This window comes from Lampetra planeri, chromosome 27 (genome assembly GCF_965212315.1).
Source record: "Lampetra planeri chromosome 27, kcLamPlan1.2.h2, whole genome shotgun sequence".
In the NCBI taxonomy this organism is placed as follows: domain Eukaryota; kingdom Metazoa; phylum Chordata; class Hyperoartia; order Petromyzontiformes; family Petromyzontidae; genus Lampetra; species Lampetra planeri.
The window spans coordinates 2,484,964-2,702,623 of NC_136133.1; the positions used below are offsets into that span (position 1 = coordinate 2,484,964).

Consider the following 217,660-nt stretch of genomic DNA (forward strand, 5'->3'; position numbering starts at 1 on the left):
CCTTACGGGTAAAGGACGGAAGTTTGTTTGGGGACAGCCGGAGGAGGCGGCCTTTCGGAGTCTGCGTGATCTATTGGCCACGGCCCCAACATTGGATTATCCCGATTTCGATCACCCATTCATTCTTGATACGGACGCGAGTGACACAGGTATTGGGGCGGTGTTATCACAGTCTAAAGGGGGTGTAGAGCGTGTCGTGGCGTATGGTAGCCGAGTCTTGTCTCCTGCGGAGACCCGCTACTGTGTCACTCGCAGAGAACTATTGGCGGTTGTTTTTTTCCTACGGCAATTTCGACCATACCTCTACGGTCGTTCTTTTATTGTGCGTACGGATCATGCGGCCTTGCAATATGCCCTTAAAATTGACCAGCCATCCGGACAGTTGGCACGTTGGTTGGACACGCTACAGGAATTTTCCTTCCAAATTCAACATCGGAAGGGAGTGCGCCATGCGAACGCTGACGCACTTTCCAGATTACCGCGGCGCGCCCCTTGTAAATGTGAGTCGGGGACGCATAGGTGTTCGCCGATTCCAAACCCCCCTCAGCCGCTTACGTTGGCCGTCGAGAAGTCGGACACTCCGATGGAACCGGGACCGGCTGACGGGGTTTTGAATCTGCCGCGGTCTGTCTGGATCCGGGAACAGATGATGGATGAGTCATTGGTGTCCTTGCGGAAGCGGTCTGCTAAGGACAATGGGAGTCCGAGTACGGCTGTGGGGCCGCAAACCGCTCTCCGAGATGGTCTGCTTATGTGGCGGGAGGGGTTCCAGGAACGTTGGCGCCTGGTGGTACCAACGTCCTTGCGATTCGAGTTGATTAGAACCCTCCATTGTGACACTCTCTTACATTTAGGGGTGCAGAAGACCTTGTTGACGTTACAACGTCATTATTTTTGGCACGGCATGGCGACAGATGTCGTAGGGCACGTGCGCGCGTGCCCTGAATGCGCCCGGCGTAAGCCGCCTAAACATCCTTATGTGCCGCCTCTCCAGTCGATTCAGGTGTCTCGAGTCAATGAATTGGTGGCACTGGACATATTGGGACCCTTCCCACCATCGGCGAGGGGAAATAAATATTTGCTGGTAGGGGTTGAGTATCTCTCCCGTTGGCCGATGGCCTGGCCGTTGCCCGATCAGTCGGCCGCGGCCATCACCGATGCCTTTTTGTTTGGGTACATTATGGATAAGGGGGCGCCGGAGAGACTCCTCACGGACCAGGGCCGAAATTTCTCTTCTAAATTATTGGCTGAAGTGTGCGCAGGCCTTGGGACTAAGAAGATACGGACATCTCCATACCATCCGCAGACGGATGGTATGGTTGAGCGGCTGAACAGGACATTGTCTGCCATGCTTTGCCATACCGTGAGTGAACAGCAATCGGATTGGGATCTGCACATCCCCGGAGTGCTTTCGGCGTACAGGATGACGCCCCATGCGGCTACAGGGTATTCGCCGTTTTACCTTATGTATGGTCGGGAAAACGTGCCTCCGGTGGATGTGCAATTGGGTACTGGGGTGAAGGGACCTCGTAAACCACTCCCTGAATACATTCAGGACACGGTTCGCCGGGTTACGGAGGCGCGGGAAAACGCCCGCGTGGCTACGGCCAAAGCCCAGGCCCGGAACGAGCGGTATGCTCGGCGGTCTGAGGGGGAGTGCCCCTGGAAGGTGGGAGACCTGGCCTGGCTCCATTGCCCGCAGGTGCGGCCGGGGACCTCTCCTAAATTGCACAAACCTTGGCATGGTCCTGTGCGCCTCATTGAGGTTCCCAATCCACAGTCGGCGCGCGTTCTGTTTGGTTCTCGCCGTTGGTTTGTTCATACGTCGCGGTTGAAACCATATGTTGCTCCCCTACGTGATGCGTCATCTCCCAATGTTGCCTTGCCGGGGTCTGTTGCTGCTGACTCTGACTCTTCCCCGCCTGCGTCCATTGATCTTGCTGGAGCGCCTGTCGTACCTGTTCCGGACAGGCCGACCGTGACACCGCGGGGGAGGAGTGGGCCTGTTCGGAGGGCGCCTGCCAAGGCTGCGGGACCTTCTAGCCCGGCGACCCTTCCGACCCCGCTGCAGGCGCATTCGCGGAATATGACCAAGACTGATTCGTCAGGGACACGAGATGTCGGTGGACTTCCAATCGCAGCAGGGGAATTACCCCCTGTCAATTCTCGTGTTCCATCGCGTCCCCGTTCTACAAGCGGGCCGCCGACCGTCCGGGACGGGCCGGCGACCCGCACTCGTTCCAAATCGCTTACGTTTCGTTGATTGTATGTTGTTATTGTTCTTGTTCTTGCCGTCGTATTTATCGCATGCTTCCGTACGTTCGTCGATGTTACTTGTGTGTTGTTCTTGTTGTTATATTGCATGCTTAGTGTCCTTTAAGGGGGAAGGTCGGTTCACCGCATTACGCTTTGGTGTTGTTCAGCCGAGGTCGGCTGGGTTTTTTCTATGGGGGAGGGTGGTGTAATGCGGGCGAAAGCGACCTTCCGGATGTGACGTCACGAGGAGGCGGAGCCAGGTGACGTGGGTGAAAGGTAGGGGGTCCTTAAGCGCGTAAACCGGAAGGAGAAGTCAGTCGGGGTGTGAGCGGAAAAGAGTGAGGCCACGTGGGCGAGTGTGGAGAGGGGGGGCGCCGACGGCCATCGGGAGCCAACCCCGAAGATAAGAGGAAGCTGCGGAGTGGTGTGCAGCTGAGAGGAGACAGCCAGAAGGGCTGCGTGTTAGAGGCAGCGGTGTGGCTGCCAGGAGGAGCTGCGGAGAGAGAGAGAGAGAGAGGGCTGCATGTTAGAGGCAGCGGTGTGGCTGCCAGGAGGAGCTGCGGAGAGAGAGAGAGACAGCACGAGGCTGCCAGGAGGTGGAGAGAGAGGAGTTGCAGCGAGTACAGCCAAGGGGGGCTGTGTGAGAGAAACAGCAGCGGGGCTGCTGTTGTGGATCGGGCCGACATTGGAGTCAGCACCGTGGAGAAGCTACAGAGTAAAGACAGCCGTGTGGGTGTACAGCACGAACCGAATAAAGGACACTGAGCCAGACATCGTGGTCCAGTCGTTTATTACACTTTCATGACTGCAAGGATTCGTACTCTTAGGTTTTTTTCGGTAAAGTTACGTAGGTAAAAAAAATACTAAAAGTAATAATAGAAATAAAATTATAAATCACGACGTTTCGGAGGCAACACAAGTCTCCGTCATCAGGTGCGACCGTCACAGCTAAAATTACTGCATCAAGTGAGGCAAAATTTCAAGAGACCAGCCCTTAAATACAAGTTAAGGGGGGAGGGGCTTAAATGAATGTGGTAACCAGGGAATGGAATTTGCTTCAGTAACCTTATCTGCACATAAGGGTGAATTAAGACTTTTGTCTTACGGTAGATAACCCGTTTCGTAATTTTTGCACATCACAGGGTGTCCAGTAACCTGCACAATTTCATTAAAAAAGTTTCCCTAGTTCGCCTTACAAAATTTTCCCGTGGTTCCAGTTTTGTTGATCAAATATTTGAATGTACAGCACATATACTTGGTTCTTTAGGTAAAGTCACGTAGATAGGTTAAAAAATACGTTTCATTCGAAGTTGTTTGTAAAAAAAAATGTTGAACCTATCCACGTTACTTTACCGATGACCCAAGAAAATGAATGTCTGCAGTTACGAAAGCTTTAAGTCAAAATGTACAGTACAGTTACATTATTTGATTAACATGGCTCAGTATTGTTCTCAGAATCTTTATTTATCCTGGAGAAATCAGATGAGCCATGAAGCTCTTTTTCACAAATGTTATGTCTAGTAGGGGCGGTTCATGACGTTTTTGCAACAGAAAACGATAAAAACCGACAGAGTGCAAAGTATAGGATAGCCAAGCAAATCACAGAAAATAAATAAAGTACGTTAGTTCAAATTGTAATTACATCAAGTCTCAAGCTTGGCCAAGGGCAGAAAAATAACAGAAAAGTCCCAGACCACATCAAGACAAGACGCAGTCCGTCAATAAACTTGCACATTAAAAAAAAATTGACTATCGATACCCGAATAATGATCAAAGTTGTTGATAATTTATCTTGAGAACTATTTTTCAACCATTACGTTTTCCTTTAGTTCATTTCTATTGAATAGTACGACTATACCATCAGTGAATAGATATCATCTCGATTTATATTCACGTCTATCTTTCATAAAGCCTCAATGTGGTCGATGCGTTGTCTTCGAAACTGAATGGCCCACAGCAGAGACAGACTTCAGGCATATATGATCAGAGAATGTATCTGTTTGCATGTTCACCACAAGTTCGTGTGGTTGATGCAGACATGATTCCTTGCAAAAGGTTTCTATTTGGAGTTTGAACATCTTCACACGTGTTTTATTTTTGTTCCAAAGTTGATATTGGCAAAATAATGTCCCATGTGAATTCTAGATTTGAAGCTTTCGTGACTGCAAGGATTCATACTCTTAGGTTTTTTCGGTAAAGTCACGTAGGAAAAAATAAATAATAAATATAATTGATAGAAACAAAATAATAAATAACTCATTGTGATAATAAAAAGTGATGTATTATTTTGTTTCTATTATTTATTTTTACCTACGTGACTTTACCGAAAAAACCTACGAGTTTGAATCCCATGTTAATGTTCAGATTGTTAGTTTTTTTTTATATTACAGGAGTGGGATATTTTATATAATCCATGATGTTAAACCCCAGAAAACCGACTGTCGTTGAGGCGACGGGAAAACATCCACCAGAGAGAGAGATATCCTCCCCATTGCTCGATCGATAACCCTTAGCGCTGAAAAGGAGAAATCGAGAGCTGAGATGGCACCTGCACGATACTTTAGGGTATAAACTGGCACACACCTCCAAGAAAAACCAGATCCTTTTATAAACGCGAGACCCACAACGCTTCTGTCATTTAATGCAGATAGATCCCCGCCAAACGCAACGGCTTGGTGAGAACCCGACAAAAATTTTTAATTAGTCGAGAATAACTAACGGAATGGCAAGATCTCACAGCCCGGGCTGCAGCATTAATAGTCGCGGTAGTTACCTTTACACCGTGGGCCCCACATTTTTATTTGATTAAAATTTCATGCTACTTTTGCAAGCTAGCATTACAGACCCTTTAAACAATATATTAATCTACCTTTTAAAAAATTAAATAAATAGGTTTTAACGAGCAATAACAGCGTACTTTCCAAACAAAATCTTGTCGGTTTTATTTAGTTTGTTCAATAAAAACGTATTCGCACGGCGGAAGTGTTTGTGCCTTCTGTGACGTCACTTCCTGCGGTCGGTGCCTCCTTGGCACGTTGGGGAATAAATCAGCGCGCGGCTCCAGGGCCCACAGGGCGGCGTGGGGTCATCAACATCACCGAGAGGAAATAATAAAATAATAAAAATAAAACATAATAAAATAATTCTCACGACGTTTCGGCTACAACGCAAGCAGCCGTCCTATTCACCTGAGGACGGCTGCTTGCGTTGTAGCCGAAACGTCGTGAGAATTATTTTATTATGTTTTATTTTTATTATTTTATTATTTCCCTTCTACGTGACTTTACCGAAAGAGCCAAGAAGATGAATCCCTGCAGTCACGAAAGCTTTAAATCGAAAAATCACCGAGAGGGTTGTGTGGGTTGGTCGTGTCGGTGAAATCACCATTCACGTTCCTTCCGTGGATGTCCTCTCACCCTTCTTCTTTAAGCGGCGTGTTTTGATTTAGTGTGCTGATCTTAAAGGTGCATTGAACAATTATAATACTCCGATTGATGCTCCTGCTGTTGTGGAGTGACTCATGCAGCCAGCTATTGCTGCAGAGTTTGTCGTTTATTGTGAAAATTCCGTCACAGTTCCTATGATCACTGTTTCATTGCTTTATTTTGGTGATTTCGAAAAGTTTACTGGTTTGGCCATGATTGTTTGTTGTAGTACGGAGTAAGACTGATGGCCTTCATCTAAGTTGTCTTGTGGTTGTTGTTGTTTTGACTTGCATCCCACAGGGATTTTTGCACACAGCGTTGGTGTACGGTGTTTTTTTTGCAATATTTTGCTGTCTTTTCTTGGATTTTCGGTTTGCACTTAGTCACATATTCACTTTAAGATGTTTTCTTGTTCATGTTTTAGTTTTTTGTTTGTTGCGGTTGCACCCGATTCAAGAGCCGAATGGCTCACAGGGCTATACCTAATAAATGAACTTGAACTTGTGTCCTGCACAAGTCCCACTCGCTTCTCCTATCTTTGAATGATGTCAATTCCATCTTGCCTGTTGTGATCTCCAAATCCGTGGGTTTTGTTATTTTCTACCTCTGGGTTGCAATATGATGCGTGCATCTGCTCAAACATCTTGTAATTATTTATTATACATTTATTGGGGCACCACGGTGGCTAGGAGATGTTAACTCCCTCGCCTGGTGTGCAGGAGGTCGCGGGTTTGATTCCGACCCTGACGCCTGCTGCTGTATATTTGGAATTTGCGTGTCTCATGATCACGGTGGCTATGAGATGTTACCTACCTCGCCTGGTGTGTAGGAGGTCGTGGGTTTGATCCCGTCCCTGACGCCTGCTGCTGCTGTATATTTGGAGTTTGCGTGTCTCCCTCTCCCCATGGTCGCGTGGATTTTCCTCCGGGCCCTCCGGTTTTTTCCTTTAACATTTAGAATCAACATCACGCGTTGAGAGTATTTGGCTGCTATACATTTCCACATCATGATAAGCCGCTTCGTTGAGCTATTATCATTATGTGGCCAGGTCTCTTCTGAAAAAATTGGTAATAGAGCTCAGTCGACCTTACCTGGTAAAATAAAAACAAGTTTATTGAATGGCCATGTTTCTGCATTCTATTATGGAGTTAAGCACTGACTTAAAACGCTGCATATGTGCGGTTTTTTCCTGCCTGTTATTACATTGGAATAACCTAGACAACTTGTATGAATGTACTTGTTCGTATGCTAAGCCGATTACATCAGTCTTGTTGGAACCCACGTGTACGAGTTTAAACTGTACTCGCAGTGTTACTACTCGGATTGACTTGCGGTAGTTTGCAGTACTCTACCGCCACCTGCAGGCCTGATGAGGAATTGCATTTTAAAACGTATTTTTATGACCAGTTTGTAAATTGGCCTACGAATGGTTACATATAAGTAGCTATTGAGTAACAGACAAGCTAATTTATATTAAGATAAATGTTGCTCGCACATTTGTGCCTGTGAGCACAAGGTACAATGATCCATCAGAGTGCAGGGAAAACCCCAAAATACCCACACCAGGGGATAATTAATCTGCTTTTGAAACTGCCCTGATTGTGTTCGGAGCAACTTCTGTAACACCCCCGGCTTTCCACTTTTGATCGTCATTAATAGTTCGGAGTACACACCACCGTGTTATCACACTCAATGGGATTGACCCCATTGATTCGATAATACATTTCTGTTCTCCATCTCGCACCCCAAGCCGACATCACCAAGGTTCACTTGGCTTTGAATTTGGGCCATGGATCACACGAGGAGTGATTGCAGCATTCTCATATATTTAAAAACAAAAGCAGACAGAGAAACTCATGGAGAGATCGATTCTTCTTCGGTTCCCGTCTAAGCAGCAGCTGCAGATCCAGGCGATCTCTGCAGGTAGGGTACAGGGGGGCACTGCTTGTCTGCTGTGTTGTGACTAACAAAACTGAAGTTGATTGTAATCTGGTATAACCTGTACTGTATCTCGAATCCACGTTTCCTCTATCTTAATGTAAAGTACGCATCTCTCCATGCTTATTTTGTGCACTCTTCAGCTTTTGTTCCGAATAGGAGGTAGTGTGCAAATGATACGCTAATATAACTTCCATTGCCATATAATTTGTATTATTGGCATAACATTAAAAACAGCAGCTATAAACATGAATTGATGAGTTGAACTCCACCCCCTTACAGCTGTACCCCCACGTAAACCTCGTGCGATACGGCCAGCATAGTTTTGGGGTCTCCGGCCCAAAGACCTAAGTAAGACACACTACTAGCTCATGTTCGGGATCCATCCCTGAGTCTGAGCTAGTTCTGCAACAAACTCAAAACAGTGTTTTTTTTCAGAGAGCCTACTTCAATGTGTGTTCAATGCGCACTCGTGGTGGACTGAACTCATCACAGTGCACAATAACAAATGTTATTCTGACTGGTGGTTGTGTTTGGCCATTGTAGGCTCGAATGAGATATTTGGGGTATATATATATACAATACTGTTATACTCTCTGCACTAGGGATGAGTTGTGGTTTATAAAAATGGAATTTCAGATTTTCAATCTTTGAATATTGTTACATTTTCTAAATTAATGTTCTACTGTATACTAAACTAAATACCTTCGGCAGGCCCCACATGAACACACTTTAGCATTGTCCAATAATAACATTTATAATGTGCACATCAATCAAAATAGCGCATAGAACTTTGGAGTGACATGAGTGAGTTAAAAGTAAAAAGTGTTATCAGAGTGAGAATATTCCACCCGATTAATGAAGCCAAGGTGCATGCAACGATGGATGTCATTTGTGGGTCGTTTCAAAGTTTTATGCCTCAATTTGCCGCAGGTGTATGAACTGAAGTCACGGCCCGTATTTTGACCGCGAGCCGGAGATCCTTCCAAGTAATATTATATCAAACATCCTCATTTGAAAAACGATTCACAATGAGACATAAGACAGCAAATAAAATAAGTAATCTGAAACAACAAAAATCATGCCGAATTAAAGTACAGTATGCCCTTAAAATGAAATGGCCAATTAATAGAACGTGCAGAATTCTGTAAATCCATTAGAAAAGATACATACAGACGGAAAACATGATTTGAGATAGGAGCAGGATCTTCCTGTCTCCTCTCTTTGAGCAATACCCAGACCGGTTTGAATATTCATGACCCATGTGCATTCATGACCCATGAAACTCACGAAACCTCACCTGCCCCGGACACAGGACAGACCTTGTGAGCAACATGGTGGGTTTCAGGAAATTGTATTTATTAATGTAATAATCCTTTGTTATTTTTAACACTATGACAAAATGGTGAATATTAATTCACCATTGTGTACCAATTCTCACAGGCTTATTGCAGGTTCTATGGTGTGTGGTAAATGTCTTTTACATAGACAGCATGTAACAACTCGACACATAACATATAGATATTCACACAATCCATGGAGTGATATTTCAGTAAATGGTAATGTTTTATTTTGGTACCCACGTTTATACTGCAGAAAGAATACTGGATTAATGAATTATACATAATAAACATAAAACCACCACAATGAAGTGTGTTTTGTGGTTGCTTTATGTTTAGTTTGTTGTCCCTCCTCCGCATCTCAGAAGTCCAACAGGTACAAAGACAAAAACTATACCAGCATTAAATTTCCTTTTGCTAAGCACTGTCAATTTCTAGTGTATTAAGTGTTGGCATTTAGAGACATCTCACCACTTGCAACAGTAAATTTAAATTGGTTAAAATGTATGAATACCATTTTTTACTATGTTTCATCCCTTGTAACCTTAGAAAAAGCCCACAAATGGTAAAAACGAAGGTGAGCAAAACTGATAAAAACGTAAGATAAATTTTGGTGAAGGAATCCTGACACACCTGAAACTAAGCACATCGCATTTTAATGTTCGGATGGAAATTCCCACGCTGGATGTAAAGGCTCTTTAGTGCTCTCAATCTATCATTCCTCCAGGGACGAGTACCACTTTGTTGATAATCACTTGGATTTCCTATTGCACATTTCTAGCAGTGGAGGCATCAGAATGTTTTCACAAAAAAATGCACATAAAGGGATGTTGACCAACACAAGAATTGAGCCCTTTAACTTCTGAGTGCTCTTAATGGCAAGAATTCCCACGAATAAATGAAGAAATCAGCTGCTTATTTTACCATCCTATAAAAAAAAGTAAATGCAACGGCACCACCCATGAAACCACTACTTCGATAAGTAAAATGTGCAATATGATGCGAGTAACATTATTTTTCTTGGCAAGAATTTGAGCTCCATTATTTGAATGAAAAATATTGATTAAAATGTAAATCTCACAGGAGTTTGTTCAAAGGTACACCTTAAAAAAGCCCATGATCTAGGAATGGTCTTAAAATCCAAGTGCTAATAGAGCAAATTCGACTTGCTGCAAAATCAGAATTGTTAAACATGGGGCATCTGGATTATATGCGGCCCCACCCACCACCATCCTTCAGCCGCCCTCTTCTCCTCCTACAGCTTGCGGAGGTCATCCTCCACCTTGGTGAAGAGGCCACGCATCTGCACAGAAGACACGAGACACAGGGCGCACACGCTCACTCACAGCGACACTCGGCACAGCCGTGCAGGGGTGAAACATCGCAAGGTGGACACCATCACGCGGTGGATGCCACCATGACGTGGACTGTCACGAAGTGGATGTCATCACGAGGAAGAGCGTGTGCTGTGCACCAGGGCTGTGCGCAGAGGCCTGCGGACTTCAAGGTTCATTCCATCATCCGTCAGCCCATGTCAATGTAGATCTCATTCCAGGCTCAGATGATTAATTCCATGGCACAGGTTGAAGGCTGCCCTTTTGGTGAACCCAGCGCTGGACTGAGACCCAAATCAACCCAGTTGGCTAGAGCAGCCGATGAGCAGTGTTGGAAAGTAGATTTTGGCAATGATTTTTAAACTAACTTAGAATACCTTGAAATGCATGTGCATCATATACACAATAGCAATATGTGACAATGTCCCTTGATATATTAAACAACTGCCGTTTTAAATTATATTACTAATTTCTGATTAGTTTTGTTTAAATGAAAGCAATCAGCTCAAATAAGCAAAGTAGCCCTAATCTAATTACACTCTAAAAACAGAGTAACAATAAAGTCATCAACCAGCCTGGGGTAGCCTGATCACATGACTGCCTGTGGCCCAGTGCAGGCTGGAGAAGAGTGTGGATTAGGCCCACAGGGGTGCGTGGGTCATCCCTACGACACACAGCCGGGTGGCGGACGCCCCCGGTGCTAACGAGAGACGCCCTGAGCCGGGAGTCGCACCTCCTGGTCGACATTCAGCAGCTGCAGCAGCCGCTTCCCGTCGAAGTTGGCGAACTTCTCGCCAAACTCCTCCAGGCCGTTCACCTTCAGCCAGAGCTGCACGTCGGCCCTGCTCCAGCCTAGGGGATGGGGGCAGCCATAGAAAGATTATCCCAACCATCGAACAAGACGGTCGCTGCATCGCGCGCTTTCAAATGCACTTCTGTGGCTACTCGTGCTATGAACTTTTAAATCTAGATTGAAAACTAATTTCTTTAGAAATGCCTTTTGTGTTTAGTTATTCCACCTCCGATTAGCATGATTGGCTATGTACACAGTGTGAAAGAAGTTCAACGCACATAGATGCATCCTGTATCACCACTTGTTTTGTAAATATTGTGAAGATTTTGTATGCAACTGTAACCAAGTAGACCCTTTCTGAAAGGCTGTGGGGGCGTTATGGGGAGCCGAGGGGGGGTGCAGAAAAATCCTCTGGTGTATTGTACTTCTAGGCTCCCACATCCATGCTCCACACCTACACCAATCCGCACTGACCAGTGTGGTGAAGTATGGTCAAACAACCACCATGGCCTGTGTGGCATGGCAAGGCCCTCATCCAGCAGTGCACTGACAAAGGGCTTTACATGTACAAAGTTGTTTGGTATCCATTTAATCCCCTAAAACAACGAGCAGCTCATAATGAACACAACCAAGAGTTTATTTGTTAAAACTCCCACACTTTTCACAATTTTATTCTGTTAAGTGCAGTTTTTATGAATAATTGTCAGTTGAAAAATTGATCAAATGGATAATAAAATACATCCTTCTATAAATTCCTATTATACAGTACTAACAAACATAGCAAAAATTATACTTCATATTATCTATATGGCGGTACCCTGGGGTACCAAATAATACAAAATGGCCAAGGCAATTAAATATTTTATTACTGGGACACTATTTTTTCAAGGGGTGTACTTAACTCCGCGACTGGGGTACTAATCAATCCGAAATCAGTGCTACTCCGCGATATTGAAATGCCAAACAGCATAAAAAATCTGTTATCAAAAAATTCAACTTTGAATAGTGCATCGTGTACAGCTCGTTGAGATGAGTCGATTGCCGCATAGCCGACCATCAACAGACTAAAAATGACTGCATCATGGATATTATGCGAGGTTCATATTCTCTTAGAAGATTGCATTTTAGACTTAGAAAGTTTAAGGTAAAAAACAAATGAAAGTTATAATCACGAGGCTCCAGTAAAATCAATGAATAATTCACAATGCACAGTGGCAGTAATTGCATAATATATTTTTCGTAAAAAACAAAGTTATTCAACATGTACGTACACATTACGATGCCAATACTTGAGTTATTGTCTAACTGGAAGTTATTTTGATCTTAGAGATGTATTGCAACCCAAAGACGCCTTGTAGAGAGGTACCTCGGCTGCATGCTCTGGGCATGTTCCTTGCTTTGGCTTTCACCCTTTAGTCCATCTCGACCACCAGCCGTCATCCCTTATAATAAATAATGGCATGCCCTGCCCTATACCACTTAATTTTGAAACTTGTGTATGCTCGCTAATCCATGCGTTCCTCTTTTTGTGTCGGTGTTATCAGCGTCATTCTTCGCACGCAATTTAGCTGTTCCATTTTTTTTAATCAATGTCCATATTTACAAGAGGTACCCAAAAATTTATATGAGACGGAGAGTCAGACAAGGAGACACGCTTTTCTAAAAGCTGATACACGTACTTCTTGGAAAAAAAAATTAAGCGTTGTTTTGGCACACTGCAGTAAGGTGTTAAAATGTAAGATCGAGAATGAGCAAGTGACATCACTACAGTACATCTAACTGTAACTTAAAATTATGTTTTACTCACACATGAAATGTATAACCTCTGCTTAGACAGACTGGGACAGCATCGGTACATATCTATCAAGCGATAAGTCCATTTGTGTTTTGACTTGTGTCTTTTAACAGGGCTATTAACTAACAACGCTGTGTAATTCACACTTTTACCCAGCTAAGCTTTGCTCAATATTTGGCAGAAGGCAATAATTACCATTTCCAAGCTTGAGGAGTTGTCTTTTCCCATCTGTTATTTCAAGAAAGTAAACACGTATTAATCTTCAGTTATTTCAAATGGCAATTAAAATACAATTTTTAAAACATAAAAATCAATCAAGTTACACTCAATGATTAATCCAGCTCAATACTGTAATTACCAAAGCAGAATAACTCGAGAAACTTAAAAAAACATTTGAATATATTTTTCTGAATTTTTTTTACCTGGAGACAACTTTAGATTCTTGTTGGCAAGATGCTTGAGTTCATTTTTCTCAGCATCTCCTTTGAGGCACTGCAGTGAAACATCAATCAGCTCATTTAGACTTCATCGCTGGCAACAAAGTTGTCTGCATAATCGACTGTGATCTGGTGCCTACTCAATGTGGTTCTTGGCCTTGTGGCGTGTACTTGGCCTCGTCTGTTTTGGAAAGTAATGGTCACACCTCAGGATAGGACTCGGTTTCTCTTACTCGGCAACACAGTGCTGAGCTTCTGCACCATCCTAGGTGTTGCTTTTACTGCCCTCACCTGGCCCATGATGTCGTGAGAATTGAGAGCTCTACTTTAACTCCCCATACCTAGCTCATAATGTCCTGAGAATCCACAGTGCTGTTTTACGCTCTCTCACCTGGCCTGCACTTTGCACCATCGACACGACCGCTCTCTTGAACCTCACGAGCGGCCTGGGCTTCGGGTCATCCTCTCCTGCGGGACATCACACGCACGGACAAGGAGACACCACACGGACGCCATAACAAACATCAATGAGGGGAGGGAAAGACGCCAAGTGACTTGTACTCATTGTAGAACCAAATGTAAATGGACGTACAACTCATGGCTCACTCTCATACATACAAATGGACTGAGTCAGCACGCGGCATTAGGAAATCTCACCACTCGCACCACCTCACACCTTACTAACGGAGCCAGAGTGAGAATGAAACAGGCTTATCCGGGTTTTGACAGCTTGTAAATATAACACGGGATTGTGACCAAGAGTGGCGATGCTGGTCTCAGTCACTGGGGTTAACAGGGGCTGAATCACACAGCATGATGATGCTTGTGGCAAATAGAGAAACAGAAGGCAACTCAAGATGCGGATGACAAGCACAAGAGAAGATGCAAGCAGTGACTCAGATAAAACTGTGGAGCTGACGATAACGAAGGAGCTGGACACGATGATTTTAAACCTGGCCCAACGTGAACGCCGCTCGCGGAGGATGTGCGTGAGTGCGGTGAATCGTGGCCGCGTCTGCTGACCTCCTCGGATGATCTTGAGGATCTCGCCGTCCTGGGCCACGTGCTGCAGGATCCGCGTCGCGTGGATCTCGGCCGCCGCGTCCTCGCATTTCCGAGCGACTTTGCTCACAACGGGGACGGCACCCGCCTCGTAGGTCTACATGGGGAGAGGCGCGACAGTCTTCTCTGCACTCGACACACGGCCCTACGCTGCGCCCTCAAAATACTGGGCTAACTCTCAGGGATTGGGTGCCCTGTGCTATCTGTTTTCTTACCATAACCCTGTTACATCTATTTATAGCTTGTAATTATCTGTGAGCTCAACAATGTATATTAATAATACGCTTGGTTGTGTTTGTCTGTAACGCACTGGATGACATCACGCGAGATTGGGGTGAGGTGGAGGAGAGGGATTCATGACGTCAGATACACTGGGGTGTTCAGAAGAGGAAAGGGATGAGATTAGCATGATGTGAGAAGGGCTTGAGACGTCACGAGATGTAGACGTTGAAAAGCAGGGAGGGGTGTTGGCGTCACACGACACTGGTGAGTTGGAGAGGGGTGATGACGCCATGCTAAATTGGGGTGAGGTGGAAGAGTGATTACATAACGCAGGATTGGGGTGATGTGGAGAAGAGGGGTTGATGACTTCAAGAGACGCTGCGGAGGTGACGAGAGAAGTAATGCTGCCACGCGAGATTGGGGGGACGCTGTGATAGGGGGTGATAACGTCATGAGAAACGGAGGGAGCAAATGGGGGTGATGTCACAAGACCAACTTCATTCCCCGAGGATTTCTTTAACCGAGGTATGACTTTCACGGTAAGATTTATAATACCGCCGTGATTGACTCTGCTTGTCGAGAGCAGTGTAAACGGATGCTGATCGTTCACTTGCCTTCAAGCGGATGCCAGGGATGGTGCTCAGGACGGCCAGGGTTTGGTAGAGGCCACTGGTTATGTAGCTGGCATCCTCTATTGGAGTCCACATCTTGTACGTTGGTTTATTCACTGCGTCGATCAACCCACTCACTGCATCTGTGATGGTACACGTGTAATATTACACGACTATACATGCACACACCATGTTTACATTGTTACCTGTGTAGGGGTGTTACGGGAGGGGAAATGGACAAACACACAGGGGTGTCTACATCCACGTCCGCAACGGTTGACTCTGGGGGGCTGTGGGTAGACGCTGGGATCCCCCACAGCCCCACCCCTCGGTGGCAAATTGGTATAAAAGGCGGGGAGGGAGAGGGCTCGTGGTTCGGTGTTGGAAGCTTAACCAGGGAAGACCGACAGATAGGCCCTAGAACTCCCCTGATTCACCGTCCTTCTCAGGACCGAGCAGGGCAAGCCAGTGGCGTGGCCCTAGAGCCTCAGAGCCGATGCTCTTCTAAGAGTCGGGTCTGTTGGCTGGGTGCCGTGATCCGTGCTTAACCAGGGCCGGATCAAATAGCCTCCCCTAGCACCCTTAACGGAGGACCTGGGAGTAGACTAGTTGGAAATAGTGCTAGGGGTGTATCCCAGCTCAGTATGGGTGAAGGGGCCGTTACCCGTTCAACTGTTGTCTTTATTGCCCTGTGTTGGGAGCAAGTTGAAAGAAACAGTGTGCCTCGACTACGCCGTCTCTGTCGCGTGTGAACCCACTACAACTGTATTGCTGATATAATCTTGCGAGTTCATTTAGTTCAAAAGCTGTGAACTGTAAAATCACTTAGCAGCTCATGTAACCATAAAAGGTTTCTCAGATATTAACACAATAAGATATTAGATACAGTACTAGAGTAAAACACTCAGGAAAAGGAAGAAATACAAACGATAGCGTCATATTTTATATTAGAAATGCACTAAATAACTTTATTTCCATTTGATATATGGAAAAAAATATTTTAAAGATCGTGACTGAAAAACCACTAGAGGCATCAACAAAGTTCAACAAGATTGTTTTAATTTCCAAGTGACAGCTGAGCAATGCGAGATAAAAAAAACTTCCACCTCCACTTCCAGCAAACATCTCAGTTTAGCTTCCCCTGCTGAGGAATCCTCGTGGCCTGCAGAGCAGTGGCACTGAAGAGACAGTGGAGACAACATGTGTCCTCATCCACACGGGTACCTGCGTTGCTGTTCAGCAGGTCCGTGTCCTCCTCGCTGATGATGTGAGCGAGCGTCCCGATGCAGCAAATTCTGCTCGTCGTGATGGGGGCTTTAGCCACAGACACCAGCATGGCCGAGGCCTGCTCCTGTCTGAAGCACGACTTGAGGTCTGGATGTATACTTAGGTTGCTCAGAACACCGACTGCATGTGGGATAATGCTCCGTCTTTCCTAAAACAATTACATGCAGAATTATTGTTTTTTATAGCTTCAAACAAGTGTCTACAACAGTAAACATTTACATGTAGATATTTTATAGCCTGGCTAAGAGGACGTTTTCTTGTCTGTGATGGGGGTCCCCCCACTTCATACAGGAAACGAGGAGTCTCACTCAATAAGTCTCTTCATCTGGCAGCGGAACACATGTGTAGACTATTTCCTAATTCGGCACCTGACTAACTTGTGTAGTCAAAGATGATCGTACTCAGGATGTTATTTTAACAATAAAGCTCTTTAATAATGAACAACAGCTACAAAGCACGGCTCACTCTGACTCGCACCAAAGCTCCACCTCACTGTCCAACAATGGCTGGAAGAAAACGGCTCCGCCGCTTTTAACATGACGACAAATGTAAGTTGTCTACACGTCTTACATGGGCAAAGGGGCTCACATATGTATTACAGTGTGATCATGTGATTGTTCAATTCAACATTTTTGGCGCGATTTTTTTTGCGTGTGTGTGAGCCAACACGTGCGTATGTGTATTTGTCTGTGTATCTGTGTGCATGTGCATTATGTTTAAATGTATTGTTCTGTGTACAGTAGTGTGTGGTAGAGCCTGGTGTAGCTTACTGTATCGTGTTCGGTAGCGTGGTGTACTGTAGCGTGTGGTGTACTGTGACTTGTAAAGCTTCCGTGTGCGGTGTACTGCAGTGTGTGCGTGTGGTGCAGGCGGTGTGCGTCTTCTACAAGCTGTGTGTGTATGGTACAGGTCGTGCTGGAGGCCTCATCCAACGAGCGTTTCAGAATCAGGATATTTACATTGGAGGAATCCGATGAGCTATGAAGCTATTTTGACAGATGACCAGTCGAGGCGGATAAGAACATTACAACAAACACTACAAAAACACGATAGGAGTGCAAAGTACAAGAAAGGTAAACAAATCACCCAACCACAAACAAACACTAAACTAAACCATCCCCATCCTACCAGACAAAACCCACCGAGGTATTAACTCATTTTTCAAAATCGACCTGGCCACAAATGATAGCTCAACAAAATGGCTTATCATTTGGACATTTATAGCAGCAAAATCATCTAAATAGTCTAAACGCACGTTTCAAAATATTAAGGGAAAAACCAGAGGACCCGGAGAAAAAAATCCACCCGACCATGGGGAGAACACGCAAACTCCAAATATACAGCAGGCGTCAGGGTCAGGATCGAAATCCCAACCTCCTGCATACCAGGCGAGGAAGATTACATCTTACCACCATGAATAAATAAAGTATATACAGTGAGGGAAAAAAGTATTTGATCCCCTGCTGATTTTGTACGTTTGCCCACTGACAAAGAAATGATCAGTCTATAATTTTAATGGTAGGTTTATTTGAACAGTGAGAGAATAACAACAAAAAAATCCAGAAAAACGCATGTCAAAAATGTTGTAAATTGATTAAAATGCAAGTCAGAGCCATTCCCTCTACACCTTGGGGTGCGACAGGGATGTCCTCTGCCTCCGACATTCTTTGACATATATTTGGACCACAGATCGTTAAGCCTTCAATGCCTCTACCGGAAGAATTCACATCTGGTACAGATACAATGGGAGGCTGATCGATGCCCGGGTGCGGTCAAGGGATGGCTCCCTATTGGTCAACCACGTTATGTATGCCGATGATCTGGTAATTAATGCTCACTCAGAAGAGGAGTTGGACCCGCTGCTGCTCAACCTGGAGCTTGCCACTAAGTGGTGGGGCCTTACCATCAGCCCCACCAAAAATAAGCACCTGCCTGGATATTTTGTACCATCGGACAATCCACCCCCACAACTCACAATTGGTGATGGGTCAGTTGTGGAGAGAGTGCAGAGTTTCCCATACCTTCCCAGTGTGCTCATGACCAGCTCCGGTTTAACACCAGAGGTCTCACTCCAAATCAGTCGAGCGGCATTATCTTTTCATCGGCTGCGTAACACTGTGTGGAAGCTACCTGGTCTCTCGCTCCGCACTAAGCTCCACGTCTTCTCACCCACGGTCATTCCCTCCCTTCTCTACACTTGCAAAACTTGGACCCCCCGAATGCAACATCTTCGCCGGTTACAAACATTTAGGGTGACCTGCCTACGATCCATCCTGGGTTTAACCAGGCTGGATTGTGTGAGCTCACAAATCCTTTAAAGATCTGGACAAAGTCCCATTGGCGACCTCCTACGCCAGGCAAGGCTGCGTTGGCTGGGCCATGTAGCTCGCATGCCCAGCCACCGCATGCCTAAACACCTTTTGTTCCGCCGGATCAAGGGGGCTTAACGGGCGAGGCACGGGCTAGAGAAGAGATGGAGTGATGTGGTACAGGAGGATGTTGAGCTGAGTGGACTTGTCGATGAATGGTACCAGCGGTGTCAAGATCAGCCTCTGTGGAGGAGCCTCGTGAAGGACGCTACTGGCCAGTTGGAAGCAGTCGCCCTCCAACAACAACAGAGGGCGGAGGAGCGACGCTCAGAACGAGCGGAGCGCCGGGTGGCTAAATCACAGCAAGTTAGCACGGTAGAGGGCACAGGTGGTGCATCAGCCAGTCATCTCAGTCGATCCGTGGCACCTGGGTCTGCCCCGTGACTTGCCAGCGGGCGTTCGACACTTCACGTGGCCTCAAGGTGCACATAGCCTGCCACAAGCATCGTGGGGACGTCAACGCCACTCAGTGGCGAATGGCGGTTGTTGTTGTTGAGTCTATGTGTGTGTGTGAGTCGATTTGTGTGTAACTACATGTGTGTCTCTAAAGTCGATGTCTGTGTGTGTGAGTCCATATGTGTTTGTGCGCGTGTAAGTCGATGGGTTTCTATGTGTGGGTCCATGTCTGTGTGTAAGTCCATGTGTGTGTCTGCCTTTTTCACCCGGGCAACGCCAGGTACTAACCACTTGTATATATATAAAGGGAAATTTGTGAATGTGTCTGTTCAAAATGTTTAGCGTACTTCCCGACATGTAACAAACTTTAAATTTGCCATGTGGGTACTTTCCAGACTGTACACCATGCAAACATTTAAAAAATAGACTTTTGTATATATTTTGGGGGGGGGGGGGGTGCAATAATGCATATATTTTGCACGGCAAGTGAGCTGTGACGTCACATCTCTGTCATGTCACCCACGTATACAGAAGCGTAACGCAGTGTACCTGCTGATGTCACGCATCCCCCCCAACCCTCCGCGAGTAAAGTGCCATACACATGTGTTGCAGGTCTAATAGGCCGTAAGGTGAAGACGTTTTACGTTTAATCCCGTTCCCATATATGGGGCACTAAATTCTTTTCATTCTAATAAAAATATCTATTGCTTTTGGCCGTGAAAATAAAAGTTCTCCATGTCTAATCCTGCAGTTTATTTTGTATTACTGTTTAAAGTCGGCAATATTTCTTTCCTCGCGTAATCATATTTTGATCGTCAGTGATGAGGCTTTGCGTCACGTGCTTCCCGCTAGACCAATAAGGTGGCCGCTTTTTTGTGACGAGAGGTAAACATTAGTCCAAGATGTCTGCGCCCTTGTTGTCAATATCGAGTAGTGAAGAGGAGAAAATTACGGCCAGACCTCCTTCAAAAGTCTGTAAAAAGTATTTTAAACAATGCTACATACATCTCACGTCCATAAAGAAAGAAGAAACAAAGGATTTTACACGTACACGGTGGGATACATTCAGAAACTGCGTCAAACGGTGGCTTTTTTTGCAAGGTGAGAATCGGAGAATAGCAGAAACATACAAACATTGTCTAGAAATCGAGTTTGACAATGTTCCCGACGACGCTGGGTTTCACTCCACTTGCTACAGGCGTTTCATTGACAAAAAGCGATTGGATGCGGCCAAGAAACGGGCCACAGCGTCTTGAAGCTCGAGATCAAGGCCAGTCTGTACCATCGGGTAATAACGTTAGTATCGCTGCAGTTGATTGTCCCGCAAAAAAACTTAGGTCCAGGACCGGCCTGCCAGTAGCTTGTGCTGGTACTGTGCATTCTGCCTTGTGCATAATTTGTAAGAAAACTGACAAGTACATTACTGTGGGAGGCAAACGCCAGAAGGACCATCTTTCACAGGCAGAAACGTCAGCACGTAGATAAAAACAAAACACACAAACACACGTTTGAACTTTTATTCCCTTATGCTGGGTACCATGGCTAACTTTCAATTACAATTACATAATTTATGTAATGTTTATTTTACAGTCAGAGACAGATTTGCATTGTTTTGCATACAGCTACAGCCAGAACACTCAATATTGTTCAACTCTTAACACAGTTTTTTATTAGTTTAATTAGTATTTATTTATTTACAGGCAATTTGCTGAAAGCTGCTGAGATGAAGGAAGACACTAGCATTCTTGTGCATATTCGAGACAAAGACTGTGTGTCTCTGGAGGTGCCTGTTATAGACAGTACACCAGGTTCTTGACAAAGTCTAGTGCATCAGTTACTGTGACCTCAGAAGAACAGTGAGTTAGCAATATTTTATATTAATAAATATTAATTAATAATTCCCTCACATTTCAAAAGTAGGAGGTTGGCCCGTGATTTCCCCCAGCTGGTGTTTCACTACCCCAAGAAGCGCAACATAAGTGAGATGGTTTTCGTTGAGACATTGTCTGCAGATAAGCTGATAGACAGGCTACCTCATCCATCAGGTACAGAAACAACAGTCAACTGAGGTAACTAGCGAAAGTGACTGTGAAAACAGGGCTAGTGCAAAAGCTGGTCCACAAAGACCAAGTTCAATGGCCTCCAACAATACTGCAGAGGACACGAGGACACTTTACAGTGCGGCATTAATATTAAAGATGCTTCTGCGTGACTCTCCCGGTATGAAATGCCCGTGGCCACCCACATCAGATGATCTAAATGTGAGCGAGGCAAAATCTGTCGTTCCAATTGAACTGTACAATCTGATTTCCTGGATTATTGGTGCAACTGAGGAACCAACACTGGCCCATTATGTTGATAATCCAGATGATTTGAACCTAAAAGTGATATGTATCTGTCAAGACATTGTGTATCTTGCATCTAAGGGTTGGTGGCAGACCCCTAAATCATTGTGTCTTGGTCTAACGGTTCGCCATTTAACAGGTTCATCACAAATTGTGTCACTTCTAAATAGACTAGGACATTGTGCAGCATGGGACACAGTTGTCAGTCTAGACACTAGCCTTGCCCAACTTCAACTAGTAGAGGGCAGAGACAAAATACCAAAGGGATTCTCAAAGAAGGTTCCTACAGTACTTGTGTGGGACAATATTGACTTTGGGGAGGAGACACTGTCAGGTCGTAGAACTACCCACCACACAAATGGGATTATGCTGCAAAGTTCTGTAGTTGAACCTGTGTCAACAACAAACAGACAACCACTACAGAAGGGAAAAACCTCATTGAAAGTACCCCCTAGCATCCCTGTCGAACAGTACCATCAGTCTAATAGACAAGGACCACATAACTTGTTTCATCAGGAAAGTGTTCCATTACAGGCGGACACATACAAATTGAACATGGTGTCTGCTGTACAAACTGAACTGGCATATGTTTTTGTAAAGTCCATAGATGCTGAAAGATGCACAATACCAAGCTGGACAGGTTTACATACATTACTTCAAGGTGATGGCACTCTGCAAAAGTCAGCACTGTATTATCTTCCAGTCATTGAGGCTTCACCGACAGAGATGTCAACAGTAAACACAATTCTGAAGCGAAGTGTCCAAATTCATAATCAGCTAGAACTGGACCATATAGTGTTAGTTTTTGACAAAGATATATATGCCAAAGCTCAGCAAATCTGCTGGAAAGATGATGACTTTACTCAGCGTAAAGTGATTAGACTAGGTGAATTTCACACATGCATGTCCTACCTGAGCATTCTAGGAAAAGGTTTGGAGATGCAGGACTGCAAGACATACTCATTGAGTCCAAAGTTGTTGCCCCAGGATCCATCAATGGAGTGATCAGTGGAGCTATTTTCTTTGATGGCATGGCAGTCATTCAAGCCATTCGGTCAATACCAAGTACCTTTGGAGAGCTTGCAGAGACCATACTGCAGTACATAGTCAAACTTTCTCTGAAACAAACTGTACACGGATAGACTTTGTGATTGACCAGTATCCAAAAATGAGTATTAAAAACCTAGAACGGTCACGTAGAGCTGGTGGTGGTACACAACTGGTGAAAATTTATGGACGGGATCATAAGACATCAACACAATGGAAAAAGTTTATATCAGATGTAACAAACAAAGAAGCACTGGCAGAATTCCTCTATGTTGTGTGGCGAGAGGCTGATCTTACCACTGTGGGAAAGGACTTAAGCTTGTACATAGCACATGGAGACCTGTGTCACTGCGTGACTGTAATGGAGGATTTACATACTCTCAGTGCTGTTGAAGATCTGACATGTGATCATGAGGAATGTGTCACCAGGGTGTTTTTACATGCACAACATGCTGCACAGGAACATCAAACTGTAGTCATCAAGAGCCCTGATACTGATGTGGCAGTGATTGCTTTAAGCCTGCAGCCAGATTTACCATGTAGGTTGTATTTTTTCACGGGGGTTGGCAACAAAACAAGGCTCATTGACTTAGCTAAGGTGTCGTCAGCTCTTGGCACAAGTGTCTGTTTGGCACTTATTGGGATCGATACCTTCTCAGGTTGTGACTCTACAAGTGCCTTTTATGGCAAAGGCAAAAGAAAGGCATTTTCTGTTGCTTGTGAGAAAGAGGAATATCTGACTGCTTTTACAAATCTGGGTAGCAGTTTTAACCTAGACCAGTCTACCTTTGAGCTACTTTGCACATATGTGTGCCACCTGTATGGCCAGTCATCTGCCGAAAATGTGAACGATGCAAGATACAAAGCATTCTGTATGGCATCGTCAGCTTTTCCAGAACTATCCATGCCCCTTACAAGTGACGCCCTGTACCAACACTGCAAAAGGGCAAACTACCAAGCAGCCATAATGAGACATTCTCTGAAAGGTATAATGTGTGCCCCTTCACCCGTCGGCAATGGATGGCACCTCGAGGATGGTGAGTTAACAGTGACCTGCATGACTAGAAATCCTGCCCCTGAAAGTGTGTTGCAGGCAGTCCACTGCAGTTGTAAGCATAGCAAATGTGAGACTGGAAGATGTTCCTGTATTATTATTTGGTTCTTTCGGTTAAGTCACGTCTAAAGATAAAATAATACATTAAATTAAATAATTGTATTCTATTATTTAATTTAATTTATTATTTTATCTTTAGACGTGACTTAACCGAAAGAACCAAATAATAATTCCTGCAGTCACGAAAGTTCTAAAATTAAGAATGTTCCTGTATGTCTGCAAGACTGTATTGTACTGATTTATGTCGGTGCCAAAATTGTGTAAATGTTTCACAGGAAACAGAAGACCTACATGGGATGATGGCTCTGATAGTGATAGGGATGATACCGATGAGTAAATATGCGCTGTGTTATAATTTAAGGTGATTTTGAGCTGTAAAGAATCTGTGGTAGAATTGTAATTTTTTTTGGCAGCATTCCAAAACAAGGGGACAGTGTAGCATTTCGAGTCATTTCAGCCAACTTGGGCCAAAGTGTGCTTATATTTGTATCTTTCTGTGATTACACAGTACCTACTGAAAATGTTGATGTACAAAACATCACAGTTTTGCTAAATTTAAAATGTTTATGTTTAATTTTGCTTAGTGCCAATCCGTGAAGTTGAAGCATATTTTCTACAAATTTGCCATATTTCATGGTCTACATTCACACTTGAGTATATAATGCACCAAAACCTGTCTCAAGTGTTTAGGTACATGTATAAGTGTCAGTTTGAGAGATATTTGGTGTTGCTAAAATGTATATAAATAAAGTTACAAACAAAACCAGCAGCATAAGATTTTCGTTTTTTCCAATTCACAATTATATACATTTATGGATTTTGAAAAAAAACTGCAGGGTATTTTGTGGAGAACTTTTAACATAAAGTCTAAAATGGTTTTGTCTATGAAAAAATTCATTTAAAAAGTAGTTCCCAGGTGTGGGAACGAAAATCATTTTCTAGCCACTTTTTCCTTGTTCACCTTACGGCCTATAAGGCGTTCTTCGCGCGGCATTGCTTTATTATTTTAGTCGTTTACTGCCGTACGCACCCTCAAAGTTGTGTCTGCAACAAGCGCGTGTATGTGTACCTATAGACGCGCGCGTGTGAGGGGAGGGGTAGTGTATTGGTTAGCGCGCTGCGCTACGAACCCGGCGACCCGAGTTTGATTCCCGCTCACGGCCACCACCGGTGACAATTATTTCAACCGGTCCTGGGCCTCCTCTAGGTCAACCCAGCCTCAAACGAGTAACTGGTGTGGTGTGTGAACATCGCCACTGGGGGGACAAGGCGGCCGGGCGTGGTGCTGGCCACCCACCCCCTCGTGTGCCGTGCCGTGCCGGCCTTCATAGGTGCTCGCTAACAGCACTTGCGCCCTACAGTCTCACAGGCTACCCGGGGGATCTTTGTCTTTATCCTGTGTGTGTGGGGGGGGGGCAGCGACTGCGTAGCGATTCGCGCGCTGCTCTATAAACCCAGCGACCAGAGTTCGATTCCCGCTCACGGCAACCACCGGTGACAATTATTTGAACCGGTACTGGGCCTCCTCTAGGTCGACTCAGCCTCAAACGAGTAACTGGTGTGGTGTGTGAACATCGCCACTAGGGAAACAAAGGCGGCCGGGCGTGGTGAATCCAAGTCCCGGGCGAAGCCGGGTAGTAAAGCTAGTATAATATATAAATATATATTTCAATTGTCATTTATCCAGAACCAAATGTGAGGTATGTATTCGAAGGTACAGACAAGAACCCACAAACGCCACTCACACTGTGGCGAGTGACGTTAGCAAACACCTATGAAGGCCAATGCAGCACACATGAAGGTAGATGATCAGAGCCACACCCAATCGTCTTTGTTTCCCCAGTGGCGATCTTTACATGTCGCACCTGGTACTCATTTTGAGGCCGAGTTGACCGCGAGGGTGAGGGGGGGAAAGCCAGGACCAGTTCAGATAACCAAACCTGTGTAATAAAAGACTCCGTCTCCCGCTTGTCTTTTATTCAGGTTCTTCGCACCCCACTGGTCTCCTCCACGGACCAGCGTCGTCTCGCGCGCGCCCCGCGCACGCTCCTCCGTTAGCTCCTCTACTCCCGCACTCCGCTGGCCGGCGGCGTGCTGAGATCCTTCGGCCACGTGGCCGATGGCGCGGATCTCTCTCTCACCACCCAACGTGGCTCAGACTCTTAACTTCCCCGACTGCCCCGATCTCTTCCGGGCTCCCACTTATATCCATTCCCCCCACGTGACCCTGAATTCCCCCCTTCCGGATAGTCAGATCCGGCCTTCCCATACTACCCCGCTGGCTCCGCCCCCATTCACCTCGCCTCCCATTGGAGCCGAAGTGAACGGTGGCCCCTCCCACACGCCCCGCAGACCAGGCTCCGCCCCCCAATACCCCGGGCCGTGTGATTGGACCAGAGCCCAGCAACAACCCCATTTACGCTCGCATTACACCTGTATTGGTCATGAGTAGGAATCAAATTCAAGCCGTCAGGGTCAAAAAGACACATGGTGACGCCTGCTTCAGCAGTTTCCCTGCTGTGATTGTCTCACCTGATGACGATTACTTGTGTTGCGATCGAAACGTCGTGATCTATTATTTTCTACCTTCGTGACTTTACCAAAAGAACCAAAGCGTATGCAATCAGATTGTGTCGGAGCAAACAATTAACTGAAACACTCGGCGATAGTGGAATTCAATCGAGTGCAAAGGGACTGCAGATCATGGTAATGGGGCTGCAAGTCAGAAAAACGAGAAGCATATACACAGACAAGCAAATGTGTGCACACAAAGTCAAAGATCCCCCATATAGCTTCTGACAAACTGTTGCGGCAAGTGCTGTTTGCAGGCACCTATGAAGGCCAGCACAGCACATGATTAGCATGGTTGGCTACGTATGGTGCAAAAGAAGTTCAACAACATACATATGTATTGTAAATGTTGTGGCTTGGCTCTCCAACATACCGGTGTGCTGTACTAGTGACGAATTGGCATGTTCTGTTTACGTGACAACCCTTACTAGTTGGCTGTGTTGGGTGGTGGTGGGTTTTAACGACACATTTATATATTTACGCAATCTAACCCAAGAAACCTCTATTATGGATACATATGTAGTGACAGTATGCCATCTGGTGGCCATGGGGGTTAACTACGGCTATGGGTGCGGTATAGAATGACACATGATGCAAGCGGCCACGAGGGGGGCATAACTGGGCCAGGGGTCAAAGAGGGAATTGAACTGGAAGCTCCTGGAACCCACGAGAGAGTTTCAGAAGAGCGGCGTGGCCAAGGGCGGGGCTTGACCGCGCTGGGTGAATGAGGGAGAGGCTGTCGTCGCTGTCATCGTTGCCATCTCTTCGTCATCGTCGCTGCATAGCCAGCCAACTATACAGTCTCCATCGCCGTCGTCACTATATAGTCAGCCAGCTCTATAGTTGTACGTCGCCGATGTCACTGTATGGGTGGCTAAAAGCTATAAGTCAGTGAGCGCTTATGTTACTCCGTGACCCTGTCGTTAAAGTATTAAGATATAAATAAGAAACCCTCTACAAGCCGTTTCTTGGAAGTCGTGTCATTACACATACATGAGGATGGGGCGGCCTGTAACACGGATGGCAACCTTTGTTTCCCTAATGCTGAGACCTACACATTGCACCAGGTACTCATTTAAATCTGAGTCAAGCTCGGGGAGGCCCAAGATTAGTTCAGATCTAACTCACCACTGACGTTAGCCGTGGCCATGCTCACTGTCCAGTGCGCTAACCACTACGCCACTGTGTGTTACTCTGAAACACAAACACACAAATCTATACACACACATCCACCAGGTAACAAAATACAATATGCACACATGCACACATGCACACATGCACAAACATTGACACATGTACTCTCTTACACATGGACACACACCTGGCGTACACACAAATATGCACACGTTTAAAAAAAAAAATCCCCAATATAGCCTTTAAAGACTGTTGGAGCAAGTGCCGTTAGCGAGCACCTATGAAGGTCGGCATGGCACACGAGGGGGTGGGTGGCCAGCACCACGCGCAGCCGCCTTTGTTTCCCTCGTGGCAATGTTTACACACCACATCAGGTACTCATTTGAGGCCGAGTTGACCTAGGGGAGGCCCAGGATCAGTTCAGATAATCGTCACTAGTGTTGGCCATGATCGGGATACAAACCCAGGTCACTAGGTCCGTAGCGCAGCACGCTAACTGCTAAACTACTACACATACACACCCAAACACACTCAATAAAACAAATACAGTGAGGGAAAAAAGTATTTGATCCCCTGCTGATTTTGTACGTTTGCCCACTAACAAAGAAATGATCAGTCTATAATTTTAATGGTAGGTTTATTTGAACAGTGAGAGACAGAATAACAACAAAATCCAGAAAAACGCATGTCAAAAATGTTATAAATTGATTTGCATTTTAAAGAGGGAAATAAGTATTTGACCCCTCTGCAAAACATTACTTAGTACTTGGTGGCAAAACCCTTGTTGGCAATCACAGAGGTCAGACGTTTCTTGTAGTTGGCCACCAGGTTTGCACACATCTCAGGAGGGATTTAGTCCCACTCCTCTTTGCAGATCTTCTCCAAGTCATTAAGGTTTCGAGGCTGACGTTTGGCAACTCGAACCTTCAGCTCCCTCCACAGATTTTCTATGGGATTAAGGTCTGGAGACTGGCTAGGCCACTCCTGGGCCTTAATGTGCTTCTTCTGGAGCCACTCCTTTGTTGCCTTGGCCGTATGTTTTGGGTCATTGTTATACTGGAATACCCATCCACGACCCATTTTCAATGCCCTGGCTGAGGGAAGGAGGTTCTCACCCAAGATTTGACGGTACATGGCCCCGTCCATCGTCCCTTTGATGCGGTGAAGTTGTCCTGTCCCCTTAGCAGAAAAACACCCCCAAAGCATAATGTTTCCACCTCCATGTTTGACGGTGGGGGTGGTGTTCTTGGGGTCATAGGCAGCATTCCTCCTCCTCCAAACACGGCGAGTTGAGTTGATGCCAAAGAGCTCCATTTTGGTCTCATCTGACCACAACACTTTCACCCAGTTGTCCTCTGAATCATTCAGATGTTCATTGGCAAACTTCAGACGGGCATGTATATGTGCTTTCTTGAGCAGGGGGACCTTGCCGGCGCTGCAGGATTTCAGTCCTTCACGGCGTAGTGTGTTACCAACTGTTTTCTTGGTGACTATGGTCCCAGCTGCCTTGAGATCATTGACAAGATCCTCCCGTGTAGTTCTGGGCTGATTCCTCACCGTTCTCATGATCATTGCAACTCCACGAGGTGAGATCTTGCCTGGAGCCCCAGGCCGAGGGAGATTGACAGTTCTTTTGTGTTTCTTCTATTTGCGAATAATCGCACCAACTGTTGTCACCTTCTCACCAAGCTGCTTGGCGATGGTCTTGTAGCCCATTCGAGCGTTGTGTAGGCCTACAATCTTGTCCCTGACATCCTTGGAGAGCTCTGTGGTCTTGGCCATGGTGGAGAGTTTGGAATCTGATTGATTGATTGCTTCTGTGAACAGGTGTCTTTTATACAGGTAACAAGCTGAGATTAGGAGCACTCCCTTTAAGAGTGTGCTCCTAATCTCAGCTCGTTACCTGATTGAGAGGGGGTCAAATACTTATTTCCCTCATTAAAATGCAAATCAATTTATAACATTTTTGACATGCGTTTTTCTGCATTTTTTGCTGTTATTCTGTGTCTCACTGTTCAAATAAACCTACCATTAAAATTATAGACTGATCATTTCTTTGTCAGTGGGCAAACGTACAAAATCAGCAGGGGATCAAATACTTTTTTCCCTCACTGTATATGCACAGTCTGTAGTCACTAACGCACTCACTCATTGGTTGACCATTGGATTGCAATCATGCCAAATGAAACACTTATAGCCCAGCTAATGTGTGAAAACGCAGCATGATCTATGGCATAGTGCACACATTTGTTGACAGCAATGCAATTAACTGCCCGTGATAGAATCGCATCTACCGAATTCACTGGAAAGGCATAGAGTGTGTCTAGGCCTTAGATCAGGGATAAGGGAACCTACGGTCGCTGACTTTGCATCGTAGTGCCCACGGCCATATGAGGCCAGGCACTTGAAACGGCCTGGAAATAATATTTTCCATTGCTGAAAGTATCTTAGTCTCAATTATTGGGTACAAGAGAGGAATATTTCCATCCTGGAAACAGTGTGTTTATATTTGTGTGCTCAGTCACTCCTGTCATTGCTAGGGCTGCTTGCAATAACAGAAGTGTTCATGTGTGGTGTGTCAAAGGTATTTAAAGTTATATTCCTCCTAGGAAGGAAAGTTCTCCACCCATGGCTTAAATAATAATTACCAAATTTTAATCTACATAATTGAAAGCAAGTATCATATTATCAAGTAACGGTCAATAATCCAACATTAAGCTATAGTTACAGCTATATGTTAAATGTAACATTACCATTCTATCCTATTCTTGGGTATGGAAAAATGTTCAGAAGCTAAATGCCAATGTCGAGGTCTGCTGGCAACAAGCGGGCTTCAGATTAATGTTAACTCAATGCATTCCTGCATTCAGTATTTGCATTCAAATGTTCAAAGTTTTCTCTGCATTACTAACAAGTTGATCTGGTTAAGCCAGCTTCTCTGTGGCCATGTGGTGCTACCCCTCCACGTGCAGGAAGTGTCCATCTCACCATCAGCTGATTCTTCTCCACAAGGGATCTCAGCAGATTCACCATGAACTTAATGGCTCCGAGTTCTGACAGCTTGTGATCTGAGAGGGAGTATGGGTTAGAGAATCTCTACTCCATCCAACTCAGCATTTAGTGACTGACAGACAAACGAATGTGATTTATAACCAAAACCAGTTGTAAGGAATTACTACCAAAATTTTTTGTCAAAGGTTATTTAAATTGGTTGCATTTGTGGTTTATACATTGCTATTTTATATTGCAGAGTTATGCATTACATTAATGAGAAAAGTGTATCTTAGTTAGAACAGTTCAGAGCTCATGTAATTATGTTTGCAGATCACAGGGAACACTTTTTTGTGATACAATTTCATCTGTCTTGGCAAGTTCACCAAGTTTTCAATATCTGTGTTAGCTCAGCACCTAGATTATTAAAATGCAGTTGAAAAATATATAATCTCATAATTGTTTGATGATGAACAAGTTTTTCTCTTGATAGGCCTCACGTGAGTGACTTACCTAGATCAGGGACAAATCCTGTGTAATTCGACAGAACTTTCATGCTGAACTCCACCACGCGGGCGTTGTCGTCTCGGATCTCAGATCCGCCTGAGCACACGGACTCCAGGATCTTCATGAGCAGCTCTGGGGAAAACGACATAGCGGTGCCTCCTCGTTACACACACACTCACTGCCTTGTCTCAGACTGAACACCTTACAAATCATAAATCAAATGTACAGACAATATTAAAATCGAAAAACAGTCTATTAGCCTTACTGCATTCCACAATGCAGCCTTCTGCACCAATGTTTTACAGCAGCATTTGTTTAACCAGGTAAACGCTAAACAGGTGGCAGATCTCATTGTTTTGTACATACAAGTCATCACGCAATCCCTCCATGATTTGTGCTTCTTTGTGCACTTGTCAGCTTTATTTCCATTCTATTTATTCTTTCATTTTATTATTCAATGTTATACTCATAATCCATGTCATAGAATGCAATATGCAGACTAAAAACTTTCTTTAAATACACTGCTCTGTTGCTTTTCATTATGAAGTGCAGCTTTCCAAAATCAATCCAACCCACAGTTGTCCCTGCAACAGCCTAATTCAGTTGTCTAGCAAACTTATTGTATGTGACTTTAGTTTGGCTCGTATCTTTAGCCCGACACTGCATCCTTCTTTATTAGTTTCTAACATGTCCTGTAGGTCATTCCCATTGGATGATACAATGCAACAGAAAATCTGAGATGATTAATGTTGTTTCCATTTATATTTACGCCTTTGTTGCTCTAATATAATTTCCAGAATACATCACCCAATGTCGCAGGAAATAATGTTGGTTTAAGCGTGTCCTCTTTCCTCTTATGAGCGGCAATGTGGGGGATCAATATCGCAGATCCTCTTATCCACAAGGTTATTTGTGTTTGTACTATTATCCACAGTTAAAGAGGATATATTTGCCAGGCGACTCCTCGTATCTGCAAAGTCACAGATAATAGGAGTGACGATGCGCAGTGGATGACGGGAAAGGGGTCAGGAAATATTCACGGATATTACTAATTTAGCTTGTGACTCCGCATTTCCACAAATACTACCCCGTCCCCACTTATTTACAATAATTTATGGATAACTGGGGCAGAGGTAGTATTTGAAGTGCAGTGGGTAATGGCGAACACCAGTTTCGCTTCAAACACGCGACTTCTCGGGAGCGATGGCGCAGTGGTTAGCGCACTACGCTATGATTATCCCGGTGAACAGAATTAGATTCTTGTTCACAGCAAACATTGGTGACGAATATCTGAAACCGGCCCTCAATTCCCCCGTGTCAACTCAGCATTAAATGAGTATGTGGTGTGTACACATCGGGGAGACAAAGGCGGCCGGGCGTGGTGCTGTCCAACCACCCCGTCGTTTGCCGTGCCGACCTTCATGGGTGTTCGCTCACAGCACTTGCCACTTTAGTCTGTGAAAGGCTATCTGGGGGATCGTTACCTTTGTATCTGTGTGCACGTCTCGGTAACTTCGCCACCGCGTGCTAAGAGAGCAGCTGGGTAAATGTTACGTTGGGAAAACAGGACGAATGATCAGTACGAGACTAAAAGAACATCAGAGAAATATTTAATTATCCCAAATGCAACTGTCAGCAGTAGCAGAACACGCGTGGCAACAAGGACACTCAATAGATTTTGATAATGTTGAAGTTTTGTGCAAAACTAGCTACTACTGGCCAAGACTAATTAGATAAACTATCGAAATTGAAAGAAATAAAAATAACTTAACTGTTCGAATAGCTACCGTGCGTGGAAGCGAATCATCAAATAATACATTATTTAAATGCATGCCTACAAAGGGGAGCGTACTTCAATAGGGATTACCGTTGGTAGGGCTATTTTAATTAACACAATAGACAGGAAGGACAAGTTCAAAGGGCTCGCATAATGCACATGCAAAATGTACGTTGCCTCAGTAATCCCCCCCCAATATTGTGCAAGAGCACAGAAGGGTGGTCAACACATCTACGCCTCTATATAAAGAACGAAACAGTAAGACTTCTCCACAAATCTGGCTGCCGCCTGATGAAACTAGTTGTAATTACTGGCAAAACGTCGTACTCAGATTGTAAATGTTGTGGCTTGGCTCTCCAACACACAGGTATGCTGTACTAGTGTAGTAAGCTTCAAAGAGACTTGGAGGTCGGAGTTGGAGGCACACTTATTTATTAGTACCAAGTGCAGAACAGACCGGGATGTACAACACTGGAAGGGGTGTCGGCCCCTTCACCCGTCTAACTGGGAGATCAACTCTATAGGTCACAGCTAGCCTAGGTCCTCCACTACCGAGCTAGGGGAGGCTAGCTAACCCAGCCCTGGTAAAGCTGGGGTTACGGCACCCTGAGTCCCCAGACCGGCTCTGACAAGAGCATCGGTTCTGGGCTCTCGGGGCCACGCCACTGGCTCGCCTGGTCGGCCCTGAGAAGAACAGCGATCCAGGGGAGTCCCAGGGCCTATCTAGCAGATCTTCTTTCTTCACTGGTTAAAGCCGAACACACACTGCCCCGAGCCCTCCGGCTCACCGCCTTATATGCCAACTCCCCCACTGAGGGGTGGGGCCGCGGGGGATCCCAGCTCCGTGTCAGCCCCCCAGGCTGAACGGTGCGGACGTCGCTGTAAGCACCTCCTCGCGTACAGACATAGCCACGCCCAGTGTGTTTGTTTCCCATCCGACACAACTCTATAACACCCCCTCCGTAACACCTCTACATCACCCCCCCCTGTACAGCCCGCAGCCGTCCCGGCTGCAATAAAATCACAATAAAGATGCATCCCCCCCCAAATCCGCGTGTGCCTCGCGTAATTTTAACGAGAACAACAAGAATGAACAATAACAAGAGAAAAATAACCCGACGCACCCCCCCCCCGAATAAATACCGAACCCTGTAAAAACGCAACATATATCCAATTCCCAGGACCCCCCCCACCGCAAGGGCTGCACAAGCAGCCGACCTCACAAAAGTCTGCGCGTTTTGGCACGCGTTCTTGCAGCGGGCCTGTCACACTGGGCAACCCCGGTTGGCCCAGTGGTGGGTGTCAACAGTCCGGGTGCGAGAGAGGCTTCGCTGCTGAGTGACCCCCGACCCCCCCGGGAGGGGTTGGCGGTCGTGAGCACGTCAATCCCGGTTCACCTGGAGGTGGAACAGTTGGTGGCAAGTTAGGTGAAAGCAGCGAAGTCGGACTCTGGGGGTCGGTGGACCCCTCACATGTTTGGCCACGCGTGTGTGTGGTAGGGACATGGGGCGCAACGGTTTCAACCTGGAGGGGTGCACGAACCACCGACGCTTCCCCCACTGGATACTCACACATTGTGGCCGCAAGACCTGCACCACTTCCACGGGCCCCCGCCACGGTCGCACCAGCTTAGACGAGGTCGCCAGTGGTGTTTGGGGACAGTGCAACCACGCTTTGTCACCCGGTTTCCACCGGAGCACATGTGCCCGACCCAGCCTGAGCCTCTCATTCGCCTTTTGGCGAAGTTCTGAATTCTGGATGGCCGCCTCCCGCGCCTCTGTCAATTTGGCGATGTTGAATTTGACATGGTCGGTCAATTTAGATTTAGCATGCGGCGCGGAGATTTGCAGCTGGGTCGCGACAGGCGGGTTAGCCTCGCGGCCATACATTAGGAAAAAGGGCGAAAATCCGGTCGCCGCATGCGGAGCCATTCTGTATGCCACCAAAACCCCCGGAATATGAAGGTTTCAATCGGTCTGTGAGTCAGAGACCTGTTGGGACAGCATGGACGTGATAGTCCGATGCAGACGCTCAGTTTGTGGATGATATGGGGAGGTACGAATCTTTTTCGTTCCCAGGAGCTCGCAGACTTCGTGGAGAAGTTTACCCAAAATTTTTTTACCCTGGTCGGTCAGCAACCGCTCCGGAGCACCTTTGTCGAGGACGTAGCCCTGGACAAAGGTCTCCGCGATGGCTGCTGCCGACTGGTTGGCGAGGGGCCAGGCCATAGGCCAGCGCGTAAAATATTCTACCCCGGTCAATAGGTATCTATTTCCCCTGGGTGTAGCGGGGAATGGGCCCAGAATATCAAGCGCAACGAGCTCGTTAACCCTGGAAACTTTGATAGACTGCAATGGTGGGTTGGACCCCCGCGCTGGTGGTTTCCGTTGCGCGCACTGAGTACACGACCCTAAAAGATCCTCGACGTCCCTTGCCATGCCCGGCCAAGAAAAATCCAGCTGAAGCATGGCAAGGGTTTTGTGAGTCCCCAGGTGAAGGAGTCGCTCGTGCGCAGCCCACACCACTCTACCCCTCAAAGCGGAAGGCACCACCAGCCGGTGGCGGCGGGATCTCCCGTCCCAATGCATCAAAAGACCTTGAACCAACCCCCACGAGTCGACATTTTCCTCCCCCCGACCAGCTCCCCCGATGCGACGGCGCAAAGCGAGGAGGGAGGTGTCCTCCATTTGGAGGCGCCCCCATTCCGCAACAGACAACCCCAGCAAGGAATCCCTCCCTTGTTGCTCAATAGGACCCGCAATCGAAGGCGCGTCAGCGGCGGCCGCAAGGACCGGATCAGATATCCCATTCGGAGGCCTGCAACGCCCTGAACCCAGGAGGCATGCGCACTCGGAGGTGGTTGGTAACCGTGACAGAGCGTCTGCATTCGTGTGGCGAACGCCCTTACGATACGTAGTGTCAAAATCGAAATCCTGGAGAATCTCCAACCATCGAGACAATTGTCCCGATGGCTGTTGAACTCGCAAGGCGTACTGCAGTGCCGCATGATCTGTGCGGACGGTGAAATGACGACCGTACAGATATGGGCGATACTGTTGAATGAAGTTAACGATTGCCAATAGTTCCCGACGGGTAACACAGTATCTTTGTTCCGCCGGAGACAACACCCGACTGCCGTACGCTACCACACGTTCCACGCCGTCAACAACCTGCGAAAGCACGCCCCCAATGCCCGCCCGTGTTGCTTGCGTCCGTATCGAGCAAAAAGGGTTTTGTGAAGTCAGGATAAATCAATGGCAGAGCCCCCACTAGAGCGTCTCGGAGGGAGCGAAAAGCAGCCTCCTCCTCCTGTCCCCAGTGAAACCTGACCCCCTTCGATGTTAAGGCATGTAAGGGCTTTGCAATTGTCGCGAAATCAGCGACAAAGCGTCGGTAGTATGACGCGAATCCAACGAAACTCCTGACCTCCCCCACGGAGGTGGGAGTCGGCCAGGAGCTGACACATTGCATTTTGGCGGGATCAGTAGCAATACCTGAGCGTCCGACAATGTGGCCCAAATACCGCACTGATTCGCGTAGCAAATGACATTTCTGGGGTTTGAATTTCAAATTGGCAGCCCGCATTTTGAGGAAAACCGCACGGAACCTCTGGAGGTGTTCATCGAATGTTTTACTGAAGACGATGACATCGTCTAAATAAATCAAACATGAATCCCATTGCAACCCAGCCAAGACCAATTCCCAGAGGCGTAGCTAGGATATTTTGCGCCCGGGGACGAGCTATAAAATTGGCGCCCCCCCCCCCCCCCATTTAATCACATTTTCCTATTACATCGAATAAGGAATAACAATTTAAAATTGAATGAAACATTGTATTTAAAGAAGCAAATTTATAGAAATTATATTACATGGCTCACTCAGTCACTGTCGTAGACTGGTTGACAGTCTACAAAAGATTATTTTTTCTTGATTTCACTGTCGCAAACTGGTCAATCAGGTAATCAAAATCTGTTTTTTACAATGTTTCTCTTTCAACGCTAAGAAGAGCAAGATTGCTGAGACGATCTTGTCCTATTGAAGCACGCAAATACGACAAAATAAGTTGCAATTTGCTGAACGACTGCTCACAGCTTGCAATTGAAACTGCTATTGTTAATAAAATTTGCAGTGAAATTCGCAAATTCGGAAATATGTCGTCTCCATGAAGCACAATAAAACCAAGAAGATCCAAAGGAGCTTCTGGTAGAACTTCATTCCGGTTACTGAGCAGCATTTTGCAATCTCCAATTTCTGTGAAAAGTTCGTGGCCATTGATGTCGGTGTCATAGAAATTTCCAAAATCTGTGCAATTTCGACAAATTGCATCGACATCTGATGATTTGTGTCAGAGAAGAGTTTTGACGTCCAGCAGAAATCCAAATTTTGTGTTCAGGTCTTTTAGTCGTAAAAACCGTGTTGACATCTCCTGTTGAAGTCGATAAAATACGCTCTTCATAACGCGCAATTTCTTCTTCTGCTGAAAGTCCTGCATCTCTTGCCAGTTCTCCTGGCATCTTCCGACGTCGCCTAATTGTTCTGTCCACATCGGTCCCCCAGGCTGTGCATCTTGTTTTGGCGTTTTCTACAGCAACTTGGCTCAAATCATCACGAAGCTTGACAAATTCATGCTCCAAAGATTCAAGATCAGTTGCTGCTTCCTTGAAATTCATAGTAGGATCCTGTAAGCGCTTCTGAACACGATAAATTTTTCCAAGAATGACATTTCAGAAATGTAATAAAACTATACGCGTGCCTGTAACTGTTCTGCATCACTTCTGGTTTCAGGCGTCATAGTTACGTCCTCCGATAATTTGTCTAGCAGCCTTACTAGTTCATCCAGTCCTTCATAGATAGCTTTAACAGCTTCTGATCGTGCACTCCAGCGTGTTTCAGACTCCCGCTTTACTGTGATTGGCACAGCTTTTTTAACTCTTCCCTACGAATTGTTGAACGAGAGAAAAACAAATATATACTTTCAACTGTTCCAAAAAATGTGGCGACAAGTGGATCCTGTTTAGCTGAGTGTATTCCTGCTAAGTTTAAGCTGTGGTTGTCACAGTTGACAAACAACGCTCTGTGATTTTTGTCACATGTTCGTTGTTGAAGGCCGGATATATGCCCAGTCATCACAGCAGCATTGTCATAACATTGTGCCCGACAGTCGGCTAGAGGTATGTTTGTCAGATTTCAGTCTCTCGACGATGACTCTTTCTAGGCTTGCTGCATCTTTTGCATGTATTTCGATATAACCTAAAAATGATTCTTTGATAGTTACTTTTTTAGTTTGAAAATCCATATCCACAAATCTTATGACCTGAGAAAGCTGTTCCCGATGTCCTAGATCAGGAGTTGAGTCAAGTAAGATACCGTAGTACTTGTTTTTCCTGATATCACTCAACAATTGGTTCTTTACAGTCGACACAGTATGTGGATAAATTCATTCTGGATTTCCGGTGACAAATAACAAACTGATCCCGGATTTTCTCCTGCGTGCTGTACATGTTTTGCTAACAATGGGTCATACTGAGCAACGAGTTTGATTAGCGCGAGAAAGTTTCCAACATTTTTATCCTCATCCGCATTCAAATTTTCCTCATGGCCACGTAGTGCCAAATTTTGTGAAACCGGAAACTTAATACAGGTGAGTATTCTTTGTAATATATCTCGCCAACGTTGTTTTTCCAAATGAATCTGAGCTTGAACCACTGCGTCAATTCCAGTACCATCAATTATCCTTCGTTCGGCTTCCTTCCATGTGTAATAAAGGACTCTTTAGGCGATGTAGGTCTCCGTTTGTCCTTTATTGGGTTCTTGTCTCGCACCCCGCGATGTCCGCTTCTGTCGTGTGCCCCGCGCACCCGTCGTGTGCTCCGCACACCCCGCAGCCACACTGCTGCCCCGTGTGCCCCGCACACTCTTCTATCTCCTCACACCCCGCTAGCTCCTCACACTCCGCTAGCTACTGCTACCCCACGTACACCGCTGGCCGACGGTGCCGTGACTCCGACCACGTGGCAAATGGCGCCACTCTTCCGCCACCACACAGCATGGCTCTCCACTATTCCCACTCTCTCCCGACTCCCAGATCTCTTCCGGCTCTCACCCTATATCCTCCTTCTCACGTGACCCTGACTCCTCCTTCCCGCACTGCCCCTGTCTCCGCCCCCACTCACCCCAACTCCCATTGGAGCCGAGGTGAGCAGTGGCTCCTCCCACACGCCCCATCGACCAGGCTCCGCCTCCCCAATACTCCGGCTCGTGTGAGTGGTGCGGAGGCAGCGCCCACCCTGTCCTTGCTCGCATTACACATCTAGTAAAAGCTGTGCGGTGACTAAGATTCTTTTCATGAGAATTTAGTTTTTTTGGCTTTCTCCACTTGTTGAAACCGTTTGTTAACTCAAACGAAGCTCGTGAGTTTGAACTCGATTATGTAAATAATAGACAACAGAAACAGTAAGCAGCTTTATTGATTGGTGAATATAATAGCCACGAACGATTCACTTCCTCTCCGTTCGCTAGTCGGCGTTTAAACCATGCTGATGTAATTGAACGTCCTCTGGATACTGATGATAGATTGTCTCTGTGCTGAAAAGGCAAGGATCCGAGAGTAATCATTTCATTGCGAAGAGGCTGTGATATTTTCGATAGCTTTGTCGTTTTATCAAATTCTAAGTAGCCAACATCGTGAAACCTTAGTACAGCAGGAACAGCATCATAATGAGTATTTTCAGCTTCTCTATCAGAAGATTCTTGTATCTCATCTTCCCCGTTACTGTCAACAAGTTCATCATCATGTTGAACCTGTTCAACGACGACGCCCTAGTCTTCAGTGTTTTCGGAGTCTTCCTCAGCATAGACAGTAACATCTGTCTGAACCATGTTTTTCTCCGAGTCCTCAATGTCTTCAACCTTCTCGTTTACCTGCTCTGAAATAGGTGGTTGATAGCCGCCATCTTCTAATTCTGAAGAGTTGGAGTTTGCAGCTTTAGCTTCTTTCTTCTTGGCTTTCTTTAAAAAGCTAGCCAGTAATGAACTGACTTTTTTGATGCCATTTCAGCTTCTTTTTTTCTTTTACGACATTGAGCTCCACTTCATTTTCTTCCTGACATGGCTGACAACAATTATAAATATATTATTATAACACTGAGTACACTGAAGTGAAAAAAAACATGTTTAGGCCTAGACAATAACATAGTGGCACTGGCATAGCGCTACTACAATAAATAGGCTATACATGCAGATTAAAAGTACATAATTTATACGCTTAAAGGCAGATTATGCTGCAGATATAAAAACATATCGATATAATAAATTGTATTCTATATTTAACCCAAAATATTAATTTATTTATCAAAAAATATCATAAAACATACCTCTTGTTGTTCAAGTAACCAAAATAGGTCGCCGCTTTGGACGCCACCGCCTATAAGCTTATACTGTCGGTCGTACGCGGCCATGTAACGGCATAGACTTACCCGTCGAGGTTGACGCTCGTCCGGTGGCTTGTAGTCGTGGCACGGTGGTCTAGCTAACACAGTAACACTCTCACTTAGTGTCCGCCAGCGAGCATGGCTCGGCTCTTAGGTCAGTTCAAATATAAGGTACGAGCGACGTACATGTATAAGTGAGCCTTGTAGTAAATGCTGCTAATTGAAGGCCACGCTATGTTGATGTGCGTGGGCTGCTCCAGCTGCTGCAGCCGCCTGGAGCGTGGTGTCACTAATAAGAACTAAAAATAGGCCGTCGTAGTTTCCGCCACCAAAAAACAGGCCAGTGACTAAGGCTGAAAGACTGCGCCTGTCTGTTGTTTGGGACGTTCTTCCATGTGTAGTAGAGTTACCCACTCGATATTCACAAACTCGGAGAGCAAATCGTTAACAAGGTTTTCCCGCTCAAACTAACGGTCAGGGTCTCACAAGCTGTGAGAGCTGACCGTAAACAAGGTTTTCCCGCGCGACCAAACGGTCAGGGTCAGATAGGGTGAATTGGGATCGAAAAGCATATTGGGAACGACCAATCACAGGGTTCCACAAGGTGGCCGGGGATTGGACAACCCGGCCACGAGCAAGTATAAAGCCAGAGCGCTCAGAGCTCTCGGGGAGTTGAACCACACGAAGACCCAAGACAGCGGAAGAAGCTTAGGACCCTGGACCAAGCCCTCCAGCCCTTATCAGGGCTAGGGTTCAGTGTAACCAGTGGTCGGGAGACATCTCCCTAGGTCCAGTCAGAGGACACTGAAAGAGCGGGATATTGAGTAGCCTGTAGGGTACGGGGGCTTGTACGTTCTGAGTGTAACGGGTGAGGGGACCGTATATCCCTCAGTGCATAGGGACCGTGTTAATAAAAGTGTGTGCTACAAAAGACGTTGAAGAGTCCGTCTGTACAACACTACACATGTAAGTTCTTAATAGGCGCGCGTACCAAAATGTAATTACATGACATGTAGGCTGTGTGTGGCGGGATATATAAACTTTTAGGTTGAGGTGTAGATTTGTGCAGTCGTTTCAGGCTGCCGCGCCCGCCGCAATAAGTTATAATGTAACGTTGTAACCCTCATTTTGGCGCCCCTTTACCTTGGCGCCCGGAGACATATGTACCCCCCTGCCCCCCCCTAGCTACGCCTCTGCCAATTCCATTAATCGCTGAAAAGTTGCTGGCGCTGAGTGGAGCCCCATCGGCAAGCGGTTAAATTGGAAAAGGCCATGCGGCGTACGGAAAGCAGTTTTAGGTTTAGATTCGTCATCCAGAGGGAGCTGCCAGAATCCTGAGTGTAACGGGTGAGGGGACCGTATATCCCTCAGTGCATAGGGACCGTGTTAATAAAAGTGTGTGCTACAAAAGACGTTGAAGAGTCCGTCTGTACAACACTACATTGGCGTCAGAAGATGGAAACAAGACGAACGAACCGCACGCGAAGTCCCGATGATGCAAGCTCCGACTCACCTGTGGGTGCCGCGGGCGGCGCTGAAGATGTTGGCGTGTTGCCAGCCGCCCCACCACCAGCTGTGCAGCCGATCGCCGCGAGCGACGGCACCCAGGCTGCTCACGCCCGCCTCGCCCAGCTGCTGCATCCTGCAGCAGCCATCCTGGAGCAACTTACCCTGGGGGCTGCGGGCGGGGAGGAGCGGCCGACGGCGGGTGTCCCCGCCATCGAAAACCCGGAAGAGAATGTCCTTCCCGCCGACGGGTCACGTGGGGGCGGAAGCCAAGCTCATGCTGGGACCTCCGGGGGCCAATCACAACACACCGCGTCATCGCTGAGTGACGCTGCCTCTGCAGGACCCTCCAGCAACACCGCGTCATCACGGCCGCGACGCCGTACAGTACATGTTGTTGACCAAGCCATCGCTGCGTTCGGGACCGAGTCCGAGTTTGACGAAGACGATGACACAGCTGCTCTACAGCAGCGACTGCCTGTCTTTCGCGAATTCTCGTCCACAGGGGGCGACTGGGCGGCATTTCAACGTCGCTTCCTCAGCCATCAGGAGATGGTGGGCTGGTCGGATGCACAAGCACTTCGTGCACTGCCAGCCACCTTGGACGATGACTCTCTCGCTGCACTCATCTCCATTCCCAAGCGACAAAGGGCGACACTACAAGCAGCACTTCAGCGGCTGTCTGATGTCTACGGACCTCCTTCCGCCACACGCCACCAGTTCTACGAGAGACGGTGCAAGCCAAGGGAGTCGCCATTGGCGTTCCGCACCGCGCTACTCGCCATGGCAAGAGCGGCTTACCCCCGCATGGACGATGAGGCTATCGACGCACTCGTCCTTCAGAAGCTGCTGGAGATGGCGAGGGGGCTGCGCCTTGTCATCCAGGCCGTGGATGACGAGGACATGTGCTCACTGCGAGCTGCCCGGAGCATTCATGCTCACTTAATGCTGGACCAGGACGAGACCATCACCGCATCGGCTACGACATCGGTGCCTGCCAGCAGGGACAACGCTCGCTCTCCTGATCGAGTCTTCTCGACGTTCAGCGCGACGCCCCAGCGATCACCGGATCGCACCAGTTGCCGCAACGACTGGGAGCGGGGACGGCCCTTCCCCCGCGGTGACGCGACGTGTTTCAACTGTGGCCGCCGAGGCCACTTTTCTTCCGACTGCCGTGCACCTCGCCGCCGCTCCGCCGGATCCCGAGACCGGGACTACAGAGCTTCCAGAGCAGCGCAGCATAACCAGGCAAGTCGCGGCACCCCACACGCTCGGCCCTCATACACACCACAACACACAATTGACTCCGCTCGGAACACGGCGTATGACACGCGGCATTTGGCCGACTCTTCGCGACCACTGCGACCCGGGCAGTGGTCAGAGCTGGCCCATAGAGTGGTTGCAGCAACGGCGGGTTCCTCGGTGGTTGTTGGTTCGATCGAGGGGGTGGAAGTGCGCGTGCTTGTCGATACTGGTGCATCGGCCACTATCATCTCCGAGTTAATTTACAACATACTGCCCGGCCGATGTCGTTCATTGGAAAAGGTTTCCATTCCGTTTTTCACCGCTAATGGAAGTTCCCTAGGGATTCTCGGGCAAATTCGGGCTCAAATTGCCATTGGCGATATTAAATTGGCCGGACCTGTTTTTGTGTCTTCTTCCCTTGCGGTGCCGTGCCTTCTGGGAACTGATTTTCTTGCCAAAATGCCCATTAAAATCCTTATCGATCAGGGATGTATTGAACTTCCCTCGGGCCGCCGGATGGCATTTTTACCCGCGGCCACGCATTCACGGACGGAAAATGCTTCCGTACAGGCTTTTGCGGCTTGCGCTGTACGCATTCCGCCAGGGGCACAAATGCTCGTACCCTTACGGTTAAAGAAACCGCTCGCTCCCACCGCCTCGCTAAATGGCATTTTATTGGGACCCTCCAACACAGCAGTTAACAGCCTTTCGTTGGTGGCCGCACAGACTCTTGTAGCGGGCGACAGGGAGCCATTTATACAAGTTTTGAATGTCGGTCTGTCAGACACCGTCATTCCACAGGGGACAGTGCTCGCTCATGCGACAGTGGCGCCCCTGGGGACCGGGGTTGTCGGACACGTAGCGAACAGTCAGCAGCCTCTCCCTCATAACGTTGACGAGGGATGGATTGACGCTCTCTGCGCGGATGCCGGCGATTTATCCGGGTCACAGCAGAGTAAATTGCGGGCTCTTTTGCGGGAATTTTCGGATGTGTTCAGCAAATCACAATTTTATATTGGCTGCACCAAGCTGCTGCGTCACCACATTGACACTGGTGACGCTGCCCCTATCCGCCAAAACCCGTTTCGGCTCAGCCCTGCGGAGAAACAGCATGTTAAATGGGCAGTTGACGACATGCTGGCGGCTGATATCATTTCTCCTTCCAACAGCCCCTGGAGTGCCCCGATAGTGCTGGTCAAAAAGCACAATGGCAGTCTTCGATTCTGTGTAGATTTTCGGCGCCTAAATAAAATTTCTGTGGCTGACGCATATCCTCTTCCACGTATGGATGAGTCATTGGATGCTCTGGCAGGGGCGCGTTATTTTTCCACTTTGGACCTTCTGTCAGGGTTTTGGCAACTCCCCCTCGACGAAGCATCAAAGCCAAAGACTGCTTTTCGGACACCACAGGGCCTTTTCGAGTTTAATAGATTGCCCATGGGGCTCCACTCGGCTCCAGCGACGTTTCAGAGGCTCATGGAGCTGGTCCTCGCTGGGCTCCAGTGGGACTCATGCCTTATCTATCTTGATGACGTTATCGTCTTTGGCCGCACGTTCAACGAACACATTGAACGGTTGCGCGCTGTTTTCGAAAAGATGCGAGCTGCGGACCTTAAATTCAAACCGCAGAAGTGCCACCTTCTGCGTGAGTCTGTGCGCTATCTAGGCCACATAGTCAGCCGCTCGGGTATTTCCACAGACCCTGAAAAGACTAAATGTGTCAGCCAATGGCTTACCCCCACCTCTGCTGGGGATGTTCGCAGTTTTATCGGGTTCGCGTCGTACTACCGACGTTTTGTGGCTGGTTTCGCTACAATCGCCAAGCCACTACACGCTCTTACAGCGAAAGGGCTGAAATTTCATTGGGGAGACGCGGAACAGGCCGCATTTGACTCCTTACGGAATGCTCTTGTAGCAGCACCACCCCTGGCTTACCCCGATTTCGCAAAGCCATTTATTCTGGACACCGATGCCAGTAACACCGGGATCGGCGGGGTGCTGTCCCAAATCGTTGATGGCGTTGAGAGGGTGGTTGCCTATGGAAGCAGGGTTTTGTCCCCTGCAGAGCAACGTTATTGCGTAACCCGACGCGAGCTGCTGGCCATTGTTTACTTTATACAACAATACAGGCCATACCTGTACGGTCAACGGTTTACCGTGCGCTCCGATCACTCTGCGTTACAATACGCTTTGCGCATTGACGAACCGTCTGGCCAGCTCTCCCGATGGCTTGAAGTCCTCCAGGACTACAATTTTATGGTGATTTACCGTAAGGGTACACAGCACAGTAATGCGGACGCGCTATCTCGCCTCCCGTCAGAACAATGCGCCTGTTTCACGGGTTCTGGCCGGTGCAAACCGCAAATAGTACGCCCGGTTGCACCTCCTGAAACGGTTTCTGCTGCCCTTCCTTCCGATCCTGCGCCGGGTGTGGACCACCAAAATCCGCCAGCAAGTGACGACTTGCTGGGGATAACGTTGGATGAATGGGGTCGGCACCAAATGAACGACGCGTCATTGTTGCCTTTGCGTCGTCGCGCATGTGATTCGTCCTCACATTCAAGTAAATCGAACTCTTTTGCCATGCGCCGCGGTCTGCTCATGCACTGGGATGCTGATTCTTGCCAGTACAAAATTGTAGTGCCATCGGCTTTGCGGTGTTCGGCTGTGTGCGCAGCACACGAGCGATTGTCGCACCTGGGTGTGCACAAAACCATTGGCTTGCTAAAACTACAATTTTACTGGCCGGGCATGCTCCGCGACGTAACTGATATTTTAACGGGCTGCACCCAATGTGCGCAACGTAAACCTCCAGCGAAGCCGGCATGCCCACCGCTGCAGCCCATCACGGTATCCCGTGTGAACGAGCTGGTTGCTCTCGACATTTTGGGGCCTTTCCCTACGACGCCTCGTGGTAACAAGTACCTTCTGGTTGGGGTGGAGTATTTTACACGGTGGCCTATGGCCTGGGCCCTCCCCAACCAGTCGGCAGCAGCCGTGGTGGACGCCTTTGTTCAAGGCTATGTGCTGGACAAGGGCGCTCCAGAACGGTTGCTGACCGACCAGGGAAGAAATTTTTCAAGTACCCTGCTGAGTGAGGTATGCCGCCTGTTGGGCACTAAGAAGGTGCGCACTTCGCCCTATCACCCCCAAACAGATGGCATGGTGGAGCGGTTGCATAGAACCCTCACCTCTATGCTATGCCATCAGGTTGACGAATCCCACGTAGATTGGGACCTGCAGATCCCAGGGGTCCTCGCTGCTTACCGCATGGCGCCACATGCAGCGACAGGGTTCTCCCCATTTTTCCTAATGTATGGCAGGGAGGCCATTCCCCCCGCTGATGTGCGGCTTGGGATAGAGCAGCTCCCACAGTCATCGAAGCTCACTGACCATTTGCGGTTCAACCTGCAAAAGCTGTCTGAGGCTCGTGATGCGGCGATTGAAAATTCTGCTTCCCGCCAGCGGGCAAATTCGAGGTTGCAGGCCCCTCGCACGTCCGTGCATCAGTGGGCTCCAGGTGATATGGCGTGGCTTCATTGCCCACAGGTGCCGGTGTCCACATCGGCTAAACTCCTAAAACCATGGCGAGGTCCGGTTGAGGTGGTCCAGGTAATGCGCCCACAGTGTGTTAAGATACGTTGGGGACGACGGCGCTGGTTCGTGCACCCCTCTCGTCTGAAGCCATTTGTTACGCCGCGCGGCTCTGCGTCACACTCAAAACACGAGGGCCGAGCGTGTGATATGCCCGACGAGCTGGATGTCGCCCCGTTGGTACCTAATCCACAGCGCAGACGTCTCATTCCTCCCGCAGATGATGCGGGACTGAGGGAGCCGTGCGAGCCACGAGTCTCTGCACGAAGGCCCCGTGAGCCGCCCAACATGTTTGCCAGGATGCCTGACCCGTCTACAACAAGAGTCTCTGCAAAGAGACCTTCTGACCCACCCAACATGTTTACCAGGATGCCTGACCCGCCCAACATGTTTGCCAGGCTGCCCGACCCGTCTGCTCCAAGGGTCCACGCAGAGAGGCCTCCTGCCCCTGCTGACATTTTTGCCAGGATGCCTGGTCAGCCTGCAGCCCGGAAAGGGGCACCCATCCCCTACGACGGGCCCGCGAAATACACACGGGCTAGATCGCGTCGCTTTTCTTGATTGCCCATCGTTTTTTTTGCGGCAGCTGAATGCTGCATGCGTTGTGCGTCGCGAATGTCGTTATTTGTGATTGGTTCTGACCATGTACATATGTTGCGTTGTTGATGGGGGGGGGGGTATTTATAGTGGGTGTTCCTGTTCTTGTTGGATGTTCCTGTTCTTGTTGGTTGTGGCACACACACACTTTGATTCATTGGTGGGGATTTTCTGCTTGTAACAGCCGGGACGGCTGAGGCTTCCGAAGGGGAGGGTGATGTAGTAGAGTTACCCACTCGATATTCACAAACTCGGAGAGCAAATCGTTAACAAGGTTTTCCCGCTCAAACTAACGGTCAGGGTCTCACAAGCTGTGAGAGCTGACCGTAAACAAGGTTTTCCCGCGCGACCAAACGGTCAGGGTCAGATAGGGTGAATTGGGATCGAAAAGCATATTGGGAACGACCAATCACAGGGTTCCACAAGGTGGCCGGGGATTGGACAACCCGGCCATGAGCAAGTATAAAGCCAGAGCGCTCAGAGCTCTCGGGGAGTTGAACCACACGAAGACCCAAGACAGCGGAAGAAGCTTAGGACCCTGGACCAAGCCCTCCAGCCCTTATCAGGGCTAGGGTTCAGTGTAACCAGTGGTCGGGAGACATCTCCCTAGGTCCAGTCAGAGGACACTGAAAGAGCGGGATATTGAGTAGCCTGTAGGGTACGGGGCCTTGTACGTTCTGAGTGTAACGGGTGAGGGGACCGTATATCCCTCAGTGCATAGGGACCGTGTTAATAAAAGTGTGTGCTACAAAAGACGTTGAAGAGTCCGTCTGTACAACACTACACATGTAAGTTCTTAATAGGCGCGCGTACCAAAATGTAATTACATGACATGTAGGCTGTGTGTGGCGGGATATATAAACTTTTAGGTTGAGGTGTAGATTTGTGCAGTCGTTTCAGGCTGCCGCGCCCGCCGCAATAAGTTATAATGTAACGTTGTAACCCTCATTTTGGCGCCCCTTTACCTTGGCGCCCGGAGACATATGTACCCCCCTGCCCCCCCCTAGCTACGCCTCTGCCAATTCCATTAATCGCTGAAAAGTTGCTGGCGCTGAGTGGAGCCCCATCGGCAAGCGGTTAAATTGGAAAAGGCCATGCGGCGTACGGAAAGCAGTTTTAGGTTTAGATTCGTCATCCAGAGGGAGCTGCCAGAATCCTGAAAGCAAATCCAATTTGGAGAAGAATCGCGCCCCTGCCAAGGCATCAAGCGATTCATCCATCCGAGGAAGCGGGTATGCATCGGCTACAGAAATCTTGTTCAGCCGACGAAAATCGACACAAAAGCGCAACGAGCCGTCATGTTTTTTAACTAAGACAATCTGCGCACCCCAAGGGCTGGTAGAAGGAGATATGATATCGGCGGCTAACATGTCATCAACGGCCGATTTGACATGACCCGTGTCAATATGGTGTCACAGCAGTTTAGTACAACCCAGATCATATTTGTGTTGACTAAAAACGTCGGAAAACTCGCGCAGGAGGATTCGAAGTCTCTCACGCTGTGAGTCGGACAGGTCTGATGATCCCGCACAAAGCGCATCGAGCCACCCTTCATCACGGTCCGCATGTGGTTGCGATGGAAGAGCAGTGCTCACGTGACTAATGACGGGTTCCTCACAGGGCACCGGCGTCGCGTGCGCAAGCACGGTCCCTTGAGGAACCACAGCCGTACGCGACCCCACATTGAGGACCGCGATGAAAGGGTCCTTGTCCCCTTTTACAATGGTCTGGGCCGATATTAAGTCAGGTCCGTTAACCCCGGCTCTAGATGGTCCCAACAGAACCCCCTGGTCCCCAATCCCCTTAGCAAATGGTCGACGCAGCCTAAGAGGCACGAGCATCTGAGCTCCCGGCGGTACGCGTACCGTTCTCGCAACCAGCGCCGGTACCGTCGCAAATGCCGTCCGACCCGTAGAGGGGGAGGGCAGGAACGTAACACGTCGGCCCGACGGGAGTTCAATGCAACCCTGGTCGACTAGGATACGAATCGGCATTTTGGCCAATAAATCCGTCCCCAACAGGCACGGAAACGCCAGCGAGGAGGAGACCAATATCGGGCCAGAAAATTTGATGTCCCCAATACAAATTTGCGCGCGGATCTGTCCAATAATGCCCAGTGAGCCCCCGTTAGCAGCGTAGCATGGTACATCAACGGGAAGCAAGGGACGGCTTTGAACGGGGAGAATGTTATAAATCAATTCGGAAACAATAGTTGCCGATGCTCCCGTATCAACCAGGATCCGCACCTCAACCCCGTCAATATGCCCCACAACGACCGACGACCCCGACGACGTGGCAACAACGTGATGGGCCAACTCGGACCACTAGCCCGGTTGGAATGCACTCCCCACAGTGGCACGTTTCGGCGCGACGACAGGCAATTTACGACCCCCGTCCGTTGCGGTGCGTAAGTGTGTGACAGGTGTGTGCGTAGGCCGGAGTTTGCTGGTGAAGCTTGGGTAGAGGCGCGACGTCCTGCCGAGACGTCGCCCCGCGCTGTCGAGGAGCCCGGCATCCTGAAGCCACATGGCCCCGGAGGCCACAATTGTAGCAGTGCGTGAGTGCTCCAGATGACTTGGGCTGATCCTGGCGGCTCGGTCCGTCCCGAGCTGGTCGTACTCCGGATCTCCACTCCGTCGGGCGATCGACGGCACAAATTTCTTCCGATGGGAGGGTGGTTGCAGCCACGGTATGGCTGGCCGCCGCCTTGCTGGCCTTGCGACGCTGGGACAGCAAGTTTGCGTGGATGTGTCGCGCGGCCCGCAGGGAACACATCTCCGTGTCGTCTTGCGCCAAGACGACAATGTCCAACTCGTCCGCCAACAGCAGGATTTTCTCCGTCACCATGGCGTCCACCCCTTCCTCATCCATCCGCGGGAAAGCCGTTTTCGCCAGGGCCAGGAGAGCTGTACGGTACGCCAGGGGCGACTCCTTGGCGCCCCGCTGGCGATCGTAGAACAGCTGCCTGCAGTCCGAAGGTGGTCCATAGACTGCAGCCAGGAGTTGAAGCGCCATCTGCAGCGTGGCGCGCTTCGCTCTCGGCGCTGAGGTGAGGGTAGCGAGGGCATCCCTGTCGAGCATCGCCGGCAGCGCGCAGAGTGCTTCGCCATCCGTCCATTGTGCCATCTCTTGGTGAGCGAGAAAACGTCTTTGGAAGCCACCCCAGTCACCGTCTTCGCCCACGAACTCCTTGAGAGGTGGTAAGCGCTGGTGTAGCGCGGCGTCCGCAGTCGAGGATCGCTCTCCGTCGCTCCCGTCACTCCGCACGGTTTTGGCGGGAAGGGCGTGTGGCATCGGCGGTCGCTCTGTTGGTGACGCGCTGGCAGCTCCTGATGACGTGGCGGCTTCTGTTTGCCGAACGTCGGTTACGTGACTTAGCCCGGCCCCGCCCTCAGCACTCACTGTAGCCATGGCGGAAAATTCGAAATCGGGCCCCGTGGAAATGGCGGGAACCGGCGCTGCATGTCGGCTGTCATCGCTCCGTGCAGCTCCTCCAGCCCCCAGTCGAGTAATTTCTTCCAATGTGGCGGCTGCTGCGTAAAGTAGTTCAGCCAGTCGTGAATGAGCCTGCCGCAGTCCGTCAGCCGACGGCCCCCATCCGTCCTGACGTTGCGGTGTGTGTGGAGTTAGCCCTGGCTGCTCGGTGTCGCCTTCAGCCATCTCGGGCTCAAAGTCGGCCGTGGTTTCCTCCGCCCCTGGTTCCCTGGTACAAGCCGTTCGTCTCGTGTCCATCTTCTTAGAAGACCACTTCTGACGCCAGATGTAGTAAGCTTCAAAGAGACTTGGAGGTCGGAGTTCGAGGCACACTTATTGATTAGTACCAAGTGCAGAACAGACCGGGATGTACAACACTGGAAGGGGTGTCGGCCCCTTCACCCGTCTAACTGGGAGATCAACTCTATAGGTCACAGCTAGCCTAGGTCCTCCACTACCGAGCTAGGGGAGGCTAGCTAACCCAGCCCTGGTAAAGCTGGGGTTACGGCACCCTGAGTCCCCAGACCGGCTCTGACAAGAGCATCGGTTCTGGGCTCTCGGGGCCACGCCACTGGCTCGCCTGGTCGGCCCTGAGAAGAACAGCGATCCAGGGGAGTCCCAGGGCCTATCTAGCAGATCTTCTTTCTTCACTGGTTAAAGCCGAACACACACTGCCCCGAGCCCTCCGGCTCACCGCCTTATATGCCAACTCCCCCACTGAGGGGTGGGGCCGCGGGGGATCCCAGCTCCGTGTCAGCCCCCCAGGCTGAACGGTGCGGACGTCGCTGTAAGCACCTCCTCGCGTACAGACATAGCCACGCCCAGTGTGTTTGTTTCCCATCCGACACAACTCTATAACACCCCCTCCGTAACACCTCTACACTAGTAACGAATTCTGTTCTGTTTATGTGAAAAACCTTACTAATAGGCTGTCGGGTGGTGGCGGGTTTTGACGACACGTATATTTATGCGATCTAACCCAAAAACCTCTATTATGGATATTGGTCGCGAAAGCCTGCGACGTGTGAAGCTGGGTTCCTGTGCACCCTGGCGCCCCCTGTGGCGATGGTTACATCTGCAGCAGCCGAGCTGCGCCATTAACACGCAAAGAAAAGCTTATAGAACGCAAAGATGCGTAGATCCCTTGTATTGGCTTTAATGTACTGTTTAAATAAGTGCTGTTAACGAGCACCTATTAAGGTTGGCACGGCCCACGAGGGCGTGGGTGGCCAGTACTACGCCCGACAGCCTTCCTCTCCCCAGTGCTGATGTTAACAGGTACTCATTTGAGGCCGAGTAGACCCAGGGGAGGTCCTGAACCCGTTAAGATAGTCGTCACCAATGTTGGCTGTGAGCGAGAATTAAACTCGTGTGACCAGGTTTGTAGTGCAGTGCGATAACCATGATCTGTTTGTCTCTTTTTCTGTGTCTGTGTAAAAATGTGGTTGACCCACAGATATTAGTGTATTTGTAACGCAACGATAATCTGTGAAAATGTCACAACTAGAATGCTGCTTCGCAAAGATTGAAGGGAAAGTTTGCAGTTAATAGGTAGGATTGGATTGCAGATAACAGGCGTTTTTTCATGGATCCTGTAGCTGCCGCAGATAAGTGACGCTTGTCGGAGGAATTGTCTTGCATAAACAGTATTTTAGCATATTCTTAGGTTTTTTCGGTAAAGTCACGAGGGAGGGGTTAGAGAAATTAGCATGTCCATGAGTGTAAACGGTGAGTGGCAAGGTGTACATGCTAATTTCTCTAACCCCTCCCTCTCTCCCTGCCCCCGCCCCCCCTTTCTCTATTTAAGGCCTCGACACAGAGGCATAGTTTCTCTTTGTGCCTATGTTGGCTCTCTCTATGTATCTCTGTGATATCTGTCTGCTTATATGTCTGTCTATGTTTCTGGTTCTGTGTTTAATCTCTCTCTAAAATTTAGCATTCTCAGGAAGAACGTAATCAACCAGATAGGGTGTTGACTGTTATGTTATCCGACTCTCTGTTGTATTACATTACATTTCTAAGTATACTAGATTTGTGTTTCTATTTAATTTATACCTGATGATGATTGCTTGTGTTGCAATCGAAACGTCGTATGCTAGTATTTAATTTATTATTTTATCTTTATACGTGACTTTACCGAAAGAACCAAAGAATAATTCCTGCAGTCATGAAAGCTCCAAATTAAGTTTGAACCACTTCTACGGGGAAGTTTTAAGTTAGTTTTTTCTCTCTCTCTCTGGGTTTTTTCGTTTTCTCTCTCTGCTTGTGTATCGGTCTTCGTGTCTGTGTTTTTTCAGATTTCACACTTAACTTCTAATTTAGCAATCTTTGGAAGAACGTAATCAACCAGGCTATGCGTTAATTGTGTGTTGACCGACCCTCTGTGTTGCATTGCATTACATTTCGAAATTTTTGCTAGGTTAGTTAATTTAGTGTGTCTCTCTCCCTGCCTCCTAATTTTTTCAAGCTTTCGTACCGTACCACTCATCGTGCTACTCATTGACATGCTAATTTCTCTAACCCCTCTCTCTCCGCCCCTTCCCCCCTCTCTCAAGCTTTTTACACCTTGCCACTCACCGTTTCCACTCATGGACATGCTAATTTCTCTAACCCCTCCCTCTCTCCCCGCCCCCGCCCCCCCCCTTTCTCTATTTAAGGCCTCGACACAGAGGCATAGTTTCTCTTTGTGCCTATGTTGGCTCTCTCTATGTATCTCTGTGATATCTGTCTGCTTATATGTCTGTCTATGTTTCTGGTTCTGTGTTTAATCTCTCTCTGAAATTTAGCATTCTCAGGAAGAACGTAATCAACCAGATAAGGTGTTGACTGTTATGTTATCCGACTCTCTGTTGTATTACATTACATTTCTAAGTATACTAGATTTGTGTTTCTATTTAATTTATACCTGATGATGATTGCTTGTGTTGCAATCGAAACGTCGTATGCTAGTATTTAATTTCATGTATTGATTGCCTTAAGGTAAAACCTCTCCAAGCTTTCAACAGCCTTCCGACTCAGCGGGAAGGCTATTGGAAAATACATAAGTAGATGTGAATACTGTACAGTACTGTACAGTACTCACGTCAGAACTCTGTTCCCACGTTTATTAAACTGCTTGTGGAAGGAGACGGGATGCTTTTGTGCACTAGCAATTCTGAATGTATTGAATGGTACTTATCTGTTGTATGGAATCAGAAAATGCTCTCTTGGATGACACGCTCTTTTAGTGATCTGTCTCTCCCTCATTTGTTCCTCTAAGATTTTTTATTTATTTAACAAATACATAAAATTCATGCTTCCAGCCCATCAGATAACTCTTCATTCTTTCAACACAGGGGAAGCACAGCCTCCCACCTCTGTTTCATGGAAATCGTAAACTGTTCTTCAGTGTAAAATTATATTTTAAGTGGTAAATGACAATATATCTAAATGTACAGTAATTAAACTGTACAAATGTGAAAACTCTTAACCAATTGTTTCAGGCCTCTTCACACCATGTTCGTCAATGTTTTCTCGTCCATACTTCAATACCCTGGTCACTGCAGGTTGGTGAAGAGAGGCAGTGGAGGACCGGTTCTGATATCACTCACCACCGATGTTAACCGTGTCGCTGGGTTTATAGCACAACGCCCTAACCACTGTACCACCGCCGGTATGAATGTAGTTCAATGTGAGAGAAATTCCTCCTCGGAGTATTTATCCACGTGTATTCAATCCTTTTAATTGTTTTCAGTATGCTTAACATCCCACAAAACCAGAAAGGCTTTCTCCACAATAGTCTGGCTTTGAGAGTTTTTATTGCAGCTGCTTCTAAAGATCACTTTTGAGGTCGGTATCACGCCCACATTTTTTTAAACACCGTTGCAGTCTCGTTTTAAGTGAAATACTGGTATTATAAAACTAATGGGACAGTATGATTGCTGTTGCTGTCCCACACTCAGGCACCCACCTGCGCCGCCCTCCTCATAAAAAACCTGAGAAAGCTCAATGCGCTCTTCATTGGTCAAATTCATGTTTCCAGAGAGATTCACGAGACGAGACAGGAGGGGAACCACGGTGTTGTCATATCTGCAGGACACACATGTACACACATGCGCACACATATTTATACCCCAAACAAGACAATTTTCCCATACACACCTACTCATTTGTTTCATTACTTAACAATAATCCTATACATAAGATCAAACAGTGCCTGTTGTGATCTTCATTCACGGTTCATGAGACATTGGCGATGCTCGTACACGTTTGTGATTGTGCAAATTGTGATACTGTGCATATTCCACAAAAGCATGACCTACAATTATGGAATAACCTAACAACATGTGTAAGGACCATGTAAGGACACGTTGGGATGGTGTAATGGTCATCTACGCACACTAAACGTAAATTATTAATGAATTGAGCCTGGGATATAGCCGGGCAGGAGAAAGCAAGAAATAGGTTGAGGACTGGGGGAGAGAGATTTGGCAGGAAAGAGAAAGGAAAGGGTTGGTGGAAAGGAGGGAGAAGATTTGAGGAACCTGCTGGAAAGTTCCAGAAAGATCGGGGAGAGGGGATATAAAGGGGGTGTGTCGTGTGCTCGGAGATTTAGGAAAACAGCTTCCTTTGAGTGTGAGGGATTTTCAACAAAGCCCTTACCCGAAGATTGCCTTGTGTGGACTCTATTTCACATGTATGGCCCATTGCAATGAATAGCAATATGTACACAATGGAATACACAGCAATGTACAGACCTTTGACCATACTTCTCCACGCTGGTCAGTGGTGTGAGGAAGCCCCACGACTCGTTTGGATATCATCTGCCACTGATGTTAGCCGTGGCTGGGTCGCAGGGTTCATAGCGCAGTGCGCTCACCACTGCACCACCGTTCCACCTCTCCATCCCTTTGTAATGTACTGCCTAATATACACAAGAGCTAGGCCTTGCCTATAGCAAGGGTTGCCAGCCGTTACAAGGCTTATGCCTCTTCTGAAAATCTGTGAGCAGCTATCACTGTAAACAGTGCTGTCTGGTCATCAGTGTGTAAGCGACACAGCGCACTGAGCAATATCGTGCAAAAGAAGCAATGCCAATGAGTCATGAATCCAAGGTCACCACGCAAGGGAATACACTGCTGTGGCTGTTACAATCGAGTATTTTATTGTTGCTGGAGAACTCCTCTTAGTGCACTCCAAGTATCTGCAGCCCAAATCAGAGACAATTCCTATTATGTGGGGGGAGTTCCTCCGATTATGAGTGTGTATCTGTGTTAAAGAGGCGTTACCTGGTACTGGTTTCAGATGTTAGCAGCTGAGCGTTAAATTGTTCTATTTATCGGTTGTAAAGAGCATAGGCAGAAGTAGTCGAAGGAGACTACCAATCTAGATTGTTTAGTTTAATAATGGATTGATGATGATATGCCAGTAGCCCTCCCCATGATATCACTGTAGATAAGGAGTTGAATTTTATGGGATCATGATATCCGGTGGTGTTTTACCAATTCGGATATTGTTGGGAACAGATACGATAGCTGCAATTACCAGAGGTGGGACAAAGTCATTGTTATGCAAGTCCAAGTCGAGTCGCAAGTCATCAAATTCATGACTCGAGTCTGACTCGAGTCCAAGTCACATGACTCGAGTCCACATCTCATAGGTGGGACAAAGTCATTGTTATGCAAGTCCAAGTCGAGTCGCAAGTCATCAAATTCATGACTCGAGTCTGACTCGAGTCCAAGTCACATGACTCGAGTCCACACCTCTGGCAATTACCATCCAGCTCTCATTGCAGCCCCAGTGAGGGCACACCTTGGCCCTGTGCATGCAGCTAACAGCGATTAAAACACATAGCTGAATTATTTATGTTAGATCTCTCTATTCTTTCATGTCTTAGTCTTAAACTTTACCATAGCTGACGTAAATTAAGCGAGGCGTTTGCCCGATGGTGCCATGCGTACATGGCGCTTACAGCACAGGGAAATCTACAAAAAATGTACACAAAGGTCTTGTTATAACAGTTCATGAGACATTTATTTGGGTGATAAAACACAGATGACAGCAGCAAAGCTCATATCTCACCTGGGTAACTTCTTCAGTCTGGCCAGTGAATCCCTGACGCCAGCTTTCTTTCCCTCCATGGCTCAGATCTGAACAGAGCAAAAACATAATTCCATTACTTCATGCATTCATTTCATGGGTCAGCATTGGAGACATTTAATCTGCTCATTTAAACTCAAGAGGCTGCGCTGTAGCCAACTGTTGCTTTAAACTTGGTTATCCCAACATGCCACACCATGATAGAATGACCAAATACAGTGCATCCAGCAAGATTATCATTATTATTCAGAGAACAGGAGGTAAATTATATATTTGCATTGCAAGTTTAAACCCAGCATATGTTTTTGTCTTATACAGCGTCCTGTAAAATGCTGTCTCAATTTTTACCAATCATCTGTGTTCAAAAGTATATTCAGTGGTTGCACACAGCACACATCTGATGATTGGTATAAACATAAACGTATATTGTCGGGATGTGCGAGGATCAGAGGTTGAGAAACACTGGTGAGTGGTTAAAAACTTGGTGAGTCTAATACGTATTGAGATTACTGTATATAAAAAAAAGATGGGGTGGACATGAACTTGAATGTAGACCTAACGTTTACATGAAATCCCCAATGATGCTTCAAAAAGTGAACATTTCAAACTTCATCGGTAGCCCTGATGCTTGAATCCTAAGAGATGTTTATTTTGAGCTTGATCATAATTTCCTGACAAAGTCAATGTTCATATGGGCTTTGTTCCTGCATGTGCTTGGACAGGTGAAAACCCATGCATAACAGGTGTTGTAAGATCCACAGCAAAATGGTGGGCAGCGCAATACAGAAAAATGCATTGTTGTCCTGTTCTTCTATACTACCACATCCAATCATAACAGGACCCTGCGGGGTGGGCTGGTAGGAACGAATAACCAAAGAATATAAACATAATGTATTATTACACTTGTTTAGCCAGGAAAGCCCCACTGAGTCTAAAGGTTTTTGTAGGGTCCTGCCAAGTGTTTGCAGTAGGGGGCGATGTTGCTACACCTAATCGGACGATACGAAGGGAGAATTTGAGGCCTAGTTCTAGGCTTTAGGCCTAGCTGTAGGCTTTAGGCCGCTGTGAGTTAATTTTTAATTTAAAGGTTTTAATTATTTATGTAAAAGCTTTAAATGTAAATGTTTCTATTTAAAAAAAACATCAGGGAATGTAACATTGTTAAACATTTACTCCCTTTCACACACGCGGGGGTACGATACGAAGGGAGAGTTTGAGGCCTAGTTCTAGGCTTTAGGCTTAGCTGTAGGCTTTAGGCCGCTGTGAGTTAATTTTTAATTAGAATGTTTTAATTATTAATGTAAAAGCTTTAAATGTAAATGTTTTTATGAAAAAAAAACATCAAGGAATGTAACATTGTTAAACATTAACTCCCTTTCACACACACGGGGGTACGATACGAAGGGAGAGTTTGAGGCCTAGTTCTAGGCTTTAGGCCTAGCTGTAGGCTTTAGGCCGCTGTGAGTTAATTTTTTAATGTAAATGTTTTAATTAAAAGCTATCTCAGGGAATTATAAGGGAATATTACACTTGTTTAGCCAGGAAAGCGTCACTGAGTCTAAAGGTTTTTGTAGGGTCCTGCCAAGTGTTTGCAGTAGGGGGCGATGTTGCTACACGGACGGACGGACGGACGGACGATATAATCTATTGTAGGCTGGTTCACTTCGTTCCTACCAGTATAATGCAATTTATAAAGCACACAATATTTCACGGACACAAATGACCTTCACTCTGAGGCATGGAGCCAAGTTCAGTGTCGCTCGCTGGAAGGCCAGGCCTTCACCATCCCACACTGACCAGCAGAATGGAGAAGAATGGAGAAGTAACCCCCATGACCCACAAAGCATGGGCAGCCCTTTTTTCAGCTGTGGCCTGACAAAGGACTGTAAATTATATAAATGATGTATCGAAGCGGCCTTCATTCCCCAATCCATGCATTCCTCTTGCTGTATCTCTGTGGAAGCACCTCCCCATGTATATGTGCGCACTTATACGATTTTTTTCGTGAATGTCCATGCTTCGGATCCACGTCATACCAGGTAGCACTCATTTATATATTTAGCTATCGTACTGTTCGTTAACGATGACAAGAAACCCCCATAACAGAAACTCATGGCGACCTAACACAAGAGGACCACAATGCACTTCTGCAGGAAATGCTGATTGTTATTGCAGAATGTACAAAAGCGGAGTAATTTTTGTGTTGTTTGAAATGTATTTTAGAGTTGGGTACTTCTTCAAACGCAGTGCCACCTCTACGGCGTGAGCACCATTACCTCTTGACAAATCTCACTTATGTTGCCCAAACCACAGGAGCAGAGTGAGGCAGTAGTGTGCAGGAACGGAGAGGGCACAGTGCGATCGGGTCGCATGACAAAAAAGTGGTTTACATTCTTCATCACCACAAACAACTTCAACCTCTGCTTTTGGACATTCCCTAAAGGAGGTGGGTGGGCAGTTTGCCCCACGCCTCAGAGGGGGGTTCAGATCATGGTTCAAATATAACTCGCCACTGATGTTAGCCGTGACTATGAATCGTACTCGGGTTGCCATATTCATGGCCAAGTAAGTGAACCACTGCACTACTCCACCCTCCACTACAACAATTAAAACAAGTTACAAATTAAACACTCTGCCCCAGTGATCTTGACACATTTTCAGAGGGGGGCCACTTTCACCGATAAGACATCAGTGTGAGGGCCGCCACTCATTTAAAACTATTGGGGGTTTGACAGCATGATGGGGTGTTTTCACATTTGTGTATTGTCGGCACCTGCACGTCAGGGGCCGCAATCAAGGCCACTCGGGGCCGCCAGTGGCCCGCGGTCCTTGCAATGAAGAATGCTACCCTAAACATGTATAACATGTACAAACACGTCTCGGTTGAACTAAAATCCCTTAATAACATTGGCAGTAACAGACAAAAGTGATCTTTTTTGTTCAAAAACATTTTCTTAGAGGGGAAAATCCCTGTCTGGGAGGTGGACCTTATACCTGAAACAGGCCAGGTGCCCCCTTCGCTTACAAACAATGTTTTTGTTTACAGAGAACTCGTGCCCCCTAACATAATAAGAGTAATTCTATCACGTGCAGCACGTTGTTAATGACCAAACGGTGGAGCCATGTCGTCTTCACCACGACACCAGCATGTAGACCAAGAGGCATCACAGTCTATTGCACGATACACTTCCCACTGAAGCAGCGTGGTCAAGTATGGTCAAAACACCCACTGCATGGGGAGCCCTTCATCCAGCAGTGTATTAACAAAGAACATCATTTACTACTATTGTGATAGAATATAACCTTGCCTCATTATTGTGCTCACTTGTTCGCAACGACTCACACGAACTCAGCCGCAGCCGACACAGCGCCGTCTCCTTCCGAGGTCTCTCCGTGGTTTGCCGAGTTCGGAAATGCCCTGAACTCAGTCTTCAACAGCAGCGATACCCACTGGGCGAGACTCGCTACTGCACTCGCCACCACAGCACTACACCTCTCAGATTTATATCAGAATATTTAGAATCAAAATATTTTTTTGCACTGCAGGAATCCGATGAACTATAAAGCTGCTTTTCACAGATGTCCAGTAGGGGCGGTTAAGAACGTTACAACAAACAGTACAAAAACATGATAGTGGTGAAAAGTATAATAAAGGTAATCAAATCACCCAAACGCATACAAAAAAAACTAAACCATCCCCATCCAACCAGGCAAAGCCCATTGAGATATTAACTTATTTGTTAGAAGCGACCTGTCCACAAATGATAACTCAACAAAGTGGCCCACCATTTGGATATTTATAGCATATTTATAGCATCTGATCCATAGCTTTTGGTTCAGAGAAAATTAGAATTCACTCGCCATCAATGTCCACGTTTGTGTCTCTCTGTGTAAAACTAAGCCAGTGCTTACCCCAAGCGTCTAACTGCACTTTTCAAGTTGTATTACATTTCCTTATTCAGGGTTTTGTGTCGGAAGGGGTGCAGGTTCCGTGTCTCAGATTAGAGGGGACCTCACAAATGGCTGAGGGGACCCGTGGCTGCGATGGAGGGAGCCTCATCTGCCATTTACCCCGGGCTTCTAAAAACCTATTGATGGCTCTGCTCCGAAGCTATAATTTCTTAATTTTACCCAAAATTACAGCATATTGCGGCTCGATGGTCCATGGAGGAAGTGCAGAACGTTGTTGGATATGTTTAACAAGTAGGCTTTCACGACCAATATCATCCATAATACAGGTTTTTTGGGTTATATCACATAAATATATAAATGTGTTAAACCCGCCACCACCCGACAAAGCCAATTAGTAAGGCTTTTCACGTAAACAGAACATGCTAATTCGTTACTAGTACAGCACACGGTGTGTTGGAGAGCCAAGCCAAAACATTTACATATTGACAAACCTTACGAATTGGCTGTGTCGGGTGGTGGTGGATTTAATGACACATTTATATATGTACGCGATCTAACCCAAAAAAAACCTGCGTTATGGATTGTTGGATCTTTGCACTGCCCTCTGCTGCTCGCAACGCTGACTATACCTGCTGTTATGCCAGGGGGTGATCACCCACCCCAAGCACTCACTATCCAGGCTCAAGCCTACTCAGTGTATGTGATGTCACGAGATCGGGCTCATCTCGAGTGCCTCATATCACATTGAAAATCTTGTTTTTACATAAATGTGTTTGTGGACTGGTTGCTCTCGCGCTAAGGAAGAAGGGGGCAGCACAATGGCCGCATCGGCGCCATAACGCGCGGCGATATAAACGCTCCGTTCATTGGTCATAAGCTGGCCAGCAACAGCCGCTGTGATTGGACCATGTGTTTGCCGTCGTAGGGTGGGCGTGATCATTCGTGATTTAAAAAAAGGAGGGTGGAAGGGTGGTGGAATGTACGATTATGAATTAGTAAAATGTTATCTTGATTTGAAGCTTTCGTGACTGCAGAAATCCATACTCTTTGGTTCTTTTGGTAAAGTCACGTAGGTAGAAATAAAATAAAACAAATCATGACGTTTCGATCGCAACACAAGCAATCTTCATCAGATGAGACAACCCCTACCTCAGCAATTTTCTTGCTGTGGTTGTCTCGCCTGACGAAGATGGCTTGTGTTGCAATCGAAACGTCGTGATTTGTTTTATTTTGTTTTAACCACGTGACTTTACCGGAAGAACCAAAGAGTATAGTAAAACTTAGTTAAAAAACACGAATAGGGCCACGATGGGTGGGAACTAGACCGTTTTTTTAAAGTTTAATTTTGAAAAGTCACGCGAGTAGGCGAGTCTGTGTAGAAGTTTTAAGCTCGTTAGGCTTCATAGACCAGAAGATATTAAGCGTCAAAGATTCCAAAGAATATAAACAGACAACACGGCAAGTTCAATAAGTGTGGAGTAAACGATAGAACGTTACCTGTAATCGTTTCTGAAAATTCAACTTCCTCCGTGAGGTGGATTTCTATTTAAAACGTTATGGAGTTAAAACGTGTCAAGTTGTTTTACATGACGTGAAAACTTTATTTTCTCTCATTAAAGGGCTGTTGATCCATGTTAAAACCGATGCATTTTATATGTGTACATGCATATATAAGCTGTCAATCTACTTCTAAATGGCCATACTTCACCACACTAAAGCATTAGCGTCGTTGTGGAGACTATACGTAACAAAAATAAATAAGACTATCCTACATCAATAGCTGTCCCTCAAGATCAGGGGTCGACAAACTGCGGCTCTTTTAGGACTGCTTCGTGACGTTATTAAGGACCTCCGTCTCGTATCCACCACATGCATTGAGGCTCTTGAAATATTGAGTTTCTTAGCGAATTTGAAAAATGTCTCCTGTTATTTTGGTTGCCCCAACCCTGCTCTAGATTTAACATAAAAGCATCCTTCACATTCCCTGTCAACCACAAGGCCTCCTGGCAATGCGTAATCCCAGCAGCACTGGTTCAATACATTTATACTCTGGACTTGTTTGATCCGTGCAGGTTAAACTAAACTATTAACTAGTGAAGAGGGGAGGCCCAGGACGAGTTAAGATAACACTCGCCACTGATCTTAGAAGTCTGAGTTTTTGTTGTTTGTCTCTTAACTCTGATTTCTAAAAAAAACATTAGTTTAAATGTTAGATTAGTAACACTCTCGCAGTAGTCTGGGTAAAAAGTGGGTTATGTTTTGCGCAATTTTGGCCAGTTGCCTCAAACACTCAATAAATAAAATGGTGGCTGGGAATGAAACTCAGATGCCCGGGTTCAGAGTGTAGCAAATTAACCACTGTACTACCACTCCACCCCAAAAAGTTAATGTAATATAACAGCCCTTAATCTATCCACTGCTGGCTACTGTTTAATATTTTCAAGTAAAAACTAAGTTAATCAACTCCGGATCTATTTCCCTATTACGTGATTTAATTCTGCCACAATTTGTATCCATTTCCTTCATCTTATTTCTATCATCTACTGTACTTCTCCCTCTCTGAAGACTGTACTACATTGTTTTCCTAGATCTCAGCTTCGGATGGCTACGATTATGTGCGTATGTGTTGGTCAGAGGATGTTGTATGCCTATTTTGATCGATTCTGTAGTGTTGACATTTTTTTTTCACCTGGTGACGACCGCTTGTGTTGCGATCGAAACGTCGTATTTTTTTCACTTTATTTATATATATTTTTTCTATCTACGTGGCTTTACCGAAAGAACCAAAGAATATGTTAATTTTTTAAAAAGTAAAACGCTAAATATGGGATTGGGTTAGTCTTATTTAAATTACAGTGCCGAGTCATTTGCAGTATAAGGGCAGTATTGCCACTTTTGACACGAATCTTTGTGTGAAACACGTCTCGTGTGCGTGGATGTTTGATGATGAACCCACTTTGGAGCAGGCTTCAGAGCCGGCGCGTGGCGGCAGTGCCCAGGTAGCCACTGCGCACTTCCTTAATGCTCTTTATGCAAAGCCACCCAATTTATTGAGCACATCAAATGTGATTAATTCTGGGGTGAAAATAATATATTTTATACTCTTGAGTGCAAATAAAAGTGTGTGCATTATAAAAGCTTGTTTTTTTTAGTTTTTTCCGTGTTAAATCAACCACGGCCCTCCCACCCGTGCCACCACCACCATCATCACCGCGTCACGCGATGCTGTCACGTGCTGCTGCTACTGTCACGTGATGCTGTCACGTGCTGCTGCTACCTGCACGCTCTCGGACGCTCGGAAATCCCCTTCGCTGGGTCGGGGATTTTGTAATTCCCCTCCCCCTCGTGAGACCACACTTCATGGTCTATTGATTTGTTTTGTAAAGTACAGTATTTGGGGGGTTTTGTTGCCATTGGTAAAAATTTTTTATGCAAAAGATGATTTTCAACCGATAAAAGCACTGTATTACCGAAGATACATTGATTGTTTTGAAGCTTTCGTGACTGCAAGGATTCATATTCTTAGGTTTTTTTCGGTAAAGTCACATAGGTAAAAATTTAAAATTAATGAAAGTAAAATAAAAAAAATCACGACGTTTCGGAGGCAACACAAGCTTCCGTCTTCAGGTGGAACCGTCACAGCACGATAGCTGTATCACTTGATACGTCGTGATTTTTTATTTTACATCATTAATTTTTTACCTACGTGACTTTACCGAAAAAACCTAAGAATATTGTTCATGTCGACTATTTAAACGGCTTGAAACGTCAGACCCCTTCGGTCATCTTCCCGAGCATCACAACTCCGTGCAGGGCAACAGAGCTACGCTACAGTTCCTCCACCCACCAGCTTTACACACTCAATCTCACCCTAACACGCACAGCCCTATTGATCTACAACCCCCATCAAGGACACGGCGTGAGGCGGCCCTCATCCAGCAGTGGATTCACATAGTGCTGGTACAACATCGCTACAACACAGCAGACAGCACTGTGTTCCCAGACATCCACACCAAGAGGGAGGGGGGGGGGTCTCAGCCGCTCACCTGGGTCTGCTCCTGAGTTGAGTCTCCTCCTGGCCCCCCAAGTCTCTCTCTCTCTCTGAGGTTTGTGAAGTGAGCAAGCTACTGCTGCTACCTGGACACTGACGTCACGCCCCCGCTCTGATGCCCCGCCCCCAAGGGCATTGCCACCACGCCCCCGCTCTGATACCCCGCCCCTAAGAGGCATTGCCGCCACGCCCCGGCTCTGATGCCCTGCCCCCAAGGGGCTCTACCGACACGCCCTGGCTATGATGCCCCGCCCCCAAGGGCCATTGCCGTCACGCCCCCGGCTCTGATGCCCCGCCCCCAAGGGGCATTGTCGCCATGCCCTGGCTATGATGACCCGCCCCCAAGGGCCATTGCCGCCACGCCCTGGCTCTGATGCCCCCCCCCCCCAAGGGGATTCATCGTCAAACAGCAACGCACACGAGTCGTGTTTAACACAAAAATCCCTGTAAAAAATGGCAATACCGCCCCTATGGCTGGACATGATTACGCACTGTAATCTAAATAAGACGACCACAATCGCATCTGTAGCATTTTATTTGTGTAATAACCCCAAGGCAATGTGCAGCCTCACGGCTATTCTAAAATAAAATCATGAGGCCTCCTTTGCCAGTAGCAAAATATAAAAATAGTTTTTTACCCTTTTTCTGTCAACAAAACTGAAGGGTAAAAAACCTATTATATTCTAAAATAAACCAACGTCTCCGATTGAAGGAAAGAGGCCTCTCCACAGGGATTGGTCTCGAGGCGGGGCTGTTGAGGTGATTGGCGGGAAAGTTTTGAGGGAGAAAAAGGCGGGAAAACCAAGGGCGGCGGTGGAACCCAGAGGCGACGGTTTGGATCCGTTAGAGGGAAAGGACGGGGATTGGCTGAGGGGAATGGAGTGACGGGGGAACATTCCAGAGAGGGGGGGGGGGCTGAGAGGTATATAAGGGGAGAGCACGAGGAGTGGGGACGTTCGGAGGAAGATTTGAGCTGGAAGACAGTCAAGAAGCCTAGGGTCCCTTATTGGCGAAGTCTGTAGTGGGGTTCCCTACGGTGTAAACTAAATAAAAGTGGCTCTTATGATACTGCCAAAAAAAAGTCCCATTTCGTTACTGTATTAACGAAAGCAACCACAAAACACAGCCTTCTCTTGCAGCCAGCACCACGGCGAGGTCGATCCTCTTGCAAAGCGCGGGGAACGCAACTCTCATCGCCTGGGAAAGTCACGCTCAGTGTCAAGTTTTCTAGGGGCCGTCCATAAATGACGTCACGTGATTTTTGACCCCCCCCCCCCCCCATCGTGCACACTTTATAATCTCACTCCATCAATATCAAGATAATTTCCTCTTAGACACCTTCGTTTATCTGGCTGTCACTCCATTATTCTTCTTTACCAGCCGTCCGTCATTCCCTTCCTGTGCCAACTTACTATTCATACGATTTGGATTAACATTAACATGCGTATGTTCTATAATCTGTGCTCTTTCAATCTAAATATAATTCGAAGCATGCATCTCTCCATGCTTCGCACATTTTCAGTTTTATCTATAGAACATTGGACATTAATCCCCTTGTTTCTGAACCATTTCATTGCAGGTAGGATGCAATTTTGATGTTACTTTTGAATATGAAGTTCAGTTTTCTCTCATCCACCTGTTCATTTAAATTGAATCCGGTCCGCCATCAATAACTACCTTAGGAACACACTCTTCTGGCTTTTCAGATGTGTCCCTTTAACAGATATCTCCAAATGTTTCGGAAAAGTATTGTCAATGACCTTAGTTTCGCTCAGGGGGTTGCCATTAAAAATTATAAATTTTTATGTTTATCTATGTGGGTGTTCCTGTCTGTCTTTAGTGTTTGTATATAGCCTGGGTGTTTGTTTCTGTGTAGCCTGTGTATTAATACGTATATTTTGTGTACAATTGTAAATGTTCCTTTTATCGTCTGTGAGTCTGGTTGCACGTGTTATGAATATAAACGAGGCTCCTAAGGCTAGAATGCACATCTCTAAATTCATTATAAAAATGAGCAACTAGAGAATGCAAGACAAAAATGATCGAGATGGGAGCAGGGTCTTCCTCCGTATTTCTGGGAGGGAGGAATTGTGGATGCGCGGGCACCGGTGATGTGAACATTCATGATCCATGTGGATTCATGACCCGCCGAGCTTGCAGAACCTCGCCTCCAATAGGCATGGGACAAACCTTGTGAGCAACATACTGGGTTTGGTTGTGTAAAGTAAACAATCGTTCAACAGTCTTATTCAGTGACTAAGTACGATTTCCCCAAATGTTCTAAAGCATGTGATACATATTTTCAACACAGCCAATGTATAACAACTCAACACACAACACAGCTATTCACACAAATCCTGGAGTGTTATTTCAGTACATGTAATGTTTTATTTTGATACCCACGTTTTCACAGTATAAGGCATATTCATTATTTATGCATGTGTAATGACACCAACACACGCAGTACTCAGAGCCCTTCATGTGACACAGCACCAACTCTAGGCCCGTCTTCTTGCTTGTTCGTTGAAGCTCGTACCCTCTCCCAAACGTCACCTCCCCTTGTGCTATCCCCTTTTATCCCTCTTGAGCCGCTCCTCTCGAAACTTCTCCCACTGTCTCTCTCCCATCCAATTTCCGTCCTTTTCTCTTAACGGTCTCAACCGTCGCCTCAACAACCTCCGCTTCCCGCCTTTTTCAGTTCGAACCTCTCCTCCAATCCCTTCAAGCCGTGCCTCCCGACCAATCATCATGGAGGCCTCTCTATGCCAATAGGAGGACTTGGCCTACTTCTTGTTACAGCAGCCCTTTTGCCCACTTCAGCAATTGTTTCTTGCTGTGGTTGTCGCACCTGATGACGGACGCTTGTGTTGCGCCTGAAACGTCGTGATTTAATTTATTTTATACCTACGTGACTTTACAGAAAGAACCAAAGAGTATGGATCCCTGCAGTCACGAAAACTTCAAATCTAGATTCCTTGAAGTCTGTTTGGCTGCACATTTGCTTGGGGTGAGTGCTTCCTAATTTCGGTTAATATCACATGCTTAAAATAAAGCCACCAATAATGAAGACCAATGACAAACATGCTGGCGCTGAGTATCCTTCTGCCAAGGAGTATGTTTTAACTGTTTAAGAAAAGCAGTAGCATTTAGTGACAACCCACGATTTGCAAGAGTAAATAAAAATGGGTTAAACATTGAAAGTGCATATGTAAAGTTAGAAATACATTTTTTGTAATTTCTCATCCCTTGTAACATTAGAAAAATAATATTTTTAAAAACGTTTTTAAAAACACGCTTTAATGAAATGTACCGTACGAGTAATGGCAGAACTCCACAACTCCAGGAAGTGGCCCTGAAGCTTGCCATAACGTAAGGGACCGTGGTGAATTACAGCCAACATTAGTTGAGCGTGGACAATTAGACCCAAGCCGAAACATAACATATAAAAAAGATTGTTTAAAAATATATATTTTAATGATAGAATACGGTTTTGTCATCAATATGGCATACGTATACCAAGTTTGCAGTCGATACGACATTGGGAAGTGGGTTAAAATTGAGTTACAAGATTTGAGGATACAACAGACAGAGTGAGTTAATAAAAAGCGTGTAAAATAATGTTTTAAGATTTTTTTTTAATGATAGAATATAGTATTGTCATCGGTATGACATAAGTATACCAAGTTTGCAGTCGATACCACATTGGGAAGTGGGTAAAAATGAGTTACAAGATTTGAGAATACGACAACAACAGTGAGTTAAATAAAAGCGTGTAATAAAAAAGCCCACAACTAGTAAAAAAGAAATGTCAACTTAACCTGTAACAACGCAATGGATAGGTTGTTAATGTAATCCTGTCACACCTGAAACTAAGCACATTACCTTACCACTTGTGCTGTATTTGTAACTTTAGGCTAGAAATACCCTTGCTGGCTGTAAAGGCCCATAGTGCTTTAAATCTACGATTCTTCCAATGGATTCCCTATTTCAGGGGAAAGGAAATTTCATTATTAAGAGCCTATAATTTTTTTGTGGGTCGCACATTAACAGACTTCAGTAAACTGAAAGAGGCCATAGAGTCGTCACCTCTATGAGATGGAGATTGGCCCCCACCATGGTAATGTGGAATTTATTACATGGTCTCAAGGAGATCCTCAGAGCCACCCTGTTGCTCGCTTGAGCAGGGAGCCACTTTGTATGATATTCACACGATTGAGCCCACTAACCTCTGAGTACTCTTAATGGCAACAATTTCCACTAATAAATGAAGCATAACAGCTTCTTATTTTACTATCCCATAAAAAAAACTCAATGTAACGACACCTCCCATTATAATACTTCAATTAGGAAAAATGTGCAATATGATGCAAGTAACATTATTTTGTTGCAAGAATATGAGCTCCATTGTTCCAATGAAAAATAACAGTATTGATTAAAGTGTAGATGAAGGTCACTGGAGGTCCATAAACCATGAAAAAAGCCCATGATATAGGAATGGTCTTCAAATCCAAGTATAAATAGAGCAATTTTAACTTGCTGCAAAATCAGAATTGTTAAACATGGGGCATCTGGATTATATGCGGCCCCACCCACCACCATGCTTCAGCCGCCCTCTTCTCCTCCTACATCTTGCCGAGGTCGTCCTCCACCTTGGTGAAGAGGCCACGCATCTGCACAGGAGACATGAGACACAGGGCGCACATGCTCACATGCTCAATCACAGCGACACTCAGCGCATGAGGTGGACATCACCACGAGGTAGACCGCCAGGAAGTGGACGCCATCACGAGGTAGAGCGTGCACTGCGCGCCAGGGCTGAGCGTGGGAGACCAGTGGACTTCAAGCTTAAGTCCCTTATCCGTCAGCCCAAGGCTCAAGAAGATTAATTCCATGGCCAAGCTTGAGGGCAGCCCCATGGGTGAGCCCAGGTCTAGACTGAGACCCAAAATCAACCCAGTCTGCTAGAGCAGCATATGAACAGTGTTGGGAAGATTATTTTGGCAAGCTGTCTGATTAATGATTACTTTAAAGTATTCGAAGTGATGCAAAGTACAGGAATACCATACTTGGTATTACAATAGCAATGCTTTTTAAACTACTATTCAAATGCATGTATATTATGTACATAATACCAATATATGACAAATGTTCCGTGATATATTAAATGGCTGCCGTTTTCAATTCAATTACTCATTTCTGATTAGTTTTGTTTAAGTGAAAGTAATCAGTTCATATAAGCAAAGTAGCCCTAATCTAATTATACTCTGAAACCAAAGTAACAATAGTCATCAACCAGCCTTGTGTAGTCTGATTACATGACTGCCTGTGGCCCAGTGCAGGCTGGAGAAGAGTGTGGATTAGACCCACAGGGGTGCGTGGGTCATCCCTACAACACACAGCCGCGTGGCGGACGCCCCCGACGCGAACGAGAGACGCCCCGAGCCGGGAGTCGCACCTCCTGGTCGACGTTCAGCAGCTGTAGCAGCCGCTTCCCGTCGAACTTGGCGAACTTCTCGCCAAACTCCTCCAGGCCGTTCACTTTCAGCCAGAGCTGCACGTCGGGCCTGCTCCAACCTACGGGATGGGGGCAGCTATATAAAGATTATCCTAACCATCGAACAAGACGGTCACTGCATCGTGCGCTTTCAAATGCGCTTCTGTGGCCACTGGTGCTATGCACTTTTAAATCTAGATTGAAAACTAATTTCTCTCTAGAACTGCTTTTGTGTTTAGTTCTTCCACCTCCGATTAGCATGATTGGCTATGTACAGTGTGAAAGAAGTTCAACGCACATACATGCATCCTGTATCACCACTTGTTTTGTAAATATTGTGACGATTTTGTATGCAACTGTAACCAAGTAGACCATTTCTGAAATGCTGTGGGGGCGTTATGGGGAGCCAAGGGCGGTGCAGAAAAATCCACTGGTGTATTGTACTTTTAGGCTCCCACATCCATGCTCCACACGGACACTAATTCACTGACCAGTGTGGTGAAGTATGGTCAAACAACCACCATGGCCTGTGTGGCATGGCAAGGCCCTCATCTAGCAGTGCACTGACAAAGGGCTTTACATGTACAAAATTGTTTGGTATCCATTTAATCCCCTAAAACAACGAGCAGCTCATAATGAACACAACCAAGAGTTTTATTTGTTAAAACTCCCACACTTTTAACAATTTTATTCTGTTAAATAGAGTTTTTATAAATAATTGTCAGTTGGAAATTAACAAAATGGATCATAAAATACATCCTTCTATAAATGCCTATTATTATACAGTAATAACAAACATGTCAAAAATTATACTTTATATGATCCTTATGGCGGTACCCCGGGCGGGGTATCAAATAATACAATATGGCCGAGGCAATTAAATATTGTATTTCCAGGGGTGTACTTAACTCCGCGACTGGGGTACCAATCAATCCGAAATCAGTGCTACTCTGCTATGTTGAAACGCCAAATAGAATAAAAAATCTGTTATTGAAAAATTCAACTTTGTACATCGTGTATAGCTCGTCGAGATGAGGCAATTTTAGCATTGCCTACCATCAACAGACCAAAAATTACTGCATTACGGACATTATGCAAGAGCCGGGGCACTATGGTACCCCGGGGTTCTGCCATAAGGTTTATATTCTCTAAGAAGATTGCATTTTAGACTTGGAAAGTTTAAGGTAAAACAAATGAAAGTTATAATCACCAGGCTCCAGTAAAATCGATGGATAATTCACAGTGCAGTGGCAGTAATTGCGTAATATCTTTTTTTATAAAAAATCAAGTTACTCAACATGATCTTAGAGATGTATTGCAACCCAAAGACGCCTTGTAGAGAGGTACCTCGGCTACATGCTCTGGGCATGTTTCCAGCTTTGGCTTTCACCCTTTAGTTCATCTCGACCACCAGCCATCATCCCTTATAATAAATAATGGCATGCCCTGCTCTAGACCACTTAATTCTTAAACTTGTGTATGTTCTCTAATCCATCTGTTCCTCTTTTTGTTTCAGTGTTATCAGTGTCATTCTTCGCACACAATTTAGCTGTTCCATTTGTTTTAATCAATGTCCATATTTTACAAGACATACCCCAAAATCTACATGAGACGGAGAGTCAGACAAGGAGATGCGCTTTTGGAAAAGCTGATACGCGTACTTCATGGAGAAGAATCCCTTTTAAGTGTCGTTTTGGCACACTGCAGTAAGGTGATACAATGTAAGATCGAGATTGAGCAGTGACATCACTACAGCACGTCTAACTGTAACTTAAAATTATGTTTTACTCACTCATGAAATGTATAACCTCTGCTTAGACAGACTGGGACACAGCATCGGTACCTATCTATCAAGTGAAAAGTCCGTTTGTGTTTTGACTTGTCTTTTAACGGGGCTATTAACTAACAACGCTGTGTAATTCACACTTTTACCAAGCTAAGCTTTGCTCAATATTTGGCAGAAGGCAATTATTACCATTTCCAAGCTTGAGGAGTTATCTCTTCCCATCTGTTATTTCAAGAAAATAAACACGTATTAAACTTCAGTTATTTCTTAGGGCAATTAAAATACAATTTAAAACATAAAAATCAAACAAGTTCCACTCAATGATTAACCCAGCTCAATACTGCAATTACCATAACATCGCTTTAAAGTATATTACTAAAGCAGAATAACTCGGGAAACTTAAAAAGCATTTTAATATATTTTTGTGTCTAGTTTTACCTGGAGACAACTTTAGATTCTTGTTGGCAAGAAGCTTGAGTTCATTTTTCTCAGCGTCTCCTTTGAGGCACTGCAGTGAAACATCAATCAGCTCATTTAGACTACATCACTGGCAAAAAGTTGTCTGCATAAGCGACTGTGATCTGGCGCCTACTCAATGTGATTGTTGGCCTTGTGGTGTGTACTTGGCCTTGTCTGTGTTGGAAAGTAATGGTCACACCTCAGGATTGGATTCGGTTTCTCTTACTTGGCAACACAGTGCTCAGCTACTTCACCATCCTAGGTGTTGCTTTTACTGCCCTCACCTGGCCCATGATGTCGTGAGAATTGAGAGCTCTACTTTAACTCCCCATATCTAGCTCATGATGTCTTGAGAATCCACAGTGCTGTTTTACGCTCCCTCACCTGGCCTGCACTTTGCACCATCGACACGGCCGCTCTCTTGAGCCTCGTGAGCGGCCTGGGCTTCGGGTCATCCTCTCCTGCGGGACATCACATGCACGGACATGGAGACACCACACGGACGCCATAACAAACATCAATGAGGGGAGGGAAACACGGCAAGTGACTTGTACTCATTGTAAAACCAAATGTAAATGGACGTACCACTCATGGCTCACTCTCATCCATACAAATGGGCTGAGTTAACACACAGCATTAGGAAATATCACCACTCGGACCACCTCACACCTTACTGATGGAGCCAGAGTGAGAATCCTGGTTTTGACAGCTTTTAAATATAACACAGTTTCAGTGACTGGGATTAAGAGAGGCTGAATCACACAGCATGATGATTGTGGCAAATAGAGAAAAAACTGTGGAGCTGACAATAACGAAGGAGCCTGATACGATGATTTTAAACCTGGCCCAACGTGAACGCTGCTCGCGGAGGATGTGCGCGAGTGCGGTGAATCGTGGCCGCATCTGCTGACCTCCTCGGATGATCTTGAGGATCTCGCCGTCCTGGGCCACGTGCTGCAGGATCCGTGTCGCGTGGCTCTCGGCCGCCGCGTCCTCGCATTTCCGAGCGACGCGGCTCACAACGGGGACGGCGCCCGCCTCGTAGGTCTACATGGGGAGATTCGCGAGTTTTCTCTGCACTCGACACACGGCCCTACGCTGCGTCCTCAAAATCCTGGGCTAACTCTCAGGGATTGGGTGCCCTGTGCTATCTGTTTCCTTACCATAACCCTGTTACATCCATTTATAGGTTGTAATTTCCTGTGAGCTTAAAGTATATTAATAATACGCTTGTTTGTGTGTTTCTGTCTGTAACGCACCGGATGACATCACGAGAGATTGGGGTGAGGTGGAGGAGAGGGAGTGACGTCACGAGACACCGGAGTGGTGAGGAGAGAGGGCGGGTTATGACGTCACGCGACAGTGCGGTCTTTCATGACATCATGAAACACGAGAGTAGTAAGGACAATATGGGGGAGAGGGTGATGACGTCACACTTCATTGGTGAGTTCGAGAGCGGTGATGACGCCATGCTAAATTGGGGTCATGTGAAGGAGAGGAGTGATTACATAACGCAGGATTGGGGTGATGTGGAGAAGAGGGGTTGATGACTTTAAGAGACGCTACGGAGGTGACGACAGAAGTAATGACGTTACACGAGTTTGGGGGGACGTTGTGAGAGGGGGTGATAACATCACGAGACACGGAGGGAGCAAATGGGGGTGATGATGTCACAAGACCTAGGGTGGTGAGATAAAGAGGGGTGATGACATCACGCGGCACTGAGCTGGGGGAGAGGTGTTATGACATCAAGAGACGCTGGGAAGGTGAGGACAAGGGTGATGACGTCCTGTTCTTTCTGAGAAAAATCACTTGTGTGTTGGCCGTGGGACCACTGCATAAAACCAAAAATAAACAAGTTTTAACACGTCTGGTCCTGTTCGTTCTGACAAACAGAAAGGCCGTGCGTCCATTCAGTTCAATTGCAGTCGCAGTGGGTAGAGCGTACAGCCTCAGTGTGTTTCTTAACGTTGTGTTGCATCCTACTCGAAGATTCTTGTTCGTGTCTGTTTGCCTAGTGCTCTTTTTTTAGTATTTACTGCACACAATTGGATGTTTTGTTTTGATCTTGTTTACATTTTTAGCAATACCATGTATTTTAATTTAGATACAATATTGCATAAATGTAATTTATTTTCACCATATATACATATGAAAAGTCAATATTCGAGTTTATTAACTCATAAATCTTTACATATTCGCCATTCCTTTTTCAACGGACGTTCCGTGGGTTCTTGCTAGTTCAGTATGTAATTAGCAGGAACCCATGGGACTTCCACTGTAAAAGAATGGGGAATGTAGACCGATGATTACCAGATAATTTGATATGGAAATATTTTTCGTAAAAATGAGCCGAAAATTAATTATAATTATTCACCCCCTCGCCCCGCCTCACCCAAATCCTGCATGACGTCATCAACCCCTTGTGCTCACCACTCCCGCATCTCTCTCGTGCCATCACTCCCTCTGCTCCACCTCACCCGTGTCGCGTGACGCCATTAACCACTCTCACCACCCCCGCGTCTCGTGACGTCACCCCCTCTCCTCACCAACTCACCCAGAGCTCGTGTAACTAACGTGTCTGTACAGCTGTAGTATATTTTATGAAGACGGAGGCGTTAAAGTAGAGGCAACACGGTATGTTTATTTTTGGCTATAATAACTCTCTTACACCCCCTAACTAGGGAGGTACGGCCTCCGGGCAATTGTGACCTAAACACTGCCCCCTGCTGGCTCCCAGCCGTCCGGCTATCCATGTCCTAGGGGAGGCTATCCTGACCCGACCCAGCCAAAGTGCGAGTCCCGATCCTGGTCCAGCTCGGCCCGGCCCTTAGAAGGACGTCAGGCTCGAGGTCCCAGGATCCTAGTCTAGCTGGTCTTCAGTCTTCGGTCTTCAGTCCTCGAAACTCTGCCTCAACCTGTGTTGAGATGCTCCTTTTATACACCTCCCCGGTGTGTCAATCTCTGGCCACGCCCCCTTGAGTTCCAGGAGGGTGGGGGCTGCGTGGGATCCCAGGACACCCCGCAGCCCCCTTCCTCCGGGCTGGGAATCGCAACGGGTTTTCCCGCCGGCTCGCGGTACCGCCCCTGATGGGCACTGTCGGCCATTGCAGATAATTTGAGCCCATCTACGGCGCTACAAACTTCTTCATACGCGATCCGACGCTACACAGCCACCAACTGGGACTGCATGCCGTGTGATGTTTCTACAGAGAGTGGAGATGCTGCGAGTGGCATGTGAGCACCTCTGCACGTTGTTCATGTTTAAGCTTTGGCCGCGCAATTTCCACGTGTTTCCAAATTTATTATTTCCCAATTTTAGGGTCCCCCCAAAAAGCCCGGTTAAAGTTAATGGGGGACTTGGTATACCCACTCACGTTATTTCGCGGGGAAACTTTGTAACGACAGACATCCAATAATGTTTTTTGTCATTTACAATAAACTCACTTTGTTAGAGTGGAGGTTGTGTATTTTGGCCTTTCTCTAATTTATGAAATGTTTAATGAGCTGCCTTGATGGATTGTGCCAAAAAAATATTGCAAGGTTCTGTTTTACTACCAAAATAATCATATATAAAACATTTAGGTTGTAAATTGACATGATGAACCCATTTCTGTTCCAGCGAAATTGGTTTAAACCACAAACACTGTTCTACGTGTGAATGAGTGATAGTCAGTCGAGGCTTTTAATTCAACATTGAACAATTTCTAAAGAGTAAGCAATTAAAGTTATAATACCACATTAGGGTTGTAAATGTGTGGCACATTCAAAGGTCAATTGATGGCAATGCACATTCTGCAGTTATACTTCGGGTAACGAAGTAGATGAGTTCCATGCTGTCACTTTTTTATTAGAGGTAAATATAACATGGGAGGCATAGCAATGCGCTCCATGACTTCAGAGAAGGGGGATAACAATAGGAAAACATTGCTGCACAGCAGCCTTCACTTTGTCTGCTTGGTTTAAAGTGGTCTTTAAGGTGGACTGCGCTAACCCTGACGGACGCACACCTCACTCATCTCTTCCGCCTCTACCCCTCCTTAACTGCATTTTCGTTTACAAAGACACGGATTTACGCTGCACTTCTTCCCCAGTAAGGCCACTATCACTGGATGGTCGGTTGGCTGACATAACGGGGGTAGTAAAATCACTTGATCACTGCAAAAAACACGATAACATTTTACCAACACGAGGAGCTCGAGCAATGGCAGGCGAGAAAGTGAGACCTGTGAAGCTGCTGATAATGTATAGTAAACAAACCCCATTCGTGCAGCGTTTACAACTTTTATCTTTAAAATCGATTTGCATCATTCCTGAATTTTTTTTTTATTTTTTCCAAAACAGGGGAGCAAAGGGGCCCTCCATGGCCAACTTCGTTCCCAGAGGATTTTGTGAACCGAGGTATGACTATTTCACGGTAATATTTCTCATACCGACGTGATTGACTAGTAGAGAAAAGTGTAAACTGATGCTGATCGTTCACTTGCCTTCAAGCGGATGCCAGGGATGGTGCTCAGGACGGCCAGGGTTTGGTAGAGGGTACTTGTTATGTAGATGGCATCCTCTATTGGAGTCCACATCTTGTACGTGGATTTATTCACTGCGTCAATCAACCCGCTCACTGCATCTGTAATGGTACACGTGTAATGCGGGCGTAAGCGACCTTCCGGATGTGACGTCACGGGGGGTGGAGCCATGTGACGGGGGGTGGAGCCATGTGACGTGGGGGGAAGGTTCGGGTCCTTAAGCGGGTAAACCGGAAGGGGAAGTCAGTCGGGGTGTGAGCGGAAAAGAGTGAGGCCACGCGGGCGAGTGAGAAGAGGGGGGGGCACCGACGGCCATCGGGAGCCAACCCCGAAGACAGGAGGAAGCTACGGAGTGGTGTGCAGCTGCGGAGAAGACAGCCAGAAGGGCTGCGTGTTAGAGGCAGCGGTGTGGCTGCCAGGTGTGGCGGGAGAGAAGAGGGAGAGACAGCACGAGGCTGTCAGAGCTGCAGAGAGGACGAAGGAGAGAGGAGTTGCAGCGAGTACAGCCAAGGGGGGCTGTGTGAGAGTAACAGCAGCGGGGCTGCTGTTGTGGACCGGGCCGACATCGGAGTCAGCACCGTGGAGAAGCTACAGAGTAGAGACAGCCGTGTGGGAATACAGTACGAACCGAATAAAGGACACTGAGCCAGACATCGTGGTCCAGTCGTTTATTACACACGTGTAATATTACACGACTATACATGCACACACCATGTTTACATTGTTACCTGTATTGCTGATATAATCGTGCGAGTGCATTTAGTTCAAAAGTCGTGAACTGTAAAATGAATAAGCAGCTCATGTAACTGTAAAAGGTTACTCAGATATGAACACAAAAATATATTAGTGTTCGCTACAGTAAAACACTCAGGAACAGGAAGAAATACACACGATAGTATCACATTTTATTATATTAGAAAGGCATTATGTACCTTTATTTACATTTATTGATATATGGAAAGAAATATTTTCAAGTTCGGGACTGAAAACAACACTAGAGGCATCAACAAAGTTCAACAAGATTGTTTAAGTTCAAAGTGACAGCTGAGCACTGCGAGGTAAAAACATCCACCTCCACTTACAGCAAACATCTCAGTTTAGCTTCCCCTGCTGAGGAATTATCTTGGTCTGCAGAGCAGTGGCACTGAAGAGACAGTGGAGACAACATGTCCTCATCCACATGGGTACCTGCGTTGCTGTTCAGCAGGTCTGTGTCCTCCTCGCTGACGATGCGAGCGAGCATCTCGATGCAGAATATTCTGCTTGTCGTGATGGGGGCTTTAGCCACAGACACCAGCACCGCCGTAGCCTGCTCCTGTCTGAAGCACGACTTGAGGTCTGGACGTCCACTTATGTTGAGCAGAACAGAGACTGCCACAGGGACAATGCTCCGTCTTTCCTAAAACAATTACATGCAGATTTTTTTTTTAATATAGTTTCAAACAAGTGTCTACAGCAGTAAACATTTACATGTAGATATTTTATAGCCTGACCTGAATATTTAAGATCAAGAGGCCATCGCATTATTGTGGACAAGTCATGGCTAAGAGGACATTTTCTTGTATCTGATGGGGGTCCCCCCACTTCAGAGGAAACGAGGAGTGTCGCTGTGTCAATAATAGTCTCTTCACATCTGGAAGCGGAACACATGTGTAGTCTATTTCCTAATCCGGCACCTGACTAACTTGTGTAGTCAAAGATGATCATACTCAGGATGTTATTTTAACAATAAAGCTCTTTAATAATAATTCATCCAAGACAAGAATCCAAGTCTCGGGTGAAGCCGGGTACTAAAGCTAGTCAACAATAAATAGAAATAAATATAGGACTGATGATATTTAAGACCTAGATACACGATGCAATGGAATCACATTTTAATTTGAAGCTTTCGTGACTGCAGGAATCCATACTCTTTGGTTATTTTGGTAAAGTCACGTAGGTAGAAAATAATAGATCACGACGTTTCGATCGCAACACAAGTGACCGTCAACATGTGAGACAATCACAGCAGGGAAACTGCTGAAGCAGGCGGGAGAGCTGCCGTGACAAGAGGCTATATAGGTAGGGTACGTGGGCGGGGCGAGAGATGGGAGAGAGAGGGGGGCGGGGCAGCAAGATCGGTGGCTGCCGGAGAGCTCGCCAGGGGGGAGAGAGAGGGGGTTGGGGGTGGTGCAGAGCAAGTCTGGCGGCGGAGGGAGAGCTCGCCAGGGGGCCTTGCTCTACCCCACCCCCAACCCCCCACTCTCTCTCCCTCCTGGCGAGCACTCCCGTCCGCTGCCGATCTTGCTGCCCCGCCCCCCTCTCTCGCCCCGCCCACGTACCCTACCTATATAACCTCTTGTCACGGCAGCTCTCTCGCCTGCTTCAGCAGTTTCCCTGCTGTGATTGTCTCACCTGATGACGGTCGCTTGTGTTGCGATGGAAACGTCGTGATCTATTATTTTTTACCTACATGACTTTACCAAAAGATCCAAAGAGTATGCAATCAGATTGTGTCGGAGCAAACAATTAACTGAAACACTCAGCGACAGTGGAATTCAATCGAGTGCAAAGGGACAGCAGATCATGGTAATGGGGCTGCAAGTCGGAAAAACGAGAAGCATATACACACAGACACGAATCTGTGCACACAAAGTCAAAGATCCCCCATATAGCTTCCGACAAACTGTTGCGGCAAGTGCTGTTTGCAGGCAACTATGAAGGCCAGCACAGCATATGATTAGCATGGTTGGCTATGTATGGTGCAAAATAAGTTCAACAACATACATATGTATTGTAAATGTTGTGGCTTGGCTCTCCAACACACCGGTGTGCTGTACTAGTGACGAATTGGCATGTTCTGTTTACGTGACAACCCTTACTAGTTGGCTGTCGGGTGGTGGCGGGTTTTAACGACACATTTATATATTTACGCAATCTAACCCAAGAAACCTCTATTATGGATACATATGTAGTGACAGTATGCCATCTGGTGGCCATGGGGGCTAACTACGGGTATGGGTGTGGTACAGAACGACACAATGCAAGCAGCCACAAGGGGGGCACAACTGGGCCAGGGGTCAAAGAGGAGATCAAACTGGAAGCTCCTGGAATCCACGAAAGAGTTCTAGAAGAGGGGCGTGGCCAAGGGCGGGGCATGACCGTGCTAGGCGAATATGAGGGAGAGGCTGTCGTGGGGGTTTCGGGTCCTGGCTGTCGTCGCTGTCATCGCTGCCATCTCTTCGTCGTCGTCGCTGCATAGCCAGCCAGCTATACAGTCTCCATCGCCGTCATCACTATATAGTCAGCCAGCTATATAGTTGTACGTCGCCGATGTCACTGTATGGGTGGCTAAGCTATAAGTCAGTTAGCGCTTATGTTACTCTGTGACCCTGTCGTTGAAGTATTAAGAGACAAATAAGAAACCGTCTACAAGCCGTTTCTCAGAAGTCGTCTCATTACACATACATAAGGATGGGGTGGCCTGTAACACGGATGGCAACATATGTTTCCCTAATGCTGATACCTACACATTGCACCAGGTACTCATTTAAATCTGAGTCAAGCTAGGGGAGGCCCAAGATTAGTTCAGATCTAACTCACCACTGATGTTAGCCGTGGGCCATGCTCACTGTCCAGTGCGCTAACCACTACGCCACTGTGTTACTTTGAAAAAACAAACACACACATCTATACACACACATCCACCAGGTAACAACATACAACATGCACAAACATTGACGCACGTACTCTCTTACACATGGACACACACCTGGCGTACACACAAACATGCACACATATGTTTGCAAAAACAAAGATCCCCCAAATAGCCTTTACAGACTGTTGGAGCAAGTGCTGTTAGCGAGCACCTATGAAGGCCGGCATGGCACACGAGGGGATGGATGGCTAGCACCACGCGCATCCGCCTTTGTTTCCCTCGTTGCAATGATTACACACCACCCCAGGTACTCATTTGAGGCCGAGTTGACCTAGGGGAGGCCTAGGACTAGTTCAGATAATCGTCACTAGTGTTGGCCATGAGCTGGATACAAACCCAGGTCACCGGGTTCATAGCGCAGCACACTAACCGCTACACTACTACACATACGCACCCAAACACACTGGATAAAACAAATATATGCAGTCTGTAGTCACGAACTCACCCACTCATTGGTTGACCCTTGGATTGCAATCATGCCAAATGAAAGACTTAGAGCCCAGCTAATGCGTGAAACCGCAGCATGATCGATGGTATAGTGCACACATTTGTTGACAGCCATGCAATTAATTGCCCGTGATAGAATCGCATCTACCGAATGTACTGGAAAGGCATAGAGTGTATCTAGGCCTTAGATCAGGGATATGGGAACCTGCAGCCCATAGGTCGGATACGGTCGCTGACTTTGCATCGTAGTGCCCACGGCCATATGAGGTCAGGCACATGAAACGGCCTGGAAATAATATTTTTCCGTCACTGAAAGCATCTTAGTCTCAATAATTTGGTATACGAAAGGAATATTTCCATCCTGGAAACAGTGTTTATAATTTGTGTGTGCTCAGTCCCTCCTGTCATTGCTAGGGCCCCTTACAATAACAGAAGTGTTAATGTGTGGTGTGTCAAAGGTAATTCAAGTTATATTCCTCCAAGGAAGGAAAATCTATCCACCCATGCTTAAACAGTGTATCTATACCTTAATAATTAACTAATTTTAATTTACATAATTGAAAACAAGTATCATATTGTCAAGTAACGATAAATAATCCAACATTAAGCTATAGTTACAGCTATATGTTAAATGTAACATTAACATTTGATCCTATTCTTGGGTATGGAAAAATGTTCAGGAGTTAAATACCAATGTCGAGGTCTGCTGGCAACAAGTGGGCTTCAGATTAATCTTAACTCAATGCATTTCTGCATTCACTATTTGCATTCAAATGTTCAGAGTTCTCTCTGCATTACTAACAAGTTGATCTGGTGATCTGGTTAAGCCGGCTTCTCTGTGGCCGTGTGGTGCGACCCCTCCTCGTGCAGGAAGCGTCCGTCTCACCATCAGCTGATTCTTCTCCACAAGGGATCTCAGCAGATTCACCATGAACTTAATGGCTCCGAGTTCCGACAGCTTGTGATCTGAAAGGGAGTATGGGTTAGAGAATCTCTACTCCATCCAACTCAGCATTTAGTGACTGACAGACAAACGAATGTGATTATTATCCAAAACCAGTTGGAAGGAATTACAACCAATATATTTTTAAAAGGTTATTTCAATTGGTTGCATTTGTGTTTTATACCTCGCTATTGGCAAGTTCATCAAGTTTTCAATATCTATGCTAGTTCAGCACCTAGATGATTAAAATGCAGTTGAAAAATATATAATCTCATAATTGTTCGATGAACAACAAGTTTTTCTCTTGTAAGGCCTCACGTGAGTGGCGTACCTAGATCAGGGACACATCCTGTGTAATCTGCCAGAACTTTCGTGCTGAACTCCACTATGCGGGCGTTGTCGTCTCGGATCTCAGATCCGCTCGGGCACACGGACTCCAGCATCTTCATGAGCAGCTCTGGGGAAAACGACATAGCGGTGCCTCCTTGTTGCACACACACTCACTGCCTTGTCTCAGACTGAACACCTTACAAATCAAATGTCAGATGTACAGACAATATAACAATTAAAAAAAACTGTCCATTAAGCCTTACTGCACTCCACAATGCGGCCTTCTGCGCCAATGTTTTACAGCAGCATTTGTTTAAACAGGTAAACTCTGGACAGGTGGCAGCTCTCATTGTTTTGTACATACAAGTCAGCACTTTATTTCCATTCTATTTATTATTACATTTTATTGTTCAACATTACTCATAATCCATGTCAAAGCATGTAATGTAATTGCATTGATTAAAAACTTTCTTTAAATAAACTGCTGTTGCTTTTCATTATGAAGTGCAGTTTTCCAAAATCAATCCATCCCAAAGTTGTGTCCCTCCAACAGTTATCTTCAGTTATATAGCAAACTTATTGTATGTGACTTTAGTTTGGCTCGTATCTTGAGCCCGACGCTGCAGCCTTCTGTATTAGTTTCTTCTAACATGTCCTTTAGGTCATTCCCATTGGATGATACAATGAATGTCAACAGAAAATCTGAGATGATTAATGTTGTTTCCATTTATATTTACGCCTCTATTGCTCTAATAGAATTTCCAGAATACATCACCCAATGTCGCAGTAAATAATGTTGGTTTAAGCGTGTCCTCTTAACCACAGGGTTATTTGTGATTGTACTCTTATTATCCACAGTTAAAGAAGATATATTTGCCAGGCGACTTCTCGTATCCGCAAAATCACGGACAATAGGAGTAACGATGCGCAGTGCATGACGGGAAAAGGGCCAGCCAATATTCACGGATATTACTCATTTAGCTTGTGACTCTGCTTTGCCACAAATACTACCCCCTCCCCGCTTATTCACAATAATTTATGGATAACTGGGGCAGGGGTAGTCTTTGAAGTGCAGTGGGTAATGGCGAACACCAGTTGTGCTTCAAACACGCGACTTCTCGGGAGCGGTGGCGCAGTGGTTAGCGCACTACGCTACGATTATCCCAGTGAACAGAATTAGATTCTTGTTCACAGCAAACATTGGTGACGAATATCTGAAACCAGCCCTCGTTTCCCCCATGTCAACTCAGCATTAAATGAGTATGTGGTGTGGTGTGTACACATCGGGGAGACAAAGGCGGCTGGGCGTGATGTTGTCCAACCACCTCGTCGTTTGCTGTGCCGACCTTCATAGGTGTTCGCTCACAGCACTTGCCACTTCAGTCTGTGAAAGGCTATCTGGGGGATCGTTGCCTTTGTATGTGTGCACGTCTCGGTAACTTGGCACAGCATGCTAAGAGAGCAGCTGGGTTCATGTGCACCCTGGCGCCCCCTGTGGCGATGGTTTCATCTACAGCAGCCGAGCCATTAACACGCAGAGAAAAACTTTTCGAACCCACAGATGCATAGATCCCTCGTATTGGCTTTAATATACTGTTTAAATAAGTGCTGTTAATGAGCACTTATTAAGGTTGTCACGGCCTACGAGGGGGTGGGTGGCCAATACTACGCCCGACCGCCTTCCTCTCGCCAGTGCTGATGTTAACAGGTACTCATTTGAGGCCGAGTAGACCCAGAGGAGGTCCTGAACCCGTAAAGATATTCGTCACCAATGTTGGCTGTGAGCGAGAATTAAACTCGGGTGACCAGGTTTGGATGCAGTGCGATAACCATGATCTGTTTGTCTCTTTTTCTGTCTTTGTGTACAAATGTGGTTGACCAACAGATAGTAGGGTGTATTTGTAACACAACTCTAATCCATGAAAATATCGCATTGAAGGGAAGTTTGCAATTCATAGGAAGGATTGGATTGCAGAAAACAGGCGTTTTGATGGATCCTGTAGCTGCCGCAGATAAGCGCCGCTTATCGGAGTTGTCTTACATGAATAGTATATTGGTACTGTCATCTCAGAGTTGCCGTCCGATTATTGTACATGGTTTTTATGACTTTCTATATATTTTTGGCTCTGGTCTGTAAGCGCTTGGATAAATGCATCAATTTCCACCGAATAGAATCATCTCGTGTGTAGGGCTAGGTGGATTGTTACATCATAGGCACGTGAGGGTGACGACTTGGCAAGGCCTTCATCCAGCAGTGGATTGACCATGGCTAGCTAATGAATGTTAATTTAACTATAAGTTTACATACACTGTACTTACATATCAGGCATGTCTAATAAGCTCTCTCTCGATGACACCAAGTATTGTGAACATTACCAGTTGTTGTTATTGTTTAAACATTAGTGAATATAGTTATTGACGCATAATCTGATTTTTATTATAATTATATACTATATTAACACTCATTGGATGATTCATGCCCATATAATTTTTTTGGGTGAAAATAAGGTAAATTCCAAGCTGATGGTACAACCATATTAATTTCTGCAATATATAATCATGCATGTTTTGCTGAATTGTATTGATTGCCTTAAGGTAAAACCTCTCCAAGCTTTCAACAGCCTTCCGACTCAGCGGGAAGGCTATTGCAAAATAAATAAGTAAATACGAATACTGTACAATACTGTACAGTGCTCATACCAGAACTCTGTTCCCACGTTAATTAAACTGCGTGTGGAAGGAGATGGAATGCTTTTGTGCACTAGCAATTCTGAATGTACGTAACGTACTTATCTGTTGTATGCAATCAGAAAATGCTTTCTCTTCGATGACCCGCTCTTTTAGTGATCTCTCTCCCCTCATGTGTTCCTCATTGATTTTTCATTTATTTAACAAATACACAAATTGCATGCTTCCAGCCCCAACACAAGGGAAGCACAGCGTCCCACCTGTCTCATGGAGATCGTAAACTGTTCTTATGTGTGAAATGAGATATTTTAAGTGGTAATGACAATTTTATATCTATAGTATAGATTATATATATATAAATGTAATGAAACTTTACAAAAGTGAAAACTCTTAACCAATTGTTTCAGGCCTCTTCACACCATGTTAGTCAATGTTTTATCGTACATACTTCAATACCCTGGTCACTGCAGGTTGGTGAAGGGAGGCAGAGGACCGGTTCTGATATCACTCACCACTGGTGTTAATTGTGTCACTGGGTTTACCATCTATAAATGTAGTTCAATGTGATAGAAATTCCTCCTATGAGTGTTTATCCACGTGTATTCAATCCTTTTATTATTTTCAGTAGGCTGAACATCCCACAAAACCAGAAAGCCTTTCTCCCCAATTAGTCTGGCTTTGAGAGTTTTATTGCAGCTGCTTCTAAAAATCACTTTTGAGGTCGGTATCACGCCCACATTTTTTTTAAACACCGTTGTAGTCTCGTTTTAAGTGAAATACTGGTATTATAAAACTAATGGGACAGAATGATTGCTGTTGCTGTCCACACTCAGGCACCCACCTGCACCGCCTTCCTCATAAAAAACCTGATAAAGCTCAATGAGCTCTTCAACGGTCAAATTCATGTCTGCAGAGAGATCCACGAGACGAGACAGGAGGGGAACCGCGGTGTTGTCATATCTGCAGGACACACATGCACACACATGCGCACACATGTTTATACCCCAAACAAGACAATTTCCACAGACACACCTACTCATTTGTTTAATTACTTAAAAACAATCCTACACATAAAATCAAACAGTGCCTGTTGCGATCTTCATTCACGGTTCACGAGAGACATTGGTGATACTCGTACACGTTTGTGATTGCGCAAATTGTGATACTGTGCATATTCCACAAAAGCATGACCGATAATTATGGAATAACCTAACAACATGTGTAAGGATCATGTTAGGAGACGTTGGGATGGTGTAATGGTCATCTATGAACACTAAACGTAATAAATTAATTAAATGAGCCTGGGATACAGCCGGGCAGGAGAAAGCAGGGAAAATAGGTTGAGGACTGGAGGAGAGAGATTTGGTGGAAAAGAGAAAGGGCTGGTGGAAAGGAGGAAGAAGTTTTGAGGAACCTGCTGGAAAGTTCCAGAAAGATCGGGGAGAGGGGATATAAAGGTGGTGTGACATGTGCTCGGAGCTTCAAGAAAACAGCTTTGAGTGAGGGATTTTCAACAAAGCCCTTACCCGAAGATTGCCTTGTGTGGACTCTATTTCACATGTATGGCCCATTGCAATGAATAGCAATATGTACACAATGGCATACAGAGCAATGTACAGACCTTTGACCATACTTCTCCACGCTGGTCAGTGGTGTGAGGAAGCCCCACAACCCGTTTGGATATCACCTGCCACTGATGTAAGTCGTGGCTGGGTCGCAGGGTTCATAGCGCAGTGCGCTCACCACTGCACCACCGCTCCACCTCTCCATCCCTGTGTAATGTACTGCCTAATACACACAACAGCTAGGCCTTGCCTATATCAAGCGTTACCAGCCTTTACAAGGCCTATGCATCTTCTGAAAATCTGTGAGCCGCTATCAAAGTGAACAGTGCTGTCTGGTCGTTAGTGTGTAAGCGACACAGCGCACTGAGCAATATTGTGCAAAAGAAGCAATGACAATGAGTCATTAATCCAAGGTCACCACGCAAGGGAATCCACTGCTATGGCTGTTACAATCGAGCATTTTTTTGTTCCTGGATAACTCCTATTAGTGCACTCCTAGTATCTGCAGCCCAAATCAGAGAAAATTCCTATTGTGAGAGAAGTTCCTCCTATTATGAGTGTGTATCTGCGTTAAAGAGGAGTTACCTGGTACTGGTTTCAGATGTTAGCAGCTGAGCGTTACATTGTTCTATTTATCAGTAGTAAAGAGCGTAAGCAGAAACAGTCGAAAGAGACTACCAATCTATATTGTTTAGTTTATTATAGATTGATGATGGATCAGTGATAATGAATTGATGATGATTTGCCAGTAGCCCTCCCCATGATATCACTGTGGATAAGGAGTTACATTTTACGGAATCATGATATCCGCAGGTGTTGCCAATTCGGATATTGTCGGGAACAGATACGATAGCTGCAATTACCATCCAGCTCTCCTCACAGCCCCAGTGAGGGCACACCTTGGCCCTGTGCATGTGTTGCGCCATAATAAGGTGCTGTAGGTAGCTGACCTGCCGCCTTGCTCACGGGCCGACAGGGGGCAGCCGAGAGAGAGCGAATTGCGTAGGGGTTGACCGAAGGTCAAACCCCCGCCCCTCTGTGACCGGAGGTTGACACCCAAGACCCCCCAGAGCCTGGGGGCTGAGGGGGATGATGCCCCCCCCCCACTTCCTAAGACCCTTAAAGAATTAAGACCTCCTAAGACCTTCCAGAAGGTTCCGGAGGGGGGGTCATGAGGGGAGGGGTGACCCCGATCTGGGGATAAAAAGGGCAGCCCTTGGGACGATCGAGGCATTACTCGCCAACTCAAGCTCGAAGACATTCGAAGATCTACAGACTGGACCAGCGACCCGGGGACCCTCGACCATGGCTCTCGTGAGCCGGTTGTAGCGGATCCGAGGTCGCTCGGACCCCCTGGGACCTTTCCCGAGGCTCTCGCTGAGCCGGGGTTGAAGCGGTCCAGGGAGAGTTCCGTACCTTGGGTGGGTCGGCCGATCCAGCCTTCCCCTAGCCGCCGTCGCAAGGGACCGGCGTGGAGTGTAGCCCGGAGTGGGTAGAGTACACTAGAAGGGAGGCTGTCTCTCCCTTAGGCTATCGAGTGGAAGGAGTCGTACCCCTCTGTGTTAACAGAGTAGTGTGTAACAGAGTAGTTTGTAACAGAGTAGTGTGTACCAGAGTAGTGTGTAACAGAGTGTTAAGAGTTGTTATAATAAACGCGTTGCCTCCAGCAGACGTCTCCGTGTGGTTAGTTCTAAGACACAACACATGCAGCTAACAGCGATTACACCACATAGGGAAATGAGTTGTCAGATCACTCTACACTTTCATGTCTTACTCTAAAACTTGACCATAGCTGACGTAAATTAGGAGCGGTGTTTGCCCAATGGTGCCATGCGTACATGGTGCTTACAGCACAGGGAAATCTACAACAGATGTACAAAAAGGTATTGTTCTAACGGTTCACGAGACGTTTATTTGTGTGGCAAAACACAGATGACAGCAGCAGAACCCATATCTCACCTGGGTAACTTCTTCAGTTTGGCAAGTGAATCCCTGATGACAGCTTTCGTTCCCTCCATGGCTCAGATCTGAACGGAGAAAAAACATAATTCCATTACTTCATACATTCATTTCATGGGTCAGCATTGGAGACATTCAATCTGCTTATTTAAACTCAAGAAGCCGCACCATAGCCAACTGTGGCTTTAGACTTGGTTATCTCAACATGCCACACCATGATAGAATGACCAAATACAGTGCATCCAGCAAGATTATCATTATTATTCAGAGAACGGGAGGTAAATTATATATTTGCATTGTTAGTTTAAACCCAGCATATGTTTTCGTCTAATACAGCGTCCTGTAAAATGCTGTCTCAATTTTTACCAATCATCTGTGTTCAAAAGTATATTCAGTGGTTGCACACAGCACACATCTGATGATTGGTATAAACATACACGTATATTGTCGGGATGTGCGAGGATCAGATGTTGAGGCACACTGGTGTGTGGTTAGAAACTTGATGAGTCTGATACTTAATGAGATTACTGTATATAAAAAAGAAAATATGGGGGTGTATACGAAGTTGAATGTAGACCTGACGTTTATATGAAATCCCCAATGATGCTTTAAAAAGTGAACATTTCAAACTTCATGGGTAGCCCTGATCCTTGAATCCTAAGAGATGTCAATTTTGAGCTTGGTCAGAAATAATTTCCTGACAATGTCAATGGTCTTTGTTCCTGCATATGCTTGGACAGGTGAAACACCATGCATAACAGGTGTTGTAGGTTCCACAGCAACGTGGTGGGCAGCGCAATACAGCAAAATGCGTTGTTGTCCTGTACTTCTATACTCACACATCCAATCATATAATGCAATTTATAGAGCACACAATATTTCACGGAGACGAATGACCATCACTCTTGAGGCGTGCAGCCAAGCTCAGTGTCGCTCACCATCCCACACTGACCAGTATGGAGAAGAATGGAGAAATAACCCCCATGACCCACAAAGCATGAGGAGCCCTTTATCCAGCAGTGGGCTGACAAAAGACTGTAAATTATATCAATGATGTATCTAAGCGGCCTACATTCCCCAATCCATGCGTTCCTCTTGCTGTATCTCTGTGGAAGCACCTCCCCATGTGTCTTTGCGCACTTATCCGATTTTTTTCGTGAATGTCCATGCTTCAGATCCACATCATACCATGTAGCACTCATTTATATATTTAGCTATGGTACTGTTCGTTAACGATGACGAGAAACCCCCATAGAAACTGACGGTGACCTCACACTGATGTTATCCGTGACTGAATCGTACTCGGGTTGCCATATTCATAGCCAATTAAGTGAACCACTGCGCTACTCCCCCGCTACAACAATTCAAACAAGTTACAAATGAAAACTCTAACCAAGTGTTCTTGACAAATTTTCAGAGGGGGGCCACTTTCGCCGATAAGACATCAGTGAGAGGGCCGCCACTCATTTGAAATCATTGGGGGTTTGTCGGCGGCCGCACGTCAGGGACCGCAATCAAGGCCACCAGGGGCCGCCAGTGGCCCGCGGTCCTTGCAATGAAGAACGCTACCCTAAACACGTATGACATGTACAAACATGTCTAGCTAGGTTGAACTAAAATTCCTCAATAACATTGCCAGTCATGGACACAAAAGTGTTTTTTTACACACTTTAATTTAACTCACTATCTGTTGTTGTTGTCGTTGTATCCTCAAATCTTGTAACTCAATTTTAACCCACTTCCCAATGTGGTATCGACTGAAAACTTGGTATATTTATGTCATACTGATGACAATACTATATTCTATCATAAAATATAAAAAAATATATTTTTAAACAATCTTTTTATATGTTATGTTTCGGCTTGGGTCTAATTGTCCACGCTAAACTGACGTTGGCAGTAGTTGACCCCGGTCCCTTACGTTATGGCAGGCTTCGGGGCCACTTTCTTGGAGTCGTGGAGTTCTTCCATTACTAGTACATTTCATAAAAGTGTGTTTTTAAAAAAGTTTTTTTAAATATTACTTATTTTTGTTCTAATCCAATTTTTTAGAGGGGAAAATACCTACTCTTTGGTTCTTTGAAGTCACGTAGGTAGAAAAATAATAGATCACGATGTTTCGATTGCAACACAAGCAATTGTCATCAGGTGAGACAACTACAGCAAGAAAAAACTGCTGAAGTAGGACTTTACCAAAAGAACCAAATAGTATGGATTCCTGCAGTCACAAAAAACTTCAAATCAAAAGGGAAAATCCCTGTGTATACAGGTGGACCTTATACCTGAGACGGGCCAGGTGTCCCCTTCGCCTACACACAATTTTTTTGTTTACAAAGAACCCTACCCCCTAACATAATAAAAGTAACAATATCACGTGCAGTGCATTGTTAATGATCAAACGGCGGAGGCATGTCGTCTTCACCGCGACACCAGCGTGTAGACCAAGAGGCATCATAGTCTATTGCACCTTACACTTCCCACTGAAGCAGCGTGGTCAAGTATGGTCAAAACACCCACTGCATAGCATATTTATAGCATCTCATTCATAGCTTTTGGTTCAGAGAAAATCAGAATTGGTTCACTCGCCATCAATGTCCACGTTTGAGTCTCTCCGTGTAAAACTAAGCCAGTGCTTCCCCCAAGCGTCTTACTGCACTTTTCAAGTTGTATTACATTTCCTTATTCAGGGTTTTGTGTCGGAGGGGGTGCAGGTTCCGTGTCTCAGATTAGAGGGGACCTCACAAAGGGCTGAAGGGACCTGAGGCTGCGAAGGGCGGCGAATGGAGGGAGACTCATCTGCCATTTACCCCGGGCTTCTAAAAACTTATTGATGGCTCTGCTCCGAAGCTACATTTTCTTAATTTTACCCAACATTACAGCATATTGCTCAGTGCGGCTCGATAGTCCATGGAGGAAGTGCAGAACGTTGTTGGATTTGTTTAACACGTAGGCTTTCACGACCAATATCATCCATAATACAGGTTTTTTTGGGTTATATCGCATAAATATATAAATGTGTCGTTAAACCTGCCACCACCCGACACAGCCAATTAGTAAGGTTTTTCACGTAAACAGAACATGCCAATTCGTTACTAGTACAGCACACCGGTGTGTTGGAGAGCCAAGCTAAAACATTTACATATTGACAAACCTTACTAATTGGCTGTGTCGGGTGGTGGTGGATTTAATGACACATTTATATATTTACGCGATCTAACCCAAAGAAACCTGCGTTATGGAGTTGGATCTTTGCACTGCCCTCTGCTGCTCGCAACGCTGACTTCACCTGCTGTTATGCCTGCTGGTGATCACCCAACTCAAGCACTCACTACCCAGGCTCAAGCCTTCTCAGTGTATGTGATGTCACGAGATCGAGCTCATCTCGAGTGCCTCATCACATTGAAAATCTTGTTTTTACATAAATGTGTTTGTGTACTGGTTGCTCTCGCGCTAAGGAAGAAGGGGGCAGCACAATGGCCGCATCGGCGCCATAACGCGCGGCGATATAAACGCTCCGTTCATTGGTCATAAGCTGGCCAGCAACAGCCGCTGTGATTGGACCATGTGTTTTCCGTCGTAGGGTGGGCGTGATCATTCGTGATTAAAAAAAAAGGAGGGTGGAAGGGTGGTGGAATGTACGATTATGAATTAGTAAAATGTTATCTTGATTTGAAGCTTTCGTGACTGCAGAAATCCATACTCTTTGGTTCTTTTGGTAAAGTCACGTAGGTAGAAATAAAATAAAACAAATCATGACGTTTCGATCGCAACACAAGCAATCTTCATCAGATGAGACAACCCCTACCTCAGCAGTTTTCTTGCTGTGGTTGTCTCGCCTGACGAAGATGGCTCGTGTTGCAATCGAAACGTCGTGATTTGTTTTATTTTGTTTTAACCACGTGACTTTACCGGAAGAACCAAAGAGTATAGTAAAACTTAGTTAAAAAACACGAATAGGGCCACGATGGGTGGGAACTAGACCGTTTTTTTAAAGTTTAATTTTGAAAAGTCACGCGAGTAGGCGAGTCTGTGTAGAAGTTTTAAGCTCGTTAAGCTTCATAGACCAGAAGATATTAAGCGTCAAAGATTCCAAAGAATATAAACAGACAACACAGCAAGTTCAATAAGTGTGGAGTAAACGATAGAACGTTACCTGTAATCGTTTCTGAAAATTCAACTTCCTCCGTGAGGTGGATTTCTATTTAAAACGTTATCGAGTTAAAACGTGTCAAGTTGTTTTACATGACGTGAAAACTTTATTTTCTCTCATTAAAGGGCTGTTGATCCATGTTAAAACCGATGCATTTTATATGTGTACATGCATATATAAGCTGTCTATCTACTTCTAAATGGCCATACTTCACCACACTAAAGCATTAGCGTCGTTGTGGAGACTATACGTAACAAAAATAAATAAGACTATCCTACATCAATAGCTGTCCCTCAAGATCAGGGGTCGACAAACTGCGGCTCTTTTAGGACTGCTTCGTGACGTTATTAAGGACCTCCGTCTCGTATCCACCACATGCATTGGGGCTCTTGAAATATTGAGTTTCTTAGCGAATTTGAAAAATGTCTCCTGTTATTTTGGTTGCCCCAACCTTGCTCTAGATTTAACATAAAAGCATCCTTCACATTCCCTGTCAACCACAAGGCCTCCTGGCAATGCGTAATCCCAGCAGCACTGGTTCAATACATTTATACTCTGGACTTGTTTGATCCGTGCAGGTTAAACTAAACTATTAACTAGTGAAGAGGGGAGGCCCAGGACGAGTTAAGATAACACTCGCCACTGATCTTAGAAGTCTGAGTTTTTGTTGTTTGTCTCTTAACTCTGATTTCTAAAAAAAACATTAGTTTAAATGTTAGATTAGTAACACTCTCGCAGTAGTCTGGGTAAAAAGTGGGTTATGTTTTGCGCTATTTTGGCCAGTTGCCTCAAACACTCAATAAATAAAATGGTGGCTGGGAATGAAACTCAGATGCCCGGGTTCAGAGTGTAGCAAATTAACCACTGTACTACCACTCCACCCCAAAAAGTTAATGTAATATAACAGCCTTCTTGGTTCTTTCGGTAAAGTCACGTAGAAGGGAAGTAATAAAATAATAAAAATAAAACATAATAAAACAATTCTCACGACGTTTCGGCCACAACGCAAGCAGCCGTCCTCAGGCGAAGAATGAGAACATTATCAAGCTAGGAGCTTATGTAGGTGTAGCGAGGAGGAGCGCCTTAACAAAAGAATGTGCATATGAAGAGGAATTTAGCATACCAATGGGCAATGAGTAGGAGGTGGGCGGAGGGGTTTCAAAGTCCCATTATGCCCATGCATTATGCAGGATCAACAGCACCACGGGGGGGCGCAAGGAACAGCGTTAATAAAGGAAAGGAATGTTAATGATATGTAGCTGCATTTACCCAACAACCACGTAGAAAACCAAAGTAAAAACTACATAAAAAACTAAAATATAAACTGATACTTACTATACTCTACAATAAGCTGAGTTACTAACAACAAATAATAACTTACAATTCTACGTCGTAAGAAGTATATAATATACTTCCATCTAAACTTTATTCTCTTAGCATATACAGTACTATATACTGCCATAGATAAACCCAACATTAAATTATATACTGTATTGCTGTAAACCACCCTATACGTTATACATTTTAATATAACACTATGTATTATTCAACTCACCCTAATGTGTATCGAAATGGTTTATTACGTCCTTCCAATGATTGCTAAGCCTGAATCCATCTTCTCGGTTAAAATTGTCTCTGTGTTTGTATATGTGGATCGCCTCATGAACGAATCTCTCATGATAGCCAGATGGCTTGCAGAGAACCTCCGTCCTGGAGAAGTCAATGTCATGTGAGCCCACTGAGTTGTAACAGTGGTCTGCCACGGCTGAGGTGTTTGTCCTACCGTGTTTTAGATCAGCTTTATGTTCACGAATGCGGTCTGAGACGTGTCGTTTGGTTTCCCCAATGTAACTGCTACCACAGAGGCAACTTAGTTTGTAGACGCCAGGGTACTGTATGTCTGGAATCACATCTTTTACAGACGGTACCAGATCACGGATTTTATGTACTGTGTTGAATCGGACCTGGATCTTGTGTTTAATCAGGATTTTGGAGATCTTTTTTGTGACCCCAGCAATGTAGGGTAAGGTGATGGTCTTGAAAGGCTCCTCAACAGGATCTTTCTTGATGGTTGGAGTGATGGCTTTGCGGATTGTGTAGTCGGAGTAACCATTAGCCTTAAGAGCTTGGCGTACGTGTTTGAAACGTCGTGAGAATTGTTTTATTATGTTTTATTTTTATTATTTTATTACTTCCCTTCTACGTGACTTTACCGAAAGAACCAAGAAGATGAATCCCTGCAGTCACGAAAGCTTTAAATCGAAATATAACAGCCCTTAATCTATCCACTGCTGGCTACTGTTTAATATTTTCAAGTAAAAACTAAGTTAATCAACTCCGGATCTATTTCCCTATTACGTGATTTAATTCTGCCACAATTTGTATCCATTTCCTTCATCTTATTTCTATCATCTATTGTTCTTCTCCCTCTCTGAAGACTGTACTACATTGTTTTCCTAGATCTCAGCTTCGGATGGCTACGATTATGTGCGTATGTGTTGGTCAGAGGATGTTGTATGCCTATTTTGATCGATTCTGTAGTGTTGACATTTTTTTTCACCTGGTGACGACCGCTTGTGTTGCGATCGAAACGTCGTGGTATTTTTTTCACTTTATATATATTTTTTCTATCTACGTGGCTTTACCGAAAGAACCAAAGAATATGTTAATTTTTTAAAAAGTAAAACGCTAAATATGGGATTGGGTTAGTCTTATTTAAATTACAGTGCCGAGTCATTTACAGTATAAGGGCAGTATTGCCACTTTTGACACGAATCTTTGTGTGAAACACGTCTCGTGTGCGTGGATGTTTGATGATGAACCCACTTTGGAGTAGGCTTCAGAGCCGGCGCGTGGCGGCAGTGCCCAGGTAGCAACTGCGCACTTCCTTAATGTTCTTTATGCAAAGCCACCCAATTTATTGAGCACATCAAATGTGATTAATTCTGGGGTGAAAATAATGTACTTTATACTTTTTAGTGCAAATAAAAGTGTGTGCATTATAAAAGCTTGGTTTTATACAGTTTTTTTCCGTGTTAAATCAATCACGCCCCCCCCCGCACCTGTGCCACCACCACCATCACCGCAGGCGTCACGTGATGCTGTCACGTGCTGCTGCTGCTACCTGCACGCTCTCGGAAATCCCCTTCGCTGGGTCGGGGATTTTGTAATTCCCCTCCCCCCCCGTGAGACTCCACACTTCATGGTCTATTGATTTGTTTTGTGAAGTCCAGTATTTGGGGGGTTTTGTTGCCATCGATGTACATTTTTTTTATGCAAAAGATGATTTTCAACCGATAAAAGCACTGTATTACCGAAGATATACATTGTTTTGTTCATGTCGACTCTATTTAAACGTTCATAATCAGTTTAACACGTAGGCTTTCGCGACCAATATTATTCATAATCAACGTTTAAACGGCTTGAAACGTCAGACCCCTTCGGTCATCTTCTCGAACATCACAACTCCGTGCAGGGCAACAGAGCTACGCTATAGTTCTTCCACCCACCAGCTTTACACACTCAATCTCACCCTAACACGCACAGCCCTATTGATCTACAACCCCCATCAAGGACACGGCGTGAGGCGGCCCTCATCCAGCAGTGGATTCACATAGTGCTGGCACAACATCCATACAACACAGCAGACAGCACTGTGTTCCCAGACATCCACACCAAGAGGGAGGGGGGGTCTCAGCCGCTCACCTGGGTCTGCTCCTGAGTTGAGTCTCCTCCTGGCCCCCCACGTCTCTCTCTGAGGATTGTGAACGAAGTGCGCAGCTGCTGCTGCTACCTGGGCATTGCCGCCACGCCCCGGCTCTGATGCCCCGCCCCCAAGGGGCATTGCCGCCACGCCCCCGCTCTGATGCCCCGCCCCCAAGGGCCATTGCCGCCACGCCCCGCTCTGATGCCCCGCCCCCAAGGGGCATTGCCGCCACGCCCCGGCTCTGATGCCCCGCCCCCAAGGGGCATTGCCATCACGCCCCGGCTCTGATGCCCCGCCCCCAAGGGCCATTGCCGCCACGCCCCGGCTCTGATGCCCCGCCCCCAAGGGGCATTGCCGCCACGCCCTAGCTATGATGCCCCGCCCCCAAGGCCCATTACCGCCACGCCCCCGGCTATGATGCCCCGCCCCCAAGGGCCATTGCCGCCACGCCCCCGGCTCTGATGCCCCGCCCCCAAGGGCCATTGCCGCCACACCCCCGCTCTGAAGCCACGCCCCCAAGAGGCATTGCCGCCACGCCCCCGGCTCTGATGCCCCGCCCCCAAGGGGGTTCATCGTCAAACAGCAACGCACACGAGTCGTTTACACTATGAGATCTCTTTTACCAGTGGCAAAATATAATAGTAGGTTTTTACCCTTTTAACTGGTACAAAACTGACACCTTTATTCAAGGCATCATGTTTGCAATGACCACAACACAAGTAGTCAATAAAGCAAACAAAAAGAAGCAACTCTGATAAGGATGATAATATGCACTGTCCTTGAAGTTGATTGGCCCACACCTGAGACGGCTTTCTTTAGAGCCTAGTCCCCATTGGTGTAGGGCCAGATGACACCACGAGTCGTGTTTAACACAAAAATCCCTGTCAAAAATGGCAATACCGCCCCTATGGCTGGACATGATTACGCACTGTAATCTAAATAAGACGACAACAATCGCATCTGTAGCATTTTACTTGTGTAATGACCCCAAGGCAATGTGCAGCCTCACGGCTATTGTAAAATAAAATCATGAGGCCTCCTTTGCCAGTAGCAAAATACAATAATAGGTTTTTACCCTTTTTCTGTCAAGAAAATTTAAGGGTAAAAAACCGATTATTATATTTAAAAAAACCAACGTCTCCTCCGATTGAAGGAAAGTGGCCTCTCCACAGGGTTTGGTCGCGAAACGGGGCTGTTGAGGTGATTGGCGGGAAAGTTTTGAGGGAGAAAAAGGCGGGAAAACCAACGGCGGTGGTGGAACCCAGAGGCGACGGTTTGGATCCGTTAGAGGGAAAGGACGGGGATTGGCTGAGGGGAATGGGGTGAGGGGGAACATTCCAGAGAGGGGGGGGGGGGGCTGAGGGGTATATAAGGGGAGAGCACGAGGCGTGGGGACGTACGGAGGAAGATTCGAGCTGGACGGCAGTCAAGAAGCCTAGGGTCCCTTATTGGCGAAGTCTGTAGTTGGGGTTCCCTACGGTGTAAACTAAATAAAAGTGGCTCTTATGATTCTTGTCGGATTCATTACAAAAGTATGACACCTGTTCTTATTTTTCATACTTTGATACTGGCAAAAAAGTCCCATTTCGTTACTGTATTAACGAAAGCAACCACAAAACACAGCCTTCTCTAGCAGCCAGTATCACGGCGAGGTCGATCCTCTTGCAAAGCGCGGGGAACGCAACTCTCATCCCCTGGGAAAGTCACGCTCAGTGAAAGTTTTCTAGGGGCCGTCCATAAATGACGTCACGCGATTTTTGACCCCCCCCCCATCCTGCACACTTTCTAATCTCACTCCATCAACTCAAGATAATTTCCTTCGTTTATCTGGCTGTCACTCCATTATTCTTCTTCTTTACCAGCCGTCCATCATCCCTTCCTGTGCCAACTTACTATTCATACGATTTGGATTAACATGCGTATGTTCTATAATCTGTGCTCTTTCAATCTAAATATAATTCGAAGCATGCATCTCTCCATGCTTCGCACATTTTCAGTTTTATCTATAGAGCATTGGACATTAATCCCCTTGTTTCTGAACCATTTCATTGCAGGTAGGATGCAATTTTGATGTTACTTTTCAATATGAAGTTCAGTTTTCTCTCATCCACCTGTTCATTTAAATTGAATCCGGTCCGCCATCAATAACTGCCTTAGGAACACACTCTTCTGGCTTTTCAGATGTGTCCCTTTAACAGATATCTACAAATGTTTCGGAAAAGTATTGTCAATGACCTTTGTTTTGCTCAGGGGGTTGCCATTAAAAATTATGCATTTTTATGTTTATCTATGTGTGTGTTCCTGTCTGTCTTTAGTGTTTGTGTATAGCCTGGGTGTTTGTTTCTGTGTAGCCTGTGTATTAATACGTATATTTTGTGTACGTTTGTAGATGTTCGTTTTTCGTCTGAGTCTGGTTGCACGTGTTATGAATATAAACGAGGCTCTTAAGGCTAGAATGCACATCTCTAAATCCATTATAAAAATGAGCAACTAGAGAATGCAAGACAAAAATGATCGAGATGAGAGCAGGGTCTTCCTCCGTCTTTCTGGGAGGGAGGAATTGTGGATGTGCGTGCACCAGTGATGTGAACATTCATGATCCGTGTGGATTCATGACCCACAGAGCTTGCAGAAACTCGCCTCCAATAGGCATAGGACAAACCTTGTGAGCAACATACTGAGTTTGGTTGTGTAAAGTAAACAATCGTTCAACAGTCTTATTCAGTGAATAAGTACAATTTCCCCAAATGTTGTAAAGCATTTGATAAATATTTTCAACACAGCCAATGTATAACAACTCAACACATAACACAGCTATTCACACAAATCCTGGAGTGTTATTTCAGTACATGTAATGTTTTATTTTGACACCTACATTTTCACAGTATAAGGCATATTCGTTATTTATGCATGTGTAATGACGCCAACACACGCTGTACTCAGAACCCTTCATGTGACACAGCACCAACTCTAGGCCCGTCTTCTTGCTTGTTCGTTGAAGCTCGTACCCTCTCCCAAAGTCACCTCCCCTTGTGCTATCCTCTTTTATTCCTCTCGAACCGCTCCTCTCGAAACTTCTCCCAGTGTCTCTCTCTCATCCAATTCTTGTCCTTTTCCCTTAATGGTCTCAACCGTTGCCTCAACTCCCAACCTCCGCTTCCCACCTTTTTAAGTTCGAACCTCTCCTCCAATCCCTTCAAACCGTGCTTCCCGACCAATCATCATGGAAGCCTCTCTATGCCAATAGGAGGACTTGGCCTATTTCTTGTTACAGCAGCCCTTTTGCCCACTTCAGCAATTGTTTCTTGCTGTGGTTGTCCCACCTGATGACGCCCGAAACGTCGTGATTTAATTTATTTTATACCTACATGACTTTACCGAAAGAACCAAAGAGTATGGATCCCTGCAGTCACGAAAACTTCAAATCTAGATTCCTTGAAGTCTGTTTGGCTGCACATTTGCTTGGGGTGAGTGCTTCCTAATTTCGGTTAATTTCACATGCTTAACATAAAGTCACCATTAATGAAGACCAATGACAAACATTCCCGGCGCTGAGCATCCTTCTGCTAAGGAGTATGTTTTAATTGTTTAAGAAAAGCAGTAGCATTTAGTGACAACCCACGACTCGCAAGAGTAAATAAAAATGGGTTAAACATTGAAAGTGCATGTGTAAAGTTAGAAAAAATGTTCTTGTAATTCTCATCCCTTGTAACATTAGAAAAAAGCTCACAACTGGTAAAAACGAATGTCAACTTAACCTGTAACAACGCAATGGACAGGTTGTTAATGTAATCCTGTCACACCTGAAACTAAGCACATTACCTTACCACTTGTGCTGTATTTGTAACTTTAGGCTAGAAATACCCTTGCTGGCTGTAAAGGCCCTATGTGCTCTCGATCTACGATTCTTCCAGTGGATTCCCTATTTCAGGGGAGGGGGAAAATTCATTATTAAGAGCCTATATTTTTTAATTCGCTTTTGGTGGGTCACACATTAACAGACTTCAGTAAACTGAAAGAGGCCATAGAGTCGTCACCTCTATGCGATGGAGATTGGCCCCCATCGTGGCAATGTGGAATGTATTACATGGTCTCAAGGAGATTCTCAGAGCCACCCTTTTGCTCGCTTGAGTAGGGAGCCACTTTGTATGATATTCACACGATTGAGCCCGCTAACCTCTGAGTACTCTTAATAGCAACAATTTCCACTAATACATGAAGCATAACAGCTTCTTATTTTACTATCCCATTAAAAAAATTCAATATAACGACACCTCCCATTATAATACTTCAATTAGGAAAAATGTGCAATATGATGCAAGTAACATTCTTTTTTGCAAGAATATGAGCTCCATTGTTCCAATAAAAAAACAACAGTATTGATTAAAGTGTAGATGAAGGTCACTGGAGGTCCATAAACCATGAATAAAACCCATGATATAGGAATGGTCTTCAAATCCAAGTATTAATAGAGCAAATTTTACTTGCTGCAAAATCAGAATTGTTAAACATGGGGCATCTGGATTATATGCGGCCCCACCCACCACCATCCTTCAGCCACCCTCTTCTCCTTCTACAGCTTGCGGAGGTCGTCCTCCACCTTGGTGAAAAGGCCACGCATCTGCACAGGAGACACGAGACACAGGGCGCACACGCTCACTTAGAGCGACACTCGGCGCATGAGGTGCACATCACCACGAGGTGGACCGCCCGGAAGTGGCCGTCATCACGAGGTAGAGTGTGCACTGTGCGCCAGGGCTGTTCGTGGGAGACCTGTGGACTTCAAGCTTAAGTCCCTCATCCGTCAGCCCAAGGCTCAAGATGATTCATTCCATGGCCCAGCTTGAGGGCAGCCCCATGGGTGAGCCCAGGTCTGGACTGAGACCAAAATCACCTCAGTCGGCTAGAGCAGCCTTTGAGCAGTGCTTGGAAGATTATTTTGGCAAGCTGTCTGATTAATGATTACTAAAAGTATTAGAAGTGATGCAAAGTACAGGAATACCATACTTAGTATTACAATAGTAATGATTTTTAACTAACTTTGAATACCTTCAAATGCATATGCATTATGTACATAATACCAATATATGACAAATGTTCCGTGATATATGAAATGGCTGCCGTTTTCAATTCAATTATTCATTTCTGATTTGATTTTCAAGTGAAAGTATAAGCAAAGCAGCCATAATCTAATTACACTCTGAAAACATCGTAACAATAAAGTCATCAACCAGCCTGGGGTAGCCTGATTACATGATTGCCTGTGGCCTAGTGCAGGCTGGAGAATCGAGTGGATTAGGCCCACAGGGGTGCGTGGGTCATCTCTACGACACACAGCCGCGTAGCGGACGCCCTCGTACAGGGACGGCGCTAACGAGAGATTCCCCGAGCCAGGAGTCGCACCTCCTGGTCGACGTTCAGCAGCTGCAGCAGCCGCTTCCCGTCGAACTTGGCGAACTTCTCGCCAAACTCCTCCAGGCCGTTCACCTTCAGCCAGAGCTGCACGTCGGCCCTGCTCCAGCCTAAGGGATGGGAGCAGCCATAGAAAGATTATCCTAACCATCGAACAAAGACGGTCGCTGTATCGCACACTTTCAAATAAACTTCTGTGGCTGTCCGGAACGCTCTTCCTTTCGATATTAAGAAGCCACTGGTGCTATGTACTTTTACTTAAGTCTAGATTGAAAACTCATTTCTTTAGAACTGCTTTTTGTGTTTAGTTTGTTCTTCCACCTCCGATTAGCACGATTGGCTATGTACAGTGCGAAAGAAGTTCAACATACATGCATCCTGTATCACCAATGTTTATTTATAAAGATTACTGTGAAGATTTTGTGTACAACTATAACCATGCAGAGCAGTTGTGACAGGCTGTGGGGGCTACGTTATGGGGAGCCAAGGCCAGTGCAGTAAAATCCACTGTTGTATCGTACTTCTATGCTCCCACATCCATACTCTAAACCTACAGCAATTCGCACTGACAAGTGTTGTGAAGTATGGTCAAACACCTACTATGGCCTGTGTGGCATGGCAAAGCCCTCATCCAGCAGTGCACTGACAAAGGGCTTTACATGTACAAAGTTGATTGGTGTCCATTTACTCACCTAAATCAACGAGCAGCTCATAATGAACATAACTAAGAGTTTATTTGTTAAAACTCCCATAATGAGTGTCACTTTTCACAATTTTATTCTATTAAGTGCAGTTTTTATGAATTGTCAAGTTGGGAAATGTATCAAATGGATAATAAAATACATCCTTTTATAAACGCCTATTATACAGTACTAACAAACAGGGCAAAAATTATACTATATTTTATAAGAAGATGGCATTTTAGACTTTGAACGTTTAAGGTAAAAACAAATAAAAGTTATAATCACGAAGCTACAGTAAAAGCAATGCATAATTCAGTGCCAGTAATCACGATATATTTTTTGTAAAAAAACTAAGTTACTCAACATGTATGTGTAGTGCTCGATTTGACAAGACAGCTTCTTGCTTTTCTCTCTCACTTTATTTCGCTAATACCGATCAACATTCTTCCAGCTAACACCAATCAACATTCTTCCCGTGCGCTCTCCGCTCGCTCGCCGCGTTCCACCGGCCTCGCTCGCTCCGCGTCTCTCCTCCGTCGACTCTCCTCTCTACTCTTTCCGTCACAGTTCAGCCGCTCTTTATCGGCTGTCCCGTCACACTCAGCCGTATCACTATCGGCTTCTCCGCCACTCTCCAGCTGCTTTCTGCTGGCTTCGCCGTCACACTCCAGCCGCTTTCCGCTGGCTTCGCCGTCACACTCCAGCCGCATTCCGCTGGCTTCGCCGTCACACTCCAGCCGCTTCTGCTGGCTTTTCCCTTGCTACCTTATACCTCTCCACTGATACCTATACTTCTGCACTGCTTCTGGCTCCGCTGCTTCAGCTCGAACATCCTTCTCCCAGGCGCGAACTCCCGTCTGCTTCAAAACCCCCCTCTCTTTATCCCCAAGCTAATTAAACTCCAATTAATCGGTGGCATCTCCCGCGACGCCCGTCGCCCCCTAGCCCCCGCTGGCACCTGCATGTTTTGCCAGACAATGCGGCGCCACTTAGCGACAACAACAACTTCCGGCCAATCAGCGCCCTGCGTCTTTAATCACCCCCTACCACCTGTTACTGTCCTCAGACAGCGTGGCATCACATTTGGACAATAACAACTCCCAGCCAATCAGCGCCCTGCGTCCTTAATCGCCCCCTACCCGTCTCTGGCCTTCTCCTCACGCCTAGCGACAATAACAACCTCGACATCGTTTGCTCCCACTGTACTCTGTGTGCGCGTACACCCACACCCGCGTGTGGTGCGTATTTCAGGCACTACATATGTACACATTACGATGCCAATACTTGAGTTATTACTCTTTGGTTCTTTCGGTAAAGTCACGTAGGTAGAAAAATAATAGATCACGATGTTTCAATCGCAACACAAGCAATAGTCATCAGGTGGGACAACCACAGCAAGATAAACTGCTGAAGTAGGCGAGAGATCTGCTGTGGCACGAGGTTATTCAGGCCTCGGAAATAGGGGGGGAGAGAGAAGGGGAGGGGAGGAGGCGGAGCAGAAAGTGGAGGTTGCTTTGATCTTAGAGATGTGTATTGCAACCCAAAGACGCCTTGTAGAGAGGTACCTCGGCTGCACACTCTGGGCATGTTCCCAGCTTTTGGCTTTCACCCTTTAGTCCATCTCGACCACCAGCCGTCATCTCTTATAATAAATAATGGCATGCCCTACCCTATACCACTTAATTTTTTTACTTGTGTATGTTCTCTAATCCATGTGTTCCTCTTTTTGTTTCACAGTGTTATCAGTGTCATTCTTGCACGTAATTTAGTTGTTCCATTTTGTTTATCAATGTCAATATTTTACAAGACGTACCCCAAAATCTATATGTATGCTGATATGCATACTTCATGGAGAAAAAAAAAATTTTAAGCGTTGTTTTGGCACACTGCAGTAAGGTGTTAAAATGTAAGGTCGAAATTGAGCAGTGACATTACTACAGCACATCTAACTTAAAATGATGTTTTACTCACTCATGAAATGTATAACCTCTGCGTAGACAAACTGGGACACACAGCATAGGTACATATCTATCCAGTGATAAGTCCGTTTGTGTTTTGACTTGTGTCTTTTAACGGGGCTATTAACTAACAACGCTGTGTAATTCACACTTTACCAAGCTAAGCTTTGCTCAATATTTTGCAGAAGGCAATTATTACCATTTCCAAGCTTGAGGAGTTGTCTCTTCCCATCTGTTATTTCAAGAAAATAAACACGTATTAATCTTCAGTTATTTCAAAGGGCAATTAATATACAATTTAAAAACATAAAAATCAAACAAGTTACACTCAACGATTAATCCAGCTCAATACTGTGATTACCAAAACATCGCTTTGAAGTAACTTACCAAAGCAGAATAACTCGGGAAACTTAAAAAAACATTTTTATATATATTTATGCTTATTTTTTACCTGGAGACAACTTTAGATTCTTGTTGGCAAGATGCTTTAGTTCATTTTTCTCAGCGTCTCCTTTGAGGCACTGCAGTGAAACATCAATCAGCTCATTTAGACTTCATCACTGGCAACAAAGTTGTCTGCAAAAGCGACTGTGATCTGGCGCCTACTCAATGTGGTTGTTGGCCTTGTGGTGTGTACTTGGGCCTGTCTGTTTTGGAAAGTAATGGTCACACCTCAGGATAGGACTCGGTTTCTCTTACTCGGCAACACAGTGCTCAGCTACTGCACCATCCTAGGTGTTACTTTTATTGCCCTCACCTGGCCCATGATGTCGTGAGAATTGAGAGCTCTACTTTAACTCCCCATACCTAGCTCATGATGTCTTGAGAATCCACAGTGCTGTTTTACGCTCCCTCACCTGGCCTGCACTTTGCACCATCGACACGGCCGCTCTCTTGAACCTCGTGAGTGGCCTGGGCTTCGGGTCCTCTCCTGCGGGACATCACACGCACATGGGTGCCATAGCAATGAGGGGAGGGAAACATGGCAAGTGACTTGTACTCATTGTAGAACCAAATGTAAATGGACGTACAACTCATGGCTCACTCTCATTACATACAAATGGGCTGAGCTAGCACGCACCACCTCACACCTTACTGACGGAGCCAGTGAGAATGCAAGCAGGCGTATCCGGGTTTTGACAGCTTTTAAATATAACACGGGATTGTGACCAAGAGTGCCGATGCTGGTCTCAGTCACTGGGGTTAACAGGGGCTGAATCACACAGCATGATGATGGTTGTGGCAAATAGAGAAAGAGACGAAGGCAACTCAAGATGCGGATGACAAGCACAAGAGAAGATGCAAGCAGTGACTCGGATAAAACTGTGGAGCTGACGATAACGAAGGAGCTGGACACGATGATTTTAAACTCGGCCCGACGTGAACGCCGCTCGCGGATGATGTGCGTGAGTGCAGTGAATCGTGGCCGCGTCTGCCGACCTCCACGGATGATCTTGAGGATCTCGCCGTCCTGGGCCACGTGCTGCAGGATCCGCGTCGCGTGGATCTCGGCCGCCGCGTCCTCGCATTTCTGAGCGACGCGGCTCACAACGGGGACGGCGCCCGCCTCGTAGGTCTACATGGGGAGAGACGCGACAGTCTTCTCTTCTCTGCACTCGACACACGGCCCTACGCTGCGTCCTCAAAATATTAGGCTAACTCGCAGGGATTGGGTGCCCTGTGCTATCTGTTTTCTTACCATAACCATGTTACATCCATTTATAGCTTTTTAATTATCTGTGAGCTCAACAATGTATATTAATCATACGCTTGTTTGTGTTTGTCTGTAACGCACCGGATGACATCACACGAGATTGGGGTGAGGTGGAGGAGAGGGATTCATGATGTCAGATACACTGGGGTGTTCAGAAGAGGAACGGGATGAGATTAGCATGATGTGAGAAGGGCTTGATGACGTCACGAGACGTAGACGTTGAAAAGCAGGGAGGGGTGTTGGCGTCACACAACACTGGTGAGCTGCAGCAGAAGGGTGATGGCATCACGCGAGATTTGGGTGAGTTGGTGAGGTGACATCATGAGACACCGGAGTGGTGAGGAGAGGGGGCGGGTTATGACGTCACGCGACATTAGTGAGGTGTAGGAGAGAGTGATGACATGAAACACGAGTGGTGAGTACAATATGTTGATGACGTCACGCAATATGGGGGAGAGGGTGGTGACGTCACACTTTATTGGTGAGTTGGAGAGGGTTGATGACGCCATGCTAAATTGGGGTGAGGTGGAAGGGAGTGATTACATAACGCAGGATTGGGGTGATGTGGAGAAGAGGGGTTGATGACTTCAAGAGACGCTGCGGAGGTGACGAGAGAAGTAATGCTGTCACGCGAGATTGGGGGGACGCTGTGATAACGTCACGAGACACGGAGGGAGCAAATGGGGGTGATGTCACAAGACCAACTTCGTTCCCAGAGGATTTTGTTAACCGAGGTATGACTATTTCACGGTAAGATTTCTCATACCGACGTGATTGACTCTGCTAGTAGAGAGCAGTGTAAACGGATGCTGATCGTTCACTTGCCTTCAAGCGGATGCCAGGGATGGTGCTCAGGACGGCCAGGGTCTGGTAGAGGACACTTGTTACGTAGCGGACATCCTCTATTGGAGTGTACATCTTGTACGTGGGTTTATTCACTGCGTCAATCAACCCGCTCACTGTATCTGTGATGGCACACGTGTTTATTACACTATACAAGCACACACCATGTTTACATTGTTACCTGTATTGCTGATATAATCGTGCGAGTTCATTTAGTTCAAAAGTCGTGAACTGTTAAATCAATAAGCAGCTCATGTAACCGTAAAAGGATACTCATATATGAACACAATAATATATTAGTGTTCGCTACAGTAAAACACTCAGGAAAAGGAAGAAATACACACTATAGTGTCATATTTGATTATATTAGAAATGCACTAAGTACCTTTATTTACATTTGATATATGGAAATAAATATTTTCAAGTTCGTGACTGAAAAAACCACTAGAGGCATCAACAAAGTTCAACAAGATTGTTTTAATTTCAAAGTGAACTGAGGTAAAAACATCCACCTCCACTTACAGAAAACATGTCAGTTTAGCTTCTCCTGCTGAGGAATCCTCGTGGCCTGCAGAGCAGTGGCACTGAAGAGACAGCGGAGACAAAACGTGCGTCTTCATCCACATGGGTACCTGCGTTGCTGTTCAGCAGGTCCGTGTCCTCCTCGCTGACGATGCGAGCGAGCATCTCGATGCAGGCGATTCTGCTCGTCTTGATGGGGGCTTTAGCCACAGACACCAGCATCGCTGTGGCCTGCTCCTGTCTGAAGCACGACTTGAGGTCTGGATATCCACTTATGTTGAGCAGAACACCGACTGCCCATGTGATAATGCTCCGTCTTTCCTAAAACAATTACATGGAGAATGATAATTTTGTCGCCTGAAAAAATGTCTACAGCAGTCAACATTTACATGTAGATATTTTATAGTCTGACCTAAATATTTAAGATCAAGAGGCCATCACATTAGTGTGGACAAGTCATGGCTAAGAGGGCGTTTTCTTGTCTGTGATGGGGGTCCCCCCACTTCAGAGGAAACGAGTGTCGCTGGATCAATAATAGTCACTTCACCTGGAAGTGGAATACATGTGTAGTCTATTTCCTAATTCGGCACCTGACAAACTTGTGTAGTCAAAGATGATCGTACTCAGGATGTTATTTTAACAATGACGCTCTTTAATAATAATGAACAACAGCTACAAAGCACGGCTCACTCTGATTCGCACCAAAGCTCCGCCTCACTGTCCAACAACGGCGGGAAGAAAACTGCTCCGCCGCTTTTAACATGACGATAAATGTAAGTTGTCTACACATGTTCTATGGGCAAAGGGGCTCATGTGTGTATTACACGAGTGTGATCATGTGATTGTTCAATTATTTTTTTTTGGCGCGAGTTATTTTTGCGTGCGAGCCAACACGTGCGTCTGTATATTAGTATTGTCTGTGTATTTATACTGTGTATCTGTGTGCGTGTGTATTGTTGTTTTAATGTATTGTATTGTGTACAGTAGTGTGCGGTAGAGTCTGGTGTGGCTTACTGTATAGTGTTTGGTAGCGTGTTGTACTGTAGCGTGTGGTGTACTGTGACTTGTACAGCTTTAGTGTGCGGTGTACTGCAGTGTGTGCAGTACGGCACAGGTGGTGTGCGTGTGCTACAAGCTGCGTGTGTGTGTTACAGGTCGTGCTGGAGGCCTCATCCAACGAGCGTTTCAGAATCAGAATATTTATACTGGAGGAATCCGATGAGCTATGAAGCTATTTTGACAGATGACCAGTCGAGGCGGATAAGAACGTTACAACAAACACTACAAAAACACGATAGGAGTGCAAAGTACAAGAAAGGTAAACAAATCACCCAAACACAAAACTAAACCATCCCCATCCTACCAGACAAAGCCCACTGAGGTATTAACTTATTTTTCAAAAGCGACCTGGCCACAAATGATACCTCAACAAGGTGGCTTATCATTTGGACATTTATAGCAGCAAAATCATCTATATAGTCTAAACGCACGTTTCAAAATATGAAGGCAAAAACCGGAAAACCCGGAGAAAAAAATCCACCCGACCACGGGGAGAACACGCAAACTCCAAATATACAGCAGGCGTCAGGGTCAGGATCGAAATCCCGACCTCCTGCATACCAGGCGAGGAAGATTACATCTTACCACCATGAATAAATAAAGTATATACATTTAAATTGCATGAATTCCAAAGCTTTGGATAGGCAGTACAACAGCAACAGCAAAAATAGTCCGAGACCACTGTTGTATATGTTGGTTATCAAAATTTTGATGTGTTGTATGCGTGCGTGGGTGAAATTATTATGTTGTATATGTGGGTTATGAATATTCAGTGAAAATAATAATAATCAAATGAAATTTGGTCAAATGTGTAATTATCCGGAGGTATGTTAATTATGCCAATTCGAGAGGTACTCGTAGTAATTATGCGAGTGGGTGTAATTATGATAATGCAAGTCGTTATGATAACCAGACCCCGCCTCGGTGACGAGGGTGGGTTATCGATCGGAATAAGGCAATTAATCGTATGCAGTTATGCAGGTGTGGTGTAAGTATGCAAGATTAACTTAGATTAACTCGGCATCGTTGTCTAGGTTCGTCTCATTCTCGCTTATATTTTAGGTCCCCGGTTCACCCCGTTATCGCTTTAACATTTACTGAGTATGTATTAGTGTGTTTATTAAGGTCACCAAGTTCAGATCTCAACGCAGAAGCAGATCTTATGCATAGATTTCAGGAAAGAATCACACAACCACTTCTGTATTAATCAATTTATTACTAATTCAACCTCAACTATGATATAGTATGCGAACTCTCAATCCCGGAACGTCAACACGGCATCAATACAGTATCATCAATGATTGTCTGATTTCACTTGACAACGGCACATGGATCCCGCATAACGCGATGGTTGTTAGTGAGAGAGAGTCGTTAAAACATGCAAATACTATGCTAAGAAAAACCTTAACGTTAATGAATGATTACTCAATATTATTCATGCAGTACCGCCCTCCTTATTGATCATACGCAACCCTTATCACGTTGTTAGCACCTTGGGTCACGGGACAGTTGAATATTCTGTAGAGGATGCGAGTACGTGCGGCGATTATGACTGAAAGATACTTGAAAGATTATACGGCGATAAAAAACACAATCAAAAACAGTTATTATTCTTAAAGGCACCAATCTCAACAGATACATCGGCAGGTTATCTGACAACAGAATGGCTCGGAGTAAGGGCCTGCGACGGTGCTCCTTTTCCGAAGATCGTTATCTTATCAAGTTTACTAATTGGGGACCAGATCACCTGAGAAGGATCTGGTGGGCCACCACTCCCCACGTGAGCGTGGCTCGGCGGAAGGAGGTGCCAAGAATCAATTCGTATTGATGGATCTGTTGGGAATTTATGCGATTAAGAGTACAGCCCACTAAATATTAAAGATAAAATTACGAATACACTTATAAACGACGGATGGCCATCACTCGGTCTCGAGTGTTTTTGAGTGGTAAGAGTTGTCTTGAATAGTCAGTTTCGGAGTCGGTTCTTTATGTCAAACAGACGCCTGGTGGTCGTGTGGTGAGGGGGCGGTGCGCGTCATACGTATCAGTCGCTCCCCTGTCACCGTGGTGAATTGGTTTGCCCGTTGATACGCTGTCGCAGCTCGGAACCTGGTCGGTAGGTGGCGCCCACAGCTCGCTCGCAGCGTGCAGTGTTGGGTCGTCGCCTCGTCGCCAAACCGCGATTCTGGCGGCAGCAGAGACCTCCGACTCGGCAGAGGTTGACCCACGCAGGCCGAGTTGAGCTGTCAAGCGGGTCTTGCCCGCCTGCAGAGGAGATGGGGAGCCGCTTGAGTCGAGCCCCGAGAGCCGGCTGAACTCGGCTGAGTCCCAGACGAGCTGAAGAGTCGAGCCGACCCGCTGGTCGCAGCTCGCTCCTGAGTCGACCCTCCCGGTCGAGCTGAAGATGAGTCGAGCCGACCTGCTGGTCGCAGCTCGCTCCTGAGTCGACCCTCTGGTCGCACTCCTGAGCCGACCCGCTGGTCGAACTCCTGAGCCGACCCGCTGGTCGAACTGGTTTCCAATGCTCAGGGTCCTTTCTTTTATGCCGAAAAATCCCTTTGGACCCTGCCCACAAGGCGGGGTTTCTTTTGATTTACTGTGTCAGGATCCGTCCGTAGGTAGGTGTGTCCATGTGTGTCCGTACGTCCGTATGTCCTTGTGTACATCACCCACGGTATATTCCGTTGTCATATTCCCTCCATAAAATCCACGAGCAAACAATCAGGTGTTACAAATTGCCTCGAGGTCGTCTCTCTGTCTGGGTGCGATATTATCTCTTGGTTGGCCTTCTTCATGAACCAAAACACAGACGTTACAAATCGTCTCATAGGCATCTTGTCCGTGTTGCACCACCTGGAGGGAGGGGCACACTCCCTCCGACCCTCACTGACGCACAAAGAAATGGGTAAAAGTTTTAACATTTGTCCCTTACCATTTCACAGTTATGATTCTGTATGTAACCTAAGGTCTGTCATTTCCCATCGTGGTGCTTGACTCAAGTGGAGGTGTTTCCCCGAGCGTATACACTCCTATCCCGCGCTGCGGGGATACAAAGACGGCCGGGATCTCCCTTCTCTCCGACCCTGGGTTTAACATCGCTCTTTTATTATGTATTTTATATTCGACCTGGTGGTGATTCATCCCGTTATGCTTCGGGTCGAGTTGTATATAAAGTATTAAAGTATGGAAATAACGTTTCATATCAATAACTTTAACCTACCCTGTTGTTAAATTCCGACTTTAACGTGACTTTAATAGCAATACAGAATAATTGAGCTTTTTGTCTTAACTTAGGCGAACACGAACTTCTGGTGACCCCCGCAGCCTCGCTGTTCAGCTGAGCCTGCAGCCTTGAGAGACGCACAACACCCTTCACTGTGGTCATCCAACCTTCTGCTCTGGGAGTGTTATTAATTTCAGGACAAAAGCCCCCTCACGTTCAGACGTGCAGGGTTGTTAATCAGCTCCCTCCCCTGTGTACACAGCCTTGAGCTGGGTTTATCTTGGCTCCCTCAGCTGCAGGAGAACAAGGCGTATTTCTCCTCCCTGTGTGCACGTGTTCCAATTAGCTCGAAATCCCTAAACACACAATCAGTGATGACCCCCGGCCTTCTGTGGCCGTGATCCAGACAAAGGCGCCTCTGCTTCCTTCCATTGCCTTCGAGTCGACACTGCCCCATTATTCGCCCATGTGCTGAGGTCATAGATGATTGGGCTTTTTGCCTTAATCTATGTCTGGCTGACTCTCCCACTGTCTCTGCCCTTGCACGGGTGACGTGCCCGTTCATCAGGCCTTATCTTTCCTTGAAGCAAGGTTGCAAATTCTGCCATCCTAGCCCTCCTCCCGTTCATTACTTAACAACACCTGGTGTTTTGCAGTTTGCTGCTTTTTGGTGTGTTTTCATTCATTATATATCAACCTTGGAAGAAGGCTAGGATACAACACCACAACAAGACAACACACAGTCCTTTAATAAAAATTGTACATTAAAACACTCAATACATTGCTTAGGATTAAATTTACAAATCACATTTGCAAATGTGGCTGTATCCAACACTAATCTTCTACTTGAGAATATTTTTGAAGGAAGAAGTGGGGAAACAAGGTTGTTCCAAAACGTTGGTGCTGCAATGGCAAAGGCTTTGTCACCTATTTTGGCTCCTATTTTGGCTCCTGTCGCCCACATGCCCAGCCACAGCATGCCTTAGCTTCCGTTTGGCCGGATAGAGTGGGCTTAATGGGCACGATAAGGGCTTCACAAGATATGGACTAATGTGGTTTGGGAGGATGTGAGTGAACTTGGCGAACACTGGTACCAGCAGTGTCAAGATTGGCCTCTATGGAGGAGGCTCGTGAAGGACGTTTACTGGTCAGGAGACAGTCGCCCTCCAACAACAACGACGAGCAGAGGAGCGACGCTTACAACAAGCGGAGCACCGGGCAACTAAAATGCAGCAAGTTGGCACAGTAGGGGCCACAGCTGGTGCATCTGCCAGCCATCTCAGTCAACCCATGGCACTTGGGTCTATCCCACGACCTCCTGTAAGCGAGCCTTCGACACTTCACGTAGCTTCAAAGTGCACCTGGCCTGGCACAGGTGCCATGGTGACGTCACCGCCACTTAGTGGCCAATGGCAGGTATTGTTGTTCAATTCCGCATCAATTGTATTTGATTAAACTTGAGTTTGAACTTGAGTTTTTGTGCTTGTGATCTCGGCTCTGTATATACAGTGATTTCAATCTCCGCGTTGAAGGTTCTCGTCCGATAACGAATTGCGCTGGGCCTACTCAGTCATGCTACGAGAGAAATGCTGCTCATGAGCATCCGCGTGCCTGCTCATGGGAATCATGCACGTGACGAGCCCGAGCCAACCAATCGGCAAAGGTGACAAACAGTTTGAGGCTACAAAATCCTTTAAAGACTACTTATAAAATACATAATGTATACACATCAGTAGTTAATAAAAAACATGCAATAGAGTGCTATATAATTAAGTTAATGCGAATATTCATGGCAACTGTAGACATTGTTTCAAGTGTTTCCATGCTCAAACAAGCTTTGTATCGTGCTCATATCTATTGGTAGCTCTGAGCCAGTGGTGAAAATTCCACTCGAAGGCGAGAGAAGGCTCAATCTCTCCAAGTGACATGCACTGTTGATTTTCTACAAAGTGGTACTTATTTTATTGAGCCGACAGGGATTGTTGTATGTTTGCCATTTCCAAGAATGAACATTTTAATGTGATACTGCCTATTTTTTAATACCACATTTCCTTGTATATCTATATGGTACTCATTGCATGGCTAGGGTAGAAAACAATAGTCAAGCCATCTACCATTCACCACCAGTGCGAGAACTTAGGAAACACAAACAACAATTCTTCATGAAGCTTGTCTTATTTACCCTATGTGGGAATGGCTAAACTATATTATCTGTGTGGCCCGAGAATGAGCCATGTGGCAAAACACAATAAATCTGCCAAACATTCCAGGAAAAATCCTAGAGCAAAGAGGAAATATATACAATAAGTCTTGGCATTAAAACATTAAAACACACAATAATGACCGCACATGTGGACACACATATCATGCAATCACATTGTAACTTTTATGAAAGGTGACCTCACGTACCAATACATGACAGTGCAGCACAGGGTCATAAGATATTTAAATATGGCCACTTCGCATGTTATTATCAACAATCACTTACCAAGATGTAAAGCCACGAGGTCTGGGTTAATCATGTGCAACTTGATAACGGAATTATGGCAGTTCATGTTGAAGTGTTGAACATAAGGATCAATCAGTACAATCTATTATTTTTCTTTCTTATCTATAAAAGTCTCCGCAAGCGCTTGCGGGGGATTTGACTTTCGGATGGTGGGATTTTCGTACAAGCCCCGCGGTGGGAATAGGCTATTCCGTTTTCCCATCCGTCAACTTTAAATTACTTTAATTAGCGATTTAGTGCCATTCTTATTTTAATGATTCTCTTATTGCGCGAGCTCGACCATACCAACCGATGACAATTGCGTGAAGGGGGGCGGACCCTGCCAAGTGATGCGCGTTCGGTCGAGCTCATGGCCACACCACGGCACTCTGTCACGTGAGTACTTTGTGCTATACAGTCACCAAATATACTGCTGTAGAGTCAGCATGTACTACTGTAGAGTCGATAAATATCTTCTTGGTTCTTTCGGTAAAGTCACGTAGAAGGGAAGTAATAAAATAATAAAAATAAAACATAATAAAACAATTCTCACGACGTTTCGGCCACAACGCAAGCAGCCATCCTCAGGCGAAGAATGAAACACCCCAAGCTTGGAGCGTATATTTAAGCTGGGTTAGAGGGGGGGGAGGTGGGAAGAAGAGCGCCTAAACAAAATCCTCCCCCCCCTCTAACCCAGCTTAAATATACGCTCCAAGCTTGGGGTGTTTCATTCTTCGCCTGAGGATGGCTGCTTGCGTTGTGGCCGAAACGTCGTGAGAATTGTTTTATTATGTTTTATTTTTATTATTTTATTACTTCCCTTCTACGTGACTTTACCGAAAGAACCAAGAAGATGAATCCCTGCAGTCACGAAAGCTTTAAATCGAAAGTCGATAAATACTGCTATAGTCAGCATGTACTACTGTAGAGTCGACAATACTGCTAGAGTCAGCATGTAATACTGTACTCATAGCAGGTACCACCACTGTCGCTTGCCCTACTGTCATCATAGCAGCTTACACCACAGTATGCATGCACTGCTGCAGGGAAAGCAGGTACCACCACACTATGCACTGCTGTAATAATAGCACGGACCACCACAGTCACTATGCACTGCTGTAGTGAAAGCAGGTACCAAAGTGCGTATGCACTGCAGTAGCTAAAGCAGGTACCACCATTGTATGCACTGCTGTAATCATACCAGCTACCACGACAGTATGCATGCACTGCTGCAGGGAAAGCAGGTACCACCATAATATGCATTGCTGTAATCATACCAGGTACCAGCACATTCAGTATGCACTGCTGTTGTTAAACCATGTACCACCACAGTATGCACTGCTGTTATCATAGCAGCGACCACCACAGTCAGTATGCACTCCTCTTGTGATACCAGCTACCACCACTGTCAGTATACACTGCCTTTGTGATAGCAGGTTACACCAATCACTAGGCACTACTGTAAGTGATACCACAAACCACCACAGTCGGTTTGCACTGCTGTAGTTCAAGCAGGTACCACCACAGTCCGTATGCACTGCTGCAGTAAAAGCAGGTACCACCAGTCGGTATGCATTGCTGTAGTGATAGTGCATACCGTCTATGTGTGTGTGCGTAAGTCCATGTGTGTGTGTGGTGTGCGTGTGTTGAAAATTACTCTTTTTATAATTCAGTTACTTCTTTTCACAATAATAATGCCTGCGTCTAAGTCCATGTGTGTGTGTGGGTCGATGTGCATGTCTGCGCCATGTGTGTGTGTAAGTCCACGTATCTGTGTGTGTGCGTCAATGTGTGTGTGTGAGTCTGTGTCAGAGTCGATGTGTTTGTGTCAGTCGGTGTGCGTTTGTGTTAGTCGCTGTGTATGCGTCGCTCCATGTCGGTGTAAGTACATTTCTTTCTGTGTTTTTTGGTCCATGTGTGCGTGTGAATCCATGTTTGTGCTTTATTGACCTGCTCAAGGCCTATGATACCATCAGTAGGCCTGGGCTCAGGGTTGCTCTTCGTGCTTTCGGAGTCCCTGACCCTCTGCTCATGATCCTTAAGGACCTTCATGATGGTGAGCGGCCCCACGTCAAACTACGTGGCTGTGAGTCAGAGCCATTCCATCTACACCTTGGGGTGCGACAGGGATGTCCTCTGCCTCTGATATTCTTTTACATATATTTTGACCACGCAGTTCGTTAAGCCTTCAATGCCTCTACCGGAAAAATTCACATCTGGTGCAGATACAATGGGAGGCTGATCGATGCCCGGGTACGGTCAAGGGATGGCTCCCCATATTGGTCAACCACGTTATGTATGCCGATGATCTGGTAATTAATGGTCACTCAGAAGAGGAGTTGGACGCGCTGCTGCTGAACCTGGAGCTTGCCACTAAGAGGTGGGGCCTTACCATCAGCCCCACCAAAACTAAGCACCTGCCTGGGTATTTTGTACCATCGGACAATCCACCCCCACAACTCACAATTGGTGATGGGCCAGTTGTGGAAAGAGTGCAGAGTTTCCCATACCTGCCCAGTGTGCTTATGACCGGCTCCGGTTTAACACCAGAGGTCTCACTCCGAATCAGTCGAGCGGCATTATCTTTTCATCGGCTGCGTAACACTCTGTGGAAGCTACCTGGTCTCTCGCTCCGCACTAAGCTCCACGTCTTCTCACTCACGGTCATTCCCTCCCTTCTCTACACTTGCAAAACTTGGACCCCCCGAATGCAACATCTTCGCCGGTTACAAACATTTAGGCTGACCTGCCTACGATCCATCCTGGGTTTAACCAGGCTGGATTGTCTGATGAGCTCACAAATCCTTTAAAGATCTGGACAAAGTCCCATTGGTGACCTCCTACACCAGGCAAGGCTGCGTTGACTGGGCCATGTACAGTGAGGGAAAAAAGTATTTGATCCCCTGCTGATTTTGTACGTTTGCCCACTGACAAAGAAATTATCAGTCTATAATTTTAATGGTAGGTTTATTTGAACAGTGAGAGACAGAATAACAACAACAAAATCCAGAAAAACGCATGTCAAAAATGTTATAAATTGATTTGCATTTTAATGAGGGAAATACGTATTTGACCCCCTCTCAATCAGAAAGATTTCTCGCTCCCAGGTGTCTTTTATACAGGTAACGAGCACACTCTTAAAGGGAGTGATCCTAATCTCAGCTTGTTACCTGTATAAAAGACACCTGTTCACAGAAGAAATCAATCAATCAGATTCCAAACTCTCCACCATGGCCAAGACCAACGAGCTCTCCAAGGATGTCAGGGACAAGATTGTAGACCTACACAAGGCTGGAATGGGCTACAAGACCATCGCCAAGCAGCTTGGTGAGAAGGTGACAACAGTTGGTGCGATTATTCGCAAATGGAAGAAACACAAACGAACTGTCAATCTCCCTCGGCCTGGGGCTCCATGCAAGATCTCACCTCGTGGAGTTGCAATGATCATGAGAACGGTGAGGAATCAGCCCAGACTCTACACGGGAGGATCTTGTCAATGATCTCAAGGCAGCTGGGACCATAGTCACCAAGAAAGCAGTTGGTAACACACTACGCCGTGAAGGACTGAAATCCTGCAGCGCCCGCAAGGTCCCCCTGCTCAAGAGAGCACATATACATGCCCGTCTGAAGTTTGCCAATGAACATCTGAATGATTCAGAAGACAACTGGGTGAAAGTGTTGTGGTCAGATGAGACCAAAATGGAGCTCTTGGGCATCAACTCAACTCGCCGTGTTTGGAGGAGGAGGAATGCTGCCTATGACCCCAAGAACACCATCCCCACCGTCAAAAATGGAGGTGGAAACATTATGCTTTGGGGGTGTTTTTCTGCCAAGGGGACAGGACAACTTCACCGCATCAAAGGGATGGACGGGGCCATGTACCGTCAAATCTTGGGTGAAAACCTCCTTCCCTCAGCCAGGGCATTGAAAATGGGTCGTGGATGGGTATTCCAGCATGACAATGACCCAAAACACACGGCCAAGGCAACAAAGGAGTGGCTCAAGAAGAAGCACATTAAGGTCCTGGAGTGGCCTAGCCAGCCTTAAGTCATGTTTTGCAGAGGGGTCAAATACTTATTTTCCTCATTAAAATGCAAATCAATTTATAAAAAAAACTTTACATGCGTTTTTTGGATTTTGTTGTTGTTATTCTTCCCCTCATTGTTCAAATAAACCTACCATTAAAATTATAGACTGATCATTTCGTTGTCAGTGGGTAAACGTACAAAATCAGCAGGGGATCAAATACTTTTTTCCCTCACTGTAGCCCGCATGCCCAGCTACCGCATGCCTAAACACCTTTTGTTCTGCCGGATCGAGGGGGCTAAACGGGCGCGGCACAGGCTAGAGAAGAGATGGAGTGATGTGGTACAGGACGATGTGCAGCTGAGTGGACTTGTCGATGACTGGTACCAGCGGTGTCAAGATCGGCCTCTGTGGACGAGCCTCGTGAAAGTCGCTACTGGCCAGTTGGAGGCAGTTGCCCTCCAACAACAGAGGGCGGAGGAGCGACGGTCAGAACAACAAGCGGAGCGCTGGGTGGCTGAAGCACAGCAAGTTAGCACGGTAGAGGGCATAGGTGGTGCATCAGCCAGTCATCTCAGTCGACCCGTGGCACCTGGCTCTGCCCCGTGACCTGCCAGCGGGCGTTTGACACTTCACGTGGCCTCAAGGTGCGCATAGCCTGCCACAAGCGTCGTGGTAACGTCAACGCCACTTAGTGGTGAATGGCGGTTATTGTTGTTGAGTCTATGTGTGTGCGTGTGAGTCGATTTGTGTGTAATTACATGTGTGTCCCTAAAGTCGATGTCTGTGTGTGTGAGTCCATATGTGTTTGCGTGCGTGTAAGTCGATGGGTTTCTATTTGTGGGTCCATGTCTGTGTGTAAGTCCATGTGTGTGTCTGCCTTTTTCACCCGGGCAATGCCGAGTATTAACCGCTAGTATATATATAAAAAAGGGAAATTTGTGAATGTGTGCCTGTTCAAAATGTTTAGCGTACTTCCCGACATGCAACAAACTTTAAATTTGCCATGTGGGTACTTTCCAGACTGTACACCATGCAAACATTCTTAAAATAGACTTTTGTATATATTTTTTTGGGGGGGGTGAATTAATGCATATATTTTGCACGGCAAGTGAGCTGTGACGTTACATCTCTGTCATGTCACCCGCGCATACAGAAACATAACACAGTGTGCCTGCTGATGTCACGCATGCCCCCCAACCTCCGCGAGTAAAGTGCCATACAAATGTGTTGCAGGTCTAAGGCGTTCTTCGCGCAGCATTGCTTTATTATTTCAGTCGTTACTGCCGTACGCACCCTCAAAGTTGTGTGTCTGCTGCAAGCACGTGTGTGTACCTATGGACGCCCGCGCGTGTGTGTGTGGGAGGAGCGGTAGTGTAGTGGTTAGCGCGCTGCGCTACAAACCCGGCGACCCGAGTTCGATTCCCGCTCACGGCCACCACCGGTGATGATTATTTGAACAGGTCCTGGGCCTCCCCTAGGTCGACTCAGCCTCAAACGAGTAACTCATGTGGTGTGTGAACATCGCCATTGGGTGGACAAAGGCGGCCGGGCGTGGTGAACCCAAGTCCCGGGCGAAGCCGGGTAGTAAAGCTAGTATAATATATAAATATATATTTCAATTATGTCATTTATCCAGAACCAAATGTGAGGTATGTATTTGAAGGTACAAACCAGAACCCACAAACACCACTCGCACTGCGGCGAGTGACGTTAGCAAACACCTATGAAGGCCAACGCAGCACACATGAAGGTGGATGACCAGAGCCACGACCGATCGTCTTTGTTTCCCCAGTGGCTATCTTTACATGTCGCACCTGGTACTCATTTTGAGGCCGAGTTGACCGCGGGGGCGAGGGGGGGAAAGCCAGGACCAGTTCAGATAATCAAACCTGTATTGGTCGTGAGTAGGAATCAAATTCAAGCCGTCAGGGTCAAAAAGACACATGGTGACGCCTGCTTCAGCAGTTTCCCTGTTGTGATTGTCTCACCTGATGACGATTGCTTGTGTTGCGATCGAAACGTCGTGATCTATTATTTTCTACCTTCGTGACTTTACCAAAAGAACCAAAGAGTATGTCGGAGCAAACAATTAACTGAAACACTCAACGACAGTGGAATTCAATTGAGTGCAAAGGGACTGCAGATCATGGTAATGGGGCTGCAAGTCGAAAAAACGAGAAGCATACACACAGACACACAAATGTGTGCACACAAAGTCAAAGATCCCCCATATAGCTTCTGACAAACTGGTGCAGCAAGTGCTGTTTGCAGGCAACTATGAAAGCCAGCACAGCACATGATTAGCATGGTTGGCTACGTATGGTGCAAAAGAAGTTCAACAACATACATATGTATTGTAAATGTTGTGGCTTGGCTCTCCAACACACCGGTGTGCTGTACTAGTGTAGGGGTGTTAGAGAGAGAGCCGTTATGCATGGCAGCTTATGGGAAACAAACACAGTGGGCGGGGCTACGTGAGTGCACGGGGGGGGTGCTCTCAACGACGTCCGCACCAGGCAGCCCAGGGCCCCACCCCTCAGCGGGGGTGGAGTATAAAGGGGGATGTGTCAGAGGGCTCGGGGCAGAATGTTAAAGCTAAACCAGTGAAGACCGAAGATCGTCTAGCTAGAGCCCTGGACTCCCCTGGGACGCCGCCCTTGTCAGGGCCGCGCAGGACCGAGCCAGCGGCGTGGTCCCGAGAACCAGAGCTAGTGCTCTGGGACTCCGGGTACCGTAGCCCGACTTACCAGTGTCGGGCCAGACAGCCTCCCCTAGCCCGTTAGTGGAGGACTAGGAGGTAGGTCAGAGATAGCTAGCAGTGTATTCCCAGCTAGCCGGGTGAGGGGGCCGATACCCCCTCTAGTATTGTATGTCCACAGTTGTGACTACTTGTACGGAATAAATACGTGTGCCTCACCAACGGTGTCCAAGAGTCATCAACGGTACTTCATCTGGTGTCAGAACAACTACGAACATGGACACGCGCCGGACAGCTCGAGCCGGAGTACCGCAGGTGGAGGACACCGCTGAAATTGTCGAGCCCGAGACGGCTCAACAAGACATCGTGCAGCCGGGGCCGGACGCATTCTTACCGGGGCATCAGGATGAAGAGGAGCCGCCATCAGAAGGGCTGAGGCTGGCTCACGCGAGGCTGGCGGAGCTGCTTTACGCCGCTGCCGCCACACTCGAACACATCACGCGGCTGGGGGCTGGTGGACCACCACGGGGCGAGGAGAACCGACGTCCGATGCCCCTTCCCGCCATCTCAACGGATTCAAACTTTGAATCTCCCGCCATCGCCGCAACAGCTGCTGAGGGCGTGGCCGGCCTGAACCTCGGGTCCAACATCGCTCTCGCTGGGGCTGCCGCGTCACTGCCAGCGGAGGGAGCGTCATCACGGCTGCGACAGGCGATACCATCTGCCGTTCGCGCCGAAGCGCAGCCGAGTTACGGGGACAGCAGCCTGCGAGCTTCCATGGCGACCGCTGTGCTGCACCAACGGCTGCCTCCGCTCAAAGAGTTTGTTGGCGCGGAGGGCGACTGGGGCGGCTTCCAGCGACGCTTCCTCGCCCACCAAGAAATGGCACGGTGGTCGGATGCTGAGGCTCTCTGCGCGCTGCCGGCGCTCCTCGACAGCGACGCACTCGCCGCCCTTACATCGGCGCCGAGGGAGAAGCGCTCCACGCTACAGATGGCGCTGCAGTTGCTGGCCGGGGTCTACGGACCTTCAGCGGAATGCAGGCAGCAGTTTTACGATCGCCAGCGGGGTGCAAAGGAGTCGCCCCTGGCGTACAGGACGAGTCTCCTGGCACTGGCGAAGACGGCCTTCCCTCGAATGGACGACGACGGCGTGGACGCCATGGTCACAGAAAAAATCCTCCTGCTGGCAGACGACCTGGACATCGCCGTCGTTGCACAGGAGGACACGGAGATGAGTTCCCTCCAGGCTGCGCGGCTCCTCCACGCCAACCTGCTGTCACAGCGTCGGAAAGCCAGCAGGGCAGCGGCCGGGCGTGCGGTGGCTGCAGCCACCCTCCCGGCGGAGGAGGTTTACGCCGTCGACCGTCGACGGCAGCAGGGGACGGGAGCACGGTCGGGCCGGGATGGGTCGAGCCGCTTCGACCGTCCGTCATCGCCGCCGGCGCTCCCGCGTTGCTTCAACTGCGGCGTCCGGGGCCATGTCGCCTCGGGGTGCCGCTCTCCTCGGCAGCGCGGGACGACGCCTCGACAGGACGCCGGCCCTCCTCCTCCCAAGCTCCATCAACATAATCCGGCGAGTCGCGGCACCCCTCATGTTTGGCCCAAGCACACACTCGTCACACACTCGCACACCGCAACGAACGGGGGGCCGACATTGCGCTGCGACGGGCCAACACGCACCACTATGGGGACTCAAATCGAACCCAGGCAGTGGTCCATGTTGGCCCATCGCGTTGTGGCCGCGTCGTCGGGGTCGTCGGCCGTGGTGGGACACATTGACGGGGTGGAGGTACGCATCCTGGTCGATACGGGGGCATCGGCGACCATCATTTCCGAACTCATTTACAATATTCTACCTGTCCAGAGCCGTCCTTTACTGCCGGTTAACGTCCCATTCTATGCTGCTAACGGGGGCTCTCTTGGCATCATTGGACAGATTCAATCGCAAATTTGTATCGGGGATATCAAATTGTCGGGCCCGATTTTTGTTTCCTCCTCGCTGGCGGTTCCGTGCCTGCTGGGGACGGACTTCTTGGGCAAAATGCCGATTCGTATTTTAATAGACCAGGGATGCATTGAGCTCCCGTCGGGACGACGCATGGCGTTCCTGCCTTCCCCTACTGCGGCTCGGACGGCGTTCGTAACAGTACCAGCGTTCGTCGTTAAAACAGTTCGTGTGCCGCCGGGAGCTCAAATGTTGGTGCCTCTAAAACTTCGTCGGCCCTTCGCTGAGGGCATTGGGGACCAGGGAATTCTGCTGGGACCATCTAGGGCTGGGGTTAGTGGACCTCATTTGATTCCGGCCCAGACCGTCGTAAGAGGGGACGGGGACCCTTTCATCGCGGTCCTCAATGTGGGGTCGCAGACAGTGGTAGTTCCTCAAGGGACGGTGCTTGCTCACGCGACACCGGTGCCCTGCGAGGAACCTGTTGCGAATCACGTCGGCACTGCTCCCCGGCCGCACCCACATTCGGACAGCGATGGAGGGTGGCTCGATGCGCTTTGTGCGGGATCGACGGACCTGTCAAATTCAGAGCGCCAACAGCATAGAACGCTACTGCGGGAATTTTCCGACGTTTTCAGTCGGGACAAATACGATTTGGGTTGCACTCATCTGCTGCGTCACCATATTGACACGGGTGACAGCGCGCCAATACGCCAGAATCCGTTTCGGTTAAGTCCCACCGAAAAGGACCATGTCAAATCGGCTATTGATGACATGTTAGCCGCCGACATCATTTCTCCTTCCACCAGCCCTTGGGGAGCGCCGATCGTCCTGGTTAAAAAGCAGGACGGCTCGTTGCGGTTTTGCGTTGATTTTCGGCGCCTTAGCAAAATTTCGGTTGCCGACGCATACCCGCTCCCACGGATGGACGAATCGCTGGACGCCTTGGCGGGAGCGCGATTCTTCTCCACACTGGATTTACTTTCGGGATTCTGGCAGCTTCCTCTGGACGATGATTCAAAGCCTAAAACTGCTTTCCGTACACCGCACGGCCTGTTCCAATTCAACCGGTTGCCGATGGGCTTACACTCAGCGCCGGCAACTATCCAGCGTTTGATGGAATTGGTTTTGGCTGGATTGCAATGGGAGTCGTGCCTGATTTATTTGGATGACGTTATCGTCTTTAGTAAAACTTTTGACGAACAACTCCAGAGGTTGCGGGCGGTTTTCCTAAAGATGCGGGCTGCTAATTTGAAATTCAAACCCCAAAAATGTCATTTGTTACGCGATTCGGTGCGTTATTTGGGGCACATCGTGGGGCGCTCAGGTATTGCTACCGATCCCGCCAAAACACAGTGTGTCAGCTCCTGGCCGACTCCCACCTCGGTGGGAGAGGTCAGGAGTTTCATTGGCTTCGCATCGTATTACCGACGGTTCGTCGCTGATTTTGCGACGATTGCCAAACCCCTACACGCTTTAACATCAAAAGGGGTTCGGTTCCACTGGGGTCAGGAGGAGGAGGCTGCTTTCTGCTCCCTTCGGGACGCCCTGGTAAAAGCTCCTCCCTTGATTTACCCCGATTTTTCGGAACCATTTTTGCTCGACACCGATGAGAGCAACACGGGTATTGGGGGCGTGCTTTCCCAGGTGGTTGACGGCGTGGAACGGGTGGTTGCGTACGGCAGTCGGGTGTTGTCTCCAGCGGAGCAAAGATATTGTGTCACCCGTAGGGAACTGTTGGCAATTGTCTATTTCATCCAACAGTATCGCCCATATCTGTACGGTCGGCATTTCACCGTCCGCACAGATCATGCGGCACTGCAGTACGCCCTGCGAGTTCAACAGCCATCGGGACAATTGTCCCGATGGTTGGAGATCCTCCAGTATTTTGATTTCGAAACCACCTACCGTAAGGGCGTTCGCCACACCAACGCGGACGCTCTGTCGCGCATGCCAACCACCTCCGAATGTGCATGCCTCCTGGGGTCGGGACGTTGCAAGCCAGCAGGGGACATGCCGGTTCCGGTCCTGGCGGCCGCCGCCGACGACGAAACATTGCTTCCAAATTCTATCGCACAACAGATTCCCTGCTGGGTTTGCCTGTTAATGAATGGGGGCGCCTCCAGATGGAGGATACCTCCCTCCTCGCGTCGCGTCGTCGCGCCGGGGAGGCGGGGCGGGGGACGGGTGATGCCGACGCATGAGAAATGCACGCGGGGTTGCTGATGCATTGGGACGAGAAATCCCATCGACACCGGCTGGTGGTCCCTTCTGGGTTACGGGGTAGGGTGGTGTGGGCTGCTCATGAGCGCCTCCTCCACCTGGGTACCCAAAAGACCCTCGCCTTGCTCCAGCTTGATTTTTTTTGGCCAGGCATGACGAGGGATGTCGCAGATCTGTTGGCATCATGCCCTCGGTGTGCGCAGCGAAAACCACCAGCACGGGAGTCAAACCCGCCTTTGCAGTCTATCAGAGTCTCCAGAGTGAACGAACTTGTCGCGCTGGATATTCTGGGGCCATTTCCCGCCACCCCTAGGGGCAATAGATATTTGTTGACCGGGGTGGAATACTTTACGCGCTGGCCTATGGCCTGGCCCCTGGCCAACCAGTCAGCAGCAGCCATCGTGGAGGCCTTTGTCCAAGGTTACGTCATGGACAAAGGTGCTCCGGAGCGGCTGCTGACCGACCAGGGAAAAATTTTTTTCCGGCAAACTCCTCCAACAGGTCTGTGAGCTCCTGGGAACGAAAAAAATTCGTACCTCTCCCTATCACCCGCAAACTGACGGGATGGTCGAGCGTCTGCATCGAACCATCACGTCTATGTTGTCGCAGCAGGTTTCGGACTCACAGACCGATTGGGACTTGCAAATTCAAGGGGTCCTGGCAGCATACAGATTGGCCCCCCATGCTGCGACGGGATTTTCACCCTTCTTCCTCATGTATGGCCGCGAACCTGACCCACCTGTTCGGGCACAGCTGCAGATCCCCGCGCCGCTGGGAAAAACTAAATTGGCCGACCATGTTAAATTTAACCTTGCGAAATTGACTGAGGCACGGGATGCTGCCATGCTAAATTCCGACAGGCGTCAGAAAGCGAATGAGCGCCTCAGACTGGGTCGCGCGCACGTGCTACAGTGGAAGCCGGGGGACAGGGCATGGCTGCACTGTCCCCAGGTACCACTCGCGACCTCCTCAAAACTGGTGCGGCCGTGGCGGGGCCCCATCGAGGTGGTCGAGGTTTTGCGGCCTCAGTGCATTCGCATCAAATGGGGGAAGCGCCGGTGGTTTGTGCACCCCTCTAGGCTGAAACCCTTCGTTGCGGTGCGAGGCCCCACTCCACACACGCGTGGCCAAACATGTGGGGGGTCGGCCGACTCAAAGGGTCCGTCTCTGCTGCTCTCGCCTGACGTGTTGCCGGCTGTCCCGCCCCCAGGTGCACCAGGAATGACGGGCTCCCGCCCAACAACCCCTACAGGGGATGCCGATGGTCTCGCGACATCAAGCGCAGACTCACTTCGAAATGGACAGCTGCCACCGGATGGTCCGCCATCCGGGGTTGCCCCGTGTGACGGGCCTGCGGCAAGGACGCGCGCAAGAATGCGCAGACTCTTGTGATGCACAAAAAGAAGAATTTTGTTTTATTTTTTTATTTTCACGTGTATGGTTACTGTGCGCTGCGTCGGTGGTGTGCTCCTGGCACATTGTGTTGTGTTGTGTGTGTGTTGGGGGTTCCTTGCGATTTGTATATACGTTGCTTTTGCAGAATTCGTATTTATTCGGGGGGGGGTGCGTCGGGTTGTTTTCCCTTTGGGGTTTTCTGGTTCTTGTTGTTGTTCTCTTCGCGTTATGTTGAAAAATAGTGAGGCACACGCGCGGTCAGGGGGTAAATGCGCTTTTATTGTCGTTTTTTTTGTATGTTGGCAGCCGGGACGGCTGCAAGCTATGCGGGGGGGGGTGATGTAGGGGTGTTAGAGAGAGAGCCGTTATGCATGGCAGCTTATGGGAAACAAACACAGTGGGCGGGGCTACGTGAGTGCACGGGGGGGGGGGGGTGCTCTCAACGACGTCCGCACCAGGCAGCCCGGGGCCCCACCCCTCAGCGGGGGTGGAGTATAAAGGGGGATGTGTCAGAGGGCTCGGGGCAGAATGTTAAAGCTAAACCAGTGAAGACCGAAGATCGTCTAGCTAGAGCCCTGGACTCCCCTGGGACGCCGCCCTTGTCAGGGCCGCGCAGGACCAAGCCAGCGGCGTGGTCCCGAGAACCAGAGCTAGTGCTCTGGGACTCCGGGTACCGTAGCCCGACTTACCAGTGTCGGGCCAGACAGCCTCCCCTAGCCCGTTAGTGGAGGACTAGGAGGTAGGTCAGAGATAGCTAGCAGTGTATTCCCAGCTAGCCCGGTGAGGGGGCCGATACCCCCTCTAGTATTGTATGTCCACAGTTGTGACTACTTGTACGGAATAAATACGTGTGCCTCACCAACGGTGTCCAAGAGTCATCAACGGTACTTCACTAGTGACGAATTGCCATGTTCTGTTTACGTGACAACCCTTACTAGTTGGCTGTGTCGGGTGGTGGTGGGTTTTAACGACACATTTATATATTTACGCGATCTAACCCAAAAAACCTCTATTATAGATACATATGTAGTGACAGTATGCCATCTGGTGGCCATGGGGGCTAACTACGGGTATGGGTGCGGTATAGAATGACACATGATGCAAGCGGCCACGAGGGGGGCATAACTGGGCCAGGGGTCAAAGAGGAGATCAAACTGGAAGCTCCTGGAACACACGAGAGCGTTCCAGAAGAGGGGCGTGGCCAAGGGCGGGGCTTGACCGTGCTGGGTAAATGAGGGAGTGGCTGTCGTGGGGGTTCGGGTCCTGGCTGTCGTCGCTGTCATCGCTGCCATCTCTTCGTCGTCGTCGCTGCATAGCCAGCCAGCTATACAGTCTCCATCGCCGTCATCACTATATAGTCAGCAAGCTATATAGTTGTACGTCGCCGATGTCACTGTATGGGTGGCTAAGCTATACGTCAGTGAACGCTTATGTTACTCTGTGACCCTGTCATTAAAGTATTAGGAGACAAATAAGAAACCCTCTACAAGCCGTTTCTCGGAAGTCGTCTCATTACACATATATGTAGATGGGGTGGCCTGTAACACGGATGGTAACCTTTGTTTCCCTAATGCTTATACCTACACATTGCATCAGGTACTCATTAAATCTGAGTCAAGCTCGGGGAGGCCCAAGATTAGTTCAGATCTAACTCACCACTGATGTTAGCCGTGGCCATGCTCACTGTCCAGTGCGCTAACCACTACGGCAGTGTGTTACTCTGAAACATAAACACACAAATCTATACACACACATCCACCGGGTAAAAAAATACAACAACCGCCATTCGCCACTAAGTGGCGGTGACGTCACCACAACGCTTGTGCCAGGCCAAGTGCACCTTGAGGCCACGTGAAGTGTCGAACGCCCACTGGCAGGAGGTCACGGGGCAGACCCAGGTGCCACGGGTCGACTGACCGAGATGACTGGCTGATGCACCACCTGTGCCCCCTACTGTACCAACTTGCTGTGCTTTAGCTACCCGGCGCTCCGCTCGTTGTTGTGAGCGTCGCTCCTCCGCCCTCCGTTGTTGTTGGAGGGCGACTGCCTCCAACTGCCCAGTAGCGTCCTTCACGAGCCTCCTCCACAGAGGCCGATCTTGACACCGCTGGCACCAGTCATCGGCAAGTCCACTCAGCTCCACGTCCTTCTGTACCACATCACTCCATCTCTTCTCTAGCCCGTGCCGCGCCCGTTTAGCCCCCTCGATCCGGCCGAACAAAAGCTGTTAAGGCATGCGGTGGCTGGGCATGCGGGCTACATGACCCAGCCAACGCAGCCTTGCCTGCCGGAGGAGCTCACCGATGGGACTTTGCCCAGATCTTTCAAGGATTTGTGAGCTCCTCACACAATCCAGCCTGGTTAAACCCAGGATGGATCGTAGGCAGGCCAGCCTAAATGTTTCCAACCGGCAAAGATGCTCCATTAGGGGGGTCCACGTTTCGCAAGCGTAGAGAAGGGAGGGAATGACTGTGGCCGAGAAGACCTGAAGCTTCGTGCGGAGCGACAGACCAGGTAGCTTCCACACAGCGTTACGCAACCGATGAAAAGATATTGCCGCTCGACTGATTCGGAGTGAGACCTCTGCTGTTAAACTGGAGCCGGTCATAAGCATACTGCCCAGGTATGGGAAACTCTCCACTCTCTCCACTACTGCCCCATCACCAATTGGGAGTTGTAGGGGTGGAGTGTCCGATGGTACAAAATACCCAGGCAGGTGCTTAGTTTTGGTGGGGCTGATGGTAAGGCCCCACCTCTTAGTGGCACACTCCAGTCTCAGCAGCAGCGTCTCCAACTCCTCCTCTGAATGAGCAGCTATTACCAAATCATCGGCATACATAACGTGGTTGACCAATAGGGAGCCATCCCTTGATCGCACCCGGGCGTCGATCAGCCTCCCATTATATCTGTACCAAATGGAAATTACCCCGGTACAGCTATTGAAGGCTTCACGAACTACGCGGTCAAAATAGATGTTAAATAATGTGGGAGACAGAGGACATCCCTGCCGCACCCCAAGGTGTACAGGGAAAGGCTCTGACTCCCGGCTCTGACTCCCGAAATACAACATGCACACATGCACAAACATTGACACACGTACTCTGTTACACATGGACACACACCTGGCGTACATACAAACATGCACACATATGGTTGCAAAAACAAAGATCCCCCAAATAGCCTTTACAGACTGTTGGAGCAAGTGCTGTTATCGAGCACCTATGAAGGCCGGCATGGCACACTAGGGGATGGATGGCTAGCACCACGTGCATCCGCCTTTGTTTCCCTCGTTGCAATGTTTACACACCACCCCAGGTACTCATTTGAGGCCGAGTTGACCTAGGGGAGGCCCAGGACTAGTTCAGATAATCGTCACTAGTGTTGGCCATGAGCGGGATACAAACCCAGGTCACCAGGTTCATAGCGCAGCACGCTAACCGCTACACTACTACACATACGCACCAAAACACACTCGATAAAACAAATATATGCAGTCTGTAGTCATGAACTCACTCACTCATTGGTTGACCCTTGGATTGCAATCATGCCAAATGAAACACTTAGAGCCCAGCTAATGCGTGAAACCACAGCATGATCGATGGCATAGTGCACACATTTGTTGACAGAAATGCAATTAATTGCCTGTGATAGAATCGCATCTACCGAATGCACTGGAAAGGCATAGAGTGTATCTAGGCCTTAGATCAGGGAACCTGCAGCCCAAAGGTCGGATATGGTCGCTGACTTCGTATCGTGGTGCCCACGGCCATATGAAGGCCAGACACTTGAAACGGCCTAGAAATAGTATTTTTCCGTCACTGAAAGCATCTTAGTCTCAATAATTTGGTATAAGAAAGGAATATTTCCATCCTGGAAACAGTGTGTTTATAATTTTAGTGTGCTCTGTCCCTCCTGTCATTGCTAGGGCCCCTTGCAATAACAGAAGTGTTCATGTGTGGCGTGTCAAAGGTATTTACAGTTATAGTCCTTCTAGGAAGGAAAAGTTCTCCACCCATGGCTTAAATAGTGTATCTATAACATAATAATTAACTCATTTTAACTTACATAATTGAAAGCAAGGATCATATCAAGTAACGATAAATAATCCAACATTAAGCTATGTTAAATGTATCATTACCATTCTATCGTATTCTTGGGTATGGAAAAATGTTCAGGAGCTAAACGCCAATGTCGAGGTCTGCTGGCAACAAGTGGGCTTCACATTAATGTTAACTTAATGCATTCCTGCATTCAGTATTTGCATTCAAATGTTCAAAGTTCTCTCTGCATTACTAACAAGTTGATCTGGTGATGTGGTTAAGCCAGCTTCTCTGTGGCCGTGTGGTGCAACCCCTCGTGCAGGAAGCGTCCGTCTCACCATCAGCTGATTCTTCTCCACAAGGGATCTCAGCAGATTCACCATGAACTTAATGTATCCGAGTTCCGACAACTTGCGATCTGAGAGGGAGTATGGGTTATAGAATCTCTACTCCATTCAACTCACCATTTAGTGACTGACAGTCAAACGAATGTGATTTATAACCAAAACCAGTTGGAAGGAATTACAACCAATGTTTTGTTAAAGGTTATTTCAATTGGTTGCATTTGTGGTTTATACCTCGCTATTTTAGATTGCAGAGTTATGCATTAAATGAATGAGCAAAGTGTATCTTAGAACAGTTCAGAGCTCATGTAATTATAAAGTTTGCAGATCACAGGGAACATTTTTTTGTGATGCTATTTGATCTGTCTTGGCAAGTTCACCAAGTTTTCAATATATGTGCTAGCTCAGCACCTAGATTATTAAAATGTAGTAAAAAAATATATAATCTCATAATTGTTCGATTAACAACAAGTTTTTTCTCTTGATAGGCCTCACGTGAGTGACTTACCTAGATCAGGGACTAATCCTGTGTAATTTGTCAGAACTTTCACGCTGAACTCCACCACGCGGGCGTTGTCGTCTCGGATCTCAGATCCGCCCGGGCACACGGACTCCAGGATCTTCATGAGCAGCTCTGGGGAAAATGACACAGCGGTGCCTCCTCGTTGCACACACACTCACTGCCTTGTCTCAGACTGAACACCTTACAAATCAAATATCAGATGTACAGACAATACAACAATTTTAAAAAACCTGTCCATTAAGCCTTACTGCATTCTACAATGCGGCCTTCTGCGCCAATGTTTTACAGCAGCATTTGTTTAAACAGGTAAACTCTGGACAGGTGGCAGCTCTCATTGTTTTGTACATACAAGTCAGCACTTTATTTCCATTCTATTTATTATTACATTTTATTGTTCAACATTACGCATAATCCATGTCAAAGGATGTAATATGCATTGATTAAAAACTTTCTTTAAATACACTGTTGCTTTTCATTATGAAGTGCAGCTTTTCAAAATCAATCCAACCCACAGTTGTGTCCCTCCAACAGTTATCTTCAGTTGTCTAACAAACTTATTGTACGCGACTTTAGTTTGGCTCGTATCTTGAGCCCGACGCTGCAGCCTTCTTTATTAGTTTCTTCTAACACGTCCTGTAGGTCATTCCCATTGGATGATACAATGGTTGTCAACAGAAAATCTGAGATTATTAATGTTTCCATTTATATTTACGCCTTTATTGCTCTAATACAATTTCCAGAATACATCACCCAATGTTGCAGTAAATAATGTTGGTTTAAGCGTGTCCTCTTTCCTCTCATGAGCGGCAATGTGGGGGACCAATATCGCAGATCCTCTTATTCACAGGGTTATTTGTGTTTGTACTCTTATTATCATCCACAGTTAAAGAGTATATATTTGCCAGGCGACTCCTCGTATCCGCAAAGTCGCGAATAATAGGAGTAACGATGCGCAGTGCATGACGGGAAAGGGGCAAGGAAATATTCACGGATATTACTAATTTAGCTTGTGACTCTGCTTTTCCACAAATACTACCCCCCTCCCCGCTTATTCACAATAATGTATGGATAACTGGGGCAAGGGTAGTCTTTGAAGTGCAGTGGGTATTGGCGAACACCAGTTGCGCTTCAAATACGTGACTTCTCGGGAGTGGTGGCGCAGTGGTTAGCCCACTACGCTACGATTATCCCGGTGAACAGAATTAGATTCTTGTTCACAGCAAACATTGGCGACGAATATCTGAAACTGGCCTTCGCTTCCCCCATGTCAACTCAGCATTAAATGAGTATGTGGTGTGTACACATCGGGGAGACAAAGGCGGCTAGGCGTGGTGCTGTCCAAACCACATCGTCGTTTGCCGTGCCGACCTTCATGGGTGTTCGCTCACAGCACTTGCCACTTCAGTCTGTGAAAGGCTATCTGGGGGATCGTTGCCTTTGTATCTGTGTGCACGTCTCGGTAAGTTGGCACAGCGTGCTTAGAGAGCAGCTGGGTTCATGTGCACCCTGGCGCCCCCTGTGGCGATGGTTTCATCTGCAGCAGCCGAGCTGCGCCATTAACACGCAAAAGCTTCGAGAACGCACAGATGCATAGATCCCTCGTATTGGCTTTAATATAGTGTTTAAATAAGTGCTGTTAACGAGCACCTATTAAGGTTGGCACGGCCCATGAGGGAGTGGCTGGCCAGTACTACGCCCGACCGCCTTCCTCTTGCCAGTGCTGATGTTAACAGGTACTCATTTGAGGCCGAGTAGACCCAGGAGGTCCTGAACCCGTTAAGATATTCGTCACCAATGTTGGCTTTGAGCGAGAATTAAACTCGGGTGACCAGGTTTGTAGTGCAGTGCGATAACCATGATCTTTTTGTCTTTTTCTGTGTCTTTTAGTACAAATGTGGTTGACCCACAGATATTAGGCTGTATTTGTAACGCAACTATAATCCGTGAAAATGTCGCAACTAGAATGCTGCTTCGCAAACATTGAAGGGAAAGTTTGCAGTTAATAGGTAGGATTGGATCGCAGAAAACAGGCGTTTTTTCATGGATCCTGTAGCTGCCACAGATGAGCGCCGCTTATCGGAGTTGTCTTGCATGAACAGTATTTTGATACTGTCATCTCAGAGTTGCCGTCCCATTCTTGTAAATAGTTTTTATGACTTTCTACACATATTGTAGGCTCTGGTTTGTGAGCGCTTGGATAAATGCATCAATTTCCACCGAATAGATCATCTCGTGTGTAGGGCTAGGTGGATTGTTACATCATAGGCACGTGAGGTGACAACTTGGCAAGGCCTTCATCAAGCAGTGGATTGACCATGGCTAGCTGATGAATGTTAATTTAACTATATGTTTTACTATAAATTTTCACCCACTGTACTTATATATGAGGCATGTATAATACGTTCTCTCTCGACGAGAACAAGTACTGTGAGCGTTACAAGTTGTAGTTATATGTTATTGTTTAAAAATGAGTGAATATAGTTATTGTCGCGTAGTCTGATTTTTATTCGAATTATATACTATATTAACACTCATTGGATGATTCAAGCCCATATTATTGTTTTGGGTGAAAATAAGGTAAATTCCAAGCTGATGGTACAACCCTATTAATTTCTGCAATTAATAATCATGCATGAATGTTGTGCTGAATTGTATTGATTGCCTGAAGGTAAAACCTCTCCAAGCAAAGCAGGAAGGCTATTGGAAAATAAATAAGTAAATTTGAATACTGTACAATACTCACACCAGAACTCTGTTCCCACGTTAATTAAACTGCATGTGGAAGGAGACGGGATGCTTTTGTTCACTAGCAATTCTGAATGTTGTATGGAATCATAAAATGCTCTCTTGGATGACACGCTCTTTTAGTGATCTCTCTCCCCTCATTTGTTCCTTATTGATGTTTCATTTATTTAACAAATACACAAAATGAATGCTTCCAGCCGATCAGAAAACTCTTCATCCTTTCAACACAAGGGAAGCACAGCCTCCTACCTCTGTTTCATGGAGATCCTAAACTGTTCTTAAGTGTAAAATTAGATATTTTAAGTGGTAATGACAATTATGTCTAAATGTAATTAAACTGTACAAATGTGAAAACTCTTAACCAATTGTTTCAGGCCTCTTCACATCATGTTAGTCAATGTTTTCTCGTCCTTACTTCAATACCCTGGTCACTGCAGGTTGGTGAAGTGAGGCAGAGGAGAACCGGTTCTAATATCACTCACCACTGATGTTAACCGTGTCGCTGGGTTTATAGCGCAACGCCCGAACCACCGTACCTCCGCCGGTATGAATGTAGTTCATTGCGAGAGAAATTTATCCTATGAGTGTTTATCAACGTGTATTCAATCCTTTTATTATTTTCAGTTTGCTGAACATTCCACAAGACCAGAAAGGCCTTCTCCACAATTAGCCTCTGGCTTTGAGAGTTTTTATTGCAGCTGCTACAAATTATCACCTTTGAGGTCGGTATCACGCCCACATTTTTTTAAACACTGTTGTCTCATTTTAAGTGAAATACTGGTATTATAAAAATAATGGGACAGAATGATTGCTGTTGCTGTCCCACACTCAGGCACCCACCTGCACCGCCCTCCTCGTAAAAATCATGAGAAAGCTCTTTGTGCTCTTTAACGGTCAAATCCATGTCTCCAGAGAGATCCTTGAGACGAGTCAGGAGGGGAACCGCGGTGTTGTCATATCTGCAGGACACACATGCGCACACATGTTTATGTTGTGTGTATAACTAACTACACAGAGACGTCAGCTGGAGGCAACGCGTTTATTAACAGACTCAACAGACACTGACTGTTACACGAAGGGGTACGGCCCCTTCAACCCGATAGCCTAAGGGAGGTACAGCCTCCCTCCTGGTGTATCCTACACACCCCGGCTCTGCTACACACGGGTCCCTTGCCACGGGGTTCCACCACTGGTCCGCTCCAACCCGGCTCTGACAGGAGCCTCGGGTGAGGGTCCCAGGGTGCTGGTCCAGTCTTCGGTCTTCGGCGTCCTGAGGCTTGAGTTGGCGAATACTGCCGAACCCGTTCAGAGGCCCGGCTTTTATCCCCAGCTCGGAGCATACCCCTCCCCTCATCACCACCTCTCCAGAACCTTCTAAAATGTCTTAAAATGTCTTAAATCCTAAAGAGCTTTAAAATGGCCTTTTGGCTCCCATCCCCCCCAGCCCCCAGCCATGGGGGGTCTGGGGTGTCAACCTCCGGTCACGGGCCAACCAGGGGTGGGGGTTACCGTCAGGCAACCCCTACACACCTCGCCCTTTCTCTCGGCTGCCCCCTTGTCGGCCCGCGAGCATGGTGGCATGTAAGTGACCTACAGCGCCTTGGTATAGCGTAACATTTATACCACAAACAAGACAATTTCCACAGACACACCTACTCATTTGTTTCATTACTTAAAAACAATCCTACACATAAGATCACACAGTGCCTGTTGCGATCTTCATTCACGGTTCATGAGAGACATTGGTGATGCTCGTACACGTTTGTGATTGCACAAATTGTGATACTGTGCATATTCCACAAAAGCATGACCTAGAATTATGGAATAACCTAACAACATGTGTAAGGATCATGTAAAGACACGTTGGGATGGTGTAATGGTCATCTAGGCACACTAAACGTAATTAATTAAATGAGCCTGGGATACAGCCGGGCAGGAGAAAGCAGGGAATAGGTTGAGGACTGGGGGAGAGATATTTGGGGAGAGATATTTGGCGAGAGAGATTTGGCGGGAAAGAAAAAGGAAAGGGTTGGTGGAAAGGAGGGAGAAGATTTGAGGAACCTGCTGGAAAGTTCCAGAAAGATCGAGGATATAAATGGGGTGTGACGTGTGCTCGGAGCTCTCGCGGAGACGGCTTCCTTTGAGTGAGGGATTTTCAACAAAGCCTTTACCCGAAGATTGCCTTGTGTGGACTCTAGTTCACATGTATGGCCCATTGCAATGAATAGCAATATGTACACAATGGCATACAGAGCAATGGACAGACCTTTGACCATACTTCTCCACGCTGGTCAGAGGTGTGAGGAAGCCCCACGACTCGTTTGGATATCATCTGCCACTGATGTTAGCCGTGGCTGGGTCGCAGGGCTCATAGCGCAGTGTGCTCACCACTGCACCACCGTTCCACCTCTCCATCCCTTTGTAATGTACTGCCCAATACACACAAGAGCTAGGCCTTGCCTATAGCAAGGGTTGCCAGCCTTTACAAGGCCTATGCATCTTCTGAAAATCTGTGAGCTGCTATCACAATGAACAGTGCTGTCTGGTCGTCAGTGGGTAAGCGACCTAGCGCACTGAGCAATATCGTGCAAAACAAGCAATGGCAATGAGTCCAACGTCACCACGCAAGGGAATCCACTGCTGTGGCTGTTACAATCGAGTATTTTATTGTTCCTGGAGAACTCCTCTTAGTGCACTCCAAGTATCTGCAGCCCAAATCAGAGACAATTCCTATTATGTGAGGGAAGTTCCTCCTATTATGAATGTGTATCTGCGTTAAATAGGAGTTACCTGGTACTGGTTTCAGATGTTAGCAGCTGAGCGTTACATTGTTCTATTTATCAGTAGTAAAGAGCGTAGGCAGAAGCAGTCGAAGGAGACTACCAATCTCGATTGTTTAGTTTATTAAAGATTGATGATGGATCAGTGATGATGAATTGATGATGATTTTCCAGTAGCCCTCCCCATGATATGACTGTGGATAGGAGTTTAATTTTACGGAATCATGATATCCGTAGGTGTTGCCAATTTGGATATTGTCAGGAACAGATACGATAGCTGCAATTACCATCCAGCTCTCCTCACAGCCCCAGTGAGGGCACACCTTGGCCCTGTGCATATGTGTTGCGCCATAATAAGGTGCTGTTGGAAGCTGACCTGCCGCCATGCTCACGGGCCGACAGGGGGCAGCCAAAAGAGAGCGAGGTGCGTAGGGGTTGACTGAAGGTTGACACCCAAGACCCCCCAGAGCCTGGGGGCTGAGGGGGATGATGGCCCCCTTCCACTTCCTAAGACCCCTAAAGAATTAAGACCTCCTAAGACCTTCCAGAAGGTTCTGGAGGGGGGGTCATGAAGGGAGGGGTGACCCCAATCTGGGGATAAAAAGGGCAGCCCTTGGGACGATCGAGGCATTACTCACCAACTCAAGCTCGAAGATATTCGAAGATCTACAGACTGGACCAGCGACCCGGGGACTCTCGACCATGGCTCTTATGAGCCGGTTGTAGTGGATCCGAGGTCGCTCGGTCCCCCTGGGACCTTTCCCGAGGCTCTCGCTGAGCCGGGGTTGAAGCGGTCCAGGGAGAGTTACGTACCCTGGGTGGGTCGGCCGATCCAGCCTTCCCCTAGCCGCCGTCGCAAGGGACCGGCGTGGAGTGTAGCCCGGAGTGGGTAGAGTACACTAGAAGGGAGGCTGTCTCTCCCTTAGGCTATCGAGTGGAAGGAGTTGAACCCTCCGTGTTAACAGAGTAGTGTGTAACAGAGTAGCGTGTTAACAGAGTAGTGTGTAACAGAGTGTTAAGAGTTATAATAAATGCGTTGCCTCATGCAGACGTCTCCGTGTGGTTAGTTCTAAGACACAACACATGCAGCTGACAGCGATTACACCACATAGGGAAATGAGTTAAGTCAGATCGCTTTCATGTCTTACTCTAAAACTTAACCATAGCTGACGTAAATTAGGAGCGGTGTTTGCCCAATGGCGCCATGCGTACATGGTGCTTACAGCACAGGGAAATCTACAACAGATGTACAAAAAGGTATTGTTCTAACGGTTCATGAGACGTTTATCTGTGTGGCAAAACACAGATGAAAGCAGCAGAACCCATATCTTACCTAGGTAACTTCTTCAGTTTGGCAAGTGAATCCCTGATGCCAGCTTTCCTTCCCTCCATGGCTCAGATCTGAACAGAGAAAAAACATAATTCCATTACTTCATGCATTCATTTCATGGGTCAGCATTGGAGACATTCAATCTGCTTATTTAAACTCAAGAAGCCGCACCATAGCCAACTATGGCTTTAGACTTGGTTATCCCAACATGCCACACCATGATAGAATGACCAAATAAAGTGCATCCAGCAAGATTATCATTATTATTCAGAGAACGGGAGGTAAATTATATATTTGCATTGCAAGTTTAAACCCAGCATATATTTTTGTCTAATACAGCATCCTGTAAAATGCTGTCTCAATTTTTACCAATCATCTGTGTTCAAAAGCATATTCAGTGGTTGCACACAGCACACATCTGATTGGTATAAACATAAACGTATATTGTCGGGATGTGCGAGGATCAGATGTTGAGGCACACTGGTGTGTGGTTAGACATTTGGTGAGTCTGATACTTATTGATATTAGTGTATATAAAAAAGAAAAGATGGGGTGTATACGAACTTGAATGTAGACCTGACGTTTACATGAAATCACCAATTATGCTTTAAAAAGTGAACATTTTAAACTTCATGAGTAGCCTTGATCCTTGAATCCTAAGAGATGTTTATTTTGAGCTTGGTCAGAAATAATTTCCTGACAAAGTCAATGTTCCTATGGGCTTTGTTCCTGCATGTGCTTGGACAGGTGAAAACCCATGCATAACAGGTGTTGTAGGATCCACATCAATGTGGTGGGCAGCACAATACAGCAAAATGCATTGTTGTCCTGTACTTCTATACTACCACATCCAATCATTTAATGCAATTTATAAAGCACGCAACATTTCACGGAGACGAATGACCATCACTCTGAGGTGCAGCCAAGCTCAGTGTCGCTCGCTGGAAGGCCAGGCCTTCACCATCCCACACTGACCAGCGTGGAGAAGAATGGAGAAATAAACCCCATTACCCACAAAGCATGAGGAGCCCTTTATCCAGCTGTGGGCTGACAAAGGACTGTAAATTATATCAATGATGTATCTAAGCGGCCTACATTCCCCAATCCATGCGTTCATCTTGCTGTATCTCTGTGGAAGCACCTCCCCATGTATCTTCGCACACTAATAAGTGTTTTTTCGTGAATGTCCATGCTTCAGATCCACGTCATACCAGGTAGCACTCATTAATATATTTAGCTATGGTACTGTTCGTTAACAATGACGAGAAACCCCCATAACAGAAACTGTTGGCGACCGACAACAAGAGGACCACAATGCACTTCTGCAGGAAATGCTGATTGTTATTGCAGAATGCACAAAAGCGGAGTGATTTTTGTGTTGTTTGAAATGTATCCTAGAGTTGGGTACTTCCTCAAATGCACAGTGCCACCTCTACACTGCGAGCACCAGAGGTGGGACAAAGTCATTGTTATGCAAGTCCAAGTCGAGTCGCAAGTCATCAAATTCATGACTCGAGTCTGACTCGAGTCCAAGTCACATGACTCGAGTCCACATCTCAGAGGTGGGACAAAGTCATTGTTATGCAAGTCCAAGTCGAGTCGCAAGTCATCAAATTCATGACTCGAGTCTGACTCGAGTCCAAGTCACATGACTCGAGTCCACACCTCTGGCGAGCACTACCTTGTGACAGATCTCGCCCAAACCACAGGAGCAGAGAAGAGAGGCAGTGGTGTGGAGGAACGGGCACAGAGCAATCGGGTCACGTGACAAGAAAGGGGTTTACATTCTTCATCACCACAAACAACTTCAAACTTGAAATGTGTCATGTGGGTAGTTTCCAGACTGTACACATTGCAAAAAGTATAAAATTTAGTATTAGGTTTTTACCCTTTCAACTGGTACAAAAACTGACACCTTTATACAAGGCATCATGTTTGCAATAACCACAACACAAGTAGTCAAAATGCAAACAAAAAGCAACAACTCTGATAATGATAATGAAATGCAATGTCCTTGAAGTTGATTGGTCCACACCCGAGACAGCTTTTCTTAGAGCCTAGTCTCCATTGGTGTTGCATTTTGACTGCTTGTGTTGTGGTTATTGCAAACATGATGCCTTGTATAATGGTGTCAGTTTTTGTACCAGTTGAAAGGGTAAAAACCTATTACTATATTTTGCCACTGGTAATGGAGATGTCTCATAGTATAAAAGTTGACTTTTGTATTTTGGGGGGGGGGGGGGGAATGACCATGAAGTGTGTGGGGTCAACCCTCATAGAGGACTGGCGAGAATCGATATCTGGTGAGCGTTTGTGGTATCGATTAAACGGGAATAGGCCGATTATAAAGAAATCTACAACCGTCGATTCTTTTGCGCGATTTAAAGAATCGAATCTTGGCGCGCGAGCGTAAGTTTTTTTCGACCGCGCGTTGGGTTTTATTTAAATTTTAATTAATGAGGTAATGATCAAAGTTTTCTGTTCATTTTTACATGTTATGTTTTTAAGTTTTGAGAAGTTTTTAAATAGTTGATGATAATGTACAGCCCTTCATCTATCCACTGCTGGATGAATGCTTGCCTCCCTCCCACGCCATGTTTGTCATCGGGGTTGTTTGGATATACTTAACCACGATGCTCAGTGCGGCTCGATGGTCCATGGAGGAAGTGCAGAACGTTGTTTGATCTGTTTAACACGTAGGCTTTCGCGACCAATATCCATAATACAGCTTTTTAGGGTTAGATCGCGTGAATAAATGTGTCGTTAAACCTGCCACCACCCGACACAGCCAATTAGTAAGGTTTGTCGCGTAAACAGAACGTGCCAATTCGTTACTAGTGCAGCACACCGGTGTGTTGGAGAGCCAAGCCACAACATTTACATATTGACAAACCTTACTAATTGGCTGTGTCGGGTGGTGGCGGATTTAACGACACATTCATATATCTACGCGATCTTTCAAAAAAAACATGGGTTATGGATTATTCGATCTTTGCACTGCCCTCTGCTGCTCACAATGCCGACTATGCCTGCTGGTGATCACTCACCCCAAGCACTCACTATCCAGGCTCAAGCCTACTCAGCGTATGTGATGTGAAGAGATCGGGCGCATCTCGAGTGCCTCATATCACATTCAAAATCTTGTTTTTATATAAATGCGTTTGTGTACTTGTTGCTTGCTCTCGCACTAAAGAAGAAGAGGGCAGCACAAGGACCAAGATTCCAAATAATATAAACAGACAACACAAGTTCAATAACAGTGTGGAGTTAAAGATAGAACGTTACCTGTAATCGTTTCTGAAAAATCAACTTCCTCCTTGAGGTGGATTTATATTTAAAACGTTATCGAGTTAAAACGTGTCAAGTTGTTTTCCATGACGTGAAAAACTTTGTATTGATTGAAACGTTTATTTTTTTTTCTCACTAAAGGGCTGTTGATTCATATTAAAGCCGATACATTATTTTATTTCGTACATGTGTGTATATATAGGCTGTCAATCCACTTCTGAATGGTCATACTTCACCACACTAAAGCATTAGCGTCGTTGTGGAGACTATAAGTAACAAAATAAATAAGGCTATCCTACATCGATAGCTGTCCCTCAAGCTCAGCGGTCGACAACCTGCGGCTCTTTAAGGATTGCTTCGTGACGTTATTAAGGACCACCTTCTCGTATTCACCACATGCATTGGGGTTATTAAAATCTTTAGTTTCTTAGCGAATTAGAAAAAAATGTCTCGTGTTAGTGTGGTGAAGTATGGCCATCCAGAAGTGGATTGACAGCCTGTGTGTACAAAATTAAAACATTTTAATCAGCTTAACATGAATCAACAGCCATTTTTTACGAAAATAAGCGTTTCAATATGTAGGGGTGATTGTCACTCACCATTCAACAGTCCTGCAGTACCACTGATTGTCAATAGGGTGCAGCAGCGTTACCTCGCCAGGGCAAATGCCGTGGGGGTCACACAGAGGGCAACGGCGGATCCCAGTAACGGATCCTGAGACACATTCCCTCGGGCCCCGGGTGGGGGGAACCGGGGGAATGACGTCACCTTCCTGGATGGCCCAGAGGGTTCCAGAAAGAGGGCGTGGCTAGGGCGGAGCAAGCCACGAACCGGTATATAAGCCAGAACGCTCAGAGTTCTGGCTCAGTTATCTGCACGCAGAAGACCGGGCTGGAAGATAGGACCCTGGACCCAAGCTCCAGAGCCCTTCTAAGGGCCGAGCTCAGTGAGGCCAGTGGTCAGGACCCATGGACCAGGGGGTCCGGGTCAGATAGCCTCCTCTAGGTTCGAGCCGGAGGACGAGAGGGGACGGGCAGCCAGTGTTAAGCCGTATAGTCCGGAGGCCATAGCTCCCTAGGTATCGGGTGAAGTGACCGATATACCCTTCGGAATAGGGACCTTGTAGAAAAGACAATAAGCAGCGTGTTGCCTCATAAAGAAGTTTATTCGTCAATACTTCCAACACTACAAATACAACAGCTTTCATGTCATGTAAAAAAAAACTTGACAAGTTTTAACTCTATAACTTTTAAATAGCAATCCACCTCACGGAGGAAGTTTATTTTCAAGAAACGATTACGGGCAACGTTCTATATTCCGTGTAAAATAAACCACAGCCCTCACACTCCCTCTGTGTCACACTACAGCTGTACCACCGCCACTGCAGCTGTGCCACCACCACTACAGCTGTACCACCACCACTACAGCTGTCACCACCACTACAGCTGTACTACCACCACTACAGGCGTCACGTGCTGCTGCTACAGCTCTCGGCCGCTCGGAAATCCCCTTCGCTTTGACCCAGCAGAGGCGCAGCAGAGGCGATTTCGCAATCGCCTCTGCCCTACACCCAACGTGAGACACCAAACTTTTGTATTCCATCGATATTGACAGTCTTTTGGGGTTGGTATGGCGACCAACACATCTTTTTGTTATGAATACTAATCTTTAATTATTTAAAACATTCATATTACCTGAGAAAACACACCGATTTATATTTAAAATGTAGGGCTCTTTTCTAAAGGATTGCAATGTCAAGGACTTTCTAAATCCTGCTGTGGTTTCACCTGAACGCAGAACGTCCTCTTCACAAGCACCACGACCCCCTTGCAAGACAACACAAGCTCCCCTACGGCCGCTCATCCACCACCTTCACAAATCTCGACCATAACATCCACAGCCCTTGTCAATCTACAACCCCCACCAACGACACAACGTCTTTAACTTGCATATGTTATCTAAATAGGGCCGTCACACATCACGACTCCACGGCAGACAGCAGCACGTCTGTCCCCAGACATCCACACCAAGAGGAGGGGGGGTCTCAGCCGCTCACCTGGGTCTGCTCCTGAGTTGAGTCTTCTAGCCCCCCACGTTTGTGAACGAAGTGCGCAGCTGCTGATGCTACCTGGGGCACTGCCACCACGCCCTCGCTCTGATGCCCCGCCCCCAAGGGGCACTGCCGCCACGCCCCCGCTCTGATGCCCCGCCCCCAAATGGGTTCATATTTAGACGCCCACGCACACGAGTCGCGTTTCACACAAACATCCCTGTCAATCATAGCATCACTGCAGGTTATGCACTGGAATTTAAACAAGGCTACCCCAAACACCATCTTTATTACTCTTTGGTTCTTTCGGTAAAGTCACGTAAAGAACCAAAGAGTATGGATTCCTGCAGTCACGAAATCTTCAAATCACCATATTTATTACTTTATTTTACTTTTAAAATTTTGTATTCAATATTACAGAACCAACAGAAACCGCTTTACAGCAACAAGCGCCATACGGCACTAAGTGGTGGTGACGTCACCACGACGCTTGTGCCAGGCTAGGTGCACGCCAAGGCCACGTGAAGTGTCGAACGCCCGCTGGCAGGTCACGGGACAGACCCAGATGCCATGGGTCAACTGAGATGACTGGCCGATGCATCACCTGTGCCCCTACTGTGCCAACTACTACTACATCCTTTGACCGACATTCACGTCCACACGCGCACAACGCTAACAGCCGTCATTTGCCACGAAATGGCGGTGACAGCATCACAGCGCTGGTGCCAAGTTAGGTGCACCTCGAAGCCACTTGAATGTGTCGAAGACTCCTTGGTAGGCCACGGGACAGACCCAGGTTCCATGGGTTGACTGAAATATCTGGATACTGGCAGATGCATTCTCGGACGAGGGATGTTGTGGATGGTGGATGTTGGGCCTGTCATTTTCTCTCAGCTAGCCAGAGCACCTCATCTGTCAGTCAGGATCATAGCAAGTGCATCACAGTACTGAACCTCACCCATTTCCCCTTAGCATCAAGAGGGGAGATAATGCCAACCCCAGCTGTAAGAGATGATTGCAACCTTCATCGGTTAGCAAAAACAGTGGAAGAATGGCAGGTGCATCTTTACAGATGACAAGGCAATGGTCAGTGGCCAAAGCAGCTCCGGAGTAGGTTCTGGTGTCAAGGGCATGAGCCCACATTCGCTGTTCAGTAACTGTGAGTATAGTCCAGCAGATGTTCTTGCTTAGACCCGGCATGCATCCACGATGTTGTGTGGATGCACCCACAAACTTCCAAGCGACACACGCACATTCGCGTCAAACGATGCCGGCGGTTGCTAGGGTGTTATCTCTTTACTCCCCATACTCCAGCCAATCAGCTGCCAGGAAGACAACCCCAAGGTCACTATGACGTCATCGCTCCGTGTGCTTCAGCTGGTAAGTTGTACGTTTATGTGTTTTTTAAAGGAATGTGAGCTTGATTTCGTGTGAATTTATTCGTGCGAGTGTGTGTAATTGTTTGAGTGTGTTACTTTGCGTGGAAATGCCTTTATTACGTGTTTTGGTAGTAGTTTTTTTACGGTGTGCCATGTCATCCTTAATAAGTGTTCGCGAAGAGTCTCTTAAATGGCCATATGGGGGCTCTTTATTTATGACAGGAGAGTTTCTGTATGCATTTCTGCATGCGTGTTTGGGTGTGTGTAGGCACCTAAAAACCATATATATTATATACTATACATTTTAAAACATGACTGTTCTATGTCAAAGTTTTACTGACATTGTAACTCACAGCAGAAAAAGGCACAACGTTCACAGGCTATGCTAAAACATGTATTTCTACGTTTCACAATCAACTTTAATATTGCAAACATATGACTATATCTCAGCCTGGTCTTCCATCCAAATGTAATCCACAGAGCAGCTCCCATAAATCATCGCGAGAAACACTGCATTCGCAGCCTTGGGCCCACTTGGTCGATCAATTGATCGGTCAACTGGGCAAGCACAGCGGCGTGGCCTCAATGCTTGCCCTTCTTCTTGCGGCCCTGCGTGCGGCGCCGCGTCTTTGCTTCGATGATCTGCTGGGACTGTCGCTTGAGTGTGGCCCTGGTCAGGACCTCCGTAGCATCCTCGCCACTCGACTCTTCATCTGTGAAGTTGGCGAGATGTGGCATCACCACTATCAACATCATCATCCAGTTCGAAAATGATCTGCCTTATTTGATGAGCCAGTCCAGTATGGCTCTCCTCTCACTCTTTCTAATTGTCCTATATAATCATGTGTCATTGTGGAGAATATAAGTAACAACAGATAAGAAGACAATGATTTACAATCGATCAGCCCCACACGTAAGTGTCTCATCAGCAGTCAGGTTGGCTTGCATCAATGCTGGTGAACTGTCAGATGTTATCGGCATATGGGATCCAGTTCGACAGGGCTAGTGGGTTGTGTAAGAATTTTTTTTTTTAGAGAACATATGCAAGTTAAAGACATGATTAAAACTGTTAACAAAAGTAAGTGGACTTGAACAGGACACATCGTAAAAGGGACGATGGCTGATGGTCAAGAATAGCGATGGAGTGGCAGCCAATGGGGACGTCCACAGAGGGGATGTCCCCCGGGAGATGCAACGATGGAATCCGTGTGCAGGTGATTGGGTGGAATGTTACATTGGTGATCACGGGAGATGGTTGTGTTTTGAGAAGACCTTCATCCAGCAGTGAATTGACCACGATTGATGATTATGAACAATAGGTGTGGGCTGGGAAAGGGTGGGAAAGGGAAATTGCTGATGGGAAATGTCAAAGTACGTTGCGATAGGCGAGCGAGTGAGCGCAGTCGGAAAGCTGTGGGTGCGGACATACCCTCAAACATGTCAGCCTTTTTCTTGGATGACGGCAGTTTAATCCGCACGTTGTACGCCGGAAGGTTGCCTTCGATTCTCGTGTAAAACTGCAGGCGCAAATTGCACGACACAATCACATACGGTGATGCTTTTCTCTCAGCTCTTTCTTTCAAGTAAAATTCATCAATTGACAAAAAGAAAAAGTGTCTCCGTGCTCAAATGGGCTTCAGGGGTGGTTGATGTCGTTGAATCAGTTATGAAAAAAATCCACATTACCTTCGCAGGGGCCAGTCTTCAAGTTTGAGTTTCTCATCATTTACAGAAAGTGCTAGGATGTGTTTAGAGGGTACATTATAACTTTGACTTGTCATATTGGGTTTCATGTAAAACAGAACATATTGGCTCAATGTGAAAAGAGGTAGAGCACAGAGTTTGCAAGGGCTGTGGTCAAGGTGTCGCCACACCTCTTCATCACCCATTTGCTGCAAGAGCTTGGTCAGATCTTGCCCCTCAAGCTCCTTCTTAAGAGCCAGCAGCTTGTGCTCGGCTACGGCCAGCATAGCCACCACCCCGTCATCTCCATCGTAGGAACCGGCCTCGGGCAGCTCCTCATCCTGCACAAACGCGCACGTGGAGAGGGTGTGATGAGAGAACACGAAGACTGAATAAGAGAGAGGTGGCCACGTGGCTCAGAGGTCAGAGCGCTCAGCTGGTACCACTGAGATCCTGGGTTTATATCCAGACTTTTGCTACCCGTGATTAAACCGGGTTCTCAAATTTACTGTATTCAAGCTATGAGAGTGACAATTTACTGTACACAAAAAAAACGCCTACAAAGTTTGGATCTGCACCCCATTTGGATATATTTGGACTCTGAAAATTAAACACGTGAGTTTGACCGTCAGATAACAAACATCACTCTCTGTGGAAGAGCGAGTGGATAGTGCTGCACCCCTCCAATTATATGGAACAAAGGTCATTGGTCTGTTCGATTCTGGGCCGTGGCTAACATCAGTGTTGCGCGATATCCGGACCGATGTTGAGCTTCCTCACCTATTTATCAACCCGCACTGAGTACCGTGTGTGGTGTAGTATGGTCAAATAGCCCCCAAAACCAACCAGTTGCCTTCATCCAGGAGTGGACAGGTGAAAAACAACGGAGCAACATTGCAACCTACTGGCAGACGAACACCCATTTACAGGCTGGTGCCATGTTCACCTTGTCCCACACAGGCACAGCTGCCACTGGAGGGGACCCCTTTGTATAGACTGCAGCAGGGCATTAGAATGGATGGTATGAAATATTTATTTACATGCCCTATAAATGCAAATCCTCATCATGAACCCTTAAAGAAGTTGCACACTGTGCATGTGAGTGCCTGCCGCACCGTCTGGATGTGCTGCAGCTTCTCGTAGAGGTGCTCGACACCGGCACGCACGCCGTTCATGAGACGCGTGCTGCGCTCCAACTCCTCCCGGGCCACGTCGCGCTTTTTCTCCTCCTCCAGCGCGAGCTGCTCCAGCTCCTGCAGGAGGCGCTCGGCGCTGTGACCACATCGCAGAGGGGAAGGCATCAGGCACACCCCACGGGCAGATCCACACACGACATCCACGAGTGGAAAAATTCTAAAAGCAGCCAAACGTGCGAATTCTTGAACCAACGACTGGACCATGGACCACATAGTGAGCCACTGCGCAGTGACATAGCTATCGATTGTGCAGATGGTGTGACTGGACCCTGGCCTGTGGATCAAAGGTGCCCAGAAGCTGGGCTACAAAGAGGGGTGAAATTGGACAGGTGAGGTCCTATTTCACATCCTTGCACCAGGGCCCATGCCAACCACGCGATGTCACTATGAACTCTGAAAGTTTAACGAAGCCATGGCAGCAATCCAGCGCACATCAACTTCATTAATTTACTAATCTGGATGTAGACCGTCTTGTGTGTAAGACATGTCTCTACAGGGCTGTCCCCATTAGTGTGTGGGCTTTATCAATATTTTCCAATTCTGCTTTCACATTAACTCAGTAAGGAAGTGGTGAACACCCCAAAGGGCCCACCTGACTGTTAGCTTGATTCAGGTTTTCATGTGTAATGGGCTGTTAAAGTCGTGCATTTGAATCCGTGTCTTTTTGCTCAAACGAGCAATGGCCATGGGAAATTGTCAGAAATTCCATATTCACAGGGTGGGCTTTTGGGTCTCCCATTTGGAGGATCACTGTTGAGTTCCCACAATGTGGTACTCACTTTATCGGCCCAGAGTGACAGACTGAGTCAAATAATGAACAAAAATTGCACTTGTACTGAGTGTGGCACCACTGAGATCCTAGGTTCAAATCCAGGTTTCAACCACCTGTGATTGAACCGAGTTCTCAAGTGTAGTGGGTTGATGGTGTCAGGCTGGTTAAAAATCACGACAAAAAAAAAACCATGATCTTAAAATTTGTATCTGAACATAACATTTCTAAATTCCAGCTCTGATAATGAATACATTGGATTCACTGTCATTCGATGAGCATTATTATCAGTGGCAGAGGGGGTGGAAAAGTGCTACTTTGTAGTGTGTGGACAAGAGGCCACTTGAAGGGATCTCAGAGATAGCTCTGTGATATCCACTTCAGTGGGCCGTTCTCTCTAACACGAAGGGTTGCTCTGCTCTGCGAGAGATCTGAATGGATACTGATAACAAAAGGTAGACAACAAATCTAAATGAAATTGGGGGGGGGGTGGGGGGGTGAAATAAAAAAAAATTTCAACTTGTAGATTCCAACCCATTCCCACTCTGCAAACTGCTTCCCCACACTCTTACTTCGACAGCTTGGCCTCGCCCGAGTATTTAATCTGCGTGTACTCCTGCTTGAGCTTTTCATGTTCCTCCTTGAGGCGAGCCAGCTCGCGCTTGTTGGAGCTCTTCATCATTTCCAGATCCTCCTGGGTCTTGCCCTGCGACTGGAACCTGCTGACCACCTCCTGCGGTCGGTCACATGGGCACGCGCAGCCGATGAGACTCATCATGACTCCGCATTGTTTTGTTTTCTTTACGCAGAATACTATGGAAGTTTCATGATTTGCGATGAAAGAATGTGGGGAAACGAGATAGGAAGATGGTGGATGCCATGAGAGAACAGACACAGAATATAAGCACATGGATAAAGAAATTTTCACCAGCTTACCCCCATGCAATAATGAGATATTTTGACTTATAAGAAGATTACAGCAGTGACCAGTGATGAACACATCCGATTATGCATAGCAATGAGATGAATCAGTCAGCAATGTCCAGGTGATATAGCAACATCCAGCCATTTTTTAATCAGAGTGATTATTGCGGTGTGGTGGTGTTGTGGTGCAGTGCCACTGTGGTTCGGCCTTAGTTGCGGTACCATTGCACAGTGAGATGACTCTTGTGCCGCAGTTGTGGTTTATTGGTTCAGTGCTACAGTAGTGGTACTGTGGTGGTGGCCTTATGGTGTAGTGCCACGTTGTACCACGTAGATTTGCACTGTTGCGGTGCAGTCAAATTGTTGCGGTGGTGTAGCCGGTGCAGTGCCATCGTGGCTGCGGTGTAGTGATTGTGGAGTTGTGGTTTTGGTTTTGTGGTGTCTTGGTTGTGGTATTGAAGGCGCCGTGCCCCCTCGGTGCGCAGCATCACGTTGGCGCTGTACCTTTGTGTCGGACACACCGGTCGCCTCCTTGATGCGCTGGAAGGCCTCCTCGTAGGACCTGATCTTGCGCTCCTGCTCCTCGGCGGCCGTGGCCGCGCGCTGCGTCTCTGATGCCGGCTCCTCCTGCGGGATGAGGGCTCGCTGAGGTCGCCACGCACACAAAATCAAAGAAAAAGATCCGCCATATAGCCTTGACAGACTGTTGGGGCAAGTGCTGTTCGACAGCACCAAATGAAGGCCAACACGGCACACGAGGGGGTGGGTGGCCAGCACTACGCCCAGCCGCATTTTGTCTCCCCAGTGGCGATGTTGACACATCGCAGCATGTACTAATTTACACGTGTGCACAGACACACGCACGTGCACAATGCACGCATTGACATATGCAATCACACACAAATGCAATCATACACACAATAATAAATGTGCGCATACACCGCACGGACACACACATTCACACACAGACACACACGGAAGTGAACACACATGCACACGCATTCACACATACACATGCACACACTCGTGATCACGCACATATGATAAATATTCATATGTACAAGTGTACAACTCAGGTCGCCGGGTTCATAACGCAGTGCGCTAATCACTACACCACCACTTTACCCTCAGGTGTCAGTGTAGTTCTAGCTAACACGGGTTTGTCAGGGTCATGCGAGTGTTCGTGCTACTCTAAGTCAGGGTTTTTGTTGTGTGTAGAATACTAACTGATAGTGTATTTGTTAATATACTGCACGACAATTCCTGGCCATGCTTAACATTGGTGGCGAATATCTTAACCGCTCCTCTGCTTCCCGTAAATGAGTATCTGACGCAGTGTGACAAAGGTGGCTCGTGCGTGGAGCTGGACACAAAACCCCCTTACGCCGCCGGTCCAGCCTTCATAGGTGCTCGCCAACTGCACTTGACCCAGCAGGATTTTAACGCTACACGGGGCACCGTTGTCTTTGCCTGTGTAACGTGAACCAGGATCGTGAGCGGGCCACTCCCCTCACCTTGCGATCGAACAGCATTCTGGTGCGCTCTTCCACCTGCCGCTTGTACTCGGAGAGCGTCCGCTCGCGCTCGCGCCGCTCCTTTGCCACCGACTCCTCCTGCTGCTGCAGCTCCAACTGTGGTCACCGGTCACACGCACAGCACTTTACATGCAACAACAAGTACAACTTGACCAAATGTTGTTATTTACCAGGTAAAGCTCGCTGAGCTATTAGCTCCTTTTCATAAGTGAGCTGGGAAATTTATAGCAGCCATGTAATCGAAACACATGTTTATAAATGTGGAGGGAAAGAACGGACGGCCCGGAGAAATATCCACTCGACTACAGGGAGAACATGCAAACTCCAGATATACAGGAGTCAGGGTCAGGATCGAACCCATGAGTCCTGCATACCAGGCGAAGGAGATAACAACTCGCCACCGTGGGGCCCTTACGTAGGACCTTATGGGAGGGAGAGAAGTTAGTTAGCTGAGTGGTCAGTGAGGGAGGATAGTGAGTTAGGTGATGGAGGGTGGTGAGAAGGTCAGTGATAAAATTGACAAGAGGTCAGAGAATGATGTGAGGGAGGGCACTATCCTGGGTTGTGTAATTGCAGCCCTCTGAATCATTTGCTGGGTGGTACCTCCCATTTAACCAACTTAAAATTTGCTATTTTGTTTTGGATATAACATTTTGGCAAATACCTAATTAGATATTCAGTGCAATAGTAAAAACTTACTACTCAATACACCAATTATTATTGTCTTTTCTTTCATTTAACCCCTATTTTTCTATCGGGTGTCTTTTCTCAAGACGAGAATCCATTCAGAACACTCACAGAGTGATACAACCCCCAGTGTTAGTGAGGCGGACACCAAAGCACTGCTTCTAAAATGAATGAGCCGGTAAAACCCAGATGTGAACCCAATATCTTAATAATAATTTACATTTATTCATAAGGCGCCTTCCACTAATGTCTCAAGGTGCCTTGAAACATCAGAATCCTAGCGATTCAGGGTTGGCGCTCTGACCTCTGAGGTACCCGGCCACTTCCCGTTGCCACACTTCTCATTACAATTCAAGAAAATGGATAACCTGTGAATATATATTATACACATATATACAAACTGATACTCTCCAAACTAACTCACAATTCGATGCAAAGCTGTTGAATCTTTATAACTTCACTTATAATTGCATTTGACATCTATCCTTCTGTTTATATATTCATACAAGTCACCCTATATCTGTGTAATGTTTCTGTAAGTTTATTGTAATTTTACTATAAGTCTAAAAATAATCCGTGCGAGCCGAATTATGTTGCAAGGAATATATTACTTAACATTGATTTATATTCGTGAAATTGTTTTTAATTCTCACAGTTATTTTTGGTCCGATTTATACCTGCCTCATTTGTTTATTTTATTTATTTATTTGTTTTTTGTCAATTTGGCGTGGCCCATGTCACTCTTCCAAATGAGACTTATCCTGGTCTCTTGAGTTCTCAGCTGGTTACACAAATGAACTTAAAACACTCTCACAAATATCCCCCATTTCGCTTTAACAGCGCTGTTAGCGAGCACCTATGAAGGCCAGAATGGCACACGAGGGGGTGAGTGGCCAGGACTACACCCTGCCGCCTTTGTCTCCCCAGTGGTGATGTTAACACAGTGCACCAGGTACTCATTGGAGACCGAGTCGACCCAGTGGAGGCCCAGGACCGGTTCAGAAAATCGTCACTGGTGTTGACCGTGGCCGGGAATCGAACTCAGATCGCCGGGTTCATATGCACTTTTAAATCTAGATTTAAAACGAATTTCTTTAGAACTGCTTTTTCTGTTTAGCTTGTTGTCCTTTTACCGCACTTCCGGTGAGCACAGTTGGCTACGTACCGCTCTACCCACACTCGCACACTCTCACACGTGTGCAGCTGTCACCTTGGCCGTGTCTCGCGCAAGCTGCGCCTCCTGCTCCATGGCCTGCAGGTGCTCCAACTGCTGCCGCTGCTGCAGGATCTGGGCCTCGAGGCCGTCCAGGACCGTCGGGAAGTTGAGGCGCTCCTGCTGCAGGTGCCCGCGGATGCGTAAGTACACGCCCGCCACGCGCTCCGCCTCGGCGCACTTCATGCGCGCCTTCTCCAGTCGGTTCTCCAGCATGCGCAGGTCCTGCAGCGGGGACCGCGGAGGTGGCAGTAGCGGTTTGAGATAAAGAAGAAAAGACTGCCGTCCCCGCAGAGGCGGAGCAAGAACAACGACATCGGGTACTTCTGTTCCTAACCGTAGAGCCTAACCATGAACTTAACCTGCACCCCGGAATCCTAACCTTGAACTCTACCATTAATTCCTACCCATAGCCCAAGCCACAACCTCTAACCGTTAATATTGACAACTACAAAATAAGATAAGATAACCACTAACCACTTAACACTACCCCTAACCATAACACACATACTAAGTTTAACCCATAAATGCTATCCAGAATGCAAACCCCTGACCTGAAACCAAAATCCTAACACCTTAACCCTATGCCAAACCATAACCCTAACTTGATCCCTGAAACCTCACCCAACTTTAACCTCTTAACTCAGAAGCAGTTATCCTTCAAAATTCAGAATCTGAAAACTAAAGGAGTGGGGAGAGGAAATGACAAGGAAGGTTTGTGATTGAATAAAAATGGAGACTCAGTTTCCTTCCACGGGACAGTACTACCAATCCTGGTTTCAGAAGAACTGTCCCGGTGTCGCACAGCATTTCTTAAAAACTGGATTTAGTCCCAGTTTAATATTTTCTGGCTTCCAAGTTTCACTCCAAATAGGGGTGGGGCGACCCAAGTAGTGCGGAGCGTTAAGGCAAGTAGTGGGCAAGGCCAATGTCAGAAAGACATTGGGCGCCGCGGTAGCGAGATGTTAACTCCCTCTCCGCCTAGTTATGCAGAAGGTCGTGGGTTCGATCCCGACCCTTGACGCCTGTATATTGGGAGTTCCCTCTACATCTAGAAATATGTGTTTAGATTATTTGGCTGCTATAAATGTCCACATGATAAGCCACAGCTATCATTCGTGACCATGTCGCTATATAGCTCAGTGGGCCTGACCTGTAAAATACATTTTTTAAACCTTGAAATAGTTTAAGAGCTAGGATACTCACTCTTTGGGCAGGGCTAGTGTTTTAGTGTTCAAGCGACCCCGAGCCGCTGTATTTAGAGCACAGGATAACCACTTCACAGCAAGTGGTGGGGCCAGCCCTATCTTACACATGTTTACTCGGGGCTAGCTTGTTTTCACATATGAGTAAGCAGCCGTTGCAAAATTGCTTTTTAGCAAGTGTAAAACGAAAAAAGAAAATCCGTGTATGAACCTTGAAATGTGCGTGCAAGTATTGTAAATGTTTTTTTTATTTACATGCATAAAAACATTCTTTACTGGTAGAACCCAGATTCAGCAGCCCCGCAGGACCAGCCACCACCTGTTTTACTTTACAGTAAAATACTAAACTGTGACTGCCCAGCACGTGGCATTTCTGCGCAGCATAGAGACGCAGTTAATGACAGGTCACCATTGCGTCTCGTGCTGTTCAGTTTTTCATCTTTGGAAGCATTCCCTGGTATTAAAAAATAACCCGTTCCATGTGGGACGTGCTACACCCGCTCACGTTATTTCGAGGGACACTACTTTCTGTTTGTTTAACACGTAGGCTTTTTTTTGGGTTAGATCGCGTAAATATATAAATGTGTCGTTAAACCCGCCACCACCCGACACAGCCAATTAGTAAGGTTTGTTACGTAAACAGAACGTGCCAATTCGTTACTAGTATAGCACTAACCGGTGTGTTCGAGGGCCAAGCCACACCCTTTACAATCTGAGTACGACATTTCGCCAGTAATTACAACTAGCTTCATCAGACGACAGCCAGGTTTGTGGAGAAGTCCTCCTGTTTCGTTCCTTAAATAGAGGGGTAGATGTGGAGACAACACTCATGCGCTTTTCTTGCGCGAAGTGGGGGGGGATTAATAAATGCATATAAATGATTATGGGTATCTTGTTCCGTTTGAGTTATTGAAATGGTAATCAACGTATTTTATGCATGCGCATTATGCGAACCCATTGTTCTTGTACTGTCGATTGTCTGTACTAAAATACTTTAAGTTTACTTTTCAGTTTTTTTGTGTGTTTTTTGGCGTGCACATCGTCGCCACCTTGGCCTCCTCGGAGTTCCCAGAGTGCGTGGCCTCCTCGCGGGAGCTCTCGGCTTGCAGGAGGTCGCGATGAGCCTGCAGTTCCTGGAGACGGCGATCGCGCCGCTCCGCCTCGTGGTGCATCGCGTTGAGACGCTTAATGCGCTCGCACACCCTCTGGTCCAGCATCTCCACTGCCGCCTGAGAGACGGACAAGAGATAGAGGGGGCAGAGGCACAAAGACGCAGAAAGAGAGAGGGACAAAGAGAGAGGGTGAACATGACAACCGAGGGGAGGCCCAGGACTGGTTTATATATCACTCGCCACTGATGTTGGCTTTGGCCGGCGCCAGAACCAGGCATCAAACCTAGATTGCCGGCTTTTCAGAGCAGTAGGCGAACCACTATGCTGACGCTCCACACGCACACGGGGAAATTAAGGCTACAATTAAAATATTTTCAGACACTATGTATCTAAAATTAAGTGGGGAAAGAAGAGAGTAGTCCCGAGCACAATTTAGCCTTTTCAATTTTGGTTATTCTCCTTTGGTGTGTACATTTCCGATGTTGTGTCGATTTGGAACATTGTAATGGGTCTGCAATCACATCCTTACTGAGTAATTATCTCAAATGCCGCTTTGGTGACTCGATATGTGCCTTGAGATGTACTGCATGGGATGGGTGGTCTAAATAACAAATGGTGGTGACACGTGCACGTGCACAATGCTGACGCGCGTCCACGCACAACAACACGATCGTGTCGGCAGACACAGAGTGGAGTGTGGCTGGACCCACCTGGCCCGTCTTGTTCTTCATGACCGCCTTCTCCGCCTGGTGGTTCTGGAACGCCTCATTGATGACCTGCTCATCTCCCTGACATGGGACGACAAAGCACCGCTTTACTCACGTACGCGTGAAAACCCTTTTGAATGACGAACAGCGCTGTCTTTCCGACAGCCCTGTTCTTTACCTGAGGACGGCTGCTTGCGTTGTGGCCGAAACGTCTTGAGAATTGTATTTTATTATGTTTTATGTTTATTATTTTATTATTTCCCTTCTACGTGACTTTACCGAAAGAACCAAGAAGATGAATCCCTGCAGTCACGAAAGCTTTAAATCGAAATTTGTATGCATCATTCAGAGTGTCATCACTGAGACGACATATGCGTGCGTTGTGTCGTCTGGGTTTGGGCCCTGTTTACTGCGATGGAGGTGGCCAGCTTGCGGTGCAGCTGCTTGTTCTCCTGGCGGATGTGCGAGATGGTCTCTCGGTTCTTCTTGATGGTGCTCTGAGAGCTCTCGTAGTACGCCTTGCGCTCACCGTCTGCGGGCGACAGCCGTCGGTCACACACAAAGACAAAGATTCCCCCGTGTAGCCTTAACTTTGCTGTTTTTTCCTGGATTTTTATGTTTGCGCGTAGTCACTTTAAGTTGTTTCTTGTTCATGTTTTTGCTTGTTGCGGTTGCACCCGATTCAAGAGCCGCATGGCTCACATGGCTATACCTAATAAATAAACTGAACTGAACAGACCCGTTGGGACGAGCGCTGTTAGCAAGCACCTACTAAGGCCAGAATGGCACACGAGGGGGTGAGTGTGGCCAACACCACGCCCGGCCGACTTTGTCTCCCCAGTGGCGATGTTTACACACCGCACCACGTGCTCATTTGTGGCTGACTCGACCTAGGGGAGGCCCAGGTACCGGTTCAGATAATCGTCACCGGTGTTGGCCATGAGCGGGAATCGAACTTGGCCCGCTGGATTCGTAGAAAATTTTTTTTAATGAAAGCAGCCACCACGGATCGCCGACAGATTTCGTTCTTGTTTTTCGTGGTGATGGGTGGTGGTGGTGGTGTTTGGTGGTGGAGCTGTGTGGATCGTGCATTGAGCTGTGAACTTCGGCGAGATCTGAGCTCAGTTGGTGGCCACGGGTGACATCAGTGGGTCAGCAATCGTGTCTCGCTCCTGCACAAGAGCTGATCTCACGGTGTTTGCGTGAGACACCGGGAGGATTGTTGTTGTTGGAGCGTGCTGGCCTGCCCCTGACTGGACATCTGTGATAAAGAGCTTTATAGTTCATAGGATTCTTCCATTATGAACACACATTCTGAACATAGGGTGGGGGGCACAATTTTATAGGTTCTAGATTTGAATCTTTCGTGACCGCAAGGATTCATAATCGTGACAGATGGGGGGCGGATTTGGGGGAGGCCTTCATCCAGCAGTGGATAGGTCATGGCTGATGAGGCTGATGATGAAGATAGTGGTGGTGATAACGATTATACACCTATAATATTCTTTGTTTTTTTCGGTAAAGTCACGTAGGTAAAAATTTAAATAAATGAAAACAACTAAATTAAATCACGACGTTTCGGACGCTTGTGTTGCGCCCGAAACGTCGTTATTTAATTACCTACGTGATTTTACCGAAAAAAACAAAGAATATTATTGGTATTCTTGGTTCTTTCGGTAAAGTCACGTAGAAGGGAAATAATAAAATAATATAAATATAAAACAATAAAAAATTATCACGACATTTTGACTGCAACACAAGCAATCATCATCAGGTGTGAAATCCACAGCAAGAAAATTTGAAAAAAGTGGCGTTTTTTCCTAACTTCAGCACTTTTTTCAAATGTTATTTCTGTGGATTTCACACCTGATGATGATTGCTTGTGTTGCAGTCAAAACGTCGTGAGAATTTTTTATTGTTTCATATTTTTATTATTTTATTATTTCCCTTCTACGTGATGACTTTACCGAAAGAACCAAGAATATGAATCCCTGCAGTCACGAAAGCTTTAAATCAAAAATTATTATCGGTGTCATCGTAATCGTTATCACCACCACCACTATCTTCATCATCAGCCTCATCAGCCATGTCCTATCCACTGCTGGATGAAGGGCATCCCCCAAATCCGCCCCCCATCTGTCACGATTCCCAACTGCAGTGTTGACTGAAACAAAGATAACTCAACAAAGTTGCACACAATAAAAGTTCGCATGTATATCTGCTTCTAAATGTATATTTTAAGTGAAGTGTGTACGATTATACAATGGAGCTAAATAACAGTTTAAATTCGTTTGGAGTACAGTAAACGGTTGTCATGGTTATTTGGGGATGTTTGTTTGATTTATCCCAATACGTTCATGTTGAAAACAAACGCTGTAATGTATATTTGTTCCATTTAATAAACAAAAACCCCGAAACTTTAGCTTATTACAGACCAATTCAGAAATCTCAACGTTTATCTTACAAAGTCCCATCATCACAAGTAGAGAAACACAAATACACAATCACAATGTTGCCCTATTGAGACGGCTGTACGCCGTATGGACATGAAAACTCAATTACCTTGTACAAGAATACGTGGTTATAAACCGTATGGGTTGACAGCTATGGATAAATGTTGAAGTGTTTGTGTATTTATTGATTTTACCCACCTAGGAGTTGGATTTTCTTGTGTAGGTCGCTGATTTGCTCGTGAACCGGCGGCTTCACGACGTCTTTGACGATCGGCATGTTTTAAAAATGAAGTTATAACGCGATCGATCATGAACAGCGACTGCGAATGTCGTTTGCAGATCGATTCGCTTACTGATCTCGAGTTGTGTTGACAGCCGTCGCTATGGAGACCACGGCGCATGCGCAGTGTGGGCTCTGTGAGCTCCCCCTCCCTCCACCCCCCCTTCACCCCCTCCCTCCAGACCCCACTTCCCTTCGCACCCCACTCCCTCCATCCCTCCCCCTCTACCCCCCTCCCTCCACACCCCTCCACCCCCTTCCACCCCCCCTCCACAACCCTCCCTCCACCCCTCCATCCCCTCCACCCCCCTACACATCCCCCCCCTCCCTCCACCCACCCCCTCCCCCTTCTCACCCCACTCCCTCCATCCCTACACCTCCCTCCACCCCCCTCCACACTCCCCCCTCCATCCCCCTCTCCACCGCTCCTCCCCCTCCAGCCCCCTCCACCCCCTTCCTCTCTCCACCCCTCTTCACCCCTCCTCCCTCACCCCCCTCCACCCCCTCCCTCCACCCCTACAGCCGTCCATTGCAAACCCAACGGAGGTTGTGTCCACGGGAAGTGCCAATTCACTCGCACGTCTAAGGGGCCGTCCATAAATGACGTCACGCGATTTTGGACGATTTTTTACCCCCCCCCTCTTCGTCACACGGCGTCACAAAAAATCAGACCCCCCTCAAATATGACGTCACAAAGCTCTGCCCCCCCCCCAAAAGAAATAAAACATGCTTCAAATCGCTTTAAACTACAGTATTGTCATTTCAGTGCGTATTTAATGTGGCGCTGCACTCTGATGTTGTAGGAGGAAAACATTTATTAAAAAGTCTATTTAATTAAGTAGAACGTGTTGTCTATATTTATTTAAAGTTGCGCATTTTGATGAGACGTCTGCCCCCCTCCTCCAGGTGCGTGACGTCATTTATGGACGGCCCCTATTCAAAAGGCCTATTCACCCGTCTATTTGTATGCCCCATTCACTTGCACGTCAATCGAAACTCACACGTACACAGCACTCAAATTGCACATTCACTCAAGTCTATTCAAATGCCTATTCACTCACTTGACGTATATGCCAATGCATATCTCATACCGTCGGTATTTACTTACCTGCAGTTGCGGGCACAGGCCCATAGGGGGTGCCACCCTGAGCTGGTGAAGGACAGAAAGAGCCGGACCGTTGAGGGGCCGGGGTCTCCCCACCCCCCAGACCCCAGGTGAGGGGTTGGGGGGGTTCTTCCAGAGCCCCCTGGAAGGTTCCAGAAAGGGGGCGGTACCGGGGGCGGAGACTCCCTGAGTGTATAATAGGAGCACCTCTGGGACAGCTCGGGGCAGTGCTCCAAAGACGAAGAACCGAAGACCAGCTAGGCTAGGACCCTGGGACCTCGAGCCCGACGTCCTTGTAAGGGCCGTGCCGAGCTCGGACCAGTGGTCAGGACCCGCACCTTGGCTGGGTCGGGTCAGTCAGCCTCCCCTAGGGCACAGATAGCTGGAGGTCTGAGAGCAGGTTACCCAGTGTGAGGGCACGCTAGCCCGGAGGCTGTACCTCCCCAGATAGTGGGAATTAAGGGGAGTTCTGTTTGTAGTTACAAATAAACAGTGTTGCCTCTAAAGACAACGTCTCCAGTTTCCGTGGAACCCACTACATATGCGAATATGCATTCGTTCTCAAGTCTATTTAAATGCATACAATATTCACTAAAATCTGTTCAAATACACGTTCACTCACATTCAAACGAGTATTCACTCACATGTATATTCAAATGTATATTCGTTCTCGTGTCTGTTTGAATTCCATTTCACTCACGTGTATCTTCAGTCCTTGGTCAAATGCTTATTTACTGGTCAAAATCTGATCGTTTAGCTGTACTAAAGTGACAATCCACTGCTGGATGAAGGCCTTCCCAAGCCACCGCCACCTCTCGCGATCACGCGGTGTAATAATCCAGCCGGCACTTGCCCACGAGCTGATTTCATCGCTCCAACTCCGCGGCGGACGTACTCGTGAAGATTTATTTTCAGGAAAATTTTGGTCAGGACTGGGAAGGTTTGGACACGATGTAAAATTCGAACACAATGGCAATTGAATAATATTTCAAGTCAGTTTATACATCATACAAATAATTATTAAACAAATTTGACAAATAATTGGTGAATCATTGCATGTCATGGTGCATAACAATAATACAATTACATCATACTTTAACAAAATACATTCGTACTATTTAAATGTAAGCGTTATTATTTTTTTTGCATTTGCATACCAGTAATACAATCCAACGCGATGTAAAACGACTAGGGGTGCAATTGCTATGTATAGCGAATTATCAACCCAGCGAAATAGCTTCGATACCCGGGCACTGATGTTGGCCGTGGCCAGGGAGTGACCTCAGGTTATTAAGTTTATAGGATGGTGTGCTTACCTCTGTGCTACCACTCCACTGTCACTCGCAATAAAGTCAGATTAATTATGAAAGTAATTTAAAATCATAATATTAAGCCGTGCTGCCTATTGCACGCACATTGCACACGTGTCTCTCTTCAGAGCTACCGTATCTCTGGGAGGATCAACCAGATCGCATGGTGAGCTAGCAGGCGCCCCTCCTCGGTTAACCCTTCCCACTGTGACATAGCGATACCCACTCAATTACCAGTCCCGCCCTAACGAGTCGAACGCGAGGCCAGAACATTTTAAACCGTGATCATTTCGCAATTTTCACTCATGCTTCGAGACACCGGGACAGCCTTCATGAAACTGGGACTGTCCTGGGCAACTCGAATGCTGTTGCTTGGCCGTGCTCTTTTATATGCCTTTTCCACTGCCACATCCGAGCGCGAGGCCAAACCACGCTACGCTGGCCTCGGGGGCCAAGCCGGGCCATCAGTGAAGTGAGTCCAACTCGGACACAGTGTCACCGCGTCATCTACGTGCATCTCGACTTGTTCATCTTGCTTGTGACGTCACGGCACTGCAGTAGAAACACAAACTGACGCCTGCGAACCTGCATCCAATCCGCCTCGGCATGGCCCCTGGCGCGGCTCGGTTGTAGAGTGGAAAATAGGTATTAGTTGGGGGGGGACATCTGGCCAAAGAGGATGTGTTCCTGCATGCCGTCGTTGTCCCCTCGCTTGCAGGTGAGGGCGCTGAGGGTGGCGCGGGTCGCTCCGTATAGCTCCAGGGCGAAGGTGGAGAACACGAGGCAGAAGACGCTGAACGCTGCCCACTCGCACACGGCCGCCACCCGCAGCAGCCTCGCCTCCTTGCGTACGTACAGGAAACCGTCTGCCCAGCGACGGGTGCGGGAAAGGTGACGGTCAAGGAGAACTGGCGGACGTGCAAATGGATGGACCAGCAGACAGACAAATTGATGGATGGATGGACAGACTGATGGACGGACGGCAGACAGATGAATGGACCAATAGACGAACAGACTAACAAATGGATTGATGGATGGGACAGACATACTGATGGATGGGCGAATGGATGAATGAACACACTGATGGACAAACAGATAGGTGGAGTGACTAATAAATGGATACCGGGATTAACGGATGGAAAAACAAAAGACTGGATGCAATTAACAGATTGGCCAATTTGACAGACCCAAATGGATTGGTTAACAGACAGATAGATGCAGAGAAGGTGAAATGGTTTGACAGACTCTGAAGAATGTATATATATGAATAATGAGCTGGCACCACTGAGATCAGAGGTTTTAATCCATCCTGTGATTAAATGTTTCTCAAGTGTAGCATGTTAATGGTCTCAGCCCGGTTGTCAATGACCACACCCACACAAAAAAATACTTTTAATTTAGTTTTGCACTGGAGCTTTCAGAATTGAAAATATCAGTTTGTCCATCACATAACAAACATTACTGTCGATGGCAGGGCAGGGGAGAAAGCGATGCACCCCCTAGAGTGGATAAAATGTCACTTGCAGGGATTTCAGATATCGTTCTCTATGGGTCGTTCTCTCACACGGAGTGATACACTACTCTGTGTGATGGATACAGCTGAACGTGGCTGCAGGATTAGTGACATGGACATGGAAGGAGGAACACAGATGAGATGGACAGACGGACAAGGCCCGGGTGCCTCTAGCCCACAGGCCCCTGTGCAGTTGCACCACCTGCACACTGGATAGCTATGCCACTGCTCAGAAACTCGAGATGCGAGGTTAGCAGGAGGATACACAGGCCCCCAGTGAGCAGCAGGAAGAGACAGAGAGCGGCTCGCATCCCGGCCACCCAAGGCTGCACCCACGACGCCACCCCACCCTGCAGCTTCCATGACACCAGCGTCTGCAGCCCGGCCGCCACCTGCATCCGGAAAAGCAGAAACGGTGGTGGGGGGAGTATGATGCAGCGGGAAGAACCAGGCGCAGCAGAGGTGGCCCAGGGGATGGGAGCGTTGAGATGGTGTGGGTGGGGAGGGGGGAGGTGGCTCAGCCAAAGGTTAATGTGTCTCCGTTAAAGCTACCATATTTCTGGGAGGCTCAACCGGTACACGTGGTGAGCTAGCAACCCCATGCCTCCGTCAGCTCAATCAACACAGCCACGCCCACTCGAACACTAGCGACTTTAGTGCAGTCATTTCAATTGAGACATTATAACAAAAGGTCACCGCGCGTTTCGCTCGTGGTGATCTTGTGCCCTTTCACCGAGTCCAGGCTACGCGTGAATTCTAGAGCTAGTTAATGCGTTTCGAGGGGATTGAGCCCTCTGAGTCCTCGCCACCCACCACTGTTTTACAAGTGGCGAGGATAATCACTGTGACGGGTATGGTGGGCACTGGGGTGCTGATGTTAGGGAGGAATAAAAATCCTCATCTCCTGCGTGGAGGCGCTGGAGCCGAGGGGATCAGAGGAGTGTACAACAGCTTGGTAGGGAGATGCTGTCTCCTTGGCAACAGTATCTTCCTACCGAGCAACTTTATTTTAAACGTTAACATATATTTTTGTATGCGTACTGTGGATGTAATATCAACGGTAAACAAAATGCTATAATGTTTCATTCATTTCACTGCAAAAATTAAGTGAATTGGCTTCTACCCCCTGCCCACATGGATTTTATATGTGGGACCAAAAAACTCGAATAGAGATATCTGCAGAGCTCCCTCCAGTGGAGGCCCTATCGCCAGCAATGTCGCGAGCGAGCAACTACAAAAAAGGCTGCGTGTACCCTTCCCGTCATCATTTATGTGGGCCACCCCTGGCTATAAACTGAGACTGACCACTACCGCACCGTTCCGGCGGTCATGCAGATGGCGGCGGAGATGAGGTGGGCCCAGCGGAGTGCCTCGCCGGCGCTGGGGCAGCTGCCGACGAGGAAGGCCCCCACGGCCGCCAGGAAGGTGCAGGCCAGCGCCGCCCGGCTCACGTGCTCGAGGCGGGACGAGCCACACGCCTGCACTGTCAGCCCGTGCAGCAGCAGGGCCACCAGCGCCACTGCGGGGGAGGGCGCAAGGGTCACTCTCTTCAGCTGGTCTGCACGCGACTGGCGTCACGGGCCGTGGGGCTCGCGAGGGCCACCAGGACATGGCCGCTCGGCGTCCGTCAATATCGGTGTGGAATGCACCGCACACGCGAGATGCTCGTCGCGGTTGCCACGCGCTTCGGAGAGAGGGCAGAGGGGGAAGTAGGAGAGGGCAGTAAGCTCGGTGAGAGAGGACAAGTGAGAGGGACGTGAGTTTGGTGAGAGAGGAAAGTGAATGAAATGAGGGCAGTGAGGGAAGTGGGAGAGGGAAGTGGGAGAGGACAGCTAGTGAAATGAAGGAGGGCATAAAGTTCAGTGAAATAGGCCAGTGAGAGATGATAGGGAGTAGGGCTTTGCAATTCTGGCCATATACATACATGTATATATCAAACGTTACCGCTATATTCAAGATGCTCTGGAAAGTAAGATATACCCCAAACTTTGGGGTAAGGTTGGAAGGAAATATGATGTCCAAGGAATGGGGGGGGGGGGGGGGATGGTGTAGAATGAAAATGCATTAAATTTAGTGGGCACTGGTAAAAATACGTTTCTTAAAATCTGGAGAACAAGGCGCTTTGCAGAGCCGCCTTCCGGAAGATGAATATGAACGTGCTGCTTTACAATGGGAAGATGTCTTCTGGATGATTATTTTTAATGGCTGGTGGCATCTCCCATCCTCTGGTGATTAAGTTCTTGCTATAGAGAGCTGTCTTCTAGAAGATAATTCAAGAACAACTAGACTAAAAAACATTGTCTGGATTGCGATGAAATTGTGGAAAGTCAATTGTTTATTTGAGGTTATTTTATTTAAGCTGGGAGAAGCCTGTGAGATATGATGCTCTTTTTCACACGGGGGAATGTACAGATGAAGTTATATATATATAGATGAATTCAACAATACTCGAACTAAACATAATCACCGGATTATGAAGACGGACCTCCTAACTCTTGCTTGAAATTACGTCGGAGGAAACAGTGCGTCTTACAAAATGGAAAATATGTTAGCTATTTGTTTCTTAACTCAAATTCGGCTGAATACACGATTATGTAGTTGATAAGAGAACCGCATAACCGAAACGTGCTCTACGGCGCAGCCCCGACTGTGATGAGACCGGGACGTGATGATGCGCAGGGCGCTCACACACGATGGAGGAGATGGTCGTCACGATGCTGAACAGGGCGCTCTCGGGCCGCGTCGCTCCGGTCGCGCTGCAGGGGAAGCGACAGAACAAAGCAGTGTTCTTCGTTGCAATGCCTGCGGACCATTAATGGCCCCTGGTGGCCCTGACGTCCCCCCCCGACAATACACAAATGTGAAAACACCCCATCGTCCTGCTGTCAAAGCCAATAGTTTCAAATGTGTGGCGGCCCCTCACACTGATTATGTCTTATCGGCGCAGTTGCCACCCCTATGAAAACTAGTGAAGAACACTGAAACAAAGCATCAACACAAACTTCTCTATTCTGGTGATTGGGGTGGGTGAGAGGGTCAAGGAACCAGCTGCTCCGATGCCTGCCACATGATTTAGTCCACGGGTACCCGGTGGCATCGCCTACTTTTGCCAACGAATATTTTCCAGATTGCTAGAAATTCCAAGAGGCGGCACGTGACTAGTCACCACATCCACCACAGCCAGAGAAGGTATACTGGATCTTGTGTGCTGGCCAGACTTGGCTGATATTAAGCCCTTCTTCAGAATAGCCAGTGGCACAGTGGTATGGCACGGGTTTAACAGGGGACATGAACCAGTGTCAATTGAAAAAAATCTATTATTTTTTGTTTATCGATGAGTTTTTCTTACTCTGTATAGTTGTGTTCGCTTCATTAGCCAAATGTTACATTCACATATTTTTGCACATAATTTGCACCGATTGTAAAAAATCCAGTGTCTCACACGCATGTGATTAGCTTTGTGCATCGTGGTCGTAAGAACGGATTTTAATTCACGAATCGATGCACCATAGCAGCAATTTCTATTTAAGAGGCCACCTTCAGACGCAGACTGAGCCGCAACTGAGAAAGGCTCATTGAGTTAAACAGCTCTTTTACAATCTCCTAGGTTATCGCTGTACATGACTTTGATTCCTGACCCTGGCCAAATGGTGCCCCTGTCCCATTCATTGGTCAAGTCGAGGCGCTCACCTGATGTAGGGGATTTTATCGAGGTCACAACAGTCGGTTTCATTGTAGCAGTCCTCGATGAACCTGGGTGCAACAAATACACGGCGCTTAGAGGTTGGTGCCGCTTAGAGGTCGCCATCTTGCTGACACACACTGGTGTTTGGCACCCCTATAGGAAAGTTGAGGAAAAACTGGGCATACGTGTTTGAATCAAAACGTTAATGACCTTTATTTTTTAAAAGAAACAAATGTGTTAATAACGCTGTGGCTTTTAATGAACAAAAATAAAATGGGCGACGTTTTGGGTACTGATCCTTCTTCATGATAGTGTTTTTGTTATTTGTGCTTGTGCACCACTGCCAACGCAGCAGCAGTATTAACAAATATTGTTTCAAATGAGGGATTATTTCTTTTTATTGGGCACCACGGATGCGTGTGAATGGAATCCGGCAGGTGTAGCTTGATAATACATGTTCTTTTTTTATCGCGATCTAACCCAAAAAAAAACCTGTATTATGGATGATATTGGTCGCGAAAGTCTACGTGTTAAACTGAGGTGTAGCTTGTTTAAAATTATGAGTTATACAACGTGTACGTGCAAAATAGCAGCCTATTTGTCAAGCCACTGTTGTGTGAGCACCTCCCCACGCTGTGCGGATCGTGGGGGGGTTGTTTGACCATACTTCACCACGCTGATCAGTGTGGATTATGTGAAGGCAAGGGAGCATGGGCACCGAAGCATACAAGTGTAGAGGAGTAAAATGGGGACGTGACGTCAGGTGTGCCGTTCAGGGCGATGACGTCACGTCTCCTAGGGTACCTAAGGGATACCCCGTGACGTAAGCGGGGTCACTGTGGGAACGGGTAGAGTAAGCAGGGTGAAGAGGGAACTAGGGGTAGAGAGAGGGATCGAATAGAGAGTCTGGGGAGAAGCCGGTGGTAGCCGTAGAGGTGCTTCTCTCTCCGCTCGGTGGAGTCGGCAGAGTCCACGATCCGACACGAGAGAGAGAGACCGGAGCTAGCCGGCAGGGACCCGGACTCAGAGTAGGACCCCTAGCCCCTGGGAGCTGTGTACCCTGTGTATTATTGATAAGCTTTAATAAACCCTGGTGAAAGCCCTTAACTTACCTCCGTCTCCGAGTGCGTCCGTCGGAACTTCTCTACACAAGTACGGTACAATGGATTTTGCTACGCTGTCCTCTGCTGCCCACGATCCTAAACCCCACAAGCAGGAATCGTGACTACAGTTAATACGGCCAACTTAATCGCGTGTCACTCACACCTCGGCACGGGTCTCAGATATGCAAACCTACTTGCTGTACTCACCGAGGCCACTCGGAAAATGCGCACACGTGCCCATATTGAACGGCCAGTCCATACCTAGTGCAATGAGAGAAGGACACATTTTACACGGAGCATCACTCACCACCGATATGTATAAAGCGTTGGATTGGTACTCGCTTTTTTAAATTATTGGTATGAAGTAACTGAAATTGTGTGACCTTTTAAGTAGTACTTAAAAGGTCTCTTGCCGTGTTGTCCCACCTGATGACGGACGCTTGTGTTGCGCCCGAAACGTCGTGATTTAATTTATTTTATACCTACGTGACTTTTACCGAAAGAACCAAAGAGTATGAATCACAACAGTCACGAAAACTTAAAATCTACTTTTCAGTCGTAAGTAATGTCAAGAAAGTAAAATATTTTACATATTTAACGAGCAGCGCTAATCAGGACATGGAAATGTTTTTTCTCCAAAAAAACTGATTTTACGATTATCGTGGATTTAATATCGACCGATAATATATCGTAGAATCGCCATATCGCGGAATCCCTGGTTGTCACCGCTCGGTGTTTCATAGGCGAAGTGCTGCCCTCTGCTGGTAGGCCTCAAAGTTAATGCCAAACGGCCAGGGGTCAACCAACCTGAGGCTCCGTAGGCGCGTAATGCACATCCATGTGCATTGCGGCTCTTTAAATATTCAGGGTTTATCTTTTTTTTTTAACCAAATGCTGCTCGCAGCAAACATCGCGGCTATCGCGATTTTCACATGAAGACGAACGCTTGTGTGGCGTTCGAAACGTCGTGATTTTTTTTTCTACCTACGTGACTTGATCGAAAGAACCAAAGAGTATGGATTCCTGCAGTCACGAAAGCTTCAAATCAAGATTAAAATGCCCCTTCTTGTTATTTTGGTTTCCGTCCCTTGGCCTAACACGACCGCCTCCAACCGATACCCACCAAAACATACATCGATAGATTCAATGATTTGTAACGAATTGGGGGGTGGGGGGGGGTCATGATTTGAGTAGCGCAGAATCTCTAGCAGTTGCATTTCTACGGTTGTTTGACCACACCTCCACCACCTATGCCGATCACTGCGGATTGCTGGTTAAGATGGGGAGAATAAAGACGCGGGCGCGCAGAAGTGCAGTGCAACAAATTGGATGTTGCTGCGCTGCCCTCTGCTGCCCACCGCGTGCGTGCGCACGGTGCGGTGTGCGCAGTGCGGTGCAGTGCGTGTGCGCGGTGCGGTGTGCGTGGTGGGGTGCGGTGCGGTGTGCGTGGTGCGGTGCGGTGTGCGTGGTGGGGTGCGGTGTGTGTGGTGCGTGTGATGCGGTGCGGAGTGTGCATGCGCGCGGTGCGGTGCGCACGGTGCGGTGCAGTGCGTGTGCGCGGTGCGGTGTGCGCGGTGCGGTGTGCGGTGTGCGCGGTGCGGTGTGAGGTGTGCGCGTTGCGGTGTGCGCGGTGCGGTGTGCGGTGTGCGGTGTGCGCGGTGCGGTGTGCGCGGTGCGGTGTGCGCGGTGCGGTGTGCGCGGTGCGGTGTGCGCGGTGCGGTGCGCGCGATGCGGTGCGCGCGATGCGGTGCGTGTGATGCGGAGCGGCTTACACGGTCCACACGCCCGCCGTGCTGATGACACCGAATGCCAGGGGTAGACAGCACCATAACGCCATCTCTAGCCAATTCTCGCACTCCCCCTACGCCTCTACCCCCCCGTGCCGGATGAAGCTAGTGTGGGGCCTGTAGCATATGTTATAAAGCGGCCCTAAAAAAAAAAATAATGAAAAAAATTTTTACTTGCACAGTCAAGTAATTGTATTTTTTTCATTTGCTACACAGCCAGATAATATGGCAAATCGCTAATCTTAAACACCCGGTCGTCCATAAAAGTTGAAGGCGGTATAGTACTATAGTAATAGAGCAAGTGCAGAATCACTGAACCGGAATTAATAGCTTGAAAGTATTTAGCGCGGGGCCCTTGAAAGTGCAGGGCCCGTAGCATATGTAGCTACTTTTGCTCCTAGGATAATCCGGCACTGCCCCCCCCCCCCCTTCTCCTGCTCCTCCTCCTCCTTGTCCTCGTAGTCGCCTCTCCTCGAATGATAATCTCTTCGAATGATAATCTCCTCGTTCCTCCCCCTGCATCCCCACAGGCAAAACATCGAGAGTTATGCAAGAAGAGATTCAGTAATCTCCACCATCGCCGTCATCATCACCGCACCTGCGATTGGCACGCTTGGCTACGTACCTGGCGAAAGAAGTTCAACATACGTACATCATCAGGAATTTAACGATTGATTCTCCACCCACATGAATTGTCACGTTTTTGGGGTCACGATTTGATGCTGCCTAGTGGCTGGGCAAGCGCATCCATTGCGTAAAACAATACCCAGTAAACATAGACCATTGGTCCAGCGGTCCCACGTGCATGCTCTGCTATATGGGAGTCATGTCCGTCGCCTGACTGTCTGATGTGTTTAATTATCCCAGTTGGTTCCTCGCCAAATTAAGTGCAGGACAAATTGAATGTGATGAGTTAAATTTTTTTTTAAGTAATTGTTGATCGGGCTGAGACCAATCAAACTCATGTTACTTGAGAAACCGGTTTAATCGCATTATTTGTTGATTCTGCGTTGGCAGTGGTGCGCAACTAATACAAATAAAACATTCAACACATTCTTCAAATACACCATCTTGAACTATAACGTAATAAGTAATCTTTTAAAAAATGTATTTAAAAACACGCTTTTATGAAATGTCCTAGTAATGGCAGAACTCAACGACTCCAGGAAGTGGCCCCGAAGCTTGCCATAACGTAAGGGACCGTGGCCAATGAGACCCAAGCCGAAACATAACATATAAAAAATAATGTTAAATTTTTTTTATGATAGAATATAGCATTGGCATCAGTATGACATAAGTATACCAAGTTTGCAGTCGATACCACATTGGGAAGTGGGTTAAAATTGAGTTACAAGATTTGAGGATGCAACAACAACAACGACAACAACAACAGAGTGAGTTAAATAAAAGCGTGTAATAAAATAGGTGAAGCTTTGGGGCAATGAGTCCTGAGTTCCCGGGGATCAACAAGAGGTGGTCGCCGGTGATGTCGGCGGTTCCAGCTCAGCGCTCTGACCTCTGACCCACCCGCCAGCCGCCTGGGGAAGTCACCACGGCTGCAATCCGTACAGTTTTATGTTAAACATTTATACTGGTAGGAACCTCCTGGTTACACCAGCCCACAGGGGATTATTATTCCACAGAGTGCCTTGGCTTTCCTGAGAAAAGAGTGTCTGGTGGGGAGTGAGCGCGGTGAGAGGTAGGAGAGTGCGTGGAGGCGAGTACGGTGAGATGGGAGGGGAGAGGTAGGAGAGTGCGTGGAGGGGAGTAGAGTGAAGTGGGAGGTAGGAGAGTGCGTGGAGGGGAGTAGAGTGAGATGAGAGGGGAGAGGTAGGAGAGTGCGTGGAGGGGAGTAGAGTGAGATGAGAGGGGAGAGGTAGGAGAGTGCGTGGAGGGGAGTAGAGTGAGATGAGAGGGGAAAGGTAGGAGAGTGCGTGGAGGGGAGTGGAGTGAGATGAGAGGGGAGAGGTAGGAGAGTGCGTGGAGGGGAGTAGAGTGAGATGAGAGGGGAGAGGTAGGAGAGTGCGTGGAGGGGAGTAGAGTGAGATGAGAGGGGAGAGGTAGGAGAGTGCGTGGAGGGGAGTAGAGTGAGATGAGAGGGGAAAGGTAGGAGAGTGCGTGGAGGGGAGTGGAGTGAGATGAGAGGGGAGAGGTAGGAGAGTGCGTGGAGTGGAGTAGAGTGAGATGAGAGGGGAAAGGTAGGAGAGTGCGTGGAGGGGAGTGGAGTGAGATGAGAGGGGAGAGGTAGGAGAGTGCGTGGAGGGGAGTAGAGTGAGATGAGAGTGGAGAGGCAGGAGAGTGCGTGGAGGGGAGTAGAGTGAGATGAGAGGGGAGAGGTAGGAGAGTGCGTGGAGGGGAGTAGAGTGAGATGAGAGGGGAGAGGTAGGAGAGTGCGTGGAGGGGAGTAGAGTGAGATGAGAGGGGAGAGGTAGGAGAGTGCGTGGAGGGGAGTAGAGTGAGATGAGAGTGGAGAGTGCGTGGAGGGGAGTAGAGTGAGATGAGAGTGGAGAGGCAGGAGAGTGCGTGGAGGGGAGTAGAGTGAGATGAGAGGGGAGAGGTAGGAGAGTGCGTGGAGGGGAGTAGAGTGAGATGAGAGGGGAAAGGTAGGAGAGTGCGTGGAGGGGAGTGGAGTGAGATGAGAGGGGAGAGGTAGGAGAGTGCGTGGAGGGGAGTAGAGTGCGATGAGAGTGGAGAGTGCGTGGAGGGGAGTAGAGTGAGATGAGAGGGGAGAGGTAGGAGAGTGCGTGGAGGGGAGTAGAGTGAGATGAGAGGGGAGAGGTAGGAGAGTGCGTGGAGGGGAGTAGAGTGAGATGAGAGGGGAGAGGTAGGAGAGTGCGTGGAGGGGAGTAGAGTGAGATGAGAGGGGAAAGGTAGGAGAGTGCGTGGAGGGGAGTGGAGTGAGATGAGAGGGGAGAGGTAGGAGAGTGCGTGGAGTGGAGTAGAGTGAGATGAGAGGGGAAAGGTAGGAGAGTGCGTGGAGGGGAGTGGAGTGAGATGAGAGGGGAGAGGTAGGAGAGTGCGTGGAGGGGAGTAGAGTGAGATGAGAGTGGAGAGGCAGGAGAGTGCGTGGAGGGGAGTAGAGTGAGATGAGAGGGGAGAGGTAGGAGAGTGCGTGGAGGGGAGTAGAGTGAGATGAGAGGGGAGAGGTAGGAGAGTGCGTGGAGGGGAGTAGAGTGAGATGAGAGGGGAGAGGTAGGAGAGTGCGTGGAGGGGAGTAGAGTGAGATGAGAGTGGAGAGGCAGGAGAGTGCGTGGAGGGGAGTAGAGTGAGATGAGAGGGGAGAGGTAGGAGAGTGCGTGGAGGGGAGTAGAGTGAGATGAGAGTGGAGAGTGCGTGGAGGGGAGTAGAGTGAGATGAGAGGGGAGAGGTAGGAGAGTGCGTGGAGGGGAGTAGAGTGAGATGAGAGGGGAGAGGTAGGAGAGTGCGTGGAGGGGAGTAGAGTGAGATGAGAGGGGAGAGGTAGGAGAGTGCGTGGAGGGGAGTAGAGTGAGATGAGAGGGGAAAGGTAGGAGAGTGCGTGGAGGGGAGTGGAGTGAGATGAGAGGGGAGAGGTAGGAGAGTGCGTGGAGGGGAGTAGAGTGAGATGAGAGTGGAGAGTGCGTGGAGGGGAGTAGAGTGAGATGAGAGGGGAGAGGCAGGAGAGTGCGTGGAGGGGAGTAGAGTGAGATGAGAGGGGAGAGGCAGGTGAGTGCGTGGAGGGGAGGGGCGGGGAGTGGGATGAGAGGGGAGAGGCAGGAGAGTGCGTGGAGGGGAGTAGAGCGAGATGAGAGGGGAGAGGTAGGAGAGTGCGTGGAGGGGAGTAGAGTGAGATTAGAGGGGAGAGGCAGGAGAGTGCGTGGAGGGGAGTAGAGTGAGATGAGAGGGGATAGGTAGGCAGGTGCGAATCGATCATCAGCTGTATCCCTATTGTGCTGTCAGTCATGACTCGATGAAACGAGTGTCTAGAAATCCTTCACTTAGAAAAGCCTCGCCTCGTGTCAGGGATCGGCCCCGGAAGAATTGAATAATAGCTGAACAAGCTGTGTGGTGATTTGTCGCCAAACTTGTCGTACAGCTTACCCAAAAATGACCTTGCCGAATGCACGCACAATGCATCAATTGCAGTCCAAATTGAAGACATTTTTTCAGATAGCGTACGAATAACTCGAGTGACGTGGGAATAAAGAGAGTGTGGGAGTCTGAATCACAGTTTAGCTCTTCACTGTTATTCATTCTCACGTGTTGTGTGCATCACCGCATCGCGCGCTTTCAGATGCGCTTCCGCGGTCGTCTGGAACGCTCTTCCTTCCGATATTTCGAAGCCACGGGAGCTCTGACACTTTTAAATCATCTCGATCGAAAACTCAGTTGTTTAGAACTGCTTTTTGTGTTTAGTTCACTGTCCCCCCCCCCGCCACCACACCTCCGATCAGCACGGTTGGCTACGTACGGTGCGAAAAAAGTTCAACGTACGTACACACATTGCCTACGCTCTCTTGTTTCCGAGCACCCCATCGGGTCCCCAAGAACCGCTGGGTTCTGACGGCCTCGAGATGGAGGGCGCAGTGATGATGATGATGATGGTGGTGGTGGTGGTGATGATGATGATGGTGGTGGTGGTGATGGTGGTGATGATGGTGGTGATGATGGTGGTGATGATGGTGGTGATGATGGTGGTGATGATGGTGGTGGTGGTGATGGTGGTGGTGGTGGTGATGATGGTGGTGGTGATGATGATGGTGGTGGTGGTGATGGTGATGATGATGATGGTGGTGATGATGGTGGTGGTGGTGATGGTGATGATGATGATGGTGGTGATGATGATGGTGGTGGTGGTGATGGTGATGATGGTGGTGGTGATGATGATGATGGTGGTGATAGTGATGATGGTGGTGATGATGATGATCACAGAAATACTGTTGGAGTCGCCTCACTACACCGCTACTCGGCCACCACCCCACCACACTCCGGCAAAGGGCAGTTCACCGCGTGGCGAAGTGTTTGTCGTGTTTAGCCCCCGGAGCTGGCGGAGGACGAAGCGAAAATAAAAATGTACGCGGTGGCTTTTTTCATGTTCCAGCCAATGGTGGGCAAGATTTGATCGTGAAACTTTCCACAACCCTGTTGCCAGCAAAAACATTCTTCATCTTGCGTAAACGTTTAATGTCACGCCGATTTTCATTTTCAGCTATGGGAACGTGGTTAGGGGCCGTCCATAAATGACGTCACGCGATTTTGGACGATTTTTTACCCCCCCCCCTCGTCACCCGGTGTCACAAAAAGTCAGATCCCCCTCAAATATTATCGCTTTAAACGACTGTCATTGTAGTGCGTATTTAATGTGGCGCTGCACTCTGATGTTGTAGGAGTGTTGTTATAACAATTATATATTTATTTAAAGTTGCGCATTTTGATGTGACGTCACATTTCTAACCCCCCCCCCCCCCCCAGGTGCGTGACGTCATTTATGGACGGTCCCTTATGGAACTGCGCTGCGAGCCCGAGTTTGATCATTCTCAGCCAGGGCCTGTCACCATGAGTGGCGAGCGAAAACTGAAGCAGTCCTGAGCCCCCCCTCCCACCCTTCACCAACGGACGCCGACCAACGCGGTGAAGTATGGCCATTGTGGGGACACCTTCATCTCGCCTTGGATTGACAAAAAGGGCTGGACCCACGCATTCGTTATCGTTAGCCATTGTCTATCCGCCGCTGGATGAAGGCTTCCCCATCCCGTCACTGGGTGCTGCTATGTCACAATCAATGTAGCTCCTCCTGCACATGAGCTGATCTCATTTGCTCCATCTCCTCGACGGACCCCCCCCCCCCCCTCTCAGTGACGATTATCTGAACCGGTCATGGGCCTCCCCTAGGTCGACTCAGCCTCGCCAATTAGTATCCGGTGCGGTGCGTAAACATCGCCACTGGGGAGACAAAGGCGACCGGGCGTGGATGCTGGCAACCCCCCCCCCCTCGTGTACTGTGCTTGCCCCAAGAGCCTGTTAAGACTACACGGGGGACATTTGGCTTTGCCTTGCTGCTCACAAATAAGCTGCTGCACCGACCGCATTCTTATTTTGTTCAGCGCGATTACGAACTACGACATTGCAGAACGTTGATCGTCGTCATCGTCGTCACACTGGAATGGCCAGCTGCGGTCGGAGCCTCGATTGAGACCAGCCCTGAGCCAGGACGTGACTACAATGGGACAATGGTGCGAAAGTGGAGCAGCCGTGCCAAGCCCCGCGCGCGCAGTTACGACGGGGGCCAGAGGGCACGTTCGTTCAAATTGGACATCAACGGAGTAATTGGATAGACATCATAAATTAATTAAAGGTGTGCAATTTAGGTCATTGCCATTATCATCGTCAGCCATGGGCAATCCACTGCTGGATGAGGGCCTCCCCCCTCCCTGCAACCCATCGCCACTGAGATGTAACGATCCACCCAGCTCAGATTTAAAGCTTTCGTGTCTGCAGGAATTCATCTTCTTGGTTCTTTCGGTAAAGTCACGTAGAAGGGAAATAATAAAATAACAATAATAATAAAACATAATAAAAGAATTCTCACGAAGTTTCGGCCACAACGCAAGCAGCCCTCCTCAGGTGAAGAACAGGTCTGTCGGAAAGACAGCGTTTGAATGACGCCGAAGATGATCCACCCAGCGTTGAGGCACAATCCTGACAGCAGCTGCGCTTTTACCCATAGCCGGCAACAGGTCACAGTGACTGTTTGCTTCAGCGGTCGATGTGTCCCTCTCTGTGCAAACAGTCGCTGGGCTGCGCCCATCTGCACCGGCGTCCCCGACACGTCAGTGGTGGAAATTCCACGTTTTAATCCCATACCGGTGAGTCAGCTGATCGATAGAACGGTCAACTGTTGACTTTGCCACAAGGTGATACCGATTTAAAGCTTTCGTGACTGCAGGGATTCATCTTCTTGGTTCTTTCGGTAAAGTCACGTAGAACGGAAATAATAAAATAATAAAAATAAAACATAATAAAATAATTCTCACGACGTTTCGGCCACAACGCAAGCAGCCGTCCTCAGGTGAAGAACAGGTCTGTCGATAAGACAGAGTCGATAAGACAGAGTCGACAGACCTGTTCTTCACCTGAGGACGGCTGCTTGCGTTGCGTTGTGGCCGAAACGTCGTGAGAATTATTTTATTATGTTTTATTTTTATTATTTTATTATTTCCATTCTACATGACTTTACCGAAAGAACCAAGAAGAAGGTAATACCGATATTAGCGACCCGAGAAGGATCGCCTTCCAAGCATGATTTGAGCTCACCGTCCCTTTCCACGTTGTTTTGTGGGTCCTAGGTCATTTCGTGAAAATGTGCTACACGAAATAAAGTGTGATGGATTGTTTGATATTTCACATACAAACACCCAGAGACATATCCCCTGATGAACGGGCCCTCTGTGAGAGTCGATACATTTCCTCTGTGTGAGTGTATGGGTCTCCATATTATTAGATGGGTCTCCGTGTGTCAGAGGATTTCGAAACGAGTATATGGATTTCTGTGGGAGTCTGAGTGTCTGTCAATTTATGGGTCTTTTGTGTAAATCTATTGGGTCTCGACACGAGTCGTTTACAACTCTGTGTGTGTCTACGGTTCTCTGAGGGAGTGTGTGTGAATCTATATGCGAGTCTATGGACCTCTATGCGAGTCCGTGGTTTTCTAGGTGAATCTACGGGCCCTTTATATGGGTCTACGTCAGGGGTGGGGAACGTCCGGCCCGCGGGCCACATAGGGCCCGCGAAATCATTGGGTCTGGCCCTGCCAAGGCAACCGCAGGCGGGACTCCAAATTCAATGAATCTAGGAGCAAACCTGGAAAAGCAGTTGCGAGTAGCAACATCATCAATACCAGCTAACATCACACGCTACACCAAAGAGAAGCGGTTCCAGCCATCGCATTAGGGGTGAGTTAATGAAATATTTGACAAAAAATATAACAGGCTAATTTTTAAGTTGATAATTTTGTATGGCCCGCGAATGATGTTATACATATCCAAATGGCCCTTGGCAGAAAAAATGGTTCCCAACCTCTGGTCTACGTGAACATTTACACTGACGGTAAAGCCATCTGCCTGCCCCCATCCCAGTGTCTCGATTGATCCACCCACGCGCGCGCGTTATTTGCGCGACTGTGGAAACCCCGAGGTGGACTTTGGGACCTCCCCACGTTGGGGACCACCCCCGAGTGTCGTGGCGTCTCTGCTGGACCCATGTGGGGGGTGGGGGGTGGGGGGTGGGGGGGAGGGTGAATGACCTGCCAGGCAAACCAATGGCAGTATTGATCTCGAATTCTTTTCGGCTCCGATGTTTGGGGCGGGGGGGGGTGGGTTTTGTTAAGTAAATATTCAATTAAAAAAACTTTCAGCCCTATGTCAACCTGCTTCTGGACAAAGGCATTCCCCACCCCCTCCAACGCCGAAGGTCGTTTGTACTTACTTCACCACTCCGGTCAAGGGCATGTTGGGGAGGGGGGGGGCAGGACCGGCTCGGCACTGACGTTAGTCGTGACCGGGAATCGAATTCGGGTCGTCAATTTCGTCTGTGAATAATGCCTGCAAAGTTTTTTTAAAGGCTCTCTGAACAATGCCATACGTTAACTCCCGTGTCTTCCATGTTTACGTCAAAAGATTCACAAACGTATCTATAATGAGACTCACAGTAAATAATAGTCGGTTGTTTGCCAATCCACTGCTGGATGAATGCCTCCGAAGCTGTGTGAGACATGAGGCGGTTCTTTATCCGTTTAGAGTCTTTGGCCACTATACGTTTCCACGTGATAAGCGACTTCATTGGGCTATCATTTGTGGCCAGGTCGCTCAGTGGGTCTTCTCTTGTAAAATAAGAACTAGTTCATAGCTGATCCATCGCTTAACTAGTGTGGGCTGAATGCAGGTGAGAGTTCTCACCCCCAGACACCCCGATTCCAGGCTGGAGCGGTGGCACAGTGGTTAGCGCACAAGGCTGCGAAACCTGGCAGCCTGAGCTCGATTCCGGGACGCGGCTGATATCAGTGACGAGTGGTACAGTCTTTAAACTGACCCCTTGTCTTCATCAAACTTGCATTGACCAGCGTGGTGAAGTATGGTTAAACCACCCCCCACGACCGATAGTGCGCGCGGAGGCGTTCATCCAGCATTGGATTAATCAGAGAGCTTGCCTATCGTTTGTTTCTTTTGATTGCCATAGATGCTCTTTTATTCTACGTTCTAATTCTGACTCGTTAAAATCCTTTGGTCAAGGGCTCCCGTCACATGAGCAGATGAACAAGGCGCGACTTGTGTTCTCGGTGGTGAATGTCATCCACGCTTCGATGCCCCCGAGGATACGTTCATAATAGAGGTTCTTCGGGTTAGATCGCGTAAATATAAATGTGCAAATAACCCACGACCACCGCCAATTATCGTAAGGTTTGTCAAGTGAACAAAAAAAACGCGGTCAATAGTTTATCCATCGGCACAGCGGTGTGCCTGCCGGAGAGTAAACCCCGCAGCATTAACGATTTGAGTTTTCGACACTTTTGCTGGTGATTACAACAGCAACAACCAGCTTCGTCAGGCGAGTTGCGAGAACTGTGAAGTCTTCCTGCTTCCGGTCTTAAATAGAGAAAATCTGTCATCAATGTGTTCCCATCAGGTGCGAAGATCACAGGGGGGGGGGGGGGGGGGTTAATGTGATCATATAAATTATAATGAAATATACTCTTAGGTTTTTTCGGTAAAGTCACGTAGGTAAAAATAATAATACAAAATTTAAATAACTAAATTAAATCACTACGTTTTGGAAGCAACACAAGCCTCCGTCATCAGGTGTAACTGCTCCAGTAAAATTACTGTAGCGTGGAGCAGTTACACCTGATGACGGAGGCTTGTGTTGCTTCCGATACGTCGTGATTTAATTTAGTTATTTTCATTTATTAAGATTTTATTTTATTATTATTATTTTTACCTACGTGACTTTACCGAAAAAAACCTAAGAGTATGAATCATTGCAGTCACGAAAGCTTCAAATCTAGAAATAATTAAATATGTTCATCCGAAAATATGCATACTACCGGTTTGGTTCGGCTACAACCTAACGCAGACCAGAGCCTTAAGCACAGCCTACAATAGAGCCACTAAGAAAGACAAAGACTCACAACCTCCCGTTAGAGCCTTAACAGGGTGTTGGGACAAGCGCTGTGTTAGCGAGCAGCAAGCAACTCTTAAAGGCACTCACGCCACGGCAAACCAGAGAGGTGGGTGGCCAACACCACGCCCGAATGCCTTTGTCTCCCTAGCGGCGATGTTTGACACACTTCACCAACACAAACATTAACGCAGATCCAACACAAATCCGAACGCAGACCCCCATCACAAAGACACGGACCACAACACAGGCTCTAACACATTCCCCTGGAGCGAACGAGTAGACCCACCATTGTTGACTTACTATATAAAGTTGTACCACCTGCAGTCACGTCCCGCCCACACACGACCAGGTACACAAAGACAAAGCCAAAGATCCCCCATATGGACCTCAAGTGACTGCTTGGGGCAAGTGCTGTTAGCGAGCACGTATGAAGGTCGGAATGGCACACGAGGGGGTGGTGTGGCTAGAACCACGCCCGCCCACCTTTGTCTCCCTAAGTGCTAATGTTTACACACTGCGCGAGGTGCTAATTTGAGGCTGAGTCGACCTAGGACCGGTTCAGACATTCGTCACCGGTGTTGGTCGTGAGCAGGGAATCGAACTCGGGTCGCCGGTTTCGTAGCGGAGGGCGCTAATCACTTCCTTATCGATCCCCGCACAGCACACGATTCGCTTTGGCCCAGTACAGATATCACTCACCGTCGATAGTGTTAACCTTGGCCGGTAATCGAACTCGGGTGGCCCTCTTTCATAGCTCGGTGCACTCTCCATGAGGCCACCGCCACCACCACCCCCACCCCTCCTCCCCATCTGAATCGTGATAAGCTCGGAGAACCCGTCTTGTGGGATCGGGCATTATGAATTCCGCTGAAATCAATGGGACGACGAGAGCGGAATATTTGCACCGGATCAATACAACACGAACAAGAAGAGACACTTTTTGGAATTCGGTGATAAAAAAAATAACCCCCCCACCCTCTATTTCAAGAGCGACAATGAACCGTGTGGCTGACCCCTGCAGTCGATACATTTACAGAGACAAAGACCCCCCGTGTAGCCTGAACAGACTGCTGGGGCAAGTGCTGTTTTGCGAGCACCTATGAACGCCGGCACGGCACACGAGGGGGTGGGTGGGCCAGCACCACGCACGGCCGCCTTTGTCTTCCCAGCGGCGATTGTTTACACACCGCAACCAGGTACTCATTTGAGGCCGAGTCGACCTAGGGGAGGCCCGGGACCGGTTCGGATGCCCGTCAATGAATGTTGGCCGCGAGCGGGAATCAAACCTCGGGTCGCCGTGTTCGTAGCGCAGCGCTAACCACCACACGACCGCTCCCCACGCACAACCCACGTGGTTCGTGATCATAGCGTCTCACCATCGACATGGCCCATTGGGTCAGCGTCTTGTTCGCCCCCCCGTGTTGCAAGTGCTTGGCGATTAAAAAAAACTTTTGTAGTTTTTAAATTTCATTTTCTTTGAACCTATCTACGTGACTTTACCGAAAACCCCAAAGAATATAAATTCCTGCAGTCACGAAAGCTCTAAGTCAAGATCGAGGCATCGTTCCACGATCGCAGCATTCAATTTCTGTGTAAGCATTATGTAATGTTTTTTTTATTATGGCGATTAGGTATTCAAAATCATATAACAGCCTTGGATTTAACGACGGCGTGTCTAAAGACTAGGTTCTGACCAGGAATGCGGTCTGCCAAGGCGATATCGCAATACTGCCTCTCGCGGTTACTCTGATTAATTATGCCAGCAACGAGGTATCACCAAACAGGTAGATCTGCATTGTCATTTCCTGGCTGTGCTGTAGGAACCTCCGCATTAATGTTTACGTAACCGACACCCCCCCCCCCCCGCAAAATGCCTATCACAAAGAACTGACAGTCCACCAGCTATTGTGGCCATGCAACGCAAACTGTGCAATGCATGCTATAAACCCACTGTCGTCTGCGTTTCGTGGCTTTATTTTGGTGATTTCCAAAAAAAGTGTATTGGTTTAGCCACGTTTGTTTGTTGTAGTACAGAGTTAGACTGATGGCCTTAATCTAAGTTGTCTTGTGGTTGTTTGACTTGCATCCCACTGGGATTTTTGCACACAGCGTTGGTGTACGGTGTTTTTTTCTGCAATATTTTGCTTCCTTTTCTTGGATTTTCTGTTTGTGTCACACATTCACTTTAAGATGTTTTTTTGTTCATGTTTTTGTTTGTTGCGGTTGCACCCGATTCAAGAGCCGAATGGCTCACAGGGCTATACCTAATAAATTAACTTGAACTTGAATGGAGGATGAAGAGCGACACGACACGAACTCTCTGCTGAAGCCCTCTCGTCGTTGCCAGCAGTAGCAGCAGACCTCGACATTGGCATCGATCTCCTGGAAAATGTTGCCGCGTCTCTTCTTTTGCGTAAATCCACGACTGGACGAGAGCCTCCCCGCGTTGTTTAGACCACGGGGGTTATTGGACCATACTTCACCACGCTGGTCATTGCGGGTTGGTGAAGGGGGAGGGGGGCAGTGTGGTGGGGTGGCGGGGGGAGAGGCCAGGAACGGATGAGTTATCACTCGCTACTGATGTTAGCCATGGTCGGGAATCGATCTCAGGTGGCCGGCCCGTTTCGTTTCGTAGCGCAGTGCGTCAACCACTGCGCCACCGCTCCACCACGCGCACTCTTAATTAAGCAGCCACCTTCACGTGCAATGCCAAGCGCACATCGATCATTTCGCGTCCTTTATTTAACCAAGCCGCCCAGTTGGATTTCTGTTCCACGGCTAACAACAGTGACGGGTGATGTCTGAAACGATGCCGAGAAACCTTCCACCCGGTGCTCTCCCTCCCTCCCTCCCGTCCTCCTCCTCCTCCCCTCTCCGGATGTGGACACGAGGTGTTTGTGGGTTTTTTTCTGAATGCGCCGCTAATTTTCTTGGAGAGTTACACGAGGGGGGGGGGGGCTCGTCTCTAATCGCGCAGTGCTCTCGAACTCACAAACACCCGAACCGCGGGCTAAACTGCCGCGGGGCAATGCTGACACATCCGCACACATACACAACAACAACAACCGCCATTCGCCACTAAGTGGCGGTGACGTCCCCACGACGCTTGTGCCAGGCTATGTGCACCTTGAGGCCACGTGAAGTGTCGAACGCCCGCTGGCAGGAAGTCACGGGGCAGACCCAGCAGGTGCCACGGGTCGACTGACTGAGATGACCGAGATGAGTGGCTGATGCACCACCTGTGCCCCCTACTGTGCCAACTTGCTGTGCTTTAGCCACCCGGCGCTCCGCTCGTTGTTGTGAGCGTCGCTCCTCCGCCCTCCGTTGTTGTTGGAGGGCGACTGCCTCCAACTACCCAGTAGCAGCGTCCTTCACGAGCCTCCTCCACAGAGGCCGATCTTGACACCGCTGGTACCACTCATCGGCAAGTCCACTCAGCTCCACATCCTCCTGTACCACGTCACTCCATCTCTTCTCTAGTCCGTGCCGCGCCCGTTAAGCCCCCACTATCCGGCCTAACAAAAGCTGTTTAGGCATGCGGTGGCTGGGCATGCGGGCTACTTGGCCCACACACACGCGCACGTGCGCGCACGTGCGTTGGCTGCTCCAGTTATGTAACGCGGCACGACGACATATACCAACAAGAAGGAACGACTCAGTTCCACCCCCCCCCCCCCCCCAGCGAATCATATGACGATTATTCGATAACGTTATCGATTATTATTTACGTCTCATTTCCCACTCCCGACACGATTGTCGACCGCTTACGTTTGAATGCATCGTAACGATTCGGTGTCACGATTCGATTAATTTTTATATAAAAAAATCACATTGCAACTGCAAATATCGGCCTCTAGTGACTGGTCGTAGCCACGTGAGCATCAATGCAACGCACAAGGAGATTCAATGCATGCGCCGTGACCGTAATAATACATTTCAATCGATTAATCGACGCATCGTCACATAGGAAATGCACTCCCCCCCACCCCCCCGTGTATTCTCTCATCACCAGTAGCACGCCAACACCGACAGGTGCTCAGTTTAGGCCGAGTAGACCTAGGGGAGACCCAAGCCACCTACAGATATACGCTCCGTCTTCCCTGCCGATACCAAATAGCAGCAGTCTGGCTCCCCAGGCTCACCAACCAGACGTGGCACAGCTGAGGCACCCACGTGCTTATCATCCACCGCTGGATGAAGGCATCTTCAACGCCTGCGAGGGCCGCGTGGGGTTGTTTGACCATACTTCACCACGCTGGTCAGTGCCGGCGTTGGCGAAGCTGTTTGAGGAGCTATCGAGCGCAGTTTTAAGAGGTAACCGGTTACTGATGTTAGCCGTGGGCAGGGGGCTCGTACTCGGGGTGACCGGGTTCGTTGCGCGGGGAGTGTTCGAACCACAGCGCAATCGATCCACCCAGCAAACTCGTAGACACCGTTGTTAGACGTGCAATAGACAGACTTCACGTCGATCTTGATTTGAAGCTATCGTGGCTGCAGGAATCCATACTCTTTGGTTCTTTCGGTAAAGTCACGTAGGTATGAAATAAAATAAATCATGACGTTTCGTCCAACATCAGGTGGGAAAGCATGGGCTACTGCTGCTGAGACAGACTGTTTTAAAAGGTTTTTTAGGTTTTCTTACGTGACTTTACCGAAAGAACCAAACAGTATAGACCTCAAGTCCTCACCTATCATATATTGCTCTCGATGGAAGCAAGCGGTCGGGTGAGTGATATACAAACTTGTCCTACCCCCACTCCCCTCCCCTTCACTAACTCGCACTGACCAGCGCGGTGAAGTATGGCCAGCCACACCCTCCCCCACCACCATCACCGACCGACACGGTTTTGGGGAGGCCGTCATCCAGCAGTGGATTTACAAAGAGCTGCAAGTTGTTCTTGAGTCTCAACCACGCGAAACTCCGCGTGAGATTATATCGTTGCCTTCAGCGAGAGAGCCTTAATGCACGGCGGTTCTCTCGCTCCCACTCACACAATGCGACCCGCCACCATCTACATCATCATCATCACAGCCGTATCATCACCAGCAGCCGTGGTCTCTCCACTGCTGGATGAAGCCCTCACCACCAAACCACAGCCAGCTCGCACGGCTGCGCGATGCCCGTGATCGACACGGCGACCCCACTCACCGACTCGACGATTGACGCGGAGCAAGGAGAATCAAATAATGATTCTGTTGTTAACTCATCAAGCTAGCTCGTGCTGGTGTTGATAGTGTGTATGTGTGTCTGTGCGTGGCTATGTATATGTATTTATAGGAGCTCGCTAACAACGGCAAGTTGCCCCGACAGCCGGTCAAGGCTATACGGGGGATCTTTGTCTTCGTGTGTGCGTGTATGCGTGTGTCTGTGAGTAAATGTATTTGTTAGAGCTCCCGAACAGAAACTTGCCCCGACAGCCGGTCAAGGCAATACGGGGGATCTTTGTCTTCGTGTGTGTGTGTGTGTTCCACGAACTTGGTTTAGTTTGCTTTAAAGTTGTCAGTAAAACTTACGTGCTTCACCCGCATCACGCTCCCATCTCGACGACCGCCACCGCCGTCACCACCACACGCGCTCGCGATAAGTGTGCCCGGTGCCCGATGAGACTTTGCACAACAAACACGCCGTAAAACCTCTCCCAGCCCTGCCGGCTCAGCCAGTGGCATTTGTTTTAAAAGAGTCACGCCCTGCTGATGAGAATCAATGGAGTCAAAGCCCGAAAGGACCCCTATACGATAGAGCGGAGTTCTGCACAAATTTTCAGGGGGGGTCAGACCCCCACTCAAATGACGTCGCAAAGCTCTGCCCCCCCCCAAAAAAAATAAAACATGCTTCGAATCGCTTTCAACTATTGTCATTGTAGTGCGTATGTAATGTGGCGCTGCACTCTGATGCTGTAGGAGAAAACATTTATTAAAAAGCATATTTAATTAAATAGAACGTGTTGTCTATATGTATTTAAAGTTGCGCATTTTGATGTGACGTCACATTTCTCACCACCCCCCTCGCCCTCGTCACACATCGTCACAAATGTCTGACCCCCCCCCGCCCAGGTGCGTGACGTCATTTATGGACGGCCCCTCATCCAGCAGTGGATTGATACAAAAAAGGAAAGTGAGTGCAGGAGGGGGGGGGGGTGTACATGATCCGTGCTTGCAATGCTCCACAGCAGCGCAATTTCAAAGGCTGTTGTCACACAGTGGCGGTGTTCGATGGCTCGGACCGCGTGGCTTCAAACGCCTTGAGCCCAGGGCCGGACCACGGGGAATTGATGGCGCGTGGCCGCTGTCTGTTACCCCCCCCCCTCCACGCGGCTCAATTTTGGAGTGATTTGTACATCACGGATGAGATTCCCTATAGCCCGCGGCGCCCAACCCATTGGGGGGGGGGGCGACTCCACGCGTGTCAAACGCACCTCCTCCCCTCCCCCCCACGGTTGATGAGAGCGATCATGGGCATTGTATGTCTGTCGGTCAAACCCATGGCACCACCTAGGGGGCTGTCCATAAATGACGTCACGCGATTTTGGACGATTTTTTTACCCCCCCCCCTCGTCACACGGCGTCACAAAAAGTCAGACCCCCCCCCCCCTCAAATTTGACGTCACAAAGCTCTGCTCCCCCCCCAAAAACATATTTCCATTTTGAAAATAAAACATGCTTCAAATGGCTTTAAACTATTGTCATTGTAGTGCGTATTTAATGTGGCGCTGCACTCTGATGTTGTAGGAGTGTTGTTATAACAATTCTATATTTATTTAAAGTTGCGCATTTTGATGTGACGTCACATTTCTCAACCCCCCCCCCCCCCCTCGTTACACATCGTCACAAATGTCTGACCCCCCCCCCCACCCCTAGGTGCGTGACGTCATTTATGGACGGCCCCCAGCTTTGTCCCGTGACCTGCCAGCGAGCGTTCGACAACTTCACGTGGTCCTTAAAGTGCACGTGGCCTGGCACAAGCGCCGTCGTGATGACGTTGTTGTTGAACTTCTTTCGCGCCGTACCTAGCCAACCATGCTAATCAGATGTGCATTGATGATAACGATGATGGATGGATGATGGTAACGGATGATTGATGTTTCTAATGATGATCATGATTACGGTTATTAATGATTTTATGATTCTGATGATGAATGACGAATGGTCTTGCCTTGTGACACAAACTAAACATTCCTGCCTGCTATTAAGTGTAATTTCAACATCCAGATTATCATATTAAACTAGGCCATTGTGTACAGACAATTTCCTGGCCCATATCACAGAACTGAACGTTTAAAATGTTCCGAGCAACTTCAGTAAAAAAAAACATTTAAAAATAAACCGCACGTGTATAACTAGGGACACACATGGCTGCATCGTTAAAATCTCGCCGGCACGTATGCCTGTTACGTTTCTTTCGCACCGTACGTAGCCAACTTTGCTAATCGGACAACAAACTAAATGCAAAAAGCAGTTGTCAAGAAAATTGTATCGCTCTACACAGCTCGTTTCCAGAAGCGACCTGGCCACAAGTGATAGCGCAATGAAGTGGCTTACCACGTGCACAATCTATAGCAGCCACAATTGTTTTGTACCGACGCCTGGTACTACTACCGCTATTGTGTCGATCTATATTGCAGTACAGTATAACTGCACATCTTTGATAGGTAGACCTGGGCCAACAGATGAATATGGGGGGGGTGGGAAAGGAGGCAACCCCGAGGAGGAGCTCCACGTGTAAACGCTTTAACGCGGTCAGGGTTCGTGCGCCCACGCACCACAGCGCACGGCAAAGTCGGTGCTGCTCAAACAGAGACGCCGCGGACTTGGGACCTCTTCACCGTTACGTGGGGCAGAAAAAACCCGAGAAAAAGAAATCCGTGGAAGTTCCAAGAGAGAGCGCGACGAATATCACTCACTGTGGGTTGGTTACTGGAGGGAAATTCGCAGTGGAGCGACCACAGCGGCCAGAGTTGGATTTTACCGGCCACGGCTCACGTGGGTGGCGAGCGATATCAGAACCTGGACCTGGACCCCTATCCGCAAGTTCAACAAACTCGCTGTGACCACCTTAGTGAAGTATGTACAGATAAACCCCGTCGACCAACACGCCTGGTGGGGAGGCCTTTATCCAGCAGTGGATCGATAGAAGAACGGTGCGTGTACAATGGATGTAATAATACTGAATGACCAACAATCACGAGCTGAGAAGGTTGTTGAACTCCCCCTTCTTTTGATCGCGAACAGAACCAATATAACCCTGTTAAAAGTCCTTAGGCTGTTAAGAAAATTCTGCGTTGTTAGGCCGCCGATTATTGAGCCAGCTGTGATCATTCTCAGGCTTTGCCAATTTTGCAAACGGCCACAATTTCCTACGTCCAGTAGTCAGACGCGTGACCACTCCTCTGCCCCGTTCCTGGAACGAAGCACCCACGGCACATTGTTTTCGCCCCAGGACCTCATAGCCGGGTCAGCTAGCCACGTGTCTAGCAAGCGACGTGGCCCGATGATGCGGTGCTGGTTAACAACAGCCGAGCGGCCGTGGGGATCCAGGCCCAAAAGACTCTCCCCGGGTGTATGAATCGAGCCAATTTGACTTTTAGCGGTCGTGGAAACATGGCGTTTGCCCAGTGATGATATCCACATACCGTAAGAGGTACCGGAACAGGTACTGAACAAATTGAGTCCCGAGTGAATTTTCTTTGTTAATGTCCATATTTTATCCATGTCATTGCACGTAGTAATAGGCACTAATAGACGCATGTTTGAAATTAGTCATCGTACTTCCCGTTAAGGAAAGTAAATGGGCTTGAGCAGGACACATCATAGCGAGAAGTGACGCGATCATGGCCGATGGACGATGCCGGTGATGGAACGCCAGCCAAAGAAGGGAAACGCGCCCAAAAGGAAGACCGCGATGGAGATGGGAGCTTTAAGATCAGCTCATCTGCAGGAGTGAGGTTATATTGTGGCATCGTAGGTCTCGAAGGGATGGCGAGGGCATAAGGATGAGGGGAGGAAATGGGAATTCAGCTCGCAGAGGATAGACCAATGACTGACGATTAAACACATTCCTGCGGAGAGAGCTGGTAGTAACGTTGGGTTGCTCGGTCAATGGCCAGGGTCAACGGCGGCGTGGTGTATTCCGCAAATTTGGCCGACTGAAGGCGGGCACAAACCGGCGTGAGTAGGTTAAACGTTGAGTTTTATAAGGGCACCACGGGGTGACCAGCCCCTCCCCACCCAGCCCCACCCTCCCCCACCCTCCCCACCCAACCCCTCCCTGCACGACGGACGGACACAATAATCCCCTGTGGGCTGGTGTAACCAGGAGGTTCCTACCAGTATTATCAGAGGGCCATGAGAACACTCCAAGCAGAGGGCACACGTGCATGGGTAATTTTCTTTTATTTTGATATTTTCGCGTTCGTTACAGGTTTCTCATAAAACTCGCAAGTCGTCGGCGTTGACCCGTCGACACAGCTCACATTTTAAGGCGTTCAGGAGCCTCAAATAGAACACCCGTGTTCCTTGCGACGTCTTGCCGAGAGTAAACAGAAAAAAAACTTATCAACACGAAATACTCGTCGTACGAACCGTCTTAGTCTTGTTAAGTGTCACGAAACCTTTTAACGCTCGAATCACAAGACAGTTTAGCGTTATCTTGAATTTCACAGCGAGTTTTAAATGACACCGACTGTTTTGGGTTTTAATTAGCAAGGTTGTGCTGAGAATTATGGCTTCTTGCTTGAACCGCCCAAAAGTTTCCCGACAAATCAACGATTAATCTTGTAACGAGCAACGCACATTCACAAAACACGCTGTTACTTAACGACGACAGTTTATTTTATATGCGACCAAGTCTAAATATACGATGCCCCCCAACAGTTTTGTTGATGCTATTTTCCCCTCATTGTGTATCCGAATTCAATGACAGGCGTCATGTCACGAGACGAAGGATGAAAATCCGATGTCTCGGGAGAGCAGTGCACCCTGGGATATCACAGTGGGAACGGCCAACAGAAGCGGATATGACAGAGCTACCTTTGAGATCCCTTCAAGTGACCACGAGTCCACACAGACACACACAGCAGAGCGCAGCACTTCCAAATGTCTCTGCATACGAGATTGAAATTCGTCGCATGGCATTAAAAACTAATTTTGTTTTTCTTCGAGTTGCCATTTAGCCAAATTACGTTGAGAGCCGAATTCAATTAAATAGATTTTTGTGTGCAGTCAATCGTTGCCGGGCTGAGACCGCCAACTCACTGCACCTGAGGAGCTTTCATCGCACGCACTGCTGACTGGAATTGAACCCGGGCTCGTCGGGGTGCCCACCAAACAGGGGTGGGCCCACCAAAGCATGCTGATGTCGAAGCCTCTGGTCACCTCCTTGAATTTTTTTTCAACGATTTTTTTGTTACTTTCAAACAGAATATTTCTGGGAGGCTCAACGAGTCGATCTTATCAGCCTCACGCACAATTACAGTGAGCCATGCCCAATGGATAACTAGTTGAGTGGCCTCGCTCGTTATGACACTGGCCCCGCGATACTGCTCATAGGGCTCCGTTAACTCCTCAGCCAACCCCACTCACGAGTCCGGTAGCCCCGTCGTTTTGCCAGTTGTCATGTTTCAAAAGCATGAGGCCAAACCCTTTAAAACTGTGGGGGGGCAGGGGGTGGAACAAAAAATCCTAATCTTTGTAAATGTTTCAAGACACTGTGGGACATCCTTTTTCAAATCGGTACTGCCCTGGGCCAAACCAGCAAGTTGGGTAGCTTCATCAGGAGTAAAACCGATACAGTCTGTTCTCCTATAATGCGTATTTTCATCATGTGAATTGTATATAATGCGATTTGAGTTAACGGAACTACGCCGCGCGAGTAGGAATAAGCGGTTGTACGGCTGCCTCGGCGTAGCATCACACAAGGCGGGATGCTGCTGGATGCTTCGAGATGCTACCCACGTGCCCCAGTCTTTGTTCAGCCTGCATACGCATCTCACGCGTTATCATGGACTGTGCTTTATAATTATTGTACCGCGTTTTTTCCACCACGGGGTGGTTTTCAGGAACGCAACTGCCACGTTATAGAGCAGACTGTACCCAGTTATTCTGTGATATCCACACAAATGTTTTGCCGTAAAACTATCTACAAAACGCACGCTATCAAAAACCGTTAAGTCACAGGATACGTGGACGCTAGCTCGTACGAGAGGCTGGTTTACGTGAGGCTACACACCCTGTCATTGATTACGCACCACGTCATCGATTATACATCATGTCATCGATTATACATCCCGCAAGACTACCCAGAGGTGGTGGTAGCGGTGTACTTTAAGGCAGCATCTTGCTCTCTGTTTACACATGACGCACAAAGATAAAACTTCCCGCAAAATACTTTAACCACCGTCATCACTAGCAGACAGTGCCCTGTGACAAATAAGTGACATACTGCCGTTGTCGGCCATAGCCCTTCTTCTGAGCAAATAAGGCATGAGATTGAGAGCTATAGCTGGAAACGATTTTGCGAAATTAAAATCTCAGACGGTGGAAATAGTTACGCTCGAGTTTGAAATAACAGATCGTTTTAATTTAGCCAAAGTTTATTCTTTACGTATAAAAAAAAATGACACGAAAGGATAGATACGCAATGAACGTAAAACTGCCTACTTGGCATGTCTGCAAAGCAAAAAAAATAGACACCTTCGGTATGTGACGTAAATACAGAAATAGTGGCAGACTTGAAAGGTTGCTCCGGAGATAATTGCAATTGTTGCAAAACTGCTGGCTGTTCTTTGGCAGCAGTCTACTAATCACCAGCAGCGTCACGAGTCAACATTGCAAAAGGTTGGTTCCAAAATTGCTTCAATGACTAAAGTTCATCGATTAAAACCAGGCGAAAAACACACCCGAGATGACATCCCCGTGTTGTTTCGAGGAAGAATATTGACGGAGGAATTTAGATACAAATGAAACATCGAAGTATGCTGGCAATACAAATCACATTCCCCCTTCCAGTTTTGCTCTGAAGATGGGCCGATGCCAAAACGCAACATTATCTGCATCTGATTTTCACTTATAATCCAGTGATTTGAAATGACAACTGAAAGCCGACACAGCGGCCCATTTAGGTGCTGCGTTTTGGGCCATCCCACTTTTATTGTTACCGAGAAAAGCGTTCCAATGATTGTCAAGGCAGCCACTTTAAAACTTTTCTTGACGTCACCCGCGGCGCAATTTAATAACAGAAGAATGTCAGACATCTGCCGACAAATTACCCTCCCACTCCACGTTGAGTATTTGCGCATGGTATCACTGTCACTTTCTGTACACGTCCACACACCCCTCCCTTTTCACACGTGTGCCTAAACCTCAGTTCAGTCCCCAGCGAGTCGGATGTGACTTGGTAATTTTCCATTATCAGACCGCACGAGCAACGCAGCTGTGCAGTGCATTATGGGGCTCAATGAACACATCATCAGTGGGGCTCCTAATTTTTTGGTGGCACCAGCGATGCTAAGAGACCAGTAAAAGTTGTTCTCAGTTACAGAACAATGCCATCGGTGGCATGGTGCTAGCATAATTAGATATTTCGACTGCATCAAACCGTGCTGGTGGTTTTGCGTTGTCATGTCGTCCTCATGACACCACTGTTTAAGTATTTCCAGCTTCGATTCTCCTTAAGCCTGCAGGGATAGAGGAGCGTCGAGTTATGATTGTCAGTGAGCAGGCTCAGAAGAGTTGGAAAGGATCATGATTAGTCAATTAATCGGCGACCGCACGTCGCCCGCCGCGAGACATTTCACGAAACGAAAGCTTGGTAAACGTCCCAAACGTTAAAAGTCACGGGAAGCAAATGGGGTTCATTGTTTTTGCTACGTGTGCGCACGCAGGATTAAAGCAAAGTTCGATTAAAAAAGTCAAGCAATGGACGTGTTTGTGCCCGCGTTCCACGTAAGATCTAAGCGCGCGATGTAAGGTGTACAATAAGGATTTGAACTCTTAAAGGTAATCCTAGAATCAAACACGAACCAAGCTGCCAAAGTTTGAACGCCTTACTAGCCTGCAGAGGGAGAAGGGGTGGTGCAGTGATTGGCGCACTGCACTATGACACTCATGACCCCAGTTTCATATCCGACCATAGCCAACGTGGATGGCGAGTGCCGTTCAAACCGGTCCTGGGCTCCCCTCCCCCCTTTCACAAACCCACATTGACCAGCGTGGCGAAGTATGGTTACGGAATCCACACGACTAACAAGAGCACGACACAGGGTTGTAAATTATTATTTTTAAAACATTCCAGTCTTGATACCGTATTTCAGACTAATTGTTGTGTCCAGGACATATTGGTCATAGATCAAATCTGCTTCCCACAATACTAATATGAGCTGGGGTATAAATCCCATAGTAGTGGTCACTCAGTATCACCTTCCAAGCCATCCATTTGGGGTGCAACAATTTACCCACCCCACTTGGTCTAGGAGTTCAATGAATTGTCGAAATTCACGATTGCAATTCGATTCAATATATTGTTAGTTTTTGTTCTGCTGTGTTGTGAAGTAGCGACCACTAGTGGCTCCAGGAGTCGCGTGAAAGCAATTCCACGCAACACACAGGAATCATAAAACGTCGATTTCGCGCACACGTATTGTTTTGATGCTTGTTGTGAGCTTAAGAATCGATATAAATCGATAAAACTATGCATCGGTATACCCGGTGCGAATTAAATTCCGAATTCATAGCAGTCTTCGTCTGTTTCACGTGACATGGTGTGCTTCCCTGAAATTCCAAACTTTCTAAGCACAAAATTTGTAGAGAAAAATACTATTTATTTACAAAGAAAATAGCTCGTCGCAGGCCATCACACTGTGGATAATGTGGCACCGCGGTCGCCACGAAAAGGCGGCGGGTGAGGGCTGGTGGTTAGCGGACCTTTGCGGGGGGGGGGGGGGGACGTCTCGCTCTTGTTCGGTCAACGTCTCGACGACGTTTAGATAAACGCGCAGCTGCAATGCCAAGTGCGCGAGTGGAGAGAAGAAAATTCGCCCTCCATGTGCTCATTTGACACCGCACCCCCCCTCACCAACATCGGGTGTTAACCCCTGCGGAGCATTGTCAAAAAGTAAACTCACAATGGCATTTACAGTAAAAAAAAAGAGTACTACTACTACGGCTTACTCGAGTTAAAAATACGTCAATAATGCCGCGATTAAAACGTCGTGTCGAAAAAAGGAGTATACCACGACAAGGGTCTAAAAATGCTGTTAAGTAAATGTTTTTCAATAAATAATTTAAAACGTATGTAGTCTATTCGAGAAAAATACTCACGGCTCAAATGTTAGCACAAAGTAAAATTACAAAATCTGAAGTGTCGGTGCGATCGCTGGAGCTCGTGTACCACGTGCCAACGCAGCCTAAACTTGCAGTGAAGAGCCACAGGCCACATTACGAGGATGTGATAATAACCCCATGTCCAACGGGGCCTTGGTCACCCTTGAGAGACTTTCATTCTCAAGGAGCTCTCAAGCTGGCTTCAAGTCGTCTTATCTAACCCACTTAGCAACCACACTCGGTGACTGATCGTAAACCAATCAGCCGTGACTTTAACAGAACAGCCGCTATCCATCCTCATTCCCACAAACGGGTACCTCACGACGTGGACAACGTAAACTTCCAATTGTAAAAAATAGTGCCGTCCACACCGATGCCAGGCAACCAACTGCTTAGGAATCTTAAGCAAGACTTTTATTTAGGAGTCACCCCAATACTTGGCGACATTCAACGAGTCTGAAACGAGAGTGTCGCAAGACGACGCAGCCTTAAAATCGAACCGGTGAGTTCAAATAGCAATGGCAGGTGGGCATGGCTTCTTCTGCAAGGGTAGGCCCGGCTGCGATAGCGTGCGGTTGCCATTTGTCCAGCGGAAGGTGGGCGAATGTTTATATTTCTCCCACGGGAGGTGAGGGACATTGACCGGGCAGGGGCTCTGCTCTCTACGCAGGCCATTGCTACCCGAGTGGGAAGTGTCATGTCAGTGATTATAGCAGTGGCGTTTCTCAAAACATTACAGTGATGAGATCCTAATGCTGTGTGGTTGATTGTTCCGTCTTAGAAACAAGAAGCGAAGTTCCCCTCTGCAAAACCCAAGAGGTGTTACGATAGGGGCTTAACAACCGATACAGAAAAGTATTAACTGGTGTGGTTGGAATGTTTAGTATGAACTGTGCAAAAAAGAGGAGTACATCGGATGCGTCTCAATAAACATGACCGTTAGCGTAAACACAAAAGCCAAAGTTAAAACTGTAACGGGAGAAAATGAACGAGTCATTTTTTCTTTCAGCAAACAACACCCTGAAATGTCGCGGACGCTTTTCTGCAAACGCTTTTCTCGGCCACCAGCACGGGTGTAGACGGTACGCATTTATGGTGGCACACCACGTGCGTTAGTGCTATTTATTTGTCTTAACAAAATAAACCTTCTCTCTTTTTTTCCCAAACGATTCTAGTGCAACCCGTGCATAGGAATGTAAACGGTGGCGGACTTTGGGGTAAAATCACGTGGTAGACAGTCGGTAGGGGTTATATATAAAAAAGTTTTGTACACAATTCTGCGCCCCGAATTGGGTCTTTTTGTGAAGTCAAAAGTTAAGTTCCTCTAGTTGAGGGAAGACAAACGTGACGTTTTGGCAGGAGGGATGCCCAACTACTTAGGAAAATGTTTAGGTTGAGAGAAAGAAGGGCACTTCCGCAAATTAGGCATCCTCACAGTCAACATTTCAAAATGATCCAAATGATAAGGGGGAGCAAATTTGAAGGTAATTATCTGTATGTTATAAAGTATGGCTTATTTATGGTTGAATACACACACAACGGAATGCGGCACGATCGCCATTCCACCATGGATTAAAGTCAATTCATCCGAGTAAGTCCAACACTGTGGTATGTTATGACTATTTATCCATGATTAAAATAGGTGGACAAATCTTTTAGCTCAATCAAGAGTCCTAATTGATTAACATCCTGCATCACTCCTTGTGACACGTCGAATCTTTACAAGCTACAGGGTTTACATGAATAATAGCAAACGTTTACAAACTAATAATTACGATTCTTGAATGCATGATTCGATGCGTGTCGGGTAACCGTACGAATCAATTTCAGATTGATAAATATAGGCATCGTGACTTGCCCATCGACGAGCCAAAAAGCATGGGTTGTGGGTGTTCGGGTACTGCCGAGGAACCCAACTGGCATGGCATGGCATGGCTACACGGTCACACGCACAATTATAGGCGGCACAAGAGGCCGGCAAGCCGTGCTTTTACGACCCCTCAGCTAAAGCGTCTGGGTGCGTAGTGCTGAGGTGAAAGCGCTTGACTCTCCAGTGGTAAACTGGGCGCATCGTTCCTCCAAGGAGTGTGAAATGAGTACCCCTTTGCAGGAGTCTGTCCTATGGAGAGATTGGACCCTGCCACAGGAAAATGGAATTTCCACAACCGAGCATCGCCTGAAGCTCATTTGAGCTGGGAGACACCTTGAAGTCGGTGAGCTTTTACTGACCCGCTGCTCGTCCCCTCGAGTGAAACCCGAGTCCTACGTACGGATGCCCACCACCACCCCACCCCCCCCATTCTCCAGTGCTCCAGTGTAACAGCACGCGCTTCTCATTTTCCACCCCCACCCCCCCCCCCCGTGTATTTCTAAACCACATCTGAACCCCCCGCCCATTCCGCACTCTCTACAGCAGATATTCATCTATATTTAACACGTAATGAAATTACCGATTGTTAGTGTCTTGTTATTGTTGGATGGCGTTGTGAAATTATAACGTCTGTACACGTGGCAGCAACAAACGTGCACCTCTCAGCCTGCAGCTCTCTCATCTCTCTCTTCTATTCGATCTAGTTGTCTCACTAATCTGTCTCTTCACGTCAAGGCAGTTGGGGAGCCCTGTGCTGGCGTAACTCGTACGTGGGAACACTTTCGTCTGCGGAGCCGTCCGTCGGCTCCAGTGACGACCCAGCCGGGGTCGTAACGCACGGACGCCTCCAAACTATGGCGCGAACCCATGCTCAGCTGTTCGTCCGGGACCCCTCTGCTCTCTCTCTGTCTAGTCAGGCTAGTGCAACTCGTACATGGGGATATCGAGCTCCAGGGTGGCGCGGGACATGGGTCGCGAAGACACCGACGTCGGCCCGGCAGGGAAGCTGCCGGTCGTGCGATGGCTCTGCCGCGTGCTGCGCCCGCAAGCCTCGGCCGGGCCGGCGCGGCCACTCAGCCCCAGCGCCTCCATACCCAGCAGCGAGCCCAGCGCGAGCGGCGCCGGCGGTAGCGGCGCCGGCGGGAGCGGGCGGCAGGTGCAGTACCACATGGCGAGGCCCCCCGCGGCCGCCAGCAGCCCCGCGCAGGCCGCCAGGCACACGGGCACGGCCTCGCCGGGGCGCCAGCGCGCGTCCCCCGAGACGTGCGCCCGGTTCAGCTCGTCGACCGACAGCAGCGCCCACAGCGCGGGCGGCAGCACCAGAGCGCTTGCCAGCAGGTACAGCACCGACGCCACCACCTGGCAGCCGCACGGGTTGAACTGGCAGCACTGCGGGTGGGATGTGGGAAGCGGGAACGGAGGGAGAAACGTTCAGGGTCATGGCAAGCAGCTGAGATTGTGTCAGCATTGCAAGGTGAAGGAACACGGATAGATGCCGTGATTACAATAAAAAAAGGCCTTGAACTACCCTCTTCCTCCCTTAGAGGGAGCACACCCGTCTCCATGTCCCGTGCTGCTCCGTCTCATACCTGTTGCGCCTTCTTCTTCTTCTTCCTCTTGGAGCTGAATTCTGACGAGGAGGAAGAGGACGTCGACGACAAAGAAGTGGAGTCTTCGTCCTCACCATAGAGACGGCCGCTCCGCCTGCCGCTCCGGCAGAGCGCCACGGCGCCGCTCACATTGAGCGCGAGCGCCACGAGCGCCACGAGGCAGGCGGTCGGCACGCCGAGCTGCAGCAGGCGCAGGTCGAGCGAGTCGGTGGCTATCGGCCACGCGGAGTCGCGGACCACGCAGCCCCGGCTCCCTCCGCCATCGTCGCCCTCCTTTCCGCTGTCGGGGCCAAACCACGTGGCCGCCCACGACACCACCCCGCCGGGGACGTCGCCCTCGTACCCGGCGCAGCGAACCCAGAGGCCGTGGCGCACCACGATGGAGCGCTTCGTCGGGTCCACGAGTATGAGGTCGCGCCACGACGGCATGAGGGCGGCGGCGACCAGCAAGCAGAGCGCCGCGGCGCCGCACAGCGACCACAGCACCAGGAAGCAGCCGCCACACGACATCGTCGCGGCGGCGAAGGCGATGATGGGGCAGACGCAATGGCAACGACGGTGGTGGTTGCGGTTGCAGTGGTGGATCGTGTCGGAAGACGACCGGGGCTCAGCCTGGCTGAGATCTGATTGATGAGATGGTGGTTTCGTTTTATTTCAGTTTGGTTTCGATTTGAAAATGTATAGATGTTATGGCTTCCGTTAATTCTTCAACCTCACCTCCTAAATTACGTCTTAGAGGGACCAACTCGGTCGAGTTGTTTGTAGCAAATTAAATTTCCCCGCCACTCGGTTCTGAAAATTCCTGATTTAAAACGCAACGGGGGCTGTCCTTTGTAAAACCTACTCATCCGAAGTAAACATCAATGGCTTCTTTGTTGCATGAAAACATTTAGACTGCAGTCAAAAGCCTCTGACGGATTCAGCATTAGTATTTTCTTTTTTATAAATGTGCAGGTCAGAGTCAGCGTTCTAACAACAACTAAAATGAATTGTGACGCCTTAATGACGCTGTCGAAAAAGGCGAGGGGAGGGGGGGGGATGAAATCACCTCAACGACTCCTGCCCCTTAGTTATGGCTAGATCCAGGAAACTGCCCTGGGCAGATTAACTCACAAAAACAAAACGCGTGCCCCCTGTCTCTAATCACGGTGGCTGAGAGCTCCCATCACTGCTGACAATGCACCACTGCTCTCTGTGGCTAAAACAGGCGCTGTAGGGAAATCCATGGCTTTATGATCAGGGATCTCATTTCATAGTCAAGACAGGAGTCTGTTACTTCTGAAGATCATCAGGCAGCGGCGGTTCATGGCCGTGTGAAGACGACTTTCAAACACGTGTTATGTACACACAAGAGATATATCATAAAAGACTTTGGTAATTCTGTAGTAGGCCCGGTACATCCGAGTCACTTTTTAAAAAAAATGTTATGCATACACAAGGACGAGCAAGGTGCTGAGAGGACAGATGGCTGGCTGGCTGCTGTTCGATGGCTGTGCGTGCTGTTCACGACACAGTCGGCCTGTCACGGCGCTTGTGAACTGACCGCTTAGCTCGGAGACACGAGGTTCAATTCCCACTACCCCACACTGCCCTGCTCAGTACGAATGTCTTTCCCTCCCCCCTCGCCGTCACGTTATCATCGTAGAATCAACAGCAATGACGGTAAAACGACAGCGTTATCACAACTTTGAATGAGTGCTGTTTGTTGCTGGTCGTTGGCAACCGGGAGTGAAAGCCACGCACGGGGGGTGGTGGTGGTGGTGGGAGATGAGCTCCAGCCGACGACGTCACCGTCAGTCAATCAGTGAGGTCGCCACGATGTCGCTCAGTAAAAACCTACACTCTGAATAGAAGGATAGTAAACACACAAACAACAATAACAACACAAGTTAAACAGCAACTGCTACCTGCCGGATCATTGTTATTTGTTTTGTAAACCGGCTAATAAGGACTCCCGCTGGTTAAATCAAGAAAATGAAAGTGAGTGAATCACGCACTTCGTGACAAATCCATCGCGATTCGACATTCCATGGATATCGATTCTGGCGCCGATATCGCTTCAGTCAAAATAGGTCAAAACATTGTCCGACTCATGAGCTCATACAGTAACACCCAGACAGCTACCGACTATTTAAACGTGCGCACTTGTAATCGATAAACGCACGAACCGATGATAAACAAATAATCGATCCCTCAGCGAGAGGTTCGGAATCGTGACGATATTAACGATTTAAATCAAAGCGGCACAATTATCGAGTCTGAACGACCATTGATGTTAATAAAAATTTTTTAAAAAGTGTTACGAATGCAATGACATAGTCGAGTGTATTAATTTATTTTCATTAATTAAATTTGTTTTAACTCACACAGCTCAGGCCCGTGCTAGTCTGGCCGACAGTCGCGACACGCGCTCCCGCCTGGCTTGTTTTCGCTTCGTTCAAACTGAGAACATTAATCGATCGCTCGGACACAAACGCGACGCGTAAAAATAAAATAAAGGACGTCAAACTAAATGTTAAATTGTAAAAATAAACACGCGGGATTCAAAGCGAAAATAAAGAACGAAAGCTCACACCGCGGTCACGTGAAGCCCCCTAAACGCGGCGCCACGATTGGCCCGATCGCATCACGTGGTTCGAGTTTTGGACGATACCAAGTGGAAGGTAAATGGAGGGGGGGGGTAACGGTTTAATTCAGAGGGGGGAGCTTAGGCTGCGTCGTGGATACCGTGCAGGGGAAATGTGTAATTTTCGTGGCGACAAAACAATAGCTGTCAACTAATAAGGTTTATCACGTATTCTGGTACAGGGAAATTAGGGTTTCAGGTCCGCAGCTGTTTCAATGCAGGCAACAACAACATATTTGATAATTGTTTTTTCACCCTTCTATCTGGCAACAAAACTGACACCTTTTTTACAAGGAGTCATGTTTGCATAGACCACAATACCTGCAGCCATAATGCAAACAAAAAACATAACTCTGATAATATATGCACTGTCCTTGAAGTTGATTGGTCCACACCCAAGACAGCTTTCCTTAGAGCCTAGTCTCACATGGGTTGGACCAGATGACGCCAACAACATATTTGTCTATTTGTTTGTGTTTCTCCCTTGTACTGGCGAAACATCGTACTCAGATTGTAAATGTTGTGGCTTCGCTCTCTAACACACCGGTGTGCTGTACTAGTGACAAATTGGCATGTTCTGTTTACGTGACAACCATTACTATATTCTTAGGTTTTTTCGGTAAAGTCACGTAGGTAAAACATCAAAATTAATGAAAATAAAATAAAAACAAAAATCACGACGTTTCGGAGGCAACACAAGTCTCCGAATTTTATTTTCATTAATTTTGATGTTTTACCTACGTGACTTTACCGAAAAAACCTAAGAATATGATTCCTTGCAGTCACGAAAGCTTCAAATCTAGAACCATTACTAGTTGCATCGAATCATGTGTGCGAGAGTCGATTTTGTTGTTGTTGTTTTATTCTTCCGTGTTTGTGTTACCGTATTTGTTTTTTTTCAGATTTCGTAGACAGCACGTCATCATTGTAGTCAATGTAGCGCCTTCTAGTGGCTTTGGAAGGGATCGCGTGTTTCCACCATAGCGTATAAATACAGGGTGAATCAAAAACATGTTCACACTTCCGAGAATTTGCAACAACACCACAAGAAATGTGCCTCCGAGCTCTGGAGACCACCCGGAGAAGATTCCATGCATGTGTTGACAATGATGGCGAGCAAGTGGATACTTTTTGACCTTTTTGAAGTAATTAACATACATTTGTTATGATGTTACAGTGTATTATCCGTACTTTTTCCATTAAAAACGATAGTCCCATATAAGTGTTAAATAATTTTTGAAGGACCCTGTATTGTATATTCCTGTCGTCGATTATTCCACAGTATTCTACGGACACAAAATAGTGTCTTAGTCTTGATTTGAAGCTTTCGTTACTGCAGGAATCCATAACTCTTTGGTTATAGTGTATTAGGTGATGCTGATGCTGCTGCGTCTTGAATTAACGCTGCTGAAAATGTGACACTCGCAGAAGGACCGTGTTGTTGACGGGATTGCAATTGTTTTATTTGTCATTTTCACAGTAATTGATAAGTGAGAAAAAATTGGGTTAGATCGCGTTATTTCTAAATGTGTCGTAACCCTCCACCACCCGACATGGCCAATCAGTAAAAAAGTGTCACGTTGACAAAAGACAAATAGTTCACTACTTTAGCCCACCGGTGTTTTGTCAACGTGACACTTTTTTTATTGATTGGCCGTGTCGGGTGGTGGAGGGTTACGACACATTTATAAATAACGCGATCTAACCCAAAAACGTTTATTATGAATAATATTGGTCTCGAAAGCCTACGTGTTAAACTGAGTGAGAAAAAATGTTCAGTATTGTTTGTATATTTTTAAGTGATTTGTTTACCTTCCCTATACTTTTCACTCCTATCGTGTTTTTGTTAATTGTTTTTTTGTTGTTGTAACTTGCTAACCCCGTACCCCTTACTGGACATCTGTTGGGAGAAAATAACTTTATAGCTCATCGGATTTCTCCAGTATCTATATAAATAAAGACCTCAATCTGCATATACCAAAAACCGCTCGGGTACTTCCCGACAAGGTGGGAAGCTGTCGATGTCTCAACACGGAGACCGCGTGACGTGAGGGTTCTTCTGCCTTTGTCTTGAGGCTTGTAAGTTGACGCCGAGGAGGGGGGAGGAGGCGCCCCCCCCCTCCACCCCCATGTGGAGTGACGTCACCCGCTTATTATTAATGAGGGGGGGGTCCATGTGGAGTGACGTCACCTGGTCACGATTATTAATGAGGGGGGGGGGGGTCCATGTGGAGTGACGTCACCTGGTCACGATTATTAATGAGGGGGGGGGGTCCATGTGGAGTGACGTCACCCGCGCATGATTATTAATGAGGGGGGGGGTCCGTTTGGAGTGACGTCACCTGGTCACGATTATTAATGGGGGGGTCCATGTGGAGTGACGTCACCTGGTCACGATTATTAATGAGGGGGGGGGGTCCATGTGGAGTGACGTCACCCGCGCATGATTATTAATGAGGGGGGGGGGTCCGTTTGGAGTGACGTCACCTGGTCACGATTATTAATGGGGGGGTCCATGTGGAGTGACGTCACCTGGTCACGATTATTAATGAAGGGGGGGGTCCATGTGGAGTGACGTCACCTGGTCACGATTATTAATGAGGGGGGGGTCCATGTGGAGTGACGTCACCTGGTCACGATTATTAATGAGGGGGGGGTCCATGTGGAGTGACGTCACCCGCGCATGATTATTAATGAGGGGGGGGGTCCGTTTGGAGTGACGTCACCTGGTCACGATTATTAATGGGGGGGTCCATGTGGAGTGACGTCACCTGGTCACGATTATTAATGAGGGGGGGGTCCATGTGGAGTGACGTCACCTGGTCACGATTATTAATGAAGGGGGGGGGTCCATGTGGAGTGACGTCACCTGGTCACGATTATTAATGAGGGGGGGTCCATGTGGAGTGACGTCACCTGGTCACGATTATTAATGAGGGGGGGGGTCCATGTGGAGTGACGTCACCTGGTCACGATTATTAATGAGGGGGGGGGGTCCGTTTGGAGTGACGTCACCTGGTCACGATTATTAATGAGGGGGGGGGGGTCCATGTGGAGTGACGTCACCTGGTCACGATTATTAATGAGGGGGGGGGGTCCGTTTGGAGTGACGTCACCTGGTCACGATTATTAATGAGGGGGGGGGGGTCCATGTGGAGTGACGTCACCTGGTCACGATTATTAATGGGGGGGTCCATTTGGAGTAACGTCACCTGGTCACGATTATTAATGAGGGGGGGCTGGTCAACGTGGAGTGACGTCACACGCGTTACACACAAACATTCTTCGCTCACGATATTAGTAATAACTTCTATTGACCGGGTTCGATCACCCCCCCCCCCTACTCAGCGTTGAACGAATCGACTTGGACTCGTTGCCTGTCACGTGACCGGCGGTGGTAGCCCCACCCCCCACTGATCACGTGACAGGCGGTGGTGCCCCCCCCCCCCACTGATCACGTGACAGGCGGTGGTAGCCCCCCCCACTCATCACGTGACAGGCGGTGGTGCCCCCCCCCCCCACTGATCACGTGACAGGCGGTGGTAGCCCCCCCCACTCATCACGTGACAGGCGGTGGTGCCCCCCCCCCCCACTGATCACGTGACCGCAAGTCCTCAACCTGATCTCGAAGGCCTCACACATCAGCTCACAGCGCGAGGGGGAATTCGTTTTAATTTCTTATTCCTTCACAAATATTCACAACAAAACCCTCCCCCACACCCACCCCCAGCGGTGTTTCTCAACAAGCCACGACAAACAAAGAAGGAGTCGTCGCGAGGTTTCGGCTGGGAGCGGCTCGGGGCTGATCGCGCCGGGCAGAGGCGGAACGACCCGGGGCGGGAGACGGAGCGAGCAAGCGGAGTCGAATTCCCTTCTACTTCGACTACTACACTACTGAGGTTATTATTAACGAGTCTTGTTCGCATTGTCAGCGGCGTTATTTGTAATTCTTAAGATCAGATCGCCGTCGTGTGAGCGGTCATTAATTTGTGTGTACAGTGCAGTGTACAGTGCAGGATACGCGTTCCTTATTGTTAACATTTGGGTTGTTCCGAGTTAAAACTCAGATTTAAAGCTTTCGTGACTGCGGGGATTCGTATTCTTGGTTCTTTCGGTAAAGTCACGTAGAAGGGAAATAATCAAATAATACAAATATAAAACAATAAAAAATCTCGCGACGTTTCGACTGCAACACAAGCAATCATCATCAGGTGTGAAATCCACAGCAAGAAAATTTGACAAAGTTCTGAGTTGTTTGGGGTGTTCCTCATCAATCGCCGTCGTAGCCTACGGGACAAGCTCTCGTCTTCCCTCGCTATCCTATCGGGAGGAGAGGGGGTGTTATGATTAATCATTAATTAACTATCGTTGCCGGTTAATCAATAAGCGTCCGCGTTTGTCACAATGTTAAGAGTGTAAAGTGCAATAGTCATGTTTCTGCTTATGATTCGTAATGTTACCGATCACCATCGTGTAGTAGTAGTGTACACTGCAGCAGCAGCGGCAGCCTTGTTTCGTGTTGTTACTAATTGTTAGCGTTCGTCGTTGGTACGCATTGATTATTGTCACATCCCACTACAACTGTAAAAAGTGTAATTCCTAATTCATAGTGTTCATCGTTATTTGTAATTATCATCATAGGCTATGGTACTCCAGTCCTGTTCCATCCTGAGTACGTATTTGTATTATTGACCATTAAACCTAGATCATCAGAGTGTATACAGCAGAATTATTCGTATGACCTTGCTAAATATTATTAGGGTTATTATTGTCAGTGTACATTACCGTCCTGATTTCCTGTTTAATTATAATTGCAAATCGTTAGTATTGTTATACGTATTTGAAACCTCCCCTCAATTTCATACCCTAGAGCAGCACCGACCTTGTTAATTTCCTCTTAGCGTTAATTACTACAGTACGATGATCGTACGTAAGTAAAGGTTTTGGGGTTGTAAATTTTATGGATTTACTCTCCAACACACCGGTGGGCTGAAGTAATTGGCATGTTTTGTCTCCGTGACGAACCTTCTTGGCTGTGTCGTATTGTGGAGGGTTACGACACATTTATTTTTACGCGATCTAACCCAACAACCTTTATTATGCATAATATTGGTCGCGAAAGCCTCCTATGTGTAAACCGTAATTGTTATGGACAGTTTTTCGCATTCGTCATTATGATCACCACCATCATCTAAAGTACTGTACATATGTGTTGCTCGTTAAACATTATGCCTTCCGAATCACCACCACCTTCAATCCATGTCGCATTCATCTATACAGCTCCATTCTATTCACTCAGAGTGTATCTACATTCAAAAAACCCTCAACACAATCGACAATACTGTGCACTTAAAATAGATAACAAGTAATAACAATCACCGTTTCGGGCATGGCCCTTCACAGTATACAACACCGGAGAGGCCTACGTCTTATATCAGCATCGCCATCTTCACGATCTTCAGTGTTTCGCATCTGTAGCTTCATCATCATCATCGTCGTCGTCGTCATAGGCCGAATCGAGGACTTCACCTTCAGCCGCAGTGGAGTCTCTGGTTGGTTTTGTTTCTTACCCTCAACTCCGTCCCCTCCTCTCTCTCTCACCCCTCTTCTCCCGCAGATCACCATGTCGGGCAAAGACCGTATCGACGTTTTCCCTTCCCGCATGTGAGTATTTGAGCTGCCTTTATCATTCCACTGCTGAATGAGGGCCTCCCCAATGCCGCGCGGGTCACGGGGTTTATTTGACCATACTTCACCGCGCTGGTCAGTGCGGGTCGATGAAGACGCTGAGCATAGACCCAGGCGCATAGGATCTCAGTACACAGTACGACAATTTATTCAGCCTCCCACCCCCTCTTGTGCCGTGCTGGCCTTCATAGGTACTCGCTAACAGCACTTTCCTCAACAGTATGTGAAGGCTATACGGGGGATCTTTGTGTTTGATGCAGGGCTCAGACGATCATGAAGGCGCGTCTGAAGGGAGCTCAGACGGGACGCAGCCTGCTGAAGAAGAAGGCCGACGCGCTCTCCATGCGCTTCCGACAGATCCTCAAGAAGATCATCGACGTGAGAGAGCGCACGTCATACGCGGAAACACGCTACGCCATAACACACCACCCTACGCAGAACCACGCCACCTTACACCATACCATGCCCTACAGTGGGACACTGTCACACCACATCATACCACATTACGTCTTGCCACATCATGACATGATAACGTGACACGCCACACCATGTTACATCACGCCACACCATGCGGTCAGTGCCTCTACACAATGTCACGCCGCACCATGCTACACCATACAATGTAGCAGCACTCCACCACAAACCCATGTCCACACTGCACTACCCACATCACATCGTGAAACGCAATTCCACAGGACGCCATATAGTTCCATGCACCGTGCCACATTGGGCCGTAACAAACCATGCAAGGCATGCGGTGCAACACCAAACTTCACCCTGCCACAACATACAAAAAAATGCCACAAGGCCCACTGTAATCCCAAGCCAAACCATGTCACACGTTGCACCATTAGCTTAAAAAAAATCAAAGTAAATTTAACAAATAAACTGGTGAAAAGTCACCACTCGCGTGCTTATCGCTAAAATAACCCAAACAACGATAAACGGGCTAATGTGGTTGTGTTTAATTTGGGGAGCAGATTTTGTACGTCTGGGGCTGCTCAACCTCCCAGTGGTTGCAATCTCCCTGAGTGAGCACGTGCTATCTTTATGCAATCAACAACTTTGCACAAATCAGTGCCAATGTGGGTGAGGGGCAGGTGCTATTTGCTGGTTGTGCTTTTGTGAACATTTAGTCTTCCAGGAATGCCATGAAAACAATCGCAGCGTCCTTAAAACTCGTGATAAAATAATAATGCATGGCCTCTTTTGTCCACGCACTGCTGGGTGAAAGCCTGCACGCGCTGTCATGGCGTTGGTGGTTGTTTAACCATACTAAATTGTGCTGGTCCATGTGGGTTTGTGAAGGTGGGGGGAGTACAGCCCCAGCAATTTATTTTGTTGCAACGCCATCTCATACTAACCACGGAGCCCCAGCAAACACGATGACAACTTGTTTGTGCATGGTGATCACACAGCCAAGCACCGTCCAGGCTGAAACCTGCTTAGCTTCCAAGATTGGACGATATTTGGTGTACTCTGGGTGATTTGGTCATAGGAACATGTATGTATGCAACATGATAATGAATAGAGGATATATGGGCTGGAAGGGTGAAAGGTTGACCTTTCAGCCACCAGGTATTCAAAGTCATTTTTTTTGTCCCCGAATGAAAATGCCACAACACCAACAGACTTGCACCGGTTTTCTGATCTTTATCACTCGGGCTTGGTTGCACATAACCACAGCGTTCAATGCTTGCCCAGATGTTGTACTATAGACGAAGCATTAACTCCAAGGAGCTCATTTGAAAAGCTCGATAAAGCATTTCTCAACACAGTAATGCGTATTATGAATACTCTTTGGTTCTTTCGGTAAAGTCACGGAGGTATAAAATAAATCGCGATGTTTCGGGCGCAACACAAGTGTCGGTCATCAGGTGTGAAAGCTTTCATTTAAGGCTGACGACGGACGCTTGTGTTGCGCCCGAAACGTCGTGATTTATTTTATTTTCTACCCACGTGACTTTACCGAAAGAACCAAAGAGTATGGATTCCTGCAGTCACGAAAGCTTCAAATCAAGATTTTATTATGAATACTTTCCAACTCGGGTTGAAAGCAATTCTGCATTCTCTGTTCGTCAGTTTGTCTGTTCTGTCTGTAAACGAATCGGGTGACCTGAGTTCGATTTCCACTCGTGACCAATAACAGTGGAGAATGTTTTAACTAATTGTGGGTCTCCTCTAGGTCGACTCGGCCTTAAATTAGTAACTAGTGCGGTGTGTAAATATCAGCCCTGGGGAGACAAATGCGGCCACCCTCTTCCTCGTGTAACCAAGCCGGCTTTCATAGGTGCTATCTAACAGCCCTTACCCCAACAGCAGGGTCGGATTATCCTAGTAGCAAAAGTAGCACTTTCAAGGGCCCCGCGCTAAATGCTTTCAAGCTATCAATTCTGGTTCCGTGATTCTGCACTTGCTCTATTACTATAGTACGATACCGCCTTCAACTTTTATGAACGACTGGTTGTTTAAGGTTAGCGATGTCGTATTATCTGGCCGTATAACAAATGAAAAAATGCAATTACTTTACGCAAGTTAAACAATTTAATGTGTTTTTTTTATTTGGAGGCCCTTTATAACAACGTATGCTACAGGCCCCGCACTAGCTTAATCTGGCACTGCCCAACAATCTGTTGGGCTATGGGTTAAAGGCTATACGTGGGTCTTTGTCTTTGTTTACACCAGACCAAGATGCTGATGGGTGACGTCATGAGGGAGGCTGCCTTCTCTTTGGCTGAGGCCAAATTCACTGCTGGTGACTTCAGGTAAGGGACCGCGGATATTTGCTGGAGTGGGAGATATCGGTAGGCGGGTGTCAGAAGCGGATTTGTTTGGCCAACGTTTTGCTCTGCAGCCATCCGATATTTTGCCACGATTCAGGGTCGCAATTCGATTCCACAATAAATCGACATACTTTGTCTCGTTGGTATTATTTTTCTTAGTATTAACATTGCATTGCGGTGGTTGTCCCACCTGATAACAATTGCTTGTGTTGCGATCAAAACATCGTGATCTGTTATTTTTGTACCTACGTGACTTTACCGAAAGAACCAAAGAGTATGGATTCCTGCAGTCACGAAAGCTTCAAATCAAGATTGTATTGCTGTTGCTCCTGTTATCGCTCTATTGATTGTATTGTGTTAGATGTTTTGTATTGCTGTATAACCGTCTGATGTAGGTCTCGTTTTAATCGACTGCCGACTCTACAGTCGGACTTTTAAGTTGAAAGAAACTCTAGTTGGCCAAGAGAAGTTGTGTTTCCATAATTTGCCGAGATTCTTGAGTCATCAAGTGAGTAGGGCAGTTGTTTGTACTAAAGTTACGTGGCTCACGGAAGCACAGTGCTTAATCAATATTTTTGGGTTAAATAATGTCCAAGTGAGATGAGAATATAACTGCAACTGGATCCAAGTCATCTGTATTAATTTTGTGTAATCCCTCCCCCTTCTTAACATGTACACACACGCACTCATGCATGCACACACGTACTTGTACACACGTACGCACATGCACATGTGCACGCGCACCCATGTACACAGCACGACCGTAATCCAGAACGTCAACCGGGCGCAGGTGAAGGTGAAAGCCAAGAAGGATAATGTGGCCGGTATGAGCAACGATAACTCTGAGTTATCCGTGTGTCGATTGTTCAGGTTGTGGATTAACCGTGCTTGTGAAGAAAAATAAGATGCAGTAAAACCTTGGATTGCGAGTAACTTGGTCTGCGAGTGTTTTGCAAGACGAGCAAACATTTTAAATAAATATAAATTTGATAAACGAGCGAAGTCTTGCAATACGAGTAGTACGTGTATACGCTTTGTCTGCCAAGCGTCACGTGATCACACCTGATATACGAGTGCTTTGGATTACAAACACGTTTCTGGAACGAATTATGCTCGCAATCCAAGGTTTTACTGTATATACTAAATATATTATTCCATGCTCATTCATTCTCGTTGACATGCACCGATCAGCTATTAACTGTTCTCGACTCGGGACTTTAAGAAACGGTTTTAAAAGCATCATTTGGGAATACTGCCGTTGGCAGTGGTGCACAAACATCAGTAACAAAATACTCCCAACACATTCGTCAATATGACTACCTTAACACAAAAAAGTATACACATAATAGGTGACATTTTGGGCAATGGGCCTTCTACACGGCACAAATAGAGGCCAGAGAGGAGTTTTTATTCCCGCATAGAAAAAAAACAGATGAGGTATTCTCCATCTTCACCCCACATTCTACATATGTAAAATATAAATACGACTTATAACCTAATTTACATACATTTTGGATTATCCGTGATGTTTTATCTGAACCGTTGCTCCCTCCCTCCCGCCCCCCCCCCCCCCCCCATTACTCTGAATAATCAAGAGTTTACTATATCCATGGCTTTATTGCAGCAGCTTTGACGGTATAAAAATGAAAATGCAGTTTCTAATGCGCACAATATTTTATGGACATAAATTATAATTGAGGTAGATTTTTTTCTTTTAACGATTCTTGATTTGTGACGATCCTTTTGTAAGGTGGGCGGATCTTTACACCTATTAATACTGATGTTAATTGGTATTTAAACCAAGACTGGGACTCACTTGGGTTAACTTGGCCTAAAATTAGTAGTTGCTGATGCAGTAGAGTGGTTGGCTCCCAATCTCGAATTGTGTCAGCTCTGATCTGAATAACTAAGAGGGGGTGAATTGTTATGCAGCTCATGCAGCTCATTGTTACTTGTCTAAGAGTTCATAGATATGTCACTTGTGTATTCAAAACCCAGGCTCCCGGCAGTGCCAATCTTTACGATCTCCGAGTCACCCAGCTGCCTCGGTTTCATGGCTATTACCACCGGGTGCATGTGGGCCTGGCTGGACGCGTGTTGCTCGTTGTCTCTGTGTGATTGTCCGTGACCTGACCTCTGTGACCCCCAGGTGTGACCCTGCCTGTGTTCGAGCACTACAGCGAGGGGGGAGACAGTGAGTGGCTCAACCACGTCGCAAATGTGGCGCTCACACGTGCGCACACCGCTCGGTGGCTCCTACTGCCGACCGCTCGCCTATATATGTGGACTGCGTCTGCTGTATCTTGCCGCTCGCTTCAGAAATCATGATGCAATGCATTGTTTTCCGTGAAAGCAATATCCAAAATACTGCTGCTCAATTCCTCGCCTGCATCCGTAGCTTCGACCACGTAACTCCAATACAAATCCCTGTTCAACTTTAATATCATACTCGCTCCCTTCCTCTTGGTACTGACAAATCAAGGTCCCATAGATCTCTTCAAGATCCCCAACGAACTCATCTCTGCCGACCTTTCCCCTCTCATCTCACTCTATTCTCATCTACACACTCTCCTACCCCTCTCCTCTCTTCTCACTATACTCCCTTCCACACATACTGCCTCTCTCCTCTTCTATCCATACACACGCTACGCTCCAGCAACCAGGGCTTTCTGACGGAGCTCCGAGTTGTGCGGTGTTGCACTGAGGAGCCCCGTTGCTTGCGTGTGCTGTTCACTGACTGGGGCGGGGCGGGCGCTGTGATCTCCGTGCGCAGGCTATGAGCTCACCGGGCTGGCACGGGGCGGGGAGCAGCTGGCCAAGCTGAAGAAAAATTACGGCAAGGCCGTGGAGCTGCTCATAGAACTCGCCTCGCTGCAGGTACAAGATGGAGATCCGCACTGTGTGTAGCCTTTATAAACTGTTAATGCAAGCGCTGTTATTAAGGACGGCATGGCAAATGAGCACTTAGTGGGGTCAGTACTTGGATCACCTTTGTTCCAAACCCAGTATGAATGATGCTGATGTGATGTTTGTAATGTTATTGACATCACATCGAGCATCAACGCAACACCAAATGCTACTCAATTCAGACTTTATTTAATGTTTATTTTGTTTAACGAGGTGATAAGTCTAATTTTCAAGAGCGACTTTGGGCGTTAGTAGGAGGGTGGTGATTGCAATGTATAGTTCCATTTTGAGGAATTTGGCAAATTTGGATCCTAACGCCAGCACACAATGGCCTACTGTTGCAATTGACATCAGGGGATCCTTTAATGCCCATGTTTATCACACTCGTAGTAATAATTATCAGGGCGACTGCTGGATTAAAACTCTAAACCTCCGGCATTCATTGGTGAATGCTCTGCCGTTAGGACACGCCACCAGCTTGTTTCAAGGTGTGATATAAGATAATTAAAAATATCGGCTTCAAGGACCCTGGGAGACACCGATGCCTTGTCCGAGCCAGTGGACTACGACGGACGACGACGACGATGGCGAAAATCAAAACTTTGTTTTTCTTGGCAGACTTCGTTTGTCACACTGGACGAGGCCATCAAGATCACGAACCGGAGGGTGAACGCTATCGAGCACGGTGAGAGCCTCGGCGGCGAGGGTCTGGCTCACCGCCCAGCACGGCTGGGGGAACCCACGTGCCCCACAAGCCAGAACAACGGGCCACGACACTTTGTTTCCCCCGGCTCCCAGCCACACGAGGCCTGCCACTTACACAACAGCCAGCAATCCATCACTGCATGCACCTTAGTTGTACTTATCGGCTACTAGAGGGGCATATTTACAACCTGGCAGCGCCACCAGAGTTTCATCAGGCACCTAATAGGACTGATCAAAACACAATCCCCACTATCCTGGCAAACCTGCGGCTGCTGAACTTGTGACAGAGCAAGGTGGACGACTCGTGCTGTCTGTGTGTGCGTGCGCGTCTGCTGCACCCGCAGTGATCATCCCTCGAATTGAGCGCACGCTCGCCTACATCATCTCCGAGCTGGACGAGCGTGAGAGAGAAGAATTCTACCGGTGAGGTCACCCCCCCCCCTTCTCCCTCAACGAAGGGTCGGCAAACCTGCGGTTCCGGAGCCGCATGCGGCTCATTAAAGGATTTCTTCGTGACGTTATTTATTAAGGACCACCACCGTCCCGTATTCACCACTTGCATTGCGGCTCTTGAAATAGTTTTGCACACAATTTGAAAAAAATGTCTCGTTATTTTGACTGCGAGACCCCTCTCCCCGACATTTATCTACCTCCACTCACGCTATTGTATTCCTTCCCTCTTACCGCCCTTCTTTCCTCCCTCTATTCATCTTTCTCCCTCACGTTTGTCTGCGCTCCAGACTCAAGAAAATCCAGGAGAAGAAGAAAATCCTGAAGGCGAAGGAGGAGAAGCTGAGGGAGGCGCGTCGCACAGCCGGCGAGCAGGAAGTGGCCAGCATGCTGGACGAGCAGAGGGACGAGGACCTGCTCTTCGACTGACGACACCGCCCCCCCCCCCCCCGGCCCGTGCCCTGTCCCGCTACAAGCCCGCTGAGCCAGCAAGCACGCGAGCCTGCCACACCTCCACTTCAGCGAACACACACACACACGCTTGCACACACGCTTACACACACACACGCTTACACACACACACACGCTTAAACACACGCTTACACACACACACACACACGCTTACACACACACACGCTTACACACACACACACTTGCACACACACACGCTTGCACACACACGCTTGCACACACACACTTGCACACACACGCTTGCACACACACGCTGACACACACGCTTGCACACACACACGCTTGCACACAACAACCGCCATTCGCCACTAAGTGGCGGTGACGTCACCACGACGCTTGTGCCAGGCCATGTGCACCTTGAGACCACGTGAAGTGTCGAACGCCCGCGTGTGTGCTTACACACATACACACATGCTTACACACACATGCTTACACACACGCACCCAGTGCTGTCCAATACTTCCCAACTAAGCCTGAAAGGCTCAATGTATTTGTTCTGTCCGTTGGTAGCAGGGCCGATGGGGGGTGGAAGGGGGGTTAATAACTCGCGTAAATAGATGATCCAATATAAATTTTAATTGAGCACAAAAGTGTTGCTTTTAAGAGACTCAGCCTAACAATTGTGCTGCTGTTGTTAGAGACTTGCCCTTCAGAAAGTGACACATCATAGGTTGCTCGACTTGGCATTTCAACCCAGCACTGAGCCTTGTTGAGCAAGGCAATGTCATAGGTTGGCCCGTCTTATGAGCGGGACATTTCTTTCATAACGTTGAGCAGATTTACATGTGAGCAAGCTGAACAATTTTTAGCGTCGACTAAAAATTATGACCTGTTCACACATGCACGCATACACAAACTTATACACAAAACACACTCTCGTCACAACGCATTTTGGTCGAATATCTGTTCAGCATGCAGCGTGTGCTGCGCAAAATACTGGGAAATCGTTAAACTTAAAAATAATTATAAGCCCTGAATATGCATGTTCAGTGCGGAATGGGCAAGGTCTACTGATGGGGCGGGTGGCATTTTAAATTGCTGTGTTAACAGCAAGTGTGGATATTGTGTTTGGTCATTTCGTAGCCCTTGTTCCTCCAGATCGGGGTTGGTGAGGGAGGGGAGGAGGGTGGAACGTTAACTTTACCAATGGATGAAAATGAATCGATACCTTCAGCAGCGGGATGTCTGTGAACAAACACCAGTGGACGCGCGTGTCTAAACGAGTATGAAGAGACTTTCGCAGTTGACTTGAGCACTAAAAATTTGAAAGTGTTTCCAGCTTGAAACTATTCTATTGATTAGTGCGGCGAAGATACAATAATGAATGTTGTTTGCTAGCCCTTTCATGATGAGACCTCGTGTGGTTGTGGAGCCGTAGGTTCCCAGCCACTGCTCTGGATGTGAACAGTGGCATCACGTGCTGCAAAAAAAACAGGTTTCGTCCGTTTGCTTTGTCAAGTTCTGTCGAGTTCTGTGCCAGTTTAGTCTCGCCTTGTGATTGTACCGTGTTGATATTAGCAACAACAATATATAAACAATAAATTATGTTGCCTGACCCCCACCCCCTACAGCCATGGTGTCGCACTTTGTTGAATACCCTTGGCTGGAGACAAGAAATGCAGTCCTTTACTCTTGTCTACCATGTACAAACAGGTTGTCACAGGCTGCTGTTACTGGTAGGAACCTCTGGTTACACCAGCCCACAAGGGATTAGTGTGTCCGTCCGTCGTGCAGGGAGGTTGGGGCTGGGTGGGGAGGCGAGGGTGGGGAGACGAGGGTGGGAGGGGGGGGAGGCGAGGGTGGGAGGGGGGGGGAGGCGAGGGTGGGAGGGGGGGGAGGCGAGGGTGGGAGGGGGGGGGAGGCGAGGGTGGGAGGGGGGGGAGGCGAGGGTGGGAGGGGGGGGAGGCGAGGGGGGGGGAGGCGAGGGGGGGGAGGCGAGGGGGGGGAGGCGAGGGTGGGAGGCGAGGGGGGGAGGCGAGGGGGCTGGGTGGGGAGGGGCTAGTTACCCCGTGGTGCCCTTGTAAAACTCAACGTTTAACCTACTCACGCCGGCTTGTGCCTGCCCTCAGTCGGGCATATTTGTGGAATACAACGTTCTTACCAGCTCCCTCCGCAGGAATGTATTTTGGTGGCTATATCTTGGGAAGTGGAGAGCAGTGCAGGGCTAGATCAGAGGGTAAGGCCACAGAAAATGGTGGGGCCAAAGGATGTTGGAGAGATTGGGAATTGAAGATGGTGCAAAGGCATGGGCTCTGCCCCTCTTAACAGATTGTGAAAACAGCACCACTCGGTCTACTAAGCCGAGGCCTCAAAAGTCACCGCCAATTCAGGATCCTGCGCTATAATCCACCTACGCCAACCATGGGTGGAAAAAACCCGATTTTTCCAGCGGCAGGCATCGGGTTTCTTTTTTTAGAACCAATTAAACCGAATTTCTCCAAATCTCAGATCGAGTTTAATATAAAAGACAATTAAACCCGATTGAAATAAGTATAAGCCGTAAAAACTAAGTTTTTCACTATAAATCCTTTATATGCGTGGCAGCGAACTTAATATAAAGGATTTAAAAATATATTCGCCTGTGGAGGACGCGGGGATCGATCCCGCGACCTTTGGCATGGGAAGCAAGGGCGCTACCAACTGCGCTACTCCGCCACAGCCTGTGGAGGGGTTACGCTCTGGGCTCTTACACTCTGACGTTCAGCCAAAGCCATGAATGCGTTCTATTTGAATATATGTAAAATATTTTTTTTTTGCCTAAAAAGTGTCAAATTTTGGGAATTTTTTTTCACGAACAATAATTGTCTGGCACAACGAGTATGTGTGGAAAATGTCAGCTCGATTGGATCACGGGAAGTGGGTTAAAAAACGACCGAAAGATTTGCACGGTCCAAAGCAAGCAAGCACGCAAGCAAGCACGCGAACTTAATATAAAGGATTTTAAAAACCCGACTGTGCCACCCTTGACGCCAACTGACACTACCGCTCCATATTGCGAATGCCCTCAAACGCGTTGCATTGCTTCCCCTACCCAATCATAACTTTGGTTGGTTTCTGGGCATTCGGGGGGGGGGCGGCTTCTCTTGACATGCAAAGGGTTTGATGCATGCTGATTTTATTTTAAAATGTCTTATTACTCAATATTCCATACTGTAAATATTACATTCCAAACTGATTTTTTATCTCATGATACCAAAAGCTAATTTGGGAGATGAATTTTTTTTTATTTTTTTCATTAAATGGGGGAAAATGTTTAAACATACCCAATGACACTGGGAATATCCACAGACTTGTATGACGAAATACAGCAGGATTTACGTTTATTCAATATATGAAGCAACACTTTTCAACCAAAGCCGTAACAAGTGATGACCACATTTGGCCTAATTTATTTTGTATCCATTCGAACCAGGATTGCCCACGGTGAATGCATTTTTTTTTACGAAGATTGACTGCAAATAAACACGAGTTCGTCTATTTTACCGAGTACCACGACCCTCGGGAAACAGTTTTTATTATTTATATGGAAGCAACAGCAAAAATAATTGGGCCGAGCATGGCACAGTGGTTCTCTCACTGCGCTTTGAATCGAGCGACACGCGTTCTCTTGCCGGCTATTTGCAACATAAGTGGCGAGCAATATCTAAACCGGTCCTCCAACTTGCTGAAGAGTGGTCAAACAATCCCCATGGCCCACACAGCCTTCGTTCAGCAGTGGAATGGGAAGAAAATGGATGTAATTTATGAAATACTCCTACTACACAAACATGGGTGGTGCAGGATTGGAAAGTTCTCTTCGCAGTTTTGAAGGCAGTGGGGGAGGTTGGATGAATTTAATAAATACCACTAGTAAAACAGTTGTCATCCCAAGGGAAATTAGCAGCCCAGGCTCATTTGAGCCTTCAGCTGATTTTAACAAAACGAACTTCTAGACGAGATGAAAATTAGGCATCTCGCCATCAGATATGGCTATTCCTACTCGCAACTCAGCACACGTTTGCTGGCTCGTCACGGGGGCCACAATGCTCCAACTATACGGACGTCTGCACTCAAGTCTCGTACTCGACCGTAGAACCCCATGCACCGCACGCCTGACTGGGGTCGGTCATACACCGAGCTAGTTGACATGCAGCTACATTCCACAACGCACATCATCTCAGGCACTGTTCAACCAACTCTACTTCTTTGGCTGCCAGTTCTGAGCAACGTCACTCCTCTGCACGCGACTGGCAAGCTACGGATGAAGATTCGCGTCTGACGTACGTCAAATATCTGCAGCCCGCCAAATGCCCTGTATATTACAAAGGCACCCACTGTGGACCAACCTTGCCACGCCAGGACGTGCAAGCGGTCATTGTGATGCGAGTGGTTCTTATCGTCAACTAGGAACCAATTCCTCGTGGACGCATGCGATCCGCCCCGCCTGGTTTGATCTTCCAACGCCTCGACTCGGCCCTGCTCAACAGGCTTTCCCGAACTGGCCAAGGCCTCGCGTGTTTGGCAAACCTGCACGGGCGAGGCCTGTGTGCAGCAAACCTGCACGGGTGAGGTTTACGTGACAACTCGACCTGTGGCCGTGGTGCAAGACAGACGGTGACGCTGCACGTTGTTAAAGACCGTGCGTCTGTTAACGAAGCTTTAGAGGCGGTCTGAGGACGACACGGCATTCTTCAAATAATGAAGACGCTGCCTGGCTCAGCGCAAACACAATCACGCTAAAGAAATAATTATCACTGGTAATCTAACGTACAAGTATTGATCTACAACCAACC

The 217,660-nt window shown here is 47.4% G+C and overlaps 6 protein-coding genes and 1 long non-coding RNA gene across 17 annotated transcripts; 1 reads left to right on the top strand and 6 right to left on the bottom strand.

Annotated features, from left to right (window-relative positions):
* Nucleotides 1-9,161: 9,161 nt before the first annotated feature.
* Nucleotides 9,162-96,477, bottom strand: LOC144728005 (uncharacterized). 4 transcript variants are annotated; one of them, XM_078607198.1, is made up of 13 exons: nucleotides 96,388-96,477; nucleotides 88,533-88,600; nucleotides 85,850-85,968; nucleotides 82,322-82,447; nucleotides 81,934-82,013; nucleotides 16,438-16,648; nucleotides 15,217-15,356; nucleotides 14,342-14,477; nucleotides 13,710-13,786; nucleotides 13,304-13,373; nucleotides 13,077-13,109; nucleotides 11,027-11,145; nucleotides 9,162-10,262 (listed from the first exon to the last, which is right to left on the bottom strand). In XM_078607198.1, the coding sequence occupies exons 2-13, from the start codon at nucleotides 88,589-88,591 to the stop codon at nucleotides 10,215-10,217; spliced, it is 1,218 nt and encodes a 405-aa protein (XP_078463324.1). In that variant the 5' UTR covers nucleotides 88,592-88,600; nucleotides 96,388-96,477; the 3' UTR covers nucleotides 9,162-10,214. The 4 variants fall into 4 exon arrangements, 3 of the variants coding, with proteins under 3 accessions (XP_078463324.1, XP_078463323.1, XP_078463322.1); XM_078607197.1 differs by lacking the exons at nucleotides 81,934-82,013; nucleotides 82,322-82,447; nucleotides 85,850-85,968; nucleotides 88,533-88,600 and adding exons at nucleotides 30,465-30,544; nucleotides 30,981-31,106; nucleotides 54,547-54,665; nucleotides 56,658-56,725 and having other exon boundaries at nucleotides 96,388-96,456; XM_078607196.1 differs by lacking the exons at nucleotides 81,934-82,013; nucleotides 82,322-82,447; nucleotides 85,850-85,968; nucleotides 88,533-88,600; nucleotides 96,388-96,477 and adding exons at nucleotides 30,465-30,544; nucleotides 30,981-31,106; nucleotides 54,547-54,665; nucleotides 56,658-56,725; nucleotides 64,634-64,739.
* Nucleotides 96,478-99,223: 2,746 nt separating this feature from the next.
* LOC144728007 (uncharacterized) lies at nucleotides 99,224-143,792 on the bottom strand. Of its 2 annotated transcripts, XM_078607199.1 has the most exons (13): nucleotides 143,689-143,792; nucleotides 138,348-138,415; nucleotides 135,075-135,193; nucleotides 131,475-131,600; nucleotides 130,961-131,040; nucleotides 107,631-107,841; nucleotides 106,981-107,120; nucleotides 105,882-106,017; nucleotides 105,299-105,372; nucleotides 104,893-104,962; nucleotides 104,641-104,673; nucleotides 101,792-101,910; nucleotides 99,224-101,009 (listed from the first exon to the last, which is right to left on the bottom strand). In XM_078607199.1, exons 2-13 carry the CDS (start codon nucleotides 138,404-138,406, stop codon nucleotides 100,962-100,964), a joined length of 1,215 nt encoding a protein of 404 aa, XP_078463325.1. In that variant the 5' UTR covers nucleotides 138,407-138,415; nucleotides 143,689-143,792; the 3' UTR covers nucleotides 99,224-100,961. The 2 variants fall into 2 exon arrangements, with proteins under 2 accessions (XP_078463325.1, XP_078463327.1); XM_078607201.1 differs by lacking the exons at nucleotides 135,075-135,193; nucleotides 143,689-143,792.
* Nucleotides 143,793-145,247: 1,455 nt separating this feature from the next.
* On the bottom strand, nucleotides 145,248-158,934 carry ODAD3 (outer dynein arm docking complex subunit 3). 2 transcript variants are annotated; one of them, XM_078607203.1, is made up of 12 exons: nucleotides 158,744-158,934; nucleotides 156,503-156,624; nucleotides 156,096-156,173; nucleotides 155,323-155,502; nucleotides 153,066-153,293; nucleotides 151,148-151,264; nucleotides 150,138-150,260; nucleotides 149,282-149,442; nucleotides 147,860-148,016; nucleotides 146,936-147,085; nucleotides 146,491-146,578; nucleotides 145,248-145,774 (listed from the first exon to the last, which is right to left on the bottom strand). In XM_078607203.1, exons 1-12 carry the CDS (start codon nucleotides 158,820-158,822, stop codon nucleotides 145,644-145,646), a joined length of 1,614 nt encoding a protein of 537 aa, XP_078463329.1. In that variant the 5' UTR covers nucleotides 158,823-158,934; the 3' UTR covers nucleotides 145,248-145,643. The 2 variants fall into 2 exon arrangements, with proteins under 2 accessions (XP_078463329.1, XP_078463328.1); XM_078607202.1 differs by having other exon boundaries at nucleotides 150,138-150,278.
* A 1,890-nt stretch (nucleotides 158,935-160,824) lies between these two features.
* LOC144728009 (transmembrane protein 150A-like) lies at nucleotides 160,825-169,480 on the bottom strand. The gene is made up of 7 exons (XM_078607204.1): nucleotides 169,314-169,480; nucleotides 167,749-167,802; nucleotides 166,444-166,506; nucleotides 165,442-165,509; nucleotides 164,070-164,272; nucleotides 163,019-163,145; nucleotides 160,825-162,106 (listed from the first exon to the last, which is right to left on the bottom strand). The coding sequence occupies exons 1-7, from the start codon at nucleotides 169,376-169,378 to the stop codon at nucleotides 161,889-161,891; spliced, it is 798 nt and encodes a 265-aa protein (XP_078463330.1). The 5' UTR covers nucleotides 169,379-169,480; the 3' UTR covers nucleotides 160,825-161,888.
* Nucleotides 169,481-169,787: 307 nt separating this feature from the next.
* Nucleotides 169,788-185,106, bottom strand: LOC144728010 (uncharacterized). The gene is made up of 2 exons (XR_013587467.1): nucleotides 184,977-185,106; nucleotides 169,788-169,844 (listed from the first exon to the last, which is right to left on the bottom strand). It is a non-coding gene; the product is annotated as an uncharacterized LOC144728010 (long non-coding RNA).
* A 3,729-nt stretch (nucleotides 185,107-188,835) lies between these two features.
* CLDN12 (claudin 12) lies at nucleotides 188,836-199,895 on the bottom strand. Of its 4 annotated transcripts, XM_078607208.1 has the most exons (4): nucleotides 199,625-199,883; nucleotides 199,002-199,094; nucleotides 197,238-197,881; nucleotides 188,836-197,037 (listed from the first exon to the last, which is right to left on the bottom strand). In XM_078607208.1, exons 3-4 carry the CDS (start codon nucleotides 197,766-197,768, stop codon nucleotides 196,567-196,569), a joined length of 1,002 nt encoding a protein of 333 aa, XP_078463334.1. In that variant the 5' UTR covers nucleotides 197,769-197,881; nucleotides 199,002-199,094; nucleotides 199,625-199,883; the 3' UTR covers nucleotides 188,836-196,566. The 4 variants fall into 4 exon arrangements, with proteins under 4 accessions (XP_078463334.1, XP_078463333.1, XP_078463331.1 ...); XM_078607207.1 differs by having other exon boundaries at nucleotides 197,238-199,094; nucleotides 199,832-199,895; XM_078607205.1 differs by having other exon boundaries at nucleotides 197,238-199,101.
* Nucleotides 199,896-203,433: 3,538 nt separating this feature from the next.
* On the top strand, nucleotides 203,434-214,449 carry ATP6V1D (ATPase H+ transporting V1 subunit D). 3 transcript variants are annotated; one of them, XM_078607220.1, is made up of 10 exons: nucleotides 203,434-203,783; nucleotides 205,502-205,548; nucleotides 205,833-205,950; nucleotides 208,258-208,337; nucleotides 209,112-209,179; nucleotides 210,505-210,549; nucleotides 211,129-211,232; nucleotides 211,881-211,947; nucleotides 212,312-212,390; nucleotides 212,708-214,449. In XM_078607220.1, exons 2-10 carry the CDS (start codon nucleotides 205,508-205,510, stop codon nucleotides 212,844-212,846), a joined length of 741 nt encoding a protein of 246 aa, XP_078463346.1. In that variant the 5' UTR covers nucleotides 203,434-203,783; nucleotides 205,502-205,507; the 3' UTR covers nucleotides 212,847-214,449. The 3 variants fall into 3 exon arrangements, with proteins under 3 accessions (XP_078463346.1, XP_078463348.1, XP_078463347.1); XM_078607221.1 differs by having other exon boundaries at nucleotides 203,749-204,095; XM_078607222.1 differs by lacking the exon at nucleotides 212,708-214,449 and having other exon boundaries at nucleotides 203,694-203,783; nucleotides 212,312-212,394.
* The last annotated feature ends 3,211 nt before the right edge of the window (nucleotides 214,450-217,660 follow it).

What these genes read in the sequence shown, in the direction of transcription:
- LOC144728005 (XM_078607198.1), bottom strand. Translation starts at nt 88,591, where the DNA reads ATGGAGGGAACGAAAGCTGTCATCAGGGATTCACTTGCCAAACTGAAG. An exon ending in TTATGAGGAAGGCGGTGCAG is followed by an intron (nt 82,448 to 85,849) that starts GTGGGTGCCTGA and finishes CGTTTTCCCCAG; the next exon opens with AGCTGCTCATGAAGATGCTG. An exon ending in TGCTGAATGTCGACCAGGAG is followed by an intron (nt 10,263 to 11,026) that starts GTGCGACTCCCG and finishes TCTTCTGTGCAG; the next exon opens with ATGCGTGGCCTCTTCACCAA.
- LOC144728007 (XM_078607199.1), bottom strand. Translation starts at nt 138,406, where the DNA reads ATGGAGGGAAGGAAAGCTGGCATCAGGGATTCACTTGCCAAACTGAAG. An exon ending in TCCCTGGCATCCGCTTGAAG is followed by an intron (nt 106,018 to 106,980) that starts GCAAGTGAACGA and finishes CTCCCCATGTAG; the next exon opens with ACCTACGAGGCGGGCGCCGT. An exon ending in TGCTGAACGTCGACCAGGAG is followed by an intron (nt 101,010 to 101,791) that starts GTGCGACTCCTG and finishes TCTCCTGTGCAG; the next exon opens with ATGCGTGGCCTTTTCACCAA.
- ODAD3 (XM_078607202.1), bottom strand. Translation starts at nt 158,822, where the DNA reads ATGCCGATCGTCAAAGACGTCGTGAAGCCGCCGGTTCACGAGCAAATC. An exon ending in GGCGAGGCCAAGCTGTCGAA is followed by an intron (nt 148,017 to 149,281) that starts GTAAGAGTGTGG and finishes ATGTGGTCACAG; the next exon opens with CGCCGAGCGCCTCCTGCAGG. An exon ending in AGCAAATGGGTGATGAAGAG is followed by an intron (nt 146,579 to 146,935) that starts GTGTGGCGACAC and finishes TTGCGCCTGCAG; the next exon opens with TTTTACACGAGAATCGAAGG.
- LOC144728009 (XM_078607204.1), bottom strand. Translation starts at nt 169,378, where the DNA reads ATGGCGTTATGGTGCTGTCTACCCCTGGCATTCGGTGTCATCAGCACG. An exon ending in GACCATCTCCTCCATCGTGT is followed by an intron (nt 164,273 to 165,441) that starts GTGAGCGCCCTG and finishes CCTCCCCCGCAG; the next exon opens with TGGCGCTGGTGGCCCTGCTG. An exon ending in GCTGCTCACTGGGGGCCTGT is followed by an intron (nt 162,107 to 163,018) that starts GTATCCTCCTGC and finishes GTCGCTGGGCAG; the next exon opens with ACGGTTTCCTGTACGTACGC.
- CLDN12 (XM_078607207.1), bottom strand. Translation starts at nt 197,768, where the DNA reads ATGTCGTGTGGCGGCTGCTTCCTGGTGCTGTGGTCGCTGTGCGGCGCC. An exon ending in AGAAGAAGAAGGCGCAACAG is followed by an intron (nt 197,038 to 197,237) that starts GTATGAGACGGA and finishes TCCCACCCGCAG; the next exon opens with TGCTGCCAGTTCAACCCGTG.
- ATP6V1D (XM_078607220.1), top strand. Translation starts at nt 205,508, where the DNA reads ATGTCGGGCAAAGACCGTATCGACGTTTTCCCTTCCCGCAT. An exon ending in TCCTCAAGAAGATCATCGAC is followed by an intron (nt 205,951 to 208,257) that starts GTGAGAGAGCGC and finishes TGTTTACACCAG; the next exon opens with ACCAAGATGCTGATGGGTGA. An exon ending in CAAGAAGGATAATGTGGCCG is followed by an intron (nt 209,180 to 210,504) that starts GTATGAGCAACG and finishes TGTGACCCCCAG; the next exon opens with GTGTGACCCTGCCTGTGTTC.